The 288,358-nt window shown below is 40.4% G+C and overlaps 11 protein-coding genes and 15 non-coding genes across 46 annotated transcripts; 10 read left to right on the forward strand and 16 right to left on the reverse strand.

The window, feature by feature from the left end:
* Positions 1-23,083: 23,083 nt before the first annotated feature.
* On the reverse strand, positions 23,084-35,654 carry LOC120725204 (transforming growth factor beta-3 proprotein-like). Its single transcript, XM_040017961.1, has 7 exons — positions 34,657-35,654; positions 30,641-30,804; positions 28,340-28,469; positions 28,117-28,224; positions 27,316-27,481; positions 26,971-27,124; positions 23,084-24,889 (listed from the first exon to the last, which is right to left on the reverse strand). The coding sequence occupies exons 1-7, from the start codon at positions 35,000-35,002 to the stop codon at positions 24,731-24,733; spliced, it is 1,227 nt and encodes a 408-aa protein (XP_039873895.1). The 5' UTR covers positions 35,003-35,654; the 3' UTR covers positions 23,084-24,730.
* A 55,611-nt stretch (positions 35,655-91,265) lies between these two features.
* LOC120725304 (estrogen-related receptor gamma-like) lies at positions 91,266-133,965 on the forward strand. 2 transcript variants are annotated; one of them, XM_040018107.1, is made up of 7 exons: positions 91,266-91,907; positions 100,695-101,110; positions 105,788-105,904; positions 115,071-115,181; positions 115,505-115,666; positions 126,276-126,545; positions 129,277-133,965. In XM_040018107.1, exons 1-7 carry the CDS (start codon positions 91,858-91,860, stop codon positions 129,519-129,521), a joined length of 1,371 nt encoding a protein of 456 aa, XP_039874041.1. In that variant the 5' UTR covers positions 91,266-91,857; the 3' UTR covers positions 129,522-133,965. The 2 variants fall into 2 exon arrangements, with proteins under 2 accessions (XP_039874041.1, XP_039874042.1); XM_040018108.1 differs by lacking the exons at positions 91,266-91,907; positions 100,695-101,110; positions 105,788-105,904 and adding an exon at positions 107,694-110,258.
* Positions 133,966-140,850: 6,885 nt separating this feature from the next.
* Positions 140,851-182,196, forward strand: ylpm1 (YLP motif containing 1). Of its 6 annotated transcripts, XM_040018147.1 has the most exons (25): positions 140,851-140,857; positions 144,165-144,167; positions 148,088-148,679; positions 149,118-149,345; positions 150,140-150,178; positions 151,302-151,490; positions 154,546-155,057; positions 155,263-157,935; positions 158,141-158,264; positions 158,502-158,643; positions 158,730-158,819; positions 159,810-159,978; positions 160,091-160,114; positions 160,231-160,421; positions 160,512-160,663; positions 160,752-160,814; positions 161,016-161,135; positions 161,219-161,395; positions 161,476-161,559; positions 161,681-161,764; positions 161,858-161,932; positions 173,528-173,579; positions 174,768-174,895; positions 175,326-175,509; positions 175,970-177,346. In XM_040018147.1, exons 3-24 carry the CDS (start codon positions 148,113-148,115, stop codon positions 175,470-175,472), a joined length of 6,030 nt encoding a protein of 2,009 aa, XP_039874081.1. In that variant the 5' UTR covers positions 140,851-140,857; positions 144,165-144,167; positions 148,088-148,112; the 3' UTR covers positions 175,473-175,509; positions 175,970-177,346. The 6 variants fall into 6 exon arrangements, with proteins under 6 accessions (XP_039874081.1, XP_039874084.1, XP_039874087.1 ...); XM_040018150.1 differs by lacking the exons at positions 140,851-140,857; positions 144,165-144,167 and having other exon boundaries at positions 147,823-148,679; positions 155,263-155,278; positions 155,318-157,935; XM_040018151.1 differs by lacking the exons at positions 140,851-140,857; positions 144,165-144,167 and having other exon boundaries at positions 147,824-148,679; positions 154,546-154,870; positions 154,967-155,057.
* On the reverse strand, positions 178,370-185,021 carry LOC120725330 (prospero homeobox protein 2-like). 2 transcript variants are annotated; one of them, XM_040018155.1, is made up of 6 exons: positions 184,679-185,021; positions 184,261-184,412; positions 183,116-184,166; positions 182,494-182,595; positions 181,878-182,072; positions 178,370-179,019 (listed from the first exon to the last, which is right to left on the reverse strand). In XM_040018155.1, exons 3-6 carry the CDS (start codon positions 184,139-184,141, stop codon positions 178,852-178,854), a joined length of 1,491 nt encoding a protein of 496 aa, XP_039874089.1. In that variant the 5' UTR covers positions 184,142-184,166; positions 184,261-184,412; positions 184,679-185,021; the 3' UTR covers positions 178,370-178,851. The 2 variants fall into 2 exon arrangements, with proteins under 2 accessions (XP_039874089.1, XP_039874088.1); XM_040018154.1 differs by having other exon boundaries at positions 183,116-184,412.
* A 165-nt stretch (positions 185,022-185,186) lies between these two features.
* LOC120725333 (dihydrolipoyllysine-residue succinyltransferase component of 2-oxoglutarate dehydrogenase complex, mitochondrial-like) lies at positions 185,187-193,609 on the forward strand. Its single transcript, XM_040018169.1, has 15 exons — positions 185,187-185,319; positions 188,662-188,695; positions 188,977-189,019; positions 189,277-189,341; positions 189,449-189,523; positions 189,642-189,697; positions 189,787-189,895; positions 190,139-190,270; positions 191,276-191,355; positions 191,469-191,566; positions 191,647-191,777; positions 191,878-191,951; positions 192,054-192,137; positions 192,283-192,450; positions 192,572-193,609. Exons 1-15 carry the CDS (start codon positions 185,257-185,259, stop codon positions 192,704-192,706), a joined length of 1,347 nt encoding a protein of 448 aa, XP_039874103.1. The 5' UTR covers positions 185,187-185,256; the 3' UTR covers positions 192,707-193,609.
* Positions 192,931-208,718, reverse strand: LOC120725331 (leucine-rich repeat-containing protein 74A-like). Of its 12 annotated transcripts, none has more exons than XM_040018162.1 (14): positions 206,031-208,718; positions 204,920-205,113; positions 204,658-204,836; positions 204,384-204,491; positions 204,160-204,253; positions 204,004-204,053; positions 203,826-203,907; positions 201,857-201,942; positions 201,577-201,771; positions 201,379-201,474; positions 201,035-201,163; positions 197,547-197,651; positions 197,306-197,364; positions 192,931-194,332 (listed from the first exon to the last, which is right to left on the reverse strand). In XM_040018162.1, the coding sequence occupies exons 2-14, from the start codon at positions 205,089-205,091 to the stop codon at positions 194,311-194,313; spliced, it is 1,377 nt and encodes a 458-aa protein (XP_039874096.1). In that variant the 5' UTR covers positions 205,092-205,113; positions 206,031-208,718; the 3' UTR covers positions 192,931-194,310. The 12 variants fall into 12 exon arrangements, with proteins under 12 accessions (XP_039874096.1, XP_039874092.1, XP_039874091.1 ...); XM_040018158.1 differs by having other exon boundaries at positions 197,306-197,391; XM_040018157.1 differs by lacking the exon at positions 192,931-194,332 and adding an exon at positions 194,976-196,758 and having other exon boundaries at positions 197,306-197,391; positions 204,920-205,105.
* Positions 208,719-208,837: 119 nt separating this feature from the next.
* On the reverse strand, positions 208,838-218,458 carry LOC120725334 (jun dimerization protein 2-like). 2 transcript variants are annotated; one of them, XM_040018170.1, is made up of 4 exons: positions 218,326-218,458; positions 210,526-210,743; positions 210,108-210,212; positions 208,838-209,913 (listed from the first exon to the last, which is right to left on the reverse strand). In XM_040018170.1, the coding sequence occupies exons 2-4, from the start codon at positions 210,718-210,720 to the stop codon at positions 209,722-209,724; spliced, it is 492 nt and encodes a 163-aa protein (XP_039874104.1). In that variant the 5' UTR covers positions 210,721-210,743; positions 218,326-218,458; the 3' UTR covers positions 208,838-209,721. The 2 variants fall into 2 exon arrangements, with proteins under 2 accessions (XP_039874104.1, XP_039874105.1); XM_040018171.1 differs by lacking the exon at positions 218,326-218,458 and adding an exon at positions 210,908-210,931.
* A 9,722-nt stretch (positions 218,459-228,180) lies between these two features.
* si:ch211-153j24.3 (proto-oncogene c-Fos) lies at positions 228,181-233,352 on the reverse strand. 2 transcript variants are annotated; one of them, XM_040017821.1, is made up of 4 exons: positions 233,194-233,352; positions 230,720-231,600; positions 230,026-230,133; positions 228,181-229,827 (listed from the first exon to the last, which is right to left on the reverse strand). In XM_040017821.1, exons 2-4 carry the CDS (start codon positions 230,960-230,962, stop codon positions 229,105-229,107), a joined length of 1,074 nt encoding a protein of 357 aa, XP_039873755.1. In that variant the 5' UTR covers positions 230,963-231,600; positions 233,194-233,352; the 3' UTR covers positions 228,181-229,104. The 2 variants fall into 2 exon arrangements, with proteins under 2 accessions (XP_039873755.1, XP_039873754.1); XM_040017820.1 differs by lacking the exon at positions 233,194-233,352 and having other exon boundaries at positions 230,720-230,935; positions 231,482-233,193.
* A 2,342-nt stretch (positions 233,353-235,694) lies between these two features.
* On the forward strand, positions 235,695-238,285 carry fosab (v-fos FBJ murine osteosarcoma viral oncogene homolog Ab). The gene is made up of 4 exons (XM_040017822.1): positions 235,695-236,012; positions 236,503-236,724; positions 236,819-236,926; positions 237,042-238,285. The coding sequence occupies exons 1-4, from the start codon at positions 235,881-235,883 to the stop codon at positions 237,714-237,716; spliced, it is 1,137 nt and encodes a 378-aa protein (XP_039873756.1). The 5' UTR covers positions 235,695-235,880; the 3' UTR covers positions 237,717-238,285.
* An 8,267-nt stretch (positions 238,286-246,552) lies between these two features.
* tmed10 (transmembrane p24 trafficking protein 10) lies at positions 246,553-252,317 on the forward strand. The gene is made up of 5 exons (XM_040017677.1): positions 246,553-246,778; positions 247,725-247,845; positions 248,610-248,683; positions 250,013-250,139; positions 250,540-252,317. Exons 1-5 carry the CDS (start codon positions 246,593-246,595, stop codon positions 250,659-250,661), a joined length of 630 nt encoding a protein of 209 aa, XP_039873611.1. The 5' UTR covers positions 246,553-246,592; the 3' UTR covers positions 250,662-252,317.
* Positions 252,318-257,486: 5,169 nt separating this feature from the next.
* On the forward strand, positions 257,487-261,307 carry eif2b2 (eukaryotic translation initiation factor 2B, subunit 2 beta). Its single transcript, XM_040018172.1, has 8 exons — positions 257,487-257,745; positions 258,016-258,136; positions 260,020-260,168; positions 260,251-260,414; positions 260,509-260,604; positions 260,683-260,820; positions 260,914-260,980; positions 261,109-261,307. Exons 1-8 carry the CDS (start codon positions 257,574-257,576, stop codon positions 261,264-261,266), a joined length of 1,065 nt encoding a protein of 354 aa, XP_039874106.1. The 5' UTR covers positions 257,487-257,573; the 3' UTR covers positions 261,267-261,307.
* Positions 261,308-261,906: 599 nt separating this feature from the next.
* On the reverse strand, positions 261,907-261,989 carry trnal-cag. Its single transcript has one exon. It is a non-coding gene; the product is annotated as a tRNA-Leu (tRNA).
* Positions 261,990-262,698: 709 nt separating this feature from the next.
* Positions 262,699-262,770, forward strand: trnaq-cug. Its single transcript has one exon. It is a non-coding gene; the product is annotated as a tRNA-Gln (tRNA).
* A 1,037-nt stretch (positions 262,771-263,807) lies between these two features.
* trnal-cag lies at positions 263,808-263,890 on the forward strand. Its single transcript has one exon. It is a non-coding gene; the product is annotated as a tRNA-Leu (tRNA).
* A 1,561-nt stretch (positions 263,891-265,451) lies between these two features.
* On the reverse strand, positions 265,452-265,523 carry trnaq-uug. The gene has a single exon. It is a non-coding gene; the product is annotated as a tRNA-Gln (tRNA).
* A 1,516-nt stretch (positions 265,524-267,039) lies between these two features.
* trnal-cag lies at positions 267,040-267,122 on the forward strand. The gene has a single exon. It is a non-coding gene; the product is annotated as a tRNA-Leu (tRNA).
* A 1,569-nt stretch (positions 267,123-268,691) lies between these two features.
* On the reverse strand, positions 268,692-268,763 carry trnaq-uug. Its single transcript has one exon. It is a non-coding gene; the product is annotated as a tRNA-Gln (tRNA).
* A 1,514-nt stretch (positions 268,764-270,277) lies between these two features.
* trnal-cag lies at positions 270,278-270,360 on the forward strand. Its single transcript has one exon. It is a non-coding gene; the product is annotated as a tRNA-Leu (tRNA).
* Positions 270,361-272,806: 2,446 nt separating this feature from the next.
* On the reverse strand, positions 272,807-272,889 carry trnal-cag. Its single transcript has one exon. It is a non-coding gene; the product is annotated as a tRNA-Leu (tRNA).
* A 426-nt stretch (positions 272,890-273,315) lies between these two features.
* trnaq-cug lies at positions 273,316-273,387 on the reverse strand. The gene has a single exon. It is a non-coding gene; the product is annotated as a tRNA-Gln (tRNA).
* Positions 273,388-275,438: 2,051 nt separating this feature from the next.
* On the reverse strand, positions 275,439-275,521 carry trnal-cag. Its single transcript has one exon. It is a non-coding gene; the product is annotated as a tRNA-Leu (tRNA).
* Positions 275,522-275,945: 424 nt separating this feature from the next.
* Positions 275,946-276,017, reverse strand: trnaq-cug. Its single transcript has one exon. It is a non-coding gene; the product is annotated as a tRNA-Gln (tRNA).
* Positions 276,018-284,977: 8,960 nt separating this feature from the next.
* trnal-cag lies at positions 284,978-285,060 on the reverse strand. Its single transcript has one exon. It is a non-coding gene; the product is annotated as a tRNA-Leu (tRNA).
* Positions 285,061-285,484: 424 nt separating this feature from the next.
* Positions 285,485-285,556, reverse strand: trnaq-cug. The gene has a single exon. It is a non-coding gene; the product is annotated as a tRNA-Gln (tRNA).
* Positions 285,557-287,521: 1,965 nt separating this feature from the next.
* On the reverse strand, positions 287,522-287,604 carry trnal-cag. Its single transcript has one exon. It is a non-coding gene; the product is annotated as a tRNA-Leu (tRNA).
* A 425-nt stretch (positions 287,605-288,029) lies between these two features.
* trnaq-cug lies at positions 288,030-288,100 on the reverse strand. The gene has a single exon. It is a non-coding gene; the product is annotated as a tRNA-Gln (tRNA).
* Between the last annotated feature and the right edge of the window lie 258 nt (positions 288,101-288,358).

Here is a 288,358-nt window from a genome sequence, read left to right on the forward strand (position 1 = left end):
CTTAATGCTGATTCCAGGGAGTCTGTAGCTCAGGAGGTAGCGCAGGTCATCGAGTAATCTGAAGATTGGATCAAATCACCAATCAGCATGTCAAAGTAGTCTTTTCTATTGAACCCCAACCCTTCTTGAATTGTGAATGTTAGATAGGAAGCACTTACTGTAGGTGCAGTGCTCATGTGAATGAAGCACTTTGTATAAACTTTGAGCATTTAAGTAGAGTAGAAAAGCACTATGAGGACCAGTTCATTTACCATTACTAAGGGAGACTGGTCTGAAAGAAAAGGAGGGGTTTTCAGAGTTATTACATAATCAAAATGTATCAAACATGTATAAGAATTTAGACTTACTTGTATCTTATCAGTCCAGTTCAAACTTATGATTTTGCAAAGATCTCTACCTCACATTCCCATCTAAAAAAAAAGCATAGTACGACCCCTTTGTCCAACATTAACTCCCCTGACATCAGGAAGCACCTGCTGGCTTCCTCCACAGCATTCATTATCTCTAATACCGCCCAGATAGCTACTAGCACCTGGGACACACTTGCAGTTTAATCAAGACCATGAAGTGATTGTCATGAAAGCAGTGGTTTGTAATGCTCAGTGACAGATGCAATGAATACTGTAGCCGTGTTTGTTGTAATTCTGGCCTTGAATAAGATTTTCTGACACTATCAAACTGTTAGCTTCCCAACCAAGTTAGCATGAGATTGTGTCGCAATATTATTACTGTTATGTGCTACTTACAGAATAATATCTGCAGAAAAATATGCTAGTACCTTTACAGTATGTTCAACCTGAACAGTTGGATCTATAAAAACATAAATAATGGCCATGAGAGTAGTGAATGCCTTTAATCTGAACTATTCGTTCTCAGGTGCACAGTGAATCCAAACCGGGCCAGACACTAAACTCCTACAGCTTCTGTAAAAGTCAGCGGTTTGAATTTGCTCTATCAAAATACTGTTTGGCCTCAGGCGTACCGCAGCGTGTATTTGCAGTCAAACAATAATGGCTCGAACAGAAGTACGTGCTCCATCTCTTCCGTTATCAATCTGTCATCCGCCTCTCATTGTCCTCCAGTCCAACCATGCCTTTACCAGTTAGCCATGCAGTCATTTTTTCCCCCTGTGAATTATTGCTTTACATTTACTATGTGGTATCTTAGAGGCTCTTGAGAGAGGAAGGCATCGCTGGCTCATGGAAACTCACTGCAGAAGCCAAAAAGAAAGAAAGGGTTAGAGAAAGCGAGAGAGAGAGATACAAAGACAATTTTATGACAGACCAGGGAAGATTGCCTGTAGTTAGACATTTTAAGAACCATGTCTCCTAATCTTATAACAGCAGGTTTACAATCACTAGCTTTTACCCAGAGTGTTGCATATCCTCCCTAGGTTAGTTCATGAGCTATACAAATATGGAATAAGGAGCATATATTGGAAATGCAGACCTTTAGCTGCAGCAGAATTGTAAGGCTATGTTTTATGAGCACTAGAGGTAAAGGTAGCCCTTTGGCACTACGCTATGAAGTGAAAAAGTTCTTCGAGTTGACATCCACTAACATATGATTCAACACACTGGCACTGTACACTTACTGATGTCATGTTACTGAAAATATATCTTCCCTGCTTCTTCAGCCAAGCTGGGATCATCACTTGGGCCAATGTTTTCTTTGCCTTTTAGGCTTACAGCCAACATAATGCAGTCTGATGCCAGTGAGTTGCTAGGCAGGAATCTTAATGACTTTCTATAATGGTATTCATTCTTGAGAAAAGACAGACAGAGCATCAAAGCAAAAAGGCCGTCTCTCTTGTATCTTACGGAATAAAGTTAAACCGCTGTCTTTTGTTTGTGTTATGTGTGTATTTTTTCGGTCTGTGTGTTAACAGCTACAGCCGTAACCCTGCTGCCTCCTGGACTGAAACCATATACAGCCTGAGCCACGAGAATGACCTCTGCTGATGAGTTTTGGGTTTTTTTTGTTTTTTTTGTTCCTCCTGCATTCTCTATACTCCCACAGGGATGGCAACATTTAACTGGAAAATTAACAATGGGAAGATCAGCTTTCCTTGTAATTAATTTCTGTGGCATTTTTATGTGCATGTACTTTGGGGACACTGGGTCACAGTTAGTAAAACTTAAAGGTAAGTGTAATAGTCTCAAGGTGCTCTGAAGTTTAAGGTTTAAAAAAAAAAGGCTGATCTAATCTTTGGAAATGTGATTTTTTTTGAAAATATTCTTTTAAAAGAGAAAGAGGGGGAAAAAAGCTTTTCTAAATCTGAACTCATATTTACTTTTGCCTTCAGTTATCTGGGGATTTTATCTCCCACAAGCTTGAAATTGTAGATCTAAAACATTTTGTGGAACAAATGGCATCCAGTGAAACATTTCAAGCCTGTGTGCCTATTATAGATGCAAAAAAAATAAAACAATTTCCCCAAAATCAGAGGAAAAATACAGGAGAATTTAAAACGTGGGATGTGGGCTTGATGGGTATTTGGAAGAAAAAATACAAGAAATAATGCAGTAAATCAAATATGAGATTTTAGATAAAGCATATCCAAGAAATGGGTCCAGTAAAAAAATGAATTTTTGGCTACCCGCTATGCTCCCTTTGTGATATCTGGCTGTAAACTCCTTTTTGTTTTTCATCTTTTAAAACTGCTGTTTAATGAATTAAATTTTTTATATGCTATGCTGTTCTGCTGTGCATCACAGGACCATATGCAGTAGTAAGTAATAAATGTGTTTGCAGATTTTTATCTGTAGATACAGCTTCACCTTTGCTGTTACCTAATCCTTATCTCAGGGGTTTTTATACAACTGCACTCCCTGCATTATTTCAGATAGCTGACATTTTGTTGTCTGTTTCTCCACAAGTTTCCATCACAGGATAAATATTTGTACATGATTTGTACACTACGAGTGAAATATAAGAAGCATGCTGATGGGACTTATGAGCCTCAAGAAAATATTTATAGCGCTGCAGAGAACGGTTAATGCTAATGGAGTTTGACACCCCTGTTATTATTGGTTCTTACTTCTGTTTGGGGGTTATTCAAACTCTCCCAAAGTGTAAAACTGATGTTCCTGTAAATGGGATATGTACAGTCATGTGAAAAAGAAGGTTTTCATATGACTTCATAGAGCCTGGTAAAACCCATTATTCAGCTCATTGTAGAGCCATCTTTAGCAGCAATAAATGAAAGTAATTATTTGCTGTATGATCCTATCAGTTTCTCACATTGCTGAGGAATTTGAACCCACTCTTGCTTCATTCCATTGAATTTTGTTGGCATTTATGCACAGCTGTGGTCCTGCCACTTCATTTTAGTCAGGTTGAGGTCTGGACTTTGACTGGGTCATTGCCACACCTTGATTCTGTTCTTTTTCAGTTAGTCTGTTGTAGATTTGCTGCTATGCTTGGTATCATTGTCACTTTTACACTAAAACAAACCCATGCACACACACACACAGACATGATAGAGGAGAGAGAGACTGCTAAGTAGGGATGGGAATTATCAATTATCCATATCACTTATCAGTTTGATTGCTAAATGATTCCAATTGGATTCTCATTGCGTCTGTTTTGGGAGTCATCACCATCGCTAAGAAGCATTTCAATGATATTACATTGATGCTAATTAATTGCATGCTGTGTGGTCAAATGCTTGTGCATGTTGGCGGTATTTCCCCTCTTTGTTGTGATCAGTGTTGGGGTCATTACTCCCACAAAAGTGATTCTACTGTAGCAACATGAACAGGTAGAAACTGAGGCTGCAGCCTGACTCATCCATTTGTTACCTATTGGAAGTTCAGGGTCTGGCTGCTGGGCTGAGGTTAGCATTCACTCAGCTTTATCATCACTCTGGGTTCTTGGCTAGCTTAGCATGCTATCTGTGCAGGTGTTTACAAAGAACCGAAGTTCATGTTAGCAGCATAATGCAGTTGTTTCTGTTGTGGATGCAGTTTCCACTTCATATGCCATCATATTCTTGTCTTTTTGTGAAATAAGTATAAATAAAATATCCATATTCACACTGTAGACTGCACCAGTAATTTTCTCCTCTGGTACACAAACTGAAATCAGTGCAAGTGGAACCGATCCACAGGCATCTAGACTACAAATTCAAAGGAACTGAACTGCAGGAAACCAGTTATTGATTCCTATCCCTACTACTAAGTGGAGAGATACAGGCAGAAAATGGTGAGCCATAACAGCGAGGACAGAAGGACCATGACACAGTTGTTGTGAATTGGCACAAAAATCCTTTTACGGCAGTACACTAACTGAGGCCTGTAGAATCTGAAAATTTTTAGGGTTGTTTTTTTGCAGTATCTCAGATTACTGCATGGTCTGAACTTGGGGTGAATTTGCTGGAAAGTTCACTCCTAGGAAGATTAAATCATCTTATGACACACCTGAATGCTCCAGACCAGCAAACTGTCAAAGTTGTTGCTTTTATAAAGTTTACTTATATCATTGATGATCAGTTAATCAAGTGCAGTAAGAGTCTACTTCTGTTTTTCACTACTGACATAGCTAGACAGTAAAACCTTTGTTTTTCAAAAGTCTATAAGCCATGGAGCCAGTTAGTTGCAGTTACATTAGATACACTTTGGCATACCTAAAGTATACTGAATATCTCTGATAATGAAGAGCACTTTAAAACACTGATTCTCATTAGAGTTCCAAAGTGAGAGCCAAATTTCCGCCACTCCACCCATAAAGAAACCATACCTGATTAAAATCTGATTAAAATAACCCCTTCAAAGTCTGCTGCACCACTCTCAGCCATGTACTATTTTTAGATTGCTCCCTGCAAGTCCCCTACTGAACATTTATATGTGCCCATTCCCAGGATTAACCTGGACTTTAAATTTCCACAGAGAGCAAACGTCAGCTTCTGTGTCAAACTGACCCAACGTTAATGTTCAAGATCGTCACTGGTGATCTAAGCCGTATCTCTAACTAGCAACCAAACCCAACTAAACAGCAGTTTTCAATTGAAGAGCCCTCAGTGTCCAAGCCCTAAGGTGACGTATTAGGTCAAGTACAAGTCCAGGAGTATAATCTGCTCACCTAGCTTGAGCCAATTTAAAATTCCACTTTCTTTAGTTTGTTTATCCAAATCAAAGAGTTGGCATTTAGTGAGCTTTAGACCTGCTGCTAGACATTTTTAATCTTTAAAGGACCAGCTGTATTCCTCTGCTTGACTCACGAATGGAATTTGTTGTATATCTTCCTATTTAATTTCTGGCAAGGAAGTGAAAATGCTCCCTCATAATATTCTAATATTTTGCACTTAATGATTGTTTAGAAGTGAAATAAGTTCTCAGTCTAAGTCTGTCTGTGTGTGTGTGTGTGTGTGTGTGTGTGTGTGTGTGCATACTGTACAAAAGCCTTTACATAACCACCTGGAATGCATCCTGTACTTTCAGACTTGGCTTCATGTGACTAATAAGTGTGTGTGTGTGTGTGTGTGGGGGGGGGGGGGGGGTTCACAATAATATTTTTTTAATGTACCCCACGTTTTTCCGGGTAATGGCTATGAGCTTAAGATTAACATTTGATCTGATTTCAGCCAAAGAATCCTAACACAAGTCAGTTATAAATCTGTTCTCCAACCACATCTGTAGCTATACTTGATCATAATAGAGAGTCTTCAATTGATCTACCATATGAAGCTAACCAACAACATACCTGAACAACCTCCAAATTTCCCTAGTGTCTATTTTTAACTCAAAGTCCTGCTGGATGTACTTTTGCAAAAAGTGATTTTTGGGAACATATGGTACAATTTAGAGTTGGGCTCATAAGACAAGTGGAGGGCAACCAAGTGTCTCTCCAAAGCATAAAAAACAGTTGTAGTTAAGAACTCTCCTTGTAGCAAGGCCTGTTTGTCCATATGACGACAAAAAGAAAGAGCACGCTAAAATTTCAGATATCATGTGAGGGGGTTTAGACTATAGTGAGTAGAGAAAATGGGTAATTTCTCACAGGGTTATTCTCAAAGCAATGCATTAATCATGTGTCCTGTCACATAATCCTGTGCAGTTGACTTTTGTATACAGTAATAGATCTTTTCAGAAGATGAAAGCTGGAAGTGAAATTGTATTCCTCTTACTTTTCTTTGTTGTAAATTCTTGGCCTTGAGCTGTGATTAAATTGACAATTGCATGCTTGAGTTCATGTAAAATGCTTCAAGAGAAAGCATCCAAAAGGCTGACAATCCAAGAAAGCTAATTGAGAAGCCGAAATCAGAAGCAGTGCAGAAACAAAAAGATTTCGCTCTCCTTAAAAGAACAAAATGAGGGAAGAGAAAAAAAGTCCCCTCCACCTTTATTCTCGTAAATAAGAACCAGATGAGGGGCTATGCACCCCTGATCCCTCGAGGTAAGCCAACTGCACTCACGGGGAACAGCTACATGCTAATAAGCGCCCAGTGACACAGCTAGACAGCGAGGGGCCGTTACTGGGAGAAGAGACAAACCTGCTCTGCCACATTCACTATTTCTCAAGAAAAAGCTGGAGAGCAGTATTGCCAGATTACGCTCTTCCCAGCAGCTCTGGCACCGTGGAGCTGCAATTGTTAGTGTCTGAGGCTGAAGCTGCAACCTAATCTGGGATCTACTCCCAGATGCATTTGAATAGCTGTGATTGATCAACACGATTATGTAAGGCTGGCTTCATATTCTTTGATATCTTAACTCGTATTAACAAGATGACACATTTTTGACTCAAATGCATCGGTAAAACCACAGCATGTTTGCAGTCGATTGCCTCCAAGCACAGCAGGCTTCGTGTGAGGCCTAGCACTTGGAAGACAAGTTCAGACTTGGGATTAATTTGTGAAATAAATATGATGAATGTTGTTTGATGGTATTATTAAGCAAACTATCAGCAAAACCGCTAGACGCCTGACTGTCACAGATATCCAGGGTGTGTGGGACACCTTCCCGTGTTGGGAAATTTAGCACAGATACAGATTTTTATTTCTGACTCATGCTTTGGAGTTTGTGTGTTGGGGTGTGGTGAAAAGACTGAATTTCATGGCACTGGTTGGTTGGTTGCCTCTAGCTATAGTTTAAAAAGTTAAAATAAATCATTACTGCTTTTTTTCAGTCTGGGTTTATCTTATGTAAAATAACAGAGCGAAGCTCACTAATCAGCTCAGAAAACCCATTTTAAAATGAGGCACCGCTCTCCATTACTGTAGAGTTAGCCTGTAATTTTCTTGGTGTTTGATGGTTGACCTGTTGGCTAAATTGTTCATTAAAAAATGCTCGTGATTCAGCTCACTGTGCACTGCTCCCCCCTCCAGTGGGTGAAGGCTGAACCCCACATTAAAACATTATGTCATTAAAAGTAAAAAATGATAACAGATGTTGTTGCGACCCTGCCAAGAGAGCATATATTCAACTTAAAGTAATTTAGGCTGGTGAAACAGTTCAAACACTGAATTTTGCTCAATGAAAAGATGTGAAGACATTATCTCAAAAACATGTCTTGGACAAACCAAACTATTGTACAATAAACTAAAGATTAGGGGACTCTTTTCTGGAAATTCCCTAATACGCAGCATCATAAAGTGTTTTTTTAGGCATCTCTGGACTGAAAAGAAGATCTTCATCCTTTCTGTAGCAGCACTGATTTCTTATCAGATTGCTGCGAATGAAGTAAAATATTAGCTAGAAGTAGACATTGCAGCTGTCAAGGGACTATAAACTAGTCAGATCCCAGGGTGTTTGCCTACATTTAAAGAACTGTTGAAAGACTATCTGAACAATCTGATGTAATCAAGGGAGACAAAGTGAAACTGTCCAACCTAAAAAGCATATCAAACCCTGATCCAGATTAAGGAATTTTACTTTTACTAATCTTGCTGGAGGATGATAAATAGTAGTATCTTTAAAGTGCAGTGGAAATGTTTCCTGGTGGCAGTCATAAATATCCAGACTGTCAACAACAACACATAACAGCTTTGGGACGTGAACAGTAAATCACCTAAAATGATGTAAAGTAAATGAATAGAAACGGAAAGTTTGGTGGCTAATAGCACGTTCTGTGCTGTGAGGATACAGAAGTTAAAGCAACATTCTGAGCTACCACAAGCATCCGCTGACATCAAAATGCACATAGTAAAAAATGTTTTGCAGAAGCCCTCGTGCTTTAAAAGATGTTTATTTGAATATGCACCATGATTCAAACAAAAAACTTGAAAAACTGTCTTTCTCAGTAGTTTTACTTTTTAGCAATAGGCTTTAATTTTATTTTATTTTTCTAAATCTAACAATAAATGTACCAAGTGCACAAACAGTTTCCAGGAATATAAATGGCCTCTGAATATTATTGTCCATCCAGTAGTTATAAAGGAGTCTTTGAGCTCACTTAATTACAAACTTACTCTGATGGTTGACAAAATAGGACTAAATACAGCTTTACTGCTTCCATAGAAATTTAAAAGGGTAAGTAGCACCCAGGTAATGCTAATTAAATGTACCTGATCAAACGATTATCAGTGTGTGAGCACATATATAAGAGCAGAAATACTGGCAGTTTGCAGGTCTGGAGAATTTATATGTGAACACTAGGAGGAAGGAGAAAAGACATCAGCAAACTTCCTTGGAAAAAAAAAAGGAGTTGTTACTGCCCTTCAGACTGGGAAGGGTTAAAGAGGTCATGCAACACTAAACATATAAAGGCTCATTTACATCATGTAACCCTGCTCTCAAAAACGGACATAGCTGGAACACCGTCTGTGAAGTTGGATTCAAGAAATAAGTTCTTGGTGTCCGGGGCTGGGCGCTCAGGTATGTGGCTACTGGGTGACCCCTCATCTGGGGCTCTCCTCAGCTCTTCCCAGGAGGGTGGCACGGATGCCCCTCCGGTGGTCCTCCTTGGGCTCTCGCACTCTGGGGCCTCTGGATGTCTGGGGCCTGGATCTCCTCCATGCCTGCTTCATGCCCTGGGGGACAGGGCTATGGCTCTCTACATCCTCTAGCAGACCATTACATGGGGAAACCTTTTGAATACAAGCGTGCTGATCCACACAGGTGTGCATACGGGTGTTCACTGTTCATAGACATAAACTACACCTTTACTGGCTGCTATTTCCAAGCACATTGTGCGCTGTCGGTCCTGCTTGCTGCACAACAACATTCAATATTTAGTATTTACTGCTGTTTACACTTAGCTAGATAAACGCGATTATTATTTCATATTTATTACTTCCCCCTCCTCATTGCTTTATTATTGTAGCTCTAGTAAATAATAATAAATAATAATGTAAGGATTCTGGATCAGCACCATGGATGCCCATAGTACAGTATTCTGAAGAAGGTCTAAAATGTCACTGTGTGTGCGTGCATGTGTTTGTTTTATGTAAATGGTTTTTTTTAAATTATTACTCATGATATAACATTGTCCAGACATGCCTGGTAAGGACATGTGTAAGGATGGTGTTTAGTATGTTGCTCTGGGGTTTTTTTTGCTTGTTTTCTCTTCTTTTTCTCTCAACAGGTGATCCAGGAGATTTTTTTTCTCTTCTTTCTCTTTTTAAGTGCCCCTTCTCACTGTCCCTCTTCCCTTCTGTTTTTCTTTTCCTTCATCTTTCTTTCTCCCTTTCCTATCCCTCAGTCATGTCTGTCCCGTCTGTAGCAACTGAAAATAAAATAAAATAAATAATAACAACAAAGGTCGATCAAATGGACCAATATGGCAAGGCCGTGGTGATCCATTTGGCAAAGTAAATCCATTGTGTATCCTTGTTGGTCTTCAGACAACAATTCTGACGGCTAAAGAACGAAATGGGACAGGCACAAGAAAAGAAAAAGAAATAAGTGCTTAAAGTTAGTTTTAAAAACACGTTTAGTGCCATCCTCTGTCAGTACAGAACATGACGTCATGTGGTTGGTTGGTTGCGGCTAATAGCCTTACTGTAATTTATGTTAGCTAACTAGTGACAGAAGTGCTAACTCTGGGCTCCCCCTGTCTGCAACAATGAGTTTTACATTAAGAAACTCTTAAGTTCAGCTAGCCAAACAACGTAGAGCCACTTACTGCTCAAGAGATTGACAGTGAAATTCAATAATATACCCTTGGTTTCTTAACTCTTGTTGTACCCTCTAAGACTGGGTATTAGTTTTAGTCTTGTTATTTTCCTGTTGAGTTCCTCTGAAGTTTGTCACTAGTTAGCTAACATAAATTAATGTAAGTTTGTTAGCCACAACCAATACACCAAGCGCATGATGTCGCGTTCCCTACTGCAGAAGATGGCGCTAAACACGTTTTTAAACTTATTTCCTAAATCCAACACCACTAATGGTTTTCCAGCTATGTCCGTTTTTGAGAGCAGGGCTCCATGATGTAAATGAGCCTTTATATTTTTAGTGTTTCATGTCCTCTTTAACACCATTTTCACATTCTTTGAAGTCTATCATTCTGCAGAGAAAAAGTGGGGAAACATTCACCACTCATGCCAATCTTTGCAGTGGATGTCTCAACTAATGCAAACCCAAGGTCTGACTCTGTAATGCTCAGAGAAACTGCAAAAACCCCAAGAGCTACATCTTAGACTCTGCGGGCCTCAGTTAGCATGTTAAATTTTCATGACAGCACAATTAGACAAAGACTGAACAAGTATGGCTTGTTTGGAAGTTTTGCCAGGGGAAAACCTCTTTCCTCTCAAAATAATATGGCAGCACAGTTTATGTTTGCAAAGCTGCATCTGAACAAACCACAAGCCTTCCGGAACAATGTCCTTTGGACAGATTAGACCAAAACGGAGATGTTTGACTATAACACACAGCACCACATTTTGTAAAAACCAAACACAGCATGTCAGCACAAACACCTCATAGCTGTCAATCACTGTGATGGAGGGAGGAGTGATGATTGAGGCTTATTATGGAGCCACAGGACCTGGGCACCTAGCAGTCATTGAGTCGACCACAAACTCCTCTGTACCCTAAAGCAGGCACGTGCAGAGGGGGGGGGGGGGGGGGTTATTGAGGCAACTTTTTAAAAAAAATTATTATTATTATTTTTAATGTGTGCGTGCGTGCGGAGTCCTGTCTGTGCCCCTCAACAATAATATTTAACTATTAATCACAGTTTTGCTAAATAAAAGGATCTGGCTTGCATCAGTCACATGATCACATTTAACCAATGATCGCCCTTGACGGCAGAACGCGCTGGTTACGAGCCGGGAACGAGCTCACAAAGAGCACGCGCATTTGTTGCGGTCCGGAGCTGTAGGAGAAACACAAGTTAACTCAGAGACACAGACTGATGCGACAAAACCAGTAAGTAGGTGTACAGCGTACACTGTAGTGTGTAGCACACAGGAGTATTAGCTTATTACGTACACGTTGGTAAGCTGTCTTGTTGCAACGAACGAACTGAAACAAACGAGCGTGCTGTGTGTGCAACAGCGCGACAAACATTACCTGTCCTTTTATTAACTGCACAAGTAGTGCTGGTCATAGCTGCTGGCTACCTGTGTAAGGCTGTCATGGGTCTGTAGCTCTGTCACCGTTTTAGGGAACATATTTAGTTTTAAAGTAAGTTACAGGGCTTTTCCTGCCTTTCTGGAGGGATTATATTTCACTAAAAAACGATCTAATATGCATGTCCACATAATTATGCATTGTTATAATTATAATATTTTAAAAACACACGCTGTATTTTAAAGAACATACATTAAGTGGTAAATGGCCTGTATTTGTATTTTACTAAAGCGTTTTACACATCCAGTCATCCACATACACTGGTGATGGCAGCTACATTATAGCCACAGCCGCCCTGGGGAGCACTGACAGAGGCGAGGCTGCCGGACACTGGCGCCACCGGGCCCTCTGACCACCACCAGTAGGCAACGGGTGAAGTGTCTTGCCCAAGGACACAACGACCGAGACTGTCCGAGCCGGGGCTCGAACCGGCAACCTTCCAATTACAAGGCAAACTTCCAACTCTTGAGCCACGATCGCCCCGAGAAGCAGATTATATTAGATTTATATTTTAAATAAGACAAAATTTGGATTTTACAGCAGTAAAATGATTGTATCTCTACAGTTTAAAAATGTAATAAGCTTTGCCCCTGCACAGAGTGGATAATGAAACAAATGGAATCATCATAATGACATTATTTCATATTTATTACTTCCCCCTCCTCATTGCTTTATTATTGTAGCTCTAGTAAATAATAATAAATAATAATGTAAGGATTCTGGATCAGCACCATGGATGCCCATAGTACAGTATTCTGAAGAAGGTCTAAAATGTCACTGTGTGTGCGTGCATGTGTTTGTTTTATGTAAATGGTTTTTTTATAATTATTACTCATGATATAACATTGTCCAGACATGCCTGGTAAGGACATGAGGAGGAAACAGTAGGAGCTGTGTGAGGCTACTAAAGGCAGTGCTATAACATTTTTCTGTCATCATTTTATTATAGATTAAGTGCAAGAGTTGTTAGGTGTGGATAATTAGATTATAGTTTATTGCAATAGCAAGTTGTGCCTTGTTCTCACATAGACAGCAAGTGGAGAGTGATATATGAAATGATGGGATGGAAGGAAGAAGAAGGAAGAGTGATTCACAGGCAGAGCCTAATTTATTTCTCACAGTTTTTTGCTGCCTTATGGTTCCAAGCGCTGTCACCAATCTTTGCATTTTGTTATTATCTCATGACACTTGTTTAATCAGCTACCATCTCTCCTATGGACTTTTTAATGTCTACAGTCTCAGATCAACACAGCCCTGCCCTCCAGCACTATCCACAGCAACCCCTCAACAGCAACATTGTACCCATCAGGTAAACCATCGGCTACGTTTGCTTTGCCTTGTTGCCCATATTAGATTCTTGGTGAATGTGTGTTGTTGTTATTCACCCTGTTTCAATGTGCCCCTTTTTAACTTTGAGCACCCGCCCCTTTAAACCTCTCTGCACGGCCCTGCCCTAAAGTATTCTAAATGTGAGGTCATCTGTCTGACAACTAAAACAATAATTCGAGGCACATCAGCAAATATGAAAAAGACAAGAATCGAGACCTGAAATGCTGCCGTGGGATCTTAAGAGACCTGTGTATAAACCAGTGCTTAGAAATCTTAATTAACAGAAGCAATGCGGTAAAGAAGAGTGGGCCAAAATTCATTCAAAATGATGGGAGAAACTTAGAAATTCATTTAATTACTTAAAATACTTGCTGCTAAAGATGGTTAAACAAACTACTGAATTATATGGTGTACATAGAAACTTTCTTTTTCGCATGAATGTGTGTTTAGAAGTATTACATAAAGTATTTTCTCTTCTCTGAAAAACTGAAATTAGCTGTGCTAAGACCACAAACAAAACACCACACAGAGAAACTCAAAGCAGCGTGGAAAACTGGTTCAGAGCAGCATATCATTAATTATTCTGGTTAAGATCTGGCATGCACTTTTTTCAAAACAGATATTTATCTACAAAGTGAGCTGTTGCTTGACAGCTGGCAAGCTGGTTTACATTGTCTCGTTAAACAGTGAAGCTATTTGAGCGTGATACTGCAAAACATCACCACGTTAATATGTTTAGTAGCTTTACAGTTTACGTTTGGCAGCTCTATGTTTTTTGTTTAATGAATCCCATTTAAATGTGCCAATAAGTAAGTGGAAACATAAAACCCTAAAATTATTCACTTGAGAAACTAATTAAAATAGCTGCAAACGTTAGTTCGTATTCCATCGCTGGAAGTTTTAATGGTAAAACAATTGTTTTTAGGTCAGGATGGGGTTCTGGTTCCCATTATGCTGATTATGTTAGCGGTGCTGAAAAGATAAAATGAATGCAGCCCGTGTAATGAAAGAAACATGTTAGTCGCTTTTCTGGAGAAGTGGACCATCGGACAGCTCGCAGCCTGGCTACAAGGATGTTTGTTATTTGCCTTTTGCAAACATAACAAAGCACAGCTGATCAGCTCGGTTTACAACCACAGCGAAACCACGATTTAATTTTGAAGGGAATATAAAAAGGGGTGAAGAACAGCGACAGGGGAAGAAGACGTCTTATTTTGTATGTTTATACATACTAGTTGGCCATCTGGACAAATTAGATTATCTAAGCATTAAAGATTAGAGAAAGTGAACCAGCAACAGTTTGTTTAGAGAAATTTGATTTCAGTGGAAACACCCTCATAAACAAAAAACAAACGGTTTAGCTCTGTGAGGCCATTCTCATCAGGACACCAGTGATTGTGTTTGAGAGTGAAGCATGTCAACAGCAACTACTAGTGTGCTCTGTCGGTGCACGTATTGGGAACACGAGAGGGAACTGTCCATATCAGTTTTTGTTTACAGTGACGACAGGATGTGGCCCGAAAACTATGCTGTGTTTGTTTATAATATCCGAGTGACTTAGATTATAAATCCTACATGTTGTATGAATGTAAGCCAGCCCCCAAGTACAAAGTCCTCTGTGACACTACCGTGTCCTCTTACTGTGCTCAAAGACAAACCAAAGCATCACTCTCACACTGAAAGTTTTATATCATTTTGTTATGCCACATAACACACCGCTGATTATAAAAGACCAGCAAAAGTGGACGATCAGCCGGCTGATTTGTGAGATTGGGAGAGTCCTGCTGTTAGTAGAAGCCACAAGCATCCACTTCACTAAAGATGTTATTTGTAACACAAATCTGCTTTAAGAGCTCATAGTTTGTCAAATTCAGGGCTACTTGCTGACAAGGGACTGCTCAGAATTACTCCATAGTGTGTGTGTGTGTGTAGTTGTTCCTATGTTTTCATTTGACCAAGCCTTTGCTATGCAGCCCATTGACTGGTACACCAAGTGGATTCAACTAAAGTGAAATCAATTGAGAAGAAGTCTGTCGACTCACCACGGTCAGTGTCAAAAGGCTCTTTTTATAGCTTATAACAAATAAAATATAGCAATTAGTTCATTCTTCATTCAGAAATGATTACTAGAAACACATTATTAACACCAGGTTGGAACTCCTTTTGCCTTCAAAACTGCCTCAATTCTTCATGGAATAGATTCATCAAGGTGCTGGAAACATTCCTCGGGGATTTTAGTCGATATTGATATGATAGCCTGACACAGTTTCTGCACATCAGTGGTGTGAATCGCCTGCTTCACTACATTCCAAAGCAAATGTGCTCTATTGGATTGAGATCTGTGACTGTGGAGGCCATTCGAGTACAGTGAACTCATTGTCATGTTCAAGAAACCTTTTTGAGATGATTCGAGTGTTGTGACATGGTGCACTGCTGGGAGCAGCCATCTGAGGATGGGATAAATAGGATGGGACACCAAATCTGACCTTACTGTTTGAATGTTGTTGCATTATTATTGAGACCTGTCAATGGATTTCCAATCTTCCATTTTTATATTTTGTGTGTTAATTGTCACATCTGGTGTGGTCTTTTGCTGCTGTAGCCCATCTGCTTGTTCAGAGATGCTCATCTGCACACTTTAATGAATCATTATTTAAGTTCCTGCCTACTTGAACAACTCTGGCCATTTTCCTCTGACCTCTGGCATCAACAAGGCCTTTTCATCCAGAAAGCTGCTGCTCACTGGATATTTTCTTGCTTTCTGATCATTCCCTGTAAACTCTAAACATGGTTGTGTAGAGAAATCCAAGCAGATCAGCAGTTTCTTCAGAGCCTCAGCCATGTGACTGGCTGATTCAGTATTTCCATTATCAAGCGGTTGAGCAGGTGTGCTTAATGAAGTGGTGAGTCTGTAAGTAGTTTTACAAAATCCTGTATGTTAGCCATATATTTAGGTTTTCAGTAGTATTGGCACCGTAGCACGATGGCTCCCTGCGGTTTGGGATGTGAGCGCTACAAATTAAAATGAAGCTTTACGTATACGGTACAAAACTTTCACGTATACGCGTGCAGATACAAACTTCACATTGGGACCATAGGCGTGCTGTACATTTCTACACACGCACATTATGTTGGACATAGAGTGACTGTGGAGCGCTGCCAGCTGGAGGAATCAGAAGGTCCCGTGTAGATTAATGAGGAGACACAAACCAAGCATGTTTCTCATTGACTCTGTGGAGGAATTGCTCATCTTTGCTTCTCCTGGTTACTTGGAAACACGGAGGCCAAGGTATCTTGTTACTAATAGAAGAGTAATTACAGCGCTATTAGAGATTTACAATTTATACTTTCCAGTTTTGTTGTGTAATGTTGGCATTAAGCAACAGTCCAAGAATGCAGTTTCCTCTTTCCATAGGTAACTGATGGTAATGTCATTTTAAGAGCAGCTAGAGATTTAAAACATGAAGTTATTTTTCTGTTAAAAACATGCATTTAACTTCATCAGATTCTGCCAGACCAATGATATCACTCCATTTTAGTTGCTCATTACTGGAAACCTGACACATAAGTCTTGTTCCCAAGTCCTTGTGTGAAAAGCACATTGATTGTGAGTGCCATCTTCATCAACTTTGTCTCTGCAAAACATGGATATAGCCATAGATTTGCTTTATTTTCTTCTAATGGTTAGAGCACAAAGATAGGTGGTATAGATCTCTATGAGAAAATGACCCTGTGCTCACCCTCTGTAAACACTTTTCTGCTCAGTTTATGATCTTGATTTCTAGTTTTGAGCATTGTTTATTGCAAAATTTGCTCATTTGCTAAATTCTGGTCAGATTTAGAGTAAGTAAGTAAAATAAGCAGAGTGTGGTTACTTTGTGATTGATAAGTCACAATTGTTGCTGTGTGCTCTGCTTTTCTCAGCTTCACCCCTCACTGAAGACATCTGTTTTCAAAACACCAAGATAGAAATTTGCCTTCACAAAGCAGTGAAGGATCACATCACAGAGGCTAGAAGTCTATCTTTCATGCACTCCGGAAAGCCCAGATTAATTTTCTTGCTTCAAATGTATGTATATCTTATAATAACTGGCCTGAAAAGGATACATCCTCCACTCTAGGCCTAGAGAATTTATGAAGATTATATTTTATACTAGGTTTTAATAGGAAAAAGAATATGAAATACCTGTTTTTCCTATATTTCAAGTGCTGTAGTACATGAAATACCTGCAATTTTCTTTCTTTCTTTTGATTAGCAGTATATATATAATGATTCAAACTATGACCAGATGGCATATGTTACCTGAATTGGTACTGTTAGCATTTTTTAAGGCAAAGGTGCCCACTGAAAATGAAGTAAACTTATATTTTCAGCATTTCTTGCAGCTGCTGGGGCCTCTTTCAGCTCATTGACTTCGTAACTTCAAGATTTGTGTTACTTAGCTTTTATCCAAGTAGCATAAATTCCTTCTTTGTGGTGAGACCTTTGTATAACTGCTTTTTTCACCAGTTTGATCCTCATTTACTGTGAGAGCATACAGTATGCCCAGACAAGCAGAAAGATAATAAACTTAGCAAAACTACTTGAGTCCTCGTTTTTGAGCTTGTGCAGGAGAAAGCACCCCGCTGACCCGGTCTCCATTACCTGGTAGAGTGGTGGCAGCTGTATAAGAGGCTGTTAAAGACATGACTACTCTCATCAATCTGATTTGCACTTTTGGGATGACTATAAGGGGGGGAAAGGCCTGTCTTACCATTACCTAGAGAGTAATCTAAAAAGTATTACTGCTTAAAAATCCAATTGATTTAAGATTCTTTTTTCTATATGTGTGTGAGCACAGAAAAATATCAGCCAAGGCAAACAGAAATGCATCAAAGTATGCTTTAAATATCCCACAGATGTCCTACTTTAGCCTTACTCCTCATGTTTCTCTGAGCGTTTATAAAGTAGTAGGTAGGTAAAGCATCAGGGCCTATAACTTGATGTAAATGGAGAAGGTGTTTACAGCTACGAAGAGACAAAATAAATGTTCTAAAGGAAACTTAAACTCAGCTTCTGGCAGTGTTACATGCATTCCTTCAACAAAGAAGTCCTTTTATAATTTTATAGTCAGGATCATGAACAGTATGACTGTGTGTGATGTTCATGTATATACTGATAGTCTTCAGAATGATTTAAAACTAAGAGCTTGACATCATGTCATAAATGTTAAAACTTCAACCGCTATTAAAAATGTAATAGGGTTGCACAATTATACAATTATTGATTATTGAGTTTGTGTAATGCAGAAATGGTTGTGTTTGAGCAAGCAAAGCTAAGTAAAAAACTAAGATCACCCCCACTGCTCATACAGAGAACTTCTGTAAAGGCAGAAGATTTGTCAGTTTGCTGGTCTGGAGCTTTCAGGTGGGTGTTAGCGCAATGCCACAACCTTCCCATGAGTAGAAATTTAACTTCACACCTCAGTAAATGTGTTAAATATGAAAGTCCGTGGCAACCTATTGGGTTGGGCAAAGGTTATCCCAACTGTCAATCTGATTCATAACAGGGCTGATTCATTGGGTTTGTAAAGTGAACAAACCACAAGACATTTGGAATAATGTAATTTGTGGAGATGTTTGGTCATAATGGACAGTGACACATGTAGAAAAAACAAACGCAGTATATCAGAACAAACACCTCACACAAGGAAGTATGAGATGGCCATTTTTATTTTGTCACCTTATATTTCCTTGTGTCCTCTCTCTCCTTTGGTTACTGGGAAATTGTTCCCCAAACAGGAAGCATAAGCAGGGACCTTGGTCCATAAGCACAATTTCTCCCCATATTCATGCTACATATGGAACTAGTCACGCTTCTGACCTGATGTGCTGCTTTGGGGGTGCTGGAAAGTCTGGATGACTCCCTGCCCTGTGCATACTGGTTTTTGCCTTCAGTGTTTTTGTTTTGTTTTTTCCATCCAGGGCTACTGTCCATCTAAATTGTAGAGCATGTACTCCTGTTATAGAGTTATCATTTGTAGAAGGAAGATTATGTTTCTTTCTTCTAAACCTTATGGTGTAGTTTAAGGGGAAATGGCCATTTTGAGTAATTCTCACTTCTTCACTCCTCAGAGAAGTGAGTTTTGTGTAATGGTGTGTGCTAATTTTAAAGGGCATGCAAATTATAATGTCACACTGTCTGTCTTCCTACAGTTTGCTTCCCTCCTCTCTTTGTCTCTCCTCTCTCCTATTATTGGAATACTGTCACGGAAACGCACACTCTGCTGTAATATAATGCTGTAGTTTGATCCAGACCTCCCATTCATTTGTTTAGCTATAAAGGTCTATGAAGTTGATACATGTTTACATATTTGTTCACCCCTTCACTCTTTTCCAGTAACTATGGCTGCTGGCTTGACTCGTGCATGTATGTGTATGAATGTGTGTGTGTGTGTGTTCTTCCCATCGCTGAATTACACAACTCTTTCCACCCTGGGGCCTGAGAACTAGTCTGATGTGACCTGATGATTTTATTGCAGCAGCAGTCTATTTTGACTCTTTCTCTCTAGCTCTCTCCCTCACACACACACTCAAACACACACACACACACACACACTACTTTCCCTCTGTCTCTCACTTCCCCCTCTAATTTTTTTTTCTACCTCCACATCTGTTAATCTGCTCAGGGAATAGCAGCACAGTTTTCCAAACCTCTGTGCATTTACGTGTCATGCAATTCATCATTGGTAAGTCTTGGATGAGCACAAGTTCTGAGAAAGTCAGACTTCAACCCAGAAAAGGACCCTGAACTCAAATCCGATTATGGTTTGCTCATCCAGCCAGTAGCCGAGAACTTGAAATAGGTTTATTGCAGGTTTGGGTTTGAGGTGGTCAGCTTTCCTCAAAGAGAAGCAAACAATGTTCTTATCTACACCTTCGAACACAAAAGATGAAAGTCAAGGCTTAGCAGAATCCAGATACATCAGGTTTTTTTCAGTGATTTTCGAAAGACTTACCCAATTAAAATGAAGAAGCCACAAGAGATATAATTACCTGTGAAGTTTCTTGTGTTGGATCCATTTAGCTAGTGAACCAATGAAAGACTAGTATTTGTTGTTATTACCAGGCTGCTGCTCATATTGTCGATGGCAACAAATTCAACTGTGGTTCCTTGCCAAGTCTTTCACTGAAGTAGACGCTTTAGTGTATTTCCTTCATGTGTTTCAGTGTCTGACTGTGCTCAACAATGTGGCTCGCTACTACGTGGCCCTAAATGAGCCCTTGCTTGAATAAGAAGACACAAGCAAAGGTGCCGCCTCTGTTAGGAAAGGCCTTATCGCGGCTAACTCCGCAGCTCATTCCATTAAACTGACATGAGAAAAAGATACTCGGATATTTTACTCTTCCTGGGAGTCCGCTGGTTCACTGGTTCTATCCACACACATAAAGAAGTCAAAGAGGTAATCCAGTTGCAGAGCTTTTAATGTATATGTAGCATTTATGTATACTGAAGCAATAAGAGCCCTGATTTTTGTGATACTGAATTTTTTTCACAGGGCCAAACTGCGGACTTGTACACAAGTAAGTAACATGTCGTCTGCTGGCTTTCGTTGATGGTTGAAAGTCACTCATGCATGGGGCACAGCCGCTCTGTACCAGTAATGTGTGTTGTTGGTACAGGGCTGTCTGTAAACCCATTAAAGCCTCGACCCCTGTTTTTAGACCTTGTCATGCCCTCTGGTCTTTGTGTTTCCATCAATGTGCTTCATTTCTGATTAATTGTGACAGGGAACAATAATGGGCACGTAGAGAAACGGAATTCTTTCTGGCTACTTGTCAGTCCGTATTAGCTCAACCAACAACCCCTCCAATCGGTGTAACCCATTAGCAGAGCTGACATAAAAAATATAAGCAACCTCTGATCACCCAGTCTTTAGACAAGCAACTAAACATTTGGTAATGAGCCATCAATAACACCAACTTTTGGGTAAGAATTGCACAAGATCTGCCTGTTGTTCTTTTTCATTCATTTTACTCCATAGTGTGTCTGATATGCCAGTTACTAATGCTAATACAATCCTAAATGTTTACGTGTACATTTCCCACTTTATAATTGTGTCTTCAAAATTGTAATTAATAGTATAGTAAAGTAGTAGTAAAGTAAGTTAATTATTCTTAGATTTAACTATTTAATAAATCATTATCAAACTCTTACAGATGACAAAGTAAGAACAGCCAGAGTCATGCAGCCACTGGGGAAGCCTGTGTGGGGACTATGCACATACACAGCACTGAAGTAATATCCAGTGATTATTAGTATTATTAGTAACAATTTCTATCATATGTCTTTTAAAGAGCCTATTTCCACTGTAATAATCTTCTGAGCTTTATCAGCAAATTTAAAACTGTGTTGACATGGCCACATAAGTAAATAGTGAGAGTGAGTGACCCAAGATAATTACCCTAATGTACAGTGCTGCTCAAAAGACTTTCATATCATTTTTTAAATTGGTCTCGAGCAGAGCTAAAGTTCCCCAACATTTTTTAAGGTCTTTCAATTTTTTTCTTTGGACATTTGCTGCTTTTACACCTTTTTCCCTTGTTTGTTTGTCAAGGTATTTGACACTGACCTGTGAGTCATTAGAGTATTTAAAAAATCACCTAACTCAAGGAATGAACCAGTTTGTGTCTACACACCACAGACAACTTAGAAAAGAACAATTTTTAAAATGTATCTATAGGTTTTGTTATTAGCATTGTGTTGCAAACACATGGAATTTGTTCTCATTTCTCTTTAACTGAATCTAAAAAAAAAAAGATAGCACCGCTTGACTGGCATAAATAGTATTTTTGCACTAACCAGCTGATTAACAAAAAGTTATTTGCTGAAAACCTGACATATCTCGGTATGGTGTGCAGCATGTTCTTAAAAACAATTAAAGAAACTGAGCAAGTGGAGATAAAAAGAAAAAGTTGGTCTTAAAAAAACTATCACAGATGACAGTATCTGAAAATCATGTCCTTAAGAAATAGGAAAAAATGGAAGGATGGCTATCAAGAAGCCATTCCTAGAGAAGGAAAATATGGAGAAAAGGCTAAGATATGACACATTACACAAGAACTTGACTGGAAATCAGTGGCAGCAGGTCTGATTAAATTTGCAATCAATATGTATCGAGGAGGTCGAGGTTTAACAATGAGTTTCTACATTCATCTGTAAAACATGGGAGAGGCTCTGTCATGGTTTGGAGCTGCATTTCAGACAGTGGTGTTGGAGATCATGTCAAAATTGATGGAATTATGAACACAAAAAAGTACCATAAGATTTTGATCCAGCATGTTATACCACCTGCAAAGTATCAGACTGGTAGCGGCTTTGTTACCTGGATAGAAAGAGCACACAAACGAACGCTATCAGTCATGGATTGACCTTCCCAGAACTTGGATGTTAATAATAATTGAAGCAGTGGGATCATCTTGACAGAGAACAAAGAAGCCAAGGCAGCCAACATCCAAAGAAGAGCTTTGAATGTCTTTCAAGTAGTCTGGAGAAATATTCCTGAAGACTCCTTAAAGAAATGACAAGAAAGCTTGACTAAGAGAGTTCAGGCTGTGTTGAATAAAAAAGGGTTTTATATCAAATAATGTTTTTGTGTGTTTCGATACCTTGTTGCACCTATGTCCTATTTTCCTAGTAAACTACAAAGAAATAAGGGGTGGCGTGTGACTTTTACACAGTACTGCAAGTAATAGCATGAGCTTAGGCACCGCTGTAAAAACTGTCTGGCTCTAATACTGAAAGCAAGCATCAAACTCGGAGAAGAACACATACCTAGGTATGAGGCGGTACTGAATGTAATATGCCTTTTTTTCAGTTTTTTTTGCGTGATTTATGCTATCCATTTTATGAAAAACAAGGAAATAAAGAGATGCCTGTGCAGTAATACGCTCTTAAAATAAGAGTAATTGCTTTTTGCCTGGGAAAGCTGTTAAGCAGTAACCCCTGAGAAACTTGAATTTATCACTCTGGTTTAAAAAAAAAAAAGAAAAGGCTGTGCATGCGCCTGCAGGAAACAGGTGGGGTTGGTGAGATTCAAGAAAGAAAAATGATGTTTGCATGGAGCCAAAACATTATGTGAAAATAGCATTTTAAATGACATTTCAATAAGGCAGACAAGAACAGTTCATACATTCATCATCTCCTAATTTGGAGTTAAATGTTTGCACAGATTTGAACGTTACGCTTTAAGAAGGGGCTCATAGACTTTTGCATGATGTCTTTTTAATAACAATCATTTTATCAAACAACATGACTGCCAAAAAAACCAAACAAAAAAACAACAACATGATGTAAATGTCACCTAAAAGCTAGATGACTGCGATTGGGCAAATGTCAAACAGTACAGGGATTCAGAAATGAGTCGGAGAAAATGAGGTCTAACTGTACATCAGGCCACTGTCATGTTATAACTTTTCCTCCACTCCCTCTTCATTTCTGTTCCATTAGGACTTCACACTGTAAGAGAGCACCAAAACAAACAGAGACAGAGCAAAAGGGAATGAAAGACTGCAATGTTTTGGGAAGCCCAGACTGCACATGTAAATTCCTTGTCAGCGGGCTGGAGTGAAGGGTGACAGGTGAGTTGACAGGAGACAAAAGAAATAGAAGAAAACAGCTGCACTAAAAAAATGGCCTTTAGTCAGACAAATAAGGGGATTCCACATAACAGGTTAAACTCCTATATGGACAATAATGTTGCATATTCTTTCTAAATCACAAAGGAAATGTAACAGTACCCACAGTTTAATATAAAACTGTTACACGTCAATCTTCTTCCCAGTTAGTGAAACAATCACTATACGACAAGTTGCATAACAGACTAAATCTGCTATTAATGTAAAAGAAGTCTCATAAAAACCTGTTGCATAACACGTGTTCTTTTCCAGTATATTCTTTGATGTCCCAAAAATAATGTGAACCTGTTAAAGATGAAAACTTCCAGTGAATGGCAGTGTGCTCGTGGCTAGTTTCCATCACAGTTCTTCCCTTCCATACAGGTCCCCTCTTCTTCTTCTTCTTCCATTCGTTTTAATAGATTCACCGAGAAAAAAAAATAAAAACGAGACCATTGCTGCTGGCTGGCCAAAAAAAGAAAAGCTTGGCTCAACCTTCTTTGTTCATTGACTTTCCATTGCAAATCCAGCAGGCATTCTCTCTCAGCTCTCCTTTTCCCTGACCACAGCTATGGCTTTGGATACAGCAGCAAGTCTGTCCTTTCTCCTTTTGTGTTTGAAGATAATGCCCACTGTTTGAAGTGAAGGGAATTTAAGGCAAGTTTAAGGGAAAATTGGGCCTGAAAGAAGAGACCTGTCTATATTTGTGACGACTAACAATGTAAAATCAAGGCTAGATTCAAGAAAGAGTTACACAAAAATACTACAACGTAGCCCTCTTTGAGTAATTATCAATGAAGCAGCTATAGTTCGTTTTTTTGTTGTTTTTATTTTAATTTCTTTCATTTTGTCACAAATAGGTGCCCTTGTCAATCTAGCCTCTAAAGTATGTTGTCCATCCTCACAAATATAGGGGGAAATATTTTAAGCTCAAGTCTTATTTGGGACTATTTTTTTAGTTAGATTCAAATTAAACTACTTTACTTGTCAACCAGAACCAATTGAGGGAAACAATAAAAAATTAGTATCAAAATATCAAGTTTGTTTGTTTTGGGCTTTTTTGTTTTTTGAGAAAATCTGCATCGTTAAAAATGTGCCACCTCCTGAGTGGTCTTCAAATCTAAGCCATGAGGCCACAGTTTAAGTATTTGTCACAGCTAAAAGTCCAAAAGTCGTGCATGGGTTTGGTCTGTACCGAGTAAAATCCTGCCACACTGCCTCACATTCATGTCCTCTCAGCTACACTTGCAAGACTTGACAATCATGTTGGAGAGCTGCTCCACTTTAGGTGTCCGTCCAGAGTAGTAGAGTATAGTGAGGGGTTCCAGGTCTTGGGGGACACAGCAGGGGGAGGCGGATGCCTCTGGATTCAGAGTGTTGTAGAGGCTCAGCAGCTATTGAATAGGACATAGAAATTAAATAATTATAAAATTCACATTTGTTTTGTGTACCGTGTATCTCTGCTGTCTCTTCCTATGTGATATTACATGGCAGAGACATGGCACACAAAGACTTCTGCGCAGAAATCCATGAGAGAAAGTAGTAACAGCAAAGAGCCTCTGCCCCTCTACCAGAGAGCCAAACATCTGGTTTTTCACAGCCAAACTGGAGAAATATACACTCACTAGCCACTTCATTAGGTACACCTGTTCAACTGCTCATTGACGCCAATATCTAATCAGCCTAACACATGGCGGCAACTCAGTGCATTTAGTCATGTAAACATGGTGACGATGACCTCCTGTTCAAGTTCAAACTGAGCATCAGAATGGGGGAAAAAGGGTGATTTAAGTAACAGTGAACGTGGCATGTTTGTTGGTGCCAGACAGGCTAGTCTGAGTATTTCAGAATGTGCTGGCCGGCAGGGATTTTCCCACCAAACCATTTCTAGGACAATTTTAAAACAATAGTCCGAAAAAGGGAAAAAGAGAAAATAACCAACTCTGGGCAAATATCAGTATGAAAGATGAACATAGCTACAGTGACATCACCCAGTGGTTTGTGAAGTCCTGTTCTGAAGCCTCGTGATGAGGGCTTCCCATGTCGCCACCTTGGTTGCAAAAACTGGACATGACGAGGCTGGGCAGGTCTGACTGCGAAACCAAACGCTTACCGCCTAACAACTTGTGACTGACAACTCGTCAACTCGTAAGCCAATGTCTTTGTGGTTTCATAGCATGCATATGGTGCATGAAACATGGGACGATGTACACTGGCAAAAAACAATAACAATATGAAAAAAGAGTGACTGTAGAGTGACCTACAAGCTTAGCAGAAAAGTGACTATGGAAGTCACGACAGAAAGCTGTTTTCCCATAGACATCTATAGGGCCAGAAGTCTTTTTGCAACCACAACTATTGCCATCTGGTGACATTCAGATAGAATGCACGTTTAAGACACTTCTGCATTGATGGAGTTTTCCGACCCACAAGGTACGTCCATGTTTTATACATGAACAACGCAAAAAAGCAAAAACACTGTGTTTATATCAGACATCAGTGGAGAATGGCCAGACTGCTTTGAGCTGATAGGAAGGCAGCAGCAATTCAAATAAACCACTTGTTACAACCAAGGTATCTCTCAACATGACAATAAGGTCACTGTACTCTAATGGCTTCCACAGTCACCGGGTCTTAATCCAATAAACCAACTTTGGGATGTGGTGGAATGGGAGATCCACATCATGGATGTGCAGGCGATAAATCTGCAGCAACTGCGTGATGCTGTCATGTCAATATCCACCAAAATGTCAGAGGAAGGTTTCCAGCTCCTTGTTGAATCAGAACTGTGTGCAACCTGATAATAGCAAGGTATAGCTAATGAAGTAGCCCGTGAGTGTATAAAGCATACCTTGTTTACTACTGATGCAAGTGCACAGATGAGGTTCATGATACACACACACACACACACACACACACACACACAGAAAAAAACCCCACCATAAAAAATCATGAAAGGAACCAATTTCTGGCTAACATAGCTGTAGCTCTTTTCCTTTCCCCTAAAGTCAACTTTCTTTTGACTGGATGCCCCAGCAGGTGGGGATTCATTCAGTTTACATATCAAATAAAGAATATAGCTCTTTCCCCATGTTTAAATACAGGGCTCAGTCTTGTTAACACAAAACAGCTGCCTGGAGCTTCAGTGGCAAAGTGGCTAGAGTTTCTGCTAGAAGAGTTACAGCCCAAGGCATTTTTATTTTAATCAATGCAATACCTATACTCTGACTGTGAAAGATAGCTTTCAGATATATTTATCATATATATTGATTTGTGATCAAATGGACAAGTTTTTTATATTTTGTTTTTTACACTGTAATTTAAAATACCATGTATAGTTGTAGTGAATATACATATAAAACATTGACATTTATGATGCTTTTTTTTCTGCAATCTACGATGTACGTAAAGGTATTTTTCTTTCTGCTGCTGTAAATTCTACTGTGCAAAACTCCCTCAGCATAATCCCACTTACCGAGCTGTGCGTTGTGTCTGAGCTCCTCAGGTAAGGGCATGGCCCAGAGCAGTAGTTGGCATCGTAACCACTGGGCTCGTGGATCCACTTCCAGTCCAAATCACGGCGGAAATCAATGTGCAGCCGGCGAACACAGCAGCTCTCCTCCGTGTTTCTGTGATGAGGAGGAACAACAAAAACATAGTCAGTCTCAAGAAATGTTTTCAGTGGAACATTTAGGTTCTCTTAATATTTCATTGTTGTATCAAATATTTAAGCTCCTGCACATGAAAGTACCATTAAAACTTGACAGCACTAAGAATAGATTTCTCAAGGACTAGCTAAAACTGGCGTGAATCCCCTTACGAGAAACAGTAGTTTGTGTCCAGCGCTCTCTTGCGTCGGCGTGTTGACTGAGTGTCCAGGCGGTGGGGCGGGATCATCATGAGGATGAGATGAGGGAGATTCTGTTCCATTTTCCTCTTCAAGTGATCCAGATCCAAGCGACTGTGCTCCTCCTCTTCATCAATACCTTGATTATAAACATGATCCAAGTGCACAACTATTAACAACTGTGGAAAAAATCCATCCTTTTTTATCTGAGAAAGACCTTAAATATTATTCACCATAATATAAGAGCACTTGTACTGTATTGCAATTCATCAAATTGAAGCATCTATGCTTAAAAATTATTTCTATGTAAATAACCTTGGATTATTTACCACAATAAAGATGTGATTTGGTTATTACGAAGATTACATTTTCTTTCTTTCTTCCTGTTAGAAGGGAGTTTTTCCTTCCCACTGTCGCCAAAGCATTTGCTAATCAGGGGTTATATAATTTAGGGGGTTTTCTGTGTTTCCTTTGTGCTATTGTTGGGTCTTTGCCTTGAGGCAACTATTGGTGATTTGGCGCTGTATAAATAAAGGTGTATTGAATTCAATGAAATGTTGCCATGTAAATGTATTGCAGGGATGGTAAGAACTCACACAGAGCACAAAAAATGACTTGCACAAACCCCTAGTAGCTATGACCATCCTATATACTGTTTTTTTGTTTGTTTGTTTTTTTGTTTTATTTGTTTGTTTGTTTTTTGTTTGTGTGTGTGTGTGTGGGGGGGGGGGGGGGGTATAAAAACTAATGTGACAAAATCTCACTGTAGCTCACCTTTAAACTTGACCTCCAGGACCTCACTTTCCTTGTCAATGATGTCGCCATTTGGGCTGAAGGTGTGGCATGGACAGTGGACACTAATTTCCAAACCCATATTAGATCCTGCAATTAAAAAAAGGCAAGCTTTCATTAACCTTAATGGTAATCCTTTATTATTCCTAATGATAACAATTCTGAGTTATTGTGAAATGAGGAAATATGGAGATCTCAGGCTCACCTCTCTTCATCAGCCACTCCCGCACTGTTTCGGTCACATCAAAGGAAATCCATTCTGCGGTACCTTTGGTCAGCACATTCTTGGCTCCAATGAAGCGCTGCTTTCTAATGTGTTCATTTCGCCTCACGATCTGTGAAGCAAAAATCAATAGTTGCTCTGAAGCCTTTTTTTCTCAACTGTTTTAGTTGTTCTTGTTCTAATTATTCAATAATAGTTTTGAATCATGTAAGGAAAGAGTGCATTCAATATATTAATAAACTATGAATACAGAAAAAGTACACTACACTGAGGCTATGTCGACATGTACATGGGTATTATTTAAAATGGGAGTTTTTCGTTTTTGCCTTGAAATATCACTTTTCACGTGAAAATGCAAAAAACAATGTCCAGGGCTGTATACCGGGTGGCACTACAGCATAACTCTAACAATACAGAAATGTTGACCAATCAGAAGCTGACAAACAATGAAGCTGCACACACAAAACTGACACTCACACATCTGACTTTCCTCATTCATTTCCCTGCCTAGATTTAAATCTTCACCCTGGAAGGGGTTTTTCCAAAAGCTCCAATTTCAGTGACCGTAAAATGACAGTAAAATGCCATTTATGTGTTGGAAAAGGCTAAAAGCTATAGAAAAGCTACATTTATCAAAATACGTGTGTGCATGTAGACGGACTGCAGGCAAGGGGTGTTTTTAAGCTAAATGCAAATTCCCACCTTTGCATAATAAGTCATATCATGTCATAACTGTTCAAATGATGAAGAAGGTTTGAAGTGGCAAAAGACAAAAATGACAAAATATGCATTTCTTACATCAGCCAGACTCAATATGCTAAAATTTAATGGTGCTATATCTTAAACAAAAGATGTATTTTTAATCAACAAAAGGCCAACTCTGCTATTATAACAGCTGTCAGTTACTTTTAGTTAAATTCCCCATTAATGCTGCTTTTCGCAGTGTTCCAGTAGATTGTATCATTGCATTTGATAAAATCAGACTAAACCTTGTCTTTCCATTTTTGTTGGCTTGTATTTATTTCTTTATAACTAAAGACATGTGGGAATGTGCACAAGATCTATAAATTTACATTTGACTATTTCTGTTATTATTTACTTAACTTTTGGCAAGGTTGCCACAGGTCCCTGGTTTTTCTGTGGAATTCGGCTATTTGGCTGGAACATGCTATAAATACCTTCTCTGTCACCAGAGCAGGATGCAAAAGAGCTTTTTTCTAACTGCTATTAAGTCGCTGAACAAGTTATGACCTGTTTATTTATTTATTATTAATTTTATTGACAGACATTCTTTTTTTCTTGTGACCTTCTAATCTAGAGCTTTTTTTTCCATAGGTTTTTCACAGACTTTTTACTTGTTAATCTGTGGTGTGACAATAAAGTTTAATCTGAATCCATGTTGGAGGTGTTTTTTGGTCAGTGGGTTGGGCAGATCTATTTTTATGAAAATAAAAATCCAGATTTTAAACAAAATCATATATTTACACCAAAATCTTACAAAACCAACCACAGAACACAGCATACATGTAAATACCAACATGCTAACCATGTGTATCTAAGCACCTGCACACACACCAGATTGCTATGATGCTTTTAACTGCCAAGATTAATACCAACTCTGGGTACTATGTTAATAGTATATTTTTCTGTCATTTAATTGTGTATCGGTTACTTTGGTGTGCCGTTGGGGAGGTCCTTATCAGCAGGAAAAGTTGTAAAAGTTAAGAAACTACAGTTAAAATTTACCCCCTTTTTCACAGTTTCCAAAAACAAAGAGTGGACCAAATTGGAGTCTTTTCTGGGCCAACTCTGGTCCCCAGGCCACATGTTTGACACCCCTATCTTAGATCCTTATAACAGAATATTGCATTAAGGACATTAACTACAATATTCAGTACTAGAGATCTACACATAACTATAATTAAGATCATTATAGACATTTGTAGATGTCTACTACTTGTTCTTCGATAACACTGTCTGTGGCTAACTGTCCCGGTTCTGCAAAGATCTTGCAGGCCTGCTGAACCTTTCAGTTGTTCATCTATTTGTTACCTAGAGCCTAACTGCAATCGAGTTATAATTGTCTATTTTTTGTTAGTTGGAGCCTGAAATAACAATAGAACTGACTAGCTATTTCAAGACCGGTTTCTCAACAGTTCAGAATTGTAGTGGTATTTTTCTTTTGTTTGTTTTTCCTTGTATACAAAGATTACATCCAGAAAAAGTATTTGCGGTCTGCCTTTTATCTAGGTAGAAGGACAAGGAAACGGTACCTTTACGCACCTGGTAGAGCTCAATCCGCTGTTCATTCCTCTTGGCAGTCGAGTTTGGAACTCTCAGCGCTCGAAACTCTGCTCTGAACAGGTTGGTGGCGTTCCTCTCCATGGCGGAGATGTTAAAACGGAAAACCTTAGAAGTAATGCCTTTTGGGCAGTAAGACAGATCGTCTGGAACAAATAGAATAAAACAAATGTTTTGTGAGGGAGCATGCTTAGAAGCATTTTATGTCCGTAGATAGATAAGACAGATGGACCTTGTATAGATAAAGATACACAGTTCAAATCCGATCTTGGCCATAGTGGTTCTGTGGTGTCTGGCACTACGTTTATCACAGTGAACGACTAGTGTTGCTGCACACCTTAATCAGAACTTGTCAGTGTTTCTCTAACACATTTTGTCTATATTTGGTGGAAATGAAAATGTCGTCACTGAAATAGCATTATTTAGATAAGTATGACCTCACCTATCTGGTATCAAAAACCTTCCTATCCTCAGTCCCACTGACAACTTTTTGGACCTGAACCCTTTCTGACCATGATGACTTCTCCACAGCCCAACCTCAGTCCTTGAGACATGCCAGACTCTGTATAAGTACCATGCTATAAAAGGAAATCTTTCCGATGCTTGTTGTCCACACTCTCAACACAGTAATTTGAATGACCTTAAGGCTGCTCTGTGAACCAACTCGAGGCCGTGGCAGGTGTAAATGAAGCAGAAGGCTGCCACAAGACTGACAAAGGTCAACGTATTACCTCTGAACCCCATCAAAAAGCTAATGTATGTAAATGAGATAAAGAGCGTGATGTCACTGGCCCAGACTCAAATTTTCATTCCACAAAGTCAGCCTCCAAGCACTCTTATGCCTCATGCAGGGAGCACCATTGGCGCTGTGGCTTGTAATCACTGACAGTCTACTGTCTTAAAGGAGTAGTTTGATATTTTGTAAAACTTACATTCCGACTTCCTCGCTGTAGGTTACGTGAGAAACGTGACATCACTGCTATGAATTCCACCCAAAAAAAAAGGATGGCGCGAGCTAACAGCTAGTCACACGTCATTTCATTCTCAAAAAATAATAGGATCTAATGTTGGCAGCTAGATGCAGCATTCTTGGCGTGTGGTAATACATGATGTCATTCACAAGCATGTGCCTATTGTGGAATGATAATAAAATCTGTGGCCACCTTTAATGAATGACAGTACATTCTAAAGTGTAATCAAGGGTAAATAACACAGACCTCTAGAGCGTAATTGGATACAAACAAGTCATGTGACGTTGAAAAGAAAAGAAAACTGACACGGTAGAGGTTTGGGAGTATAGTTAATGAATGCATTAACAGGGCCGGATACTGCACCACTGCTCAGTCTTGCTGCTATGCTTTCCAAGTACCCATTTGCATTTGAATTGAAAACAGTCCCTGTGGTCCAGAAAACATTTTTCCCCGTAGACCGCCATTATCAAAAGAGACATCTGTAAAACTGTTAAATACGATGGATCAAATTCATGGAGTCTTAGCCACAAAAGTGAGTTTTTATTTCTTGTCTATGGACTGCAGATTGTGGGACAAACCAGTCAGTGGGCAGCTAATGGTGTAACCACAACAACAAAGCTTCACTAAGAGCTACAAAGTGTTCGAGTCACTTTAAGAGGGGTCACAGTGTTTCTACCCAACATTACACAAAACAGTCTCTCAGTAAAACCTTCCCAAGTCTTATCTGCACCTGAATCTAATCTAACTTTAACTGTAGCTTTATCATTACACAAAAGAGACTAGGGGTGCTTTGTAAAAGGTATCCTGGTGATAGGCGTGGCAGATCAAAAAGTGCTTCGTCTGTATGTGTCGAGGGCAATGAAAGCTGATGTAATTTGTTTTTATTTTGAAAGATTTGTTGGAGAGTTTGACACATCATCATACCTTAAAGAAGCTGGGGATTTGTCTCCATCTGTTACATAGATTTTGAGTAAATACATAAAAAACCCTGCATTTTTCTGCAGGAGAAGACATGTTTTAAATTTGCTTGAGTTGTTGATGAACTGGGTTAAAACAGAGGTGACCTTACCCATTTGCTCCCATTGAGGTAAAACTTATGTTTTGAGTTTTGTATGTCTTGTATGAAGAAGTAAACTGGATAAACATGGAGAATACATTGCTTTAAATGTTGTTTTAATCTAAAAGATGTTTGCGTTGCTTTTTTTTTTCTTTCCTGCAAAATTCAAAAGTGGACCTCAACCAATCTGAAAGTTCATCATCTTTCCTTCTCCATCATATGAAAATCACATTACCCACTCTCAGTTTAGGGGCTGAATGAATACAAGTGGATATACTGGGCATTGACAGAATGCATATTTCCAAGTATGAGATCACACTGGACATATTAAAAAAAAACACTGGCATACACATACAACTCTTGTATTTAAGATTTTGTCATCAATCGGCGTGTGTTATTCTGTTTAAACACCAGTGAACAGGACACCGTATATAAATCTTTGTCGTCACATTGTCGTACCTCGAGACCATCCGTGGCTCTCAAATCCAGCTACGAGTCCACCATCTCAAGGCGCCTATTTCCTGGTGTTTTTGTCAAAAACCATTTTGTGAGATTTGAAACAGAACATTGCTGAGGGAAAGTAGGTCTTTTGAGAAACACCTGTTGATTTCAAAGGGACTGTGATGCAATGGTCTTGGCTTTGCTCTAGACCATGAGGCCCGCTTCGCCTCTCGCACACGCACAGCAGTTATCCTATTCTGCTTTTTCGGTAATCCAGACTCAGTCGGACCACATGCCACTTGAATTTCCTTCAAGTGCTGACACATGTCCCTCCAGCACAGGTTTTCCAATTACAGTTCGTAGCTTTTTATTCTATAGAGGGGAAAGTCAAATATGGGTTTAACACATGTAGAGGAAATAATGTGAGCCTAAGCAGTCTTTATGTGTTATTTTAACAAATATTTCACATATAAATTTAAACTCATTTTAAGCCAAGTAATGACTTGTTACCTATACCTGCTGGCAATATGAGATGGTGGCATAGTCTTTAGACTTAATTGGGTTTAGGGCTCAGCCTCACACACGGTTTAGTAAAGTTAAACCTGAGCTGTCCTGTATGTGATCTCATTCTCGTGGGCCACCCATGAGCATAATTAACTAGCCAAGACGGCCAGTGGGGTCACTGCCATCTCAATAGGCAAGTGGGTGGCACCAGCATGAGGGCTACAGAAGAGCCAACTCCTCCCATGTAGAGAAACTCTAAAGCAGAAAAGAGTCCTTCTATCCCAGCTAATGGGGAGGTCCTGCTGTCTAGCTTTTCCTGCTCATTTCTGATAACTTTTCCAACTCCTTCTTCTATAGGCATCCCCATCTGCCTGTGCAGATGTCCCTCTCATTTGAACCTGACTGGAAAGGAAATGGGAACATCTGGGATGGGAGACATGAACCATAGAGAGGGGAAAAAAACAAAGCGAATAAGAGCGGAGTCAGGAGTGGGAGGAGAGTGGCCTTCCTGGAACACAGGTTCAGACATAAAACAGGTTGGCGAGCACAAAAGAAATAAAGCACATCATTCACAAGGGCACTGCTTTCTGTTCGCCTTTTAGTTTTACAAAAATTCAGAGAAGAGTTTTATACAATTAAACATTAATCTGCCAAAGGGGAATTTGTTTTTTCTATGTTTGCGATGATTATGTGACACTAACCAGTTACCAGCACAAACACTAAAAAGAGGATTTAGTTTGTAAAAGAGAGGACGGCTTGAATGGAGTTAAACGTGGAATATAAAAATATATATATTATAATAAAAATAATATCATAAAATTGAGAGAGTCTTTTGCCAGCTAGAAATTTTATCAATCTAAAACTGTCAATGAAACGGAATTACATAATTGCTGTTTTGAGTCTTGTGCCGCTGGGTTTAGGCGTACACTCTTCGTTTGATGCGTAATTACGCACTATGGACACGTTGGTGGCTGGCATAAGTTGGAGAAAGACAGCTTGGCTGTCTGAAAAAGTGCGATACTTACTGTTCTCCGGCGGTCCGTTGTCCATGTTGAATTTGTATATCTCTTTGGCATAGTACTCTGTCTCTGTGTTGTCTTGACCGCAACTCTGCTGCCGATCCCTCCCCAACTCCTCCAGTAGCTCCTTGGTGCTGTTATACAACGCTTGGATTTGATAGGGGATTTTACTCGGTCCAAGGGATTGTGGAGGACTAGTCAGCCGAAGTTTGCTCAAAATTTGACCCCGTATCGCCTCGACCCTCTTCCTTTTCACATGGTCAATATCCACAGTGGCACAAGTTGACAGGGATGAGCTCAAAGTTGCGCAGTTGAGGAGGATGACAAACAGTAAAGCCTTACCCAAATGCATCTTTCTCTCTGCATTTGTTCGCTCGATGGTTGAAATGTGTGGAGGACTACCAGGGTCCGTGTCAACTATCCGTCAAAATCACAGTCCTGTGACCTATGGTTCTTCTTGTGCTTCTCTAAACTTCCCTTGGAAACTAATGCTTAAAAACTCCTCGCTTGATTCGTTTTCTTGTCCCCTTCGCCTGCGGAAATCCAATTTTGTGTTCGCCCATTAGACACAACTCAATTCAAAGTCCCGAAAAAGACGCTCTCCCACATATATGAAATTGATCCGTAGAAACAAGCAATCTGGTCTTTTGCATACTTGTACTCACTCCAGCAGATTTATCCGGTGGCCTGGCACACTTCTCCTCTAAGTCTGTATCACTTAAATGTGGAGCCGCCTTATTGTCTCAGAGGAGGCAGACCGCAGGTTGTCCCGTTAACGAGGTATATGCGACTCTGAGCGGTCGGTATGGCCTCACATGAGCTTTATAGCGGTCGTTTCTGACGTTTTGATGGAGGAGGGTCCCCGGGAGCGCCCAAAACGTAAGCGGGCAGTGAATGCAACGCTCCAGTCATCAACTCTGACATAATAAGCAAGTTTCACGGGCAGGCCCATCAAACAGCAGGGACAATTTAAGCTCCAGCCCACATTTGTTTATTTACGAAAGTATTTGAAGTGGTGTTCAGGTCTGGTCTTGTGGTCCCCGTTTGTGTGAGTGTGAGTTCGCGTGTGTCTTTATAGTCGTACGTCGCTGTAAATTATAACCATGTTGAAATCTCAGTTGGTGCGTCTTCTGATTGTCTGCTGTCGTATGCCCCCTAGTGGCAAGTTGTACCACTTGCAGTTGCCAATTTTGTTTCCCCAACAAATTGCTCAAAGAGCCTTACACTTGAAAAGGATGTAATACTGTGTGGTGTTTATTGTCCAGATACAAACGTTTGGTGTTGTCTTTCCCTCTAAACAGCCCCGGAGGAAAGTTGTGGTAGCAGCTTTAACAATGGCAATAAATAGAGGTCACAAAGTTTACACATAAAAAATCCATAAAGATAACAAGTGATAATTCACTGTTGGGTATTTTTGTATGTGTTTGTTTTGCTCTGTTGTCTGATGTTGGAGTCTTCCCACAAAGACCAGCACAAAACATGGCAGCGGTTGTTGTACAAGGTTGCACTCAGATTACATAGATCCTTTTGAAACGTCACTTTCAGGCAACGTGATTACATTACTGTTGAAAAGAACCAAAGTTTCCTCGCTGTCAGCGCAGATTTTCCCATGCCCTCTGCAAACCGCCATCCACACAGAATTTTTTATTTATTTTTTTTGTGCTGATGTCTGAAGGCCTTGGAAGCCTGTAAGTTATTATATATTTACAGCCCCCCACCTCCACCCCTCACCCAGCTTGTTTTATCTCTTTTCATAGAGCATATTCACATTTCTCAGACCTATTTTAAGTCGAAGCTCAGTCAGACACTGGAGGCCCCGTACCCAAACATGGCATTTCGCCGTGTTTATTTTGTCCACCAGTTTGCATAGCAAGAATAATTTCATACAATTGCCAAACTTGGTAAATATTTGGCATTAAGAGTAAGCTCAGGTGAGTAAGTGTATCATATACACATTTATTGGTTGACTTTGCAGGGAAGCATTATTGGGTATATATGCAGATTATAGTGAAAACATAATTATGATGTGAATCCACTTACTGTCTGTTTTATTTTTTACAGCCAGATGTCTTCTCAGAAAAACATGGCTCATACTCTTTATGTAATAACTCTGACTTCCATTTACTCTTTGACTTGTTAGGAATGCCAAGTATCCCTGAATCGCAGTTATTGTTTAACTCTTTTAACTGTGGTGAAGATTTTTTGTTTGTCCATTAATAACCAAGATGCTCTGTCTTTGCTGCTTTTGATACTTTAGTCACAGAAATATATGTATTTTTGTGTCTACTTGAATCCATCTCCAAACTAAAGTCTCTCCAAACTCCAGCTGAAACGCCTTCATCTATAACTTGATGTCGGGAGCGATATGTAAGCAATCCAAGACACCCAGGTCTCTGGTTTCTCTCAGCCGCTTACCCACAGTGCTCTATGCATACTTTAATGCACAAGACTCAAGTTTATCAGAAGAACTTTTGAAAACGACTTTGGGAGAGAATGTGAGATATTTGTGACAAAACAAAAAGGCATTTTTTGACTTTGTTTTTGCTCTTTGCTGTTGTCCATAAAGCTCTGGTGAATCTCAGCATTTTCCCTGTTTTGATGGCTTTGAAGGAGCTCTCTGCTGTGCAACTCTCCCACTGCTGTCTTATTCATCCTTTGGCAATTCTCCATTAAGCCAGCAGGTGATGCTGCATAACAAACAATATCTGCTGTTAGTGTCTGAATCCACACACAAGAGCGGAGGAAAGAAAGCATCTTACACAGCCCCAGAGCTAAATCTAAATTATAGTGGACTCATTTTTAAGTGCAGATGTAACAACAGGCAGACCTGTGCTCTAAACTGTGCTCTCACATAAGGATTTATTTAGATGTTCTGTAAATGTATCACAAAAACCTGATGGAACCTCAAACAAGAGCAAAACCAATAATAATGGGTTGAGATGATAAGTGCAGTAGGTTCAACCTGCCTGAGGCTTCTGTGTGTGCACTTTGCATGCTCTCTCAGTGCCTGGATGGATTTGCCAGATGCTGCTTTCTCCCGTAATCCAAAGACATGCATGATATGTTCTTTCAGGTGATTCTTAATTGCCTGTTGGTGTGGTTTTCAGTCTCTCTGGCCCCCTTGAAGTGACCCAGGTGCACCCCACCTACTGAAATAGGCTCCAGCACTCCTTAAGTCTTTGTGGAGAGGATATGGGGGTCTATATCAGAGGGTCATGAACACGGAGAACAACAAAGTGAAGAGAGGACTCCCTAAGGAGGCAAAAAGCATCACCTTAAAGCCCTAAAACACACACATGTGGATACATACATGCACGTTGTAGTATTTTAACTGTCTGGACGAGGTAGGACTCTTAGACACAATCCCAGACACCATCATCAAAGTTCACTTTTACTCGAAGCGTCCTCCAGTGATTACCTCACCGCTGGGTCAGGTTTAAGTGAGTCACTCTCAGGCAATCTCTCCGTCTCGCACAACACACGGAAAAGGAATGCAGCTACAGATCCGAGGATGAAAATAAAAACACATGCTCTTAGCCACACAGAGAAGTATGCCCTGTTTTTTGTGGGGTGTTTTGCTGTCACGTAGGTGGGATTCCTGCTGAGTATAGCTGTCAGAGTGGTGAACGTAACTTTGTAACCTCTTCTGTGAGTGAAGTGGCGATTCATTATGCTTCTGTAGACAGACTGATCTGACCACGCGCACACAGACTGGCTAGACAGTCAGGCAAACCCCAAATACTAAGCAGCATCCTGCCAGATTTCCCTACTACAGCATGCAGACAAGCCAGCCAGCACAGTAAAGTCTGCTTCGTCTGGAGGTTACAAGTCTATGAGTCATACGTAGAGAGTCAGTTGTGTAGGAATGCTACAGGAGACCCCTAAAACTCACACCAGTAGAGACAATGATGTGTATATGTCACAGCCATACGACTCAAATGAATCATTTAATCTGTCCACCATCTGTGTTAGTCATCAGCCCTCTTACTACACGTCCATAGAAAGGGAAAAACATGGCAGCTAGACGATGACTTAAAGTGAGATCACGTGGAAGCAGCAGACGTTTGTCTGTCATTTTGTCACTGATGTGTCTGAGGTTTATTTTTTTATGGCGTACAGTACTTAAAACACACAAGTTAAAGGCTTATGTCTGTGTTATGTTTGAGGTTTCAGGCAGCTTTAATTACTGACATCTCCAAGTGGTGGGAAATTATCGAATTAAAAATAAGTAACACGCTTATTTTATTTAGAAAGAACGCTAAACACACCGCTATGCATTTCAAGGCACTGAGGAGTTTTGCTGCTTCAATACGAGCACAGCTGGTTAAATCCTAGCTAATGTAAACTAACGTCTGCCTGATCTTTATAAACACACACATCTGGATGTGAACATGCAGCAATCTGTGGGAAGCAGTCGTGTTAGAGCACACTTTGGCTGCACGCAGGTAAACAGTCCACTCGGGGAGAAAAATAAAGGAACAAGCTGACCAAAAGGAAACCATTTAGGAAAAATGATTTCTCTTTTCACTCCCCTTTTTCAGTTCACTGCTTTCTGTCTTGGTGAGGATTTCTAGTGGCTGCACAGGAAGTCCTAAAACTCTGGTGGCTTCCCCTGGAGGTTTCCAGAATTAATTTTGCTAGGGTTAGGTCTATAAAGAACATTACAAAGCCACTTTGTCGACTTTATAATGATTTTATGACATAGTCTCACCTTATAGGATTTCAATGTTTTGGTGACATCTTTCTTTTATTCCTTTAGGGACCAAATGCAGTTATCAAAAACACTTCTGAACAAGAAGCTATTTAGTTAAATTCATTTTTTACTAAATCATTTCTCATTCTGTTTTTATAGTAACCATCCATGTTTTAATTATTTTTTTCTCCACTAAGGGGCAGAGGATGTCAAATCTGCTGACTGCCATGGCTTTGTTGATGTGACCAAAGTGTTAGCCAAAAGGTTTTGATCTGCTGAAGGACACAGATCTGATTCAGCCTCCCACATCCTTGTGAATGTAAGTCCTTTTATTGCTTTTGTTTATTCATTTTTGTTTTGCCCGCTACTGAAGAGTGGCACCTCCACCTGATAAACCTTTTCCAGTTTGAACTGTGTTGTACAAACAGTGCTTTCTCTAATCTTATTTGGTAAAAACCTGAAGAATAAGCAAGAACCAAAAAAAGTTGGCATCTATAAAACAAAAAACTATCAAAAAAATGCTTGTTTTTTAAGAAACTGCTCTAATAACACTCATCACGTCAAGTTATTCCATTTAACTGTCTCTCTGTTGCTTATATAAATCACCTTTATCATTATTTATCCCTTCTTGTAGTCACTTTTTTGTTTTTTGTTTTTGGCAGGGTTTTGTGACGGCTTGCTCCCATAAGATGGCATATTGTGGTGGTCTGATGTCACAGAGGTGAAGACTGTTCACTTTACATCTGGGTCTAAAGGGGGAAACGATCTGCTGAGTTAAGGCCTTTTTGCAAAACAAAGGACAAGGTGTCATTGGGCCACTGCATGAATATGAAATAGCAGCGCCCGGCATGTTGATTCACACTCCAGACAAATACTGTCACGGTTAAGGCTGAACACACTTAGCATTTCTGGATTAGCACTCTGTGAGAGTAAGATGGCACAAAGTTGCTGTGCTCAGTGATGTTTGTTGTGATTACTAATGGCAGGGGTTGTGCGAATGATTGATGGCAGAAGCTCTTAGCGATTCCAGTTATGATTCAGCTCAGTTTAATTGTGTTACAAAAAACCACAAGGGATTCTTTTTCAGTGACTTAACTTTCTTATGTTTCAGCCTAGTTTTTGTGCAGTTAGGACAAAAGTTACCACATTTACCATTCTTAAGCTGATCAGCTGTATTAGGAAGGCCAAAGAATAAGGAAAGAAAGGGAATTCTCCAGTCCTTTACCAGCTTATCCTTGCTATTTTCATGGAATTTCAGAGAAAACCGCATATGGCTTTTTTTTCCCCCCTACTGCCCTCCAACTTTAGCCCTCCACTCCCCCACCTCTGTATTCCCGTAAATGCTGCAAGCTGGATAATGAGGAAATTGGCTCTTGGAATTGTAGCAGTTTTGGCATACATGGTAAAGAAAGTGTCAAAATAATAGCGAAAACAAAAAGGAGCTTTACTGGAAACAGGCCAATTAAAAACAGACATTGGACAGTAGATATGGGAGGCCAAAGGTTAACGACTGTTCCCTGTTTGGACAAAAGCAATGATAGTGTGCAAATACTCTCTCTAAGACACAGAGCTAATGTAGGTTTGTGCTCACACTTGCACACAAGCACAATGGTAACACACGCACATAGACACACACAGCATGGGCCAGGTTAGTGCTGGCCTCCTCATGCAGAGTCTAGACAGGAAGCTGGTCCATGCCAGATTAGGGATTTTCTCCCTCACACCCTTACACCACCATAACACACACCCACACACACACTTCTTTCAATACATCTGTGTGTATTTTGTGGTTCCGTGTGTGTCAGACAGGGAGAAAGAAAGTAGGAAAGAAAGGGAGGTAAAAGGGACGGCAATTTGGTGACAGAGCCCTGTGTGTACACAGATTTTGTGTGTTTATATGCTTGTCTGTCACTGAATCAGTCGCACACAAAATACAAAACAACTCAGCCAACGGAGAAACACAGATTCCATGTCAGAAGCTTTTTTCGGCTCGATTACTCGTTTTTCCTCGAAATGATGAGTCTGAGGCTCAGTGTGAAAAGTTCAACTCGTCCTTCTCAGGTACAGGGGCGCACTGCATCCTGTAGTGCTTAGCTAAATTAAACCGAGCCCCTGCTGTTCTCATCTGCTCACCTGTAGCCCCTGCCAGGCCTGGCCATGACCTTTGAACCCACACAGATGGGTCTGCATAATAAGACACGGGCACACACGGCTAAGTGCCATCTCGGACATGTTTGATGGGTAGCTATATCGGACTAGAAAATTTTAAATACTGTATGCACTGAATTGCTAATGTGTTGACCTTCCTGAGCAGGTGAAGTCTTGTGTGAATGTGCACATTTCTATAGTTCACTCCGTGAGTTTGACTGATCTCTTAAGCGTAAATACAGACACCAGTAGAAGTCCGCCTACTGTAATAATCTTTGTCTCTCTGTGTGTTATTGGCCTGAGGCCAGTGACCTCTGTGCCCCCTCTATGGCAGGATGTGCTGTACTTTTCACTCTGGCAGTATGAATATGCATAGCCTCCTGGCTCATTAGAAATGGCAGTGTAGACATGGCTTGGAAAAGAGCTTTTTAAATAATATTGCATATAGCTGCACCTTTAAATAGTTTTATATTTACCTGGATTTCAAAATGTGTTTATATTGTCATGCTATTTGCCATTGTCAAAGATTTCCTTTCTTTGTTTGGGGTTTTTTGCCTTAGGGGGAATTTTACTGTTTTTATTTAATACCTTTTTATGACACTTGTTCAGTTTAACCTGAGCTGCTGTTTTTAACCCTGTGTCACATATGAAACATGAGTATTTGTGATTTTTTTAGACTTCTACAGCAATGTGATTTTCTTTCTTCCTAAAAAAACAAAATAAATGGCACAATACATTTTTAATCAATAAATTAAAAAAGATATAGCAAACATGCTACAAATTTAAATGTCATGTATGTAAATTAATATTTCTTTCTTTTCCTTTCCTTATGACATTTTTAAAAATGTCATAAGGTTTAATAAACACTACAAAAGTAAAAAAAACAACAACTGTGTACACGAAGATAATACTAAGAAGTTGCTCTGGTGCCAGGTAAGTAACAAGGAAAACAGTACTATAATATTAATATCAAATCTGCTAAAAACGGAATTTTAGACAGACCGGAAGTTCCTTATCCTGAAAACAAATTATAAATGCTGATAAAAATATAATTTGCAATTATTTTAGCCAAGCAATTACTTTTCCGACATTAGAAACTGGGACTGTTGTGGAGGACCACACCAATAGGCTGACGTAAAAATATTGGTAATTGCTAAAATTATTTTTTATGTTTCTGTAATAGTGAATCTACCAATATTCTCAAGCTCTTTAACTAGAATTTTATTTTTAATGCTCAAATACAATTACTGCTGATATCCATGAGTTTTCAACTTTACGCTTTTACAAAAAAAAGAATCCAAATTACAGTCATATACTTGCATTCCTGACTAGAAAAATAGTAAATAAATAGATGACAAATGAGTCTAATAAATAACACCATAATTCTTAGTTTTAAACAGATTGTTGACGGGTTTCTAAAATAAAGTTTTCTTGTTTTTATGTTTCTATTACAGGCGGTCTAATACATTTTTTTAACAGTCTACTTATTTTAAATTTGATGCCAGCAACACGTTTCAGTAACATTAGGATGGAGGTAGATTACTACAAGTGGCAGCTCCTGTGATAACCACTTGAGGCCATTTCAAAAATTGTCCCAATCGCCATAACTCCCCTAAAATTTTAAACTTTACATCACTGGGAACTCACAAGACCAGTTGCTGTAGTTTTAAAAGCAAAACGTTTAGTCACCTGTCTGATGTGTACTAATACAAACCCATTCCATCACTGATTCTGGCTTTTGGACTATGTGCTGATAAAAAGCTGCATAACCCCCCCTCTCCAGCCTTTTATGTTGGAAACCGCTGTGTTTATTTCCAAAGAGACTTTCAAATTTTGACTTGTCCAACCACAGGACAATTATCCTGTTCACCCCAGTGCATTTTAAATGAGTACAGGCCCAAAAAAGACATTTTCCCTTTGTTTGTATATGTTTTTGTCTTTTTGGTGCTTTTTTGACGTGTATTTGTGGGCACTATGACAATCTGTTTCCACCAACAATTGTTTGAAAAAAAAATGTCTCACCCATGCAGTTATTTCCACTTCAGAATCATGTTTGTCTTCCTCTTTGGCCTAAAGTTCTTGACAGTTCTGCATTAGTTTCTTTGTGTACAGACTCATTTAACATACACTGTACATGGCTAAACCTTCAACTCCTATGCAATATATTGTTGAGAAACAGTTAAAACTTTTTAGATGTTTGAATTTTGCCCACCTCTCAAAAGTCAACATTTCTGGGCTTTTTGCAGAATTGAACAAAATCAAATCAGCGCCAAATCAAAACAACGGTTACTTCAAGGTGCTTTATAGTGTAAGGTAAAGACCATAAAAAGTTGTGTTACTTTTTTGACCGCTTGTTTTGGCTTACAGAACATTTATCACTACTTTTATTGTTCCTGTCCAAACCTTTTTGAAACTAATTGCTCACCATCCTTCCCTCCCATGGGCAGCATGGTAGCGTGGAGGTAAGTATATCTGGAATATCTGTGACCGATATCTAGATATTGGGAATTCAGTGCCATCTCAGTAGGCTGTAAGCACAATAAACTGAAAAAAAAAGGCTATTACCCAAAGGTGGATGGTTGGATGGATGAATAATAGGCCATTTGACTGCATTCTTGTTGTTTATACCAAATTCTGGACCTATAATCCAACTACCACAGCATAAATTGAGACTCATCAGACAACAAAAACATATTTATAATCTTCTTTCAATTTTCATCCACTCTTGGTTTCCAGTTTTTTGCTTATTCAATGCTGCTGTAGCCTATATGCGTCACAGTTGTCAATTTAGAAATGCTCTACTGCATATCAGTTACTCTTGCCTTCCTATTAGCTCAAAACAATCTGACCATTCACCTCTGGCATTAACAAGTAATTTTCATCCAGATAACTGCCTCTCACTGAATATCAGACCATTCTCTATGAACGCTTGAGATGGTTGTGGGGAAAAACCCAGTAGATCAGCAATTTCTGAAATATTCAAATCAGTCCATCTGGCAGGAACAACCATACATGTTCAAAACCACATAAATCACCGTTCTTCCTCAATGTGATGCTCAGCTTGAACTTTAGCAGGTTGTCTTGACCACATCCACATGTGATTGTTTGTTTTTTGTTTAATTTGTTAATGAGCAGTTGAACAGATGCAGTTAACAAAGTGGCTGGTGAGTATATATTAATATACATCTCTCTAAAGCTTTAAGTGATGCTGTACTTATTGCCAACAAGTTTTTCCTGTTGAAAATTTAATATATGAGTATATTTGCACCTTGTCTTAGAGAATATATGACAAATGTGCACTGCTGACTGCTGCATTAACAGTATATTTCATCCCCTTCTTGGTTCTGTCTACGAAATGGTCCTCTTCATTTCCCACATGAGTGGTTTTCTTATCATCCAGGTCTCCTATCACCTGCCCCGGGGGCTGAAATAAAGCCGATAAAACACCCAAATATTCTGTTAAACATGGACGGCCTCTGCCATGTGGCCGATCCCTGCAATGCCTCCTGGGTAATTATGGTAATAACTCAGCTGTCAGAGGCGAGGCCAGAGGCCCTGGGATGACGAGGTCAGACTAAAAAGGCTGAGACGAGAAGAGTGGCGGTGGTGGAAACAGGGTGGCGGGGTCAAGGTGAAGCGGGCAGGGCTCGTACGTTGCTATCCCATAAACCCTTGCTGTCATATCAGAGGCCGTTGGATGAATGTGGACATTCCCTCTGATCTGTACTCCTCAACAATCAAGATGCTGATGAGGGATGATGACAAGTGTTTGAGTAGCATTGTTTGTGCAGCCTTGACTATTGGACGCCTGCTGGGTTGTGGGTAGGAAGGTCAAAATGTGCCACAGTTTGGGCTGCTGAACTACAGACTTTTAATAGTTGTGAGATATTTCATGTCAAATTTTGAAAAGCTGATTGGACAGTCGACCATATTATTTTCTTCTTTACTGAATTTGCGAAAGGCAAAGGACAAATATGATCCATTATGGGTGCACGTGGTCTCAGAGACGGAGGTTTACACCATTACTTTCAGAAATTAAAATCGACTCCTTTGTATTCTCTGTATTGTCTGACTGCCTGCACAATCTGACGGCGATCTCTTGTATGATGAATAATGGAGACAAAACCAGATCAAACTCTGTGTTTGGACTTTTTTTTGCAGAAGATCTACGTGTATCAGTTGGTTCAGTGTTCAGGTTAGACTTTTTCTTCATCTACCCCATTCCATTTAGAGTCATCTATTCTCTGTAAAGATTGTAAGTGTGTGTAAGTTTATTAATCATTAACCCACATTGGTGTGGATTCAAAGAGGAGTAAATCAGAGGGTTGCTGATTGTAAATTAGTCTATGAGAAAACATCCTGGGCTCCTCCGATGTGTGACCTAAGTAAATAGTTTATGTTCTAAATCACAAGTTTAAAGTCTTCCCTAATTCCTAATGCTTTTTATTTTTGTAAATTATGGTCTTATTTAGAGTAAAGTAGATGACAAGTCAAGATATTTTGGTCAAACATTAATTAAGCTTCAAAAACCTACTCCACTAGGGGTGGACATTTACAGTCTTAAAGTTATATCACCATATTTTAAGAAAATTAGTAATAATGATATTTATGATGACTAGCAAAAAACAGTTTTTGGTAGGCCTTTAATGCTTCTTCACTTTGCTCATGCATCAAAACACAGATATGTAAATTGATTTATCATATTCTTTTTTTCATCTTCCTTATATTACAGTATATAGTGAGACTGCTGGCATAAACAGCTGTTCACAAACCCAAAACAAATCAATAATAAATGCATGTTTTTATTCCCATATGGAAAATAAATAGAAAAAACATATAAAAGACTTGCATAAGATTTGGCTTGCTTCATATAGTGAATCATGTAAGGCTTATATGATTTACTCATGAAAGTGGCCACATTTTCATTACTTTCATATATTGTTTTAGTAAGTATCCAAAACATACAAGTTTCATTTATATAATTTTTCAAGGGATCTTATATCTGTTTTCACTCTTGTATGCTTTTCATACAAGTTTCACACAAGACAGATACAAACTTTATAAGATTTATATATATCTTTTCCATATGGGTTGTTCTTGTTCTTTGCAAGCTACGTATTCATTGAAGACTAAATTAATTCTTTTTAGTGCTGCTGCACTAAAAACAGTTTAACAAAATGCATTTACAAACAATAACGTATACGTAAAGTAACGTAGATATAAGGCTGCTATTCGTTTTGAGACGTTGTAGTTTACTACTGCAAACAAAAACAAAGGCAGTTTCCATTCTTCTTGTCCAATGAGCTACTGTCATTGATGACACAAAATGTTGGTGGTAGAAGGTATAGCACAATAGTACTGACACAGCATAAAATATATTTAAGCACAGAAATAGCAGTAGCATGTTGGAGTGTTTGGGTCTAACTTTTTCAACCAGTTAGTTAAAGTCCTTCTTTTCCTCCAATTGGATTGGCAGCATATCCTTGGCCAAAACACATGTAACTGCATCAGTATTTTCCATCCGCTTTTTGCTCATCCAATTATGTGGAGTGCAACTACTCAGTTTAGGCATTTGTTTTTACTTTTGGAGTGAACATCACCAGATGATTGTATCTTCACTTGACTGGCCTTCATTAACTGGCTGTACTCAATAGTGTGTTTTTGCTTCCAGCAGAATTTGTTGACAGTGGTGTTCAAGCTTTAGCACGAATGGTTTGCATTTTTCGCAAAGCACTGTGCTTTTTTGGAAGTCTGGTCTGTTGTTGCAAAACCACCTCCATACTATTGAAATTGCTTCTTTTTTAGGTACTAAGTCGTGCTGACACGCTACTTAAAAAACCCTAAAACTAAAATAAAAATTTAAAGTGGACTTTTGAAAATAAAAGAAAACTAACTGGAATACCTAACATCCATATAGGGTTTAAAATATTTCCTTCACAGGGGTGGATCTAGAGAAATTTTGATAGGGTGGCATGGAATATGTACTATATGTGGTTAAAATACATAAAATGCTGAAAGTATACACGTTTCATTTAAACATTGTCTGTAACATTCTTAATAGCTTTAGCCCAAGTAATTAAACATTTCAGTTACATAAAAAAATTTGAATTTGAACAATTTTAACAAATAAGCATGTAGCTGAATAAGTACTAAATCTAGAAAGCTACACAACATAAGGTGGTTCAGTTAGAAATACAAGTCTAACATAAGTTTTAATTGCTACTGATAACAAGAAATAAGGAAGCTATGGGTGAACCATTTTTTAATTGTGGGGCCATTATGCGGTATATTCACTTTAAGAATTTGCATTCAATATTAATTACTAATAGGCTTAACATGTTAATGCTAGCTTATTTTAATGAACAACATTGTCATGTGCAATGGTGGCACTAGGGGTGGCAAGAGATTATTTTATTATTTTGCCACCACAGTAGATCCACCACTGTTATTTCAAATAGAAAGTGCTGTTCCTGTGTCTTTTGTTTGTACATAGAAACTATGTGACTGAGGCTAGTTTGTGAACGCGCGCCATTTTTACAAATATAAATTGAACGTAATGTTTGCACGTTCATGTGCACATTACACTTACGTTTTAACGGTTCAGTTTGAGTTCAAGTTTTACGAATTTGCAGTTTTAATTTCCTATCTGGCATGTTTTACGATTCTAGACCAGCGGTCCCGAACCTTTTTTGCGCCACGGACGGTTTATGTCCGACAATATTTTCATGAACCAGCCTTTAAGGTGTTGCGGATAAACAAAACCAGTGTCGGTACCTTAAACAAGAAGATTTATTCAAAACACGGAAAAAGACCCAGGGAAACAGAGTTAACGATAAAAATAATATAAAAAAAAAATAACGCTAAAAATGGATAAAAACCCTGAAAACCATAAATGTCACACCCGAGCCTCATCTTGCCCAGCCCGGGGGTTGGGGACCGCTGTTCTAGACCATTAACTTAGGTTGAAAGATGGTTACAGCAGATGGCAGAGAGAGGGAAACTTTCTAGACATTTGCATGTTACATACAAAGAACTATGATCACCTTAAAAGTCTGCAAGGATTTGCCATGAACTGTGTGGCTGGTCATTCCTTTGAGGTAAGGTATTGACTTCCCTTTTCAGTCACTTCAGTCTCAATTTCTGTGTTCACAATTAAAATTAAATAATGGATTAATATGAATTAATCATTAATTAAATAAAAATTTCTGACCTGTTGCAAAATATTGAAAGCTGTACCCTTTCCTCATTTACTGACAGTATAAATGTGTAGTTTTAAATGCTGCTCCAAGTCATCTTTAATAATAATTTAGCAGTAAATCAGCTATTTGTGGTAGATCAACGTTTTGAAGTAACAGAAAAGATATGTAGAACAATCATTGTAAGTAGTTCATGATAAGAGCCATACCACATACAGGATGGGCCCGCCACCATTCTATCTTTGTGTTTAAGTTACTTGTTTCTAATGCTTCCTATTGTTTCCAAATTTTTAGTTATTAAAAATCTATATTCTTAAATTGTCAACTGTAACTGTACCAAGTTTATTGCGGTACTTAAAAAGTCTCAAACTAACACTGAAACATTTTAAAAATACAAGACTATAATAACTTTGGCTCTTGCTCTCAGAGAACCAGAGTTATGTATTTGTGCTAGAAAATGTTAAACACACCGTGTGGCTATATTATGGATATCATGAGATGACATTTTTTTAATCACATGAAAATCACATGTAGTATTGTGGATGGCCTGATATTGCACAGCCTTAGTGTTGGTGACATCACAGTGGCTACATCCTTTATATACAGTTCTTTGATTGTATTGATTGATATTGCCGATAAGAACTTTCTTCATATAGTAATATGATGTCCATGTTAAAAATGAAGACAATTACTAACTTAATAATGATGTAACTCTACTAATTATAACATTCAAAAAGATATGTATAAGCATCATTTAACAGTAAAAGCTCACAATAATTACTTACTCTGTTGTTTGTGCGTGTGTTGCTGTGCATGTGTGTAGCCTGAGGCTTTCTTACATAACCTATATTTAGACTGAAAGTTATGCTAGACGAACAATGACAGAAACACAATATTCCCCCCGTTTTCAGTCCAAATTCTGGTTGGAGGGGAGACCACAAGAAAATGTTACCATTCAATCACCATTTTGGCTTCTTCAGCATTTCCACATTTCCTTGAGCCTTAAATTTTCCCCTCCTGTGCTACTCCTTCATCAGCCAGGCCAAGGCTTTGTCTAGGTCATTCCACTCTCTTTGCATAGAAATATCCTCTCTAAATTATAAATTTGATAGGAAGTGGATTGAAATGACAAGTGTAATAATTTCCAATGACACACATCTCCATTGAGACCGAGGCTTAATGTAAAAGTGATCAGAGCCAGAGCTATCATCAGGCATTCACATGTCAAGGAAAAAGAGAAAGCTGCATTTAGGGAAAGTGTGAGCAAAAATCTAACATTGCAATGAATAACCTCATAAGGCACTGGGAAACTCTCCACTTAGGTTATTGTGAAGTTAACCAGAATTAGAATTGATAGATATGGACTCAACCTTAATTTTGCCCCATAGATCACAATTTTTACGTGCGTATTTTTTTCCATTTTAAAGTAAGAGGAATCGCCAAGCCTTAAATATCTCACTTCAGAACCCATTAGTTATTGATGCCATATTCGTGCTTACACAGTTTCATACACTCCATCCATGCTGTGGTTCATTGAGACACCTGACCTGCAAACAACTATAAATATGTATTTGCGTCAGCTTGTCTAAAAATAACTGTATTACAATTGAGTATCCTGGAAAAGGTCCAGGCGAGTTGTGGAGCGAGCAGCAGTCAGCATTCAAAGTCCAGAGAGAGACATGGCAGTGTCAAGAAAGTGCAGGCATATCGATAGCTTTGTGGTCAGCAGGAGAAAAAAAAGAACCCACTTCACATAGGGATCCTTTGGGTCAGAGGATGTATTTCTGGAACATTAAGACTGAGGCCAAGAGCTTATTTAAAGTAATTCTCCCATCAGAGCGTTGAAGCTTTAATGATAGAATCCAAGATGTAAAGCGTTTTTTACCATGTTAGATAAAACAAAGATTCAAGATATATCTCAATGTCAACAGTAATTACTTAATAGTCATCTATAGATGCATACTTAAGTTTTCAGCTAGTCAGTAAGTGGGTGCAGATGCCATCTGACTAATAAACAAAAGGAATAAATAAAGAAATAGAAGTGCTGGCATGTGATAACAGTGAATTAAACCAAATAGCTATCTACAGTCCTCTGTCAACTGCCAGCATTGTGGTCTTTGACACTTTAATATGTATTTTATATGATGAATTATAATATTCATATGAGGACTATTAGGCCCTCCTATGAACATTTCATTCTTTTGAGGTATTTCCCAAGTCCTGTTAAACAGAGCACGGAATTTTTAAAACAGCTTTTCCAAACATCCTAATTTTACTTTGGGTGCTTAAATTATTTTACTTTGCGCACAGAAACAAAATTATTTTAAGAAATTAATTTAAAAAATGCAAGGTTAAAAATTTGTCAGTTGGGTCTCTAGCAATCCCAGCTTATTCTTCTTTTGTGAATCTCTCAAGCTCCTCCAGATTTGATGGTCTTCTAGTATGGACCTTGGTCTTCAGTTCATGCAAGAGGATTTGCGAGGTTTAACAGAGTTAGAAGTTAACTTGCTAGTTTCAATTTAAAGGTGATACCTGAATGAGGGATTTCTGAAAACCTTGGAGTCTTTCAACATAAACGAAGGATCATAAAGGATTAAACAGCAGTAACGCGTTACTGCCCATCTCAGCTGGGTAATCGGATTACGCGTTACTGTAATCCGATTACTTTTTCAAGTAATGAGTAAAGTAAGGGATTACTATTGCAAGATTAGATTAGATTAGCTTGCCGTTACTTTCCCGTAGGAAAGCTGCGTTACTGCGTTACTAAAACCGTGACTTTTTTTTGCAAGAATGTCTCATGACAGTGACGTAAGCGAGTGCCACGTTTGTGACAACAGCTGTGTGCAGATCAACAATGGATAATATATCCAGTGCGGGAGAGAGTATGAGCATTCAGCGTTTAAAGTAGAAGTACTGACCTTATTTTGAGTTTGATTCCATAAAAAGTGACAAAAACCCTAAACTTCCAAGCAAGCACCGAGTGCGCTACCACGTAATGGGAAATTCACAGAGAAACTCGCGGATTCTTCAACTGACCGCTGCGGCACACCTGCACCAGGGCAAACCTCCGCCTACCCTACTCCTGCTTTACAGGTGAAAATAGAGCAACAGGACTGCTAGTCTTTGATTTTATTTATTTTCTGCTGTGTTTTACTTGCATCTATTCGAAAGAGTGAGTGTAAACACAAAAACTTATTTTATTTTATGTGCTGGAATGTGTAGAAAATAGGTTTAAATGTTAAACTAATTTCTTCAAGTCAGAGAATGTTGCATATAATTACATTTTTGCTTGATGCATAAAGTTAAAACATTAAAACTAATAAAAACAAGTTTAAGTTTTAAAAAGGGACTTTTCCATTTGATTACATTTTGTATGATGGATTATGTAGAAAAAGTAGAATTGGGCTGAAAGATCTATCGCTTTATCACCTATTCAGGCTGTAAATCGTGTTTTTAAAAAGTAACCAATTAACTAAGTAACTAATTACTTTTGAAAATAAGTAATCAGTGAAGTAACGGGATTACTTTTTTGGGGAAGTAATCAGTAATTAGTTACTGATTTATTTTTTTTTCAAGTAACTTGACCAACACTGTTAAACAGTAGAAATGTTTGTAGGGTTATTAAAATTATGCTAGCTGGCATATAATGGTGTGCTACCTGGTGGCTACCTACTGAGCTATGGCTAGAATAATAATATAACAACATTAGCAGAGCAAATCCAATAGCTCTATTTGATCCGGAAGCATGTCATCACTTAACAAGCGGATTTAAATTGAGCAAACAGGCTAACATTTGATTTTAGCCTCTAGCTCGATTTCCGCCCAGCAGCAACACTTCTCCCTCACCTACACACTCATCCAGCAGTGGAATACCACTTGGAATACTAGTCTTGGTAAGAGACAAATAAAACTAATTTTAAGCTTCTTTTTTTTCGCTGTAAAGTAATACTCTAATTTTACTTATATCACGTAATTGAAGCTGTGGGGTTTGTGTGGTATTGTGGGTATAAATAGACACTTCAAAGCTGGTGCACACTGTAGCGATCAGTAATAGCAAGTTCATTTAGCTGATTAACACATGTACTAACAGAGTCACAGAGACATATTTTGGGGGCAACGCAACTCTAAACACTTTCTGACCTGCCCATGTGTCATATTCCTTGCATGTTTGAGCGTGTTGGATCAACTAAATGATAATGTGACGCTCAGTGTTGCTTAAATAATTGGTTGGATTGTTACGAAGCAGCAATCCCACTACGTGTTATTGTCATCTACAATTTTTCCTCTTCTTCTCCGAATATTTATTTACGCCGTTTGTCTGTAGAGAGACTGCTCGCACCTCAAAATGACTGCCTCAATCATATGCTGTGTTCTTCTATTTAAACTTTCAAAAACTTTTACTGTTTCTGAACTATTCTACTTTTTCTGATGATAAAGTTCCATTCATTTTGAATTGAGGGCAAGTTCTCTCTCACCTTTCCCCTTTTGGCTTTGTATACTGAAGATTATCAGTTCAATTACAACGTAGGATTTCTTCTTCTGTCTATGTTGTGTATTACACATTTTGCACAGCACGCTTTACAGAAATCATTTCAAACTGTATAATAATCAAACTATAAACATTTTCCCATGTAAAAAATGATTGCATACTGCAAAGGGTCACCTTTACTACAATAACAATACAGCAGACACATTCATAAGCCCACATCTTCGAAGACTGTGCATGTGCTACAACTTCTACCTGAAAATGTATTTTGTGAAAAAGAAAATACAGAAGATGAAAAGTGTTTCAAACACCATATACATAATATATCAAGTACCAATACTAAAACCAGATGCTCACTTGGATGATGAGCGATTAGAGCGATTAGAATCATTCTTGTAAAAACCTCATTCTAATCTGTCTCCCTTTAAGTACCGGTAATACTATTGCTTACTACATTGACATTTAAAATAAGAGACAATGAAATTCTGTTTAATTACACTCATAATCGGGGGGCCGTATTATAAAGTGTTAGACACTTCAATAACAGATACTACAGATGTCCCACAATAACAAATGGAGGAAGACAATAAAAAGGCCAAAAAAGGCTCCCAGGACAAAAATTGCCCAACTTTTCATTCAAAAGGTTGTCACAAATTTATTTTTGTTACTGACTTTGTTACTGAAAAAGTTGCAGTCAGACAGAACTGATATATTTTAGAGAAATTCATTTTTTCATTTGAGGATCAATGTGAGAGTGGCGATCACTCTTACAGCATGTAAAAAGAAATTTGAGCAGTCACTAAAAAACTGAAGATCAAAGAAAAACTTTACAAAGCAGTTTGCAAAAAACAACAATTCCTCAGGGCTGAGTTTCACAGACAGAGCAAAGTTAAAATCAGTGAATCAGTGGAGAAACCTGTTGATGATGTTGATTCTCTGCTTCAGCCTGCGAGCTCTGTGAGCTTGAAACACTTAAATCAGCTTCAGTGGGCAAATGTTTGGCGTTCACAAAGGCACCTGAAATTCTCCCTGATGTTCTCAGAAGGAAAACACCTTTAACAACAGAATATGATTCACCACACAACACCACTCTGTTTATATTATATTATATTATATTATATTATATTATATTTATATTTAGGTAAAAGTAAAGGTTTTGTTGGCGCTCATGAGATTGTGGTTAGGTACCCAGACTGAGAGCCATAGTCAGCGTAACATGGGCAATTCTTGGCACTCAGACGATAAAAGATCCAGAATTAATAAAAATGCATCCCAGTTGCAGCTTCCCATGCAGTACGTGACTTTTAATGTAAAGCTTAAATTAAAATATTCCTTCATTTTGCCATAAAGCTAAGCAATTAAACATGGCTTGCATTTGTGGATGCTCAGAGAACATTCACAGTTGGCTTCTAGAAGAAGTGTGAGGCGAACTCCAGGATAAAGAACTTATTCTAGTGCAAGAAAACCTTCAAAATTTTAAAAAGTACATTCTCAAAGACCTCCGACTGGGTTAAGATTTTAAATAAATCATAACCCAGAATAGCATAATTTAAATTACGCTGTTTACTAGACCAGCGGTCCCCAACCCCCGGGCCACGGACCAGTCGTTTGGTACCGGGCTGCGAAAGTTGAGGCTTGGGTGTGAAATTCATGGTTTTCAGGGTTTTTATCGTTAACTCGGTTTCCCTGGGTCTTTTCCCGTGTTGTAGTTGTGTGAAATATTTACACGTTACCATAGCGACCAGAGAGCATTAAGGGGCAGAGAGGAGGATGTTACTCTCAATGTTGTTGGCGCATTTCAGGAGGACGCTGCTAATAAAGTTACACAATTACACAGTGAATTTGCATTTATTATTATATTTACAAAATACCACAGTTTTTGTCTTGGTCGTATCATTCTATTTTGTTGTATTTATCCGCGACACCTTAAAGGCCGGTCCATGAAAATATTGTCAGACATTAAAACGGTTCATGGCGCAAAAAAGGTTGGGGACCGCTGTACTACACTATGCAATTACTGGAGAAATTGTAGCTGGGTTATTGTGTGTAGAAAGTAGGGATGGGCTTGCTAATCAACTAGATTACGACACGACTAATCGCTGCTATTTTTACTAGTCAATACCAAATATACTGGTTATTTAATTTTTAACATTTTAATTGACGCCCAATGCCAGTAATTTGCTTTGTCATTAGATGCCTGCATAACCTTTGAGAAATGCCATAAATTTGTTACTCTCTGCTTGATTGTTCTTTTAAAAGCGAAAGAATGAGATCACAGATACAAGCAGTAGAAATGAGCTTTCTCTGAGGAGTGAATGGGCTTTCCGTTAGCAAAGGGTGAGACGTTCAGTCATTCAAGAGAGGCCCAGAGTAGAGCTGTTACCGCTGCACATCAAAAGGAGCCAACCCGCCTACTGGGTAAGGTGTTCCAACCATGTATTTCCTACAGGGAGAAGGCCCCAAGGTCGATCCAGGACACGCTGCAGACATTATAGCTATTGGCTGGCCTGTGAACGTCTCTATTTTTTCCCGGATAAACTAGAGTAGGTGGCTGGTGAGAAGGTCTTGGCTTCCTTGCTTAGACTACTGCCTTCGCGACCATAACTTCAGATAAGTGGAAGAAAATGACTGGATAATTTACTGTTCTGTTATTTTAGATTTGAACTTATACTGACTATCAAATGCTTCAAGGAAATATAATTTCTACATACCTCATTCAACAAGTTTCACACAGAGGAAACAGAGCAGAGGAGGTTTAATCACTGATTGACCCTACTGCCACAGTGTTACAATAAGCGAATCTGTACAACCAAATCTTAGACCTCAGGTTAACAGAGAATACAACTCACAGAAGTAAAAAAAATATCATTAATTCAGTGGCATTTATATTTAAGGTTGATTTTAAAAAGTGCTCAAAGTGAAATAAATGCTGCCTTTATTTCTCTTAGTATACAGTTAAACTGGACTTTTTACCTTAGAGCAACCAACTTCTAAAAGTTTAGTTAAACTGTCTAAAAATGGGATTTTTCCTTTGCTTTCTTTTGCTCATGTGTGTCTGTAGGGGTGTGTGTGGTCTGGTCCAGACACTTGGGTTTTCCTTCAATCCAAATGGGCCTTTTGGGGCTAGCGCAAACGCAAGCATGACCAGTCCACTTTCTGGAAAGGTGATGAATAACGTGTGCACTTTCCTGTAATTGCAGAGCATTTGATCAATATGATAAACTTGTTGCAACTGAGTCATTAAAACAACAATTATTTAAACTTAAATTTGTTTAAAAAATATTTGTCACAATGCTGGTGAGTCTGGTTTTACCTCTTACTAAATAAAACCACCTTGAGGGGCACAGAAAATCTGTGGGACAAACCATGGCTGTTACTCATAATGGGGATCTAAATCTGCTTACACAGTGTGTGTGTGTGGTTTAGAGTGTTTTGGTAGGTGTTTATGTCTCTCTGTGGACAGACTTTGTCACCACAATAGCGTCATGAATGTAAAGTTGTAATGAAACTTGTTGTTGCATGTTATATTTAAATTATTCCAATTCAATTTTTTTTATTTAGCACCAAATCACAATAACAGTTGCCATAAGGCACTTTATTACTTACTTACTTTATTGTAAGGTAAAGACCCTACAATAGTACAAAGAAAACAGAGGAAACCCTAACAATCATATGACTTACCCTAAAGAGCAAGCGCCTTAGCAACAGTGGGAAGGAAAAACTCCCTTTTAACAGGAAGAAACCTTCAGCAGAACCAGGCTCAGGGAGGGTCCGTAGCGACCGGTTGAGGGTGAGTGTATATATATATATATATATATCAAGAAGATATGTAACGACACCTGTAATTTTTGTCCCCCCCCCCCCCACACACACACACACACACACGTGTGTGGTGTGAGACTTGTCCCGTTTTTGACTGGTAACATATGAGTTGCTGTGCTACGTAAAGCTCAGCCTGAAGCCTAATCTGCCCGGAGACAAACAGATTCAAACTCTGCTCCGTGGCGGATAATTTTATTGTCCTCGCATTGTCTTCATTCTTTGTGCCAACGCTGTATGCCAGTCGATATCAAACTGTCTGCCAGTCTGGCTCAGTATGAGACGCGAGTCTCACTCCGCAACTTGTGCCTCTCCTCCCCAATCCCTCCTTCACCCCGGAATGCAATAAATGTCCGGCCATCATTTATTTTAATTCACTCCCCTCTTGCACAGATGAAATGGATTCGTAACCTTGTAGGACAAGGACGTGCATGCCGTCTGCCGTCAGTTGCTGAGTTATTCTCTATTCTTCTAGCATAGAAAAAGAGAGAGAGAGAGGGAGAATGAGAGAGCTCGAGAAAGAGGCCCAATGATGAAGAGAAATAGTCTGGCATGCAAATTGCCGGCTGCCATGTCCAATGAGGAGGCCTGGCGGAGACTGTCACCGTAGAAACTCTGGACAGGGTTAACGAGGGAGAGACAGACAGGAAGACAGGAAGAGTCTGAAAAAACTCAGAGTGTGATTTATTTGCCAAATCAAGGCACGATGAGTGGATTATGGGTAGACTAATGAGAAAGAGTGTTTAGGGGATAGCTAATTGAACGTGACCAAGAAGGGGAATGCTAAGAGCAGGCAGAGATGGAGACTAGGGTGCCGTATGTCATTCATGCTGGCAGTAGCTTAGCTCGCAGCATGGAAGTGTAAGAGTGAAGCGAAAGGTGGGAAAAAAGAAGACCATAGAGCTGTAATACTATAATATTATTCACCTGTCTGCTCATTTTTTTTTCTAATTTATATATAACACATTTAGTGTGTCGAATATTAAAATAAGTAAATAATAATTAAATAAATAAACCTGCATTCACAATTTGTAAAGGCCACAGTAAATATTAAACGTACTACTGAAAATGACTGTTTCCATGTTTAGCTCTCGTCCTGCACGATCTCTTTAGTTCTGTATGAACAGATGAACTTTAACGTTATGCCTCACTTGTTAAAAAAGCTGCTTCTCATGTTTAATATTTGACTTTGAGCATTTTAAAATACTGAGGACCGTTAGCTTACGTCTGATATTCTCATGTTCGGATTACTCACACGCCTTTATGAAGATCACGTTTCAGTGTTTTGCTCTGAATGTGAGATTAGAACAACAATATCATTTGGTAATGAAATGGAGACTTTGCTTTCCTTGAACTGGATCATAACTAGACACCCAGCAATGCTATAACGCCCACTAGAGGGTAGTATTTAACTACAGGCAGTATTTAATATCTATTTCTGAATTCTAAACTATCTGCACTATCTACTGCATGCGTGTCTGTTTTTGGAGTTTGGTAAAATTCTTTACCTTTTTGACCCACAATCATTGACACACTTAAAAGCTTATTATTCTCACAAAGCACTGAATATTTCTTCTTTTGTTAAAAATTCTTAATCATGTATTTATGAAACCTCTGTCTGCTGATGGTTATGCGTGTTTTTGTCCAATGATCCCAAATAGTTCTTCTTTTGGTTTTATTTTTTGTAAACATCTTGTATCACTAAACATTGATATTTTTAATATCCATCCTACGTGAACTGAAATGGAAACAAATATGACCTGGTTGCTGATTTAAAGCAGATCACTGCTGTTTCAAAATCACTTGGAAGCCATGTGAAACTACTTAATCAGGAGCAAGAATCCCAATATTTTTAAAAGGCGTGATATGACTCCCAACTGTCACCACCTGCTGCTGTAAATATTTAATTTTAAGATTTCTGCTCATGCTGTGTTTACACGCTTTGTACTATTCCGGTTTCTTCCTCTATTACGATCTTGTAGAACATAAAAGAGACTTTTTAAGTTAATAAACATAATTTTTGTCTTCTTTTGTTGAAATCTTACTAGAGGCTTTTAAATTTGACCCCACATTTAGCTTCCATGTATACAAATTATTAGCCCAGCCTCTCAGCAATTTAAAACATCAGTTTCCTTCCCTTTCGCTGAATGCAGAGCCTCATAGTGATGACATATCCTTTGTGTGTCCACTGAAGTCCTTGGAAATGTTTGTGTTGCATCCATCTGATCGTGGCTGCATCCCTCTCATTTCATGAGTGCAGCCGAACACACATTCGAAATGGGTTTGGACACAAATTGGATTAATGTTTGCAAGACATCTCCTAAAGTGTTTCCACCTGTAATGTTGTTTGCAGATGCACTAAATGAGATGTCTCAGCGGGAGCGAGTGTCTCTGTATGCAGAGCTAACAGAGGGAGGCCTGCACCGGGCTGCACTGTGACCCTCCTGATGCAGCGTCTGCATCCTGGCTCCAGTTTCAACAGGATGTAGCGTTCAAGGTAAGGGACAACATGGGAAATGTGATTACATAGTTGCCTAATGTAAGGGAATCGCATTTGGTTTGTGTGCGACGTTTGATTGTGCCTTTCTCTGCTGGCAAACTTTAAAAAGAAAAAAAAAAACACAATGCAGATGTGAACAAGGGGGAGCAGTCGCTGTTACTGCCCAATCTAAGGAAGTGTGTTCCCTTGAAAGCACCAAGCGTATCTCACTGCAAGAGACGCAGAGGAAGAACTATTCGAAATAAATCTTCTGTACATTTAAATTTAGCCATAATACTAAAAATAAAATGAAAACTGGCCTTAGAGAGTGTAGACTGTGGGCGCGTTGCAGGATTATGATGTAAGACGTCTATTGAAGGAAAAGACTTTCCTAAACAAGATGAATGAGCAGTATCGAGCTCTAGCTTGACAAACGAGGGCTGAAGTGTCGCAAGTGTTTTATGACGCTCCCTCGGGGTCCTTATCTCTCATAACCTCTGACCTCTCGACCTTTTAAACCACAAGGGTGATTACAAGTGGCCAGCCAGTGGAGTAAGTGCTATACTGTTACCATTCTGTTGCACTCAAACCTCACCCTGCTGTCCAACTGCTACTGCTTTATGCAGTGGTTATGCATTTATTTCAGACTAGAAAATTTAAAACATGAAGACAAACTCTGGTCTTTGATGTGCAGTAACAGTAACTGGCCCTAAAGATACAGTTCATCACCTCAAATTTTCCAAAATAACAAGACTAGGTTGCTGGTGTCAGTGGATTTGAGGTGTTTATGTGTTTGCAGGCGAGGTAGCACACGTAGCAAACTCCCAGCTGCCGTCTTAACCGGTCAGCAGAGTGACGAGCAGAGGTCTCGCTCACCACTCATCCACCACGTCTGTCATGTGGCAGAGTGTGATACCCGTCCCCCATGAGACGCGTAACAGTGTAGCACCGGCATCCCTCACTGGCTCTGACAGCAACAGCAGCACTGACCGCTAAAACCATGGCACACGAAGCATTTTATTAAATGCCATCAAGGTGAAAGAGCAGTCGGCTAAAGCAGGGTAGCCTTTCCCATATGGAAAAGATATATATAAATCTTATAAAGTTTGTATCTGTCTTGTGTGAAACTTGTATGAAAAGCATATAAGTGTGAAAACAGATATAAGATCCCTTGAAAAATTATATAATGAAACTTGTATGTTTTGGATACTTACTAAAACAATGTATGAAAGTAATGCGAAAATGGCCACTTTCATGAGTAAATCATGTAAGCCTTATATGATTTACTCATGAAAGTGGCCACTTTCATGAGTAATCACATATAAGTTTTTACTATTTCTTTTCCGTATGGGTTGGGTTAAGCTTCAGAATAAATACCAGCTGTAACAACGCAGCTACACGTGAACTCGTTGACACAATATTTGATTTTATTTGCACTTGTTTTCTAACGGGATGAATTTTCGGGGAGCACGGGTTATTGATGTCCGGGTGTTTTTCAGTGGATGCAAGGGTAACCGGCTGCTGGAGACGTACTGTATATCATTTTGTGTAACATTGCAGCCCGAGATTAGTGAGGGGTCCCTGGGGTCTCACTCGTCACTCCATTTCCTAAATTGACAGCTGGAGAAACTCTATTCCACCGGACGTGATAAACGACACTGGGCGTCGGAGGAGAGCGTCGCAGAAGAGAGAAAGGATTGATAAATGAGGGAGGTTGGAAAGAATCAGGGCAGATGAAAGTTGTTGGGCAGTGAGAAATGACTGACAGCTCATTATGAAAATCCAAGGAGGGAACCTAACTTGTTCAGCCACTCCTTTTTACTGTGTTTTCTTGTCTTTTTCCCCGTTTGAAATGCACAAAACGCAGACACAAATGTGCACTAATATGAGTGCTTTTAGTTATCTGGAAATGTTCTTTTTTTGGCGTCTGAGAAGGAGGAAAAACAGAAATTCTAGTCAAATTTAAGCAAAACCTGAAAGTCTTGTTTAATAAAACACAAATAGTTTAGCGTTGTTTTTTTACACTCATCGGTGGCAAGCAACCAGATTTCAGGACTGGTTGCTGTTTTTGGTTAATTGGTCCACTTTTATCAACCTCACCTCACCCAGCTTTTGAAGGTTTCCACCTTCTGTATGTTCAATACTTTCCATGTCTGTTTTTAATCACACGAGCAGGTGTTTGAGCTGGACAGAGGTTATTGTTTTGGCAGGAACATTCTTTTTTCTTTTTTTTTTGCATTGTTCATTGCTGTATAACCCCCTTGTCATTTACATTTAAATCATATAAAAAGCTATAAGTCACCCATGAGGACACTAGAAAGCTCAAAGAAACCCCCGAGAGTGCTAGTTGGCAGTGCTTTATTGGGTATTTTCCCTCAGTACTCTTACTAGCTTCTTGCAACCTCACTCAATTTAGTTGTTTTAGCCCCCTATGGCCGTGTTGCTGATTTTGAATAAGTGCTCAGGGCAAGAGGGGTCAGCTGCAATTTCAGCTGTAGCTAAACTGGTCTTTTCTAATGTGAGATCTGAGGTGACTTTGACTTTTGATTAATGACAGTTCTCCAAAGGACATCTCACCAGCAAAAACTTTCCACAGCATGAAAATCACTTCCAGTAAAAAAGAAGAAGAAGAAGAAGAAAACATCTATATCTTTATGCATACACAATCCAGCAGCGACTGACTGCATTCAATGTGAAATAGTACCCAGGTGCCGTTACAGGAGGCAAACAGTGAAAGTGTTTGTTATTAAAATATTTGTACTTTTTGGGCCCCAAAGGCCCACTATGCTTTTTCTCACTTATGCATATTTCCATTATAGTGACATCAAGCAAACAGAGAAACGCTGCTGCCGCCTCACTCCTGTTCTCTCTCGAGTGCTTCTCTCACAGGCTGTGAAAACAGCAGCCCCAGGGAATATTCGTATCCCATGAGCCCTTGGGGCAGAAGGCCCGAGGACACGCTGTGGGGATGTATTGAGGGGTGTTGTGGGAAAAAAAGGAGAGCTGAATATCTCAATATGATGACTATAGATAAATGTAAAGCAGATAGTTGTTGAATAAAATTGGCCCATTTGGGATTTTAGCAAAGAGATTAAGAGATAATGGGGGAAAAGGTACTGCAGTATAAATAGTTAGACCACAAGCAGTTGTGCAAGAAGAGCTATAATATTGGAGCTTTTGAAAAGGCAATTTATAGTCAGTTGGCTTTTTTAGAAAATGGCATTTTAACACACGATCCACAGACTGAGAAAAATAAATGGTGCTTCTAAGCCTTCTGATCTCAGCAGCTGGCAAAGTTATAGTATGCCTATTATTGTCCCTGAATGTGTGAATGAATGGTGTTTCTGAGAAAGAAACCAGGCTGCTTGTGAGAAAACATTACTGGTAACTTTATTAGGTACACCTGCTCATGCACTTGTTAACACAAATATCTAATCGGCCAACTACATGCCAGCATCAGACAGGACAACCTGCTGATGTTCAGACAAAGCATCAAAATTGGTAGGAAGGGTGATTTAAGTGACTTTGAATGTGGGAGGTTTGTTGTTGCCAGAGGTGCTGGTGATAGTATTTCATGATGACATTTTCACACACTACCATCTCTAGGGTTTTTACACAGAATGGTCCAGTAAAGAAATATCCAGTGAGTTGCAGTTCTTTGGGTGAAAGTGCCTCAGAGGTCAGAGGAGAATGACAACAACCAAAGTATGCAGAAGAGCATCTCTGAATGCACAACATATTGAAGCACGTGGGCTACAGCAGCTGAAGACCACACTAGGTTCTAACCCCATCAACTAAGAACAGGAAACTGAGGCTACAGTTCACACAGGCTCAACAAATTTAGACAATAGAATATTGAAAATAAGTTGGTCTGCTGCAGCATTCATCTCTTAGGGTTCAAATTTGGTGTAACATCTTGAAAGCATGGATTCATCCTGCCTTGTATCAACAGTTAAGGCTGCTGGTGGTGTTGGGATGTTTGTGTTGCAGATATTTTTTTTGCATACTTTGGGCCTGTTATTAACAGTAGAAGATTATTTAAATGCGACAGGCATAGACAGTATAAAGCATGGTCATAGTTTCTGGGCTGCAAAAATGAAACTAATGTTGAAGCCCTGTAAACCTGCATTTGATCTGAAAGCCACCAGATGGCGATAGTCATGGTTGAAAGAAGACTTAAGGTCTATGGGGAAAAGGCTTTCTGTCCTGCTGCCTTGACCTTTTGTAAATACTTTCCTGCTGAGTATATGGGCTCAGTCACTAATTTCGGATCATACCAAAGTCTATTTTTAAATCGTTAAATTTAATATGCTTGAAATTTTAAAAGATGAAAGTTTATCTGTGGTATGCTCATTGGCTAATAACTTGTAATTGATTGGTTGGTAGCCATTGAGGATGTAGTTTCACAGTTAGACCTACCCCTCCTTGTCACATCTGGTTTTCTTTAAACCAAGATGGTGACCCCCCCAACCGGTCGCAGCAGATGGTCGTTCCTCCCTGAACCTGGCTCTGCTGCAGGTTTCTTCCTGTTGAAAGGGAGTTTTTCCTTCCCACTGTCACCAAACAGTCAACAAAGCGCTTGGTCATAGGGGGTCATAGTATTGTTGGGGTTTTCTCTGAGAAATGTTTGCAGCGCCTTTTTAATTAAAAGGGGGTCCAACCTGGTACCAGGATGGTGTACCTAACAAAGTATCCAGTGCATGTATGCTGTGTGTAAAGCAAGGATTCCTCATCAATTACTTTTAGAGTGATTTGTTGAGTCAATGTTATGATCCCATAAATATGCACAAGGTCAAATGATGTGGAAAGGTCATGAAAAATGAAGCAATGGGTGGACTGGAGTCCATTAACATTAAATATTTGTGAAACAGGTTCACCCATCACCACAAATACTTCTGCTCAGGGTTTGTGAACCAGACCAAGAGCTTTACCAGAAGCAGGACTCTTGGACTGTGGGACAAATTCTCTGTGTCTGTACTCTCGTGTATGATCTTATTATCTGTCAGCCAATTTAACAGAGAGGCCTCTGGGGAGTGACAACGGGGATGTAGGGGGAAGAGGAGGGGACGCCCTCATACACACACATCCACGCACAAACACACACACACACACACACCTCTGCTCTAATTCACACTGACCTCTGTGGCCTCTCCACTATGCCTGTTTTTGTATTTGATAGAAAAATCGATAGGCTTACTGGCAGAGAACAACCTCCATGAAGAATTAAAGCAAGAAAAGTGTTGGTAGTGGTCAGTCGTTTCTCTGCAATATTTTTCTGAAATATATGGTTGATTCCAGAAGAGCACTGTGTATTTTCTTAGATTAAGACAGAATGGCTTCATAATGGCTGCGATCTTAATTCAAAGCTATGAATTGTCATCAAACCATGTTAACTCAATGCAAATATATTCATCCCTGTTTTCTGCACTTTTCTCAGAGTGATGCTGAAAAACAAGCTTTTAGGCTGGACTATTACAATTCACTATTATAAAATTGTGCTCCCTGAAAAAAATCTTCATTTGATCCAAAACACTGCAGTGAGAGTATTGACAGGGACTAGACAGAGAGATCATATTTCAACTATTTTGGCTTCTCTTCACTGGCTTCCTGTGAAATCTATAAGTGAATTTAAAATTCTTGCCCTCACATACAAAGTATTTAATAATCAGGATGAGCATCATATCTTAGAGACCTTGAGTTTCCGAAAGTAGAATGGGAGGCAGAGCCTTTGGCTGTCAGGGCTCCCAACCTCCCAGTTTTGATTCAAGAGACAGACACCCTTTCTACTTTAAAGGTTAGGCTTAAAAATGTCGGTTTTGATAAAGCTTATACTGAGGGCTGGATCAGGTGACCCTCAGCCATCGCTTAGTTATGCTGCTTTAGGCTCAGGCTGCACAGGGACTTCCCAGGACACACTGAACACTTCTTCTCCACTTCCATCTTTACACTCCACATGTGTTTAGATTCCACTACTGCATGTGATTGCATTAGGTCTTCTCTTTTCCATAATTTATCTTTGTCCTGTATACTCACCTTTTTTTCTCTTCTGTTTTCCCCTCACCCCCAGCTGGTCACAGTAGATGGCTGCCCCTCTCTGAGCCTGGCTCTGTTGGAGGTTTTCTTCCTGTTAAAAGGGAATTTTCCCCTCCCAGTTTTGCCAAGTGTTTAAACGGGGTCCTGTGTTTGCTGGGGTTTTTCTCTCTAATATTTCAGGGTCTTTACTTTAAAATCAAAGCCACCTGTTGTTGTAAATGCTCATATATAAATAAAATATATTTGTATTGAACTGATTTTAGTAATAGTTTGTTTTTATATTTTCATGTCAGCTTTCCTCATCTCATGAAAAACAAAAAATTGGATAGCTCTTCTTGGATGGGAAAGTCAATTCCTTTTTAGCCTCAGATTCATATTTGATCAAGAAGTGGACTTTGTTGTGCTGTAGTTGAGTCACAAATGCGTCAACTAGGAAGGCTACCAGATATTGAAATGTGCATCGATCTTATTTTTTGAACTAATGCCAGATTTTACTTGGTTGCCAGTTTCAGTGCTAAAAAAAAAACAAAAAAAAAGACTCGCCTTTCATAGAAGACATCCAACTGGGTATTGGTAAAAAAATTTGAGGTCAGTCAGTGGTCTGAATCTTACATGCACTAAACTATTTGACAAATTAACCACTTTTATGGCTGCATGGACCAGTAATGAGTTTCAGAGATATAAATCCCAGAACAGTTACAACCTATTAGGAAACATTTGCTTGTTTACTCATTCAGCCATCATAGAGAAATATGTTAATTCAAATTGTTTTCTATTCATTTGATATTTTTTGGTCTCTACCAAATTCAGAAGTATAGGTGAGGCTAGTTTGCCTCCAGATGTTCACTGATTTTATGGTGCAGACCTTCACATTTAACTGAACACAGCTTACTTCTGTTTCCAGAAATGGCAACATGAAAGCGATGAAAGCGATTGTGGCTCAGGAGTTGGGAGTTCGCCCTGTAATCGGAAGGTTGCTGGTTCGAGCCCCGGCTTGGACAATCTCGGTCATTGTGTCCTTGGGCAAGACACTTCACCCGTTGCCTACTGGTGGTGATCAGAGGGCCCGGTCACGCCAGTGTCCGGCAGCCTCGCCTCTGTCAGTGTGCCCCAGGGTAGCTGTGGCTACAATGTAGCTTGCCATCACCAGTGTGTGAATGTGTGTGTGAATGGGTGGATGTGTAAAGCACTTTGGGGTCCCTAGGGACGGTAAAGCACTATACAAATAAAGGCCATTTACCAAAAATGCCCCAGAAATTAAATATGTGGATGGAACAGGTAAACAATGAGCTGAAATCTGTTACAAAGGGAGCGGCTGAGTTGGGTGTACATTTGCACAGTTTTTTTTCCAGTTCTTTGTTATAAAACTGATCAGTGTTGCTTTAAAGAGCAGTATTTTTGTGACTGTTCTTTTTTTTGTGTTTATTTTGATGTTTTATATTTTCCCGTAGTTGGAGCTGCACTTGATTTTTTACATTTATAGTAACATGCTACATGATTTGTAGTTTGATTGACGTTGGACTTTTTAGATCAGATTTGTGCAACCAGGGGAAAGCGGTTTCATTCACATTCATTAGATTACATCTGTGTCCAAGCCATGTTCAAGCATGCACTGCAACACTGCAACTTTTCTAGGACTAGCAGAGGTGCATGTGAAAATATATATATATATCAGGTCATTTGGATCGGGCATTATAGCCATATGTTATCCTGGTTTACAGAAATGCAGTGCATTTACTGCTGCTGAGTGGGTTTATGTGCTGCCTTCTCTACACATCTGCAAAAAGGACAACTGTGAAAAATGTCTCTGACCTGATTCATGGGTGAAAACAGTTTAAGATGAGTCAGATATTTTACAGTGTTAAGTCTTTTTGCAGATGCTTGGTGTGTAAACTGTGTCATCAATATATCTCACAACTTTTTGTCACATATTAGGAAACAGATAATACACCAGTACCAACTAAAGTCAAGTATTTTTTTAAATAGCACACTGGGCAAACAGAGGTGCAAAAAAAATCTAGACTAATAAAATATGTTTTAAAAGCAAGCATTAAAAAATATAATAGACATAACTAAGCTAATGTCGTTCAAGATATTTTGTCCAATTTGGCTTCACTCTGCTATTAATTAGGTTGTCAGTGTTGTTTTACACATAGTGGCTCCATAGTGTAGTGGTTTGTATATTTGCCGAACGAATGCAAGATGCCAGCAGGAGATGCAAATCCCTTTCATGTTGTATCAGGACGTGCATTTGACACAAAAATCTGCCAATTCAAACATTTGGAGCTGCATTCTGTGGTGACCTCTGTGTGAAGGAGTGAGCAGCTGAAAGTAGCTTTAATATAAACTGCACATCCGTCACATGAAATCAGCAACCTTAAGTTTGGACTTTGATCAATTTTTTTTATAAGGACTGTGTGTGTGTAAATGTGTGTGTGTCTGTATCTGCCTTTTGGTTTCTTTTCTTAGTTTTTCCAGTCTGAGCTGGTGAGATTATTGCCGAGGACCCATGAAACCGTCCTGTCCTGGACGCATTGGGTAGTTCACATATATGTATATATATATAGATATATAGATATATATATATATATAGATATAGATATATATATATATCCATAGGTCCCTCATCCTATTCATGTAGCCCCTTCCGCCGGGGTTACTTGCGTAGTAGCATTCCAACAACGCCCTGTTTTCGTCTCTTGCCCACCGATGCCTTCTTGTTCCAGTAGCCCACTTTTCGTCAGGGTGCCCTGGTTCCTCAACACCTGACGCGGACCTTGTTGATCCGGGCGACGTCCGAGCCGGCATGCTTTCATATTTATCTGTCTCGCTCATGTCTGCAGTAGGCTTGCTTAGCATAGGGGGTCTAGCCTTAGGATCCTTACTGGATACAGACGCCCCAGGCAGGAATCGAACTTGCGATCTGGAGGTTCCACTGAGACCACTGTGGGACTTCCAGATACAGACAGACAAAATGGTGGTGGCTAACCAACCGGACATAGTGGTGGTAGACAAACAGAAGAAGACGGCCGTAGTGATCGATGTAGCGGTTCCGAATGACAGCAATATCAGGAAGAAGGAACACGAGAAGCTGGAGAAATACCAAGGGCTCAGAGAAGAGCTCGAGAGGATGTGGAGGGTGAAGGTAACAGTGGTCCCCGTGGTAATCGGAGCACTAGGTGCGGTGACTCCCAAGCTAGGCGAGTGGCTCCAGCAGATCCCGGGAATAACATCGGAGATCTCTGTCCAGAAGAGCGCAGTCCTGGGAACAGCTAAGATACTGCGCAGGACCCTCAAGCTCCCAGGCCTCTGGTAGAGGACCCGAACTTGAAGGATAAACCGCCCGCAGGGGCGTGCTGGGTGTGTTTTTTATATATATATATATATATATATACATATATATAAATATATATATATACACACACACACACATACATATATATATTATATATATATACACACATACATATATATATATATATTATATATATATTATATATTTGTCATATATTTGCCAAAATTTGTTCTCTTATGGGGTTTTAAGAACCTACTGAGTAACCAGTTTTAATTTCTTTTTTACTGTGTTTTTTTGTTTTGTTTTGTTTTTCTTGCTGATTGTTAGGGTTGTTTTTTTTTAATGAAAACATGACAATAAGAGGACCAAAACTTTGCTAAAATGTATTGAACTTCTAGTCAGTGAATAAAAAGCAGATGAAAATGTTTTGGAGAGACAAGATCCAACCAGAACGAATGAAGTTGTGGAGAAAGGCGGGATGAGTTTGGAAGTGATCCAATCAAAAGTAATCTCCTTGTGTCATAAGGTTATCTGCAGCTGACAGAGTGTGAGGGATACTTATTCGACTAAAATGAAAACAAAATAGATGTCCACATTAACACTGTGAGTAACACAGTAACAAACACGAACCCTAACTGGGATTGTGCATAAACTTGTGTAGCTGCAACAATGTGAACACGTTTTTTAGCCTTGCTATGATCTATTTTTATCACCGCGATGGTGATGTTGCTGCTTTTGTTGATTACAGCGAAGCACATAGATGGTATACTGCGTGAAGTCGCTTTAAATGTTAGCCTATGCATTTAATTAGTATAGAGAGCGTATCTGGGTTACAGTCTGACGACACATTTATATTTAAGAAGGTGCACTACACCACATGTATGCATCATCCACGCTGTAGTCTGTCTGCTGTAACAGTCATTTTTTTCCCAAAACCGCGGCCGCCGAGCCAAGGTCAAGCAGCGTAGACAGGCCTCTCTCATGCCAGTCTTGAGGCCATTCTGAACAGATGTTGGCACAGCCAGCTGGACATGGCGACCTTGAGGAAATCTCAAAGGGGTCTTCGTTGGCAGCATGGCCACCAACTCTCCCCCCCTGGCAGAGGAAACCCAGTGCAGTAGCATATAAGCAAGCGATATGTACATATGTGTGTGTGTGCGTGTGTGCTTGTGTGTGTGTGAGCCTCTACACAAACCAGCATTGTGTGTCATTCAAGCTTCAGTGAAAAGGTACCAGTGAATCAATCACATGCCCTGTGTAACACCGCACTAAATGAAATTCAATGGACTGATTGAGTGAGTGATGGATGATTCACATACATACAGCCAGAATTAAGTGATGGAGAAACACTCAGACGCAGAGTGGAGGAGGTGAGGGTTGGTTAGACCTCTGAGGACTACATGCTGGGTGTGTGTGTTGCTCTGTAAATGTGTGTGTGTGTGTGTGTGCGAAGGGAAAAAAATGTAGATGTAGCGTATAGACTCTGAAGGCTGAGCACCCTGAGGAGCGGCTATGTTCGTACCCCACATCTGCCCTCCCAGGATGCAGCAGAGTGTGTGTTTACTCGTCTGTGTGTGCGTGTGCTCATGTGAGTGTGCGTGGTTGCCATCTGGGCAGAACATCAGGGGTACGCCTGGACTGCACGGTGAGCCAGTCCACTTTTAATCTGCCCAGCACCCTCTCCCCACCAACGAAGGTCACCGCCTCGGCAAGGACAGTACTGTCACCCCTGTAACACTAACAGCAGGGGTCGGCGCTGGCTATCCATAATAGATGGCAGCTGGCTTTAGTGTACGTCTTCACTTTGCCTGGGGCAGCGGTGTTCGCCCATCTTTCATTCCCACAACTCCGCTGAGCTAATGTGCTGTGTTAATGCTTGTGTGAATCAGGAGGAGTGCTCAGTCGTGTGTCTCCCCCGTAGCTACCGAGCGCTCGTGTCATTGCCAAAATAGGACAGAAGGTGCTTCAACAAAGGAAACATTCATCTGGAGGTATCGCAGCGTGGCGACAAAATCAACCTAAATACATTAAGAGTTCACAACTCCAACTAGAAAGAGAAGTGGGATGGGATGAACTTTTACGGGACATCATGCCTTTGGTGCACAGTTTTTTGTTTTTTCTGTGTGTGTTATTTTGGTGCAGTCATCTGAAAGTTTTCAAACTTAGATGTACCATTTGGAAAAAAAGCACAAGTCGTAGTTTGACAGCACTTTATGTTAAGTGCCTGCACAGTCAGACTCACCCATCAAATATGATTTGCACACGCAAGTTTTTTTTTTCCAACTTGCCAGAGAGACCAAAACCATTTTAAATGCAAATGACCTAAATAAGATTAGCGAGGTAGGCAGTCCGCTCCCTGTTAATTATCACACGCAGTAGTCAATTAACAACGCTAACGATGGGACACTTAGTGTGCGTTAACCCAATTTACCACGGCTGAGAGCCGGGTGGACACAGTTGCAAGGGGTAAGTTGAGGTGGGGTATGGAGGAGGAGGAAGAGGAGGGGGTTGGAGGTCGCATCTTTATTGAGCTCTACCCCAATTACAGCAGCTCAGAGGTTAGGGAGCTCAGGAGGCGAGTTTAGCTCTTTGCTTTGCTTTGCTTTGCAAAAAAAAAAAAAAGAGACTCTTCAGTGATGCTAAGTGGTTTCTTTTGGTCTATTCTCGCCACCAGGATGTGGAGTCGGGCACCATGTGGGTAGAAGGAGGAGCTGGACTCATTCGGGGGTAATTAGGGTGTGCTAGACAAGATGCTCCTCTACGCTTAACAGCATTATCCATGGCAGGGATTAAGGCATGCTCTGATTTAACAGTTGTCACTAGACCTTGGCTGCGAGTGGCATGGGTGACTGACAGGTCGAAACCAGGATCTCATTTGCGTGTCTGGGAGTGTGTGCACATGTGGTACCTGTTCACCTCAACGTTCGTGTTTGTCGTGGTGGTGTGATGAAAGGATGGGTAATCACATTTTGAATTTTGCCTCTGCAGCCTCAAAAACTTTTTTTTTTTAAGAGACACTATTTTACATTTAATCGTCTGACAAAAATTTACCAGTGCGGCTACTACCGCAATACAGGGTTACCATGTTTTTATTTTATTTTATTTTTTTTTAAGTGAGTGTGCAGCTTTTCCAGCGTCACATACCAAGTCATAAATATAAATATGATCATACAATGAGATTAAACTATTATAAACAGCCGTTCGGTTTTGGACTTCAGACGGCATTTATCGATCATCTAAAGACAGCACTGATAAAACTGATCTTATTTTTTGCACTTGCACTATTTTATACAAATATAAAAAATGATGTCATTATTGGTACGCAGTGAGGCTCAGCTTTGTTTTTAAAATGTGCCTCTTGTTTGATTTTAAACCTGATGTTTTCAGGATAACTAGCATAAAAGCACAAAAGTAATTTAAAAATAATAAAAAAATAATTCAAAAGTCTTTGGAGTGTTTTTCCCTTCTTAGTTCTTGGCTAACGATAAAAAAATATTCCAAACCTGCTAAAAAGTGTTTTTTACATCCCTGTGAGTTTCTACCACTTTGTGGACTTTTGAAGTATCTCCAGCATGCCAGCAACAGTCCATTGGTATGAAACACTTGCTCACTCTCCTAAAGTCCATGCGGTGACATTCAGGCATCTCTATCAGACGCTCTCTCCACAAAATAACACATCTGCCCCGCTAACATAAATCATCATCACACCCTTGACCTGCCCACCCATTTTCAGCTGTGTAACCAGAGCTCTGAGCGTCAGCAGGAAGTGTATTAGTGTGAGCGGCCTATTGATAATTGATCTGGCGCCATTGATCCCAACCTAGCCTAGCCTCTGTCCTTCTACAATTCCACTCTTTCTTTTTGTAATCTGTTTGGATTCAGGGGGACATCTTTTGACTCTAATATCCCTCCCTGGAATATGCACGTAAGCTCTGGTAGTGGGAGAAAATAGCAGTGCTCTTTTGTTTAATGTCTTTATTATCAGGTAACACATCAGGTACCTGATAACAACAAGTTGACTTCATTTTTTAAAATTTATTTATACAGATTTTAAGTCTTTGTAACAAAATATATATATATATATATGTTTGTGTGTGTGTGTGTGTGTGTGTGTAATAATATATTCTTTTCATGAAAAAACTTTACTACCTCCTCTTTAAAGGCTTTTCACAATAATCATACACGTGCATTTCTGTAAGTAATCAAATAATAACGTGCTGTTGATAGTAATTCTAATCTCTAGACATATAGAATATTTTAATGCCACATAAATTCCTACTTTACCAAGAAGAAAACGGTTAAATATTTATGTTACAGAGTTCGATCTTGATCTCTCTATCAGTGGCACAAATGGGCGACAGTAAAAGTCACAAGTGCATCATGAGCAAATCAATATACACGTAATTTACAAACTACAAGGCAGCTAATCAATGGGTATAAAAGTATATGAAATATACATTACAGGAATTGGGCTGCGGCGCTAACCACAGACTTTAATAAATAGTTAAGCCATTTATTTTTGTCAGTATTGATTATTCACTCCCGGGAGTTCAGCAGAGTCATCTATCTTCTCCTCCCCTTTTCACTCTATCTTCCTCTGAGAGCTGATTTATGATCTTTTGGGTCAGATGAGCAGCTGCTGGTTAAAACACCTTGGACATGCATAAAAGTGATATGAAGTAACGAGGCCCGAATGGGATTTTTAAAAAGTGGCTTCCCTTGTTTGAAATTGTTAATTAAGAATTTAATACATTCCTTTTGTATGTGGTTTAAATAGATGAATGTAACATTGGACTCGTTTAATTTCCAATTTTTAGTTACTAGTTAAGTAAAAAGCTGCTGAAATTTATGTGGCAATAACAACACCTGGCTAATGTCACAAGGTTCTGCATTTTTATTAAGCCCTTTAGTCTTTTTTTAAAATTTTCATCTTCTTGCCAACTTCAGATTTCCCAACTTTGAGCAGCCATTGCTTGTCATTAGAATAACAAATGCACCGGGGCTTCTGATTTAGTGTGGCACTCTGCCCTGTGATGTATATTAATACCACAGCTCTGCACACTTTACCCAGGGTTCATCTTTCATCGGCGTAAAAAAGGTGGAATTGAAAAGCAGTCCTTGTTTTTGCGGGAATCTGTATCATAGTCATTTATTGTGTCATGAGACAGGGCAACCACTCCGCATGTCCTTCATTTCCACGTGCAATGCCAACCTCTGTTAGGCACTACACTGTGTTTGTGTTTAAGCGATCAAGTGTCAACATGGATGGCAGACTTGACCATTTGTGAAAACGTAGGATACGTTTCCGAAGCAGCTCATCAGGTTAAATATTTCTTCTTGGTTTTTTTTTAATGTTTTCTAGATTTGTCTAAATGTGACTTACACTCAGATTTCTGTGGCCAGCACTAAAGTAAAAGGATTTGCATTTCATTTCATGTGGGTTTTTAATCATATCTCTCTCTGGCTCTGCCCAGCATTCCCATTTTAGTCTGGTGAGATTTTCATTGAGTGAGTGGTGCAGCTCTGGGTTGAGTTAAGTGATGACTGCTGATGACAGATTGTCCTCCACCACATTGCTAGCACTTCTCCCAGACAGAACGTCCATCCCTTTTTCATCTCTTCCTGAGTGGACATGAGGGCTCACCCAGCAATACAAGACAAATAACACTTCTGCCAGGCCATCACTCTTTCCAACAACAAGGCAGCTTACCTTTCACTTGACTATAGTCCATGTAGTATCAGACTCAGCATCACCTCAGCTTCTTGTTCACTGACTTGTCCTCGGTGCTCTGCCTGAATGCGCAGGGCTGAATCAAGACATCTATGTTTTTTGTCTGTTGATTTTCACTACAATGACTGTAATAACATTTAATCAGCAACATAAAACAAGATAAATAGAAGTCTTATAAAGCAAGAACTATGATAAAATGCTTTTTAGTTTATGGTAATCAATAAGCTCAATGATATAAATGTTCATATTATGATATATTACTCAAACAGTGTATTTTCTGCGGGTCACAAGGTTTGTAAAACCAATACTGATATTTAAAAAGCCGATATTCAGATGTTTGAATGGTGTTTCTTTCATCTCTTTCTTTTTTTGTTTCTTTTCTTTTGTTTTTTTATGTACTAGCCATTAGAAATGCCAATGCTGACGTACCAACTAATAGGTAATACTGGGGCAGCACAGGGGCACTGAGGTTAGCACTGTTCCCTCACGCTGGATCCGAATTCACCATCTAATCAGGGCCAGCATGGGTTCTCTTCGCTTTCACTCACAGTTCTAAAAGCCATGCAGTGAGGGGTTAGCTACAGGTGTGAATGTGAGTGCAAATAGTTGTGTGTCTTCCCGGGTTAGCCTGAAACAGACTGTAGACCTGTACCTTGCCTCCTGTTCTATGGTAGCTGGGTTTAAGCCCCACCAGCTCGAGCAGGATAAGAGGATGAATGGGTAGGTGATAATATTGGCTTGATAAATCGTCTGAGTTCTCCCCACAGAAACTTGTCAGAAGGCAATCAAGTAGCCTGACCAAAAATATTTTCTTTGATGATTCATTCTTTGGTAGCAGGGGATCGGTCCGCCAGGACCTCCGCTCCTGGCCACCGTCTGACTCACAATGCACTCGACCCCTATGGCGCCTCCTGCAGGTGTTGGGCCTGCATGTCCCTTTTTCGGGCTGTGCCCCGCCGGGCCCCATGGACTAAGGCCACCAGATGCTTGCCCTCGGGCACCCTCCCCAGGCCTGGCTCCAGGGCGGGGCCCCAGTAACCCTATCCCGGGCAGGGTGAACTGTTCCCTCGATGGTCTTCTCACAGATATCTCTTCTCATATCTCTTAGAGATAAGGTGAGACGTTTGGCCATCTGGGAGGAGCTCAGAGTAGAGCCGCTGCTCCTTCACATGGAGCCAGTTGAGGTGGTTCTAGTGATGTGTTGGTCGCGAACGAAATGGCTCTTAGAGCCAGCTCTTTGAAGTGAACGACGCAAGCCGTTTTGTTTTTCTTTCTCCCACCTTCTCTCTCACACTTTTTTTCCGCTTCACTCCACATGCAAGCCTTGTGCTTGCGCTGGGCAGAGGGGGGTAGCACAGGAACAGAGTGGGAGGGAAAGAGAGAAAAAGAGAGCCAGAGACAACAACATCACAAATTCAAATCAAATTCAAATTTTATTTGTCACGTACACAGTCATACACAGTACGATATGCAGTGAAATGCTTAGACAACTGCTCGTGACCTAAAGAAAAAAAGAAAAGGCTATGAATAAGATAGGAAATAAATATGAAAATTAAAAAGGGTAAATTTAACTAGGAAGGAATAAAATAAAATATATAAATTAAAGTTGAAAATAAAATAACTGTACAACAAAATACACAATACACAGTATAGAAATATATAAGAATGTATGAAGAATTATAAATATATATATACACAATAACAGCAGCTGTACAAGTATTAACTGGAAATGAAGAATATAATGACCAGTTTTGTGCAATCCACATTATTTAGTGTCTTGTGCAGTGCAAATATGCTTAAAGTGATTTAAGTGATGAAGTAAAAACAATGTCCAGAATGTCCAGTGTGTGTGTAAGAACTATATGTGTGGGTCAGTACTGTGTGGTGGTGTGATTGAGAGACCGTATCGCCTGCGGGAAGAAGCTCCTCCTCAGTCTCTCTGTGTTGGTCTTCAGGGAGCGGAATCTCTCAACAGAGAGAACAGTCTGTTGTTGGGATGGCTGAGGTCCTTCACGATCTTCCTGGCCTTGGTCCAGCACCGCCTGCTGTAGATTGAGTGCAGGTCAGGGAGCTCGGAGCGGATGGTGCGCTCAGCTGATCGCACAACCCTCTGTAGAGCTCGTCTGTCCTGCATGGTGCTGTTCTCGAACCAGGTTAAGATGTTTCCCGTCAGGATGCTCTCTATGGTGCACGAGTAAAAGTTCCTGAGCACCTTGGAGGGCACATTAGAAAGGTATAGTATTGGTCCACAACTATTTTCAGTTGCGGATGATAAAGGATTCAGAAAGTTTATTCACGCAGGCCCATATGACTGTGAATGTGCATCTTCTTTGTGTTTTGCATATTTTAATTTATATTTAATTGTGTTGTGGTTTGCAGTGTTTTGTGTTGTTTCACTTTAAATTTGTTTGAATGGAAAAAGCTGAAAATTTAAACAGTTAAAAGTTGAAATGTAAATAGTTGTTTTTTGTATTATATGATTTATTTATTACATTGCATGTGGAGTGAATAAATAAAAGTATATTTACAGTGGCCCCTAGAGACAAAACGCGTACAAACTCCAAAACACGTAAAAACTCCAAAACACATACAAAACACAACGGAAGTGCTCCAGGATGCTAGGGGGCAGTGTTGAGCTTTTGTTACCTAGTGGCTACACAAGCCAAGAAGTACCAACGACCGGATTTGGTGTGTGGTAGTAACAGGTAAATGAACTTTTTTTTTTTAATTATTTGAATATATATGAGTGCTTGTGTATAAATACACAAACAATACACATATCCTTTCAATTGTGTAATTTAAGTGATCTAGGGTAGCTCTGTTTTGGAAGTTCAGTTAACGCTAGCGATGCGTTTTGGAGTTTGTAGGTGTTTTGGAGTTTGTACATGCTTTGACTCTAGGGGCCACCGTATATATTTATATGTAAACATATAAATAAATCCACATTTTTTTTACATTAGTAATTTCTTTTGTGCATAATTTTATATTGTTGTTGATAATCAATTAATTAAAGAAACAAAACAACCTGAAGAGCCGGTTGGGAGCCAAAAGACCCGGCTCTTTTTAGTGATGCGAGCCAAAAGAGCCTGTTCTCCAAAAAGAGCCAGAATTCCCATCATTAGGTGGTTTGGACATCTGACATGGATGCTCCTGGGCACCTCCTGGGTGAGGTGTTCCAGGCATGTCCCAATGGGAGGAGGCTCCCGGGCAGATACAGGACACGCTGGAGAGATTATATCTCTCGGTTGGCCTGGGAACACCTTGGTGTTCACCCCGACAAGCTGGAGGAGATGGCTGGGGAGAGGGGGGTCTGGGCTTCTCTGTTTAGGCTGCTGCCCCATAAGCAGAAGAAGATGGATGGATGGATCTTTGAATAAAAAACAAATACAACAACTTTGATTTTATATATTTCAGTTGCATTTTATTTAGAATCATCGCTTTATGTTTGCAAGGACGAAGAGCGGGAAGATAGGACCTTCTTTCTCACCTAAGAGAAGGCCACTTTTCCATGGCCTTCCTTAAACTTCTACAACTTAAAAATGTGTAATTTCTTCCTTTTGTTCGGGAGCAGTCTCACATTTGATTCTCCACACTGGATAAAAATTCACTAAAATTGAGAGTTTTATGCACAGTTGGGTTGCATGTGACTAAAATTATAATAAAATCATTAAAACTAGTGTATATATTTCTTGTGTCATAACTCTGGCGGTCTCATTGTGCTGAACATAACATAAGATAAACAAACTTTTGCTCAAGACTGGCTCTACTACACATTTTACCTTGTACGGAAGCATTAAAATGAATGTGTGCAGAGGCGTATACAATAAACCATGGGAACCGCACAGAAAATGCCTTGCTGACAGCAGTGCTGAGGAAGACCATTACTCAGAGCTGTATCCAGAGTAATTCACATCTGATGTAAACTGAAATGAATGCAGCATGTTTCTAAAGCTGAACAAAAGACTGGTTATAAAATTTTGCAAGTAAATTTGTCATGTTATTACTTATAAAATAAAGCAACCCTTAAAAATGAGCCTCATTTAAAAAAATATCGCGTTTAACAGAATAAAAATGCAGTAATTTAATGCATGTCTCATTTTACATGTATTTATTGTGCTGGTCAGCTCAAATATAAACTGGGCTCAACATTTTAGACAACTTAAAATTATGTTTAAAAAAAGCTTTTTTTTTATATATATATATATATATATATATATATATATATATATATTTTTTTTTTTTTTTTTTTTTTACAAAAAAAGGATCACTTCAAGGTTTTTACCTGAACTGCAAAAAGGCACTAAATGTGTTGCCTGAATAACGGTATACGGCTGCTCTACCAGCCTATTACTCCGGAGGACGCTGGTGTGAATGTGCTTGTATGAAAGAGGACCTTCGGCTGAATCTCGACTTATGATTCGTTAACTTCACAGGCGCTCTCGGGGAATCCTGAGGCCACACTCCCCCTGTCACCGCCCTGGGCAATTATGCTCTTTTGAAATGCAAATGATGGCATGTGCGAGTGTGTGTGTGCGCCTGTGTCGCTGCACGGGTGGGTGTGTGGGTGGATATACGTACAGGTTTTTGTGTGTCTTCATTCACATCTGTGGGTATGGGTGCGTTTTTCCCGTAACTTATCTTAAAAGCACCTAAATCCACTGGCACCCTGGTGCAGCAGCAGTCAAATACAATAACATCTAAAAGCGCTGCTACCTTGTGCTCGCTCGGTCCATAGAAGAGACCCTCCAAAACGCAGCGCCGACAAAGAACATACCTTCAATTAGCTAAACGATTAACATTTTAGAGGAAGTCTGTGTTTGGGTCCCATGGGCTCCCTGTGCGCCCCACCAGTCTCCTTTTCATATTCAAATTCACAACATAAAAGTTAGCCATATCTAATCCTAAAAATGGGTCTTTTACTGTTTTGTAAGGAGATAATGCCTGAAGTTTTTGCAAGCAGCATAATTGCCAGGTTATGGAGGAAGGTGTACCATTATGTTAGACAACCATCGTGGGCCATGGGTGCTAAGAGCAGAACAAAGCTCTGATATGCAGCACAGAGCTGTATGATATTGTCTTTTCTAATTTACTCGGCGATTAGTCAATCATACTAACCTAGATTCATTTAAACAAGTGCCTCTCTGAGGGTAGCCTCAACGCTTCAGTGGCTTTGTGGTCATTATCATGTTGTGCCATGGTTTGGTCTTCTCCATGAGAGACGCCACTATTGATTTGTTTCATTTTTGTGTCTGGCTGCTGTCACTTAACCATGGCATCTTGGTGCAGTGTAAGCAGGGGTTGCCCATCTGCCCGCCCTCCATAATACAGTGTGACAGTGTAATAAAATGGTACAGCGTGGAAGCCGTAAACTTTGCGTGAACTTACACCACGCTCCTGCGCCATTAGGACTGGATGAAACTCCTCTCGGACGCTTAACCCCGGGTCGGGTAAAGTGAATTTCTCTCGGCTGGGCCACTTAGAGGATGCACAGAGGTGTCTGTTTAACCTTTTTTTTGTGACTTTAGACTAAAAATTCACGGCAGTGTGCTGTCAGTTCTTAGTAATGCTAGACCTCACATTTAGCAGATTCAAATTCAAACTCTATTTGCATCCAGCAGCTTTAAGGTGACTTTATATAACCCACAACAGGAAGTAGAGGTAAATCATTATTTGTTATTAACTATTTTCATTGTACAATAAGAAACACAAAAAGAGCTTAACTCACAAAACAACTAAGTCAGAGTGGTGAATTGAGACATTGATTCAGTTGAAGGAAACACCCTCTGAAATGCTGAAATTATGTATTGATTTTCCTCCTGTCTTTCGCTTCGATGACTCTGGGTAATTGCCTCTTTGCTGCTGCTACAGCTGAACTGAACCATCAGGGTGTCTCAGTGTCTCTGGCCTGTTATGTAGACTCGTGGAAGACAACCCCGACGACTTCACGTTGCTTACGTGTCTCCACCACCATCAGCTGGACAACTGCAGATCTCTCTTTAACTTAAACATTAGGAAACATTTCAGGTTCTATAAATGGAATAAAAATGTTAATGTTATTTATAAAACAATACATTTAAAAGATGAAACCTTAAAATTGTTTGTTGGTATAATATCAGTCCATTAGGAGCCAGTTTATATGTTTTTATTTGGATAGTTTTAGTTATTAATTATTATTTTATTTCTAACCATGCTGCATGAAACTTTTACTAAATATTGCTTCGCTAAATAATGAAGGGGGTTGAATCTGTCATATAGATGACAAAGTAGATCAAACCACGTTCTAACATTGAGTTGTTTTCTTTTTATAGTGTTGATTTTATTTCCATATTTATCCAACACACTTAAGTTTCCTGCACAGTTTGACTGACTGGAAGTAGATCTTACAGTCCCAGGACTCCGGGAGGCTTCTTCAATCATCTCTTAGATTTTTTTCCTTACTTTCAGATCAGAAACATCTTTAGATTTCTTCGTTATTTTGGTCCTATTTTTTAACAAAGTGTTTTCTGAATATGGCCTCTATTTTCAGTCCAATTCTGATACAAATTTTAGCATGTATATTTTGTATATTTTTTGTAAATATACAATTCTTGCACTTTTTTTATCCACTATCAGCAAATATTAAGAGGTGAAATAAAATATTTTTTTCTATATTTTGATTTATTGGTCAAGATATTTCTTTCATCAGTGTAACTTTTATTCATTTCTATAAAATGAATAACTTGTGGATGGAAACCTGCTTTGCCACCTCTTTTGAGTGCAATCAGCCCAGTAAATAACTGTTGCTTTTGCTCCCATAATCATGCATCAGTGAGGCCAGAATAATTGAGATTTCTAGACTAATATCTTTTTCAAAACCTTTAAATTTGGAAAGCATAATGCATACTTTTGTTACATCTAGACTGGACTACCGTAATGCACTGTACACTGGACTTAATCAATCATCTCTTACTTATTTGAAATTAGTCCAAAGTCCTTTGGCCAGATTACTGACTGGATCAAAAGAAGAGAGATCATATTGCTCCAGTGTTGGCAGCCTTGCACTGAGTCCCTGTGCATCACAGAATCTAGTATAAAGTGGCACTGTTAGTGTTTAGAGGCTTAAATGTTCTTGCACCTACACGTTACATACCTACATGCTGCGTCCATAGACTCTCTTAAGAACAACAAGGTCCCCAATATCTCTTAAAGATCCTGTAATGGTGAAGAGCGATTGGGAAGCTTATTTCAAAAGGGGTTTGCACGATGCACTCTGCAACGATCTCCCAAGTGACCTCAGACAAAGGTCAACTGTGACTGTCTTTAAGCAGCTAATCTTCGGGACTGTGGTTGGAGGATAGGTTGTTGTTCTGTTATTTCATGTAAATAGTGTATAAATAGTATATATGTATTTTTTTTATTGTTGCAGCCTCTTCCATTCAAGCCACAAGTACAATCACCTATGTGCTACCAACCAAAACACTCACAATTAGGTTTTTGCAGTGACCAATTTCACCCACAGACAGACACCAACCACTCATCAGCTGGTCAGTTGCCAGTGTCTAGGCCTGTATGCATGAGGCCTGAGCCAGGAGGTGTCTATCATTAATTCTGTCATTGACAATCACATAAGGAGGGCACAAGTGCGCATAACATGTCCAGTGTTGACCACCGTACTATCATTGAAAGCATTTGTTGAAGTATTCTACTGGTTCACTAGAGTACCTTGTGTTGTGTTTTGAGCTTGTATTGGTGTGAAAAAGAGGTTTTGTCCAACAACTTGAACCCAAAGTACGATCTTTCCCTAAACTTTTTCTTTTTTTTTTCTTTTTGCAAAAACTAAACAGTTACTGACAACTGTGAAAACCTGGACAAGAAACTATGAGTAAAAAACTCCATCCGGTGGCATATACCACCACCAACACCACCATCTAAGGTGTCATTTTTTGCTACTTCAGCAAACATATGTATGTGATCTGTGCTGCCATCTCCATTCAGTAAGCTTAGCCCAGTAAACAGTAGAAGAGAAACCGTGTTAGCTATAACAGTGAGAGTAATAACAACTGATAACATCCTTTTAAAGAAAAACCTCAAAATCATATGTATGTTTTTCCTCTGGGTTTTTTTTTTTTGTGTGCCTTTGAGCCATCTAGTTTGGAGATCGACAGCTGCACAGATGCCTACAGTTTTATGTAGAAACAATTTTTTTTTTATATTAAGCTACTTGTCTTATCACTTTGCAGAAGTAAGGGTCTCTCAACCCATAAAGAGAGGCTCATGACAGTATGACAACGTCACTTTGTGGCACCACCAATCAGCTTGGCTGAGCTGTTACATTAATGACCTGCACATTTCTTATGGCTAGTAAAAAGAAAATTGCCCCGGTGTTCTGGGAATACATCCTACCCCACAAACCATCCTACCCCTTGTTTCTGCATATGTGTGCGCATGCGTAGAACACAAAAACGCAAGTTGCTAGCATCTGGCTGTGATTTAACACTACTCCGTTTTCATATTTTGAACTATTAGCACTTTATTGACATGGACACTGTATTTTTTAAGCCACTGTGATTGTTAATTGTACAGTGAAAAACTATCTGCTTATTGCAGAAAACTATTGAAATCAAATTTCCAGCTTTGGTCAAGTCTAGTTTCAAGTTATTGCTTCTGCACATGTGCACAACACAAAAGCGCAAGTTGATAGCATCCGCCTGTGATTTAACGCCTTTTTCATATTTAGAAAATAGCTAAGTATTAGCACTTTATTGACGCGGGTACTTGATTTTAATATGCCATTGTGAATGTTTGTTAATTTTCAAGTGGAAATGCCATCTGCTTTTTGCACAAAACTATCAAATTTGCAGCTTTGGTTGAGTAGGATGGTTTGTCAGAACAACGGCATTAAATCACTCACCACAAAGTGATGTTGTTGAGGTTGTGATGGTTGGAAAGAATTGCTGCCGATAGTTCAAAACCAATTTATTTATTTATCATTTATTTAGTACTAGGTTAATGGTTACTTGGTGTCAGGATATTAAAGAGAAGGCCAATATTTTTATAGCAGTTGTTTCCACAAGTCAGGCAACACGGTGAAATAATTTACATCAGCGGTCCCCAACCCCCGGGCCTCGGACTGGTACCGGCCCGTGAGTCGTTCGGTACCGGGCCGCGAGAGTTGAGGCTCAGGTCTGAAATGTATGGTTTTCAGGGTTTTTATCGGTTTTCAGCGTTATTTTGTTATCGTTTTTATCGTTAACTCGGTTTCCCTGGGTCTTTTCACGTGTGTTATGAATAAATCTTCTTTTTTTCGGTACCGGTACTAGTTTTATTTTGTTTGCACCTTAAAGGCCGGTCCATGAAAATATTGTCGCGTATAAACCGGTCCGTGGCGCAAAAAAGGTTGGGGACCGCTGATTTAGATGAATAAATAGCACCGCGGGCAACTTTAGAGAAATTTGTACATTTCATTTCCTGGTCAGCTGTTCCTGAGCTTTATTTTTTGGTATGAATACTTTACCACTTGTCAGATGCAGAACATAAGTTTAAAAAAAATTAATATAAACATGTCATTTCTGCTGAGGATAAAATGTGATTTCCACCTCAAACTCTTGAGATAATAAAAAATCTTAGGCAAAAAAAATGCAAATAAATGTGGAGATAAAATCTAAATTTTTATTTGTGTTTTGAGATCAGTGCTTCACAGTAGCTTACATGTCATGTAACTGTCATGTTTTTCAGTGGTTTTAACAAGCATGAGTAAAAGTCTGGAGGTGAAGCCCGATAATTGCGATGTGTCTGAAGCACACTGCCTCACTGCTCCTGTTTGACAGGTGCCAGCTTTTGGTGCTACAGACAGATTTAATGAGCAGGACCTTTTCCCTGAGAGGTGACACGCTCAGGTCACAAATAGTTTTGCCTTTTATGTCTCGGATATTGGTGAACAATTTTCACACTGTGTTTTGAACAGAGCAGAATAAACCGCTATTTTCATACTTGAGGACTCGTCAGTACACTTTAATTCTGTCAGGATGCTTGGCTGCCTTTTGAAAATGGAAGACGATGAGCCCTCTGCATGAAATGTCTTTTTTAGGACAATGAGCCTTGTGGGCTTTAGAGAAATATGAAGACAAACTGTTGATGACAGCCCCTAATTCCCAAGATCTAGAATAAATGTTTTTCCCTTTTTTTTGGTCCAGAAAAAAAATAGACCTCTATCCATCATCGAGTTTTCAGAGCACGCCTACAGAAAACATGCTCTTATTTCCAGGGCTAGATGTTGCTCATTTGGCTGAAAGGTAAGTGGATTTTTCTGAGGTTAAACTGTCGTTTAATGCCCATTAAAGGTTTGACGCTGTTTTGCAAACTGACATACGTCCTAGCAAAATCACAGGGCAAACATGGGACACGAAAATGGATAAAAAACTGATTCAAATTCCTTTGATGTGGCGTTGTCTCAGTCACTTGAAAAATCAGATGAAGACAGAGCTGTGGTAAATTGCTCTGTGAATGTGGCTGCTGAAACCAATACTGTTTTCTTTGCTTTGCTAATTATTAATTACCCATCTCCATGCATATGTGTTTATTCCTAATTGTATTTGATGGATGAGTGGCAGCTTTGACACCTCATTAGACCAGATTAATTGAACGACACAATATTTATGTCTCGGCAATGACCAGTTATCCTGCCATCTATCACCGAGATGATCTCACTGATTGAAAACCACTGGTCCGTGTAATCCTAATTATTTTGAATTAGAAAAGAATTTATTGCTTCTTGTGGCGTTTTTCTGTGATGATGGCAAATTGGAAACATTAAATGCATAACGAGGGAGAAAATGAGAGGAAGACACAATCACAGAATTAATGCGGGTGAATGTCGGAGAAGGGGGAAGGGCGCACAAAACAAACCAGGTGCGCGCCTTATCGAGCCACGGCTTTTCTCCTGCACTGCACAGTCTTAGACGCAGGCTGTCATGTTTTCTCAGGATTCTGCAATAATATTTGTCTCTTTCTCATAAGTCTATAAGGCAATGCCCACAGGATGCCTATTTAGAAGAAGGGTTACTTCTTCTTTTTTTTTACTCAACCGAACCTCTATATTTTCCAACTCCCTATCCACTCTCTTCCAAACAAGCTTGTGCAGAACATCTTGATCCATATTCTTGTCTTTTATTAAAAAGTTGGCTGAGTACTCGAAAAACATTTCCACTGAACTTCACATAACCCTCCTCCAACTTCTGCAAAGCTTTGCCCCTCATGGGAGGAGCACAAGCTAAAATCCAGCATTTGAGCTCACAGAGAAGCAACAAGGCCCTGAAGAGTGGAGCTTTTACTATCATACAGCATAGGAAAGCCTCAAGGAACAGACTTCTTTCCCAGGTAGTCAGAACTTCCTCATGCTTATTTTTCCAACTTTTCAAGTTTCTAACACCATTAGCCGGCTCCCCTGTGGTCTTGAAAGCAGTAGCGTTGATTGAATTAAGCTATTTCCTTTTTTGAGACACTTTGACTAGCTTTCTTATACCGCAGCCAGTCGCTGCTGTAACTACACAAACGCCCAAAGCTATAGGCACATACAGCACACACACACATGCTCACCACTGTTTGTATATGTATATGCACAGACAGCGCACATTAAAGATTGCACACGACTACAAATGCAAACTGAATCTGACAAACCATCTGTAGAAATCTGCTGACCAGAGTCGCTCAATGGGATATAGACCAAAGACATTCTTAGAAGCTGCTCTATAATGCCATTTACACCATAGTATTTTAATCAATTTAACTGGCCTTTTTAGATATAGTTGGCTCAAAATGCTCTTTATAGTTTTAAAAATAGGACAAATGGTCTTTTGGAATCAGCTGGGGAGAAGTTTAATCTCATTGAATGGAGCCAAAGCCAGACGTTTAACTCCACACAGTGTAGAATACAAGATTATACCGGCCTGATATAGCCCTTCCACCACCCGTTTATTTTTATCCTCTATTAAGGCAGCGATATCCTTAAAGGCTGCCAAAATTATCCTGTAAAAATGCTGACTGGGAAATATGAAAGGTTCCAGGCGGGTCTAGTAAGCAATCTGTGTGCATGGTGGAGCAATGTGACTGCTGTGCTTGCTATACCAACAGGGGTGACCCCAGTTGGAGGGAGAGGTGAGACTAAATGAAAGTCATCCCTGGATCTTGGGGGAGCCGAGCCTGGAATACCAAGCCTCTCTCTCCGAAATGAGATTTGCTGCCAATGAGGCTGCTTTGCATAAATGTTTGCTTTTATTTATTTATTTATTTTAACTTGATGATTTCTCGGCAGCTAAACTAATATTCAGAGAGCTTCTTTTACGGGCTACGCCACCAAATCTCCGCTTAACTGTTTTGATAATTCTTTTACCCATGGAGGTAATTCATTCACACAAAGAGCTTATTTCCTTGTGGGTTTGGGACGAACGAAGAGGATAATTTCCCTATCAAACGCGCTCATTTAAAACAGAAAGTTTCGCACTTAAGTTAACCGTTCCTCAGAGGGACGCTCGTAATTGAAGAGTCACTAGTGCCCTGTGGGTGTTCTGAGACGTTGAAGTCGGTATGAGCCCAAATGGCAGCTCTGTGACATGAATTTGAGAACGTGCTATATTTTTCTTCTTTCAGACACTTTCGGTGAGGCTGACTAATGTGCACACTTGCTATCATGCAGATCTAGATGCTCGTATGCATTCCTGTGTGTTTTATTTTTGTCCAATCAGTTGTGTTACCCACTTCTCTTTGGGCTAGCCGTTTTTATCGGCAGGGTCTAGACACGGACATGCGCGCAAGCATCGTAAGGCTTTAAAAAGCTGACGGCACCAGGCTCCCCTTTTTGCCAACTTCCATATTGGAATGAACTTGAGATGAATGTATTGATCCGGCAATGACACAACCTGGCTTTGCTTCAAAGGTGACTCCATCCCAGACCCTCTTGTGTTATGCAGTTGACGTGGGCGAGTCGCAGAGGATTCGAGCGGTGTCAAGGAGTCGTTTAAAATTAGAGCGTGGGGGGTAAAATTGATTTTGTTTATATGTGATGTGATTAAACACAGCGGAGACCGTTTGCTGTCGCTGGAATCACAATCGCGGCTTTCAAAGATGCAGCGCAGGTTGGAGAAATGTCCTTAAGTTAATATATGCCATTTGGTGATTGCCTTTAACCAAAGTGACTTCTGATGAGTGAAAACATTTAACAAAGAGCACAATACGTAACAGCACCAACAAGGCAGTGATTTAAGAGTTCATAACAGCGGATTTCTCTAATTATGATGCAGACTCTGCACTGAATACTTAGTCAAAGGTCTGATGGAGGCTGCTTAGCTAATTTGGGTGTCATCCCTCTCAGCCTTACATATTTATAATACATTTGCTCACAATATAAACTCCCGCAGGACCTTAAAAGATGTTTTTGGAGAAGCTGTATGCTCACATTTGGTCACACTCAGCCTGTTGCTTACTATCAGTGATGTCACATCAATATCCCACAATAGTAAATGATCAATCTTGAATTGACTGCATGGACATTTTTAACAGCACGAACCAGCAGAAGAAAAGTGAATCCAGTCACATTGTGGGAGTCCGGCTCTCGCAGTCAACGATATCGGAGCCCTGCAACAAGTCTCTCATTTACACAAGCGCTCACGTAGTTTTATTTTAACTGCCCTCAGTAAAATGAGAAATTAAGAGGCAAGAGATAGAGGCTAATAGCATTTATTAACCCAGCGTGAGCGGGCAGCGGGGCGACAGCGGTCCTCCACCAGCCCTGTCTCGTCCTGGTGGTTCAGTCGGCGCAGCCCAGAGAGGGGAGTGGAACATAATAAAGCCCAACAAATGCACCCAGCTGATTAATGCAGCCCTGTGGCTATAGTAATTATCCCTCTCCACACTCCTCCGGCAGACGAGCCAAACAAGTACGCGGCAGCGAAAGGAAAATGTGCAAATGATGGATTTGTGGGACTCAGTGTCTGTTTCGTGAGCTTTGTGTAAGAAGTCGAATGTTGACACGGGGTTTGTTGTTTCGGTTTTGCTGTGGCGGCGGAGTTGAAGGTTTTGCACTTGCAGAAGTTTAATGTCAGCAGTTTAATGTCTGTCTGGAGTGAGTTACAAATTCCTCGTGGGTTTAAATAGATGAAAATAAATGTATCGATTTATTGCATGTAGACGAAAGAGATAACAGTATGTGTGTTTTCAGACAGCAACATACAACAAACTTTTAACTAGTATAAAGTGAATCAAATAATGATATGCACTTAAATGCAACACTGAATTTTTATTTTATCAGATTTATATGAAATGCTAGTACACTGATAAAGCAGCTTTGCAACGTGATCAAAAAGTCATATGTATATATATTGCACTATTCCTGTTAAGAATCACAAAGTGCTTGATGACAACAATCAAACGCATTAAAATGCACAAATCTCAAATGTAATGGCAAAAATAAATATAATAACAATTCTATATTTTAAAAGAAAACCACAAGTTTTTTGGTTCTACCTTCATGCACCTTGATTATTTTCCATGTCACTGATTTCTCATTATGTCAGTAATTTGATTAAAGCAACTGATGATTTCAGGCAACGCGCTGAGTTCATCAAAGTGGCCGCTGATCGAGTGGTGTGTGGCCGAAGTGAAACTAAAAACACCGGCTCCAAGAACTGAAGGTATTGTCTCGTGTTCCCTGCATAAATGAACCAACAAGAAATAGTTTCATCTGTACCAGCTTCTGGAGACTGAATTGAATGCCCAGAACATTCAGGAAGGCGTACAGAGTGAACTTCCTCCTGCTGATACACTTTCTTCATGGCGAGGTCAGAAGGTCAGCCATAACAGGCAGTTTGCTCGTGAATCAAGAATTTAATTACATACAAGCAGCGTGACAGGAAGACCGTGTCCCTCAGCCCACTACAATATGTCATTACTACTTATTGACACGTAACAATTTTGTCCTTTTTTGCACTTTTTTGCACTTTTGAGAAATCTGCAAATTTCTGGTCCTCTACAGAAATTTTTTTCTCACAATCCTTCTCATCTTTGTTTTCATTCATTAACACTCACTGTTTACACTAGTCCAGATTTCACTCCAAAAATAAACCCCGATTCCCTTTCCTACTCAGCTGTTCTTCTCTAAATTACAGCCGTGCTGGGAGTTTACAGTGCTGAGAATGTAAAACGGCAAATGAGAGCAAAACTATAATGAGAGCCTAAACTGCTGCCTGAAAATGCAGGGTGGTGCGAGGCTGGTCTGCACTGATCTCCTTAAAAAGACACAGTCACGGTCATAGAGCCGAAAATCTGTTTTTGCTTAAATACAGATTTAATGATTGGATTACGGTTTCTTCTTCTGAAGATAACGTGATGGTGGGATTACACAGACTGTGCGCTCAATAGATTTCCTGTCAGATGCCACAAAACCCTGTGTCTCTACTCTGTGTGAGCAGGCCGCGCAGAGGAAGGGAGACAAATTAGGTCTGGACGCAAGTATGTACCCACCTCAGAAAACTGGCAACACAAGAGCGGAGCGGGAAAGTGCAAAAAGTGTGGAATTTAGCCTTGAATTAAGTATTGCCAAATAAAAATGTGTTTTACTTTAAGGTAGTCTGACATACACTTTATATTTTGCATAAAGTTATTCAGTCTTAAAAATACCAAAAGACCACTTTTTTTTGGTTTGACTGGCACTGGCTCTATTTTCTGCATGTGAAATCATACATGTCATCTGAACATCAGTTCTCGTCTTCTCGGTCTCATTAAAAACATAAACATATCCCCCCTATTGATTATGTCTGGATGTCTTAATCGGATCAGCGGGAATAGCCGGATTTTCCTTCGCAGGAAAGTACATTAAATGCTAAAATATTGATCAAAAATGAAATGGAGAATGCGCAGCTGCTTTAATAAAGCAATCAGCCTTTTGCTCCTGTGACTCTGATATGGACTGACATGAAAAGAAAACGTTCAAATGTATAATTCCTTTTCATTTAAAAGATGGTTGGGAAACGGGAGTCTGTCCTGAGGCTTGTGGCGACACGGCAACGCTGTGATCAATAGGAGCGTGTGATGGGTTTTGTATCGATCGGGAAAATGTGGGTTGATGAAGTGGGCTGGAGGGGTGGGTGGCGGGGCTTTGGGTTTCCTCCGATGGGCTGCCACATTTCACGTACGTGGTAAAGATCCACTCAAACTTCTCTGTCGTCGTCATCATTATTATCGTTCCTGCCGAGGTCATTATCACTCTCAGTTTTCCTACATCCTGCCTCGCTAAGGACGGGTAGATCCCCTCTCTTCACAGCGTGACTGGTGGAATGCTGTGGGAAGCAGCTGTCATTACTTTAAAGGAGGGCAGGCTGTGGAAAGCCAGATCCATGGTGGAGAGGATAAAAGACTAAAGGGAACCGTTTAGCTCCATAATCTGGCACTGAGCCCTTTAAAGCACCGTAAACAGACCTGTTCAAATCACCCTCAGCGAACGTGCCTCTACTTCTGTTTCTTGTCAGTTACTGCTGTCCACTTTTGTTTACCTCATTACTTTGAATATCTATCTATCTATCTATCTATCTATCTATCTATCTATCTATCTATCTATCTATCTATCTATCTATCATTTCTTTCTTTCTTTCTCTGTTTTGCAGCGCTCCCTTGTGAATGGAGGCCGACTAGTGGCCCATTAGCCCGTCTCATCTCAGTAATCTTTCATCACCATTGGCTGCTGGCAGGACAACCTTCCTGAATCCAGCCAATGGTGGTCGCTCCATATGCACCTAAACCACTCCCTCCTGTTCTTAAAGAGCCCCCTTGTCTTCAATGGAGACTCAATCCCCCCTCGCCGACTTACTCAGCCTGAGTGCGCTCTCACTGCTGCTGCTCTCCATCCATCCCTCTTATCTTTTATTCTCTTTCTCTGTCCACCAATCCCATCATCTGTGTTCTACCTCCTCTCGTTGCTCACCGTTTCCTCTCTTCATCTCTTCCTGAGGTTCTTTTTTTGTTTTTTCCTCTCTCCTCTTTCTCGGACCACCACTTTTCTTCTCACCGGCCGTACTCCTGAGCCCGAGCGTGCGGCACCTGTGCAGACTGGAGTTTGTTGGGCCGAGGCAGAAGGTTTTTCTTTTTTTTTCTTCTTCTCTTTTTTTTTTTATTTTAAAGTGTGCAGGTTGAACACAGGAGGGAGGGGAAGCAGCACCCGGGACCACCTGACCAATATTTATTGAGAATATGAGGAGATTTAGGAACTGATCTCCTGCTTCAGCTTTTCCCCAGCTGTTTATCTGTTGTTGTTTTTGAATTTTTTTTAAAATTGCAACATCTGGAATGCTTAACAAGGACTGATGGATGTTTCCGAACTGTGTATCCCTGACCCTCTCTGCTACCACAACCAGTAGGTGCTTCTTTATACAAATCCCTTTTTTCCTTTCTTGGTTAGCTCATCTAAACTTTTCTGTCTCTCTCTAAGTTGATAAAAATTGTTTAAAAATGTTATAATTTGTTTTTAAAAAAAAGCAAACTAAACTATTTCCAAAGACAGGGAGTTGCTCTTGTTCATGTACAGGACATCAGAGCTGAGCGGTGGCTGCTGTGGCGTAGCCTGCAGGGAGACCGGGGAGCTGGTCTCTGTACAGCTCTCTAGCTTCTGCATCAGGATCCAGGGTTTAAACTCAGCTCGTAGGAGAGAGTCACAGGCAGATTAATGCAGCCGGTATCCCGTGCACTGTCCTCCAGCACCAGCCGGTGTCCCGGGGAAAGTTAGTTGTGACTGTACTGTGTAAGCGTGACACAGAAAAGTGTGTAACTGAAGAAGTAGATACATGTCTGTCTGTGTTACTGATACAGCTCATCTCATTTTATTGTCATTTATAGTTTTTATATAAAATTGGTGGTTATGATTAAATAACACTGAGAGTTTAGTAAGTTTGATCACCTCCAAATGTGGCACAGTATGTGAGTAAAATGCAGTTAATACGAACAACAAAATGTGCACTTTAAAACTTTTTTTTTTCTTGCGCATGCATATGGTTATTGTGTATTTTCTTAGCTCAAAGGCAGGGATCAAGCAGCTTTTTTTCCCTAACAAATGAGAAGTTAAAGAAACTCTCAAATCTCATTTGGAGCTCCAGTCTTTATCATTGTTACAGTTCTTGGATACCTGGAAAGATTCACTGGGATCCTCTTAATGTTAATCTGTAGATGGGATTGGAAAGGTTTAATCTGCTAAGCACTTTTTACAGGACTGCGATTAAGGATATTTCCAACTCTGCAAGGCTCCACAAAAGAAAAAAAGGGGGAGCATCTCCTGAAGTGTTAAACAAGTGTTTATTCTAACTGCATCAGAGCTGCCACTGCACATAATCAGAACAAATGAGATCCTATCGGTTTGTATTGGTTGAGCAAGTGAAACGACAAAGCAGCTTTGGTTAGAAGCTGTTCGCTCAGTAGAAGTATGTGTCGTTTTAATGCACTTTGCACATGCATCAAAAAAAGCTCATTTTGGTGTTAAGTCTATGTAGTTCTATTGATCACGAAATAAAATGTATACGCTGCTGCTGCTGCTCATGATGACGATGATTCAAAGCGCTTCAACACTTCAGTCAAAGGTGTCGTGCACACCTTGAAGGATGTACATAAATTTGATTTATTCACTGTAATCAAATGGATCACATAAAATTCCTTTTCAAAAAGGATGTAAATCATTTCCAGGCTGGAATCTTCAACCACAGTTTTGTCAGTTGTTTTGATATTTTACATAAAAGTAACAGATCTCAATTAAATACATCTGTTTCAAGCATCGTCTCTGAAGGCTCTAACTTTTAATATCACAGTTAATTCGTGGTGCTTTTAAGACACACAATCGCAAGGCTTTTCTTTTTTTACACTCAAAAAACCTTCAAATGAAAACTCTGAAGTTTTAATTACATCTTTAAAGAAAAAAAAAACTATGCCAAATAGAAATGATTAAAAATGACAAATCCTACGATATGATGCTATTAACCCATCGTGACCCCAGACCGTGTCTGTGTCCATCTATGTGTGTGCGTGTGTGTCTGCATTTATGTATGCACATAAAAAATATGCATGCGTGTGCTGACAAGTGAGTAGCTGGTTATGCATGCTATACCTGCACCCTTAAATACTTGTTAGGTCATATTTGATAGGCCAGCACTACACTAACACCACAACTCTACATATTTTTACTGGTTCTGCTTGAGATGAACGATTCTACACTTAGAATTTTTTTATTTAAAAATGTATTTGTAAGCGTTAAAGTTGCATTAACCATGTTGTCCTACATTTTCCCACATCGAGAAGTCGCACGCTGAAAATCTGTGTGCTCAGTGTCACATATATCTGTGATTAGTTAGGTTTGCCTCTGCTTTCAAACCCTTGGAGACTTTTGCCTTACAACTATCATACTGGCCCGAGGTGAAAGGTCAAAGGATTTTAGTGCCCAGCTGTCAAACCGCATTTCTGATGCTAAAGCAAATACCTGCTTTGTCAAGAGACCAAAATATTAGTTACATCTAGTGATTTATTCTTTATGAAAATGTGCACGTCGGGATCGTGTTTGCGTGTTGTGGACCAAAATCAAAATAAAATACAGCTGTACATAATTGCATATGACCTACTATTTGCATCAGCCTCCACAGGTGCTCCCCACTATTTCTTGTCAGTCAGAACCATCTGCTTTAAAATTAATGGAGGCAGTTTTGAATTAAGAGTCGTGTTAGACATGTTTTTTTACACATATTGCTTTATTCTTCTTTTACAATAACTGCCTTTTTTAAATTATAGAAATTCTAATACTTATTAATTAACTTATTATTAACTGACAACGGCGTCACATGAAGATTAAATATTCTGCTTGCTCAAATTTTTTTTCAACTTGTTTTACCTGCTATTCCCACAGGTGTCCTCCCCAAGTAAACAAACAGGAATGCATAAGCGACCAAATGTATGCAGACACAGATAGACAGACATATGCACACACATGTAGACCAAAGAATCACACACTGACCTGGGATCTAATTTTAGCCGTCCGATACATAGAAACACCTGGCTGTGTCTGTTAAAGAGGAGCACATCATCTTATCATGCATTGCATCTGTAATTTGTTACGCTTAACACACGGGTCTTGCTGTGATTAAGATGCACCCGCAATTTATTCTTTATTTGTTTTTTCTTAACACTTCACGTCTTAACACGTCACATACGGATGCTTGAGGTAAAATTAATTTGATTGCAACGGAGTATTTAAAACCCTGAGCATAAGGAAAATAGTACCTGGAGTTGCCAGTTGTTTAGGGGAATTCAAGCATTACAAATTTGCAGTGAGTGCAGTTCGCTATCTGCAATCAGTGTTTTTTGCAACATAGAACATGTAGTGGCGGATTTATTTCCATCCATTCGTGATCGATCTTGCACTCATTGCTTCTTTCGTGTGCTGTCCAAGGTTCGAGTTTGAATATTTCACTTTATGTGTACTCACAGCTCCCGGCCACCTTTTCGCACTTCACCAGTCACCGTTTGGTTTGTGTCAGACTGCTTGAAAAGGATCCAAACCTTACACGAGGGCTGTGATCTCTACCAACTTTGTTTGATAGTTGGCTGATCTGACCAGCAGAACTGACTGGAAAGCCAAAAGAATCCACTGACGGATGGAGGGAGCAGGTGGTGGGAAAGTGCTGCGTTGTGTTGAAACTGTGGTGAGGGGGGGAAAACAATCTGCTTCCTTCCAACTTCACCACCAGCTTTGAGTTTTCATAAAGCTGACAAAAACTGGCCGAGATAAAAACAGCTCTGAACGTGTGAAGTCGCTGCTGTGTTTTCTCATGACTGTCGCGTTCACTGTTAGCAGTGGCTACTCCTTACGAGCCGAGCTTTGTTGGTTCTGTGTGATGGCATGAGGGGAGAAATAGCTTCATCACATGTCATGACCGCCCCTCTTGTTATAGATATATCCTTTAGGTGGCCTGTTAAGACTCTGAGTTCATCAGGCTGGAGATGGACACCTTTTTTTTCCTTCACCTGCTGTTCAATCAAACATGAATGTGCCTTTCAAGTGCTCAGGCTGAGTGTAAGCAGCAGTGAGAGGACTTCTTAGAAGGAGTTTGTTTTATTGATCAAATGAAATTAACACACACACACACACAAGGAAAGAAGCAGTGTGCGTCTAATCATGGAGTGCGGGTCAGCCGGCATGTTTAATTTAATGGGCCTCATCGTAGCTTCACGAGGTCTCACATTGTGAACTTAATTCCTCTTCACCACGTTAATTTGCATTGTGTCAATTGACCGGAGCGCTTACTGTATCAGCTTGAGTCTCACTTGAAATTCAGTCCATGCTCTAATACCATTAGGCAAATGCAAAGTTGTGTCATTTACACATTTGGGGGAGAAAAAAAGGGGGGGTGGAAGGGGTAGGAGGGGTGAGAGAAAAGCCAATTTGTGCCGAACAAGACTCGCTTGTGATTATCAGTGGATGTTATTACTGTGGAGAAGCAGACGTTTGAAGGTTATGTTTCTGGGCAGTAATTGAAATGCAAAATAACATTAGGATCGATGGCCATCTCTGTTTATTTATGAAATCAATATCGTAACTGTCCCTCATGAGTCCTTCTCTGATTCCCAATGACGGCTTAAGTCTCTGCTCGTTTATTCTTTCTCCCCCCGTAACCTCCTTCTTCTGTCTCTTTTTAAAAGGCAGTTAGGGGTGTGTTTGACTTTGCAGAGAGAGCAATTTCCTAGAGGTGCTGGATGTGTATGTAGATGGGGGTTGATACTCCAGGTAAGGAGACATCATCCATGTGGGAAATCTATGCAGTCTCTCCTCGTGGCAGTGACATTGAAGAGGCCATATGCTGGAAATTCTCTGTATGGTATGTGCATGTGTGTGAGTGTGTGCGTGTATGCGTGTGTGTTAGAGAGATAGAGAAAAAGAAACAAAGTATATCTATGTGATGCAAAACTAGTGCTGGGACTTACTACCTGAGATAAAACGACATTAAAACAAATATTTTTTAAAATGAAGGTGTCAGAGCAAAATAACTTACAGAATGACTTTCCAGCTTTGCAGCACAAGTAAAGGATATGCTTGGTTCCACAAACTTATCATCAAGCTTTAAACTGTGGTTTTAAAGCAGTTGCAAAGGAATACAATCTGATCCATTTTAAACCAGAATCACTCAGTATTATGTACAAGTCTGTGTGTGGAATGCACATAGTCGAACATTAGCATAAACACATATTAAATACACATGCAAGTACACTAAACATAAGCTCAAATGTATCCGAAAAAGAGGGAATAGATAAATCAGTCACACAACAATGCAAGAAAATCCGAACGACTTCAGGAATAAGATGCTCCGAAAAGAAGAAACCTTCACCCTTTAGAGGCAAATAGAGTAAATACTTCTTAAGATTAAACCTAAATGAATTTAAAGCGCTAAATCTTGTTGCAGCATTACAATGTGGGGCTACTTCAGTAGTTGGTAGATTTTTTTTTGTTGTTGTCACATTTAACTGTAGGTTTGCGTTTCCTTGACTGAATCTGCAACGTTGTAGCAGAAGATTATTAGAAATCCTGTTTCATGTGTTTGCTTCTATCAAATCAGCATATTACAGGGATAGCTCTTTTAAATGTGTATTCATTATAAATATATGAGCGAAAAAAGCGATATTCGCAGCAGTGAAATTTAAGAACACACACATTTTTGATGACCTTCATTTGTGTCACCCGCATGTTGTTGTTACCACTTAACACTTGGAGACACACGCTACCCCCATTTTCCCACTCGCATGACCATTCATTTCCCAGACACCGCGGCCACTGACTAACAGTGTAATCTATGTGTCAGGCGGGAAGGGGCACTCCGTTTAAAGCTGATAGAGTTTGCCCCAAACAAGGACAGCCTATCATAGAAAGATTAATGAACTAATTTCATGCATGGCTCCTTGCCTCTGTCCTTCTGTGCTTCCATGTTCGACTGTGTGTTCAGCACCGTGATTTACGCTGTGTTCCCTGCTACAAGCTTAACCCCAAGCTCAACAATAATATTTCCTTTATGCGGAAAAGTGCACGGTAAAAATTTGGAGAGCCGTATATATTCACTCCTTCACCCAAGACAAGGACAGCATGAGGTCATTTATGGAGAACTGTTTTAAATATGCATTTTCTTTTTCGTGTTTGAGTGGCGGTGTAAATTTATCATGCTGAAATTCAGGAGGCTAGACAACATATTTCATGGAGAAGAGGTGGATGGATTCGGGATTTATGTTGGGAAGCTGGGGATCTGCGGCTCTGCCAGCATGAGGAGGCATGCCAAAATACACACATGCACATGCAAACATCTGAGATTTCAGCTGCTCTGTCGGGACATTTTCCGCACCTATCTCATGTTAGCTTCAAAAAAGGAAAAATGGTCAATGATCTGAGCGTGCATCACAGTCCTGTCGCGTTAAACATTCTGGACGACTGTATTTTGTCGTACAGAGTAGTCTCTTGACGTGTGGTGGACAGACTGGAACGCGTGCATCTGCTGCTCCGTGGTGTCCATTGTGGGACTGTGTGGGCCTCTCAGAACAGAGAAGGCAGGTGACCTTCACGTCTGTCTGATGAGTCCTGCTTGTCTGCTCCGTTTGTACAATTTTTCTGCGCAGCGGAGCAAACACTACCCCATTAGGTATTAGGTGCAGTGCATGTGTGTGTGTGTGTTTTTGTCAAGGGAGTGGGACAGGTTGAGGAGAGTCAGGCTGTGGTTTGAAAACTCTATGTCTCTTTATATTGGGGCGGGTGGGGGGGGGGCGACCAAATTATGAAACTATGAAGCTATTTCTGTCTGCACGAATTGGTGGTTCGTGCCATTATTTCATTTCGACAGATTTGAAAGGGCCCATTAGAAATTTCCATTAAACCTAACAAAAAACATCTCCCCAGCGTTGCCGTGTGCTAAGTGTGGAATGAACTACTTTTTACGTATGCCACAATGTGCTATTCCATAGGGAATCCCCCCCTATCTGGCTGCAATGATGTATTAACTATTACCAGGCTGGTCTCTCTCCACTTCAGCTTGGAGAAAATATATCGTCCAATTGACTCTAGGTGAATGCTGATTGCTAACAAGATTTAACATGAGTCATCTGAGTCTTTTATAAGCCACAATATCCTTAGAATGAAGGCTAACACAATGCTGTATCTCTCAATCTCGCACTATGTTAACAGTCTCGACTGATTAAAAATGCATAAGGAATGTCTGGGGCCCGTAAGAGGAGGGTTTATTTTTTCATGCCTCATCTGGAACAGGAAGGAAGCCGAGGATCAATAGATCTGATCTGGGCCCAGGGGTAGAGGCTATCTCCTCCTCTTTTTCTCTTCTTCTCACTACTCGTTTGCAGTTAAAAAAGAAAAAAAAAGAGGTTTCTTGGCTTTAAATAAACACTTGTGCAAAGGAGGCAAAAGAAGGAAAATGTATTCGGAAACACAACACCATATTTAAAAAAAAAAAATGGAGACAGCTCCTGGCAGTAAAAAAAGCCAAAAAGTTCAGACTGTAAAGCAGCATTAGCTTGCTATTAGTTTCAGACATTCCCATCACGCCTTTCCGCCACTCTCACCCCATATTTATGACTCATAAGAATTTAAGGGCTGAAGTTCTGTAAGATCAACACCAACTGTGACAGACAGAGCCAGCAGTTCTAAGACCAACCCGGGCCTCATTTCATGCTTCGTTTGAGAGAATATTATTGAATTACAGCAAGGAGCGCAACATACACTGGCTTTGCGGCCTCAAAGAGAAATGACTACCCACCAGTAGCAGTAATCGTTAAGTAAACAAGCATACTTATGGAGTTATAACATAACACCGTTAAGCAAAGTGTATAATTTCTTTTAAAGCTTAACAAGGCAAATAAAGAATACTCTCTTTAGCTTCTACCCTGCATTATAAGGATTTTTTTTTTTTCTTTAATCCTACCTTTGTAATCTTTATGATGAAATTCTTGGAATAAGGCACTTCCTCTGCCAGCTGTAACCCAGCACCTCCACTGGCAAAATAACTGGGACTATTGATTGGGTCATCTATTACCCACAATCCTCCATATGCTGAGTGTAACACCTCTCTTTGTCCATTAACAGCCTTCTGAAGTTTCATTCATTCATTTACTTCTGGCAGCCGACCAATTGTGGGCATTGTTTGCAAGATGTATGGGGCATCTGTTGACATGGTCGTTAGTTACCATTTTGCCTGAGAGGAATGAGCTACTGCACTATATCACTTGGCATTCCGGCGCATTAATGGTTGTGTGTGTAAGGCAATCTATCAAACTCAGGTGAACGGGCTGATGAATTTCTCGCAGAATGAGTGGCGGATGATGGTAGCAGGCAAGACTCGGTACAGTCACGGCGAAGCTTTTGTGCTCTGTTGTGCTCTGTTGTTTGGTCCTCTATTTTTTGAGAGCCTTTGCGTTCTTTTTATTTAAAGAAAAAGTTTTAAAAATGTGTGAAGAAAATGCGGTAAAACGGTTAATATTTTTAAAAAGTTTGCTAATTATTAATACTGAGATATGTTACTTTTATGTTATTAGTTTGTGTAATAAAATATTATTTTTATGCCAAAGCTCAGTGTCCCCTGATGTGGTTTCTATGCCAATATGACAGTTTTTGTGTTTCGTTTTGTTTTTTTCCAAATCCAAATCACAATTTATTTCCTAAATCCAACCAAACAACTCGTGGAAACAAAAGTTGAAAACAACACAAACCATGGTGTCCTTCTGCCTACTTATATATGTGCTTTAAAACAAGTGGTTTGAACTCCAACATATCACCCCATGCTCTCCTTTTCTTTTCTCTTTTTCCTCACACACAGTCAGTCAAAGCAGATGGCTGCCCTTCTAACCTTGTTTCTCCTCGAGGTTTCTCCCACTTAAAAGGGAGTTTTTCCTTCCCACTGTCGCAAATTGCCTTCTCATAGGGGGGTTGTCTGATTGTTGGGTTTTTCGCTCTTATACTGTGGGGTCTTTACTGGACAGGATAAAGCATTTTGAGGTGACATTATAAAAATTCAGTTGAACTGAATTAAACATTCATTTCTTTTCAAAAATTTGGAAAACCATTGCGTTCCCTGTAAATTCAGTTTCAAAACTGACTGACGTTCCGATTCTGTTTGTGTTTCTCCAGGTTATTAACCAGAATGCCCTCCGAGGACCGGCACCTATCCTCGAGCTGTGGTTCTTATGTCAAAACTGAGCCTTCCAGTCCTTCCTCCTCGCTCATAGACACTGGCAGTCACCACAGCCCCAGTGGCAACTCTGACGCCAGCGGCGGCTACGTTAACGTTGGCAGCGGACGGTCACACACCCTGGACTCCCCCCCAATGTTCAACCCAGGCATGCTGGGAGGCGGCAGCGCCTGCTTACGCCGCTACGAGGAGTGCTCCGGCGGCATGGCCGATGACTCGCCAATCAAGTGCGAGTACATGCTCAATGGAATTCCCAAGAGGCTGTGCCTGGTGTGTGGCGACACTGCCTCGGGGTACCACTACGGAGTGGCCTCCTGTGAGGCCTGCAAAGCCTTTTTCAAAAGAACGATACAAGGTACTTTTTTCTTTCCCACTTTTCCTTTCACATTTCACTGACTCACCTGAGCTGTCAGTAAAACTGTCTTTTAGGTGGTGGGTTCTTTGTATTTTTGATACAACTGGAGACAAGTAAAAGCACAACCGCAGCAGTAGAAAATATGAGTAAAAATGTCTGCTTTTTGGATTAACTATAACTTGTGAATACTTAGAAAAATGCTCTGTGGTGCTCCCATTTACTGCTTAGACCATGCACTGCATTTTTGCATCTTTGCTTTTTGTAGCTGTTTAAGTACTGGTTTATTGTAACTACATTAGACACAATAATATTCATTCACAACACCACAGATAACCAGATAAATCAGAGGATGTGGAGAACTGATCGATAGAAGAGAAATGAAGAACCTACACACGTTAAAAGTTTTACAGTTTTCATTTTATTTTTTGTTGGTTTTTTTTCTGTGGATTATCAGATCAATCGATATTGACGGCCTCTGTCTTTTGTTTTGTTTTTTGGATTTTCAAAATAAGTAGCAAAAAAGAAAGCCACTTGTCGATAGGTGTTACCAACTCACAGATATCAAAACAGCGACAGGTGAACAGCGCCAGATAAAAATGTTACATTGTTATCTTTTTTTCCCTTGAAGTGGCCATAAAAAAAACAATGATTTGTATTTCTTAATATTTTATTCTAAAAAGTAAATTATTGCTAAGGTTGTTACATGAAAGCATTGAAGTAAAGAGATGAATAATTTTAGTGAAACTGAATTTTAATCAAACATAAATTTATACTTAAAACAATAAATTCCTGACTTTCCACCAGTACTTTTAAGCAAGGTGTATTTTCACTCTTGTCACAATAGAGAAGTGCTACTTTTTAATGATTTTAAATACTTTACGTTCACTTGAATACGTGGTCGTGCGTGTCACAGGTTCCTCAGTGCTTTCATGGGGCTAATACGATGTGGTGTCTACCGCAGGCATTAGGCCCAGACCGCAAATCTGCTCTAGTTTGTGATTTTTGATGTCTTTGCATGCGAATCATACATCTGGCACCGAATCTGCCATGTGTGGGATCCGTTCCAGAGTAATCTTTTGGACAGAGATAATGCGCCACATTTTTTTTTTTTTGATTTGATTTGCAGCATTTGTGTCTGGATACATGGAGTCAGAGTGAGGGCACATTAAGTCAGGCAAATTTGAAAAGTATTCTGCCTAAATCCCTCTCAATTACTGAAGCATGAAGAAACAGCTAAGCATCTTTCGGCACTGTTTTTTCCTTTTATTTTTATTGCCTTTTGTTAAAATCCAAAACAGCGCATTACTGTCAGAATAAAGATGGAAAACGTGGGACTGATGTGAGAGCTGGTTACCTCACTTGGTCTTAAGAGTGAAGCTCTTCGGCACTCTCTCTAATTACATCACATGTTTACAAAATTCTGACTTTTTCTAATAACTCTTAACGTGATGATGACAAATATACCAAGCCTCATCCTGATAAATATAATTTTTCTTTTTCTTTGGCAGCGAGGTTTTTTTTTTCTAAAATTTTTGAACAAGGGTCAGGGGTAGCCAGGGTATTTTAGATGTCCTATTTCTCATTATTAATTATCAGACATTTCTAAAAGAAAAACACACACACAAAAAATAGAGACAGCAAAGACATATTTTCCAAAACTTATTATTTCTTTTTTTTTTATATATATATATCTTTTTGGCTGCCCATTTTTAGGAAGGCCTTTCCTGGCTTAATTAGCCTATATGAAAATGGCTGGATTGTTTTATCTTAGGAGAATTTTCACTTTTCATGTACAAGAGGCTAAAGCATCTTTGGATCGGGAGCATCAGAAAATGTAGGAAACCCCTACTTTCTTTCAAGTCATCAGCACAATATCTGTTGTTCAGTCCGCATGCTACACTTTGTTGGGTTTTACTGAATGTTTTTGGCCTTCTGTCCAAATCCTGCATGCCTGTTTATGATCAATCATTGGTAGTTAAAAGGCTGCTCGTGCCCCAGTAATGCTGATGTGTGACTTTGCATTGTCTTGCCGAGACCTCTCTCTCTCCTTCTCATCTTCTTCCTCGTCACTGTAGTCTTCTTCTTCTTCTTCTTCTTCTTCTTCTTTTCACTCTCCTTCTTGGAGGACAGGCCTGTAATGAGCTTAATCTGTCCGTCATTCGTCCTGAGCCACGGGAGTTTCAGTCAATAACAATCAGTGTTGGGTGACTGTAATTAAGAACCAGGCATTTCATTGGGAGAAAGTCAAGACAGGAGGGTGGGAGGTGTGGATCCGTTCCTTGCCCCCAGGCCCCTCTAGCCCTCACCCAAGGGGAAGGAGATGGGGTCCAATTAGAAGCAGAGGCACGTGTTGTGGTGGCAATAACAGAGGAAGGGAACAGCGAGACGGAGACGCTGAAGAGTCCTCTAAATAAAGGCGGTGGGTAGGTGGTCATTCACAGAGAGGAGAAGCCGCTTTAATGGAATGGTAATCAGGAAGGGGGTCCCGGCCTCGGTAAAGGAGGAGGACAAGGAGAGGTCCAACTTGAGTGGAGATGCACGTGGATAATAGCATAGCATAATAATATATCAAAATTTAGAGGGAAAATAAGAGAGGTTAAGGAAGGATATTAGAGTGGTTGAAATGTCCTTTGAGAAATAAAGGTGGACACAAGACCTGATTAACTAAGAGGGTATGCCGACAGTGAGCTTTTAGAGGTAGGCAATTTAAGTCTATTGTGGACCCCCATCTCACCCACCCACACCCAACAAAAACACACACATGCAGGTCATATTTGACCTATCCTGTTATTTTTGGATTACTGTTTGATTTTGAAGGAAGAAAATTTGATATCCAAGCAAGTTCATCAACCTCAGAAGGTCATGAAATATTGCATGTATGTAGTACAGAGAATAAGTTCAACATTTCAGGCATGCAGCAAACTGTAATGTTGTCTGCTTGTTAAGGCAAGGCTCAGAATCACTGCCTTCAGTTAGTGAAAAATAACATATTGCTCGGTGCTCTACAACAATAGAACAAACAGCAGACGTCAAGGAGGCAGCTGAAGAAAGATGACAAAAATGAAAACTATTGTGTTTCATTTTGTAAAACCGGAATTTCATACTTACAGATTTATTAATGCCTTTCAACATATCACATCATTTTCATCATTTTGTGCTTGTGCAAAATAGAGCAGTGGTTATGTGATTTAACATGAATTAGATTTTCTTTATGTATACAACATGCATCATATATAACATGTATATCTGTGAGAGTGATACATATATATATATATATATATATTTCTTTTAGTTATTCATTTATTCTTAATTGTCTCTAGTGAATTGTGGGACATTACTGTGCATTAAAAAGTATTAAGTGTACTCATTAGATTATGTAATTTTTACCATAAGAATTTACCCTCTAGTATTCGCACTGAGAATAAAACTAAAGTACTATATATTAATACTGCAAATATTATAACGCTCTTGCTGCATGCAGTTAGTTTGCAGTGTAGTATGCAGTAAGGTACATGGCGTGCATCTCTACATACGAGCGCTGCAGTGTACTTTATTTCCCCTCTGCTAATGCCTCTCAGTTTAACAGACTTTACCTACCCCGAATCCAGCAGCAGCCTCTGCCAACATGCTGGCGTGGTGCCCTCGGCCCCTAACTGTGCGTGTGACCCTGCTGGCACTTTCGATGCCAGGGATCCTGACAAATGTTGGCACCTTCTCCTTGACCAACAGGGGGTTGTGTGTGTGTGTGTGTGTGTGTGCATGTGTTTGTGTGCTCCTCTGGCAGACCTGCAACAGACAACACCTGGTTTGCTGTTTTTAGATACCATTAATACATCTCTGGACTTACGGGACATTGTTCAAACAGTCAATCATGGGGTTACGGATACTTGGGAAAGAGGATTTGTCACTGGATTCTTGGTGTCGTGTCAACTTTTGAAGTGTGTGCGTAATGATTTGGGGAAAAAATAAATAAAAAAAACTCTTAACCGGAATCAGGTGAGAAAGACGGGCAGCGGTTAAATTCCAGCAGATTCAATATGTCTGCATTTTCTGGCTGTTTTTGGATCTGAGTGATTAAATTGCATAGGAAATATTTCCATAGTGAGCCAACAACCGTCAAGACGACTTGAATAATACATCGAGCTTTGCTACATGATATCGCAGTCTTAGATTGTCCAGTCTAGCAGCAGCTCCTGGTCTTTGCTGGAGAACATTATGCAGAGTGCTCAGCTGTGCGTCCGTCTCTTAGCCCCGTGCTGTTGAGGGAGGGCAGTTTTCCCATCATCCTTTAGGTGAAGAAGGATGGGCTGGAAAGGGTCGTGGTGAGCGTTGCAGAGAGGACGCTCTGCATTAATGAAGCTAATTTATCTGTGAATCAAAATTTGAGTGTGACTGCGGGGCGGGTAGGTGCTTTTTACATGCCCCATCAAAATGCCACTAAACCCTCCTCTCCTTCAGGAGTGTCACACGGGGTCACCTTGGGACAGGTGTGTGTGCGTTCACAGGCACACACGTGCACACACGTGTTGTGTATTTTGCAGTGTTCCCACTCCGCGCCTGGTGTGATTTGATCTTCCTGCCAGCGCAATAATTCCAAAACAAATTATTCCTAATTGCTGATGTATATCTTTCAAGTACACAGAATAATGGAGTCCTTTTTTTCCAATCCTTTTCCAGGGAATATCGAGTACAGCTGTCCGGCTACCAATGAGTGTGAGATCACCAAAAGGAGACGAAAGTCTTGCCAGGCCTGCCGCTTTATGAAATGTCTTAAAGTTGGCATGCTAAAAGAGGGTGAGTACTGGTTTTTCACACAAGCTCACACAACATATATATATGTGAGTGTGTGTTTGCTTTATCCTTTTATTTTTACTCTGCCCCTTGTGCAAAGCTGCATTATTTGGGGTCTCTGTTCAGTGCTGCTCCTCAGCACTACGAAAAAATCTAAGTACTGTTGTATCCATGGTTGTATATCACATAGGAAGCAGCGTGAAGCACTTGAGTTCACAGTTCGCAGAGTGACGAGGGCTGCGGTGGATGAATGCTTTAAAGACTTTTGTCTGGAGTCTGTGTCCCTTATAAAACCACACACATGTAATTTTTAGACTTAATTTCAGTCACACTGTGGCTAAGCTTGGGTAACAAAACTAGCTCTTTATGTGCAGGAAAAGGTTATAGTTGAGGTGTTAGAACGCCTTACTGGCAGTGAGTGCTTGGGTTCAAGTAACACTTTTGGCTACGGACACCCCGGTGCTTGTCTCTGTGATGCCGTATATGACATGCTATATACTCCCTGGTGTAAATAGCCACATTAACTTTTCCACCCACTGGTGCAAATAGCATTGTTGGCTATTGACACCTTGGTGCTAATAGCATCTGTCTAGATTAATTAACTGTCACATCAAAATCCTAAAGATCATATGCTTCTTAGGCAGCTTTCTCTGTTTATTAGTATATAAACTTTAGACTCTCCTCTATGGCACCAAATTGTCTTGTGATTCTATATTTTAAAATACATGAGATGGTGTAAAGATTTTATGATCAAGCTGAAATCAGGAGGTTCGCCTATATGTTAGAGTAAGCTGTCTGTTTTTCAATGGTTGTGGATCTGTGATGGTCACTCCGGTCTAGAGGATGGTCAGTGATATTAAAGCCAGCTGTGGCCTCAGGGAGACACCGGTGACATCACCCACAAGCCTTACTTACTTCTCCTCACACTGCCGAGCCTCTGAGTGTTTAACTCAGCCGGGTGGAAAAAGCTGCTGAGCTGGATATTCTTACCAAGACCGACTGAGATGTGTAACAGTACTCTTAAAAAGCACAGGCTGTTCCCCCAAGACTTCCCTCTCCCCTGGGCTCTGGGTGTCTCTCTCTCCATCTCCCACTCTGTCTGTCTGTCTCCCTTCCCCTCTCTTGCCTGCCGTATTGATCCACTAAATGCTTTCCGAATATCCCACCTCACTTCCTGCACGTGTTGTTTTTCCTCCAGTGTGAGTCCTCTGGGAGTACAGAGGGAAAATCTAGCCGATAGATTTTCTTTTTTTCTTTTTTCTTTCCACGGGAAGAGCATTTTTTTTATCTTTTCAGTTTGCAGAGCGAGAAGAACTGTCCTACACCAATGCAAAGTCTATGAAAAGTCTAAATCATGCTATTTATACGCAGAGGGCCTGTGCTGAGCTTGGACTTCAGTGAACATTTCTGGACAGATGTCCATGAGAAAAAACAAAATCTCAAATTGCTGAAATACAGCCTATTTTAATTACATTTCTTTGTCTTATACTGAAACAAAGAATAATTTTTGAGCAACTGTGGTACGAACGCTGTATAGGAGAATAAATGCACACTGACAGTAACAGTAAATTAACTGAATAATGTGCTGAAATAAGGCAGAAGTGTAGGCTTTCCATAGGTGTTGATGGCATAAAAGATATAAGAAAATAAAGATTTAGAGAAAAAGAAGCAAAGGAATTTTTAAAATATTTCATTCACACATTAGGATTTCTTTATTTCTACCAACATTAAGATTAAGTGTAATTGATTAGAGGAATGACTGCATCGTACATTTTATTAGGACGTAATATGTGCTCTGATAGCATTAATGTGTGTGTATGTGTTTCATAGTCCACACTGAATCCTAAATTAAAGAAACATACGATTTATAAATTTATTTATAAGCTCCACATAGAGAAAAACAACTGTTTCCTAAAAAGTAAAACCATGGCCATATAGTTTTGTACACATCTGGTAATAGCAGCCTGCACAAGTTGACTGCAATTTGTCCCAGTAACACAAGACTGCGTGTCTCTCTTTTAGTTCACTTTCACTGACCCAGCTTCACTGTGACGTAGCTGCGTTTGTTCCTCTCAGACAGAGGGGCCGTCCGTTCTGTTTGGCATAACGCTACTATTTATACATGCAGCCATTTTTTATGTCTTAATCCTGGCCAAAATATCTCACACTGAGCCTTTGACTCTTGGCCAGAAGAAAAAAAAATAGCAACACATTTGCTTCAGAAATAAAGCTGAAACTATTAGTGCATGCTTAAAGGAAAAACTGTGGGGTATTGTCAGCGGAGAGCCAGGCTAAGCCGGCCAGTGTGTGTGCGAGGCGCAGCGTCACAGCCACCGCAATATGTGGCACAGTAGGCGATTTTCTAAAAGTGATGGTGTTCAATTAAGAGTAAAAAGGACACTTAATCATGGCATACTGCAGTGGCGTGGCCTCTTACAGATTTAAGGGGGACTTTGATCAGTGAACCAGTAGGGGGGAGGGGACAGCGGCTAGCCTCACTTTATGCTATGAGATCACCCTGCAACAAGTGACCAAGGGCTGGTCACCGACAAGGAATAATTACATTGTGTAATTTCTTAAAAATGTTAACTTAAATGGTGTTTAACACTCTATTATCCTGCAAGGTTAGTTATATCATCAACAGGTTCAAACACGGAGGACTACTAACAGAAGGCACAAATGCAGACTCTGAACTGCAAGCAGCAGAGTGACATTGTGGGTAAAATCTAGGAAACACTAGCAAGGATTATTTCATCGATTCAATTCAGTTCTATTCTATTTCATTTACAGAGCATCAAATCACAACAACTGTCACCTCAAGGCGCTTTACCGTAAAATAAAGATCCTACAATAATACAGATAAAATCCCAACAATCAGACGTCTCCCTATGGGCAAGCACTCGGTGACAGGGAGGAAAAACTCCCTTTTAACAGTTAGAAACCTGCGGACTCCGCTGCAACTGGTTTGAGTTAAGGGGAGGGAGACAGGACAAAAGATACGCTGTGGAAGAAAGCCAGAGATTAATAATAACTAATGCAGCGTGGAATGAATCCAGAGGACTTAAAGACAACAGCACATTCCACAAACAGGAGATGGATACACTGAAAAGAATAAGGAAGCGTAGTGTTAAAGTATTCGCTTAATAAAGAAGGTTTCTATTATCCTCACAATTATCCAGACTCAGATTTGAAACGCAAATCTTTTAAACCAACAAAGACGAATGTTTGAGCGTCTACTGAAGGGATATTTTGAAGACACCCACAATTGTAGTGATGCCTCCACAGTCCAGACCTAAATACAATAATTACAGAGAAACCAGAAACCAGTTAACTTGTGTTTTATATCCATATCCAAGCCAGACTTAATCAGTTTGGCCCAAATATGTTTTGTGAGATCGCAGTAAACCTTGATCTTTGACATAAAAAAAATAGCTGACTGACTCTCTGATGTGGATGAACTGAAAAGCTTTTCCAGCTTAAAAACAGATTTTTTAGGTGTAAACTCATGACTGTGGTGTCCAAACAGAAAAATGGTTTTATGTTGAAGGTTTACACATTTGAGCAAATTTCATTTTTCGTAACAATCCTTGTCAATATTAAGCAGGTTTGTGTTTTTTTTTTACTTCTTTCCTTTGAAATGAAACCATTTTAACTTTTTAATTAATAAAATGTTTCCAGATACGTTTCTATTTTAACTATTATAATCTTCAGCTATTAACAGGTAAACATTGATAAATACATAAACTGGATATTGTAAGTTTCACAAGTTATTCATTTGTTCCCATTGCAAATTTCCCTCACGTTGGCAGTGGCTTCCTAAAAAACGCCTCCCTCGGGGTGCTGTGAGAGTTATATATTGTGATGAGTTGCTCTAGAAGTTTCCAATATTTCTCTTCCTCGTGCCAGTCGTGCCATCCTGACTTTTAAAGGGTAGCTGCCAGGGATTTTGAGCCCCATTAGTGGGTGGGGAAAACCCTTCTGCTGTGCGCCACCTGCCACTAATCAGCTGACTTTACTTCTTCGAACTTGGTTTGGTGGCTTCAGGTGTGATAGGGGTCTAAATAAATCAGGTATTCTAGTTGTGGCCAGTGCCAACATAATGCAAAGGGAATTTATGGATTATGCTTAAGGGTATGTTGAGCTAAGCTGTCTGTTTAAGATGTAACAGATTATTATTTTTCCAAGAAAATCGAAGAAATAATATAGATGACAGGCCTCTCTCCTGGTTCGGCTTTACTGCTTTGTCAAAGCAGAGCACCTGGATGAGCCGGGTGGACGGCAGCGAAGGGCAGCTGTTCGAGGAAGCCTCATTCACTGACCCCTCAAATGTCCAGCTGAGACTGATGAAAGGTCACAGGTCAGTGGAAAAACTCTCACGTAATTACAACTCACGGAAGGTATGGTGTCAGTCACAACTGCCAGGAGTCAGTGCCCCCAGCTAATAGCGGCGCTAATATCCCATAGCATTACTGTACGGTGTTAAATGATGCAAGAATCTACCGCGTGTGCATTTTTCAATTTCCGCTTTGAGTCACATCCTGCTGAAGAAGAGAGATGGATTCTTTTTTTCTTTTTGTGCCAGTAAGCATGGGTATCTATGTTGGTCCTTGAACAGGTGTCCGATCATCATGTTAACAAATTATCGTGTTCAAAAACCAAGTCCCACTGGAACAGAAGCATATCGCCTTATACCCACTGAGTGTCTGTCCTGGAAGAAGCAGGTCTGAGCATAAAAGGCGCTTACAGTTTGGTCTTGTAGTCACTACTGGTTGGTGGGTTCTAGTTCAGTGATGTTAGCTCGGTGTTTCTGTGGTTTATTCTTTGCATGCTGGGATTTTCTGACATCGCTGTAATGTGGTGGATGAACACAAGCTGCCAGACTATTTTGGCAACCTACACCGCTGTCTCGCCCTCTCCTAACCACAGATAGGGATCAGCAGTCTTTCCTGAGCGAACGTGGCTACCAGGGTAATGTTACAGCCTTATTTTCCTCCGGCCACATACACAAAAGATTAGTAAAGCCATATCCAATATCACAGACTGTCAGGTCCCTTCCAAATCAATAGGCTTAAATCAGAAACCAATCTATATGCTAAGATTACATCACCATAATAAAGATATACCCAAAGTCTATACTCTGTGGGCGTCTTCAGAACCAGAATTTTTAGCGTGTGTTGGTCTGCACCATTTGAAGTACTTAAACTGTAAGTGAGAAGGACCCCTCCCTTCTTACCACTTGTTTTTTCTTGTACCATAAACTTGTCTATCTAACAGCACATGTGTGGGGGCTTGTTTGCTTTTTAGGGTGTCAGAGTAGCTGGCAGAATGCAGCTGAAAGTCAGCGCCCACCCAGAGGCTCTGCGCTGGCCTGTCCTCACTGTCTGGCAGGTGATAGATCAGACACGGAGGCTAACACGTGTTCCTCCGAAGAAGAGGATTTAGCGAAGCGCTGACCTCATAACAACCCTTCTATACATGTACTCGCTTCCCGACACACATGTTAAAATGTATATCACCCCTGACAAGAGGCTCAGAATCGCTCCTTGAGGTCCCGTGCTTGTCACTGACACCGTTCTAGCTTTTTAAAAACATTTTATTTTGTCCACTACACCAGCTTCAACTTCATGAATGATCTCGGCCCTTCTCGAGCTCTGCAGATGTTTTTTATTGGAGCTGCATCTGTGGTTAGGGCGGCACTGCGAGACAAAATAATAGCCCTTTGTGGACACGCTGGCTCAGATTTATGTAAGTGTAAAACATGATAAAGAGTGATACAAATGCCATGGCAGTTACGGTTAAGCAGTGCCAGCATTGCCAGGCCACCGGGAGGGGGTTGCAGCAGATGGTGCGCCATGTTAATACCGAACCCAATCCAGTTCCCTTCAACTTTTTGTGTCGTCTTTTCTTCGCCTTTCCCTTCTTATTTTCAGCCCACCCAGACTTAAGAAAAAAACCCGATAACAGCCTTTACTGTAGCTCTTTCTGACTTTCCAGATCAGATGTTGAGAGGCAGCCCTGGAAGGGCAGAGCGGCTGCGCTTTGCAAAGGGTGAGCAGGCCGCGTCGGAGGGGGCTGCACGCCGCATCCCTCTGATTTTTCCCAGCTAAAATAGGGAGCTCCTAATCTCCCTTTGGCAGCGTTAGCCAGCCAGCCAATTCTGACACATTCTCTCGAAAGAAGCGCCTCTGACAGGTGAAAGGCTGAAAATAGTTGAGAGTGAGAAGCTTAAACACGCATGTACACACGAGCACATGTTCACATAGTAACACACAGTCTCGATATGAGACACATGCACCTTTCAGTGATGACAGCTGCTCTGTAGAGCATCTTTTTGTACCAGAAGAATGAATCTCACTTATATCATGAATGGTTTTTTTGGACACTTTCTTTTGTTTTTGCTCAACCTTCTGTCTTCCTTTGTGTATTTTTGTTTTTCTGGCTTCAGTTTTACATTGAAGACACTGCTGATGTGGGTGTTTTTCAGCATATAGACCGATGTTTCTGACCACATTGCGAAGAATGTGGATTTAGACAATTTGGGTGGGGGGTTTAGGCCGAAAATGTAATCACATACTTAACTCAGATTTCATTTTGATGTTTGTGTTTTAAGGTGGACTTTAAAAATGTTATTATGTATTCTTAAGGGCCGTTTTTTTTGTCATTTTTTTCATTGTGGGCATAAAATGAATATTTTGGCAGCTGCTATGGTGAAATAGATATCTGTCGATTTAATGTGCAAATAATAAACGCATAGCAGAACAAAATAATCCGCAGGACACACCCGGCGCACCCGCGGCCAGCGCATGAAGCGAAACACTGTCACTTTAATAAGAAATTTGCTTCGTTTTAACAAGTCAATAAATGTTGTGTATGTGAAAGCAAAACAGATCAGGTGGCTGTAAAGATTGCTCCAATGTAAATATGCCTCATCGTCTTGCCACACACATGTGCACGCACACAAACACACACAAACACACTCACATAGCAAGAATAGACTTTCAGCCAAGTATCTCAGCCCGTCTTTCTCGCAGTCAGCACAAAGTTATGAGCGTGCTGTAGTATGTGAATTCATATTATCCAGCACACACATTTCTTTTACCCCATAACCTCACCCATGCATCCATACTTTGCCTGTCACACTTTATGAAAGGCCAGCAACCATAAAAAAGGATCTGGATGCCTTTAAGATGATCTGTGGACCCGCCTGGCCCCCGCCGCCCCCAACCCATGTCAGAGGCTCTCGTCTGGACCCGCATTGTCTTGAAGCGCGGAGGCCGATGTGGTTTTGGGCCTGAGGTTAGGAATGCGGTGCTGACGATGACACACACTGCCCCCCTCGCACCCTCTCCGGCCCTCTTCCAGGGGCCTCATTCAGCTGTCTTGTTGTGGTCATATTCTCAGTACTGTTCCATATCACATGGGGAGGAGATAATCCCGCACTGGTGAGATCAGGTGATCATTGGGACAGGCAGGGCCGACAGAGAGAGGATGTACAAATTGAGAAAGAAGAAACCATCAGAAAACAGATATATTCATCCAAGCACAGCAGATTGTTCTGTTTGATTTTCCAACCCTGCCACTCTTCAGCCTTATCTAACCCTTGTTTTTTTCCCTTGTCGTTGTCCCTGCCCTCCTGCCTCGGGTCTCTGCTGTTTGGAGCGCCGCTAAGCTGTAAACTGAAACTGGTTAGCGCTGAGCTCTTAATTCTTGTCAGCGTCTATTAATTATGGGCCAGTTGGATGTTCGAGTTCAAACAGCCCCCGCGGATCTTGGAATTCTAACTCTGGCTGTTTGGTCACTTGTCGCTTGTTGTAGCTACATGACCTAGCAGCCCACGGCAGGGAAACTGGTGTGTGTGTGTCAGTGTGTGTGTGTCTTGATAATGTTGGGGGCAAAAGCAGCAACAATTTACTGTCAGTTAGCCTTACAAGAACATGCTGCATGAATTCGGTTTTGGTACCTTCTTAATATATTTATGCATTAAACAAGCTTATTATTGTGAAAGGCTTAACTAACTGCATAACCCTTTATTAGGCCTCTGTGTACCATTAAATAGAGAGAGAGAGGCTCCTGAACTGATTTAATATCTGGAGTACATGCACACTGTTTCCTGAAGCCCAATTTATCATTTTAAATTTAACTTAACCAAGAGTAATGCTAAAAACAACCACTAAAGCTCCATCTATCGCAAACCCAGCTCCTGCCTGCCTAACTGACTAATTAAAACCGCATCCACATGTGTTCAAAGAACAAGAAGTCTATTTGCAAGCCTTATTGATTACTTTAAGGCGTACAAATGGAAAGCTGTGTTAGGAGAGGGGCTCTCGATTTAGCTTCAATCTGCCAGGCATAAAATGATCTCACTGTGTTTGCTGGGAAGAATGAGCTCCCTCTGGGCACGGTGGGTAATTAGGTTAGTGGATAGTCGGTGTCAGGAAATTGAAAGACCATCCTAATCGGATTCTTTTGTTTCCAGGGGAATCAAAGGAATTTATATGAGTCACTGGGAAATCTCACACGACTTAATTCCACTTGACCATGTAAAATCTGTTTGCTCTCCCTCAGTGCTCAAACAACTTTTAATGCAAACGTATCAATTCAGGAGACAAGGTGCAACCAGCCCGCGTCCTCTGTGATGGCTTTGAAGATAATCCTGCATGTGAATGCTTAAACTTCCACTCAGAAGTCCTGCTTGATGGTTGAAAGGTTAAAAATAAAGGAATGAAACTGTTTATGTAGATAAATGACAGAAAAATGCTGTTATCCTAATTTTTGTACTGTATATTATATGAAGAATGGTTATATAGTATTTGTCATATACAGGGTAGAAAATTAAAAACCCTGAAATGCTTGTGAGAGTCTGATGACACAGCAAAATAGGTCAAGTTTCCCCCCCCAATAAATAGGCTACAGTTTTATAATAAGCTGTAGTTATGGTAGCAAATACGACGCCATAAAATAGGTCGTTATAACTGAATGTAACTTTCAAAAATTAAGCATATAAAAAGAAAGTGAGAAAGTCAGCAGCAACGCCTACTTCCAAACATAACAAGTGAAAAGTTCCCTTTTATTTTATTTTGCTACGTAATCATTAAGTTTTGTGGATTCGTCAGAGTGGCTTTGGTTTATCTTATGCATACGTGATATTTTTAATTTTTTTTTTTTGCAGGTGTGCGTCTGGATCGAGTGAGAGGGGGGCGTCAGAAGTACAAGCGGCGGTTGGATGCCGAAAACGGCGCCTACCTCGGCCTCACCCTCCCCCCTCCAGCCAAAAAACCACGTGAGTCGCTTTTTTTGTTGTTTTTTTATTTTTTTTAATTTAAAATCTCACTCAGTAACAATGTGTGTATTACCTGAGCATTACAAAAAGCATTAACTTTATTAGTTAATATGATGGGACATAAAGCTGTGAAATGAATCCCCTTGAGGAATATGGCGAGAGCATTGTTATCTACATCCAAAGATGAGATTCATGTGGCACGATATGATCATATTTTAGGCAAACACTGTTGCCTAAAACTGTCGCACACCACAGTACATTTATATTCCTTCACGCCCTCCGTCCTTCTCTCTACCTCTCTGTCTGTCTCTTCCCCCTCTTAGTGACAAAGATCGTCTCTCATTTGCTGGTGGTGGAGCCAGAGAAGATCTATGCCATGCCTGACCCCACCATGCCGGACGGAGACATCAAGGCTCTGACAACGCTTTGTGACTTGGCTGACCGCGAGCTGGTGGTCATCATTGGCTGGGCCAAACATATCCCAGGTAGAAACATGTGACTGCTCTTGACTGAACCTGTCATCAGGGCTCTGGCTTTCCAAACACTTGTCTTAATGTGAAATTTCAGACATAGGTGCTTTTTATACAGGCCATCTATTAAGTTAAAAAAAAAAAAGAAAAAAAAAGAGGTTCACGTGTGGTCTTGTGCAGTTAGTAAAGCGGAGGAGAAACTGCTCCCATTTGCTCTTTGATTTGCTGAAATGTTACAGTGTGAGATTACTGGAGTACTTCACCGACTGCTGTACATAACACGCCACCCCCTCCCGTTCATACGCATGCACACACACAGGATAATTAACATCTGCTACTCATCTGCACCTAAGGGAGAAGCTAGTCCCATATTCTAAAATCTAATCAATAAAGAGCAGCTGAAACCTTTGATTTGACTGGGGTGGGGTGGAGTGGGGTGGGAGAATCTGTGGGGGGGACCCGCCCCTATGTCAATGTATTCCATTTCAATCCCAGACTTAAAGAAAGCAATCCTCTTACTTACTTAAGGAGACTACACAGGGCCTGTGGTGAAATTGATTTATTTAGGGAAATACTGATGGATTTCCCTTCTCCTTGTTGATGAATTCTTAAATAAGACTTGCTATGCAAATGTTCTTAGATCTTCCGTTCTTCTCATCTTTATCGGCTGAAGGAGACACTTTGGACCTCCACGTGTTCATAAGGAGCACTGGCTGGTTTCAAAGTATATGCAAGCCATTGATCTGGTTAAATAAAGCATGTAAAAGACACACGTGTTGTCAATTCAATTATTATTCAATTAAAGCTAGTAATATTCTTCACTGATGCATTTCTTAAAGGGGTTCCTAATTAATTAAAATAGATGGCAGCAGTCAGGACACAAATTTTATCTTCAGTTGTCTTTTGTTGTGCATTTATTTCAAGGTGATAACAAAAAAAAGCAAATCCTTACGTCAGAGTAAGGAACTAAAAAAGGTCTCGTGCTTGCTTAAACACAATTAATTAGTCATAAAAACAAAAATGAATTTATTCAGAGTAAATAAAAAATGATTTTTTGCCAAAACAATGGAGTTTTTTTCTCTCTGTCTCCTTTTGGGCTGGCACAGTGCTGTCCTATTTGTCCCATTTACTGACTCATCGTCCACACTTAAAGCAAGACTATGAATCGTTTGCTGAGCAGTGGCCCAGAGTAGTTATAGGACGAGGGCAAATACGGTTATGGGAAAAAGAAAGTACATCCTCTTTTAATTTTGTGGCTTTACATATCAGGACATAATAAAAATTATCTGTTTAAAATTAAGTAAATAAAGCCTCAAAGGAAATGCACATGACATGTAACCCGTGTCATTATTTATTTGACAAAAACTAAAAGATGTAGAAGTGTGTAAACAAAGTACATCCTTACTGCTTCTGTAGGAAATAGAAAGATAAGTGGCAGCAAGCTGCTACTAATCAAGTTAATTAATTGATCATCAGCGAGGGTGAGCACCTCTGTGAAAACTGAGGTTTTGGCAGTTTGCTGGTCTGCGGTATTCAGATGTGTGTTAATGTAATGCCAAGCAGCAAAGATATCAGGAATGTACGGGCTCAAATTGTGGTCATAAATATTTTGTACTTGTAAATCAAATGCGTAGTTGTGAACTGAGTTTTGTAACCTTGTAAACCAAAATATCTGAAACTTTTATATGGAAAGCGCCACTCCAACAGCCAAACCCATCTGTTCTCTGATTGGATTGTTAAATTTGTGATTGAGATGACATTGACCAATCAGCTGAAAGGAAGAAAAATCGGGTCAAAATTCGTACTTGTAAGTTGAAACTCACACACAGCCAGGAAACTTGAGCGCAGAGCTTTACACATAGTTTTTTGTTTTGTATCTGTAAGCAGACCTTAACAAAAAAAACTGTAACTTGTGTAAATATTTTTACAAACACAAATCTTTTTTACACACACACACAAATTCTCATCTACGAATGCACAAACATAAAATTTTCAGATATTTTGGTTTACAAGGTTACAAAACTCAGTAGTACAAAATATTTATGACCACAATTTGAGCCCAATGTTCTTGCACATCAGTCTGGTAAGAGTTAAAGTTTTTTTTTTTTTTTTTTAATTCAACTCCAGTGAGAAAGCTTATTCACGGGTGGAAAAAGGGATCAAGGTGTTGCAATGGCCCAGTCAAAGTCCAGACCTCAATCTCATTGAAATACAAGGGACCTTAAGAGAGCTTGACATAAACAAACCTCAATGGGCTAAATCAGTGCCGTAAAGAAGGTTACAATGATTTGATGTCATACAGAAAACAGTTACTTCAAGTTATTGTCACTAAAGCCGGTTCTACTAACAACTGAATCATGGGGCGTATTTATTTTGCATTTTGGCTTTGTTTAATAAATAATGACACTTATATGTCATTTTGTTGTTTGCCTTCAAAGTAAAAGTTGACGTTTTTGAAATGCATTGGCTGATGCAGGAAAATTTACTCTAATGGTAAATATTTTTTATTTCCGGTTTGCGTTGTACTTTTTTAAGTTTAACTAAAGCTCAGAGAGATGTCTGCAAGTATTTGCAATACTTCCATGCAAACTACTGACAACCCTGGCAACTAACTAGGGACCTTACCTGACAACCTTATGACCTTTGTTTGCCAGATGGTCGTTGACAGGCTCGTGTGATTGAGGCCTTAGCAGTAAGAAAAGTTCAGGAATGGAGAGTGACATTAGGAGACAACTCCTCCACATTATGTGTTAATTTGCTGTAGACCAGTGATTCTCAAATGTATGCTGTGTTCCACTAGTGGGGCACCTAGCCACTTCATCCACAGTCAGCCAAGTGGGCAACCATCTGAAAACAGCATCGATTGCATAGTGGAGTAACATGAAGGAAGTTACCTGTTGGGGAAAGCTTACATCATCTGTTTGGACTGTGGGCCAAAATGAGCTGAGCCCAAACCAGCCCTTTGAACTTTAGATGAATGTTTACGAAAAGAGAAGCCTGATTAAACGATTAGCCAATGGAGGGTTGCTGGGGAAACATTACATTACAGACATTAGACATTAGACATTACAGACATTACATGCTGTCTCACCACTCTCGAGTTTACATCGAGAAACAAGCGTTAACAGGAACAAAAGGAGCTTCCCTGACCCAAATGCACAGTTTTGGGGTTTGTTTTTTTTTTACTCCTGACCTCTTTTCCATCCAACATCTTGTGAACAAGGGAAAAAAATCTAATTCAGGTGTATTTTTCACAAAAAAGCCAAATAGGGTAACTACAGTCAAATTCCTCAATTTAATGGAGCCCCATGGGGCCTGTAATGAATTTTACTGCAATGTTTTACCACTGCCTTATTCTCATTACATTTGTGTATATATATATATATATATATATATATATATATATATATATATATATATATATATATATATATATATAAAACCAAAAAAAAAAAACCACCCAGCTCGCCCCTGCGGGCGGTTTATCCTTCAAGTTCGGGTCCTCTACCAGAGGCCTGGGAGCTTGAGGGTCCTGCGCAGTATCTTAGCTGTTCCCAGGACTGCGCTCTTCTAGACAGAGATCTCCGATGTTATTCCCGGGATCTGCTGGAGCCACTCGCCTAGCTTGGGAGTCACCGCACCTAGTGCTCCGATTACCACGGGGACCACCGTTACCTTCACCCTCCACATCCTCTCGAGCTCTTCTCTGAGCCCTTGGTATTTCTCCAGCTTCTCGTGTTCCTTCTTCCTGATATTGCTGTCATTCGGAACCGCTACATCGATCACTACGGCCGTCTTCTTCTGTTTGTCTACCACCACTATGTCCGGTTGGTTAGCCACCACCATTTTGTCCGTCTGTATCTGGAAGTCCCACAGGATCTTAGCTCGGTCATTCTCCACCACCCTTGGGGGCATCTCCCATTTTGACCTCGGGACTTCCAGGTTATACTCGGCACAGATGTTCCTGTACACTATGCCGGCCACTTGGTTATGGCGTTCCATGTATGCCTTGCCTGCTAGCATCTTGCACCCTGCTGTTATGTGCTGGATTGTCTCTGGGGCATCTTTACACAGCCTGCACCTGGGGTCTTGCCTGGTGTGATAGACCCCAGCCTCTATGGATCTTGTACTCAGAACAGAGGATCGCATGTTCGATTCCTGCCTGGGGCGTCTGTATCCAGTAAGGGTCCTAAGGCTAGACCCCCTATGCTAAGCAAGCCTACCGCAGACATGAGCGAGACAGATAAATATGAAGGCATGCCGGCTCGGACGTCGCCCGGATCAACAAGGTCCGCGTCAGGTGTTGAGGAACCAGGGCACCCTGACGAAAAGTGGGCTGCTGGAACTAGAAGGCATCAGTGGGCAAGAGACGAAAACAGGGCGTTGTTAGAATGCTACTACGCAAGTAACCCCGGCGGAAGGGGCTACATGAATAGGATGAGGGACCTATGGATTCTGCATATATAGATATATAGATATAGATACATAGATATATAGATATAGATACATAGATATATATATAGATATATAGATATAGATCTTGTATGGTGTGAAGATCTAAATCCAGATCTGTCAGAGTTATTAAAGGCAGCACGTGACACTCTGGAGACATTTTACCCGCGGCCACTGGGTCAAAGTGTCACCAAGTAACGATTAAGACAAAAGGGGTCCCTACAGTTTAACAGTCCATTCCCTCCATTACACTCATAGCCCACTGCGCAAATGGCCTTAACGATGAGGTAATAGGAGTCATTAGCGCAGATCGCTCCATTAATGTGAAAGTCCTTCAGCATCCACATGTGGAGAGCTGGGAAGAAACATGTAATACTCCTTAGGTTTTGTGGTACATGTGTTCATTGTGAAGGCTTAAATATTTGTTTTACAGCTGGAAAGAAATAATTTGATGAATTTTTAATCCTCACAGTTTAGTTTGGTTTAGGTTTTTTTGTGTGCAAAGGAGCCAATTAAAAATATTGAAGTTTTTAAAAAATAAAACAAAAACACACATTTTGGCTTCAAGAACATGATAGGAGACATGTTATTGTGGCCCTTGATTTGTAACCACACACACACACAGACCACCTCACAAAGCGTAGACTACATTCAAGTCAACAGCGTACAGCGCCCTCTATTCACTTTATCTAATGCTCGTTCTTTTTCCTTTCTTTTTCTCTGTTTCTGTCCCGCGCACCCTCTGCCATAATATCTTTCACACACACTCTCTGGCTTCCTTGTTCTCCTGTTCCCCTGGCTCTCCCTCTCCTACTCCTCCTGCTCATATAGGGCCCTCAAGTCTCATTATTACCTCTGTCTTTTTATTAGGCCCATTAGGGCTCTTAGGAGGCCTGTAATGATACTAAATGAATAGAGAGTGAACTGCTGTCTGTTTTAGACCTCGCTCTCAATGACAGCTTCAAGCTTCACTGCCAACCACTCAGTCTCCTCACTGTACTGAGCAGGGCCTCAGTTATCTTACACGCACCTGTATTTTTTTGTTGCATTACCAGAACCCTGCCAAACAGTTCTTTTTTGGGGACCTGGGGACCTTTAAAGAAATAGACATATTGCTGACTAACATGCTACATTGGCTAAATATGGGTTTTTACAGTGTTACAGTATTGTAATGTGTTTGGTGAAACGGCAACACCCCTCTCCACACACACACACACACGCACACACACACACACACGCACACACACACACACACGCACACACACACACACACACACACACACACACACACACACACACACACACACAACAACAACAGCCTCCCCCTGCAGGTCAATGCATTACTACAAAAGCTGCCCCACAGTTTGCAGAGCACAACATGGTTATAAAACAGTGAACAGTGTGATAGATGTAAAAGCAACAAAAATACTTCTGATTTTGATTTTAAAGTTAGCAAAAAACAGTCCCTATTTATTTTAATGCTCAATGCATTTTGTTATATAACTTACTGTCTCTTTCTTTATGGCTAAAAATAATCATTTTGATTACATTTTGTCAGCGTAGTAAATCTTTTTGTAACTATTAGCATTAAAATGTATTTGATCACTAAAAAAAACAGCAGTTTACATAGTTGGATCAAAATTTTGCAGTGTTACAAACCTTTCTATTCCCTGTAGCCATGCACTTGGCAATGGGAAGAAAAAGACTCCCTTTTAACAGGAAGAAACCTCAGACAGAACTAGGGGGACGGGGAGGGGCAGCCATCTGCCTCAGTCAGCTGTGGGGAGTGGCGAGAGAAGAGATGAGCGCAGAGCAATAACACACTATAAACACTGAGCAGGTTAGTTGGGCTCGTAACTACAGATCATAAATGTGTAGCTTGTGCAGAGAGGTGCAAAGAGAGAGTACAAAGCACAAGCTGGAGGAGAGAGAATTCAAATTTAATGGCATGAAGTAGTGGCAGATAAATGCACGGAGTTTTCAGGGTCACTGAGATAGTTTAATTATCAAAAAGAAAATTGTCAAGCTTAGTCATAAAAGTAGAGAATGTGTCTCTTTCCAGTCCCTGTTGGTATACTTGCTGTGGCATTTTTGTAACAAGGAGTTCAGCCTGGAATTGAAAAATGTTTGGACTAGTTCTTCTAGTATCTGAGACAGGGTGTTCCTAATTTTGGCAATAATGCACAGAGTGAAGAGGTAAAAGACATACTTTGGTGAAAAATGGCCTCGTTAGCAAAACTTAGCTTAAAAGAGTTAGCAGTAACTTCTGAGTTTTAGGCATTTATGGGTATTTGAGTAGCCCTCTATTTACATGTATTCAGTCTTTTTTTTACAGTTTTTTTCCAGCGACCCTCTATACTATAGATTAGATTAGATTCTATAGATTAGTGTCATAATTTTCCTTTTTGATAAAGCATTTGTTAGAGGTGGATCAGGTGACCCTATATCCTCCCATAGTTATGCTGTAGGCTGCTGTTTCTTCTTCACTCACATTTTTTCACTTACTATGTGTTTATACACCACTCTGCATCTAATTATTACTTATGCTTTGGAAAAGAGCCAGAGATTAATAATATCTTTTGTCGTGTCTCCCTCCCCTCACCCCCAAACAGTCATGACAGACGGCTGCCTCTCCCTGACCCTGGTTCTGTCGGAGGTTTCTTCTTGTTAAAAGGGTTTTTTTTTTCTTTCCCACTGTCGCCAAGAGCTTGCTCATAGCACTTTGTCTGATTGTTGGGTTTTTGATGAATTATTGTAGGGTCTTCCTACATAAAGCGCCTTGAGATGATGGTTTTTTCCACTATATAAATAAAATTGAATTGAAGTAAAGTGAACTGTAACCTCCAAAAATTAGGCTTCATTGAGCCTAACAATGAAGCTAACAAGTAAAACATAAATACTCTAAAACCCTGTAGTTTAGCAGAACAGCGTCGCTGTTCATGTTCTTCATCTCCATGCAGAGAGACTGCAAACACAGAGATGCTGACGTTGCCTGGTTTGCTCAGTATTGTGTCATGTTTGGTCAAACGGCATCAAATCACTAGGGTGAAATATTGATATTTCATCAGGGGGATTCACCCTCCACAGTGACACTTAACTCAGCCACCTCCAGGCGACGCACATCCAGCTCCAGGCTAACCCAAGGGAAACCAGGAAGTCACTAAATTGCTTCAGTAAATTGAGTGTTTAAAAAAAGAGAAAAGAAAAAGGGGGCCAGGAGTGCTGGGGGAAAATAAGGGAAATATATGCATGTCTTCACCAATGAGTCACAAAATGAAAAGCACAGTGCAATGTTCTGCTGGGAAAACCTTTAGTCCTGGCCTCCATGCAGATGTTACTTTGACATGTCACAAGTTCCAAAATTGCACAGGAGCAACTGGAGGAATTTTACAAAGAGCTCGAAACTTTATCTGGACTACAAAGTCCAGTTGAGCATCTGTCCCACATGCAAAAACAGCCCAGGTTCACGAAGGCCACACCCAGCAGCTCTCAAGACTCAAAGCATTTGTTACCAATGTCCTGATGCCTGACACTACAGGTTACCCATGATAAGCAAGCTTTTGGCATCACAAAGGGAGGGCATTCTGCACAATTGGTGGTTTTATGTTGAGGCAGTATATTAAAGGTATGCTACATTAAATGGAGCTAATAAGCATGATTTTTAGCCTGAAGTGTTCTTGCTTTACAGTTATTTAAACGGGTTGTTTCTGTATGTAACTATGCTACTTTTTTCTAACTGTCAGACTTATTTTGTCCTGCCTCACTATTCTAAATAAGCTTCACCAAATTTAGGCCATTCATTTCTCTTGCAGAAGTGTCTTTGGGGAATCTGGAGTAAACTCATGAATTCCTGACACAGCATTGATATCTACATTCAGTGATCCTGTGGTCCTCTCTTCCCCCCACTAAACATGTACCGGATGTCCTCCATCAAATGTCTGTTTGTCAGATCTGAGGCTTGGATCGATACCCTTTCGCATTTGGTGGACTGATTACAATCTACTAATCAATGACACCCCCAGCACTCTTTTCTCTCTGTTTCATTCTCTCGCTTCCCGCCGTTCCTCTATTTGCTTGATAAGAAACATCGGGAGGACCCCTTTTAAGTCAACCTGTCCGATTCCGATCCATACAAGTTTCAAGATTTAAGTAAGCAGCGTGGTGAGTTCAAGGCCCTGGTCAATATCCCCCAATCACCTTCCTATTCACCATAGAGTAGTGAAAGGTATTGTGGCCATTGAGGTCCTTTCAGGTGTTTGATGTGGTGTGTGTGAATGTTAGAGGTGAAAGTTGATGGGTCGACCTCGAGATTTGGATGAATTGCCACACCAAGTTCAAAAGGTTGAACAACACAGGAAGAAGCCTGCATGTGTGCTTTGTTTTTGGATCTTAACATTGCTGCGTTTAAAGCATTCCCCTTCATAATTCCATCCCAATCCCAGTGAATATGTTATTCAGTATATATACGGACCTGATTTCTCCTGTTGCAAAACTCTAAACAAATTCTCACACACTGAAAATCAGCACATTAATACACTTGTGATACATGATGGTAAATGTTGTTGGGAGAACTACACCACAGCTACAGAACAGATCCAGTTTCTTAATCATGGTGGCTCAAAATTCCTGTGAATGAACTAACCAATAAATACCAGTTCAGAGTCCACAGCCAGAAGAGGTGAGTTGAAAGTTGATGCCAATAAAGAATATGAACAATGTGATAGGCAGGAACAGGATTAGAGTGAGACACCATGTTCATATACAAGGAATGACATTTGACTATGATACGCAAATCTGTGTATGTCTGTCCATATGTTTTTGCTACCAAACTTGGTACGCAGGCTCATCTGATACACCTGAAGGTTGTTGTCTATATCAGATATTCTGATGCCCAGCAACCAGCAACCAGCTAATAACAGGTTAAAATGACTTGATATTAGCATTTCTGAAGCTGCAGCAACTTATAAAAGGATTTTATAGTTTTAGTTTCACAACAATAACACATCCACAAAATTTAAGTTATGGATGATATGTTATGATACCTTCAGGTTCCATGAGAACCATATTACAAATGACTAAAATTACCTTTTTAACCTTGAATGTACAACAATCCACAATACCTCATGAAATCATCCTATTGTTTTCAATTCACAACATTAACATCTCATTTATATCCACAAAAGTGGAATTACACATGATATATTTTCATCATGTTGCATAGCAACCACCTGGCAGTGGGCTGAAATGACCCAATTTGTGCATTTATGGGGCTACAATTTATAAAGCATTGATCATTTTAATTTAATGGCCAACAGCAAAAACGGGTCAGAAAGTACCGTGACATGGGCATGTACTATTAGAGTTTCTTGTTGTAGTAAATGTTTTATGTATATAAGTATTATAAACCTGTAGGCTATATCTTTTATAGATAAAAGGTACTTTCACTTGCTTCCTTTAAAAGAAAAAAATCATCAGATGGTCTTTCTGATGCAAACAGAGGTTGTTTTTTTTGATTCAGAAGTGTTTTGATTACTGTTTGAAAGGTTTTTCTTTACCCTTTTATGAAAAGGGTGGAGGAATCCCACAAAAGTCTCTTAGAAAATGCGAAAACTATAAAATGGTGAAGTCTAATTATAAATCCACACGATCTTCTTTTTTTCTCCTTCCTATTTTCTCAGTTGGAATTTCAGTACATTAATTTAGTCTGTTTTAAATGACAGAATTAACTTTGAAGTTGTTGTAAAGCAGAAGTGACTGTCTATTCACCCGTCCTTACTCTGACAATGATACGATATAATCAGTGTTAAGTCTGGATTTGTCCTCACTAAGCAGGGTCTCATGTGCTTATGCAGTGGGTTGCAGAAGGACTGAGTTGATGGCTGAGGCAGCCCTGGCTCATGTTTCAAAGGCCTCTGCTCCTGACTGATTTATAGTGCTCCCTGAAAGCCACTGCATATAGCGTTCGGTCTCTGTTTCAAGTCGGACTTCTTTGAGGATTGCGCAGCAATTGTACATAGCCCATAAAGCACACAGAGGACTGAAAGAGGCAACAATTGAGCAGGGGGGTTAATAGGCTGCCCTCTTACTATGTCACATGGTTGTTCTGTGTGAGGGCTCAGCAGTACCTAGAAAATGTTCAAATGTGACATATATTTTCTTTATACTCCTGCAGGCTTTTCCACACTCTCGCTGGCAGACCAGATGAGTCTATTGCAGAGTGCCTGGATGGAGATCCTGGTGCTGAGCATTGTGTTTCGCTCACTGCCCTGCGAGGATGAGATAATGTATGCGGAGGACTACGTGGTAGATGAGGAGCAGGCGAGGATCTCAGGCCTGCTGGACCTTCATGTTGCCATCTTGCCATTGGTCCGACGCTACAAGAAGCTGCGTATGGAGAAGGAGGAGTTTGTTACGCTCAAAGCCATTGCACTCTCTAACTCAGGTAATCTTCCATTCACCTGTTAGACTTGAATTCACAATACTAATCTATGAGTTTGTGAACAGCACAAATATTGTAGGCTCAAATTCATAGAAACGTTGGATGAGTAGTGGGTTTGGATCTTCATAAACATCATAGTGCATCAATAAGGAGGCAGAGCAGGATTGTGCTGCTGAATGCAAGTCAAAATGATGGGATTACATCCTAAACCAAGTTCTGTTTATTGTATTTGGCTTCCAGAGAGTTTAAGTTTTCCAAAAATCATCTATTTAAAACTCCCAGAGATAGTAGTGGCTCAGTGGCATACTTGCGTTGACTACTACCCCCACCCTGTCACGGCAGATGGCTGCCCCTCCCCGAGCCTGGCTCTGCCAGAGGTTTCTTCCTGTTAAAAGTGAGTTTTTCTTTCCCACTGTCGCCAACTGCTTTACAGGGATCATCTGATTGTTGGGGTTTTCTCTGGAGGCTCTTTTCCCTCCAACATAAAGCACGTTGAGGCGACTGTGATTTAACGCTAAAGAAATAAAATTAAAGTAAATTAAAGTACTGTAATCAAGTAATCGAAAACTGATTAGTCACTTTTGCCAAATAGCCTTTATTTTCTCCGCAGTAATGACATAGACAGGAAGGTACATCTTTATATGAAATCTCAAGTAAAGCCTGGCAGTTGGCATTTAATTAAACAGACAAAGAAATAAAACACGGGGATAAAAAATGTCGAGTGGTTATCGGTATCTTGTGGCACCATCACCCCCCACAATGAAAGATCCCCGATAAGAGAGGACATAAAGGTCAAGATCAAGATTTTTTTTTTTAATTTAACTTTGTGTCTGTGTGTGTGTGTGTAGCTGTATTTTAATTTGTGTGCAGATACATGTGCACGTGTGTGTGTGTGACTGTCACATTGCGCTCTCATTCTCTCCATCTCCATAACAGTAGCTGCCAGCGCGCCACAGCCGAGGGAGATATATTTAGCATTTCATTAGAAAAACAGGGGCTGTCAATAAAATGTGTTAAGTGGAGTGGAATGAGCGTCGGGGAGCGACGGGCCTCGTTTGTTCCAGTGTGAAGATGCTGCGCCCGTATTGACAGTTTGCTTTTCATGAGGCTGGGCCTGTCCCCCGCTAATCAATGCCTGTTAGGAGTCTTTTCTCCTGCCTGACTGAAAAAAATGAAAAATGCTGAGCCCAGAGCTTTAGTCTCCTGATGACAAACACTCCATGGGAAAGTTGGGGATAAATAGGAGGGGAGGTGATGGAAAGACAGGGAGGTAAAGGTATAAGGAAGACGTGTGAGAGAGAGGGGAAGGCTAGGGTTCAGAGGGGTTGCTCTGGGAGGGCGAGGGGGCAACTTCAGCTCGTTTGAACACAGTCTCGGCGAGCTTCGGCTCCAGTGGTCCTCTGGGTGTGACAGCTGTGGAAATTCATGGCCATTGATTTTGTAATTAGCAAAGTATCGACGGGATTGACGCCAGGCTGCTGACGGATTACATGGAAATTGTTTCTTCAAAGTTAGTTTTGCATTCCTCCCCCAGCCCCAGCCTCCTTAAACACACACAAACACACACACACACACACACACATGCTTTACGCGTGCACCCATTTAAAAACATATTGCTTATTTTCCACTCTCTTTCTCACATCTGAGCGCGCGCACACACATGATCGTGCAGCCTAATGAGGATCAGATCAGCATTAACATGAAGGTTTCAAATGAAGAGTGCTGGAACACATGTGCGGTCCACATAGCCTAGTTAATTTCCCAAGATAGAAATGCAATTTACACAGAAGGCGACTGGTAAAAGAGACTTAATCAGTCAGTTAGGAACATAATTAGCCTTGTACTTTCCCTTTTTTCTGCCTCATTTACATGTTCATACACGGTCTTACTTCACGCCACAACTTTCATGACACATAGCAGAGCTGATCTCATTCACTTACACTTCAATCAGCAGCCGTGTTTGCCTTCTCTTTAGCGCTACTCCGTATTACTACCAGGGTAGGACGAGTTTATCTCAGTCTGTGAGATTTGATTATAATACTGTATTGAATTCGCATTTGCGTCGTGCACGGCTTTATCTGTGAGTTAATGAATTGTGGATATGATGCATACACAGATTAGACCTGACACAGTATGTCAGTGCAGTGAAATTGGCTGAAAGCAAACCAGTGCTTGTCCATTAAAATGCTCGCTGTCAGCTCGTCCTTCGGAGGACAAGCCTGTTTTTTTTTTCTCTCTCTTTTTTCCCCTCCAACATGTAGACTTATACGTAGAGAGCAGTTTTTAATAAGTCTCAACTGGTTTTATTTTAGAGCCTATACATAAGGGGGCCAACTGCTCTTTCTTATGGAAATGAAGCCCATCTGCCACCATCATTCAGCTGAATGATATCCTAGTAATGCAGCCATCTGAATTCATTAGCAGGGGGGATGTATGTGGTCCATGATACCAAAAGAAATGAATCTTTTTTTCCTCTCCTGCTGTATATTTATATATACCTACTGTACTTCCCTCTCTTCCTATGTCTCCCGAGACTCCCAGCCATGCATAGTCATTTATTTAAGGAGCGTCATTAAGCACTAAGAAGCAAAATTGCACGTTTGCATATACAAGCTACTGAGTTTAAAACCAGATGATGCAGCTGCAAAACATGCAGTTGTTGTCAATGTAGATATGAAACATCTGATTTGTCTTAAGCATTTTTGTCATTCCGACTTTCTTCTTCTCGCTCCAGACTCCATGCACATAGAGAATATCGAGGCTGTCCAAAGGCTCCAGGATTCTCTTCATGAGGCCCTGCAGGATTTTGAGGGTTCCCAGCACCCAGAGGACCCCCGGCGGGCAGGCAAGCTGCTCATGACCCTGCCTCTGCTCCGTCAGACTGCCACCAAGGCCGTTCAGCACTTCTACAGCATCAAAATGCAGGGCAAAGTCCCCATGCACAAACTATTCCTCGAGATGCTGGAAGCCAAGGCTTGACACCCGGGCCGGGTGTTTGACGTGCAGCTGCATCACCCAATCCGAGGCGAGGGACAGCCCATTAAAAAATAAATCAATAAATAAAGGTGGTGCCAACTGACAATGGAAGGATGAAGCTTGGAGTCATTTTAACACTTTTAAACAAAACTAAACTTAAAGGTAAAAGGGACTTGAAATAGTTTTAAAAGGTGGGCAATTATCAGACTGATTGACAGGGGATCACGATTATGTATATAAAGATGTTGTGTACAGAAATCAGGCAGCCGAGGTCTTGTTATAACCAGAGACCCGTTGCTCTATATCACCTGAAGGTTCTGTGAATTTGTTTCTTATCTTATTTTCATCTCAAAATGGAAATGTGATAATATAAATGTCCTCAAGAACTGTACAGCCACGTAGCCACATGTTTTTATTTCCTTCTCTCACGTTTTCTCATCGCAAGCTGTTAAAGCAATAGTCTCTAACTGGTCTACATATAATATGTGTACTGTATATTGTGTGAAATTGCACTGGACATGTGGGGTTGGGGGAGGGAGAACTGTTAGACATATTCTTGTATTGACCATCGAAGACAGTGGTACTCGTTACAGTAAGATTCTCCATTTCTTCATTATATATTTACCTCGTAGAAGCTTCATCAGCTCAGTGGTTCGGTCAACTTGGTGCTTGCAGAAGGACGGTGGTTGGCTGGTGATCAGAGTTCACTGAGAGTTTGCACTGAGCAGCTATGAATAATGTGGCAATAATGAGTATTGTATCAGCTCACTCTGTCGGTCCTTTTTGCTTTTAGAGGCTAAACTTGTCCCTCGCTTCTCTTTGTCCTCATGCACATCTATTGGCAACTAAACGTACTGTGAAACCTGCACGTGATAACGATAAGCTATGTTTAAGAATGAAGTTAAACACAATGAATGCAATGTAATACGCCCTTTAATGCAAACTGACACCCCTAATATGAAGACCTCAGCAACTATACAATATCATTCAGTTTGTTTCGAAAGCTTTTTGTTGACGATGGTGCGCTAGATTGTGATATTTTGTACAGGCTTTGCCTTTTCTTGTGAAACTCTGCCCACCTTTGTTTTAGTTTGTTCTCAACACAACAAGTGTCACTATATTGATAGACCATAGCTGAATATGTCTGTAAAGTATGAACAGTATTATTTGCTATTTAATTTAACATCATGTGTGTCGATATAAAGGCTACAGTCAATTAATATTATTATTTTGTGCGTTCAAATGCTTGTCATAATGTCCCAGTTGGTTTGTTGGGAAGTCTTTTTTTCCAACTGAAGTGTCATCATGTGCTTTGATGTAGGAATGTAGGAGCTTTAAACTAAAAAATGATGCTTTACATGACTTTTTATCAGGATAACTGATAAAATAAAAAAAAAGACTCTTTGTAGACACCAATTTGTAATTGTAGCATAAGATCATATTGCAAATGAGATGAAGGAAGGAAAAAGTTTATATGCAACATGCTAAATTATACCCATTTTTTTTTTTTTTGTCAGGAAACATTATGATCCTTACTTTCCTCACTTTTCTTTCGCCTTAATTTCTCTTTTCATCCGAATCACAATAATGACACTTGTTTGTCTGAGAACAACCTGAAAGGCTTTCCGAGTTCATTCTTAGTGGCAACAATAGTGGAAAATTATATATCTCACTGACCACCAGGTGCAGCTTTCGGATGTTTTGTAGTTTTATTGGTCTTTAGCTCATTTTTAATAAAGGTGCTAATATTCAGACAGGCACTGTGTACAAACATACTCCCATTAAGGAGTACAGACTAAGTTAATAAATCTGTATATTCCAAAAGTAATGGTAGTCTTTTGGAGCATAATATCTATCAGTGATGAACCAGTTGCCAAATTACTCAATTAGGATAAAAGTGATAGAGTTATGAACATATTATTTCCTGTCCTGATGACCTGAGCAGGTTAGATGGAACATGTTACCATATGATCAAAACAGTATACTAATAATAAATGAAACAGCTGCTCTTAGGGTTTTAGTAAGACACATATTGTCCCTCGTGAACACTTAAAGTAGTCTTTAAAGTGTCAAGTGCCATTAGCTTCTGCCCAAACAATTATAAAGCATAAAGCCAAGCTGCCAGTAACTATTGACGATTCCCACAGGAACACTCCTGATTCACTGTAATGTAATGCATAGATAATTATAACCATATACATTAGAGAATACAATTCCCACGATGCACTTCCTCACTTGTTAACCAGCTTTTCTGTCCCCGGCTGAAATGAGGGATTCATCACCTCTGTACAGTAGCAAGCCAAAGCATTATTGTCTTTTTAATAAACGTTATGAAAGCTGCAGTATTAGGCAGACATGACTGCTGTTTCCACATAAATACAGATGTTAATGGTGAGCATACCCTTTCTGCTCTGTATCCACTAAACCTAACAACAAAACATGCTGGAAATCTTTTATCTTCTTTTGTTCGCTCAATAGAGGCATTGATCGATCATTAGTTCTGTGAAGTCTCACTCTGAGATAAAAACAAGTCTAAAAAGTGAAGGGATTTTTTTTTCTTTTTCTATTTTTTTGTACTAATTTGAGGAGAGTGTTTCTGTAAATGGCTGCAATCCAGCTCGACCAAAACAGGAAAACTGACCCTCCCTCCTGATCAGAGTTCATTTACACACCTCCTCCATGCTCTTTGAAGACTTGATAGCAGATTAATTGTTTCCCAACTTCCACCCCCCCCCTCTCCCAAATTAATATAAGAAAATAAAAGAAAATGCTTAATTTATTTCCAGACTTCTAAAACGGTTCGACTACATCCAATTAACTCTAATTGTCTCCTAAGCTGAAATTCTCAGTAGAAATGGAGCAATTAAATTTCTGCTTTGGCTCTACCTTGGGGACGAGAGACGTTTTACTTTGGTTGATGGTGGGAAGGGTTTGTCTAAACCTTTACAAAGACGATTTCATGAGTCTCTGTAATAGTTTCATAACAGAGCGATCACTGGGCTATGCAAGGCAAATATGGCCACCCTATGTTCCTTGTGTTGTGGAGCATCAGACTGACATTTATTTGTTCTTTGTTTACATTGTGGACATGCTGTACAAATGTATTATGTGCATATTTCACTATACTACGACTGCTGTTCGTTACTATAACTATGATCCTTTGATTTGCCAATTTAGGGAGTTTTTCATGTTGGATTAGCAACAAAATTTAGAGCCCACTGAAAACCTGTATAATACAAGTCACTGTATTGAGTCAATGGGTAATTATTTAAGTAAGTCTTTGGTGAGATATTGTCTTATTTTCTGTTTTTTTTTCTTCTGTGTCTTTGTGTATCTCAATGCTGAAACACACACACACACACACACACACACACTGCGTTACCATCGATTTTGGTTATCGGCACAGCAGGACATATAGCAAGTAAAGTCGTCTAGACCCTATACCTCAATTCATATTTTTTGAAAATTACACTGGGTTTGGAAGCGGGCCATGGGTTCCTCTTGGGAATCTGTGGCACAGAAATAAAGTGACATCACTGGCTGGGTATTAAAAAAATGTAGATGAACTTACAGCGGTTGGGGAACACATTCCTCGGAGGAGAAAGCTGCTTATTCGCTGTTCCATTTGCGGACTTTACCTTAACTCCGCGCACGCTGAGATGACGAGATTTACATAAAACATGGAGGAACCTCCCTGGCCGTTCTGGTCCACGGTGTATAAAGGACCCTGCTAGGTGTATGTACCACAGACATGTGATTACCCAAGAGGATTAACCCTCCCCTTCTCAAAAGCAATATGTTAGCATTTGTAATATATGAATCAAGATAACAGGGAGCTTTGGTTCATTTTAATTATACACTTATGCTTGGGAAAGGACAGGCTAACTATGCACGCACAGTCCTGGGAAGACAAAGGGAAAATATTGGAAGTTAGAAGCAACTACAGCTGGGTTTCACTGGACAGTATTGTGTGGCATTTTCTTGTGTTTCGTTTGTTGTGTTCATGCCTACTGTATCCATGTGTAAATATATGCTTTTTTTTTCTTTTTCTTTTTTTTTTTTGGAGTGAGTCAAATCTAACAGTGCACTGAATGTACAGTGACAATAAAATCACATGGTTTATGTAACAGCTGCACAGGATTTTTATTGGATAGCTATGCTTAGTTTTGGTCTTCAGTGTTTTTTACTGATAATGTAAGCTTATCGTGGTTTATAACTTCCTTTGTTTCTTTTTTTTTTTTTTTTTGAAAATTGTCACCCGGCACTTTATAAAGTTTTCAGATGTCTTCTGTAACAAAGTTGCCTCTCTGGGTGCAACAGTAACATCCTTTGTTAAAGCGAGGATGCAACCACATCTACAAAATGAGCAACAATGAGTTTTGTTACACTATCACAGTATATACATTTTTATTTGCACAACTTACTAACAATATAATTGCAGCCTATGCTTAACCTGCACTAGATATAAGATGAAATTCGCATCAAACTTACACACAGATGCACACAAAATGAATAGTCCTTAGGCAAGTTGTAAAGCAATAAAACTGGTAGTTTATGTGCAGTGCCTGGAAGACCAGTTGAGTGTCTACACGTGTGTATGTGTCTATGCGCGCTTGGATATTTAGCAAGACGGTGCCTCGGGGTGTAACGGCATCCTCCTGCCCCCGACTGTCAGTTGGTTAACTGTCTACACGCCGTCCCTTTTGACCTTGCGTTGGCTACAACGCCGGCTGAATGCACATCTGACGCACTCTCTTCCTTTGTGGTGCAATCCTGTGGAAGTCATTTCATTTACTGGGCTTTCAACTTCAGCCAATATGGGAGTCGGGGTGGGGGTGGGGTGGAGTGGAGTGGGGGTAAGTCTGTGTTTAATCAGCCTGCCACAAAGCATTCCTCTAAACAAAATCAGCTATGATGTCCAGCGAAAAGATGTCTCAACAGAAGACTGAATTAAACAGATAAATGGGCTTGTCACTTTTTCATTTTTTATTTATTATGCTGGCATAAGCTGCACTCGCCACTCCATATTATTGCTGCAAATCATAACTGTGTATTAACTTGAGGCTTGGTCTATACTGTATATCAGCAGACTTTTTTATGTGTAGAAGTTTTATGTGAAGGTGTTCTTCGCCGACATTTGACTGATAAAAAAAAACTGCAAGCAAAGTAAAAGAAGCTACAGAAAATGTGTCTTATGAACTTGCAGATCTTCTTTTTTTCACCTATCATATAGAAGGGAATTAGGCCATGGCCCACTGTCCTTATAGTGACTTTCCATCCTGCAAACCCTGTTTTATTCACCTTAAGTCACCACAAGTTGTTAGGGCGGTCTGTACTTACCAAGGGGCACTGACAATATCGCACTGTAGTCTGTTTATCAACCAGTCTTGTTGCTTAGGTCTTTTATTAAATCTTTAATCACACTCTTAGTGCAACCGTGTACCACCGACAAATGCTTCAGCTCCACGGCTGGGCAGCCGGACTCCTTCCTTTGCCTCATGAAGATTATTCATCGACTGAGGTGAGAGTCCACTGAGAATAGGCTGTAAAGTGTCAGTCACAGTTACTCAGAGCGGTGTTGTCTTAGACAATGTAACTGGGTGAAAGTGAGTGAAGGAGATAGGAAACCATCAATATGCTCCCTGTGTAAATTGAAGAAGGTCATGATTTATGGCTCCTGGCTACATTGTACATACATGCTGAATCTACTCTTTTTTATCCACCCCCCGCTCACTCGCCTAGCTCAAGGACAGGTAAGGGTGCCTTTCTCTGCAGCTCATCCCCAACACCATGCAGTCTGTGGCACTTTGTGATGGACAGCCCTGAGGAAGGCCGGTGCTTTTCAAAATGAGTTGAGCGCCATCTATGGGTAGCCACAGTAACTGATTGACATGAAGGAAAGACGAGAGTGTAGACAGAAAGAATTAGATGCACATTATACAAGTGCACTGTACTACCTGTGTTACTCCACCTGTTCTTTGGATTTTTCATCGCCTCATCAGTCACATCTGTCTCGCAGTCTCCTTTTACTTAAGGACTCAGACAGAGAGGGGGACAGCTGTGGGTTTTCTAAGGCCTCGCAACAGCTGCAAGCCCCGCATGGCACTGCATCTGTTCAATTCTCACGGCCTCTATCTCTGCTAAAGCAAGTTACAATTCATAATGCGGTTCTCGCTGGTCTTACCCTATTAACCAGTGAGCAGATGGAAATTATATGGTAGGGTGTTAGGCCTGAAAATGGACCTGTAAGCGTCATGCTGTCTCAAGTACATGCAGCTTAAAATGGGACAATTTAAATAAGGCCACATGAGAGAAATCAGGACTTGGCTGTGAATTCATTCCATGAGCCACAATGAATATCGTGATGTCTTCTCTGAATCTTCTCTGAAGTTTATTATTTATTTGGATGATTTATTATGTCTGGGTGCCTCTGACGTTGTTGCTTTGCCTTTGGGGAGAGCCAGATGTAACAAATGGAGCTCTCATTAGCATTTGACCTCCACATTATGCTTTGTTTACCTGCTGCTCCTCACCTCTATATCTCCTCAGACAAAATCAGGGCTTTCACAGAAGCCTCTAACTGTAACATAGTTTTGTTACTGGGCGGTAAAGGTAAGCACCACATTTGCATTGCAAGATTTCTCAAGCAGCTTGAGCGCGCAGAAACAAGGGGGGTGAAAAAAATTCTCCACTCCCTGGGGACGTAGCCACTCCCAGGTACCGTCATCTAGGATCTGGAGTTCTGACAGCCGTTTAAATCCCAAGAGATGGTGGAAAGAAATAAAGTTACTGTAAAGAGTCACCAGCACAGTCTGTTTTCTGAGTAGAAGAGAGGGCTGTTGTGCTCAGAGTGGAAGTTGTTCACTAATTGCTCATGGGTCGTACGTTTCTGATGTAAGATGGAATTTAGCAGTTTATGCTTGTGCACATGTTGATCTTGGCCAGCCAATAAATATTACAACATCTGTGATTTAAAAAAAAAGTTTGGTTCAGGTTCTCTAATTTTTAGGGGACAAGTGAAAGGAAAGAGCACCCACACATAACTCCAACACCGATTAAGCAGATCCTCAATCAGTGTTTAATCACTGTTGATATATTTTAGATGCATGAAATGATGTGTCACACAAGATAACCTGGTTGGTATTAATAAGCACATATAGAAAATGCAAAGACATTTACAACAGAATCTGAGTGATTTAGGAGAGCTCCCCACACTCAACATGAGCTGGTACAACAACCATCTCCATGCAAACTGCAGCCACTGCCCTGCTTCTTAAAGGAGGCTTATTAGTAATTATTTCATAAACTGTAAAATCTCATTTGTCATCCAAAGATTAGAATGTTTCAGCTGCAAAGGTGTTTTTGTTTCTTTGTTTTGTTTTTGTACTGAAAGAACAAAGTGCAGGGCAGATTAATATGAATATGCCATTCACACAAGCAATGTTAAGTACATTATGGCTACACTACCATGGCCTCCATAAATGTAACACATCTACATTACAAGCATCGACAACATCCTACTTTCCATATGAAAAGTTGAAGGGCAAACGGAAAGATCTTTTTCAAACTTTAACATTGTATTTCCTTTTCTACATCGTAGTCCCTTGCAGGTTCTTATCTATAGCAGATGCTATGATTTTACCATGTTGGCCAGCAACCGCCTAACAAACTGACTAAAATGAACTGTTTTTACCATTATTTCCCTGCAGCACCTAATAATAGCATCCTAGCATTTTCTGTCACCGCTGTAACATCTCATTTATATCCACAAAACTTCAGTTAGCCATGATATATTCTGATACAATCATTTTAGCTGGCAACCACTTAGCAACATGACTTGTTTTTAGCATTTATGCACCCAGAACACCTTATAAGAATTTTGAATTTTGTGGGGGGGGCATATTTTTACTTTTCTCAAGGTTTATGTGTTTCAAAATGGACACAAAATGCCTGCTTAGTTGGTGATAATGGTCTCCATGTGTTGAGAGCATAATTACAGCATAATATTTTTTATATTTATAAAATTCTCAGCAAATTATTCTGTGGAGGTGTCATGTTTAACATTTATATAGCATAACTATACCAGAAAAGGGAATGCACTTGATAAAAGCTAATATCAAATCAAATGACAAAAAAAAACAAAACATAAATTATCATCCAGCTGAGAAACGTCTCTGAGAAAAACATTATAATTGCAATTATATGCTCTGTGAATTATTAACGTCTCCTCGTTTCATAAGGAAGCAGGTCATGCATATAGCATGTATTAAAAAGAATCTTAGCAACAAGCAATGGTAAATATCCACGCATTACACACAGTCTCACATACACATTCTATTACCAGACCGGGGGGTGTGGCAGGTAGCTGTCTGCACTGTGGTTAATTGTGCAGCGGGAACCGGTTCTCTAATTTATTTCTCGCCTGTCCATACAAGAGTGATCATGAAACCCCATTCATTTCACAGAACACAATTTTCATATTTAATGAGCATGACTCCAATACAATTACAGTAATTAGTCAAATCTCACTCACGGCCAATGGAGCTCGCCACCATTATTAGTGGATCTTATTAATGATGTTGCACATGCGGTGCTCATAGGGTAATTGAGGGCATGTGTGGGTATGGGAACAGGGGTACGGAAGATTGGAAAGCAACGCCGCTCTCATCCTGCTTTTTGTCTTTACCGGGCCTAAAGTTAAATGGAGGTCTGCTTGATATTAACTGTGAGCTGCTTAAACATGGCAGCCAGCAGCAGAAAGTTGACTTGTTGTCAGTTAATGTTAAAGTAACGTATGTTGAATTCTACATGCATTCAGTGTGCTTCTATAAAACTGCTCCAAGAGAAGAAATCCAGATCAGCTTGTTGCTCCTCTTGTCTTATATTCTACATCAGGACAGTTCAGAGCATTACTGCTATGCACAAGATCCCAGGGGATCACAACAAAAAAGAAACAAAGGTGGAAATTGGAGGAAGAAGCCCATTTGCTGTGAGTGATGATACCGCAGTGTCTGACATTTTGGAGGTTTGCAGAGCTTCTCTTTCTAGACTGATCCTTATTAAACCTGTGAGCAGTGGTTGGATCTGCAACAATCACATGCTCTGCAGCAAGTGACACCCCTTGCGCAGCGTGGGGCCATTTTACTTTGCAGGTATGTGCAATTCCAGTGAAAGCATTTTCTAATGAGGAGTTATATTCAGAGATTTGACAGATGTCAAACTTTTTAAAGTCTTTTACGAGGGAAGCTGCTGTTTCATGCTCTCTGGGTTGATGTTTCAAAGCAGGCGATCATTTTAATCAAAGAGAAGTGAGTTAAATGGCCTCTTATCCAATTAAGGGCAGTGTCACCGCTAAGTTAATGAGTGTGACGCTGTAACAGAAAAGCCTACATTAACACAGCATAATTAGCGGAACATGGTGGAATTAGACGGCAGCAATGACAGTGCTTTGGTGTTTTTATAATTAAACACCGGAAAAGACAACAATTAAGCCAAATCTTAAACCCTCCCAATCCCATTCAAGCCAGAAAGGACATGTTTTGTTTGGGGAAAGCTCTAGAGATGAGGCCAGCTGCCGCCACCGCGTGAAGTCTGAATTACAGTTCAAAGGCAGGAGCTGAAAGTGAGGGAGGTCATGGCAACAATGCGTGGGATTATAGTTTGTTATACACAGTTTGTTAAAGAGGACAGACCAGTGTCTGTTGTAAATTTCACAATTTTGTTTCTGCACGTTGTTTCTGCATGAAACTTTGGATGCTGATTTTTGATTTTTATTTATTTGTTTTGTCTTTTTCACTGGAATAAAGTTTCAGTGCAGATTAATGTTCCATATGGCGAGATACTGTTGTGGCACAACAACAAACAACCAGAGGACCTACATCTATTTTAGTTAAACCCAAGATAAAACTCCATGAGACATTAATACTCATTAGAAGTCAGACAGGCCATTGTGTAACCAAAAACTCAGTCGCTGCTGTTCATACTGTAAATATCAGCACCAGTACATTGTTGGCTGTGGCTTGGGAGGTCCACTACGACATCTACTAATCATATGGTTGGGGTTTCGATCCCTGGGTACTCCAGTCTGCATGCCAAAGTGTACTTGGGCAAGATGCTGAACCCTGAGTTGCTTCTGAATTTTAGATAGATAAGACCTGGAAATAGGAAAAAGTCCTGGTGTGAATGAGGCATGTTGTATAGCGTGCTTTGAAAGCTCGAGTAGAAGGTAACAGTTTGAAATATGGCCAAAGACTAAGGGTGTAATCCCCCTGTAATTAAATGAAATATTGGCACATTTTATTTGATTTTACAACATAATTGTATTTATATACAAATACATTAAGGTAGGTACACTAGAACACGTGGGTAACAAGCCAGGCAATAAAGAAATAATTATACTATGAATTAAGTTTAAGTAATATGTAAGTAAGAGCTACATTTTTCCCTGGCAATTTACTGGAAAAACAAACAATATTTTAAAATCTTACATCACAAATACACCATATTATGGTGTGCCATAGCCTTACCTCCAGTTATTTTACAGGAAAGGAGACACCAGTTATATTGAGTGTAATTTTAGGTACAGCGTAACAAATTTCCTAGTAATTTAGTTGAAAAACAAACAATATTTCCCCATCTTACATTGTAAGTACACTGTACTTTTTGGACAACGGGTTATATTATGGAGTGGGTTAAGCTTGCCTTTTTACAATTTTCATAATATTTCGTCATATGGCCCTCGCCCCAGAAAGTAAAGCATGCTTACAGTATAAGATGAGGAAATATTATCTGTCTTTCCACTTATTTACCAGGAAATTATGCAGTACTTAAAATTACAGATGCAGTTCTTAACATTAGTATTACTACTATTTATTTGTTTTCGTGTAACAACCCGACTTGTTACCCCCATATTCTAGTGTGCCTAGCTTTAAGTATTTGTCTGTAAATATAATTACATTGTAATTTCAAATAAAATACATTAGTACTCCATGTTTTTACAGGGGAATCACAGCCTTAGTCATGGGTTGTATTATAAAGTGTTAACAAGTACCAAAGCGCTATATAAGAACCAGTCCATCAAGTGTGCTGAAAGTGATTGGTTTGTGGAATTCTTTTTCAAGACTCAGCATCAGCTTCAACACGGTTGTTAGGCCCACTGTGAACAAACCAATTATTGCCTCTGCAGCATACTGAGGGTCAGGCCTTATTAGTGATGTGCTAATGTGACATTAATTGCTTTTACCTTTTCACTCCATTAAGATGCTGCTATCTCTTTCAGGAGCCTGGCCAGATGGTTTATCGGCCCTGCTCTGGCAGCAATGCTGCTAATGGACTGGAGTGTGGAGTAAAACAGCAACAGACCTCACCAATAAAATCTTGTAACTAAATAACACATTTGTAGATGCAAAACCCCTGCCTTATTGTGACAAATAAGAATGGCTGAATTTCATCACCTTCGCTCAAATATTGACCTGGGAAGAAAAGACATCCCCACACCTCCAGCCTCAGATGAAAAACATTTTTTCAGTTTTAAAGTACTTTTAAGGTTTTGTTGCAAGCAGTGGCAAGTCTTCATTTAAAGTATTGGCATGCATTGACTATATGCTGAACATGAGGCTGCTGCATTGAGTTGTAAAGCCAAGACCAGGGTCAAATGCTAAATAAGAGGAAATTGGCACAAGAAACACCCTGGGGAAGCGTCTTCCTCTGTGTCCTTATTCTCTTCTTCCCTTCTCTGTCCTTACTCTCCCACGTACACCCTTCCTCCATCCAACCTCTCCACCTCCTCGCTACCCTGATGCCAAACCCATGACCTAGGCCAAGATCGATAGCACAGTTTAAAGAGGATGGACTGTGTAAACAGAGACAATAGATCCTGCCAACGAGGGTGCCTTGACCACTGATGGCCTCTGACTAGTGCAGTAGCATTTGATCAAGTCTAGCATTGATGGCTGTCGTCTGTACTTTCAGGACAGATTTTAGATCTTCTCAGTGGGACATCAGGATCATGAAATCTGCAGATATTTGAGTGGTCGATTGGTAGATTATTTCCTGCTACCGCTGAGGATGAACAAGGGATCAAATAAAAATGCTGATGTCTCCTCAGGTTCAGATTCTCAGCCATGTAGATTTATTGTCTTTCTGTTAGATTGAACAACATTAGACTTAATAACAGATCTGAGCCCTTTAAAGGAACTATTCATCTTTTTGTACAATTTTAAGCCAGAGTGTAATTAAATATCTAGGAAATAATGTGTGTGTGTGTGTGTGTGTGTGTGGGTGTGTTATGTGAGCCGATAAACCTCCAGTGGGGGTCTGCTAAGCCACACAAACTTTATTATTTCAATTATGAATTCACACAGCCTCCTTTACTATCAAGTATTCCCTCCATATAAAGGAACACACTGAGGATATAAGCTAAAGCTAAGTGCCCCGATATGTTGATTGAATGGCTGAAAACTTGGTGCAATCCATTCTGGCTGCATAAGTGTGAGCAAGATTTATATGTTTTTTAAATGTAAAAAGCAACCATTCCTGCACTTTTATACAGACCACATTAGCAGATAGCATCTTGTCATTTAAGCACATATTTCTTTAGTGAAAACAAAGACATTACTCACCCACATTTATACAGAATGCATATCAAGCATAGCACTTTGTAAATGCACAATGTGCTAGTCATAATTCTGCTTATCTCACATGTGTGGCAGGTCACATTTTAGTATATAAACCAGCCCATTACTGCCTCTGTAAGTTATATGCAACAACGCATTCTTGCAGGACCTGGAAGCAGCCAGCTGCTTGTATTAATCAAACAGCCCACTTCCCTTTTTGACACAAAGCAAATAGTCATAAATGCTCTTATCAGCCTTTCTAATAGTGTGAGCGTTACAATCAGATTCATGGTGGCATAAACTATTGCATTTCACCTTTATCATATCCAACAATCACTTCTTTTTCACCGGTATCGTTTATAACAGGCGGACAGCTTGTTGCTTAATGAAATTCAAAGCACTCTATCGGCTTGAGGGATCTCACACTCCATTTACTTATATTTACATATATTTTGTTTTTCCAGCACAAGCAAACAGGTATGATGAATGTCTGGCTGCGGTCCTGCTGGGACATGTGGCTCCCTGCAAATGATCTGTGATCAGGCAACTGTAATGCTTTACAGTAAAGTGTGGGGAGGTTCCCCTTGTATTGCAATGCAAAAATAAAGACTTCTGTCTTTAAACCAGTGGGCTGATGATGGAAAATATACGCTTAATATGGATGCAAAATCAGGTTTTAATCACTTTGAATTATTTAAGCAAATAGATTAAAAGTAAATTACATGAACAAATGTAAGCAGCAGCTAGAAACTCAGACGTCAGTGAACAGTTTATCAAACAGGTCTATGTTCCAGTGAAACGAACTACCGGACATTCTTCTAAATGTAACGTGGTGGTGATGGTGGTGGTGGGGGCTTCGTCAGACCTCTGCTTTGTATACTCCCCGCATAATTTGGAGGACTTTGATTAATCAATTAATATTCTCTTCTCAAGGTCTTCTTATAAAGCTCATCATTAATAAAAAACCAGACATTCAATTAGCAGCCAAATCTTGATTGCCAATTTTGTCATAACAGTCTCCCTTTGTATGCCTTTTTCCCCCCTTTCTTCATAGTTGGGAGTGTGGCGTGGGTAGGAAGAATTAACTAATTTCATTAATCTAATTGTCATCGCTTTCAACCATCCCACTAATAAGTACAAATTAATATGATTAATCAATTTGACGACGTAAACTCATTCAATTACACTTTTTCAAAGGCAAGTGGGTGTGTTGGGGTGATAGGGAGGAGCAAGCTGCTGAAGGGAGGAGGGCGTCTGAGCAGCTTGCTCTGTGAGGAGCCCAGCCCATAAAATTGGAGTCAAGACAATTAGTCATTCTGAATGATAAATAAAAGGTGATAAAATGTCGTGGGCAGGCATCCCACCAACGACAGATCTGATTTAATGAAACATGTTGCTTTCCCTCAGAGAACTAACAGACTATTGGTGCTTTTAGGACTGTAAACCAGCCTGTCTCCTTTTTTTGGTGGGGAGGACCGCTGTTCTGCGGTAGCTTTGATGGCTGCAGCTCTGGAGGGGGAGGCACAGTCTGTAAACACAAAAGTATCAGAGATTATAGTGGGTGGAAAATAACAGATTCAGACTTTGTGCTTCTAACTTTAACTGCTGTATATGCGGTAACTAATGTAAATGATGCTGTTATAATGCCTTGTTAATTAGTATAAGTCAGGATTACTGTAAAAATTGCCATTACTGTATACTAAAGTCAGGCCAACACATTATTATCTGCTGATATTAGCCTATCACAACTATATAAGCATTTGCAGATGCAATAAAAAAAAAAAGTCTTGGCACTGATTAACATGAAGCAATATTTCTGAATTAAATGCAATTGAAATGTTTAAATTTAAAGGTTTACTTATTCACATAATTAATCATTAAGGAAAATGTATCAGGAAAATGGTAAAGACTGCATGTACAACTGCCAATCAAGTAACCTGCATTTGGCCAGATTCAGTATTTTACATTGTTATGGGAACAGACAGTCACACTGTTTTGTGAAATCCAAAAACACTTCATAACATCCCAAAAGTCAGTGTAAGCCCCACCCCCCAAAAAACCCACTATATAGTGTATATTTTCTTCTTTACTTCCACACTGTAAAAGCAACAGAACATTGCACAAAAACCATATTATCTGATGTTTAATTTAACATTTTCACATGAAAAACAACTATCTTCTAACCATTAATACCATAATGACAGTGGGACAATGGGACAATGGACAACTGGAATTCATCAAACGCGGTTTCATTATTTACACCAGGAAGGTCAAACTCACTTTACATCATGGGCCACGTGCAACCTATTTGATCTTAAGTGGGCCAGACCAATGAAACTTCCCTTTCTGTCACTCTACAGACATTCAACTCCCTGAGATAACTTAATATAAGAATAAGAAGTACAATTTCGATGGTACATCTTAGTTTTTCTACAAGATCTCTAAGTTGTAAATGAAAGAAATTTGGAAGCACAAATAAATAAATGTGTAAAATTACAGAAAACATTCTTTACAAAACAAAACAAAACAGATTTCAACAGTAAATAGTGAAAAAGCAGGAACCTTTTTGTCATTTATTTGTTTATATCAGGGCTGTCAAACTATTCATCCGGGTCCCAGAATTGGCCCACAAAAAACTCCAATAAGACCCACGTACTGCTTTGGAAAATGTAAAGGAAGGCATAGACTTTTGATTTTTTTTTACTGTATTTTCATGAGCTCTACAGCCCATTCATACTACACCACAGTATCTAAGTAATAGACAAACATTTAAATAACTATCTACAATAGAATTTAAGTTTTATGGTGAGTCCTCTGTAAAAAGAAAACAAAATGAATCAAGAAAATAAACAAATTGCAGAAACTTTCTTTAACAATTACAGGACAGTCTGCTCAATGAGCTACCAGAAAATTTGACTGTAATTTTCTAAGCCCAAATAGTTATGCTGACAGATTTCTTCCATTAAGTCCAGCAGCATTTCTTTATCATGTAGAAAAACTGAGACATGCTGTTCAAATTACACTTATTATTTCTTTTACTAAGACATGTGAAGGATTCAGCATGTAGTTAAACTTCTTAAGAGTTTGACACCCTTGGTATATTTATTACTTAATTACTTTAGTGTCATATGAATGGACATGGGTCAGCTGTAAAGGTTAAAATTCTGACTTTTACCTCACAAAAACATGGCCATGCGCTTACAAAGCAAATCAGAGAACTACATGCTTACACTACAAGGTCAGTGATGTACATGATTTACCCTTTTATTCTGTCCTTTAATAGTCCTAATTTAAATGAGGATATTAATAAAGATTCAGATAGTGTGAGCTTTGACAGACTGTTGAGTCCAGAGTCTGTTAACTTGCAGCTGGGATCTGACTTGTATATTTCGGATCTTCCGTGCCGAGGGAAAGATGTGCTGGCACAGCGGTTTAGGTGATGCCCTTTAATGCACTCTATCTTATCAGTCCACAGCATCGCTCCTATTCAAACCAGTGTTTGATTGAGCAGTGTGATGTTGTTTGGGCCTTACATGGGGAATAGTTTATAGAGGCACCGTCTCTAATTTGTGAATTGAGGTATTATAGAGGAGACAATTAGACAGAGGTTCGATCGGCATATCGAGGCTCGGATGCTGACAGTCAAGAGAAGGCTTTCAAATGTCATACCAATTAATCTATCCAGCCATCAAACAATATTCTGGAAACAAAGTCAGGGGGGGCGATCAATCCACATCACTTTTCTCCTCACCGGGTTATGGGAAAATTGATTTGTCAAACAAAGCATTTTGGAAGCAGTGCATGGACTTGTTTGGGATCCATTAGCCTCCATTGAGCATTTTGTTTAACATAGGATTTTCATCTCAGAGAAAATGCCGTGTCCTCAATACTGTGAGCTACAACTTTACGATTTCTGATTTCTTTGTTCTTGCTTAGAAAGCTTTCTAAACTGCTGATGAAGATCGAAAAGGGGCTAACTTCTTCACTGGTGTTTTTCTTTACATGTCTAAAAGTCGATAAATATTTAAATGTTATAGTTTCAACCCAGCTTTCAACGCACCATAAAAATATATATGACAATAAGCGTCAAACGTTTCTCCTATCCAAAAGCATTGGTCCCTAGTGTCACCATTATTGTGTACTGTGGGGTTATTCTGCCATCCAATACAGTGTGGCTGCCCTAAGCTCTATCATGAATCCTCTGTGCGGTGTATTGTCCTAAGACAGAACTGTATCACATTGTGCCCGTCATGCTGTTTTAGAGGGGAGAGAACTTCCTCTATGGGATTTCTCCCACCCCCATCCCCTGATAATGTATCTCTCCCTAAAGGCTAGGCCTCCGTGACCTTGTCTTATTCATCGAGGGCGTCTTAAGTGAAAGAACTGAATCCTGAATGGGCCATTTCCCCTCTTTTAACACCCCTTGAATGTCATCAGTGAAATATGAAGTCATTAGGCGATATTAAAACACTGCTGACAAACTAATTAACGGGAGACATTAAACAGGACCAGCTTGATTAATCCGCTTTAACGATTATTTTTAAGTGGTTCTGGTCAAAATTAATACAGATTTACTGGTGATCTTAAGAAAAAAACACTCTTATGTGTATCAGACCTCAAGGGCAACCTAAAGTCACTGGTCCTTTACCCACCACAGATCTCATCCTGTACGCTGCTAAACCCACTTCAAACACAGCCTGAACTCCCACAGTTGGTTTCTCAGTCAATGGATAAAACTTACGGAACTATATGAAAACACTCATAGACTGTGCATACAGTCTGTGGACACACACACGGGTAGATGGATGGATGGATGGATGGATGGATGGATGGATGGAACTCACATTGCAGAATAATATTGATAATAAAAAAAAGTATTTTCATATCATCTCATATAGAATTTTTTACTCAGTACAATGTAATAAAACATTTCTGTGAATACTTCTTGTTGGTTTGTATTTCTAATTAATGATGGCTTTTACAATTTGCATTGTGTGACCTTTCAGTCCAAAATCGTTAAGTGCTCAATTTTTTCCAGTAATAATAATAATAATAATGATAATAATGATGATAATAATAATAATTTGTTTGTACTTTTGTATGTTATTTTGTTTTGTTTGTTTGTTTGTTTGTTTGTTTTTTGAGGGGGGGGGGACGACGACGCGGGAATGTGCTTGTAAATGTCTCCCTCTTGTGGTAATAGAACAAAAACAGCAACGAAAGTATGTGTTCCGAGATGGCATGAAAACTCAGCAAGTGATCAGAAACAAAGCAGACGCCTTTCATTTATTTATTTATGTATTTAATTGAGTGTTTTGCATCCATAATAATAACTTGTTTCTCTATTATGGTACAAATGCTTGATTAGGTAGATATCAACAATTAAAACAGATGCTTTGACTAAAGACCTTTTGATTACTGATGGGCAACACTGATACAGATAATATATAATCATTATTATAGATCATAACGACAACGAAAACGACAACAACAACAACAACAATAATGATCAGAAAAAAGAAGCAGACGCTAACAACAATAAAAAACAAAAAAAAAACTATTTTACAGATCAAACAAAAGACAAAAAATGTAATGTATTGTTAAGTTAAAAATGTATATACTGCAGATAACTTAAAAAATATATCACGATTAAACGTTCAGCGCTTGACCGGATGTCATCATCTAATGTGTTTCCGTCATCAGCAGTGTGCCGTCTAATGTCGGTCGCTCAACTGCAAAACCGTATGAACATTTTTCTAATATAGTTTCACAGCGTTACATCATATCCTACAACGGATAGCTGCTATTTAATTTGTGTTGATATCTTTATTTAATGTGTTGGTGCTCAGTGGGGAAATTAGAATGTAGCCGTCGTTTTGTTTAAAAAACGTAGGTCGACGTTAGCTGTTAGCTTTGGAAGCCGCTCTGAGCTAGGCTGTATGTGCCTCCACAAAGGCCGTGTGCTGCTTTGTTTTTAACGATGTATCCCACCTGGGGAAATTACGGTGCACCTCAGTCCCAAAACTATGGAGGTGCTGGGCCCCGTAAGCCACTGGCTGGCAGCCACACTGGCCAGGCTCCCGGATTCGGCGGTTTCGAGGCCTCTTCCAGCGGCTCGTTGTTTTCCAGCTTGCAGGAGCAGCACCTCCAGCAGATGCAGCAGCTGCAGATGCTCCACCAGAAACAGCTCCAGTCTGTATTACAACACGGCAACAATGCCAGTACTGCTGCTCCTGCATACGGCGTTGCACACGCTGGTGGGTACATGGGGTCGTCGTGGCGTCCAGAAGGACCTGCACATGTAGACAGCGGCGCTGGCGCTCAGTCCTACTTTAAACCAGAAGAGACTTCAGCGACGAGAGTACCCCCTGCTCCCAAACAGGGTCACCAGCAGCCTCCTCCACTTCCTCCGCAACCGCATCCCACCGATACCCAGCCTGTGCCTCCCCCTCCAGAGCCGCAGCCATCAAAGCCACCAGAGAACAGCAGTCCTCCCAAACCCAAGGAGGCCCCCACGGCAGAAGACGAGAAATCCTTACCGTTGCAGGTAATGGCTTTTAGTGTTGAATTACTAATAATATACATGAAATTAGTAAATAACAAAGACATATGAAGGTACATTGCACTATTTAACAGGAAAACACCGTTCAACCCAAGCTAGTGAAGAGTACAATATATTATTATTTTTAAAATGTAATTTTCAGCTAGGGAAGCTTGGACCCTAATTTGATATTTTACTGTTAAGCCACCTGATTCTTAATAATACCACCAAGTAAATATCCTGAGCTTTTTAATCTGAAGTATAAATTTAAGAGAAGTGTGACATATTCTTAACTTCCTAGCCTTCTTAATTTAAGAAGGTACAGCATAAAGAAATCCTACTCCTTTGTTTTTGTTTCTAAGTATGACTCGACTTCTCCTGTAATTGTCCAAGATTATTGTGTGAAAATGGCTGAACAGATCTTCTTGTAATTGTTTCTGCAAGGAGCAGCAGCAGCTCTGGTACAAACAGCATCTTCAGAATCTGCAGAAACTGAAGCAAGAGAGAGCCAAACAGAATCAGAAAGATGGAGATGGCTCTTTTCCCCTGCCACCACCCCCAGGCAAAACAGCTCCTCCGCCCCCTCCATTAGAACCACCAAAAAGCACACCACCACCACCGCCGCCTAAAGAGGAACCTCCAACACCGCCACCACTACCTGAGGAAGTAAGGGTAAGAATTCCTACACCATTGGATGCATAAACAGTGAACGCCATCAATTTGCACATTAATATCTTATTAGTTAGTATTAGTTTGCTACAATGAAAGCAGTGCAAAATCTGTTGGAATTTGTAAGTGATATCAGTTTTCAATAGAGCTGAACTCTAAAATTGAGCTTAACCCACACATCTCTGTAGGATTATCTGGATTTCTGCTTGAGGCTAGCATGTCAAGGCTTCCAGTTAAAAATTTGACTTGCATTGTGGATAATATATAAGAAGTAACACATAAATAGTTTCCTAATTTGATAATTTTTTTAAATAATATGCGATACAACGTACTATTAAAATATTGCATAAGTCATAAAATACATTTTAACAGCATGGCTTGCTCTTTGTGAATTAAAGGTTGGTGTGTGCTCAAAGTTTATATTATAGGTTTGTCAAACTAAATATATGAATAATAATAAAATAATAATGCATTTGAATGCTGTAATGGACAATTAAAATTTCCTGGGCTGCACCGAATTCTGTGGAAATTTGAGATCATTATTATTTTATTTTATTTATTTTTTAATTTATTTTGCACATTATTAATGAAGGCTTTACCTCTACCAGCAACTATTCAAGAAGCAGTCGCAGATAAAATGTTTGTCCGTTTGCCTGGGAATTTAAGCAAGTTACATAGTGTTAACATTACCAGTGTTTTATTCAATAGCCTTTAAGAACACACCACAACCAGTATTAAGAGAAATTAGTTTGTTCCTGAATCTAAACACTGTTTATATTGTTTACATAAATTTACAGAGTGAAAATGTAGGAAAACCACCTACATTTACAGACACAGTAAGTCACACTACCCATTCTGCCATTATTGTAGTGTTCCTCGATAAACTCACTGGATACTTCATTAGGTACACCTTTTTAGTACTGGTTTGGGCCCACCTTTTCCTTCAGAACGACCTTAATTTATCATGGGATAGATTGAACAAATTCCTGGAAACATTCCTTTGACATATTGGTCCATATAGACATGATGGGATCGTACAGATGCTGCAGATTTGGTGGCTGTACATCATTGTTGGGAATTTCCCATTCTACCACATCCTAAAGGTACTTTATTGGATTGAGATTTGGTGAGCGGTGAGGTCATTTGAGTACAGTGAACTTGTTGTCATGTCTTCTGCTTTTATAGTGTATCTGCCTAAAAGTGTTGTGCATTCAGAAATGCTCATCTGCATATCTTGGAAGAACAAGTAGTTATTTAAGTTACTGTTCCCTTCTTATTGGCTTGAAGCAATCAGACCATTATCCTCTGTCCTCTGGCATCAACAAGGCACCTTGAAGAAAATTATCCCTTACTAGATTTTTTTTTTTTTAAATTTTTTTTTTGGACCACTCACTGCAAACCCTAGAAAAAAGAAAATGATTGAAAATGCATGATTTAGAGTCACTTAAATCACCTTTCTTCCCCACTCTGATGCTCAGTTCAAACTTCAGCAGGTCGTCTGGACCATGACCTCATACTGAAATACATATTTGCTGCCATTTAATTGCTAATTAGAAATTTGCATTAACAACCAGGTAAACAGGCATACCTAATGAAGTAGCGGGTCAGTGTATTTTATCCCATTGTTTGTGTTAACTGCCATAATATGAATTAAGTGGCTTAAGTGTGCAGGAATCAACCACTTTCATTCATCCTTCCCATTGTAATTGTAATAGTGTTTGTAATGGCTCTTTCCCAGTTATAGTACTCATCCCATGTCCAATATTTCAGCAATATGAGCAGTATTTTAAGGCACTCTTACCTAAAATGTTTTTTGTTCTCAATAGTGTCTTGGATTCATCGTAAAGTAATTTCCTTCCTTTCATTACAAACTGCATACACTTTTTTTTTTTTTTTAAAGAAAAATTGTGATTTACAGTGATATACTGTGCTATAATTTTTTCTTGTTTCTGTTTAAAGCCTGAAGTACCAAAAGACCCAGAGGAAGCTGCTCGCCTTCAGCAGTTACAGGCTGCAGCAGCACACTGGCAACAAGTTCAACAGCAGAGAGCTGGTTTACAATATCAGGCTCTCATGCAACAGCATGAGAAGCTTCAGCAGATTCTGGAGCAATACCAACGCCTCATTCAACAGCCTGCAAACCTACAGGTAGGTAAATGGCCAATGGCATCTTGATGGCCAATAAGTTTTCAGTTTCATGTGTAATGTCTGAGTAATTACTTTGTTATAACTTATGTACAGTTGTAATTACTTTCTTATAACTGTATGTACAGTTGCATCTGGAAATATTTAAGCAGTGACACAGCTTCCATGATTCCTCCTATGCACTTTTGGACCATTCTCTTTAAACTCTAGAGATGGTATTGTGGGAAAACTCTTGGGGTGCAACAGCTTTGTTACAGTTGGCTTAATATGAGCGCACAGCATATCCTTATACATGTCTGAAGTCAGTGGGATTCACATCATCCCTAAACATATAGTGAAGCATGCCCATGTATCATATTGCTTCGACTGTGTTTGATAGGTGGTGTTATGCTTTGAATCATGAGCTGGTCCCAGCTTTCTTTGTGCTTTCTGCTGATTATTCTGTATTCTGTCTGGCTTTTTGTTTTTTGGCAGGTTCAGCCATTCTCCATTTTAAGGCTGATGAATAGTTTGCGCCTGGTGTTAAACCTTCTGTATTTACAGTTATAAAGTCTTCTCTTGGTGACTTGTAAAATTATATGTTTACTAGGGGTGCAACGATACACAAAATTCACGGTTCGGTTCGGTTCGATACTTTGGTGTCACGGTTCGATATTTTTTCGATACAAAAAAATGTTCATGCATTTTTAATTTGTCATTTATTAAAATTATAAATATATATTTTAACTCAAAAGTACAGTTTTTAAATTTAACCCTAACCCTTGTGCGTGTTTTTTATTTTGACAGCGAATACGCACCTGTGGACCACTTATGTGCAGCCCTGGTTATTTAGCTCGTCATATTGCAGCCACAGAAATTCTTTTGTCCATGAAACCATAAAGCTGCACTTTCTTTTTGCCTTATAGTCTGATTTGTCATAACTTCTCCGTTTTGTGGTAAGCTTTTCTTTGGCTGTCACTTCTTCACCCCGACCTGTCTTATTTGGCTCAGCAGAACTAAAATATATATCGTGCTGCTTTTACACACGCACTCACATAAGCTCAGCGATTCTCTGCGCGATCAACCTCTCACATGTTTAAGCTGCGGGAGATTTCACTTGTCATGTTTGCATAGTAAGCTAACAATTAATAAGACGATGTCAGAGGAATTGGTGCACAAATTATCATCACTCACAGATCAGTACTGTCGCTCTCTATACACAGTTCGCGCGATTGCAAAGTGAAAGCAAAAAAACAAGCGCAAATTCAAACACGATTTCAATATGTCACATATTGACAGTGGCTCACCCAATGACATAATTACCCAGCTACATTTCTGAAAGAATGCAAAAGCATTGACATATATTTTTCCTTCCTACAATAGCCCGACAGGCAGGGCAGAGATAGCCCCGGGACATTGGGCTAGCGATATTGCGAGCCCTGTATCTGATTGAGGAATCACTCATCTTTGGAAAAGAGAGTTTATTACAGAGAAATGGCTCTTTCCAAAATAAAAGCTATACTATCTGCTTCTTCTGGGCTATATTCTCAGCAGCATATTAAACATATCAGGTCCCCATAAGGAGAATCATGTGCTAACAGCTGTCTAAATGACTTGGCTAAAGTTTGTAGCATGCGTGCTTGTTGTTTTTGTCTTTGCACTAGGATGATGTCGGCGTAAATGTGCAGTCATATTCGTTGTGTTCCCACTAGTGCTTTCAGGTTAATCTCGTTGAAATAACCTTAACGCCACAACACGGCAAATCTCCGTTAACGAGCTACCACCGATCGCCCCGTGCATGGGGCTAGACGGCCAACACGTTAACGAGCTAACTGCGCTAACACACTAGCTCCCACCCATGTAATTGAGCATTGCGTGGCACATCCAACATACTGTTTTACTTTAGTCCATGACTCGCTTACCTTCAGGGTCATACGTCACATGAAAACCAAAATAATTCCAAACGCCAGATCTGAATGAGGGTGGGGGAGGTCCACTTCTGTCTCGCTAGCTTGCCCTGCGCTCTTCCTTCTGACGATGCTGTCTGTGTTGAGTGCTCAGTGAATCTGCGTTCGACTACTCCGCCTAGGCTGCACTCTCGAGCCTAGGCGGAGTAGTCAAATGCAGATTCACTGAGCGCTCAACACAGACAGCATCGTCAGAAGGAAAGTTGATAAAATAAATTACAAATTTTGTATTGTTCTTTTTTTTAATCCCCTTTGGTTTTCTTTCTTTCTCTCCCTCTCTTTCTTTCATTCTTTCCCCCTGTCCTATCCCACAGTCATGTCTGTCCCGTTTGCAACTGAAAATAAAATAAATTCATAATTATAATAAAGGTCAATCAAATGGACCAATATGATGATCCACTTGGTAAAATAAATCCTCTTGGCATCTTTCTTGGCCTCAAGACAACAATTCTGATGGCTATAGATCCAAACGGGACACATAAAAAAAAAAAAAAAAAAAATTAAAAAAATTTTTTAAAAAAAATTGTATTGTTCGATACATATGCGTACCGAACCGAAAGCACTGTATCGAACGGTTCAATATCGATACGAATATCGTTGCACCCCTAATGTTTACCTGTTGCAGTTTGTGCTACACTTGGCTGTTTTTTCGGGATAGTTTGCTTTTTGTCTTCACCACGGAAAAGCTCATGTGTTATCATCCACTTCTGTTGTCTGTAGTGAATCTCCAGGCCTTGTTGACTTGCAGAGCAGCTTAAAAACTTGCTACTAATGCTTTCTGCATATCACATGGGATTTGTTTTATATTTGCAGCCTAAGGATGATCTGTTTTCATTAATAGTTTGTTAGATATTGTGTTGTGCTTTCACACCAACCTTTTACCTTCTTAATTACTTTAGAATTAAAGAATAGCTCAATTCTGTCCATAAAATATCTTTTGAATCATTAACCCAGTTACGTTGGTTCCTAAAAAGAATGTATTTCCTATTAAAAAGCAAAGCCCTAAACCCTTCATTCAATTTGGGTACAAACCCAAATGTGTTTTTCTAAATACTTATCCTATCTGCATGTAAAATTAAGCAATAAATAATCACCAAAATTCTCTTTTGCAGTCAATGTCTGCAGAATTGCAGCTGAGGCACTACGAAATGCAACAGCAACAGTTCACACCTCTATTCCAAGACTGGAATCACTCCTTCACCCTGTGGTATGAACAATTCCAGAGCTATCCTCATAAAGACCAACTGCAGGATTATGGGCATCAGTGGAAACAGTGGAAGGAACAGATGAATGCAACAAATGCCCACCTTCAAGAAAGAGTGGCTACTCTCACTGCCATGGTACCGTTTGCGTCAAGCCAATATAATAGTGGAATGATGGGACAGTATGGCCAGTACCCTGTACAAGACACGCCTTTGCAGCAGTCAGTAAACCCAGGTATGCAGCAGACCCCTGTTACTGTTGGTCCAAGACTTCAAGGTCCACAGCCTACTGGTTTTGTAACACATTCAGAATCACCTGCTGTGCCCTCAGTTCGAGGAAGTGCCCCTAGTGGCATAGGAGTCCAACCCCCAGTTCCCCCAGTTGTTCAGCCACCAAGTTTCAACAATGTCAGGGGTCCACAGTAAGTTGTAATTGTCTTTTATTACTATGTGTTACTATGTTTTGCTCAGTTATACATTTGGTTATATTTATCTTTTAAAAGCACATCTTTATATAAAATTGCTTCATATTTAATTGTAATTATTGTTTTCTTTAAATGGGGTGTTTTGTTTTGTTTTTATATTTCAATTTTTGTTTTTGTTTTGTTATTTTGTTTTATTTCCCAGGGTAAACAACCCCAGATTTGAACAACCACAGCAGCAATTTGATGGACCTCCAAGGTTTGACCAGCCACATCAGCGATTTGATGGACCCCCAAGGTTTGACCAACCGCAACAGCGATTTGATGGGCCTCCAAGATTTGACCACCCACAACAACGCTTTGATGGTCCTCCAAGGTTTGACCAACCACCTAACCGTTTTGATGGTCCCCCTCGATTTGACCAACCAAGGCACCGTTTTGATGGTCCACCTAGATTCGATCAACAACGGCAACGGTTTGATGGACCGGCCAGATTTGATCAACCTCGATTTGGGCAGCCACCTAGGTTTGATTCCACAAGGCTCACTGGCCCTTCACCTCGTCTTGAATGTCCATCAAAGCTTCAAGAAAAACAGCAGCAAGGAACGCTGCCTAAGGTGGAACCAGTCACTCCGCAACCTCCAACTCCAGATTTTAAGACTCCAGAAAAATCGTCTGATAAGCCGCTATCTGAAAATGAAAAAGATAAATTGAAATTGGTTGATAAGAGCGCTTCTGAAGATATGACAGATGACAACTTACTTTCAACTGAGGGTTTTTTTGTCCAAAGTGAACCAATTCCTCAGACATTACAAACAGATACAAAACCTGAGGATTCAAATAGCAGTGTTACTTTGGACAAAGGTGAGAAATCTGAACCTGTTAACAGTAAGCCCTCTGTAAATACTAGTTCTGCTGTTACATCAAACACTACAACACAAAATTCGCACAAACCAGATGGACCACTGGGAAACAGCAAACCACCACAGATTCCAAAGTCCTCAGGAATCCAACCAGAGCCACAAAAGCAGTCAAAACTAGATCCTCCAAAACCTCCCCCTGGTCGGGGACGAGGCCAGCCCCCAGTGCCTAGCCAGGTGCGCGGACGAGGACGTGGGCAGAGGAGCAGTGGAGAGTTTAAGGGACAAAACACTGTACCAATTGGGGAAGAGATGGGGGAAATGCCTTATGATTACATGCCCCCTGAAGAAAATGTGGGTATGCAAGAAGAACAAGAAAACTACTATTGGCAAGATCCTTCACATGAACAGTTTGGTGGTGAGGAATCAGAAATGCCCCCAGAAGAAATGTGGATGCCAGAAGAACATCACTTCACAGAGGAAGAGTACTATCAAGAGCCAATAGGAGGACCCCACATGGGGAGAGGTAGGCCTCCAATGATGAGAGGAAGGCCCCCAATGCCTAGAGGTGGTCCTCCTATGGGAAGAGGTGGTCCTCCCATGGGAAGAGGTGGACCCCCTATGGGTCGGGGAGGTCCTCCTATGGGTCGAGGAGGACCACCAATGGTTAGGGGAGGACCACCAATGGTTAGGGGAGGACCACCAATGGTTAGGGGAGGGCCACCAATGGTTAGGGGAGGGCCACCAATGGGCAGAGGTGGACCACCAATGGGTAGAGGTGGACCACCCATGGCCAGAGGAGGTCCACCCATGGCCAGAGGAGGTCCACCTATGGGAAGAGGATTACCCATGGGAAGAGGAGGACCACCTATGGGAAGGGAAGAACCAGTGGACAGACACTGGGAAGAAGCTGAATCAAATGAGTACTTAGAGGATGAAGACCCTTACTGGATTGAAAGGAGACCACCAATGAGAGGCATGAGACCTCCATTTCCTCCTGGTCGGGGTCGTCCCCCACGTGGTCACCCTGGTTTCATGCTTCAAGGACGAGGCCGCCCCCATTTCCCACCACATGGGCCAATAGATCACGAGCCATTAGGCCACGGAATGGAATCTGATGATTCCAATATGGATCCATCAATGCATCCCATGTACCATGGACATGAACCCCCTAGCCATGCGATGCATCCTGACATAGGACGAGGCAGGCGTCGTGTGCCACCACCACCTCATGAAATGATAGATCATTTGGAGGAGCCAATGTACGATGAGGGAACGGAGGGAGAATTAGATTGGCAGCCACCACCTGGCAGAGGTCCTCCACCACCTCCACATGAGATACTAGATAGGGAAGGACTGAGGAGGAGACCTATGGGTCGGGGAATAGGAAGAGGTATGTGGCCACCAGGTCCAACACATGAGGGTTATGAAGAAGGTTATAAAGAGGGTTATGCTGTAGATTATGATCATGGGGAAGATGGGTATCGCTGTCGGCCACCACCAGACTATCATCCTGATGACTGTCGTCATGATGCCAGGTATCATGAGTCTGAGTGGGACAGAGAGCATGCTCTCTCAGAGAGGGACTATCCCCCCCGCAAGGCACCATCAGAGCCATTCAGAGAACCCCACTGGCAAGAGGAAAGAGAAAGAGGTCACCCATATCAATATGATGAACTTGAGCGGGGGAGAGGAGAACTCAGAATTCGTGAATACAGGGATGAGCCACCTTACCGGAAGGATGAACCATCTTACCCACCTCCTTCAGACTGGGAGAGGCCTTCCAGACGTCCTCCACTGCCAGAGAGAGGGTATCCAATAGACTATGAAGATCGTAGACCTCGCTATGAGGAACAAAGAGAAGAAATTCCTTTGCATATACCTCCACCTGCAGCTGCACCTGTCACAAACCTGCCTGAGAGTTCAGTTGAAGCAGCCAGTGGAGCAAATGTACTTGCCCTTTCCCAACGCCAACATGAGATCATCTTGAAAGCTGCTCAAGAGCTTAAACTAATAAGGTAATTTCTAAACATTTACCATTGATTAGGCAAACAAAAACTAGCATCTATCCATGTGATTTACAATTATTTTATTTTCATAGATTAAAAAAAATGTATTTTCTTTGTTTTTGTGTTGAAACTTCATAATTTCACACATTCATTTCTGTTTTAATTTATGGTTAAATCATCTGTTTTAACTTAGTAATTCCTTTCGGGTCCACAGGGAATTGCAGGAGGGTAAAACCTCTGGTAGTGAATCCAAGCCTGCACAAACTGATGTTCTGCCAGATTTGCCTGCTGGTCTTCTTGGATTAGAGATTCCACCAGAAGTCAGGAATGCTCTGAAGGTAAATAAAAATCAACTTTATTATTTTAGTCTGCTTGGTGTGACTACATTGATTTAAAAAAGACCAAGATAATTGATTATGTTGATTCAAATCCCGTCTGTTTTGTTTTCATCTATTTAGATATTTTTTCCTTGTTTTCTCTTTTCTCATAAAATACAATACAATACATAGAATTTTTTTCCTCCATTTTCTTTTAGTTTTACTGTTAGATCATTCTAATATCAAGTATGTTCCCAGGGTATGACTGCAACAACTCAGACAACTGCAGCTGAATCTGTGCCTCGCGATATAAAATCTACTGCCACACATTATCAACCGTCATTCCCTGCACCTGCAGTGCCGGTTATTCCAAAGACGGTTGATTATGGTCATGGTCATGGTATGAGCAGCTTGTAGTACCTTTTTTTTTTTTTTTGTTTCCAAATGATGTTTTGGATTTATGCTGATGTGCACTTGATATTTTAGAGCCTGGAACCACGGTTGAGCGGATCTCTTATGGTGAGAGGATTGTGTTGAGGCCTGACCCAGTGCCATCGGACCGGGGCTATGAAAAGGGTAGGTTTCAGTTGTATAATGTGAGGTTGGGCGATTTACTCAATAGTCTTAATTTTCCTGTTGTCCCAACATGGGATCACAGAGAATTGCTGGAAGGATGGGTCACCAATCAGGATCCACTAATCCTGTGTGACTGAAACACAAAAAAATTCAGCAGCAAAACAATTCTGAGAAAAACATACAAAATGATGATTTATTTCTCACTTCCACCATAGGCATAAGCTTTGGTGCATGCTAAACAACAAAAGCTGATTTCAAGCAAACATTATGCCAGCTAATGTTAGGCTTGCGTGTCCTAAAAATCAGGCTTTCGATTCTCACATTGTCAGTGTCTGATTTGTTAACAGCATTAAATCCACTTACCAACAGAAATGTTTGGTATATCTAGTATTGCTGTCATTGGACAGAAGTGAGCTTCTCTGTCTCTTTGACTCATATTACACTCCTTTCACAAAGTTTTACACCAGGGGTCCCCAATCCCAGTCCACGAGGGCCGGTGTCCCTGCAGGTTTTAGATGTGGCCTTGATCCATCACACCTGATTTAAATGGATAAATTGCCTTCTCACCATGTCTTGAAGTTCTCCAGAGGCCTGGTAATGAACTAATCATGTGATTCAGGTGTGTTGACCCAGAGTGAGATCTAAAACCTGCAGGGACACCGGCCCTCGTGGACTGGGATTGGGGACCCCTGCTTTACACCCTCCTCTAGAGTAAATGATCATGGACACAATGGAAGCAGTGATCCGACCATCTAAAATGTGTAGCTAAACACCAGCCAGAGCCTGTGATTTTATTCAAATGATTTGAAATATAGTGTTTTGTAAAATTATCATGTTTTATGCACAAACAATAGTAGAAACAAGTCAGCTGGCTGCCATACACGTGTCATGCATCAATAGAGAAGTTAACTAAAGTCCTGCATATATATATATGCAGGATTTTATTTTATTTTTTCTAATACATGGTTATTAACTACTTGATTCTCATAGAACCACTCAGAGATCCTTACGGCAGAGACCCATATTACGAAAGACGATCAGACCCTTACATGGACCGCCGGGAGTACAGCAGAGAGAGGGAATTATACAGAGAGAAGCCAGAATATGAAAGAGAAAGATTTGACAGGGAGCGCTACCCCCTGAGAGAAAGAGATGACAGGTAAGAAGCTTCTTCACCGTTACTGACAACATTTTTCCCTACCTATGGAGTAGTGTGCTGCTTCTTGATATATATAATAGTGTTTTTTATTTGTCTGTATTTTTGATTCAAGCACTCAAACCATGAATGATGAAAGGTACTATATGACATTGTGTCATACACTGTGATAAGTCTTCACTGTGCCTTTGTGCTAGTCTGAAATATGAAGTTCTGTTGATGAAATGAAACTTATTATGCCCCCATTCTCTGTAGATCTCCACTGGCATCTTCTCTACGCTCCGGATACAGGGAGAGGGACCGGGATGTTCGAGATAGGGACCGAAGTGGCAGCCGTGATCCAGATGAACATTATGGGAGGCCAGGTTATGATAGACCTCCATATGAGCGTGCTATACTTGAGCGTACTGGGCCTGAACGTTACAGCCATAGCCCATCACCTTACAGTAAGTTGAACATGAGGTAACTCCGGGTAAATTGGTAAAGTAAATATCAAATAAGAAAATCTAAGCTTAAGATTTTTTTTTATCCTATAGTGGACAGAAGAAGTTATCCAGATGACAGAGGGCCCCCCACTGCACCACCAGTCCCACCTCCACAACCTCCCCCACGTGTTGAGAAGAAGCCGGAAATCAAGAATATCGACGATATCCTTAAACTACCTGGCAGATTGTCTCGCCCTGAAAGGGTACCAACTATCACTGCGATCTTAATTCATGCATCAATACCCCACTCTTTAAATGAGCAGCACTCATTGAAGTTCTATATTTTAACAGATTGTCATAATCATGAGGGGGCTTCCAGGAAGCGGAAAAACCCATGTTGCAAAGCTCATACGGGTGAGTCGAGTCCTTCTAGCAAATTATAGGGTTATGTAATTTGATTTGTAAGCTAAATGAACTTTTATAATAAGTACACAAACAGTAGAACCCTTACTTATAGACTGTCTTTATGTGTCATTAGGTTTCAACATAATAAATGCGCTTTTGTAACGACACAAAATCTTAAATACTCTTTTCTGTCTTGTGGACAATGTTAAGGACAAAGAGGTTGAATGTGGCGGTGCACCTCCCCGAGTTCTTGTTTTAGATGATTATTTCATGACAGAGGTTGAGAAAGTTGAGAAGGACCCAGACACTGGGAAGAGGGTCAAAAAAAAGGTAAGTCTGACAGATGAATTGCATAGAACATGCACTAAAGAAAAATACATGCACGATGTAATGCAGAAAAACCTGTCTTGCAGGCTATGGAGTACGAGTATGAGCCGGAGATGGAGGATACTTACCGGAGCAGCATGCTTAAAACGTTTAAGAAAACCTTGGATGATGGCTTTTTTCCTTTCATTATTTTAGACACTATTAATGACAGGGTTAAACATTTTGATCAGTTCTGGAGTGCAGCTAAAACTAAAGGCTTTGAGGTGAGTTATATTAATGAGAGAGCCAGAAAAACACTCATGTCTGCCCTGTGCTAAAAAGGATTTGTTTCTCTCATTTCAAGGTGTATTTGGCTGAAATCACTGCAGACACTCAGACTTGTGCAAAGCGGAATGTCCATGGGCGCACGCTTAAGGATATAATGAAGGTCTATAAGATCACTTAGCTGATCTCAAATACAGAGATATTTGTTTGGACTGCAAAAAGGGTAACGTTTACTAAACGTATAGATGCAGCGTACACTTCTCAATGATACATTCTGTATACAGATGTCTAATAACTGGGAGCCTTCACCACGTCACATGGTGCGCTTGGATGTCCGGTCCCTGCTGCAGGATGCTGCTATAGAGGAGGTGATTTTTTTCAGTCTTGACAAAAATCAGAAAATTACACTTCTTTGTTACTAATTAAGATAAACCAACATGTGCTTGTTGTATTTTTTTTAGGTTGAAATGGAAGATTTCAATCCTGATGACGAGCCCAAGGAACCCAAGAGAGAAGAGGAAGAAGAGAGTGATCTGGTAGGACATGAAAAGCTTCGCTTCATAAATGCGTGGTTCTTAGATTCATATCCACTATTTTTTTTTCCCATCTTCCATACAAGGCTTATCCAGTAATTTTTACACAAGTCATTAGTGTTATCTCGCCACTTCTTGTTTCAGCAAGGTTGAGTTTTATGTCTCAAATAAAAAGCAAAACATGTGAAATTCATGGAAACGGTCAGGTTCATTCAAAATAATTAGGCTCGTGCTCTTTTGTGTTTATGTAGCAGTTAGAAAATTTACAGTGAAGCTCAAACAAGAGCAGGGAAAATGGTACCAAGACTGAAACATATATATGATATGTATAGCTGGAGCAGTCCATTAACTAAAGGAGGAAAGTACCCCTTTAGTGTTATGGTTTTATTTTTAGTTTTTCTAGCATTTGCTCAGGTCTCCATGACTGACTTAGTTCAAAAATAATTTTCATTCTCACCTCAATGTCAGGGATTAAAAAATGGCTTTAAATGGTTGCTACCTCATGAGAAACTGTCTCACTTCAGTGTCATGATTCTGGTGAAACCAAAACCAGTTGCTCAGTTTTGGTTTCCTTTTATTTTTAAGGCACACTTTTATCTAGACAAATCACACGTAACACAACCCTATAAAAAATTTCTCATTGTGCAAAATGTTTTTACTCTTTACCACCCGCTTTTATTTTGTATGCCGTTACTACAAAGTTGAAAGTTTTTCGAGAAAGAATTGACATTAATTTTTCTGCCAAATTTTGCACCAGAGGTCAACAGTGCCTGTTGAAATGCAGTGCAGTTGAGTTATATTTTAAAAGGAGGTAACACAGCTGTAAAGATTTTCTAATCCGGGCAAATTTGAGTGATGGACTTTTTTTTTTTTTTTTTTATCTAGAATGGTAAAATGAAACTTTCTCTTCACTGTTTGATGAAGCCTTTAAAGCTGTACCACATAAAATACCAACGTCTAAAAGTTTCCAAACGTGTTTCATACAGTATCAAATTCAGTGGCTTGTTCCCACATTGGACTGCTGGGAAAAGGTTTATGAACTCATGAATAAAAAATCAGTAAACCAGTTTCAAGTTAAACTCTCAGTTTATTAAATTAAAACTATTATGTTTTGTTTCTGTTTTTTTCTAATATTCGCAAAACATCCCGGGAGCAACACCTTCTTAAAACATACACTATATTTGATGGTTAATAAAGTTTTATTTAATCTTAAATAAATAAATAACTGAATTTCCTGGAGGAACCCACCCGAGGGATTAATCAAGTTTTATCTAATCTAATCTATATTGACAAAAATATTGGGCCACCTATATATATTAGACCTGCTGCTGATTTTATGGCATTCCATGCAAAATTTGTCTTCCCTTTGGATCTGTAACAGCTTCCACTCTTCTGGAAGAGCATTTGTGAGGTTGAGCACTGATGTTTCACGAGACCATTCCTGGGCATGCTCATGGTGAAACAGAAAAGGGCATTCCTCCTAACTATTCCCACAAAGATGGAAGGACAGAATTGTCCAAAATAGCTTTGTAAGAAACAGCATTAAGTTTTCCCTCACTGAGAGAGAAAGAAAAACAAGCCATAGTATTATTCAGTAAGTTTTGGTCTAATTCTTTTGTCCATATAGTGCAGAGGTATTTAATTAAAGTTTAAGGAGGTCCACTTGAGAAAATCTCTTTAAATATAACATAAGTTTTCTTCGTCCCACTCCTTTTTCAGGCAATTTTTGTTTTTTGTTTTGTGCATTTTATGTTCAATATAGGTATTTGTTGTGCCTGAAAATGAACAAATAAATGAAAATGAAAATGAATAAAGTACAAATCAACAATGTTTATATATGTTTATTATATTAAACATCATATTAATTTTCACAATGAACTGGAGGGAGTTTTAGTAATAAAATAGTAATAATAATAATAATAGTAAAATGTTCTTTTCTCATTTCAAGTAAAATAAGGTTTACAGTCATAAATGTAAAAAAAATAGAGCTTTTGAAAAAATTATAGTTGCTTTTCCCGTTTTCTTCATTTTTCCTACATTTGACTACATTTCGCTTCTCAGCTTCAACCCCTCTTTTCTCAGTCTAGTACTCTGACTTACTTCTTCAGACTTATGCATCTCGTCTCCTTGCTTAGTTTTCTGTTTTCACACACACACACAGTTTGCTTGGCTAAGTAGCATCACCTGGGATGAATTAGAAAGCACGCGTCTGTTTTTCTGTGCGCATAAACTGACTGCTATAAAGACAAAGGAAAAGGATGTGCATCTTAAAATAGCCTTAACTTAAATACAAGAAAAGCTACACAGAGTAAAATAGAAACAGTCCATCAGCTTAGTAATAGGTCTGGATTTGGGTCCAGACTGCAAGTGTATTCTCTCATGCTGGTTTTTCTGAAGTAGCACAGGCAGTCTTGGGTAAAAAGACTGACTTTAGTTAAATATATTTTAAATGGCATGATAAAGTTCCCAACTAAACCTATCCTGCTTGGAGTAGGAAATGGCTCATTCAACAACACTAAAAACAGTCAATATTAATAATTACATAAAAATATCTTAATAATTTTTTTAATTTTATTTCTTCCATTATAATATAAAGATGAGCTCCTGTCCCATGTTGTTAACTGAGACAGTTAACATGTGTGGTGTTAGAGCAGTTAGCAGGCTTTGGGGGATAATTTCATTCCAAACTACTTTTTCAAATATTTTGTTTAGTGGTTTTTGTTTTATTATTTACCCTTTTTGTACTTTTTATGGCTTTTAGTAGTTTTATGAAATGAATTATGAGAGATTTATCCTGCTGAATTGTTAATATTAGTTCATATGTATTGTGATTACATATTGAAAATTTTCCAGTGCAGACCATTTTTATGCAGGTGTTTTCTCCTTTGTGTGCATATGTCATAATTATAAACTTGACAGATTTTTTTTTTTTGCATGTGGCTTCATTTTATTGATACTGAGATGATTTTAATTTATGTAAATAACTTCATGAATAAAGAAAAAAAGAAATTCTAAATATCCCTTAAATTCTAAAATATTAAAGTAACAGACACTATTGCGGTTGTTGTAATGCTAGCATGTATGCAGCAAGTTTAAAAATCCAATGTTATATAGGACTATGTCATTTTACGAAATATTATTTATATTCAGTTAGTTTTGTTCTTATTTATTTAAATATTGTTTGATACTTAAACCACCAGGTACTCATTGATTTATCTGAGTATGGTCTATTATTTATGAGATTAAAAGATAAAAATATGGATTGTGCAGAAATGTGCAGTCTGTCATAGGACAAGCAGAAAAAAAAACTAATGTGTAAGGCTGTTTTGACCACTTCAGTCCTGCAGTCCCACACAAAACCTGTGTTATCTTTTTTTGCTGTCTTGTCAAACTAAGATTAACAGTCTATGTAAACTGCAGGTCTCAAACTGCTCTGACATTGAATCAAATTGGGTCACTTTGAAGGGCCGCCATGTTTGTTTTATTATCAGAGCTGTCACTGTAAAATTAAGTTCTTTACATTTTTGTTGATAAATGCTTGGAGGTGAGACATCTAAACTTCAGAGTTAATTTGAAATAAACAAAACATTTTAAATTGTTTTTACTTAACCTCCTGAGACCCTATGTGCACATTTTAGCTTTTCTGCACTTTACACTTCATTCTGCTCAGTGTTTTTGGTACATTATGTGCTATGTACAACTAACATTTTGAATTTAGATTTCATTCTTAAATTATATATTGCGATGTTAGTACAGAAGATGTAGCTATGGGAAAGTATTTAATCAAATTTAACAGACTTCTCAGATATCAAACTGTGTGTGACAGCTCACCTGTCTAAAGTGAAGTATACAAAATTCTGACACATCTAGTCTCCATGTTAAATATAATTTATTATAAATAGATAATGAAGTTACTACAGTTGTGCAAAAACATAAGCTTTCTTGTTTGGAAACCCCGGTGGGATTTATCCTGCTGCTGGTATCTAAGAAGAAAAGGTCAAAGACTGCTTTAAAAAGCTGGAAGCAACCAGCTAACTTCAGTTTTGGATTGTAGCCCAATCAACAGTTTAACAGACTCATTAATTCAACCTGTGACAAACTCTGTTTTTGTATGGTGTTGTAACTTGTGATTTAAAGACAATTCAAACAGTAATAGTAAGAATTCTAGAGCAGAGTGGATGAGGGGAAAAATTGTCTCTTAATTTTATCTTTTAATATAACAGGATCCTGGCTTTGAGGTGAGATTACAGATGCCATATGCGAGTGTTTTACTGTAGTTTTTTTCCCCCTCTTGTTCTTTTTTTCAAGCATCTTGAGATGCAGGTGACAGTGGTCCTCTTGATAGAATTTAGTCCAAGTTGGGGGAGCTTTTAGGATTTATGTGTGAAGCGTGGCTACCACCCTGAGCACCAAAAAACTTCTTTGTATAAATGGTATTTGAAATGTAGTTTTCCTTAAAATAAGCCATAAAAATCCAGTTTCAATCATACAAATACAATTTGCTATGAAAGGATAGTCATCTAACAAAACATAGATAAAATGTACTCTACACACATTATAGAGGCTGGGTACTGGCTCATAGGAAAGCCAGATGTACACAATATTTGATAAGCTTCCACACAAAGCCCACACCTTACCTGCAATGACTCACACTTTGGCAAAGCCAACAGTGTTCTGATATCAAGCATACCCAAAGTACACAACCATTATACAACAGCTGCAAAGCATTGTTATTATGAAAGACATCATTTACAGAAGAATATCTGCCACTGCCAATTATATAAGTAAATCCAGGACATCAGATCATCACGCAACAACTAATATTAGGCTAATGTGTATTTAAAGCTATAGTTGGTGAAAAAAGGATAAGCATAAGAGAATGGATGGATGTTCTTAATCTCATTCTTGTACTCCAAAAGTGCTTTTTACTTGTGATTCACTGATGACGCTTTTTTATCATGTGTATCTCCAGTCACTGGAGATACTTGGGCCATCATCAAGTTAACTGTAGCTGCTACAGTTAACTTGAGTGCTCATTTTTTCTCCTGTTCATCCGTCTGTTGTCAGTTTATTCCTAGAATTGAGGGCAACCTCAAGTCCAGTTTGGAATTACGTTTGGATTTCCAAGCTGTCTCTTGTTGGATTGGTCTCTTGTGGAGGTACTGTGAAAAACAGATGTGAGCAAGTGTGCCTTAAAAAAAACAAAAAAACAAGAAGAAAACATTGACATCCCTTAAGACAGGGGTCTGCAACCTTTAACACCCAAAGAGCCACTTGGATCCGGTTTCCACGCAAAAGAAAAGACTGGGAGCCGCAAATACTTTTTGAAATCTAAAATGAAGATAACACTGTATATATTGTTTTTTTGTTTTTTTTACCTTTATGCTTTGTGTGAACAACTAAAGTAAGTAAGTAAAGTTTATTTATTAAGCGCTTTTCACAGACAGGCAGTCACAAAGCGCTGTACACAAATATTAAAATAAACAATACAATCAATAGACATTATACACAATGTAAAAGATCAAATGTAAATAATGTAAATAATGTAAAGAATATAAAATACGTAGATCAACAAAAGGCTTGTTTGAAAAGAAAAGTTTTTAACTGCTTTTTAAAAGAATCCACAGAGCAACTAAGGTGTGTTGCTTGTGAAATCCATGAAGTGCTACAGAGAAAATTAAATTTTATTTATGTAATTAACACATTTTGAACTCTTAAAAGAAATATAACAAAAGGAAAGACACCCAGCTGAACTAAAATGATCCATGTAGCAAACAAAAACTGTTGTGAGCCACCACCTTTATATCGCCTTTGGGCTTTTGGAGCCTTGACCTGACTTTTAAAAAAATAATTGGGAAAAAAAGCACTATGCTGCCTAAATATTAGGGGTGCAACGATACACAAAATTCACGGTTCGGTTCGATACTTTGGTGTCACGGTTCGATATTTTTTCGATACAAAAAAAAATGTTCATGCCTTTTTAATTTGTCATTTATTAAATTTTCACGGCACATTCCGCACCACATCTCTGTGCGTTCATCATTTGTTTGAAGCCAGCTCACCTCCTGCAACTACTTTTCCAAGAATACGTGTTTCTTTTGTGGTTCGGACTCCTGACATTTCTTTGGAGGTGGAGGAACACCACAGTAATTGCTTAAAGGAGCTTGCTTCTTCGACATCTGTAAGAGTTCTAAACAAATGTCTGTCCTCCTCCTGAAAATCTTATGTACGCAAACACACTTTGCAACTTCTTATATTGTGCACGTTTTTTATTTTGACAGCGAATGCGCACCTGCGGACCACTTATGTGCAGCCCTGGTTATTTAGCTCGTCATATTGCAGCCACAGAAATTCTTTTGTCCATGAAACCATAAAGCTGCCCTTTCTTTTTGCCTTATAGTCTGATTTGTCATAACTTTTCCGTTTTGTGGTAAGCTTTTCTTTGGCTGTCACTTCTTCACCCTGACCTGTCTTATTTGGCTCAGCAGAACTGAAATGCTTTTACACGCTCACTCACATAAGCTCAGCGATTCTCTGCGCGATCAACCTCTCACATGTTTAAGCTTGCTGCGGGAGATTTCACTTGTCATGTTTGCATAGTAAGCTAATGATTGATAAGACGATGTCAGAGGAATTGGTGCGCAAATTATCATCACTCACCAAAAAGTGCTGTCGCTCTCTATACACAGTTCGCGCGATTGCAAAGTGAAAGCAAAAAACAAGCGCAAATTCAAACGCGATTTCAATATGTCACATATTGACAGTGGCTCACTGATGCCAATGACATAATTACCCAGCTAACGAGCTACCACGGATCGCCCTGTGCATGGGGCTGGACGGCCAACACGTTAACGAGCTAACTGCGCTAACACACTAGCTCCCACCCATGTAATTGAGCATTGCGTGGAACATCCAACATACTGTTTTACTTTAGTCCATGACGCGCTTACCTTCAGGGTCATACACATGAAAACCAAAATAGTTCCAAACGCCAGATCTGAATGAGGGTGGGGGAGGTTCAATTTGCCATGTTGCAAGGAGAGCTTAGCTTCTGTCTTGCTAGCTTGCCCTGCGCTCAGTGAATCTGCGTTCGACTACTCCGCCTAGGCTGCACTGTCGAGCGCAGATCCACTGAGCGCTCAACACAGACAGCATCGTCAGAAGGAAAGTTGATAAAATAAGTTAAAAATTTTGTATTGTTCGATACATATGCGTACCGAACCGAAAGCACTGTATCGAACGGTTCAATATCGATAAGAGTATCGTTGCACCCCTACTAAATATGTATTTTACCTGGTTAATGTGTGTGGCGGGGCGTGGTCTGCAGTGCCGCTGCATGGGAGTCGGACGCACCTGAGCTGCACCCGCAATCACGCCTCGCCGCCTTAAAGTCTGTGCTCTCTCTGCTGTTGTGTTGTCGGGCTGTGAGCTGAAAAGCTACAGCTGGCTGTATGCGTACAACAACCATGTAGGGCTGCACGATTTTGCATAAAATGAGAATCACGATTTTTTTTGGCTTAGAATTGAGATCACGATTCTCTCATGATTCTCTTTTCCAGTATAAATATTTATTGCACTTATTAACTGCACATCAACTTCGTAACAGTTGAGACTGAACATAAAAACAACAAATGTCTCACATTTTGTTGTTGCCGCAAAATGTTGTACTGCTTGAAATTCCGTCTCCACCGTTGCTCGACACTGCGTGTATAGAGCAGGTAGTGCAACAATAGAAAAATAGTTGCAGCACAGCACTGTGTAGCGTTTGTCTAAGGTGTTGATCATTTTCCTAAATCACTCGTTTTGCACAGTGTTGATGGGAGCCATATCTTTGGTCAGGTGATAAGTAATAGCCTCCGTAATTTCTTTGTGCCTGCGGGAGCTCGACGGGTATAGGGAAGCGCTGTATAAGGTTCCCGTTATTGATGTTTGGGTGGTTGACCGGGACGGATTTTCTCCTGTCACTTTCTCGTCATCCCTGACGTGCTCTCGGTTGTTTTTTCCCTGCTAATTTTAGCAGCCAGCTTCTGTATCACGTGGTATAAGGCTCCGCCCTTGTCATTTGTTGAGCAGGAAGAGTGAGCGCTTGTTTTCATGCAGATTACGTCCCGGATCAAAATGCGGTACAATCGTCGTCTTCTTTTTTTTTTTTTTTTTTTTTTTTTTTTTTTTTTGTTTTAATAAATCGTTGTCATTTGGAAATGAGATCGCACATAAGTATGAATCGAGATCACGATTTTCTAACGATTAATCGTGCAGCCCTACAACCATGTGTGAAAAGTGGTCAATAAAGAGATGCTGAAAAGCATGTTCATGTAAACATCGTCGGGTCTGCCGCGATATGTTTACAATGAGACTTCTGGTCCCGAACCTCTGCGCACAGCGCCTGCAAATCGGGGCTTTCATCTTTATGCAGGACTGTGAGCTGTCATCTGTGAGGCGTGAGCGATGTTTGTTTTTAACATGGTGGAGAACAGCTGCCGACATACTATGGATCTGAAGATCCAGCTACCCGGGGTCCGGCTTCCGCGAGTGTGACGCTTATTTTGAGCAATGAAAAAAATAATAAGATATAATTTTATTTTTAAATTTCAAAATCACAATAATCTTCCAATTTAGAACTACAAGTTAAAAAAAGAACTAAACACAAATAAAATACACTTGAGCTAAATACTTCTAATTTAATTTCACAAACCACCCGGAGCCGCAAAATAAAGACTAAAGAGCCGCGGGTTGCCGACCCCTGCCTTAAGACATCGAGCCCCAGGGTCTTTTGTATTTCACAAATAGGCTTTTTGGGGTAACTGCATACAAGCTCAAATTGACCCTAAAATGGTTAATGCAATGTGCCTATGTTAGGTTGAGCAACAGAGGTTTGTGTATTTCCCTCTTATTTACTATTTGTTAAACGTCAACTTTAACCAGAAATGTAAAGGGAAAAAAATCACTTTGTAAAACTGATGATTGTCTTTTGGGCAAAGGCCAAATTATCTTAAAACCCTGCAGAAAGCTGACATGTTCAAATGCCATCATATCAAATGAAGACAAATACCTGAGCTATTTTATTTTCTTTTAAAAAAAATATTTTATCTAATTTAATCGTCGAACAAGGAATACGTTCACATTTTTTAAAAAAGGAATATGTATATTTTGTCACGTTTTTCTTTTTTTTGTGATATTTGAGATGATGGGGATATGTTAAAAAAAATCTTCAATTAAAAAGAGGTTCCTCTAAAATGATACTAATCCTAAAGCCATCAGTGTGCCAGTTGCATTTTAACTTTTCCAAAAAACCCACGGCACTTGGGCCTTTCACAGGGTAATGCAGCAAAATAAATAAAAGATAAGGATTTGTACAAGTCTGCAGTGATCGAAAACTTGATCTCGTAGGTGAATATACTTGAGGATGTTGGTAATCAATCGCATATAACATGTTTTTGGTGTTTTTGATTACATTTCACAGAAAACAAAATCTGTATGTTTGATTTTTTTCCTTTCGATTCCTTTCCTTTCCTACAAAGCATTCAGTAACTGCTGCAGGGTAATATAAGCAGTACTTTACCAGTATTTTGAATGTTTTAAATAACATTTTAAAATTGCATTCATTCAGTGACTTCAGTAGGTAATAATAATAATAATGTGCAACTAAAAATCAAAACAGATGTCAGTTATAATTTATATATATATCATTTCTATTTTTTGAACATTGTTTGCTGTTAGGAGGGATGCACTCAATGGTCATATTAGTACTGACCTCAGCGTTTAACTCTTCCAAAATGCGGGTTACAAATGGGTAAAATCATTAAAAGTATCCTACGGAGCCCATGGAACTGTTGCGGAAGGCATCACCAATAACATTACAAAGAGATGAAATTGATATTGAGCAGAATTGAGTTCATTTTGTTGGCGTTATGCAAATGTTTCCCTGTTGACGTAGAAAAGTCATAAAAGAAAAGCCTGATGTTTTCAAGCAGTATTTTCTGTGGGAGAAAAAAACTGCACCAGAGTGCTGGTGTTATTTTGGTCCCTGTAACTTTGCAGTTAAATAGTTAGACACATAAGTTTTAACACATTTGTTGATGTTGTTGAAGTTTTGCAGAGGTGAATTCTGATAAAGAAATCCAAACAAGCCAGCAACCAAGTGTCTTCAATAAATAACACATGTTAAATTCCTACATGCCAATGTTGTCATGCATATGCCATGTGGAATTAAACAGTCAGATTTTATCATACTCATTTGCAGGGTGATTTCCACACTTATATAATGGATTTGACATTTTATGTTTTTGAAAATAGAAAAACTACTTAAAAAAACACCTTGTTACAATCATTAAACGCAGTATTCACAACATGTGAACTAATTCTGATGCTTTATCTTTTTATAATACGTATGGTTGGTCAAGGTTAAAAACACATGTTTTTATTGTTGTATTTGTTGTAACTTTTGCTGCCATGATGGCCAGTTCTCTCTTGAAATGGAATTTAAATCTCAATGAGACTTTCACCTGGATAAATAAAGGATAATAAATTGTTTAAAAGTAAAGGTCCTTCAAAACGGTTGATATAGTAATCAAAGCAATGCAATCAGTTAAAATGACAAAGCATGCATTAAATATGCGCCTCATGATCTCAGGACCCTCAAAATTCAGACATTACAATTTTTTAGTGAAATGGCAAACATAGTTCACAATCTCATGCTAGAGAAGATGATCTGAACAAGTTCCCGATGCCTTATATTAAATAATTTACCGCTTGTCATCTATAAAGTTAAGCAGTAAAAAGATGCTCTCTCAGTCTCTTTTAGGTGATATACTAACATTATAAGCGCTATTGTTCAGTCTAACAGAAATGACTCCTTCAGAGATTAACAAACAATCCTGAAATTAATAATTAAATAGTGGAGTTCGAGCAATTTGCTGTTGCTAGCCAAATATCCTTTTTATTTTAATGTTTTTTTTTTTTTTTTTTAAAATTTGTTTATTTTGTTTTAAAGGCCAGCTAACTACACAGTGATGTTACAGCAGGGAACCTCATTCATGATGATTTCATGTTTGGTAACGAAAGATCTCTACACACTAAAGCCTTTTCACAAGTAGTACTACTGCAATCTAAGAATCAAGAACCTTTGTTCTTTGTAAATTTAGTTATAGGTTTATCAGTGTGTGTGGAATTGAATTGATTTGAAAAAATTACATGTGAAATGTGTTCCAATCACATGATCATTAGCAAACTTCTCTCTCTAGATTCAGTAGCGCTCTGACTGTTGTTAAATGAAGTTTGTGTTCACCAAAGCAGAGCACAGTTGTCCATTTTTAAGCCGGTAACAGAAAACAAAAGACTCAGTGTGAACACGTCTCACCTTGCAATCAAATTCAATTAAACTCCGTGCATGCCATTGTTAGTAGTTACTGTATGTCTTTACCAAGTATTGTACCAAGTTTCACCCTACAGTTGTGCTTGTTTTTGTGTCTTATAACCTCTGATAAACCAGTTTCCTGTCTTTTCAGCCAACCCCTTTCCCCACTTTCTCCACCCTTCCCTTTTCCCCCTGTATCACCCTGACGTTTAACCATTGCAGTGTTTCTTTATGTAATATAGGGCTACATTCCAAAAAGCAAATGGGAGATGGACACATCAGAGGCAAAACTTGGTAGGTATTTATTTTTTAATGATGATCCAGTCATTTGCCTTTGTCATATAGAGCCTTCTGCATCATTAAAATGTGTTTTAAGTGTCATGTAGCGAGATCTGTGAAGTCGTGTGTGTATGTTTTGTTCTTTTTTTCCTGTTTCTATTGTGAACTTTGTTTGATTGATGCGATTCTTTTGCATTTTGATTGAGTCACTGGTGGACTTGGTCAAGTTACTGGTCTAATGCTTTGTTGCTGATGAAAAGCAATAATAGTTTCAACTGGTTTCTATATCCCACTAAAGACCAACCAACAGCCAAACCTCATCATTATTAAAACTGCATATAGGGCATACAGCAAATAAAAAAATATTTTAAAATTCTTTTGGGGGGGGGGGTTTAAACGGGTGTTTTAGCTTTATATCTACATATAATTCTTTAGGAGCGTACAATTTTGGTGCTCTGAAGGGATTTATTCAGAAAAAGTTTGAGTCAAAGCTTCTTTTGGCTGCTCCTTTATTGATGAGGGGTCACCACAGTGAGTAGCTACCTAATGTTTAATTTGTTTAATCTCCCAAAGGGATTTGAGTCTCCTCCCAGCATTGAACTGGGGATCTTTTGCGCTTGTTAGTACATTAGAGTACACCGTAAACCATAAACCAGTTTATGAATTATGCTTATAGAGAGAGAGAAATTATTTGATAGGACTTGTACAGCTGTTCTTCATTTAGTTGAGCAGGTGTTTTGTTAGATGAGGCTTATGGTGTTATAATCAATAACAGCACAGTACCTCCAGGCTGATCAGATCTAGTACAAACCGCTATTTATGTTGTTAGCATGTCAACAGGAAACAGTCAGTTACTGAATGAGACATGGGCTGCTGTTTCTGTAAGAATACCAGGAAAGCGCCTTAAGTTGTTTCCATTGTGACTGTAAATTTAAAAAAAAAAAAAAAAAAAAAAAAAGGTTAAATTTTAAATAAAGACCTCATTTCTCTTTAAGTTAAAAAGACACATTATAGACTAATTCTTTGAATAAAAAAGATCAGGTCCTGGATCATCGTTTTATGGAGCAATGATAAAACAGATGTTACTAGTTGTCTCATAATTTTATTTTATTTTTTGATAAATGAGTGATACCTTGTTGAGGTTTTATGTTGTTTTTATGGGGGAGTAGAGGTAAACTGAACGGTAATCTTCAATTTAAACAGACAAGTTGGATGGTCTGGGGAGTGGCGGGAAGAGGAAGCGTGAAGGCGAACATATGGCAGGCCTCGAAGACTACCTACAGCTGCCAGATGACTATGCCACACGCATGTCCGAACCTGGAAAGAAGAGGGTAAAATTTGACCTGACCATCTATGAGTGCATTTGTTTTTTAGTGAGGAAAAACCAAAAGTTCAGGGTTGTTTTTTCCTTACCATTTCTAAGAATGCACTGATACAACAGCTAGCAAATCAGCAAATATGACCTTTATCAATATCAGAGGCTGATATGTATATTTATGTCAGGTGTGAGCTGGCTACATGTTTAAACATGCATTTAAACAGTGAACGTCAGTTCACTAATAATTAAAAAAGAAATATAATAGAAAACTGAATTATTTTTGGCATTTATTTCACAGTTGGTGTGTCCCTAGTAGTTTCTATGATACTGAATGTTCAAAGATGTTACTGAATTATCTGAAATCATTTACCCATTTCTTGTTCATAACATGATATCCTGGGTTTCTCCCTGGTTTTTTTGTTTGTTTGTTTTTTTTCCCAAAGGTTCGATGGGCTGATCTTGAAGAGCAAAAGGATGCAGATCGAAAGCGTGCTATCGGTTTCGTGGTGGGTCAAACGGACTGGGAGAAAATAACAGACGAGAGTGGCCAGCTGGCACAAAGAGCTCTCAACCGTACCAAGTATTTCTAAGAAGATAATCTTACACTTTTTTTGGTTTCAGTGAAAGGTTCGTATTTTTCCTATTCATATTGTTCAGGTTGTTAGAAAAATTGTAGATGATGTTTGTGGCTATTAAGTCATAATATTCTACAATTTAAAATATTTTAATCAGAATGTTTAATGACTCAAATGAGAAGTTTGAGGGAACTTCTTTTGTATCAGTAATATTGGAAAATATACTGAGAGAAATATTTGGTCAATCAGCCAGCCATTTTCCCTGAAAAAGATTCGACTTACCATTTCCAAAGTAATCTTATTGAGTTTGATCGGGAGCATACAGATTAAGAATGACTTATATGAGAATGCAGGTAACACTATTATCTTCTGTATTTAACAGTAGTTAACAGAATGCCATAAAATACATGAAATTTCATTGTTTTAATGCAGTCCTTATTGTCACATAAAACAAATAAACTTGAGTGAAATTTAACCGTGAAATTACCAATATCATGCTTTTCTTTCTGCAGGTGCCCAGAATGTGAAAACTGCTGAAGCTTACTGGCGATGAAATTTTGATCAGGGTGATTTCACCAGCTGTTATCTGTTTCTTATTACATTCATTATTACATATATTAGAGGCTTTTATTTCTCTGGATATAAATCAAATCAATATGTAGTTTATAATTCTCTGATACGTCTAGTCTTGCATCCTATCATTATTCTTATGTTTGGGTTCTTTTGCTGTTTTATACTCTTCCTAATTCATGTACTGTATACCTGTAGCAATGTTTCTTGGTCCATCCATAGTTTTAAAAGAGACAATAAAAAACACAATCTAAACTTTCTGAGTCTTACTGAATTTATCAGGTGGGTTTTATGATCTACATATTTTGTATAAAATTGTATTTTGTTAGAAATGACCATGTAGATCAGTTGACCTACTTTGATTTTCACATGGCATTTTCTCACACAAAAGCTTTAACACTTTGGATTGCTTTACCCAGTGTCTTTACAACATCTTTAGAAATAGCTGATGACCAGTTTGAAATTGGACTGTTGGCAGCATCTGTTGAAATGGTTTACAGTGCATCCTTAACCCTGAAACAGACAAAAAAACCAAACAAACCCAAATTGTCAAAATATGGAAGAACATTTTGTAAGGGAAAAATCAGTCCACTCTGGGTTTGGGGTTCTTAGATGTCCCGTTTTTAAAAATTTTCTGTTACTGTTTTTTGTTTTGTTTTTGTTTATTTTTTTTAATTATTAGAAAAACAAAACAAACAATTCTGATATTTTTTTTTTTGCACTCAAAGTCAAAATAAGATGTTGCCTGTACCACATTTTGATTACTATACCCTCACTGGCCACCTCATCCCTGTTACTAGTACTTGGTTGGGCTTCAATTTGCCTTCAGTTCGTGCACATTTTTTCAGCTGCACATCCATAGTGGAGTCTCCCGTTCTACCGCTCCCATTCTGAAGGTGCTCTATTTGATTGAGATCTGGTGAATGTGGAGGTCATTTTAGTATAGTAAACGTGTCATGTTCCATAACCAGTGTGAGATGCTTTGAGCTGTTTACATGGTGCATTAGCCACCAACACATAATGGGTACACTTTGGTCATAAAGGGAAGGACAAGGTCAGTAACAGTACTCGGGTACGTCTGGCATATGAACAGTGCTCATTTAGTTCTAATAGCCCTTTTCCATAAGTACCTACTCAGAACAACTCAACATTTTTTTTAGGGTTTGCCATTAGGTCATAGTACCTGATATCAGGTACTTTTATAGTACCTACTCAACTGGGGTTCCAAGCGATCTGAAAATGTGACATCAACACGCTGCATGCCACTGATTGGCTAGACAGGGACGTCACTTGATAAGTCATGAGAGAAACTCCTTCACGAAAATCAAACCCACCATTTTTGAAATCCAGCAACGATGGAAATGGCTACACAGAAACAACACTCAGAGTCTAACGAAAAGCCACAGACTGACTGCAGGTGTACCATTGTCTTGATGTCCACCTTTGTTGTGGCATTCCGTGTTGCATACAAATGGCGTTCAACCGCATTTGTATAATGATCGTACGCACATCAGACGGTACTCTGTTGTCATGGAAAACAAATTGTCAAGCTCCAACTTCTGACTCTACCATCCCAATGTCGCACCAGAAATCAAGGCTTATTGGACTCATTGGTCTTCTCCTTTCCAATTTAGGTGAGCCTATGTAGCATCAGTTTCCTTTTATTGACTTTAAGAAGTGCCACCCGATGTGGTCTTCTGCTGCTGTAGCCATTCTGCTTCAAGGTTCAATGTGTTGTGTGCTCAGAGATGTTTTTCTGCATTCCTTGGTTTTGACACATGGTTATTTGGGGTTACTTCATAAACCCTAGTGATGGTTATGTGTTAAAAACCCCAGTAGATCAGCAGTTTCTGTAGTACTCAGACCAGCCCAATTGGCATCAACAAACATGCCACATTTAAAATCCCACTTTTTCTCACTCACATTTTTGACTTCAGCAGGTTTGACCATTTCTACATGGCAATTAGCTGATTAGATATTTGCAATAATAAGCAGTTGAACAGTTGTACCTAGTAAAATGGCTTCTTAGTGTGAAATGTATAGTTTCCCAAACTATTTTGCTTTTTTTTTGGCCCCTGTTTGCTGTTGAAATCAAGCACATCAGGATTTTATTTTTTATTTTTTTACAATAAATTTAATCTGGATTACCGACATTGTTACTGGAGTAACTGAAGGACACAACAAGGATCGACAGTTACAAACAGACAAATCACTTCTGATGAAGGATTAAATTGGCTTTGGACCATTGGTTGAAGTGTGCCATGTGGTAAATGAATGGATGGATCCAGGTGGTAAGTATGGAACAAAGCAAGAAACTATTCCTTTTTGTATTAATCCTTTATTAATACTTTTTTAACTGGTTCACTGACATTGTAATTGTAGAATTGAAATGGTTTGTGTTCTATATATTTTTGTCATTTTGTTTGTATGTACAGTAATAAGTTCTGTTCCATCAATATTAAAGATTTTGTAAATTCCTGGTTTGGAATTTATTTTGTGCTTTTTACAGAAAACAAAGTGTGATCTGTGACTCGTCGTGTCAACAATAAAATATTTTTAATCATGTAAAATATGTATTGTTGCTATATAATATAGCAAAATACATGCATCTATCCAGCCAATGATGAAACAAAAACGATTGACAGTAGATATATATACACCCCACTGCCATCAGTATGGCAGAATCTACATTACTTTTCAGATGGCCAATCTTTGTTTTTAATTTAATAATAATAATTAAAGTATTTTTTTTCCTCATGAAGAAATGAGTAAGTCCACATTGTGACCGGTCACTGTGGCACATGATCATGATGTCTCCTGGTTCTTATACAGAGTGATGACTTTTGAATTCAGCTGGTACATCAGTGTCCAGTTTACAGATCACCTTGTAGATTGCCTTCTTCCAGGATGGATCACGATCTTTGCCCATTGAAATGGCAACGTAAAACTCTCTCAGTGTAATCTCAGCAACTTCCAGGAATCTGTCGGGCACCTGTGAATCCACACAAGAATTTCTTTAATGGGGGAGAGAGGGAATATCAGTCCTTTGCTGCCATTCTGTTCAGCCTGTCGTCGACAGATAGTGTGAATTGTATATGGCACTATATTTTAGATGTGACTCTAACCGAGCAAATTCAGGTAAGTAACAAATCAGGTCTTAGCACAGAGATTGAGAACAAAATTAAAGGAAGTGAAATGATCAAGAACAAATATTATTTTAGCAAGTTTCCCTGACACTGATTCAGCCTTGTCCCAAACTAAGGTTTATGGTCTGGGATCAGGATTAATCCATGTTTGGGAAACTGAACCAATGAGTATACAACTACCTGTGCTGTAATCAGCTTTTCTTATTTTGCAATGTGAACCTTTAAGTGTTTTAAACTACTGTCATGTAACAAAATAAAAGTGCATACACAAATTTTCCAAAATGGACCTGATAAGCAATGTTATGTTATTTAAAGATATGCAATTGTTAAATCTGGTGAAATTTCAAATGAATACAGCGAGAATATAAGTGATTATAATAACGGTGGGGTTTGGTATGGGTATTTTTTAACATTTAAAACATATGCACAAAGATTAAAATCTTATTTTGCACAAACTCATGAGAATATATTTGTGACGCCAAGAGTATTTGAACAACATGTCCAGAGTTTAAAGAAATGTATTTATTAGCAACAACACTCAATAAGTTCTATTGGTGGATTTAATGAACAGGTTTAGGACGTATGTATAACATCAGTTTTTCTTTTTCTAGCTGATGTACTTTATGTCACTAACAGCTGACACTAATATGTGAGATGGAATTGCAATACTTGCTGTGTAATTAGTGTTAACCATATATGGACTGTGCTAAATTATTATACAAAATTTCATTGTGCATAAAAAAAACTCCCTATTCGAATGGCAGTTATTAGTTTTACAGGTTTACTCAGTCCAGTTGCACAGCTAGCACAAGTATGTCTAATGAAGAATCTTTTTTTTCCTTTTCTTAACCAATCTGTTTGACATACTTGTAGCTCCTCTTATGCTTGCTTTGCTGTCTTTGTCTTCTCCCACTCAAAGCACAATTTATAGGTTTAATTTCTCTGTTACTCATTTGGAAATTAGAGGAATACTCGTGTTAAAGCTTAAAACAATTTCAGTTCCTGGAAAACTAATGAATAAAAAAATATAGATGAAAGTTCTTAGTTTTTAGTATTTGTATTTTAGTATATGTTTGTTTGGTAACATTGAAACAAACAATAACTAAACATTTTCAACAATTCCACTAAGCCTAACAACTCTGGTAATCACATGAAGGTGTAGATTTTATTAGGCTGATTCTGATTTCTATCAAATCATGCTGAAATTGTCTCAGCCTTTAAGATCTACACGGAAATGTGTTTTAATTTAAAAGTTGGACAATAAAGAAAAATAATGGTTGTTTTTATTTGCAGAAGTGGGAAATCATGTTGCTTCATTAAAACTCATCACAGTTTTTAATGGTTTAAGTCATACTGAGCACATATAAATGACTACAATCTGCTATTTAATTACCAGTGATTTAAGCTTCTCAGTACAAACAGTCATCATCAGGACGTTTTAGTCCATTGTACTGATCAGCTCTGTTCACAGTGCTGACATTTACTCTGTATTAATAAATGTGCATTTTCAAAGCAAATCTTTATTTAACATATTACTAAGTGCCCTGACTTATTTTTTTTCTTCAGTAAAGCTTGTCACAGCTGCTTCATCGAAGTGCAACACTCACATCAATATAACATATTAAACCTTTCTTTATATGAACTCTATGAAATAATTTGTGTCATTTGACCTTTTATGATCTCTGTGCATTAACAGCTCAACGTGGGCACATTATGAATTAGAAAAATAATCATCGTGACCGTCTGAGAGAAACCATAAGATCAGAATAGGTCAATTTCTGCTTTCTCTTCATCAGTAGTTACAAATTATTAGGTTGTTTACAGTTTTGCAAACTTAACATTAACTGGGTGAAACATAACGCTTAACATCTTACTCTCTTATCCTGTTTCACTGCAGTCAACTGTTCAATAAAGGAAAAAACACTATATTTGTACTATACATGGGTGAAAAAGACCTCTCCACATGGGGGTTAAATCAGACTGTAGAGAAAATTCTTACTTTGAAACATGCTTCTTGGGGGTTTTTTTTGTTTGGTTGTTTCTAATTATTGCGTATTTGCTGCAGTTTCACACAATTTGTACCATTTTCAGGTAAAGTTCACATTTTGGAAAGGTTAAATAAACATTTTACTCAACCCTTCAAAGCCTGAACGATTAAATAAATGCCAGAAATTTTTATTTATTTTTTTTTTTACAAAATTCTGGGGTATTTAACGAATCTATTATTAATTTTTTTTAAACTGAATTTAAATATTAATTTGCGTATATTTTTGAGTTTTAATTTGTTTTGTATTTGCTTTTAATATTTTTATTTATTTGTTTTCCAATTTAATACTTAGAAAAGCTTCTTATTTTGTATTTTTAGCAAATAAAAAAATCTCATGTATTAAATATGAAACACCAGGCTTTAAGGGGTTAAAAAAGAAAGAATGAGAATTACGTAACATCTACACAATATTAGTCATAATAATGTAATGAATCTTGGTAAGCTGTATTCCTTTATTACTTTTTCTGAAACCGATACGGCGACATAAAAAAGAGGAGCTGCAGATACAGTGGACACAGTACAGTGTTTCTAAAATAAAGATGATGCATGGTCAAAAATGAGGCTATAAATTAAGAAATACCTGAGTGACACCTCACGACTCGCTTTTAGGAAGCAATCAGTGTGTTAGAGTAAAACAAGTCCTCAGTTGTTCCTCACCTGGAAGTCGCTGGCTTTGTTGTAGTGCCTGTTGAGAGCCCTGAAAAGTTCTGATTCTCTCCCCACAGTCAGACCCCTCACGTCTGCCACTCCTTCGATGAGAGCGTGTCGAGCAAACTTCTCCATCTGGATGTAGTAAAACTCCCTGAAGTTACTGAACCACTTGATGAGCTGAGAGGTGATGGAGCGCGTGAACTGAGGAGGAAAGAAAGGTAAGTGAGCTTGTCAAATGTGACAATGAACGTTGTTGTTTTCTGATTTGTATGTTTTACAGTGCACACTACAATATGTGAAGCAAATAAAATCACCCATGAAACTATTTAACTGTCTTCTGTTTTTTTTTAAACACACTGTGAATTATATGATGTCGTCTTTGGTTTGTGGATTATGATGCTGAAAACGATGTAATAATAAATCCAGAGGTTACAGAGGACTCTTTGTATGTTTTCAGGTTGAGACTTTTCTCCCAAAATGGAAAGTAGCATCGCTGTTGCTCAAATGCAAAATGAAAGAAATTGTATAAATCTGTAAATTCAGCACATGTAACATGTTTTCTATTCTGTGAGAAGGACGATAACACGACGTGCAAGAATCCAACTTGCAAGCCATCTCTCACCTGTACATCATGGAAACACATCTTCAGCACAAGTGAACTCGGGTAGCGAGTGTAGAAAAACATAAGCTTTGCTTTCTTCAGATGGTTTGTGGTCAGACCCTCCTAAAATTCACCAGCGTTAAGGACAAAACGCAAAAACAAGATATTTTCTCTCCAAAACTGATTCATTTATAGCCAATATACGATGAAAATGTTGATTCCACAATGGGTAGGTTTATTGTCTTTTTCTTTAAAAGGGGTGGCTGGGAATCAGGAGGTCCAGCAGATCATTTACTAAGTAAATAAAGTTTATTTGTAAGTGCCTTTTAGGACAAAACCAGTCACAAAGTGTTTAAAAGAGGTATTAAAAACAGGGTCACCTACCGATTGGAAGGCCAGTGGTTCAATCCCTGGCTCATCAAGTCCACATGCCTCAGTGTCCTTGTTAACATACTGAACCCCAAATTAAATTGATGTGTTTCTGCTTGATAGAAAGTATTTAAATGAGACTTCTAGTACTTACAGTAAAGACTTTAAAGACATCTGCGTGAGATGCTACAGTATTCAGATATACTGGAGGTGTTCTGTCACTGCTAAGTGCTACTTAAAGCCACAGGTTAACACAAGAAATTAGAAAGGATACATTCAGCATGTACAGGTTGCTTTTCACCAGGCTATCAGACTCTGTCTTCACATGAGGGAGACCAGTGCTTTCCAAAATCACCGGATCTGCAGACACAGCGTGAGTCTGTGGGCTTCTCACAGATCTGGAATTGACCTTTGATCTCACTTTAACTGACTTCCAGCCTTCTTCTGAGTAACTGTCCTGTAGGCTCTTGAGAGCACGGTGATTCTTCTCTGATGCTTGAGATTCCTGCAGGGCAGAGTCAACGATGAGGAAATTTGGAGATTTTGGACGGTGGTGAGCTGGTAACCTGGATCTTTCCAGTTCGTGTTTTTGCACAACCAGAGACAGAGCTTCTGTTTGAACATCTGGGGTTTGCACCTCTGGAGTCCCACAACATGGAAGTCTCAACTTATCATCATCACTGCTCACCGATGGCTGAAGAGGCGTATCAGTCTCTACATTTTCCACTTCATATGGCGATGTCTGTAAAAGCGGCACACTTTTGAAAATGGAGTCAACGCTCTTGCTGACAACTCTGGACAACTCGTACTTTAGAACATCTGCCATTAGCCTTATTCTGGCCGGTTTGGATTGGAAGTAGTTCATCAATTTAACCTTCTTCCATCCTTGATATTTTAGACTCGAACTGCTCTCAAACTCACTGTACAAATCTGTAAACGCATCACCAGATGTTTTGATGGAATCATGGGCTTCACTCACTCCATCCAGGTGAGTAACCTTTGTTCTGAGCTGCCTGGGGTGCTGATGCTGGCTCTCCAGCTGCTTTCTTGTTACCTGGCTTTGAGCCGTGCTTTCCATGCGTTTCTGAAGGTAAGGTGCTTCTTGGTTCTTTTCGTCATTGTGCATGCAGTCAGTCTCTTTACGCTCCTTTGTTTTCATTTCTGTGTCGTACATATGAGTAGGGCTGGTCATACCTTTGATTATATTTTCTACTCTCGCACGCTTTGCTTGATGGCCTCTGTTCAGGTTCCAGTCATGGTGACCATAAGAAGTGGGTGCGGGAGACGGGTGTCTTCCCATGAATAAAGATCCACTGGTGCTGCCTCTGGATGAAGTAAGATCCAGTTGACTGGAATACATCAAACCAGCATCTGCACTGCTATAATGAGCACTATCTGGTAGTGTTTTCATGTTCTCACCTTCTCTGTGTAAGGTCAATGACACGCCTGACGAATCTGAGTTTGATAGCATGAGGTCAGGCTGAAAAGAGGAGAGATGCTCTGCAGCACAGCCATCCAGGCAGATGTTGCTGGAGGAATACATGGCTTTGCTCCAAACACAATGATTCATTCTGGTAGGGTTAAAAAGACAAAAGTAAAAAAAAACACTTATGAATAATAAAATGCATGCAAGTAATAGCAGGAAAGAGAACTTGGTACAGCTAGTGGAGACATCTTTCTCACATATACATGATATCCCTTTTTAGGTTGCAGGTTACCTCATTTTTAAAAAGTGTCTATTTAATTGAAATTAAACTAAATAAGTAAAAATACAAACAGATATTAAAGTATCATCAACATGGCATCCTTTTTACTCGATATGCAATATAAAACTTACCTGTCTTACAGCTCAGTGGAAGGGTGCAGGTCTGGGTCCTGGAGGAGGAAACTCGGTTATTTGTAGTGGTACAGCAGAGAGCGCTCCAGAAAGCAGGAGGTGTGTTCTAACATGTCAGCCTATCCCGTCCCCGTAACCTACCGCATTGTTAATAAACATATGAATCTTTGAAGGCTAGTAATGAATAAATTGTTACTTCTTTATGAGTGTATTCATTCATTGTGTCTGTTTTCTTGTTTCTCTAACACCGTGGTCTGCATGATGTGTTATCAATTATAAGTTGTTTTAGTATAGTTTGCAGACATGGTACAGTCCTGTTAAATAAATTATTTTCATTATGTTATAATAAGAAAAGCTAAATTTATTTAATTTTAATGACAATATTTAAAGGATTAAAGTTCATGGTGAGGCGAACTATGACCGGAGTGTGAGTAATATCCAGTCTGCTCCCACCGCCCGCTACGGTGGACCCCTCCAGTCCAGCCGCAGTGGTTCCTCCCATTCTTAGAGCTCTGCCGGGCTTCCGTACCGCCGCTTCAACCGCTGTCAGGACCAGGCAGACACTCCCCGGCCACGCTATGTTATCGCGATCTCCGCGTGTTTACCGGACGCTGTGCCGCTCCCTGTCAGCGGCTCGTCAGGTAGGCTGGGAAGAAAAAGCCAAACGAGTCTGTGTTTTAAAAGCGCTTCGAGGAGTTACAACATGGCTAGCTTGTTAGCTCGTAAACGCAGGGCCTCGTCACCAGGGACAGACCTGCAGGCACACTGACTGAGAGGCAGCACAAGTTTGTGAAGAGGTCCCGCACACCCACCCGTTCACTGTCCCGCTAACTGCTTTGTTTCTTGGTAGTTTTGAAAGCCCAGCAGTTGCTGTACACTGCTATATGTGACAGGCACAGTCTGAAATAGGATGATGTTTGTGTGTAGAAATAGCCCGTGTCCGACGTGTGTGTAACAGATAGCATGGCTTTTCCTTCACAAGTCCAGCAGTGCGTGCAGATGCATGTGCTGAAATATGAGCTGGATGGTACTAAGCGTCTCCTCAGAGTTGAACTGTACTTCTCATGAGTGTGCTGTCAGTGGGTTCAGTCTGCAGAGCTGTGCTGATAATGGTTATCTTGGCTATCAACACAGCTCCTGGTTGAGCTGTGTTGGTTATCAGTTACTTGGATAAAAGCGATGGAGTGCAGATTAAAGGCTGGCATTTTCCCTGAAGCCTAAAAAAAAAAAAAAAGTGTGGACTCCTCTTTAAGTCATGTTGGTGGCTTTGCGATGACACAGTTGTGCTGCATGCTTATTTTTTTTAATACTGCACACACATCAGCTGGATTTTTATAATAGGAATGCACAGGTTTTTAGGCTCTCATTGACTTTTTTTTTTAAATGATAGCGGGCTATGGGAAAATAAGTTTCCCTGCAGTTGGCACTAACAAATGTTTATTTGTTGTGTTACAACATTTTTGTGTCTAAAGATGACATTAGGGCAGTTTAGTTCATGAGGTAATAAATACAGTAACAGAATAAACAAAACAAATAAACAAATATTTGCCAAATGATTAATTTAAAAATACACGTGAGGCCAGAATTTCACAATCGGTACATCCCATGCTTACAAGTAGGGCTCTGATGAATTGTTGTTTTAATTAGTCAATCTAAGTTATAGTTAAAGGTACAGTGTGGGAAATTTCAACACTAGATGTCAGTAGATTGCAGTCAACTGAATTCTGTTTTTGTACTATGGTGTACAAATCGGTTTATTATGTATGTGGCTAGCCTCTAGCCATGTATATAAAACACTAGAAGGTGGAACAGTGACGTTTATCTCGTCCACTGTGGTTAAAATGGCAAGGCATATATTTTTATTGCATTCATTCTACATTTATGACAAGGGATTCATTTCTTGGGAGACGTAATTACACACTAGTCACTGTATATTTATGAGTACAATATTTTATTTACCATTTAATAACCTAGAAAAACTGACTGTACCTTCAAATTTCATTAGTGAGGTGGTTCAAGAGTAGGGCTGCCACAAACGATTATTTTGATAGTCGACTAGTCACCGATTATTTTTGCGATTAGTCGACTTATCAGATCGTGCATCAATTGGATGTAAAACGTACAGCTTATTGCACCAGCAGCATCTGCTCTTATATAACTATCATTAGCTTACAGCTTTAAGTTTAAGGTATGTGCTCTCACCGGCTCTAGTGAGCCTTGCCCCCTGCTAGCTATCGAGCTGGTGGGTAACAGATGTCTCCGAAAACGTCGGAGCGCTTTTGAAAATATGTGGTGTCTTGATAAACTGAGCAGATATTTGAGGCTTACACAGCTACATTCTCGCCTGAAAATATGTTAAACGTTTATTTTGTGACCCAGAAAGAATAATAAGAGTAATATTAAAACTAACTAGCTGCCGCCATTGTTGAAAATTGAGCAGGGCCGCGCTATGAATTCTGGGACACTGCTTCTTCTTCTTCGGAGTTTAACGGCAGCTGGCATCCTTGAACATGCAATGCTGCCATTTTCTGTTTCAGTCCGTTGTTACACTCTTAAATACTACTACTTATTCCTGCGTCTTTTGGGATCTTACAAAGCTTCAAATGACACGTCGACTATTAAATTAGTCGTCGACGATTTTGATAGTCGACGTATCGTGACTAGTCGACTAATCGTGGCAGCCCTATTCAAGAGCAGGAAAAGACACAAAACAAGCTGGTGTACTTCTAGTGCTGGTTGCATAAAATCTGTGCCATATCAAATACAAATATTGATTTCAGAATCAGAATACTTTATTGATCCCTAGGGGAAATTATTTAGATTTGTTTTCATGCGTGCAACTCCGATGTCGCACAGATGTGTGGTGAATCCAGTTATGACAGTCTTCAAAGTTTCTCTTTCTCATATCTAGCTCAGATGGGAAACAGTCCACTCGAGCCATGTTCCCACGGCTTCATTTGGTTTAGGTGTGGTGCTGCCGGGATAGGGCGTGCAGGAAAACGGGACATCCACTTAATGTCCGATCAGACACGCGTGACATTTGTGTTCTCACGTGCACGTCCGCCAGGTAACATCTGGAAAAGTTTGCATTCAATTAAGCAGGGTGTGTAATCACGTAAAAGATCTGTATTTTTTTAATTCCATATATTATTTTTACTGGAAAAATGCTTGGGGACACACTGAAAGCGGTAACGCAGGATGAGCCAGTGGTTTATCAAGCTGTTAACACTTGGCTGCGTGCCTCCAAGTACTTTGAATAGTACTTTCTGACAACTCCACCCTGCTCCGGCAAGCCCAGAGTAAGCAAGTTTAGCTCTGGGGCACAAGTGACACCGCCAGACAAACATTACTGTAAAAGCAGTCATAACTAGACATACCTCTCCTCTAAAATACACAGACGACTTATATCAGGCTGCAGCGGACTGGCCTTACAGAAGCCTGTGTTGTCAGCATTGGAAAAATCTTGTGGCTATAGCTGAATGTTAAAAGTATGAAGGATCTTCGGACTGTTTATTTTCCACTGGGGAAAAGCGAAAAGGGAGAGAAGAAATGCAGAATCATCAGAATGAAAGAGAATCAATCATTACAGCGCAGTAGATGTTTTGTATTGGCAATATTGTATCGATACAGAGAGACCAAATATCGTTATTTCATTTAAATAAATTAAAATGTAAAAGGTGATTAACAAATTGTAAAATAGCAACACCTGATCAAGTAATTCACTGAAAATGAAGCAAGATTTAAATTTTCTCTACACCCTTAATCGGATAAGTGGATGGATGGGACAGTGAGTGGGTAGATAACTGCGAAGTTATATCTTCTGGTCAAAAAAAAAAAAAAGCACAGCCTCTGTAAAAAAAAAAAAAAAAGAAAAATTTTTAATCGAAATGAAGCAAAACAGTCTGCAGTTTATTAGAGGATGAAAATAATTCCTAGTTACAGCTGCTCCAATTAATCGAATTCTTTTTTTCATATCTTTACAGCTCAGTGATGTGCTGGTCCGACAGAAAACATCAGGTAAGCAAGCTTGAGTGGACGGAGCGTTCAGGTGGATTTTAGAGCCTGGATTTCGGGCCACTCTTTTTATCCGGTCTCTCATGAATAACCATGCTCAATTAGCGGGTTGTCTGAAGTAGAATAAGTAATGCTGGCTGAATGGCGAAGATGCCTGAGGAGCCCACAAGTGGTTAACTGCAGCTTTCAGAAAGCTCCACTCATATCTTATGTTAGAGCATGAGGAAAAGCGGCGGCAGTTTGTGCTGATTTTCTTTCCGTGTCTTTTGTTTGTTCCCCTCAAGGCCACACCATCTGCAGCCGGATCGTTTACAGGAAACCTCAGCCGTAAGTTTGTCTCTCATGTACACAAAAATGTCGTCCGCTGTACAGAATGAATCGAAATATTTGATCTTTAAGTGTGACAGTGCTGCATGTGCTTTTTAACGCCGTCATTTAACACTTAATGTGAGCTAGACCTAATCAAAAATAGATCAGCCGGGTGATAAATAATACCACAAACTGAATCCCTTAATACATGCTTTTATCTATGTATTTTTTTTGTTTTTTCCAATCAAAATAAATCCCTTCTTCTTGACATTTAGATGTGATTTTCCATCATCAGCCAATATCTACCAAATAAGATACTTTAAGACATCTGCTCATCACAGTATGTATCAAATCTGTCTTTAACTAATGTTAGCATCATGCTTTGTATCTGTTCTGCATTTAACTGACTGCAAAATGTTTTTGCATTTGCTTGTTTTTTTTCCACAGGGGATGAAGTGGTCACAGTCAAAACTCCTGCATTTGCAGAATCAGTTACAGAGGGGGATGTGAGGTGGGAGAAAGGTTGGTGTGTATAAATATGCCACAAATAACTGACCGTGACAATAAGCCGAATATTGGTGGTAAATGTTCAACACATTGCATGCTTTCGGATTGATTGTTTTTATCGATTCATTTCCAGCTGTGGGCGACTCCGTGTCAGAGGATGAAGTGGTTTGTGAAATCGAGACTGACAAGGTGTGACAGAGGAAACGTGAGACGGTCTATTTTTGGAGGGTGGGGGTGTTGTTAAAATTATGACAGATTTCTTTGTCTTGTGCTTCCAGACCTCGGTGCAAGTCCCCGCTCCTGCAGCCGGTGTCATCGAGGAGTTACTGGTGCCTGACGGAGGGAAGGTAGAAGGAGGAACGCCTCTCTTTAAACTCCGGAAAGGAGGTTTGCCTGTTTATTTTCAGTAACTTGAGCCCAGTTTACAATACATGGGAAAAATCAAAGACAGAACATGTAATATTAGTTCTATTTGGTGTTTAAAACATGTGTGTTGCAAATTTTGCTGTGAATGTCCTACGGATGAGAAAAAAATCGGATTTTTAATGTTATGGAAATTGGAAGCAAAATATAATATGGCAATCATTGCACCTATACTGTATTTGTCCTTCTCTACTTCTTTCTTCTCAGCTGTTGCTGCCAAAGCTGCCCCCTCCCAAACTACAGATGCACCACCTCCAGCAGCCGAAACCTCTCCTCCACCTGCAGCCCCAGCTGCCACTCCTCCAGCACCACCACCACAGCCCGCCCAACCCAAGCCTGGTGTGTAGTTTTATGTAGTTGCTGACTGTGTACTCATGTGTACCTCTGCATCATTAGTGCTGTCAAAATTAACACGTTAACGCAAGTTAATCCGCCATCACGGTCAACACGATTAACAATTTTAACGTAGATCTGGTGGTGACGGGCAGCTGAACCAGTCAACTCAATATGGAAGATTATAAACGCACATTGGGCTTCTAACACGTCACCCAGCTTGCGACAAATCACTCACGCAGCATCGGGGGCTCAGTAAGTCTACCTCGGACATATTGACTGACACAATTGTCAAGTTGCGACAAACTGCAGACGTATTAACATAATTGAGAACACGCGCTTTACAGAGCTTTGGTGCCTCGTTTCAAAGACTTGAAGTGCCTCCCCAAGAGTGACAGAGAGAGTTTTTTGTTAACATTAATGTTCAAGATGTTCAATAAACATGTTAAGTGCGTATATTTTCCCTTTTTTCTCGAGTCTGTTTGCTCATGCAAAATGAAATGCGATTAATATAGAATAAAAATGAATGATATTTAATCATGATTAATCAAAATGAATCCACAGTAACCCTGTGTAATGAATCTGATTAAACATCTTAATTGTTTGACAGCACTAATATATATTAGCATATAGGTTGTTTTTTTTTTTAAAAGGTGTATTTCACAGGAGAGAACCTGTGCTAAAAGACTGAAGAAAACTATTCCAATTCTCTTTGAATTTAAGCACACATTCTTTGTGTCTTTCTGCATTTACTTCATTATATTGCATGAATGTCAGTTACAAGCTTAAATATAAAGTTGAAAAAATGTAATTGCAACCAGGCTATTGATCAAGTAAATGCAATTAATTACAGAAAATTGTACGATTATTTAGTTAATTTTTTTTAAATCTATTGACAGCACTAGTTACAATCAATTCATGTTGGCTCTCACACCTTTGTTTTACAAGAGCTATGTATTAATCAATGATTTTTGTTTAATTATTAATATATGTCTTTATGTTTTTACTTAGTTTCTGCTGTCAAACCCACTGTTGCAGCTCCAGCCCCCACAGCAGCTCCTGCAGCTCCAGGAGTGAGAGGAGAAAGCAGGGTAACACACTCGTCGACACAACATTTCATATATTCCTCTGTTACGTCAACGTCTATAATAATTTGGCCTCAAAATACAGACGCATAACGATGACCGTTGTTTCCCGTGTCCAGGTGAAGATGAACCGCATGAGGCTGAGGATCGCTCAGAGGCTGAAGGAGGCTCAGAACACCTGCGCCATGCTGACAACCTTCAATGAGGTAGACATGAGGTGAGCATCAGTCCAGATTTTTTTGAGCCGTACCTAAGGCTCCGGATTTCCATCTTTTTCTCCAATGTTCAAAATTTCAGCAACATTCACGAGCTGAGAAAACTCCACAAGGACGCCTTCTTAAAGAAGCACGACACCAAACTGGGTTTTATGTCGGCGTTTGTTAAGGCTGCTGCACACGCTCTGATCGACCAACCAGCCGTCAACGCTGGTAAGAACACACAAACATCTCCTCTCTCACAGGCAGAGCTCAAGCGGCCAACTTTACTGATTAAAACTTCTTTTTGTTATTTTACAAAATGCTTTTGCAGTTATTGATGACACAACCAAAGAGATCGTCTACAGAGATTATGTAGATATTAGCGTTGCCGTGGCCACTCCAAAGGTATGAGATTTGAGTCTCTGTAAACTACTGTTAGATCTCTTGACTCCTCGGATTTTTGCTCCAGGTAACATGGATCAGACATTAACCAGGTTTGACTTTTAGGGGCTTGTTGTACCTGTGATCCGGAATGTTGAGACCATGAACTTCGCTGACATTGAGAAAGCCATTAATGCTCTGGGAGAAAAGGTAAATGATGAGAGACAGCACAGACGTCCTAGAATCATTTCGTTTTGAACCATTTCATCTCACTGGGAAAAGCAGTCTTTCAGATATTTGTTGTTCCTGTGCACCCCTGAATAAATGAGTAATTCCTTTGCGTTTTGTTCCTCAGGCTCGTAAAAACGAGCTCGCTGTCGAGGATATGGACGGAGGCACTTTCACCATCAGCAACGGTGGTGTGTTTGGCTCCATGTTTGGCACGCCCATCATTAACCCACCGCAGTCTGCCATCCTGGGCATGCATGGCATCTTTGACAGACCTGTGGCCGTCAATGGCAAGGTGAGAATTGTGTTAACTGATGAAATACAGAGATCTTTCTTTAAATTATAATCCTAGAATCAGTATACAGTTTTTCATATATAATATTTTTAAGACTACTAACTACTGTCTGCCTTGGCAGGTTGAGATCCGGCCCATGATGTACGTGGCATTGACGTACGATCACCGACTCATTGACGGCAGAGAAGCAGTCACCTTTTTACGCAAGGTCAAAGCGGTGGTGGAAGATCCAAGAGTCCTGCTCCTGGGAATGTGACGTTTCCGCCACTAAATTCTTATTTAAAGATACTCGGCCGCATAAAAATGAACTCCACATCACAGAAAACGCACAAAATAGTCTGTACAATTATTGTTTTTTACAAGCGTTGATACTACAGGGGCGTACCGGGGTTGTGTTCCAATGCTCATTGCATTTAAATGCATGTCATTACCTGTAACGTATCTGTCAAGTTGCCTAAATTGATGAAACTAAAAGTTTGCTACTTTGATCAGTATTTCTTTTACGACGTTTGAATTAATCAAATGGAAATAACTTCAAAAACAAGACAAAACTCTGGCTTTAACTCCACATAAGCCTGTCTAAAGATGCGTTATGAAGCCTTCGGATGAATGAAGCGGTATGCAAACTCACTCTCATCACAGTTGTATAATCATAAAACAGAATGGCTTTTCCAGACAGCAGCTGCTTGCATAACATTTCCCCCCGCTTGTTAATTAGTGCTCTTGAGCCACTTTTTCCACAGTAGGGCCGAACAGGGATAATTCAGATTAGTTCAAGATGTTGACGTTAACACTGTAACCGGCAACAGCCTGGAGAAAATGAGTCAGTAACCAGGAAACCAGGTCTTTGTATGGAACTTGTGTGTACAGCAGTGCCATGCCTTTAAGTCCACATCAACTCTCTGTTTGACTTGGTTTAATCATATTCCTGCCTGTCCTGTGTTGTATATAGCAATCTAGTATAAACTTGCCTTGCTCACTGTTGTCAAGGTTACATGCTCTGATCCAACTGTTATCAGTTATTTAGTAAAACAAACGAACATTTCATTTTTGTTCAGCAGAAACTGTACATAACAAAAACCTCATGCTTTTTTACATAGATGCACACAATTTGTTACTTTATGAAAAATATGTTCGAAGTAAAGTTCAAAGTGCACAATTTGCAGGTTTTTATGCTGGAACATTCATTTTCATTGTCCAGTCTCGTATATGAAATGCTTCTACTTATTTAAAGAAACAATTTCAAACATTAAATCTCTTGATTTATATGTACTGAAACTTGTCTCACACTTTTCTTCTTCATGTTCATACATAGGTGTTCTATTCTCCTCATGCTATTTTCAAGAAGTCTCTGAAGAAGTCTAGTGAATTATCCCAACTTTACTCCTGATCTTTCAAAAAAACCCTTGTCTTTTTGCAGATGAACTGGACATTACACATTCACATTCATCTCCTGGAAAGTCTTTGTCTCTTTTTAAAAGGTCTTGGAAAAGCAATGCCGGCAAAATAAAAGCAGAGGGCCGAGGTAATGGACGTCTTTGCGGCCGATCTTGGCTAAAACATTTTATCTCGTGCCAGATTCTGTTTCGCTCCCCGAATTCTCTGCCGCATGTGAGTTGTGTGCCAGCGATGGATCTTCAAAGCCTCATTAGCCAGCCTGCCGCTCAGCTCTTGAGAAGCTCCAAATAATGGGATCATCTCTGACAAAGTCTTGAGGGTTGCTTGGCCCTTTCTCCCACTTCACAAAAACAGGCTCAAGTGTTTGCAGCTGTGTATGATACCTCTTCAGTATTTCTGTTTACTTTAATAATCACAGGGCACAATGGGTCCTAATGTACGTCTTTGTTTCTCTGCCAGCACCTACACAAATGTCTGAACAACACTGTTTGGAGGAAAAACACAGAATTCATTACGCGGGCACAAAAAACCAAAACATTACATTACCATGAGAATACTGGAGGTTCTAATGGGCCTGAATACAGCAAACAATGATACAAGAGCTCCTTTAATTTAATTATTTACTTTTATTACCGCTCAAGATTCCATTAGCGCTTTTGAGATCATGATAATTGGCAGCGTATGCCAGTGGGTGCATAGATATCTGAAGGGCCTGTTGGCAGGTTTTATGTTTCGTCTTCAAAATTTGGCCAAATCTGTGAATTTCCAATGGGACTGCTCAATAAGACGTGGGTTTCAAGTCTTTGTGTCCATTCAGATGAAAGATGGCCCATTAGAAATTGGCAGCTAGCTGTTTGTTTTGATTAAGCCACATCAGAGAGATAATTTACCTAAATTATTCTGTTATTTTTTTTCTCGCTTTCAAAACAAGCTCATTGTGTCAATACTGTTATATAAAGAATTATATTTTAGTCCAGCTGAAAAAGTACATTAAGAGAAATGTGTCCATTACTGGACAGCTGATTTAAAAAGCTGAGTACACTCTATGTACAGGTTTTTTGGGAGCAGTACTGCATAAAAGATTGAAGCACTTAAGATGTTTAGTTCAGTTCAGTTTTTTTTTTTTCCAGTTCATCCTCCAGTCTTATTGGCGAAACCTCTGATTGGTCCCAAATTCATTTAGCATCAGTGAGCATGACAGAAAAGCCAAACTGAGCCAGAATCAGTTAGAACAAGAAGACAGTGTCCTGTAAAAAGGAGTGAAAGCCTGAAGCCCACAAAAGAGCTGTGGCAAGTTCTTCATGTTGCTTGGAACAATCCAGCTGCCAAACACCAGATGCAGGTAAACTGTTTGTTAATACAGTTTATGATTTTTGTGACTTTTTTCTAGGTTTTTTTTAAGCAACCTCACACTAATGCATGAAAAATCTACTCTTTCCTTTCTGCTGCTCCCTCCACAGCTGCCCCTTACTCTCAGGTCCACATTCCTGCCTTTGCTACTGTCTCCTGCCTTCTAATACACTTCATGCCTTTGTTGCTCTTGTTCCTAAATGCTTTCACTTTGCAATAATACCGCTTATAGTTGATGGTGAAATATCTAGGAAGGAAGAAATTTCACAAACTGACAAGGGCATCCCGTTACAACACCACACTTGGATTCAGTGAGCTCTTTAGAACGACCCGTTCTTTCACACAGCTTTGCAAACGTAGACTGCAAGGCTGGGTGCTTGATTTCATGTGGAAAAGGACTGAAACCCCCCTTAAATTCAAAGACGAAGAGGTGTGGCCCAATACTTTAGTCCCTATAGTTTGCATACTGAAGCATACAGATGGGCTCAAATTTGGATTCAGTCTGGATCTGGATTCTACAAAACCTGTTTCAGCAGCATTGACAATAAAACCCAGGTGTTGACATAGAGGTCAACATTCATGTTTAGGAAGATCCAGAAAGAGTGAAAGAAGCACCAACCAAAACAGACGGTGGTTTGCTGACACCTGTAGCTCATCTCGTAGACAAATCTATGGAACTGTTACTCCAAGTTTCTTTGTAACACATGCCTGTTAAAAAACTAATAACTGGGGCTCCTTTCACTTAAAAGTTTCAAAACAAAGCTAAATCTCTGATAAAATATTCAAAAGAATAATGATAATTAAACTGTCAGTTTAAAGGGTGACGCATCTTCTGATCACCCATAGTTGTATCACAAAAAGCCGTTTAATTGTGACACAAAAAACCGACGCAGATGAGACCGTGCGTTGTGTCATTGTCTCCTCTGTAGCTGCATCTGGAGCCACCTGGCAGAAACCGATAGCGCTGCTCGATATCACACCTTGAGACAATTCAATTCTGCACACTCTTAATAATAATAGTAATCCCATTCGGCAGGGCCTGCATAAGTAATGCTCTGCATGCATATTCATAAGTGTACCGTTTCCTTTGCGGGCCATTTCATTCAAAGCTAACGAATGTGGTGAAACAACTGGCTCACATCTGGCCCTATTCTTTGTGTCGCCTCTGTCCTTTGATATGGACCCCAGCTCTTTTCTTCTTCCTCCTCTTGTTCTGTTGTCATACCAGAAGATTATTTTGGATGGAGAGAATGAGGCAGAGGACCCCGCCGGCCGAGCCACAGCTCACAGCACTGAGGTTGGTGCAGCTGGTTGATGTCACAGGTTCAAGTGTACACACTGAAGTGGACCGATTTGGATTTAGCTAAAACTGTGAAAAAAATTGCAAAACTGTGCTTTTAGTTGAAAGTTATACTAGAAATCAGTGAAGGAACTACTGCATATTAAGGAGAAAATCAAGTATAAACTCCAACAACGTTTATTTAAAGATGTCAACGGCCCTCCCAAATCTTCCTGTTAGTGATACTGTGTCTCCACGTCTATGACAGCTCAGTCAGCTGACTGCAAAAACAGAGACACAGTTTAAAGAGAACCTGACATTAGATTCATGGCTGACAGACGACGTTCTGAAGATATTTCTCACTTAGTAAGTGTTTAACTTGAAACACCCCTGATTACATTTAAAGGCTTACTTCACACCCCAGACTGTTTTTAAAATGGATGTATGGATGAAACAGGATGCAAAGCAGCTTAGTTTGAGATTTCACAATGGGACATCACTGACCAATGACAGCACAGTGCCTACGTCCATCATTTATATACAGTCTATCATCCACACATAAAAAACAACCTCACTGAACTCTGTGTTCAAATGAAGACAATAAAAATATTATTGAAAATACTGTGGGGTAAAAAAAGCCCGAGTTAAGATGATTCTGTCAAACTTGGATTTCTAAATGAAAAGAACAAGAAAATAAACTTTTTTTATTTAACCTCAGTGCTGTCCAGGTTTTCAAAAACCCAGGCAAACTAGAATAAATGAACTGCATTTGTTAAAGACATCATTAGGGGTCATTATGTGCTGCTGTTTGTGTGTTTGCAGACTAACCTGTACACTATGGTTGCCGTGCAGTTCTTGTCAAACTTCCTGACCAACCAGCCAAGCTGCTGTTGATCCAGAGGTATGTTAGCTTCCTGCATGTGTGACAAGTTCAATTTCCCAATCGCTCATTCACGCAAGAGTGGGAGCTACAACTTACTAAGTTAACATTCTGTCATAGATTTGCTATCGTTGCTCATGAGGTGCATTATTACATTATCACTGCAGCATGACAAACCGTTAGCCTGACCTTTACAGCCTTCCTGAAGGCAGAGGTGGAGACTTTCATGGTTCCCTCTTTGTCCAGAGCCTGGAAGAAATCCATGATGCTCTTATTTTGCTCTTCAAAGAACTTCTACAGAAAAAAATATATAGAGAGAGATCTTGTTTTACAGTTGGAAGCATGTTAAAGAGGCTGCTAAGACTTCTGAAGTATGAACTGAAAAAGCAGTAATGATTTTATTAGGGGTGCAACGATACACAAAATTCACGGTTCGGTTCAGTTCGATACTTTGGTGTCACGGTTCGATATTTTTTCGATACAAAAAAAATGTTCATGCCTTTTTAATTTGTCATTTATTAAAATTATAAATATTTTTTATTTTATATAAATATATATTTTAACTGAAAAATGTAGAGTTTTTAAATTTAATGTTGCTGAAACAAAAGTAATTAAAAAAATTAATATATCTCAGGGCTCTCAAAATTTCAAAATCCCTGGTAGCCCTTCGGGCAGGGACTCTTCAGTTTTTGGTAGCCCAAAATAAATGTAAGTAGCCCGAATAAAAAAGAGAGCAATTTTTTGATTGATGTTTTGTTTCCTGTTTTGTTTCCTTTACAATATTATACATTAAAATATAATATTGTAAAGGAAACAAAACATTAATCAAAAAATTGTTGAAAAACAAATTACAACATTGTATAAAAATTACAATCATCAACTCAAATACTTGGTTCTAATTGAACAGAAATTTCTATGAACTTGTAAGAACTGTGTAGGACATGAATCAGTCTGTGTCACATCCTGAATTTGAAATTTCCACTGAAGTCACGGGTAAGAGACAAGTGGAACCAAGATCGAGGCCATTTGCTTTTTGAAGTTTGCAAAGACTGCTAAATTTTGCCAGTGGTAGTTCACTCTTTGCAACATAGTACGCTGTTCTAAACAGATTTTTCAGGTTTATTTTTAGTATGTTATTTGCAATTGGTGTTTGTTCTGGGAAAGATATTGCAGACTGAGCAATAATGCATTTCTTGCATTTCTCATGGGTTCTAATGGGGCCTTTCTTAAAATGACTGGTCCCAGTAACAAAGGCGCTTGTCGACTCAGAAATCGAGAGAAAACCAACAACACACCCGGCAGAACATTATGTTATTTACACGGGTGCACATAAGTGGTCCGCATGTGCGCATTCGCTGTCAAAATAAAAGACGCGCACCAGATAAGAAGTTGCAACGCGCGTTTGCGTCCATATAAAAAGCACTGTTTTTGTCCGCTAGAGTGGGATTTTCACGGCACATTCCGCACCACATCTCTGTGCGTTCATCATTTGTTTGAAGCCAGCTCACCTCCTGCAACCACTTTTCCGAGAATACGTGCTTCTTTTGTGGTTCGGACTCCTTCTGACATTTCTTTGGAGGTGGAGGAACACCAAAGTAATTGCTTAAAGGAGCTTCTTCGACATCTTTAAGAGTTCTAAACAAATGTCTGTCCTCCTCCAGAAAATCTTATGTATGCAAACAGGCGTTGCAACTTCATATCTTGTGCGCGTTTTTTATTTTGACAGCGAATGCGCACCTGCGGACCACTTATGTGCAGCCCTGGTTATTTAGCTCGTCATATTGCAGCCACAGAAATTCTTTTGTCCATGAAACCATAAAGCTGCACTTTCTTTTTGCCTTATAGTCTGATTTGCCATAACTTTTCCGTTTTGTGGTAAGCTTTTCTTTGGCTGTCACTTCTTCACCCTGACCTGTCTTATTTGGCTCAGCAGAACTAAAACATATATGCTGCTGCTTTTACACACACACACATAACGCTCAGCGATTCTCTGCGCGATCAACCTCTCACATGTTTAAGCTTGCTGCGGGAGATTTCACTTGTCATGTTTGCAAAGTAAGCTAACGATTGATAAGACGATGTCAGAGGAATTGGTGCGCAAATTATTATCACTCACCAATCAGTGCTGTCGCTCTCTATACACAGTTCGCGCGATTGCAAAGTGAAAGCAAAAAACAAGCGCAAATTCAAATGCGATTTCAATATGTCACATATTGACAGCGGCTCACCGATGCCAATGACATAATTACCCAGCTACATTTCCGAAAGAATGCAAAAGCATTGACATATATTTTTCCTTCCTACAATAGCCGGACGGGCAGGGCAGAGATAGATTTTATAGCCCGACTGGAAAAATCGATTTTGCAAGCCCTGTATCTGATTGAGGAATCACTCATCTTTGGAAAAGAGAGTTTATTACAGAGAAATGTCTCTTTCCAAAATAAAAGCTATACTATACGCTTCTTCTGGGCTATATTCTCAGCAGCATATTGTAGCGGGTCAGGGCTGTTCAGGGTTCTGTTTGTACAGTTATGTTTTGTTTATGTTGCCATAGTGACCGGTGACGCCCTCTCGCTGCAACGGTGTGTCCTTCCGGGGTCAGAGGGCGCCCTGTGTGTTGTTGTTGTTGCTGTGCGGTTGCCGCGCTGAGCAGTTAGCTAGCGGCAGTGTTCTTCTGCAGATGTCAATAAACGGCTGTGCTCCCTGGCTAGCTCACGGGAAGCAAGACCAAACGACACCTCTGTCTCCTCGTTGTCTGAGCTCGCCACGTTAGTGTCAGAAGTGGGATGATGGTGGCACCCCATGTTCTGACCCGAGTGACTTTTCCCCTGCCAGTTGTGACCTGCCCGTGTGCCAAAAGAAGGCACCTGGACATTTGCAAAGTGAAAGCAAAAAACAAGCGCAAATTCAAACGCGATTTCAATATGTCACATATTGACAGTGGCTCACCGATGCCAATGACATAATTACCCAGCTACATTTCCGAAAGAATGCAAAAGCATTGACATATTTTTTTTCTTCCTACAATAGCCCGACGGGCAGGGCAGAGATAGATTTTATAGCCTGACTGGAAAAATCGCTAGCCCCGGCACGTCGGCACAACACGGCAAATCTCCGTTAACGAGCTACCCCTGCCTGGGGCTAGACACGTTAATGAGCTAACTGCGCTAACACACTAGTTCCCACCCATGTAATTGAGCATTACATGGCACATCCAACATACTGTTTTACTTTAGTCCATGACGCGCTTACCTTCAGGGTCATATGTCACATGAAAACCAAAATAATTCCAAACGCCAGATCTGAATGAGGGTGGGGGAGGTTCAATTTGCTATGTTGCAAGGAGAGCTTAACTTCTGTCTTGCTAGCTTGCCCTGCGCTCTTCCTTCTGATGATGCTGTCTGTGTTGAACGCTCAGTGGATCTGCGCTCGACAGTGCAGCCTAGGCGGAGTAGTCTAACGCAGATTCACTGAGCGCTCAACACAGACAGCATCGTCAGAAGGAAAGTTGATAAAATAAATTACAAATTTTGTATTGTTCGATACATATGCGTACCGAACCGAAAGCACTGTATCGAACGGTTCAATATCGATACGAGTATCGTTGCACCCCTAGATTTTATTGATTTTCCCATCTTTTCCCATCACCAGTTTTCTCAGCCTTCTTGACAATGTACCTTAAAGATCCCAAGTGCCAATAAGTTCTTGGTGACGGAGGGCAGAATATAATACTGGAACCGCAGAGCAGGGTGGGTCACGCGGGTTTCTTCCAGCAGCTCCACAAAGGTCTCACAGACAAGCACACTCTGCACTCACACAGTCACAGACATATTATGATCATATAATATTGTGATTGTGTATCTAATTACTTTTGGGGGCTTGTATACAAAAATGTACTCCACTGCGGTGGTGTACAGAGGCAAAATTACAACAAATGCGTCATTAACCAAAAACAGACTGTAAATTAAAACAGATACTACTTTTATTTACACCTCAGCTTATATTCTTTCGCGGCACTTACAGAAATATCGATCTCCTCCAGTGCTGATTTCATGTTGTTTTTAACCGTTCTGAGCAGCGTGGCGGCTCCGATTTTTGTTATGGGGTTGTGAGAGAGCTGAAACGCACACGCAAAGACCAAACATGATCTGAAATTCATAGGGTGCAATGACGTTAAAATCGTTACAATGAAGTATTGCTGCAGGAGTCTTTTACTCACTTTGAGAACCTCGAGGGTTTCGTTGGTGGCCAGGCCCTGGCAGAGCAGCCTTACAGCTTCATCGTCCACACAGTTAATGCTGAGGTCCAGCAGCACAAGTGTGTCATTTTGTTGCAGCACTTCAGCCATCAGCTGTACCTCTGGACGGCCAAATCCACTGTTCGACAGCTGGAGCTGCTTCAGTGTTGCGTTTACCTGAGGAAAGAAAAGGGGGGAGAGAAGGTCAGCAACGAGAGTTAACAAAACTGAACTCTTTGCTCGAGTGTGTCATTTTAGTCACCTTTAGACCAGCAATCAGAGCCGCATTGCCACGTATAAGAAAGTGATTCCAGCTCAGATTTAGGACTTCAATACCGATGTTCTCTGCTACAAGGAAGTGAAATACACATTTTTACAAAGTCACAATACATTTGAGACTAATCTACAAGCTACATGTAAAATTTTCTCAAGTTCAAGAAATACTTTAGGAATACTTAATACTTTACTATTAAGTAATATATCAGTGGGTCACATTTCTCTTTTATAGGCCTGCTTGTTTGTTTTCATAATTACTTTAGTTTAGAAAGTCTGTACAGCAGCCAATCCAGGACTTCAAACTGCTGAAAATCAAATGCTGCCCAACCAAAGTACATCTGATCATCACACGGACCTAAGATGAAGTATATAGTATTTAGTTCTTTATGTTTTGTTGATGCATTTTGATTGCCTGCTAATTTGCTCTGCTGGCTTTACTTCTACTACCAGACCGCCATTGCTTCAGTTTTATTTCTTCCCTACTGCTGACGAGATATAAATTCGAGTTCGAGTTCAAGACCAAAAACAGTCAGAAAATTAAAAAATGTGTTATTTTAAAATCCCCTTTTTTTGTTTCAGTTCTATTTCTTATTTAAATAGTAGCTGTATGTATGGAAATGTATGTAAATATATAATGTGACTTTTTAGTTAAAAATCACAAAATGAACCACCTGCAATACTTCCACAGCCCACCAGGAGGCTAGAACACCCACTTTGAGAATCAATGCCGTGCAGCAGAATTTGTCTTTTTCTCTAAAATACTTAAACTACTACAATGATATAGTATAATATCATAAGGGCACACTGACTATATTTCATAATGGAAGGAAACTCAACAACAAGAACAATAATGCTCAAACAGCCTTCACAGTATATCTACTAATAAGAAGCTATAATCCTCAGCTTTATAGCAACTTTCTTTCCCTGACTCATTGCATGATCTATAATATTCTTTGTTATCACTACAGAGGTGTCCTCCCACATGAAGCTTTATTTATACGGTGCAAAATTGCCTCAAGGTACTTCCTATCTTCACAGAAACAGGGAGGGGGTAGCCATGAGTGGCAACTGATTGTGGGTGATGGGAGAGAGCGCAACTCGCAGAGAGAGAGAAGGCCGAATCTAATGACATGCTGAGTGCTGACAAGGTGAGCAGAGAGGAAATGCTCAGTGGATCACAGGAAGTCACACAGCAGTTTGTGCCTATAACAAGTAACTAAGGGATCCTTCTGAGTCACCTGATTCAGCCCTAACTATAAACTTCATCAAAAAGTCAAATCTTAAAAGACACCAGAGAGTGAAGAGTGAAGTTCTCTATTAGGACAATATGGTACTACACCAGCGGTCCCCAACCTTTTTTGCGCCACGGACTGGTTTATGCCCAACAATATTTTCATGGACCGGCCTTTAAGGTGTCGCGGATAAATACAACAAAATAAAACTAGTACCGGTACCGAAAAAAAGAAAATTTATTCATAACACACCTGAAAAGCCCAAGGAAAACCGAGTAAACGATAAAAACGACAACAAAATAACGCTGAAAACCGATAAAAACCCTGAAAACTATACATTTCACACCTGAGCCTCAACTCTCGCGGCCCGGCACCAAACGACTCACGGACCGGTACCGGTCTGAGGCCCGGGTGTTGGGGACCGCTGTACTACACGGTCCATATTGTCCTAATACGGCCTGATTATTCAAAATGCTGTTTGTAAGGAAAACAATTTTAAATTCTAGACTTAACAGGGAGCCAATGCAGAGAGAGAGAAATTTACAGCTGGATGTTCCAAAGTGAGGATAGCTTGTTTCTACCCTAACGCTTAAAGCCCAGATGCTATTCCAAAATTGTCAAAAGCTGCTTCATCATTAGAATTTCTAATTTACGAAAAATAAAAGTAAAGCTTTGCATTAATTTGAAGGATCTAACGTGAACAGAAATAGAGATGATCTGTACCTAACATGACACCCAGGTCTTCTCCTCCTGCATCGCAGATGCAGTTGTAACTGAGGTCAAGCTCTTTGACCACAAAATCATTCTGTTAGATAGGAAAGAAAATTCTGAATTGCAGCATAAAGCACATATAGACGTGTGTAATTCATTATGTATGCGGCATTCGGCAGTCTGCACTCACCTTTAATGCTTCTGCCAAGCATTTAGCTGCAGCGTCACTAAAGTCATTTTCTAAGAGAACAAAGGGAAATGAGAGAATTACCTTCTTCATTTCGCTGCTGTATTACAGTGATAGACAGAAGTTCATGTCAGCATAGCTTAAGACTTGGCTGAGCACCTGAGAGGTTGATGGATTTGAGCTTACGATTGTCTGACAGCATTTTGGAGATAACCTCTGCTCCTTTAAGGCCCAGCTTGTTGTCAGAAAGATTCTGAAGAAAAGACAAGATTGAGATTTTTGTTTTTTAAATAACATTAAGGCCATTTCTCTTGCACATACAGCAAGAGGATTACATCTACACAAAACTGAAGTTTTGAATGTGATGTTTTTAAAGTCGTTACTAGACTCTGAATGCTGATGTTTTCAAAAAGCATCGCCATCAGATACTGTGTCCCTTCAGCCTGAAGTGAGTTCCCTTTCAACTCGAGGTGGGTGACTACACCGTGACTCTAAAACATTAAAAAATAAATTAATAAAAAATGATACAATATTGTTTAAAAAGTACAAACTCATTTGAAATATGTTACAGACTCATTACATGACCAGAACTTGATCCAGCATGACCTACACCATCTTAATTTGGGGATTGCATGAATAGCTAGAAAAAAGGATTACTTTCAGAAGGATAGCCAGAGCTTTGGCCCCCAGAGGTCCCAGCCCATAGTAATTCAGGTCTAGAATAGCATCATCCAAGTGGCGGAGGATGCAGGAAACAGGAACGGCTCCTGTCTGCTTGCAGGCCTTTAGATACACGTCTGATGGGGACAAATTCAATCTCCTGCTGGAGGTGAAAACTGAAATGAAAATAAGAAGACGTGACGGGTAAATAAAAAAAACACATCTACTATTACGGAATTGTTTTGCTCCATGAACATACTATCGTCTTCCAGGTCAGTACTGCATTCATCATCACTGTGCCCTGCTTGGCCCTTAGTGAACTTGATTTCCTCCTGGGATCCTCTGGACAGGACTGACTGAACAGAGGGCTGCTGCTTTTCCTCTTGTGAATTGGACTGAAAATCCACACTGTCTTCATGGATGTTATTCATCACGGCACAAGATCCTGACAACCTCAAGTGTATGTTTGGAAGACAACATAAGAGGAGCAGACAGGTAGGATTCACTGCTGCAGGCTATTAGACTGTTTAAGCAACACTGTGTAATTTTTGTAAACTCCTGTGCACTGCCACTTTTTAGGCATTAGCATCTATATGAGAGCAAAGAGCTGCACATGAAAGTCTTTACACTGAATTTATTAGGGATGTGCATGATTTACAATATTCAGATGAGTTCTATTTAACTGCCCTACAATAAAAGAAGAAAATGTGATCAACTATGCAAAGTACCCAGACCCGACCGACAAAGTGAGATGAAAGTCTAAACATGTACAGATATTGACAACTGTCAGAAAGGTTATGTGTGGCACCCCTTCAAAAATATATAAAAATGGGGCACAATTAAAGCTACCGAGTCTACCACCACTATCCACAGTAGCAGAGAGCACACTGGGCTGTGGGCAATCTTTAGACAACAATCATCAGTGAAAACTGAACTTGATCTTGAAATATCTTTGCATGAAAAACCCACTCCTGGTATTTCCATCAGCTTAAATATTCAGACTTCCTGTCTTCCCCAACATTTAAAAATCCTGGAAACGCCCCTGGCTATGCACTACTTCCATGAGCAATGTGAACCTGATAGAGAAAACTGCAGAAACAACAACACGGATAGTTTTACATGAAGTTTAAAGATCTACTGAACTTAACATGACTTACTTTACAGCGCATTTATTTAACAGTGAGGTAGAAGAAGAGCAGCCAGCTAACTAGCTACCTAGCTACTACTGCATTTTATCAAGCAGTTAACAGATCAGCAGAAGAGGGGAAACACTGTTTTATTCGGAATTAAAACAAATATTTACTTTTTTATATAAAATCCTATTTGTCAGACCTTTGTTATTGTTCATAGCAGAGGAATAATCCGCCTACCTGGGAAAAAATTTGTCGTTTTCTAGTGTTAAGAAGATGATCCAACGGCTGATCAGGAGAAGGAAAGTTATGAAAGATCCGAGGGCGGCCGGAAAATTATCGATAAAAACAAATGAAGCACACTGGAAACGGCCATTTCCATCTTTAAAAAAAAGAAAAAGTACCCTATATCAATTAATAATGGTTTAAAGTATGGTAATAGTGAAGACTTTGATTCGTTTATATAGATAAGCACTAGATGGCGCTGTTCACCGTAATCCCTATCGAGATGAGACCGGATGTGGTTGTAACGTGGGAGAGACCAATGACTGTATAAAGCACTCCTTTATACAGTCAGACTACCAATTCTACCAAATGGGGTAAAATATAACCACAAATATGAGTTGTTCTTTTATTGCAATAATCTCCCACACCCTTTTTTAAAACATGCGGCACATTGTGACGTCGACGTGTTTTTGCTTCTTATTACTAATTGTTAACACTTAAGTGCAAAAGCTGTAGGAAAGGATCACCACGTATTTGACTCTGATGTTCTCACAGAGCTTTGATTTGATTTTGTTTATAGTAGACACGCATGTGGGTACTTTGTTTCAAATTTGAGAAGTTTAGCTCAGAACAATACAGATGTATTGTAAATGTTACAAACATACTCCTGTCATTTGGTACAGCCTCTGTAGCAAAGAAAAACTTGTTAACAATTTATTTTTCAAATTATAAACACTTGAGGTTTTATTTATTTTGTAGCTCATACCAGCAGGTTTTAAAGGGACTTCTGTTTGATTTTCATCTATAGTGTTTTGGAAAAGTCTTGAGCCACTCCTCATCTCATGCTTCCAAGGAGCCAGACTCGTCATTTTTAATCTGGTCTTGAGCAATATTTCTTCAGGCTTTCTGGAGATCTTTCATTGTTTGGCTGCTTTTAAACTCATTCTTAGTCCAGTTCTTCCACCGGACATTTTCAGAAGAACAGAAGAATTCTTTTAGGTTTGTTAAGGTACTTAAACAAACAAACAAACAAAACAACAACAAAAACCCTACCTAACCAACTACTTCGAGAGATGAACCAGTGTTGTGTTTACATATAACAGACAACTTAGCAAATATTCCATTTTAATGTTATCTTTAGGCACTTGGTTATTAGCAACCTGACAGGCGTAACCACCAACAAGGCAATTCCCAAAGAGCTATAACTTTATCTTGGCATGGTGTGCAGTGCTGAGAAGTGGAGGGCAAAAGAAGTAGCAGGCCTTAAAAAAAACTATCTACAACATATAAACAGTATCTGAAAGTCGTGTGTTTAGGAAATAAGAAAAAAATCACACAAAGACCTGACACAGGACCTGAGAGATGCGCCTGAACCTTCAGTCGATACATTACTGTTCACTGTAGACTCATCACATCACACATGGTTTCAGTGGACGAGAGGTACAGCAGTAAGTGTCCACAGCCTCGTGTAAAGCAAAGTGGAGGGTCTATCATGGTTCGGGGCTGCATTTCAGCCGGTGGTTTTGGGGAGCTTGTCAAAATTAATGAAATTATAAACGTAAAAGGTTTTGAGCCACCATGCAATGCAACCTATATAAAGTATGTGACTGGCAATGGCTTAATTTTTCAGCGTTTTGTTTAATGCATCGCTGCAACCATTTTGTTTTCTTAGGAAAATATAAAGAAATGAGGGGTCACTCGAGACCTTTGCACAGTATTGTACATTATAATTGGAAGAGAAAGAGATTATCAGGGAAATCCTTAAAATGTATAACGATTTTTGACCTGCTGTTCATGATCAAATGGTAAATGTCAATACTTCAGTGCAACTTTAACTCAAAGTCACAGGGCAAAGTTTGAATTTAGTTGAGCCTCCACCAATAAGTCAAATTGCAGTTCATATCCATGTCTATCCAGACTTGACATTTTACATGACAAATGGCATCGCCTTATCTTTTTATCCTGTGTAAAATGTTACCGTCATGAGGTTAGAGTGACTGATATTTGACTGTGGACTCTTGTGTGCTAAAGAACTCATGCGATAAATCTCTGTGTAACCGTGGATAAGGATTAGTTTCATTGACCACATTAAAGCTGTAACTAAATCTGCTTTTTGGCATCTCAGAAATCTAAGTGAGAGATTATGTGTCCCAGCAAGAGCTAGAGAAGCTAGAGAAGCCCATTCATGATTTCACTTCTTTCCTAGTCAGTTCGTTCTTTAGTTGAAGTCAACATTTTCTCAAGGCAATATGTCACAGTGTCCTTTCCTCTCTGACCATGGAAATCTAATTAGCTCATCCTTGAGCTCAACTGCATATTTGTGCTAAATTTAAAGAAATGTCTTCCAAGTGTTTGTGAGGTATCATATTCACAAAAAAAGAGTCCGTTCTAATAAATATACTAATAAAATACATGTTCCAATAAACACCAGACTTGTAAACAGTAATAAAGTACTAGGATAAATTCTACAATGTAGAGGCAGCCAGTGATCGTCAGCAGGTACTGGGGCGTCTGCTGTCGGGTTAGTTCTGTGCCGTCTGTCATTTCTCGCGGTGAGCAGTGAACAAAGGGATCTATGTTAATCAAGGCTCGAAGAAATAAAAGCATGAGTGACCTTTTCAGAGTTGTGCAAACAAAAGTAAAGCCCTGACTTTGGCAATATACTGAAGAATAGCGCTGAAGAAAACATGATTGCACAACATTTGGTATTCTGTAATTCTAGTGTCATGACCGGCTGGTGCAAATTCAACTTCAGTATATTGCAATATTGCATTTTTACAGGTGTAACGTAATGGAAGGAAAACATAAATAAAAGGTCTTTCTTGTAGTTAGAAAATAAAATTTAATCTATTCAGAATATCAGTTTATACATAAAGAGAGATGCAGAACAGACACTGAAATACTGCTCAGCTGAGGAGCCTCTACTCCTTTTCACAGCTGTTTGACAGCGCAACATGACAGACTGCAAAGACTGAAAGACAAATCACATCAAGTGATTCACAAGCATTTCATATATGTTTATGTATAGAAAGCAGTATAAAACAAGTACAATAATGGACAGACAACAAGTCCAAAAAATAAGGGTGTAAACATTTTGTGTATATGTGCTTTTCATGACGCCAGCGTCACCACAAATCGGATCAACCGGTAACTGCCATCGTCGAGGCAGGGTATAGAAATAAACATTGAAAAAAAACAAAAAACCTCTACTCCGTTTGGTGTATCTGTAATGAGTATTTTATCCTAATAACTCTACACCTGTATATTTCAGCTAGCATACATTAGGAAAACTGCAGAACACTGCACTGAAACAATGCCACACAATCTACGCAGGGCTTTTGTAACAGAGCACCATAGTGATATTAGTGTGTTTCCTCAGCGCTGTTTCCAGTCATACTCTACTGTTTCCATTGGTCCCTTTTTTGTAGAGATGGTTGAAGTAACAACGAGGCACAGCGGGTATCAACAACAACACTTAATGTGGAGATGAACCTGGGTATTTCCAGTCTTCCAATGGACAGAGCCAGCTCGTGTAGCAGTACTGAGGAAGCCCCACAACCTCAGATCTTTGGACAAAGTCTCCAAAAGTCTCCAGCTTGGAGCTCAAGTGCTTCTTTAGAAATGTATTGCCAGTTATGTTAACATATAAACGGCAGCCACGGTGGTGCTAGTTTGGGCTTCAGGAACTTCCCTGGTTTCTATTTTTTCACTTGGTTTCAGAGGACAGCTGCTCCAGCAGTGGGTTGGCCTCGCTCTCAGGTGTTTTGACGCTGTCGGTCCTCACGATGCATGTCGGCCGGTGGAGATTGAGCATCACCATTAGCTGCTGCCTTTCCAGACGGAGCTCCTCGATCTGGGCTTTCAGCTCCGAGTTCACCATTTCCAGACGTTCCGATTCCTGGACAAAGGCATTCAATTAGTACATACTACTGGAAAAAAACACCTCACAGAGGACAATCTTACGCTTAATGAGTTGATATTGAAATTTGAGGACAAAAACTAATCTAACCACAAACATGAATAAGTGGTTTGAGATCATGAAAAATGATTTTGTTCTGCTCTTCAGCGTGCAGTGCTGAATCATGAACTCACCCTTTGAAGGAAGTCAGTCCGTTCCTTCTTTTTGTTTCGGCATCGTGCTGCAGCAACTTTGTTTTTCTCTCGTCTTCGTTTCCTCCTTTCTTCATCTTCATCCATCTGCAAATACAAAGTATCATTAATATTAAAACAGAAGAGGTTTTTACATTTTACTGTTCTTATTTTTCCATTTCAATCACAGGTTGTACAAAAAAGTGGACACAGCCACCCTGAGGTTACCCCTTGGCTTACTGATTTGAAGCCATGAGTTTGACACTGGCTGCTACCATGTCTTCTGTTTTTGTGACCATACTTGGGTGACAGACAAAAATGACTCTTAATGATAAAACGATAAAGCCTGACTTGATTGGCTAATACTCCCATGACATTCACGTTTCACACACTCTATTTCCTCTTTTCTCTTCCTCCTCACCTCTGTCTTGATGGCCAACGGCCGTTTCCCCAGCCTGCCCAGGAAGTGCAGCGGAGACAGCATGGTGCCCAGCTGGCGGAAGTCAGCCAGCTTGAGTTGATCGGTGAGCGTGGTGGCCGAGATGCCCGCCAGTGGCCCCAGACTGGGAAGGGAGCCCGCCGCCAGCGAAGGGTCAGGTATCTGTCCCGGCATCATGTCCAACCCGGCCACCACCGCCGCTGTGGGAGGGGAGGGGAAGAGGCGAGGGGGTAAAGAGAGGAAGGAAAAGAGAAAAGAGGAAGAGGGGGATGATTAGGATGAGAGTCAAGCCTAAAAACAACTCGCTGACAGTGAAAATTCAGCTTTTTTTTCTCCACCACAGAGAGAAGCATAGTGCACACACCTATTTTAAATACTTGAGTCTGTAAATCTTCAGTTCTAAAAGGAGAAATAATGAAATTAATTAAAACAAAGTTTTTTAAGACTTCATGGTGCCAATACTAATATTTTTTCTATTTAATCATAATGCTTTGTTATCAATTTCTGCTCACTTTCACAAAGGAAAAGAAATATTCATTATAAATACTAACTTAATTTTTTAAAGTCTTCCAGCCCACTACCTTATATCTGATCTATCCCTGCATCTGTACTGATAGCTACGGTTTTATTCATACCAAAAACCATGTCATGGGTGCATGCATTTTTCTTTGGATTCCCCCCCCCCCCTTTTCTGACTCCGTTATGATAACATAAACATTTATACTTATTATACTGCAGCCATCTGACAGCATCTTTTGTCTTATTATGATGTTATACAGCTTGCCTTTGACACACACTCGTTTTTCACCATTTTTTGTCTTCGTCATCAAATATCTTTGTAAATACTGGCTGCTGTTTCTAAGAATGATTTCAAAATGATTGTGTTGACAGCTGTGTTATCTTTTCAGTAGGCAGCGGGTGAAGAAAAGAAAACACAAAAACCCAAACACACTCACTCACACACACACACACACACACACACACACACACACACACACACACACACACACACACACACACACACTCACACACAGACAGTGTAAGCAGCAACATACTCATTGCTGTAGCTTCACATGCAAAAGGAAGCAACGAATAAAACTTTTCAAAAAGCTTTTGAAGCTTTTTGATCTAAAACACAGATCCATCTTATCTTAACTATCGTCTTTTACCGTCAGATAATTTACAAAGAAGTTTTGATCTCTGTTCATTTTTTTTTGTTTTGTTTCCTCATGAAAAGGTTTTAAAAGTTATGAAAAGCATTTGTGCCAAAACAGAGCTGGGTAACACTCATGCATTCCATCACCACCCCTCTTCCAACAATTTGGGGTATTTTAGAGGGTTTGACCACAGTACTTTTTAATGTAATCAGGCAGGAATGAAGGACAGAGGAGAAAAAGCAGCATTCACGCAGGCATAAAGGAAGTGGCTGGAGAATTAAGACGTCTCTCTAATTACTGTAAGGCAGAGAGTTGGAAAACTTCTGATGGCCAAATAAAAAACAAATGTTCCAGATGAGAACAGTGTAACATGAACCGACTCTACTCTGTCCATCCCTGCGATCTCTGAGGAGAGGCAAACTGAGACCCACTGACTTTACTCTTACTGTTCCGCATTCGAGCAGAAAATAAAGGCACCCAAAAAATGGCAATTGTAAGCAAAACACTGGCAGACTATTTCACCTTTTCAGAGGGAATTACAAGTAGATCTAATCTATTTGACTAAATTCCTGCACACCTGATACTTCAACTTCTTTGGGTACACTGACAAAACATAGGCTCAACAGCCAAACTTGCAAATGGTATCAGATGGTATCAATGCAACTTTGGCGTTAACAGTTTAATTCACATTTGCTTCTTCGGCATTCAGCCGTAGCCGAACCTCCACAGGTTAGGCACCAACTGAACAAAGCACCTCTCACACCAAACCAACAAAGACATGTATTGTGAAGTGCTACAAAAACAGCTAACTTTGCTGGTGGGTAACTAGCTGACAGGCTGACTGTATTTAAAGTTAAAGTAGTTAAAGTTTTTCTTTCATTGCTACCCCTTTTTCGCTGGGCTGAAAGACTTTCTGTATTACAAAGGCCATGGAAGAGGTAATGAAAAAAGCAGGGTTATGTAACTCTATTCTAATGTACTCCACCCTGTGCATGGGCTGGTCCCAAAGTGTTTTTACAGGCTCACTAGAGTTTACTGTCGTGCATGGCGGAGACCGAATCCAGCAATCAATATGGAACCTCTGAGATATATATGAACTAAATAAATCAAATTATTTTGTCTGTCTAATTTGCACTAGAATTCATTCATTTAACCATCTGCATCAAGTGTGGTGCAGAGGTCAGGTCTAAAACAGCCCTATAACCATAAATTTGTTAAGCTAAAACTTCAGATCACATTTAAACTAAAGCTGCAGTGCACGCACAGTAAAAATAAGCTAATCTTGCTAATTCTTTTGATTTGTCAGAAGTCTGCATTATGTATTAAACCCAAGGACAAGTTGATGTGTGGAGCCAGTCCCTCATGAGGCATTTTATTACTTAAATCCCAACTGCCCCCTCTCTCTCACCCTATGTATACTCCCATTTACACTGCACTTGGCAGCAGCCTGTTGTTTTTGCTGGAGAGGAAAGGAACAAGACAGCCCTGGTTAAAGAAAAAAAAAAACCCTCAGACAAAATTCCTCCTCTCTGAAACTCACAGGAGTGTTGTAGTGGAGTGGAGGGTGCCAAGGCCAACTCGTTCTAAAGAAAGAGTGTGTAAGAAAAGTAAATACAGACAATAGTGGCGCTGCACAGCTAGTTGCTGATCAATAACTTTAATGGAATTCAAAAGACGGGATCCAAACTAAATTCCGGATTGAGAGGAAAGCCACAAGAACTGAAGCTTCTTTTAGGAATTACTGAGCAAACTGCTCTGAGAGCCAAAATAGAGTCTAATATCAAAGTTGGCCAGACAGTCAGGATTGGTTTACAGACTCAAATTAGGCTCCAACCTGGACAAACAATTTTTCAAGGGAAGCTGACATTGAAGAAAATATGTTAATTCAAGTATAATCTTATTTTATGTCGATTGGACTGGCTCAACACACCCTAGTGTAACCTAACTCTGCACTGTTAGATACGTTACAAGGAAAATCCCCCATTCCTCAGTACGGCGTGTTGAAACATGCAGTTGAAGTCAGCTCTTATATAGACATACACAGGCGCTGATTATATAAACTTAAATAAATCTCACATTTGACTGCACAACATGAGATCACACAAATCAAAAGTGTGCAGAGACAGTTTTTGCCAGCAGCCTCTAGGACAAAGGTGAAATGATGCATAAAAGAAGATGACTATCAGTAGGAGACGTGAAAGTTGAGTTATACACCATTCCACACAATTAAGCTCCACTGTAAACTCTAACACATAACAGGCACTCAATGTGTCTCGGTTCTGAGTTAAACATGACTTTTAAGTTGAGTTGAGTAGAAAGTTTGTTGTGTTTAATCTGTTCCGTCTGCCACACAAGTGTCTAAAAAAAAAATCCCCTTTTGCAAATTCAACACCCATTCAAGCCTTAAGACATGAAACCTCACAGAAGCTTCATCTGTACAACACAGGGAAAGTTTGCTGATGCATGTCTTGCGGGGTGTAATTATACATAAAAGCATGAGTCAAAGTGAATTTTACATTTTTCAAAAAAGAGGGTACTTTTCTCCTTTTCTTCTGTCAGCAGCAGCCTGCAGCCAAAGATTAGTGGTCAGCGTTTGATGATGCAACGGCCTTACTGTGCTTTTGCAGTCGAGCAGAAAAGCCAGTGCCACAGCTTTTAGGTCCACTGCAGCCTCGGACAAAGACACCTACACAACACCAGCAGCAGTGTGGGCACCGCTAGCTCACTGAGGGGACGTGAGCTGAAGCCAAGGGCGGTGAACGGAAACATCACGTATTAGCTATGAAATATAGGTTCTGGCATTAGCCCAGAGCCAATTTAACTGCATGCGAGTTAGCTGAAGGTGTGTGCGTGCTCACGTCTTTTGCTAGGCCAAATGTGTCCATTTCCTGAAAGCAATTAGAAGTACCAAAGAATTCAGGCTCTTATAGACCAGCAGCATGACTGGAGGCCCCGTTATCCTCATTCTTTTTAAAGACTGCCTGAGATGGTCAGAGCGAGGATACAGGGGTTTTCATAGGCTACTCATTACCTGTACATAATACTGCAACCATTATGGCAACTGAAAACAGAAGTCAAAACTGCTTGCATTACGGGAAAGACATGCATGCTTCCCTTGATGCCATTTTGCCACCATTTGTCAGCACACTATTAGAGTCTAATTTTGGATTATTAAGTCGTTGCATGGGCCACACACACCAGTGCACACCTTGCAAAAGTGCTTCTACAGCTCCAAACTCAACATGAGCCCTGAAAATGAGCAATGAGCATAGAGGCTGTGGCCAAGGAACACTCTCAATCTCCGGCCAAGGTCTAGGAGATCATCATTACCGTCTGCACTCAGTCAGGCTGTGTGTTGAGTTACAGCCTTTCGCAATCCTCTGAGGAAACCAGGGAATTTGGCACCAGCTTTCCTCAAGAACAGGACAGTCCAAATATACAGTGTCAACATTCCTCCAAGCCCTCATTATATTTTCATTGGAGGGACAGGACAAGACGCAGACATGGGATTAATAGGTGCTGGTCTGATGGAAGATGAGTGGAAGTGATTTTTTTTTTTTTTTTTGGGGGGGGGGGGTATTCTTGTGGGTTAAATAGCTGCCGAGACAAAATTAACTTTACCAGAAATTCCTCTTATGGAATTGACTTAATACCCCCAAAGCAATTCAGTCCACAGCTAGTAATAGCAATACTTTCCCTTTACAGTTTGGAGTGAGTGGGATGGAGTGCAGCACATGCAGAGCTTATCTTTTGTTGAAATTACACAAGAGAAGCCCATTTAACTGCTGCATTTTATTGCAGACTTTGACCTGAGAACGACATTTTTTCCAGGCAAATCCAAACACTAAACACCTGCAGATATGCACAAAGCATGCAGGCTGTGGCTGCCATCATTTAAACATTAGTATGTGATCTTTGGCTGTGTTCCTGCTTGGCCTGCTTCGTGCCATTCAAACAGTCGCACATCTATATTCTGCATCTGGGTGGTCCTGGTCGAGTTATTATAACGTTACTATTTTTCCTCCATGCTGTAAGTCAAGATTAGACTGTGCATGGCACAAAGCTTAGGCTTGGCTCAGACACGGATTAAAGGAGTCAAAATGCAAAATGCTGGCAAAAGCCTTTTTAAACGTATGGATTTCACATCTATGACAAATCCAAGACAAGTCCTGTGCAATCTCTGACAACATGATATTGGCCAACCAAGTCCAGAAAATTAGATTTAATGCTGCCTGTTGAAACAATCTCAGTTCTTATGTAACTTGTGGTTGTCACTTTAATGAGGTTTCATACTTTGTCCTCTAGTGTTTCCTCATCCGCCTCATGTCAAGCAGACACTTGTACAGTGCAGACACTGGAGCGATCAAACAAGCCGTTCAGTGCTTTTATTCCTCTCAAAGACTAGAAGCTAAAAGGTTTATGTTTAGCTCCACATTTAACACAAAGGGTTCCATTAATCTTTTTTTTTTTCTAAAGGGTCCTTTTATAAGAAACACCAGTGTTTCTCTCAGTAACACCTTTGGACATGTGGCTGTTTGCTTCCACAGTTTGCATCTAGTCTCCTTGGCAAAAAGGTTTTTACAAACCATGTGGAAAGGCTTATGGGGGACTACAATGTGATACTGATAATGTGATACCCATAGCAGTGAATGGCTGCTCCCCCAGCATTTTAGTATTAGCACCACTGAGCCTGGCTGTTGCATAGTTGGCTCGCTCGCCTGCAATGCGTCTGCTGTCTATTGAGTGTACTGAGGTGCAGCTTGGCAATTCTAGCTCTCCAGAGACACACTGGAAGGCATTTCTACTTAAAATAAACTCTGTGCGCCCACGTCCAGCCTCACAGCCCCGTCGGCCCCGCGCTGCCTGTCGGCTCGCCAGCCCTTCCCCATTAATCCACTGCAGCGTTCCATTTATGCAGAAACCATCCTACGGATGTGCCCAGGCAGGCGCTGGGGCATTTAAACCCTCTGCAACATGCTCATTCACTTAGACCCACACAAACACAGACACAGACACAAAGGAAGCATACAGTATATAAAGAGCACACACGAATAGTTTCCCCTGCGTGGCATATAGCTGTACGCTGCACCCGCTGAACGGTATGCACCTCCATATAGGAAAAAGCTGAACCTATGAACTTGCAAGTGACAACCATCCCCTACCAATCATTTTTCCAATTCCACGATTGGCCTCTAACCTTGAGGTCAACAAGGGCAGATAAGCTGGCCTGGATACAGTTACATATACAGTAAATCTTTTTATAAGAAGTTGATAAGGGCGTGTTTTTCAGTAGCTCACACCATCAGCAAGAGGAAAACAAACAGTCGCTGTAGTAAAAAAAAAAAAAAAGTCAAGGGCTGGAGTATGTTTATCTGATATGCAAATATACATCTAAGCGCCACGCGCGTGCACACACACACACACAACCCCCACCCCCCTACACACAAACAGAGTTTCCTCTCAGCTCCCAGAAAACTATACTCAAGCATTTGGGGGCCAAAGCAAAGACTACAAATGTAAGCCAATAGGAACACACATTCTTGGCTGTACTCGCATGCTCCCAAAGAAATCTCACACTTCATTTGCATTACTTATATTTCACGGTGAGCTAACAGCACCAAGATATTTTCTTCTCAAGAGAGCATCTCTGATAAATCGCATCTAGATCTGTCTTAAATTGATGCAACTTTGTTTGGAAAGTTTTGCAATCTCCAGTGGACCCCTTATTTTGTTGTTAAAATGTCATGTTAAAGACAGTTTTTAAGGATCCGACAAAAAAAAAAAAAAAACACCTTTTCTCTCGTTTCCCCCGTTTTGTTTCTGTTTTATGTTATTATAATGTAATAACTTTGGGGCTGACAAACCAAACAGGAATAAAATAAATAATGGGTGTTAATTCTGCAGACCTGACCTGCACGTCTTATCTTACAGCTCCCTGCAAAATTTTTGCATGGAGAAGCTGGACTGGACTAAGAGTCCGATATTAACGCTAATGCACAGAATGACTGTACAAAAACTTTTCAGACACATGTTTGCTGAAAGTGAAAGGGTACAGCCTTGCAGAGCCATGTAGCTCGCTGTAACAGGCTAGCGTAGCTAGCGGTTAACTTTGAAACTCTCAATGAGTGTAAGCCGTTGCATAACTGTCTTCAGAAAGCTAACCGACGCTTGAGTTTAGCAACACAGAAAGGAAGAATCCCGAGATGAAAATACACCCTGACACAAGCGGGCTATAATTTAGCTAACGAGGCTGTAAATAACGAGCTATAAAGCGACAGTTGCTACAACAGTTGTAACAACAACGGGCTTAATGGTTGCGGACGCAACAAATTGACTTCTGCGGTAGGAGCACGGAAAACTTTAAAACTGTAAGGAAACTAGGACTTTCTCGAGCAGCTGAGTGACAGTAGGTTTTAATATAGGAATACGTACATAAATGTCTCACGGGAATTTGTAATACATACCGAGGAAAAAATGCACTGTGGTAAATGTCTACAACGTAGTAAAAAAAGTGTGAGAAAAATGCAAAAACACGAAGCCTGGCATTTTAGCTAAATACGAACACAGAAACAAAGACTAGGAGGCAACGGCAGCACATATCTCGACGCTTCGCCAACACACTTACCTGTTGTAGGTCCAAAAAAATCCGCAGTATTAGGAGGACCGTGTGGGAGTCAGGAGTCGGATGTGGGGTTTTGGGACTAAGTGAGGTCGTTGCATCAGCCCGTTTAAGTACTGAACTCGCTCAGGAATGCGGAACTGCTGCGTCAGACGTAAGCATGGATGAAAATAGGAGGACGACTGAGGCCCCGCCCATAGCAACAAGAAAACATACACAGACTGCGGAGAGGAAAGTTTCAGCCCGGGGGACACACGGAGAGAAAGAGATACGCACTCCCGGGTAAATACACATCTGCCACGGCAATAAACGAGTCAATAAATAAAATTGTGACTGTAAACACACCGCACTCATCTTAGCTGCGGGTGTTTGGCACTGCCAACAACAAAAATATAGACTACCAGTCTAAGTAGTAAGTTATTTATAGCCTTTAATAAAAAGGTTATGTTGCAATGTGACCGTTTTTATCAACTATATCAGTACGTGCAGCGCTAACAAGTCACACACAAAGAGATTTTCATAGTCATTGTTAAATTAAGACAGGGGTTGTCAAACATAAGGCCCAGGGGGGCAGAGACTGCCTGTGCAAAGACTTCAGTCCCGCCTACTGGATGGCTTTGAACAACGTGAAAGAGATCACAAACTTCGGACTTTTAACTTTATTTTAGTACGTTTTACAGCTTTTCCCATTAATAACGACCCCACCCATGGCCATTCAGACTGGCCTGAGTAATTAAGCAATATAATTACTAGATATAATAATAGAATAATACAATTAAAAGGTAAAGTTAGATTTTTATAGCACCATCTGCTTTTTTTTGGAAATTAACAAAAAAACAACAACACATTTTTATATAATTACAGGGCAGTCTGGTCAAATTACAGAACCTTCTATCTTTCATTTATTTCTTATAATTTAAGTCCATATTGTGCTGACAGATGTACTGCAGTAGCATTTCTTTTTCAGGTAGAAAACTGTAACCTGCTGTTAAAATCACACTTGTTTTTCTCATATTAGGATATCTTAAGGATTCCATTTGCATGTCTGTGAAGGTTCTCAGTCATCCAGGTCATGGTAATCTAAGAAACTTGATTGGCCTTCTTCAAGTTTCTTGAAGAGGTTTCACCTCTCATCCGAGAAGCTTCTTCCGTTCTAAGATCTTTAGATTCAATTTGTGTTTACTCTGACAGAACGTGAGTTTCACTAGTCTGGCCCACTTAAGATCAAAGTATGTGGCCCACAATGTAAAATCAGTTTGACATCCCTGATTTAAAACATTTTTAGAGGCCCAAAGATATGAAAGCAATCCATGCATGGTTTAATTATGACTTACCAGTTTAGTGCATATGAAAATGTATTGATTTGTGACCATTAAGGCCTCTAACATTCCCCTTTCCTTCTGTTGTTTTTCATTTGAATATAAATAAGATATAAACTACTGTGCAAAAATCTTGAAGGAGCTCCCATTTCTTTATATTTTTCTGGGAAAACAGCACATATGTGCACTGTTTTATTGAAACACACAAATATAAATGGAAATGCACTTTAAAAGGCAAAAACTGAAAAGGGAGTTTGTGCAATTCTAACAAGAGTGAAACACAATATTCATATTTTATTCAACACAGTCTGAACTCTTGACTGACAGACCTGCCCTGTGATTTATAGATGGCTGTAGACGCTCACTGTTGCACTTCTCTCCTGACCTCTTCAACACACGTCAACAATGATTTGATCCAAAGACGTCAAATTTGGATTTATCAGTCCAAAAGACGTATTGCCACTGATTCGCAGTCTTGTGTAATTTGACATACCTCAGCCTTTCCTTCCTGTTTCGTGTCTCTTAGATTATATGATTGCACTTGATGAATGAAAATAAAAATGACTACAAAAAATATGAGCATTAACTAGTATTCACAAGAAAGAGGAAGGAAAAAACTTAAACGTAGTAATTAAAGTAATCTTTCTAATCTTGTGGGAGCACTTATTTAACCTGGGCATTCTCACGTGGTGCATATACACTGCTTGCATGTACTAATATCTTTATTAAAGTGATATTACTGCTGAGTAGATCACACAAGCCTGCAGTGTTTTTGCAGAAGTGTTAAGAATTGACTGAGCATAGATTTAAAAATATTTTTATGCAAATCCCTGGAAAAACCTAGTCTGAGCATAGCCTCACAAAGGGAATGCTGACATTGGAGTGCTGCAGCCTACAAACAAAGAACCAAACAAAAAAAAAAGTCTCAATTGAACATCTGGAGATTAAATGTTTTTGAACTCTTCCACTGAAAACTAAGATCTCATGTTTGCTGTGGAGAATGAAAGTGGAAAGTTTGTGCCAACCTCATATCTGATTTTAACGTGCATGTTAATGAGCAGAATCTCTGACTTCACTTTTAGTTTGTAAATAGGCTTCTTTAAGCTCTGTCATATGGAAACTTGAAGCCTGTATTGCGTATGATCTGCCTATTCAATAAAGTACACTACTTACAGAGGACACATACATATTTTTAGGGGATTTATGTTTTTTAAGGGAAAAACTATAGTATAGCAGTATAATTCAGGGGATGTTTAAGGTAATTTCTGTTGTTTTCAATTTAATCTGACGACTTGCTTTTCAGTTGTCAAGTTTCTACTTTAGTTTCCTTGTTGTGTCATAAACAAAACTACATCTGAAGGTGTTTTTTGGAGAGTTGGCACCACAGTTTCACTGCGCTTCTTTCACCTTGTTTTTCACCCTTTACCCTTTTGGCTCTCAAAGGTACAGCTGCAGCTGCAGCATACCTTTTCTTAGAAAAGTTCAACACGAAGGTAAAAAAAAATGTGGTTAAGGAAGTTTGTTGCACAAATAATACAGTCAGTCCTGCAGGGTATTTGCACAATAGCTACCCTGAAAGACCATTTTTGTTTTCTTTATTCATTCCTGTGAACAACCGTGAACAAAATTGTGCTGAAATATTTCTAAAGGTGGTTCCAGAAAGTTCTGAAAGCCTCTTCCTAATGCTTCCCTCTACTGTGGGCAACAGAAACTACATCTAACTGGACATTTCTACTTATAGGGACGTGCAGTTATTGTTTTAAAAGGCTACAAACAAACTGTTGCCACTACAAGGAGTTGCTTTTTGCCCTCTCTCACTTTATAGCAGTGTTGAGTTATGCATCTCCTTTTATATATTGCAGATACAGCTGAGAAGTTGTGCCACAATTTGAAAATGGATGTAAACAGCGCTGTCACCCCCAAACACTGCTATTGTTTTCTGGTAAATCTTCAAACTGCTTTAAAAGCACCTTATCTTAACACACCAAGCCGTCCTCATTGTCTCTTATTGCGTGTCATGTTTTTATCTTCAACATCAGCTTAGGCTCAGTTTTGGTTTTGCACGATGCCAGCTCAACTGTTCGACCTATAAAAAGCGGCTGAGTTATTGGAGGCTCACCAAAATGCCCCGCTCTGTTCCTTTTTTTAGATTCTAATTTGGTTCTCTGCTGTGATTTATGCCTCGCATCTGACGGCAGGTCGGGGCCGACTGTGCGTCAGAGTCGCTCTTAACGCAGATGACAAATTTTTAGGGGAGACATTTGGAGTTAATAAAGCAGAACTGAGTCCATGACCAGACGGATTATTATAAAACACGAGGGTCCTGGACGTCTGTGGTTAAAACAGAGGTAGCACTCCCTTTGCAGGTGTAGGCTTTCAGCCGGGTTCCTTTGTGCCTGCAGGGAGGCAGCCAGAAATGTCACTCACTACATGAACACACATGGTGCACATTTGACATTCGAAGACAGAGCCATTACTCACAAAAACAATGAGCCTTGATAATGAAACTAAGAAAATAACACAGCGTGGTATACAGGCAAGTGTGTAGAGCACGTTAGTTAAAGGAAAAAGATCTTTAGTGAGTGTGTAACAGTGCACAGGAATGACCAAAAAGGGTGCTGGTAAAGAAAATCCAGGTCTGTCTCAGGATGTGTAAACCACAAAGTTTCTAAAGCTACTTTCCTGTTTAAATCTTTGCAATCGTACCTCAACGCCTGCCTATAAAGAGCTTTATTATTTGTCTGCTGCAATCCTGCTTTGCATTAAAGCACGAGCTCGGGTGCACTTTTGAGCAGCTGCCACCCTGATTAATGGAGAGTGAGTGGAGTTTGTGGTTTTGCTGCTCTGCCAAACTCGTGCAGAGTTCATAATACGTGGGTGTCAGAAGTCAAGGTAAAGCAAAACCAAATATTTTTTGCCAAAAGCAAGTAAGCATTTTTATTTATTTTTTCTGTCTTTCTAATAATTTGTTACATTTCCAAGTCTTCATCACATTCTAAAATTGATAAACAAGTTCAGTCACACTTCTTTATCTTTTCCAAACCCTTGGCCTGAATAAATTCCGTAGGTTAAATGTTTTGCTGTAATATTATCCAACAGCACATCTTTGGGAAATACCCAGTGAACCAGACACCTCCAGACACAAAATCTGACTCATTAACCTCCACGCTGCAGACACTAAATGTTATTTTTAACACTACTCCATTTGATTTCCTTCCTTCCTTTCTTCTTCTTTCCCAAGAATCTCAGACAGTTGTAGACTAAATCATAACGTGTCTATTAATTGTGCGAAGACTCACACGACAGCTCAGGTTATTTAAAACTTTATCACAGATGTCCTGAGTTTTGCCAGCCTTTGGAAATACTGTGTTACTACAGAATGACATTTCCCATTTTCTGACAGCACCGGAGCAAATGGAAATTCTTGTTTTGTCACAGTTTATTCAGCGAGCGTCACATTGTTCATACTTTGACTCTTGTGGCGACATGCCAACATTTAGGAGTGCACTAACTGAAGCATTTACAATGCAGCAGCAGGTGTAACACACAGAAATGCTTACATGTGGTGCTTTAGCAGACTCCATTCACAGAAATCAAGCCAACTACACACTTCATCTCTCTTTCACAACAGACTCATCTATCATAACACTACTCTTCCTCCCATATCATGCTGCATCAAATCCTACAAGAAGCACATTTTTCCCTTCCTGTAACAATCCAAATTTTTGTATGTGTGGCAACTTATTCGTTTGGTACTCAAGAAAAGAACAGGTCAGCCATTGCAACATAAACTCCTGAATCAGCACAAGATCTTTCTGATGTAATACTGAAAGTGCCATCTTGCAGTTGGAAGGAGACGGTGAGTTCACACACGTACCAGCACCATTGTTGGCAGCGTTACCCATATCAGGTGACCTAACCTTTCCCAAAAAGCACATGACATTGATTTATCCCTGCAAATATAGCACTTCCTCGGGAATATGACGGCAAGCAGGAAACAGATTGGTAAGAAGGTATGTGAGATAACAGAGCTGGAAACGTTGAGCAACGTGATGAAAAAAAGAAAGATGGAAATCTGGAACCGAGGCAAGCGATGTGAGACATACTACAGGGGGCTGATATCGCTGGAAATAAGTCCAACCTGAAAGCCTTCGAGCTTCTTCATGTTTCGCTCAATTCATTTAAGTTCAACTATAAACACAGACACACAGAAACATATGTAAATACCACATGGCCACATAAAAAAAACAAGGCTGCCACAAATCTGTTCAAATCTTTGGATTTGGATTAAGTCTTTATAAAGCTGTTAACATGCAAACATTTGATTATTATTAAATCCCAAATGCAGTACATTAAAAACAAACCACATGCCTGCAGGCTCTTTTACACAGGAAACACTCAAACAAGTCAGAGTAAGGCAGAGGTGTGAATACCGGTAATATATTTAGCTGTACACTCAGGTGGGAGTTTTTTGTTTATGCTTGCCACCTAGATCTAGGGACAGTTTAAGATTACGTGTTTGACGGTAAGGTTATTGAACTTGAGCTTAAGGATTAAGCTTTTCTCGCATTTACAGGTGATGCAAGAGGAGACTGAATCTGCCTGAACATGCCCACCTCTTCTCCAACGGGAGAAGCACGCATATGAACTTGAGGAACATCCCATTCTTAATTAAAAGGCTTTAATATGATGTCAACCCACCCTTTGCAGCTATAACAGCTTCAACTCTTCTGGGAAGGCTTACCACAAGGTTTAGGAGTGTTTATGGGAATTTTTGACTATTCTTATAGGAAGTGCATTTGTGAGGTCAGACACTGATGTTGCACAGGAAGGCCTGGCTAATATCTCTGTTCTAGCTCATCCCAAAGTTGGGCTGAATGTGCAGGCCAGTCAAGTTTTTCAACACCAGACTTGATCATCTATGTCTTTATGGACCTTGCTTTGTGCACTGGTCCACAGTCATATTGGAACAGGAAGGAGACTTTCCCAAACTCATAAAGCTGGGACCATGAAGTTGTCTAAAATTTCTTGGTATGCTGAAGAGTTGACCCCTTAGTTAAGGGTCAAGTGCAACTTCTAAAAAGAATAAAAACACAACATAATCCCCCCCCCTCTACCAAACTTTCCACTTGCCGTCATTTCCAATTGCTTCCACTTTGTTATAATAACACTAACAGTTGACTATGGAATATTTAGTGAGGAAATTTCACAATTAGACTTGGTGCACAGGTGGCATCCTATCACGGCAGCACACTGGAATTCACTGAGCTCCTAAGACCGACCCATTCTTAGACAAATGTTTGTAGAAGCAGTCTGCATGCCTGAGTGCTTGATTTTAAACACATGTGGCCATGGAAGTGATTGAAACCCCTGAATTCAATGATTTGGATGCATGAATTAAGGGGGTTGGATTTTATGCTACATTTAAATGTCTCTAATGTGATCATTGTGGCTGCTGTATAGACTGAGATTTTACACAAAATCAAGCAGTTTATAAAATATATTATGGGTTTATGAATATGCTGCAGATAAATAGGCACCTTTGATCAGATTCAGTGTTATAATACTACTGCTAATGTCTGTTTAAGTGCTCATCCAGGTCATGGTAGTCTAAGGAGCTTGGATAGAAAGCAACTGCACTTCTTCAAGTTTCTTAAAGATGTTTCACCTCTTATTTAAGAGGCTTCATTGGTTCTAAAACCAAAAGACGGACAGTCCTTTAAGTTGCTCTTTGACTCACTATTAAACATGTGCCTTATCACATGAACCAAAGTGTGAAAAAGGCGTGGTTCATTATCAGCAGAGGTTTCGGGTGAAACTACTGTCTCACCCCATCAAATGTAAAAATGTATTCAAGAAACTTAAAGAAGTCTTTCTGTCCAAGCTCCCAAGATTGCTGCTTGTACAACATACAGTATGCTACATGATGCATCAGTAATAAATATCCAATAAACAACATATAACAATGAAAGGGCTCATTTCTGTGCTTGCATTTGATGCTTAAAAAAACTGTTGTTGTTGCAAACATATTTTAATGCTTGCAGCGTCACCACTTCTCATTCTGATGAAGTTGCTACTTTTTCTTAGCTCAAGTTAGAGAACAAAAAACCACTTCTTTCACTTAGCAATCCCTGGCCTCAATCCCACTCTTAAAATAAAAACTCCTACCGCTCACATTTCACACACAAAGTTTGGTCGTGAACAACTCTGGCTCTCTGATATGGTACAACTGTGAAACAGGCTTCGGGAGGTGAGAAGCATCACGCTGCTGGACACACATAGTTTGATGGAACAAGTGGAGTGGACGGAGTGAGTGAGTCACGAAGCATCAGAGCTGTTGACGGGCCCATCCGTCAGCGCTCTGAAATAGCCATGCGCCAGGACATCACACGCACACAGTTGATATATAAAAAGAAGAACAAGAAGTTTAGTCGTGAGATAAATGGTGAAGAAAAGCACACAGGACCCTCAGAAACACTGAACTGAAGTTTTGTCTAATATCTGCAAAGGTGAATGTTGCTGGCACTTCCAAATGAATTAGATTGGTTTATGCACCATTAAAAAAGCTGAACCAGCCACAAACAATTTATCAGCAGCAGATCAGGCATGTCCATATTCAAGGCAAAGCTTGAAATGTACATTATTTCTTGAGAAATGACCTCAGTTTATTGCAGTGTTTGTGCTTAAATGCATCACTGTTGCAAATAAACATTCAGAAAATATCTTAAAAATAAAATAACTCATCCTTAATGCCATGTCAGTCAGTTTCACAGTGCCAATATGTGGACTTTGTCTACATTTGTCTAAGTCTGGTATACAGTGCAACTGGAATGTATTGACAGTGCTTCACTTGTTCCACATTTTGTCCTGTTACGGCCTTTTTCCAAAGTGGATGCAATTATTTTTTCACCTCAAAATTCGACACTACACCCCATAATTTATTAATTTATTAACAACAGAAGACAAAAATATAACGTGTATACAAATATTAACAGCCTTTGCTTCATTGCTGTAGAAGTTTTTCTGTACTCTTCCCCAGATCTGTGCCTTGGTATAATCTTGTCTCGGAGGTGTACAGACAATTCCTTGGACTTCACGGCTTCATTTGTGCTCTGACATTCATTTTCAGCTGTAGGAGGACCTTATATAGACAAGCAAAGCATGTCCAATCAACTGAATTTACCACATGTGGACTCCAATCACGGTGTAGAAACATCTAAAAGATCATTGGTGGAAACAGGGGGCACCTGAGCACAATTTTAAGTGTTATGGCAAAGGCTGTGAATACTTCTGTACATTTATTTTTAATAAATTTGCGAGAATTTCAAGCGAAGTATCGAGAGTAGAATTTTGAGGTGAAAAATGAATTGGATCCATTTTAAATAAGGCTGCAACATGACAAAATGTGAAACAAGTGAAGCACCGCGAATACTTTCCAGATGTGCTGCACTCTCACATCCACACCTGTGGCCTGCTTAGATTTACCAGTCAACCAAATATGCATGCTGTAAACCGAGTCCCTTCAAGTCCACAAATACCCTAGCAGATACACTAAAACTGAGCTGTGTCGATTACAGTAAGAGGACTTAAATAAAGGATAATTTTAATAAGATAACCCTAATAACAAATTTCCCACGTGTAGGACTAATAAAGGTTATCTTATCTTATATATCAGGCAGATCGCATGCTTTCCTAAGTATCACTGATAACTTCTAAAGATGAACAACTCGATTTGGTTAGGTCTGTTTGTGCAAACGTAACAACTGAGGTATTCAAAGGGGGAAGTGAAAGCCCTGCAGCCCTCATTACATGACAAGTTCTCTGCTCTGCTGTTGCTCTCGCTGTAGCCACCCCTACTGATGAAAAGAAGAACTGCACCGTTCACTGTTAAGGCATGACATGCAAGCCGTGTGCTTTGTTGCAAAGGACTTTGTGTTATGAGTAAAAAAGGATAAAAAGTAATCCTCTGGGATGAACATGCTTACTGCGAGCTTGAAACACTATCTTCTCCTTGAAGGACAAACCCCAGCAGGTTTATCCCTCATTAAACCCTTCGTTTGCTGTTCCGAGAAATGCCTCGGCACCTCTAAATTACCGACTGCACCGCTTATCGTCAGTCACGTGACCACCCGCTCCGTAATTGATGAGAAACTTGGTCTTTAATGAGGCTCGCGCTCTCCTCTAGATCGTTTCTTCTTCAGCTCCGAAATTTAACACCCGTTGCTATGGATACAAAACAACTGCAACTACCCAAATATGGTCAAAGGAACTGAAACGAAACGGCAATCGCGTGCTGACGTCACGCACAGCACGCATTGCGCTGCCGTGTGTGCGCTCGGATTCCCTTGACCGTGACAATAGTGGAGCAGAGAGCAGGCTGTGAATAAATAATTAACCTGCTGTTTGCGCTGCTTCCCACTCAATTCAAACACGTCTCCGTCCACGACGCGTCTCCTTTATGTAATCCCGAAGCCAGAAATAGGCGCAATGCCGTCTTTATGGATTGATACTGAGACGAGAACATCATTAATACCACCCTTAAATTTAGGATTTTTCTTCTTCTGACGTTTTAGTGAGTGTTTGGTAGGTCAGATTCATATTTAAACTGGGTTTAAACAGTTTTATTACAGATGAAGTTTGGATTGAAGGTGTTCAGCTTTTCTTCGTCCCCCTCCCACCACATTTCTAAGGCATCTCATGGTTTCTTCATCTGCTGAGGAACTTCATGTAAAGTCACCAACTAAGCAAGGCTGTGGTGCCGACTATCTATTCATATGAATGCTCCTAAATCAATAACAACAGCAGCACAGCATTAATTGCAGTTGTGGTATTTTATTTCCAGCATATTTTTATCAATATCTAGTTTCTAGTTTTCTTTTGTTTCTGATTTTGTTTGTTTGTTGTTGATTTTTTTTGCATCTCTATATTTTCATAAGTAAAAAAATAAACTATGTCATAAAATACATCTCAATAAAATACATGGCATGATCTTGTTTTTCATGGAAAACAAATGTAAAAGGAAATGTCAGTTCAGGTCTGGAGGCGGGGGGGCACCTTACAGCAAGATGTTACACTTACATATTAGTATCCTTCTATAATTCACTTGTTACAACACAGCTTTGTCAAAAACAGTGTTACACATATATTAAGCTACTCAGCAGGATCTCGTTTCAGACCACACGCAGAGCTTTTTTTTTTTAACAACACAATACCATCTCTTCTTGGATTACAGATGACTTGTATTTGCATGCATTTTACTAGCACAAGGTCTCATCTCAGACAACTGCAGCAACAGCATGGAAGAACTCAACCGTGTTTACAGTCACAGAAAAACACTGCGTCTACACAATCTCTGATTTTCAGGTATATGCACGACATCGAAACTCACACTACAAAAGGTTATTTGAGAGCGACTGGAGCTTGCTGGCTGGTTAGAATACAGTATTGTTGCATAACTTCTTTGCATTCACAAGGCCAGGAGTGTGGGCGAGTTAAGACTATCTTTCATTAACTCGGATGCACCGAGGCTGCCTTTGAGGCACTCGGAACCGTCAGCCAGGGAATCAATCTCGGAGTGATTGAAGGAAAACACTGTGCGGTAATTGCTACAAGTGGGACTGGAAGACATGACTGGGGTGCTCAGAGACTCAAGGTCGCTTGCCACGGACTTGTACAGGGTTTCCCAGTCTGAGAGGCAGAAGGGCCCACTCAGGTCAGTACTCTGTAGTATGTCAGGGACAGATGCGGCCGTCTCGGGCGTCACTTCCATCTGTATGCTGGGCACCAAGTCATCCAAGTCATCTCCTTTCAGTTCCTCCAGAGCCTCCTCTTCTGCGCTGGAACACAAAAGGATGTTGGAGTTTCCCAAGATGGCTGCAGCAGGGATGCAAGGGACACTGCTCATGTCTTGACCAATATGGGCTTCTCCAGCTGTGCTGCTCTCTGGGGTTTTTCCATTCTCTAAAATGGAAAGCAGCTGCGGGGAGTCCGGTGGATCCTGCAGCATTGTGTCAACATCATCTTCCTTATCATCCCTCTCATCATCATCACCATTGCCGTCATCATCTGAGGAGAGTTTGCAGGACGGTTGGTGGGAAGCTAAGACATGCTCTAGTCTCTCTTTCTCCTTTAGCAGGTTGGCAATCTCTGTCTCCAGGGTGGACTTTTCTTCTTCTAAAGTATCAGTTTCCTGAGGGAAAGAGGGAGAAAGAGAAAAGAAAAGAGCATGAGCAAAGCACAAAAAAACCCCTAAACAAAACAAAAAAAAAAACTATGTGGCTCTACCGCTCTGCTTCGCTGTTGTGAACTGAGACATTATTCATCTTTGGAAGTATGCATATACTGTGAGAATGAATCCTCTATAATGATTTAACAAAGCATTACTTACAGCTTGAAGGGTCTCTATCAGCTCCCTCCGCCTGTTACGACACTTGGCTGCCGCAATTTTGTTCCTCTCCCTCCTGATCCTCCTCCTTTCCTCCTCCTCTTTGGAAGGCTAAAATCAATCAGAAATAGCCCATTAATTTAAACGCTCATCCCACTAGGTCTTGCCATGTCGGCAGTTGGCTCTTAAACACCGTTTCTTGTGCCAAAGTGAGAGAGAGAAAAAATCTCCTATGCAGTGAATGCTGATGTGGTCGGTGAAGACTCTCAGTTCAGGCGTTAAAATGCTGCACCACTGGCACGGTCTAGCCAGTCACGTGAACGCGCATTGCATGCAATTTCCTATCCCGCACATAAACAAGGCTGAGCTCGTTACCCCCGCCAAAGTAACCGCTCTGCACCAATTAAACATGATCAGATCGGCTTATGACTGACTCCCCGAAGCAAAATATTCAGATCAATCCGCTAACACTTTATTTCCCCACGACAGGGAAAGAAAAAAAGCAGTTAATTGCGTCCCGTCCCGCTAAAATATCGCGATATCTCAGTTTTCACATTAAGCTTAATGAGTGGAAACGAGGTCGTTGGGGATGGTGTGGGGATCGGGGCAGAGTGCTCGTTTGCTCGCTGTACTGACTGATTGATTGACTGGTTGATTGACACATCAGCATCACCGCCCACCCCTCTCTTCTCTTTACCTGCTCTTTCGGCCCTTTCCTGTTGCTGGCTCTCGCCTTGTTTGCACCTGGCCGGGAAGACGACTGGGTCGCTGCATGAGTTTTGGGCTTTGCACGGCAGGGCGACGGAGAGGCAGATGTGATGACTGTAGGCTGCACAATCCACTTTAGTTCTGGCGATGTTGAGATTGCAGTCACAGTCGGAACAAAGGAGGCTGCTGCACTGGTCTCAGTATCCTGGAAAAACCCACACCAGACAGACATGCATATGCATGCAGTAAAATACTAATTTAGCGTATCTGACGAATGGGTGACCACGTTATTGGCTGACCTTTAGCAATGTTTAAATGTTACATCAATCATTTGTCCAAGGAATGTCAAAGAAGACAAAAAAAATCTGCTCTCTGTAAACACCTCAGAACCAGCCTCGCATCCTCATCAGTTTTTATGATAGATAAAAAAAAAGGTTGCAACGAAGACTGTGAAGCAGACAGCAGTACAAACAGTTTTATTTAAATAATAATATCATTGCGCTGTTTTTGCATGTTTGTTTGTTTGTTGGGGTATTTTTTTTAGGGATTTTCTACAGAGATACGCATGTTTTTCTAGTCATTTTTCCAACACGGGATAGTAATCCTGCTAGGGGAAATGCAGTGCATGAAAATGACTTCATAAAAATGTGAAGAATTTGAGGAATGCAGTTCTATCACCCGCATGCGTCAAACACAAGATTACGCTTTGTGATCAGGTTTTTGTGTGTGTAATGATGAGATCCGGCTCTACCTTGGTGCTGTCCACTGATGATGAAAGCGAGTCAGGAGGATGCTGACTGCACCCAGGGGTGTCCCCGCCAGGCGATGCTGTGCTACAGCTGGACGATAAGTCGAACTCAGTGCTGGAGTCTGGATGCATGGTTTCATTAAAAAATAAAAATTCAAAATAAAATTAAATCACCGCATAAGAGACTGAACAGTCAGTCTGTGCTAGACAGAAAACGGATGTCCCGGACGCCTATATTCCATTTGCCAGGTTCATAACTGTGCACATAGTGGAGAGGCCCGCCTTTTATAGTGAGCTGGAATTTTATGAATGAAATCTGTGTGGTGAGACCGAACCATTTCACCGAGGGAGAAGTGACTGGAGAAAGGGGTTAGCAGATGGGGTTTTTTACAGTTCAACAATCAAATCACTGAAGTGCGTAAAAATCAACACTAACCCATTGTTTAATTTCAGCTTATTATCAGAACTCAAATGTTTTTTTTAAAAAAGTGTGCACATAGAAAGTGGCACCCCTCCCTCCAAAAGGTGCCCACCGCCATGAATGAACTACGTCACTTCATGTATGCAGCATCTGCATCACAGGCTATATGTTCCCGTCATGCCCTCAGATGTTCTCGACATTTACCCTTTGTTTAATGCTTCTGGGCATTTACGGTAACACGAGCTCTCAATGCATTAGAAGGAAAGTGGAGGCAGTGTAATAGGCTTCATTAATAAATGGTTTTAAAATAGCCAGTGTGGTGCTTCCCCGATTCTTTCTCCTCCAAACTGTCCACATTAGAACAGTGATTATGCACTAATGTTCCAACTTCTATTTATAGACACAAAATAAAATCCGGCATTAATTTAATTCTTTCACAAAGCTTCCAGCACACTGTCTGATTATTTATAAGCCGTCAAAATTAAGTGTCATTCACGTATCACATTGCCTTTCACCTGTCTCTACATATGAATAGAGCTCCAGCAACAGAACTGTCGCTGAAGCCAAGCAGCCAATCGCCGATGGACCGGTCGAGCCATATATGGTATTTCCGGGAGGAGAGGGGGGAGAGGGGGGGGGGGGGCGTGCTGTGGCACAAGGATAGCGCGCAGACGGACGCTGCCAGGCTGTGTGTGGCCCACTCACTCACTGCCGCAAAAAGAAAGTAAAACAAGCTCTCAGAGACTGACCCTGTGTTGTACCTGATATCAGCGTCATCAGCTGCGCCAAGAATGCCCGCACAGGCGTTAGTTTGAGGATGCGAAGGATTTGACCCACCTTTCCATATAAGGGTGGCAATTAGGTGCAGCCGCAGATGTGCAAAACACACTCATGAGGGAATCGGAGAATTCAAGAAGGCCAGTGACTGATATAATTTCTAGACAGGAGCAACGTGACTTACTTTCTCACAGACTGTAATGCAGTTTATCGGCACCAATTAAAGCCCGGGCTTTAATTGATGTTCCCGCATAACCTAATTCTGCTCCCATAACAAGAACTTGCGGGCTGGATTGGGCTATATTTAGGTTTCATGTGACCTCACGAATCCACCCAAGTGAAAGGGATAAGCGCTGGATAGAGTGAGAGGCTCCCCCCCTGTTTGCTCTGTGCTCCCGGGTACTTCCCGGCAGTGGCAACCCCCCCGCCTTGGGCCCTATTTACCGGCACATCACTATTGGTGGTCGGCTTGAGCGGCCTGGGACAAAACGAAGTTCAAAGGTCGAACAATACTCACCTCTCAGCACATCTCTAACAGTCGTCTTCTTCAAAGCAACTTGAGCGTGAATGCGCAAAGACTGTGGAGTTTATTTTTAGATCCACTGGCATCCAAGTTCACGGTCATTTTAGTGAACTGTTCTCCTTTGAGGAGCCAAAGAGCAGCGATAAAAAAATAAATAACTTCAGCTATTAGATAACCGGAGAGTTTAAATACTTTCAAAAACAGCAATAAAAATATATTTTTTCTTTTAGAAATTGCATTTCTTTCTTTCTTCTTCTTCTTATTGTTATTATTATAATTGTATTTCGATTAAATTATCATTCCAACACGAAATAACACCAGCAAAAACCAGGTCACTCAAACAGTGCAGGTCAGCAACCTTCATGCCAACCACTCAAACAGAACTCAAACACCGCTCAAGGTAAACGGCTTGTTTGGTGTCCCGTTCCATTCCGTTGACCGCCAGCCACAGCTGGACCCGCAGACACCGAGGAAAGGGGAGGACTGTCAGAGACTTGAAAACACTCAGAGCTCTCACTCCGACGTCGTTTCCGGGAACGGCCCCTGACGTGTTCGTGTGCACGTTCTGTCTCCACAGGCGATGCCGAAAAAGCCGGTTTGAAGTTTCTCTGTTGATGTGGCTCCTCCTCATGATTACACACGATCTTCTTTGCTATGAAAAAAATAAAAACTAAATGGACGTCACTGACGCGAAAGGGGCTGGGCGTCGCTATGACAACCAGGAATGTTCAACAAAACACTGGCGCGGGAAAGAAAGCGCAAAATCCTATAGCCTGAATTAGTCTTTTGACACAATGACACCTTTGTTTAGTCTTTATGGTTTGTTTAATGGGACGAGAGCACTTATGGCGCTTGTTTTGTGCTTGTTTAGTTAAAGAAGGGAATTCCCGGAAGACTCACGAGACAGAAAAAAAAGAAGAAGAAAAGTATGAATTGTGTTTCATAAAACTCATAAAATGCTTTGCTCGTGTTTTTTTTATGTGCATGAATGTATCGCCTTTATTAAGAATAAACCATGAACAAAACTACCAGCAAAATGTTGCTGACTTTGGTAATATTGCACGAAAGTCACGATGCTTGTTCCACAGACCTACTTCTCAAGTCAACACGATAATAAAAAAAAAGTGCTGATGTCAGAGAATGAACAGTTATTAAACAGCAAATGCAGTCGCAATGTTGGCTCACCGTTAAGCCTGCATTTCATGAATTCGTTTCATAGCTTCTTACGTAAATCTTGAGGATTCCCTCTGCTAGTGGCTTTGGGGAAGACCTTTACAATTAACTGCCACCCTCCCCGTCCCCTCCTTTGAGAAATGTAAACTGTCGTCGAGGAAACGTACACACAGAAAACCAGTTATCAGCTCGCTCTGCAGCTAAACACGCCCTGTTCTGGATTGCAGGCGAAAAGTACAAACAGTACCTGAGGGTGGAGAACATGTCACCCATGTCCTGACATGTAACGTTTATGTAGAGATATTTTAGACAATTCTATGAAACAATTCCATTGTAACTTGCTGGATATAAACGCATGGGATTAAATAAGAGAAATACATGGATAAAAAAATTAAATAAATAAGTAAATTAAAAGTCGGTTTAACAGACAGACCACAGAATCAAGTGAAAATCAATTACCCAACGTTTTCTCGCTTATTCTTATCTTTATTCTAATTATTCTTTGTACTTTGTGACCTACCTACACATACAAACATGGACCTCCTGTGATTGTATGAATTGTCTTGCATTCAATGTGTAACAATTTATCAAATTAAACACTTTAAAAATAGCCGATAAGTGAGTCAGTGAGTGAAGTTAGCGAGTACTTAAATAACATGTTATTTACATACCACCTTTCAAGGTGAATATCACAAAGTGCTTAACTACAAGCCGAAAGTTTGCATGATAAAATTGAGTTTCTATATTTCAAAAACACAAATAAAAAAGGAGGCGCGCGGCTGGGGGAGGGGGTTAAAAAAAGAGAAACAGATTTTTATTTTTTTAATGTGTTTGTTTGGTACGTTTTGTTCAGCACAGACACATTTGCATGTTTAATTGTGTCCCTGCTGTGTAGGACGCACTTTTCCTCTCTGTTATCTCAGTTCTTCAAGTTTTCACAACAGCGTCTGTGTTTGTTGTTTTACATAACGTCATGCCGCTGTCCGCCACTCTCAAGGTGTATTTCCCATCAGGCCCCGCCTCCTTCACAGGATGCACCATATATGGATACCTACGTATCGGGGATCCCGCTCCGGAATATTCCATTTCTTGAAGACGAGTTTTAGAAATAAACATTTTAAATAGTCACTTATCACCTGTAAATGACTCATTCGTGACTCGTGCAAACAAAGTGTATTGAATTTAAATGGAGCGCGAGGAAAAGTCGGTGTTATTACTGCGTTGTTAAGTCAGTGTTTTGGTGTTTTTTTCCTTCCTGGTGTCGGGTGAACGGCACACCCCTCTCTACGTCAGCAGACACACTATAAAAAAGGCCCAGCTCGGAGAGTTGGCAGTCTAACTTTGAGTAGCAGAACAGCGACTAAAGAGAACTGATCGGGAGCAGCGCTTGAAGAGTTTTCTCGCAAACCCACTAAAGGACTATCCTGACCTCAAGTTTACATTGGTCCTTAGTAGAGTTTGTCCGGATCTTCTTATTTGCTTAAATTTTTTTTCGAAAACAAGGAACGATGATGTTCAATTTCAACGCGGATTGCGACTCTTCCTCTCGCTGCAGCACCGCTTCCCCGTCCGTGGACACTCTGGGATATTACCCGTCACCAGCGGGATCTTACTCCAGCATGGGATCTCCCCAGTCTCAGGTTTGTCCGCTTAAACATTGTTAAATCTTTACAACACGCTATTTCAGCTCAGAAAGAACCTGTTGGAGATTTGAATGTTTACTAAATTAAACTGACAAAGCTTAAATTTGATGTTTTCAAATAATAATAATGGTAATAATGAAAAAGGCTGGCTGGAAATTAAGAAAAGCACCCATTGAGTTTTTAAATATATATATATATATATATATATATATATATATATATATATATATATATATATATATATATATATATTAAAAAATAACTCTGACCTGCGCACCACACAGTGCAAGGCAAGCTTCATTCATCCACCTGGAAACTCCATAGAGAGAATGTAACGTCATAGCTGACATCATAAGGATATTTTTAAACCATCCAGCTTTTTATAGACCCTCCGTGCTTCATTCATAGACATCTTGCAATGCTGCCACCCCTCCTGATAATGTACCAAACGTCCTGACGATCTCCTTTTTTACTTCATTTCCTCCAGGATTTCACAGACCTGACAGCATCAAGTGCCTCCTTCATCCCCACAGTCACAGCCATTTCCACAAGCCCAGATCTTCAGTGGATGGTCCAGCCTGTGGTCTCCTCAGTGGCCCCTTCCCACGGAGTTCACCCTTACACCTCCAGCCCTAGCCCTGCATACTCAAGAGCAGTCATGAAATCTGCAGTGTCCAGGGCTCACAACAAGAGAGGCAAAGTGGAACAGGTAATTATTATTCGTTCATGAAGTGTTATGTATATATATAGACTAAGATTATTAAAGAGCAGGGGTCCTAACTTTTACCTTCTATCATGTGCAGATGACACCTGAGGAAGAGGAGAAGAGAAGGATTCGCAGAGAGAGGAATAAGCAGGCAGCAGCAAAATGCCGCAACAGGAGGCGAGAGCTTACAGACACTCTGCAAGCTGTAAGTATCCCATCAGATTTACCATCACTCATTGAAACATGTTTATTGTCAGAGCTATAGCAGAGCTATCCAACAGCCAAGCTGATGCAACTTCCTCCATTTCTCTCTCTTACAGGAAACTGATATCCTGGAAGACCAGAAATCCAACCTGCAGAATGATATCGCCAACCTGCTGAAGGAGAAGGAGAGGCTTGAGTTCATTCTGGCTGCCCACCAGCCCATTTGCAAAATCCCCTCTGAGCTGGGCACAGACTTCCCCCTGACCTCCCTCTCTCCTACCCACTCCTGCCACTCCATTGCAGTGTCCACCCAGCCACAGATCACCGTCTCTCAGACACCCGCTATCGCTTCCAGCCAGTCGACCTTCACCTCAACCTCCAACTCCATATTCTCCAGCGCCAGCGCCGCCCTCTCCACAGCCACCGTCTCTAGCAGCACAGTCAAGATGTCAGACCTGGAGTCCTCTGTCCTGGAGGAGTCTCTGGATCTCCTGGCAAAGACGGAGATGGAGACGGCACGGTCTGTGCCAGAGGTCGACCTGTCCAGCTCCCTCTACACGGGTCAGGAGTGGGAGGCTCTTCACACCTCAGCTAATACCAATGACTTCGAGCCCCTGTGCACACCTGTAGTAACCTGCACCCCAGCCTGCACTACCTACACGTCTTCATTTGTATTCACCTTCCCAGAGGCAGAGACCGTCCCCACCTGCGGCGTCGCCCACAGGAGAGGAAGCAGCAGCAATGAGCAGTCCTCCGACTCCCTCAGCTCACCCACCCTGCTGGCCCTCTAAAAGACTGTACAAGAAACAATGATTCTTCCTATCAAAGCACACTTTCTTACGTAGATGTGCCGATCACAGGGCTATGGAACAGACTTATATTAAATTATTTATGATTTTTATCTGCCTTTATCTATACTTGCCTATAACACCAATGTAGCAAGTTTAAAAAACAAAAACAAAAAAAACCCTCCCCGCATGTTTCAACTAATACCACCTAGTCGTTATATGAGTTCGTATATGATTTATATGGTGCTAGATAACATAACTTGTTGTTTATCGATGTATGTTCAGAGCAATAGTTATTATTGATCCAGTTTGTTTTCTGGTTAATGGAATGTGAGAGTTAACATGTGAATTGTTTGTGAAATTTTAAAAAGAAAAAAACAAACAAAAAAAAAAACACGTGCATTGTCTTAACCATGGTCTGAGTGGTCTATCCAAAGTTTTCTGTGAAAACATTAGTCCTTTTAATTTATTAAATTTATTTTTTTACACATAGAGGAATAGAGAAAGAGATAGTAAAGAAGAATGTTGTTTGTAAGATATGTAAATAAAAAGATAGTGATATTTCAATTCAATCATCTGTGCTGGCTGGGTGTGTTGCTTTCCTCTCACGATATCTACACACACACACACATATGTATTTACATATTTATTCAGTTCAAGTCAGGTGTATTCATCAGTCACCTCATGGGGCAAGCACTTTGCGACAGCGGGAAGGAAAAACTCTTTTTAACAGGAAGAAACCTCCCGCCATGTTTAGGGGAAGAGAGGCAAAGGAAAAATAATTTTAGAAAAGATGAAAGAGAAGAGAAAAAGAGGGGAATATTCTCAGGAGTAGTAAATTAAAAGCATTTCCAGTAAAATGCTTTCAAAAATTATTAAAATAATGCTAAAATTAGCTTATATAAGGCATAGCCATCTTTTTTCCCTGTACCTCCACTTGCTCTATTTATTGTTCCGCCTGTTGCCAGGGTTAACTATGTCAGTGGCTCTTACGTCAGTGCGTTCTTTCCATTTTTTTAATCGCAAGCCGTGCGCGATGACGTTTGGACTTCCGTGCCCAAATATAGGGCTCTGCGAGGAGTCTGCTGCTCGCTGCCGCCTGCCAACAGAAAGTAACCGGGCAGCTCGGTCAGCGCTTTTCCCCCCCCGCTAAAACAGATATACGCTCTCTTCTTTCGGCTTTTTCCCCTCTGCCGGTCTCAGGGAGAGCCGATTTAATCACCGACATCTGTGATAAAAAGATGAAAAGGGCTTGCTGCACACTGCTTTCGTAACCGATGCGACACGTTTCTCACGTCCAACCGTGCGCGCGCACACACGCAGACACAGACATACGCACGCGATCTGTAGTTGTGCAAGGGAACTCGCAGGAGGATCTGAAAGTGACGTTTTCAGCCACAATATACGATGGTTTAATTAATTCTCGTGCATCAGAAGGCCCCCGATTAGCCAAAACATCACCTCCCACAGAACAAAAGACGTGCGAGTTACAGCATAATTCAGGAAGAAAAAAAAAGGAAAAAGAGGAGTCCTCAGAAATAATTCATAAAGGCACAGACAGCATTGTCGACCTATTAAATGAACTTCTGCATGAGCGATAAGGGTTTATTTTTATGCTGTGACTGTATGCTAAATGTGGATCTTGTTGAAGCACATCTGTGCCAACATGGATGCTGAAGTGACAGCATGACATCCAAATGCCATTTGTTAGTTAAAAAGGTCTCCTGATGTGGAAGATCTAGAAATGAAATTTTCATATAATCTAGTATAATCTCCCCCAATCCCTTACCCCCATAATTTGTGTATGCAGTATGAATTAAAACTGAAGGTCTGGGGGTGGGGGCATCTATTGCCTCTTGTTACGCAGGAGACCATGAAGGCAATAAATGCATCACTTATGCAGTAATCATTGATCATTTCAGATAAATCTGTGGTGTGTTTTGTGTGTGTGTTTTTTCCATTGGCATCTCTGCAGATTAATTATTCTGCTTTTATTGCTCCTCACTGTGTCATCAGACCTCTCCCAGCCTTCTCATCTTGTCTGCATGTCATTCTCTCACCTCATTTGCTCATTTCACCTTGTACCACTATTTCATCATGTGCAGAATCATCAAAAGGCAGGTTGCCTAATGGCTTCACACAGGAAATGCGTGGTGTGTCTGTGTAAAAGACATGCTTGGTGGAAGACTACTGTCGCACAATAACCAACCAGCTCTGACGTTGGAGGCCTTCCAGTGTGGTCACACCCTTTTTTTTGTAAAGCCACGCAAGATGTCAGCAGTTGTTGCTGCTCTGCTTCCTGGTTTCAGGGCCTGCTTTCAAATGAGGAACAAGTTTAATATCGCTCAAAGCACTGAAGTAGCAAAATATGGTGTTCTTTATGAGATTGGCTTTTATAGGGTTTCTTGCTTTGTCCTTGCAGTGCCGTTGCATAACAGCCTATTTCTCAGTATCTGTTTTCCTTTACTCTTCAGCAGTACCCCCCCCCCCCCCTCTTTTCCTCAATAAAGCTTCCGTGTGCGACCATGCAGCATCTAATAACTCTGTTTATTAATACCCCTTTTGCGGGCTCGGGGAGATGGGGTAGCTGCAGAAATAGCAGGTGCCTATTGCTTCTTTTAACATCAGCATCAACAGCAGTAAAATTAGACCACTGTGACGCCAACCTGCGTCGGTGCTGCAACCCAGGGGAGGAACCAGGCAGCATACGCCTGGTAGAAAGAGAGGAGGAGGAGGAGAAGGAGGAGGAAGGGAGACAATGATGAGGATGAGAGGATTGCAGGGAGGGAGACAGACAGAGATCCCTGCCTTGGTGTAATTGTGAGCACAGTGATGATGAAACAGCTGAGTTCGCCTACGTGCCACACTGACAACAGCTCAGCTTGGCTTGGCTTTGTATTCACAGAAAGCCATCCCCCTGATAGCTTTCTGCTGCTGAGAAGGGGTGTGAAAGCTTTTAACAAACTACAAAACATCAGTCTGCCAGTCATGGCTAAGTAACAGAGCAATAGCTGACTCAGAATAACACTTATAGTAATCAATGTTAAGCACACCCAGTTTTATCCAATTTTGCCCTGAAACAACTCTTTGTCTGAGTTATTGTGAGTTTGCCTGAGGCCCTTTTTTTATGATGAATTACTGCTGTGTGAATGTGTCTTCTCAGTATTTAGAAGTGATAAGGAGCATAACTCATAAAATAACAACAGCTAGTTAAAGGGTGTGTGCATTTGCGTCAGCAGGCTTGTTCTTTAAGGAAGTGTCTGTTCAGTCAAATTAAATGAAATTTTGGAACCGTGCCCAGAGGTGACAAAACGGTTACAGTCAATCAGGTGTAAGATTTCAAAAGAAGCTCTCATCCTACTCCTTGAAATGTTTAATTCACAATCAATAAATAAATGTGCCCAGAAAGGGTTGGAATTAACAAACAGAAGCAGATAATTTTTTTTTCTGAACAAGCATGACTTTCACACTTCAAGAACAGCTGAAACTAGTTCAAATACAGGCTACTCATTGTTGTTGGATGTAAAGTTTTGTGAATTTCATTTGTAGCCTAAGCTCCTCTGCGGCACAGAGGAGTGTGTGTGACTTGCTATTCTTAGAGGTTTTGACGCAATAAGATACAAAACTGGAGGGATTTCTCTATCCAATAATTACTGTTCACCTGCTGCCAGACTCCCCACTCAGCAGCGTGTCCTCTTCTTGTCTCATGGGATCAGTAACTAGGATGTTTCCCTGGAAACTGGACAGCTCTATCATATATAATTGGGTAATCCCTGAGCTGCTGACAGAAAAATAATAGCGTTTGGGATTTTCAAAAAGACCCAAGCCAACACTGAACGTAATATGTCTGTTTCATAATCTAGATCCAGCGATTACAGGATGAATCTGGATTATTAGTAACTGTAATGATAAAGGGATTTTAGTGACAATATTTAGATATCAATAAGCAGATTGTGGGGGGTTAAAAGACTTCTAACTCTTCTATAAGACTGCTATTTATTCAGTGAAAGGAGTTAAAGTCCCTGATCGATCTATTGTGCTTCTCTCCACCTTGAACTGGCTTGTTTGCACAAGCCTTCCCACGCTCTGCCACTAACATTAGTCTCAGATATATAGCCTCTCTGACCCACTAGGGGGCCCAGGTTAAAAATATTCTCTGGTCTGCAAAACACTAACACAAGGATTTTCTGAAAATGATAGCTCCCTCAAAGGAAAGTTGAGAGTTATTTTTGTAAATACAGCTGCTGCTGTGTGAGTTAAAGTGCGGGGTTCTTGTTGTTTACTGCACATCCCATATTTCCAGTCTTAATAGGAAACTGACCACCAGTCTACTGAGTGGTGTTAGTCGAACAGAAGGCTAACAAGGAGACAGAGGCAGCCATTCAGGTCACATCCTTTTGAGAATCATAAAAGTCCAGAACAATTTTTGTCCTAATGACTGTTACTCATTGCTCTGTAAACTACAGCTACAGCTCTGGGCTCTGCATATCTTATATTGTGATAGGATGCTTGAATAAATGAATAGTGTGAATAGTGATGATCTTTATAATGATATATTTAGCTTATTGTGCAAGGTCACCTTGTCTCCGTACCCAGGAAACTCCTTTTTTGGAGTTGGAGCACTCTACAGAGCGAACAATACACCTGATGTAAACACTCCATCCCACACAAGACCACTACCGGGGCAGGGGTAAAAAATTGCACTTTGTTCAGCAAAGTAATTTAAACTTAATGGCCCAAGCTTTTCGACTGCATCTCAGTGAATTCTTTAAGGCCAGATAAAATATAGTTGATTCATCCCAAAACTAGGGAAATGCCAGTGGTACAGCAGCCAAGGAATTAAAGAGAATGTGTAAAAATGACTTCAGTAAAGGAGAATAGCTCAGTTAAGCAGAAAAATGGAATTTAAATAAATAAAGGGGCCTAAAAAATAAATAAATAAATAAATAAGCAGAAATGAAAAAGCAATGTGTAAAAATCTGATGATACAATAAGAATACCTGTTATAAAGATGAATAAGAATAAAACTTTAAAAAATATATGTATATTTAGCTAGCTATCTCACTAGATGATAGCATAGTGATGATACTAATGTCAGAGCAGGGGTGTGTTCTCCAGGGGGGCATCGGATGGCACCAGCTCCAACTGATGCCCCCCTACAAATGATTTGTGCCCCCTAAAATGAGGGCATTAGATAACATTACTTTTAATTTTATAATCCCCCAAATCAGTAGATATATAATTCTAAAGGTGCCATTCCACATAATGAGTACACTTACTTTAGTTACTTTAAAGCTTTAAGTAACTAGCTTAAAGCTTTAAAATTTAAACAATGAACCTGTGAACTATTAAGCTACTTGATTAGGATTTTAACGTTTAGTTTGCTTTTACTTAAATGAAAAGTCTAAATACTTTTTTCCACTTTGAAACAATTTTATCCAGTGCAAGATTATGTTTAAGTTAATAAATTGGATACAGGCATTCGTGAGAGCCTAAAAATCATGTTTTCTACACCAGTTTTCTACAATGCTTTTACTTCTGATGAAATATTCTGACTTATTAGTACCTCTGTGCCACGGTTCTTAAACAATCTTGGAAACACGCCTGTGTCACAGCGGTCATTTCCGTCTCATATGCAGTCTTTGGTTAAAACACACTGGAAAGCTTGAAGAACATTTCCTACAGATCCTTCCAAAAGGCTTAAAAAGAAAAGAAAAGAAAAGAAACCAGGTAGATTTTCCTGTCATAAGTAGGAGTAAGCTGTTCTGCTATTACAGTAAACATGTTAACAGCCCGGTACAGAAATTGTTTTGGTTTTTCAAGCTAAGGTATCTCTTTTAACAAGACCTGTGTGGCTGGGGCGGAGCTAGAGAAATTTTCTTAGGGTGGCATGAGGGTGGCATGGAAATCAGAGGGGGTGGCAAAAGCAAAGCCATTTCTTTAGACACATACAGTAGTTACATTCTGTAATATGCATTATATATAAATGGTGAAAATACATCAAATGCAATAAGTATACACGTTTCATATAAACAATAACAATAACAAAGTCTATAACTTTCTTATTGGCTTTATCCCAAATCATTAAACATTTCAGTTCGATCTTATGTACTGTACAGCCAACATAATAAATAAGCATGTAGCTCAATAAATATAAAATCCAGAAAGCTACACAACATTAGGTGGATCAGTTAGAAATGCAAGTCTAACTTCTCTTTGGCACTTTTTTGTTACATGCTTAAATTTACACATACGGTCAGAAATCTGTACTGTCAAACACTACTGACAACAGGAAATAAGGCCAGCTCAACACTATGGGTAACACATTTTTAATGCGAGGGTAACATTTTGCAATATATTAAGTTTTAGAATTTATATTCAATGTTAACTGTAGCTAGGGTAAAAGTGTTCATGTTATAAACAACACTGTCATATGCAAAACTATGGTTGCACTAGGGATGGCAAGGGATTATTTTAGGATGGCACATGCCACCACAGTAGATCTGCCCCTGCCTGTGTGGTTGCTTTATACAATTTATATAATCATCATGTTAAGGCAGGTCCTGAAGACCAGAACCAGACCACCAAAGGTTCTGTTGTAACCCACTGAATGGCTCTGCAAAATGTGACAAGTGGAAAGAAGAAGGGTATAAATTTCATCGTTTTACTAACAACAGCCTTAACCTGTTAGACACAAAAATACGAAGAAAATAAACCAATAAATATTCGCCATGTACATGTTTTTATTGTTAGTATTCCACTAAATAACAAGTAAATAATAAGTTCCCTTTTTTTTCTTTACGATTTTTTATGTTTTCACAGCAGGCGCACAGTAAAGTTTGACTGAAAGGTGAACGCTGACTAGGTTGCTGTCTGCTTTGAACCTCTCACGTCTCTGTAACTGTCGTCAGTAACTGAACTGAACTCTGTTGGTGCCTACATGAAAATTTTAAATGACAATATCTAGCAAATAACATGGTTTGCTACGTGGTTAGTTTTTTTTTCTCTTTCTTTTTTTCAATTGATCTGCGTGAACTTGACAAACAGTACAAAAGTCTGAGCTCCAGTTTTAGTGAGAAAGAACTGGTTTTAGCCAGGAAAACCCCTGCAACCTGATACAGTATGCTCCAAGAAGAAATTACGCACTTCACTTAAATGCTCCGTTTATGACCAATATACACAAAAAGTAAAGCTCTGAGCAGTTGGAGTTGTGATTAATTTAGGAAAACATTTAGCAAATAACTCAAGAGTTGTAGTCATTCCTCTGACACATTGTGACACACTTATATACAGTATGATTTAGTCCTTTAACATACAATATGTGCTTGTCACACCAAAGCACTAAAGCTCATTTACCATTTTGAGTATATTTTGTAAATTTCCCCATGCTTATCATTAATTCCCCCCCCCCCCCCCAAGTGTTTCCTTATCTTTCCCTCTTCTTTATCTGTGGGGTTGATTATATTTGGTTTGTGAAATGCAAATATCTGATGTTTCAGTGTAACTGTGTGTAAAATGTACTGGACAATGCAACAAAGTGGCTTATTGTGTGCAGAGAGTTGAATATTGTGACAGTACAGGGTGGAAATAGAGAACAGTTGACTCTCTGCTGGAGAATCTACTTTTCTACTTCGTGTAATGACAATGTGGAGCGTTATTATATGAAGTAGAAAAGATTCTGTTGTTGAGGGCTTCGCTAAATAGAATATAGAAAGTGCTCCCCTGCCTGCCCAGTGAGTGGTACAGAAGGCAGTCAGGATTAGCTTACACATGATCAAAGGATGAAGAAATCCTCCTTCAGCTTTCACTGGCCAAAATGTTGATTCCTCTTCTGTTGCAGCTGCTGTCTGTTTGGTGTCCATGCCACCTGTCATTGATCGCTGCCTTTACACCAATTTAGAGTTTTTCACATATGCATGTACCAGTCCCTCCCTTTGTAGATGATACACTAGCAGATTTCTTAGGTGTTGAATGCTTTGTGGTAAGGGCTCTTTGTGACCTGAGCAGTTATTTTTACAACAGTTTAGTCATAGAAAAGTCTTGCTGTGATTCTTCTGGTAGTTTCTGTCAAGGTAGAGTCCTTGTAAGTATTTTAATTGCCTGAGTGCAAACCAGATCTGCAATGTCATGCCTACTGCAAATGCATCCTTCTCTTTGCACCAAAGTTATAAAAGTAAACCATAACTTAACAAAAGACTAAAACTAGGTGCAAAACTGTTTCAGCTACTTTAAAAATGTAATTTAAAGCTTACTCCGCCACTCCAATCAAAACAAAACAAAAAATATTTCTTAGAAAAACATTTCTTGCCACCCATAAATCAAAATTTCAACTCACTAACTCAAAACATCAAGAAAATTAACATAAAACTTAAAATGTCAAGTTATAAAGTTCAGTATGTTCAGATAATAACCCCAAATTATGAAAAAAGAAAAAAAACAGGGTTTGTGATTGGCAAATACCAGGTTCTATACAAATATCTTTAGTTTTAGTTTTAGATATAGTAGATATGCTGGACAAAAGGTTTTAAACATGCGCTGCTGCGAGGCAGGACGAAAAGAGGAAGTACACAAAGAAGACAATTGCCTGGACAAAGTGTTTATATTTTTATATGCTTTATTCTTAATTCCATGAATATTGCTCTTAACCAGTTGGCAAGCCTGGATATAATATAATAAAATGACTGTAAAGGGACTAAGATAAACTAAAATGAACAAAAAATAAAACACTTTGACCTCACCCAAACTTCACGGACACAGGATCTGCAGTTGGAGTTCCACGTCCAGGCCAGCGGCGGCGCTGGAGTGCTAAGGGAGGCCGGTAGTGTGAGTTGGAAGTCGGTGTTAAGCTGGTTGGCTGGCACGGTCTGGTTGGTCGGTTGATGGTAGCCATGGCTCGAGTCGCTGCGCTACTGCTCTTACCGGTTCTTATTGAATCGGTATTATCAATTTCCTTCTTTTTACCGGTCAACACCAGAAAGTGTTTACGGGAGGAGATCCACAAAGACGTGCTAGTCACGGGGGAGTATGACATAAGCGAGCAGGCGAACACGAAAACTAATCTGAAGGTGAGCGCAGACCTGCTGGCTAGCTACCCTCACCATTACCAAGTTTGTTGTCGGGGCCGAAATGGCTTCAATCTGGTTTTTAATGACCCGATGCATCGCTTACAAGTGACTCTCGTGGCTATATATGTTAAATCGAGTAATTTCTGCTGTGAAAATGTCTACTGTTGTTAGCATTGTAGCTAGCCCAGGCCCAGAAAACCTCGGCTTCCTGGTTTTAGAAGCTAATTAGCCAGCTGGCTACAGTCAGTGCTCGCTAACACTCCCGTTCAGGTTAATTTGAGGGGTAATTTACTTTTTAAAAAAATTGTTAAGATACCTTGACACTAGTGAGCACTCGCTGTAACACACAGTGCACGTATTTATATTAAAACATTGGAGAAACGACCCTGCCGGTGACTTCGTCTGGGCTCTGCTGCTGTTACACGTCAGTCTTAGGGTCCATTCAGCTGCCAAGCACAGCCTAGCCACATTAGCAGATTAGCTTCCAACACGTCAGTGATGGTTTGTGTATTATTTAAATGAAGATCTTAAAAGATTTTCCTCACATCAAAGAAAATGACCGATATTTATACTGTTACAGATTGCACTGCGTCCTCACGAAGTTATTTTGTTTTTTTTACTCCCCTCATGTTCTAACAGCTGGCAGTTTAATGGCTTGCGTGGGGTGTTGCAGCCTTGCATTTTCAGACACATGTAAGGATGACAAGCAACCATCATCACAATCTCAGCCTATAACTATCTAGAAAACGACACAGTTGAAGTGTCTGAAATCCTCATGTTGGTGTCATAAAAATACCATTATTAGTGATAATACTGGTGAATGATTTAAAATTCCCACATTAAAGAGCAAAGTAATTCAGTATTGATTTAAATAAATATTTCAGTTAATATTCTGCTGTTTCTTTGGCTCTTGACTGTTGTTTATTGCTTTTGTGTATCTTTGCAGATCACAGACTCCTCTGGCCACACTCTTTACTCCAAGGAAGATGCTTCAAAAGGAAAGTTTGCATTCACCACAGAGGACTATGACATGTTTGAGGTTTGCTTCGAGAGCAAATCACCCATGGGTAAGCATGCCAACCCCCCATGTGTGTTATGGACAGCTGCTGCTGTTCACACACACTTGGTTTTATGCCTTAGTCACTGTCAAATCTTCTGATTAACCATTTAACCCACTGTCTTCATCCGGTATTACTTATTAGTTTTAGTAGATTTTGCAGTGATTTTGGGTTATATCGATAGATGGTCATGAAACTGAAAAGTCTAATTAATGAAAATGATTAATAAAATAAATGAATGCAAGTGATATTCCAGCCACTGTTGGCCTATAAGGTGGCTGGTGACAACAACTAGTGCTAAATGTTCAACATGACATAATGTACAACTGAAAGACTACATTTATTGATTCTTTACTATATGGCAGGGCTCGCAAAATCGCTAGCCCGATGTCTCGGAGCTAGCGATATCTCCGGTCGGGCGACCAAAATCTATCTCAGCCCCGCCCGTCGGGTTATCATATAGCCCGACGGGCGGGGCTGAGATAGATTTTGGTCGCCATCAATTATCTATACGTTTTATGTATTGATTCCTATTTGCACTGTGACTGTTAAAGTTTTACAATGCTTGTCTTTCCTGGTGTGTAAGTTAGTGATTTTTAGTTCAAGCTTCACAAAGTGCTGTAAAAGAATACACTGTATTCTTTTACAGCACTTTGTGAAGCTTGGTAAAAAAAAAAAAGTGCTAGAAAGGATAAATTATATAAATGATGCTCATTTTAAATATTTCAGTGAAATTGAATATGATGATTAAAGTTTTTTGCTCTTTTAATCAGGAACTGGAAGAGTGCCTGACCAGCTGGTCAATCTGGACATGAAGCACGGTGTTGAGGCCAAAAACTATGAAGAGGTCAGAATCAGTCTGAAATGTTTGTTTGTTTTCATATAGATGATGCACATGGTGTCTTGGAGATCAGGTCAGTAGGTTTTCTTGAAGCAGCCTACAATAGCTTCACTGTTACATATAGGTTTAGTCTCATGTTAATCAAATGTTACGGAAGCATAATCTAGCAGTTGTGACCTCAGTGCCTCCTTTTTTAAAACTTGTCTTTTTTCCTGGAAGTACTGCTGTAGTTGTCTTTTGTTGAAGGACAGTGTTGACCTCAGGGTGCTTTGGTAATGTGTGCGGGAGGTTCCCTGGCTTCACATCATTCAATTTTTCTTGTATAGGGACGTGTGTATCGTCACAGTACTTGGGTTCCTTTCCCGAAAATGTATTACCACTAACTGTGACTGCCTTAGGCAACACTTTAGAAATTTAGGCGTGATAAAGAGCTGTGAGCTGATGATCAGTCCTCCCTCCCCACCCACACGCAGCGCACAAACATTACATGCTGTTCTTTGCGTGTTGATGGATGTTCGCCGAGACTTCCAAGTGGGCATTCCTGTTTGTGGGTAGCTGCAATTTCAGCTCCACCCACCATGTATTCACCTACATAGATGGACATGTTACTTATTGAACAAATTTGCAAGCTGTTCAGTGGAGGGTGTAGTTAAAGACACTGGAAGAATTCCTCACTGTTGCAAAATACTTGAGAATGTGTGCTTGGTAGAGCCGGCTGTAGTGTGCTGTGTTTTTGATCATTTGGCAGCTCACGGGTTTTTTTTACATCCAAGGTCCTAATGGCTGAATGGGCCTGAAAAATAAATAAATATATATTTTACTTTATTTATTTTTGTTTCACACGACTAAAGGATGCATAGAGAAATTAAGTAGAAACATTCAAACCTGTTTCGGGCAGTTTTCCAGGCCTTTCTTGGACTGACGAGAATTTGTTCTAGTGGCTTACATCAAGTCATGCACAAAAAAAACAAACCAGGAGCTACCACATAACCAAGAAACTTTCTGACGCAACACACAGCAAAAAAAATAAAAAATTTAGTAAGTGAGTTCACGCTAGTTGAGTTGGTACACGTCGTGCATTGATATCATAAAACGCTGTAGTTGGTTGTGGTTGCGGAACAAGGCCAACCACACCCAGGCTTTTCTCAGGTGCAATTGTTCACACCAGAGTTCGAATGGCAGATTCTCATGAACCTGTGTAAACAGGAATGCTTTGGCATACACACGACACTAGACTGACACCTGCTGGACAAATTATTTAATAACCCTTCTTCTCAAGCTGTTGTACAACCTTCTCTGCCATTTCCCTCTGATCATTTTCTTTTGTCCCTCCAGATTGCCAAGGTGGAGAAATTGAAGCCTCTTGAGGTTGAGCTCAGGCGCCTGGAAGACCTCTCGGAGTCCATCGTGAACGACTTTGCTTACATGAAAAAAAGAGAAGAGGAGATGCGGGACACCAATGGTAATACAACCCAGCACATACATAGCTATTCAGTAGCTCTCTCACTGAATTCAGTTTAATTTTATTTATATAGTGGCAAATTGCAGCTGTCACCTCAAGGAGTGTATTTTAAGTTAAAAATCCAACAATCCCAAAAGTCGCACAACTCCTTATAAACTTGGACTTGGTGACTGTGGGAAGGGAAAACTCAGATTTAGCATAAAGAAACCTCTAGCAGAAGCATTGTCGGGCTGGAGCAGCCATCTGCTGCAAATGTTCCTTTGTTATTGTTTTCTTAGGAAGTAGCTAAAGACGTCAGAGTAAAGTTGTCTGCTTGTAGTGGTTACTTCAGTGATGAACAAGGAGTATTGCATCACTGTCCTATAACACGGCTACCCTTTTTTCGGTCATCTGTCTACAGAATCCACCAACACACGCGTGCTGTACTTCAGCATATTCTCCATGTGCTGTCTGATTGGGCTGGCCACATGGCAGGTCTTCTACTTGAGGCGTTTCTTCAAGGCTAAGAAGCTGATCGAGTAGAGCGACCCGCTCCCAGCTCCTTACCTCGCGGGACGCTGCCTGACGGTCAGCCAACACATCCAAACATCCACCCTCCTTGGACTAGCTTCAGCAAACAACAGCAAGTGGGGGCTCAAAATCTAGTTTTCAAGGCTGAGAGAGAGAGTACCAAGGTTTTCTTCTGGGGAAAAATAAAAGTAAAAATAAAAAAAATATCACCTGCTTATTTAGTGGTTGGAAACATGAAAAGCGCTGTAGGGAGAAATGCACTGTAAGACATGGGAGATGTCCGTCTCTGTGGTTGACATTTCTGTCTGCACTGTTTCGAATGTTGCAGCTCACTGAATAAGAACTTCGAGCGTTCGTTGAACAGCAATGTTTGATTTTGAGCTCAGTTTGAATGGATGTGCCATGAGCGAATGTCTTTTGCCCTCCTGTTTATACACTCATTCTTTGCCATGCCAAGTAAACTAGATCCTTGGTGCCCTTTTATTGAGTGAAGGTTCTTTGAAAACACAGTTTGTTGTTACTTTGATGAGACAATTGGCAACCACTGAACTTCTGTGTTTTGTCACTTAATTTGCATACATGTCTGGTAGCTAAATTTAACTGTTTTTGTTTTTTTTTTTCATATTGTAATTACCACTTAGTTCTTTCAACTGGTAATTTTCTTTTTCTTTTTGGGGGTTGTGAGTTGTCAGTAATATTCTTAGTTGTAAATTAGGTCATTTCTATGGGCTCTTGCATAGAGTTTTGTTTCGGAACATTAACATCACCTATCAAATGAAGCAAGGAACCAAAAACCTTGTTCCTAGGAAGGAATTTGTAACATCCTATGTATATGGTTATGAGTAAAAACACCCTCCTGATTTCTATTATACAGTTTATATATATCTATATATATTTGTGAAAGCTTCTCCTGTCAGAGTGCAATGGACAGAGGTGTTGAAATGTAAAGCTGTCCAAGCATTTTCAGTCACAGGCCCTTCTTCTTGACACTGGTAGAGCTAATTATTCTTCTGAAATTTCACAAATATCAGTTCCCAACTACAGTATGTGCAGATCCATCCAACATGCTTCTTTCCAGCAGAATTGTTTTGGCTCGGGGTGGTTGCAGATTGTTTTTGATGGGGATAAATTAAAGCATCTGTCATGGGGTACATTTTTAACAGTGAACGTTGTGCGCAGTCACTGATTTTTATGTTGACTGATTAAATTTTGTAAATTTGTGTTGGGCTTTTATTCAATAAACTATTGGATGGATTTACATTATTTTTGTTTTGTCCTTTGAATTGCCTATTTAGGCATTTTTGAAAAGTAGGAGACGCATGTAGAGTGCATGTGCTCTCATTGGCTGATTTGTTATGTACCCCTGCTCAACTGCCAAGTAGTGCATGCATCTAATCAATCACATGGCAGCAGCTCAGTGCATTTAGACATGTAGACATGGTCAAGACAACTTGCTCAAGGTCAAGCTGAGCATCAGAATGGCGAAGAAAGGTGATTTGCGTGGCTTTGAATGTGGCCTGTTTGCTGGTGCCAGATGGGCTCGTCTGAGTATATCAGAAACTGCTTGTCCACTTGAATTTTCTCCACACAACCATCTTTGGGGTTTCCAGAGTATGGGTTAAAAAAAAAAAAAAAAAAAAAAAAAGGAAAATATCCAGTGAGCAGCAGTTCTCGCAAGTTGGGTGAAACTCCATCATTGATGCAAGAGGTCAGAGAATGACCAGATTGTTTTAATCATTTTTAGTCATGTTTTTATTGTGTTTTTACCGTTTTAAATACATCGGAAACCTCCATTTATTTATTTTTGCCTTTCCACGTTTCCAACACGTTACATATGCATGTTCTGTATTGTTTAGCTGTAAAGAAGGCTAAAGAGCAATTTCTGCTCTTATTTCACATGTATTAATGCTTTATAGCGGTTTTAAAAACAAAAGCCTGTTTGACTACAATGGCAACTGTCACTTCAGTTAGACTGTCATTCTTCTGTTACTGTTGGTTGATTGAAAGCAAATAATAGCTCAAAAACACTTGTCACACCCAAGGTATTCAGAACAGCGTCTATGAATGGACAACATACAGAAGCTTGGGAAGATGGGCTGCAGCAGGAGAAGACCACACCAGGTGTATTTCCTGTCTGCTAACAACAGGAAACTGAGGCTAAAGTTCACGCAGGCTCACCAGAATTGGACAAAAGAAGATTTGGACTAAGGAACATGAAAACTTGGATTCTGGATGCCTCGTATCACTGGTTCAGGATGGTAGTGATGATGTAATGAAGTTGGGGATGTTTCTTTGGCAGCACCTTGTTGAATCTTTGCCACAAAGAATTAAAGCAGTTCTGAAGGCAAAAGGGTGTACTACTGAAGTGTGTTTATGTTTGTTTATGACTGTTATTGAATCTGCTGAGTGCTACAGTTTCTAACATGAAGCCATCATGTTAAAGTGACTTGATGCTTTCCAGTAGCCTAATGTTTAGATGTGGAAGTCACCTTTTAAATGTATTTTTTGCCAGATCAAAGTGAAAAAAATCAATGAAATAATTTTAGTAACAAACAATCTAGAAATAGACTAAAATCTAGTGGAAAAACAGTGTTGCTAACAAATTAAAACCAAGCAGAAAAACAGGTGTCCTCTGTGTCACAGCCTGATGACATTCAAATTTCCTGTCACACTAATGATTTTAAACCAGAAATCCAAACATCCCATCACCATAACAGCAGTTATCTAGGTTGGCTAGAGAACCTGCCTCACTAACCTATTAATCTCACTTTTTAGAACAACTCTTTCTGTTGATCACAGTAACGACCAATAAATTTTCTTTTTGCATGCCTTAAAGCACATGAATAATGATCACTAATGACCAATTAAATGGTAAAATGGTAAATGGCCTGCATTTGTATAGCGCCTTTCTAGTCACTAAGGACCCCCAAAGCGCTTCACACTACATTCAGTCATTCACCCATTCACACACACATTCACACACTGGCGATGGCAAGCTACATTGTAGCCACAGCTGCCCTGGGGTGCACTGACAGAGGCGAGTGATCAAACTGTCCAGAAGATGATAACCATCTAAACACAGCTAGGATGCATGCAACACAGCGTATCTGAAGAGATGATGGAGCCATTAACCTCATGTGGAAGATGCTTTGATCCAAACAATTTCCAATAGATTGAACCTCTGCAGTGAGAAGAGGCAGATGCCATCAAAAGATGAAAAGTGAGCAACTGTGTTGTTATCTTTGTGTTTTGTGAGGCAATACTTTAAAATGTCTTATATGCATTCAAATAAAATACTTGTGTCTGAAAGAGGAAGGCTGACAGTCACGACTGTTACTGGAGGATAATACAGAGACGCCAGGGTGTACTTTAGTTAGAGATTCCACTTATAGTTGCCATCAGTTATTCAGACTCCCAGATCAGTGCCACAGGATACCTGCACCATAATCACAATCCACCAGGCTCAATACAAAATCATATGATTGTGACAGACAATAACCTCAACATTAATTTCAAGGTGATGGAATATCATGGGACTGCGCTCTATTATTGCTTTGTTATAATCCCCCTGCATAAAGCAACAGTCCCGACATATTCTCAGAAACTTATAGTTAGTAGAAATCCAAGAAAAGTCAGCAGTATTTCAATGGCTTAATATCAAGGCCAAACTTCCACTCAGCCTCAGACTCAAGTAACCAAGGGCTGCTTGAGAATATAACCCCCTATTAAACAGCTGACAAGGATACAAAAAGTTGTTTTTTTTTAAAAAGGGAGATGATTTATTTTGGCTTCAAGCATCATACTGAAACACATGTAAAATCCTACTCTTTAGGACTGTGTTTTCCAACCACTGTGACCGAGAAATGATCAGGAGTACCGTGGAAGATTATCTGGTTCCACCTGATTAGTGCACTAAGCGATTGGCGTGAGTAACTGGCAGAACAATTACATTCTCTTCCACTAGAGGGCAGTACAACTATCTGCTCTAATTTAATGGGTTGCCAACTGCCAGTAAAATAGAAGATGACGTAGAGGAAATGACATTGTCAGTGAGACAACGCAGCGCGTAATAGCCATAGATAAATATTTGAAAAGAAAAAGTGGTAAATCTGACCTGGGTCCTGGAGAAAATTGCGACCCAGACGAAGGCCGTAGCATGAGTAGTGATCAGAAAAAGCAAAAAAGGTATGCTGGGGACAAACCGAGCCAGTTCCGCTATGCCTGGTGCGCGGGGGGAAATGATCAATATGCCTTTTGTGACATTTTTGTTTGGTGGTGTGCCGCGTGATTTTTCTAATGTTAAATATGTGCCATGGCTCCAAAAGGTTGGGAAACACTTCTTTAGGAAATATATGTTTTCAACAGTGCAGCGTGATCACTTTCAATGTGTCTGACAATGACAGGAAGAAGAAAAGCCTCTTGTGATGTGTTTGTGTCTTTGTGTTTGTGTCTTATTTATATTTTATTTAGTTGTATATAATTTATTAAAATTATTTTGTTGCATTTTTTACAGTATGTATAAATTAACCAGGAGTGGACTAGATCTAATAAACTGTCAACTTTGTGTAAATATACATATGTTTTCTATAAAATTTGAAACCAAACGAGCAGCCAGCCCGTTCACTAATTTCTCAATTTAAATGTTTTAACGATACATAGACGATAAATATCTACTATTTTTTATTGCTATGATAGTAACTATTAATATTACTATAATTAATCTTTCTTGCGCTGTTTTCCATTTCTCTTAAAAATACACTTCTTTCAGCCTCTCTTGGTTTTCTCATCCAGCATTTACGGCCCAAAATGGCCATAAAAAGGAATATTTGTCAACAAAGAATTAAATTAAATGGAAATAGCACAAAGCATTGACCAGAAAGGTGTATGCTTTAGCTGAAGCTTGTTTTATCTCCAATGTATACAGAGCATATTTTCATAAATAGCAAGCAAGACTTTTATTATGGAATCTAATTTCTGCCACTAGGAAAACTAAAATTAAAAACTTTTCGTCTATAAGTCCAAAGTTGGAGTTATTGTCTCAAAATTTCAGCTTATGTACTCAATCTTCTGAGAAAATAACTAAAAATTGATCAAATAGCATATATGTTCAACAAATCCCTCGCACAGGTGACTGTCCCACTCTGCCTGAAGTCCTCCACCATAGTCCCCTTGCCTAAGAAGCCCCACATCACCGGCCTGAATGACTACAGACCGGTGGCACTCACCCCAGTGGTAATGAAATGCTTTGAGAAGCTGGTCCGCAGACACATCACAGCAGCCCTGCCCCGCAGCCTGGATCCACACCAGTTTGCCTACAGAGCAAACCGGTCCACGGAAGACGCTGTAGCCACAGCACTCCATGCTGCATTAACACACCTGGAAGAGCATGGTAGCTATGTGCGGATGCTCTTCGTGGATTACTGCTCAGCTTTTAACACCATCCTTCCACACAAACTGATGGCCAAGCTACAAGACCTGGGGCTTCCATACAGCACCTGCATGTGGATCAATAGCTTCCTCTCGGGCCGTAGACAGAGAGTCAGAGTTGGCCATCACACATCCTCAGCCCTGAGTCTCAGCACTGGCTCACCCCAGGGCTGTGTGCTCAGTCCACTGCTCTACTCTCTCTACACACACGACTGCACTCCTCGCCACCACAGCAACATCTTTGTGAAATTTGCAGATGACACCACAGTGGTGGGGCTCATTTCCAAGGGAGACGAGTCTACATACAGAGACGAGGTGGAGCAGCTGACGTCATGGTGTAAGGCCAATAACCTCCTCCTCAACACTTCAAAAACCAAAGAACTCATAATAGACTTCAGAAGGAAAAAGGCAGAGATCCAACCACTATTCATAAATGGGGACTGTGTAGAAAGGGTGGCAAGCTTGCGCTTCCTGGGAGTCAATATAGAGGAGAACCTTTCCTGGAGTGTGAACACCTCCGAGCTGCTGAAAAAGGCCCAACAGAGACTGTACTTCCTGAGAATTCTCAGGAGGAATAACATCACACAGAGACTGCTGGTGTCCTTCTACAGAGCCACCATTGAGAGTGTTCTAACTTACTGCATATGTATTTGGTACACTAGCTGCACAGGGGCTCAGAGGAAAGCACTCCAAGGGATCATTAACACCACCCAAAAGATCACTGGCTGCCCTCTCCCCACACTGGAAGTTCTACACAACGCCCACTGTTTTAAAAAGGCCCAAAACATCATAAAAGACACCTCACATCCTGGCCACTCCCTGTTCGAACTGTTGCCCTCAGGCAGACGGTACAGGGCAATCAGAGCAAGGACTAATAGACTCAAACACATTTGTTATCCAACTGCAATAACACATCTGAATACTACAAAAAAAAATGTCCATCACGCCACTCTTGTGTTAATCTATGCACGGTCTGAAGCATGTGTGTGGGAATGTATGTGAATGTTTTACTGTTACATCTTATTAGTATTTTAAGTATTCTATCTATTTTATTTATTGAATTTTATTGTTTTATTTATATTTTGATATTGCTAGGGATGATGCAATGATCGGGGACCATTCTTCATTTCGTTGTTCTCGTGACAATGACAATAAAGTTTCTGATTCTGATTCTGATTCTATTAAGTCCGGGTTTTGAGATAATAAGCCGATAATTTTTACTTGTGTTTTACGATATATAAATAATAATAATAATAATAATAATAATATATCGTTCTTTTACATTTCACTTTCAGACTGTCATTTTACTGTAGAAATGGGAAATTGTTGTAATTTCGACCCACTCTACTGTAACGCACGTGAAGCGGCAGACCAATCAGATGACGGCGAGCCCACAGCCACCCGGATGTACTCCTGAAGTGCTTCCTCGTCAAAACACTGGCATGGTGGAACTATTGAGTGACTCAAGTGTTACAGTGACAGCTTTTTAAAACAGCTATGCCGGGCCCATACAAAGAAACAGACCTAACCGAGAGGGTCGAGGCGTTCCTGTCCGACCTGAAGCGCGGGGGGACCGGGGCAGGACCTCTCCGGGGCTCTGCGGAGACAGCCCGAGAAACGACAGCCCTGCTCCGCAAAATTACAGCCCAGGCTCGGTGGAGCAGTGCAGGTGCTGAATGCTATTTGTTGTCGACACAGTGAAGTTAACTGCAGCGACAGCTGCCATTGTAGTCAAACAGGCTTTGTTTTTAAATCTGGTATAACGCTGTAGTACATGACAAATAAGCTTTCTTTAGCTTTCCTTACATCTAAACAATACAGAATATACATATGTAAAATGTTGAACATGTGGAAAAAAATAGTTGCTGATGTAAAATCATACACAAAAAATATTCTATCCCAAGATTTTGGTCTTTTACAAACATCTTCTCGATTTCAGGTGATCTGATGGAAATAATCCGCAAAGAGGGGAGGAGGATGACAGCAGCCCAGCCCTCAGAGACCACAGTGGGTAACATGATCAGACGGGTGCTGAAGATCATCAGAGAGGAATATGCCAGGTGAGGACGCCAAAACCTACCGTTTTCAAATAAAAGCATTTGGTCCTTTTTAATTTGATAGCAACGTGTCCCAAAAAAGTTTGGACGAGGAGAACAAAAGGCTGGAAAAGTAAGCAGTACTAAAAGTAAACAGCTGGAGGAACATTTTAAAACCAATTAGGTGAACTGGGAACAGGGCATTAACATGACTGGGTATAAAAGAGCATCTTAAAGAGGCAAAGTAAAGTAAAGATCAGCAGAGGTTCACCAGTCTGCAAAAGCCCTCCATAAATTGTTGATGAATTTCAGAATAATGTTCCTCAACGTAAAAATGTGAACACTTTGAATATCGCATCATGAAAAGATTTTGAGAAACTCGAGAAGTCTCTGTGCGCAAGGGACCCGACTGAAAAACAGGACTGGATGCCCGTGATATTCAGGCCCTCATATGGCACTGCATTTAAAACAGACATGATTCTGTCATGGAAATTCACTGCATGGGATCAAGAGCACTTAAAGAAATTATTGTTTGTGTTCACCTGTGTTCATCCACAAGTGTATGTTAAAGCTATACCATGTAAAGAAGAAACCAAATGAAGTGAGTCAAAGTGGAAAACTCTTCTATGCATCATCAGTGCTGAAAACTATTTACAGGTTTTAGAGTAACATATGTTCCCATTCAGATATTGGTAAACTGCATCTTGTACAGCAGCATGGCTCTGTAGTAGAGGTAGGGCTGTGCGATATGACCAAAATCTCATATCCCGATATAAGAATTCTATCGTCCCGATAACGATATAAATCACAAAAATGTAACATTTTCTGTAAATTCTGTGAATCTCGGGCAGCTCGACTTGCGGCAAGTGTTTCCAGCTGCGCGTCATGTAGCTGGAGTCGAGTGTTTTAACCGATGTATGAAACTATACATTTTTAGACATAAGTTGTAACGGCCGCCGTTTTCTTTGTGAGTATTTATTACACAGCGTGCCACGGGAAACAGCCTGTTCTAACGTTTGAGTCTAAGGTTTATTTTTTAGCACCTGGCGGCTCTTTTTTACTTCTCATCCGTAAATAATCTGCTCTTTCACGTGATTCTGTTTATTTTGAAAAGTCTCAACAGGATCTTGAGCTTTATTGTGAAAGGTTTATGTGGAACATAAACAAGCGGACACGCAATGGTTTTACCGTCGTTGTTGCTAACGACAACGCATAAAAACAGGCGCTTGTCCGTCTGTAGTGTTGTTATATTAAATATAAGAGAAAGAGAGAACTTTAAGAAATTAATATAGCCACTACAGTGACCATCAAAACTATGAAAAAATATTGCTGTAAAGAGTTTATTTTGCGACACCACGAAACAAACGATAGCATAAAATGAAACGATAAATGTTTTTATATCGTCATCCGATATATATCGTTATATCGTTATATCGAACAGCCCTAAGTAGAGGTGCTTCAGCTCTGAGCTTCCCTTCCTGCAGTCCAGACCTTTGACTATCTGGAAACATTTTATGCGTGTTGAAGTAAAGTAAATGTGACAAAGAAAACCCAGGACTATCGAACGGCTAGAATCCTCCAGCATCCTCCAGCAGCTTTTCTCTTCATTTCCCAGATGTTTACAAACTATTTACAAACATGTTGCTGTCCCAACCTATTTGAGATGTGTTGCTGCCCTCAAATTGAAAACAAACTAATGAGCTGCAGTTTCAAGTTTTTTCTTCTGTCCCAGAAAACCATTTGACCTAACAGTTAAAGTTGAATCAATAGGCAGCCATGAAAAGCAAGTACAATCGTACCATATATTAAAGGATGAGAGTATGTTGCTTAGAAATACTTAAGCTACAGACGGCTGAAATACTTTGTGTTCTTGGTGAGATTTGTGCTTAACTGTGTTTTTCTTTCAGATCTCGGGGCAGCAGTGAAGAAGCAGACCAGGAATCCCTCCACAAGTTGCTGACCTCTGGGGGACTCAGCGAGGAGAACTTCAGGCAACCTTTTGCTCTCCTCAAATCCAACGTCATCGAGGCCATCAATGAGCTACTCACTGAACTGGGTAAGTTGCGTTATTACCAAGATAACGTCAGTTTGTATTTTAAATCACTCCAATTCTTGGTGCCCATCATTCTGTTTTTCAGAGGGAACGACCGACAACATCGCCATGCAGGCCCTGGAGCACATCCACTCTAATGAGGTCATCATGACGATCGGCCGCTCGCGCACCGTGGAGGCTTTCCTCAAAGATGCTGCACGCAAACGCAAGTTTCACGTCATTGTGGCAGAGTGTGCTCCTTTCTGCCAGGTAGCTCATCTACATCAGTCATAAAGGAAATACTAAATGTCTAACTTTAGATAGAAAACACAGTTCCTAGTCTTATTTTTTCAACTCTCAACAGGGGCACGAAATGGCTACAAACCTCTCAAAGGCTGGCATCGAAACAACTGTGATCACAGATGCTGCCATATTTGCAGTCATGTCTCGAGTTAATAAGGTACTTAACATTTTAAGGAGACGTTAGCGCAGTCATGTTAGAGCATGCAGGTGAACTTGTGTCATGATCTTTTTGCAGGTCATCATTGGAACACAGACAGTTCTAGCAAATGGAGGCCTGAGGGCCATCAACGGGACACACACACTGGCCCTTGCAGCTAAGCATCACTCCACACCTCTGATTGTTTGTGCTCCCATGTTCAAGCTCTCACCTCAGGTAAGAGATTACTCCAAAGTCAGAGTTATCTCCTTTCAACCCCCATAAATGATTAAACTCATACTTCTGTGAACATGATATGTCATATTTCAGTTTCCAAATGAAGAGGATACCTTTCATAAGTTTGTCTCCCCACATGAGGTGCTCCCGTTCACTGAAGGTAACATTTGCAACAAAACTGACCTCAACCACGTGCCCACCTTTGGAAAATCCTTTTCAGATTTGGACATATCCTCTTTGTCAGGTTTTTTTTTTTAAATAACTCACATTTTTCTGTTTATATTTCAGGTGAGATTCTCTCAAAGGTGAATGTGCACTGTCCTGTGTTTGACTATGTCCCGCCCGAGCTCATCACACTGTTCATCTCCAACATCGGAGGACACGCACCGTCATACATCTACAGACTGATGAGTGAACTTTACCACCCAGAGGACCATGAACTTTAATCGGTGTATTTAACAAATAAATAGAAATGAATGATTTTGCAGTGTAGTTTGTGTCTCTTTTGATGTGGTTTCATTTTTTGTACCTGAAGTCCCTTACAATAAAGAGAGAGCTGTTAAGAACAGCTGAGGTTATTGTGTAACACCAGTACAGATAAACGCTCATAATGAATAACACTGACTTCCCTTTAATGGAACAATGGATTCAAACTACGATGTGGAAACAGAGTCACATGATCCTGATGAACAGCAGACTGTAGTTGCAACTGTTGTCCAGGTGGAGGTGGTGGAGGACAAGCAGAGCAGCAGGTTTGTGAGTATTTCTGATGGTGATAAGAAGAATAAGACTTGGAGAAAGGTCAGATTTCATCACAATAGTCTCAGTTTGAACGTCTCCAAAGAGAGGTGAGAGTGGAACAATGGTAATCCTCTCCCTCTGGTGAATTTTTTTCAAATTATTCAGGACTTCATAGTGTTGATGATTACAAAAGTGTAGAGATTACAAGCACACAACTAAGATATATTTGGAATTAACACAGATGTTCATGATTTCAGTAGTAAAGTAATTTCTTTTTTTCTTTTTGTGTGGGGGGGGACTACAAACACCAACCTGAAGGTCTGACAGATCATGGAAAAATTTCGCTGTCAGAAGTGGGATTCGAACCCACGCCTCCAGGGGAGACTGCGACCTGAACGCAGCGCCTTAGACCGCTCGGCCATCCTGACATACTAAACTCGAGAGTATTTGAATAATCCCGAGCAGCTGCTGACTTGTATGTTGAGCGCATGTATGTTTAAGATGAACAAAAGCAAATAAAAAATAATTCGCTTCACAGTTGAAAGTTCAAGCAGAGACACTAGATGGGGGAATCACTGCCCAACCTGTGAATCGATTTCCACTGAATGCCCAGCTGCTTTCCTGTTGGGTGATTATCATCAACACGGGATTAAGTGCGTTTTGGGGTCCAGTAGTGCTCATCCTTTCTCCATTCTCTTCTCACCATAAGTGTAGTTTAAATGATTATGGTTTTGTGATTTTACTTGATTTTGCTTTGCTCCTGCTAAATCGCTTTAATAAAACTTCCATTAATTAAAGTCTAAATAGTGGACATTACGTTTGTGAAACAGTAAATATAAAAGTCGAAGTTTTATTCTTTATTAGTTCAAATAGCTCTTACAGGTTACCCTAGTCATAAAAAACAGCTAGACGATTGCTGGACGACTGTCTTGCGTTGTGAAATACACACTGTCAGTAGTATAAAATACCATTGACATGATAAATACAGCGCTGGGATTTTAAAAAAAAATTGTAATTATTTTAAAATACAATATACAATTTCATTCAGTAATAGATGGCATTACAACCTGGCAAAAAGTATGATTGAATACTTTTTGGCAGGTTGTCACGACCTGACAGTATAAATGCTGCAACAGGGGTTCCATGGTGTAATGGTTAGCACTCTGGACTCTGAATCCAGCGATCCGAGTTCAAATCTCGGTGGGACCTGATTTTTGGGAGGTGTCTTCTCCGGCACTTTGAATTTCTGTATGAATTGTGTTTTCAGTGAACGCCTTATAAAATCAAGCAGCTAACTATGACGTCTGCCTTTACAAAACACTTGCCAATCACTAAAGAGTAGTACTAAAGAGCTGTCTGAAATTCAGTTGCACACCACACAAAGTTACAGAGTAAAAGTCACAAACACGCTGCTGACTCAACAACTGTACAGCACTAAACCTCCTCTGTCTTTAACATCAAAAAACAAACAAACATGAGCATCGTGGTATGGGTTTCCATGGCTGAACAGCAGCTATGTGTTTGGTGAAGTATAATATTTATGTCTTCCAAAGTAAAGTTTTAAGCCCCACTTGTTTTAAATCTCTAACATGTGTAACAGCAGCATGCCATGAAAATTTGATGATAACACGTGCATGTTTATGGTCGCCAAACAATTATGTATGTAAACAACACTTATCTGACTAAACTACGTTGAGCTAATGCAGATTTTATTCTTATTTTATTGGTGAGGAGAGAGGATGGAACCAAAAATGCATTTATACCCATGTTCTGTGTTGATGAAAATCACCCAACAGGAAAGCAGCTCGGCATTCATTTGAAACCAGTTCACAGGTTGGACTGTGGTTCCCCCTCTAGTGTCTCTGCTTGAACTTTCAACTGTGAACCTCTTAGATCCAACCTTCCCAACTGCTCATCTCGCAAAAGACAAAATGGAAGAACCCAGAATGTCTTATTTTTTTAACCTAATTTTTATACTTGCTCACGCTTTTTCACGCTTCCCTCACAGGACGTCACATTTCACACTTTGGCCATCCAATCAAGTTGTTGACATCTAATCATTCCTGTCCACCCACACCTGATCTTTCTATTTCGATGTGACTTACAACATTTAACACAAACTTTTAAATCAATATATTTTCTTTGTAATTATTTTTTATTTGCTTTCGTTTATCTTAAACATACATGCGCTCAACATACAAGTCAGCAGCTGCTCGGGATTATTCAAATACTCGCGAGTTTAGTATGTCAGGATGGCCGAGCGGTCTAAGGCGCTGCGTTCAGGTCGCAGTCTCCCCTGGAGGCGTGGGTTCGAATCCCACTTCTGACAATTGAATCTTTGCACTTCTTTCTTACTGGTACTCATGGGTCTTTGATCAGTGGTTGTTGATCAATGGTCATGAGAATTTGCATAATCATGATGAAGGAACTGACCTCCGAGCCCACTGTTCCTTCAGGGGGCTGCTTTCAGTCATTATGCAAATATACTGTTTATAAGATTGGGGAAACCTGCAGTCAGCTGAGACTGAAGAAGTCACTTGGATGAGTGACGAGACGTTTCTCCCACTGAAAACGCTACATCCAGATGAACAGAATCAACCTTTGGAGACTTCTTACTGTTGTGACAAAATACACTTGAAACTGGCAACTATGAGAGTTGTGCACTGTTCATCCCTGACAGCAGTGGATTTTGTAGTCATGCACAATGTAACAACATTCTAGATAATTGTAATAAAATTCACTAGAGAGTAGATTTGTTCACACTGACACTGATGTGCTAAAAACCTGATTTTGTGAAGTCAAAACTTTCAGCAAGTTGAAACAATCTTTATCTTTTACTCCAACTATCCCAAAATAAGGACTGGTCCTTCCCATGTGATGGTATTAAAATATGAAAGGCTGTCATCGTTTCAGATGTTTACTGTGTAAATGTTTGTTTGTTTGAATGTTTGTTTGTTTTTTTGTTGTTGTTTTTTTACCTTGCCTTGCTTGGTATCATTCTTTTCAGCACAACCTCACGTGTCTGAATTTACAGTTATTTTTTCATTGACATACTGTATTAACACAACTGATCTGAAATCACACAAGAACATAAAATCCTAGTAGTGGTTATATTTTCTTCTTACTGTAAAAACCACAGACATGTTCAGTAAATTATCTTCATAACTTGAAATGCAAATAGAAATTGTACATTTTTAAAACGTATGGAAAGATTTTGTCCATAAGTTTACAAATTTTGTGAACAACAAAGTTTTATACGACTATTAATCTTAAAATGCAGCCAATGCATCTGGCGTTCTTTTTCTTGTACAGCCATTTAAAAATACTACGGCAATAATGCTGATATGATTTGTTGTGGTTCCACGGTGCAATGGTTAGCACTCTGAATCCAGCGAATCCAGTGGGATTTGCTTTTGGGATATGAAACCATAGTGTATGTCTTCTCTAGCACATTGTGCTTTCAGTCAGAGGTGTATAAAATCAAGCAGCTAATCATGACGTCTGCCTTTACAAAACACTTGTCAATCACTAAAGAGTTCCTTCACTTGTCAGTCACTACGTGGTACTAAAAAGCTGTCTGAAATTCAGTTACAACCCACACAAAGTTACAGATTGGAGTATCCGAGTGCTGAGGTGCGCTTGTGCGCAAAAGTCACAAACACTCTGCTGACTCACAGCTCCAAACCTCTTCCGACCTCAAAGTCAGCACAGAAAGTGGGTGCCACGAGCTTCGTAGTATGTGTTTACATAGCTGAACAGCTGCTATATTCAAACAAACGCCTCCAGAGGAGACTGCGACCTGAACGCAGTGCCTTAGACCGCTTGGCGACCAAAAACCTGCACAAGTTATCATTACGTGACATGCAGTATGGTTTCACCTCCCAAAAAAACAGTCCCACCGAGATTTGAACTCGGATCACTGGATTCAAAGTCCAGAGTGCTAACCATTACACCATGGAACCTATGCAAAATTGTGCGAACTGTCAGGTCATGGCAACCTGCATAAAAGTATTCAGCCAAATGATCAGTATGGATGACATTGTAGATTATTCGCACTACGTTTCCATGGCTGAACAGCTGCTATATGTGTTATGAGAAGGATAATGTTTGTTTCTTCCAAAGTATCTAACAGTGGTATACCTCGACCAAACTGACACTGCAATGTCAGAATGGCCGAGCGGTCTAAGGTGCTGCGTTCAGGTTGCAGTCTCCTCTGGAGGCGTGGTTTTGAATCCCACTTCGGACATTGAAGCTTTACTCTTCTTGATATTGTGACAAAATGCTCTTGGGTTAACCACGAGCTTTCTAAAAACTTGCATATAACAATTGTGCACCATTCATTCCTCATCTTTGCTGCCCATCATTACAACTTTGCTAATGATGGGCAGCAGGTTAGTGTCATGATGTCACCTCAGACATGGTTAAAAGCCCTGTTAATGTAGCTGCTTCTCGCCGGGTGCGGTGGCGCGTGCCTGTAATCCAAGCTACTGGGAGGCTGAGGTTGGAGGATCATTTGAGCTCAGGAGCTCTGAGCTGCAGCAGGCTATGTCGATCGGGTGTCCGCGCTAAGTTCGGCATCGATATGGTGATCCTGGGGGAGCCCGGGACCACCAGGTCACCTAAGGAGAGGTGCACCGGCCCAGGTCGGAGACGGAGCAGGTCAAAGCCCCCGTGTCGCTCAGTAGTGGGATCGCACCTGTGAATAGATGCTGTAGCGCAGCCTGAGCAATACAGCGAGACCCAATCTTTATACACATCCTTATACCTGTCTCTACATCACAGAGCAGCCTCATCAGCACGTCTTGGTCTTTTTAATTCAAGTCCAAAACACTCACAAATCTGCTGCTCTGCTTGTCCTGCACCACCTCCTCCTGCAGGACAGCTGCAACTACATCCTCCACTCTAAACACCCCACCGCCCAGCAGGTGGAGACAAACTCAAAGTAGGACATTTTATTGGTGAGGAGAGAGGATGGAACCAAAAATGCATTTATCCCCGTGTTCTGTGTTGATGAAAATCACCCAACAGGAAAGCAGCTCGGCATTCATTTGAAACCAGTTCACAGGTTGGGCTGTGGTTCCCCTTCTAATGTCTCTGCTTGAACTTTCAACTGTGAACCTCTTAGATCCAACCTTCCCAACTGCTCATCTCGCAAAAGACAAAATGGAAGAACCCAGAATGTCTTATTTTTTTAACCTAATTTTTATACTTGCTCACACTTTTTCACGCTTCCCTCACAGGACGTCACATTTCACACTTTGGCCATCCAATCAAGTTGTTGACATCTAATCATTCCTGTCCACCCACACCTGATCTTTCTATTTCGATGTGACTTACAACATTTAACACAAACTTTTAAATCAATATATTTTCTTTGTAATTATTTTTTATTTGCTTTCGTTTATCTTAAACATACATGCGCTCAACATACAAGTCAGCAGCTGCTCGGGATTATTCAAATACTCGCGAGTTTAGTATGTCAGGATGGCCGAGCGGTCTAAGGCGCTGCGTTCAGGTCGCAGTCTCCCCTGGAGGCGTGGGTTCGAATCCCACTTCTGACAATTGAATCTTTGCACTTCTTTCTTACTGGTACTCATGGGTCTTTGATCAGTGGTTGTTGATCAATGGTCATGAGAATTTGCATAATCATGATGAAGGAACTGACCTCCGAGCCCACTGTTCCTTCAGGGGGCTGCTGTCAGTCATTGTGCAAATATACTGTTTATAAGATTGGGGAAACCTGCAGTCAGCTGAGACTGAAGAAGTCACTTGGATGAGTGACGAGACGTTTCTCCCACTGAAAACGCTACATCCAGATGAACAGAATCAACCTTTGGAGACTTCTTACTGTTGTGACAAAATACACTTGAAACTGGCAACTATGAGAGTTGTGCACTGTTCATCCCTGACAGCAGTGGATTTTGTAGTCATGCACAATGTAACAACATTCTAGATAATTGTAATAAAATTCACTAGAGAGTAGATTTGTTCACACTGACACTGATGTGCTAAAAACCTGATTTTGTGAAGTCAAAACTTTCAGCAAGTTGAAACAATCTTTATCTTTTACTCCAACTATCCCAAAATAAGGACTGGTCCTTCCCATGTGATGGTATTAAAATATGAAAGGCTGTCATCGTTTCAGATGTTTACTGTGTAAATGTTTGTTTGTTTGAATGTTTGTTTGTTTTTTTGTTGTTGTTTTTTTACCTTGCCTTGCTTGGTATCATTCTTTTCAGCACAACCTCACGTGTCTGAATTTACAGTTATTTTTTCATTGACATACTGTATTAACACAACTGATCTGAAATCACACAAGAACATAAAATCCTAGTAGTGGTTATATTTTCTTCTTACTGTAAAAACCACAGACATGTTCAGTAAATTATCTTCATAACTTGAAATGCAAATAGAAATTGTACATTTTTAAAACGTATGGAAAGATTTTGTCCATAAGTTTACAAATTTTGTGAACAACAAAGTTTTATACGACTATTAATCTTAAAATGCAGCCAATGCATCTGGCGTTCTTTTTCTTGTACAGCCATTTAAAAATACTACGACAATAATGCTGATATGATTTGTTGTGGTTCCACGGTGCAATGGTTAGCACTCTGAATCCAGCGAATCCAGTGGGATTTGCTTTTGGGATATGAAACCATAGTGTATGTCTTCTCTAGCACATTGTGCTTTCAGTCAGAGGTGTATAAAATCAAGCAGCTAATCATGACGTCTGCCTTTACAAAACACTTGTCAATCACTAAAGAGTTCCTTCACTTGTCAGTCACTACGTGGTACTAAAAAGCTGTCTGAAATTCAGTTACAACCCACACAAAGTTACAGATTGGAGTATCCGAGTGCTGAGGTGCGCTCGTGCGCAAAAGTCACAAACACTCTGCTGACTCTCTAACTGCACAGCTCCAAACCTCTTCCGACCTCAAAGTCAGCACAGAAAGTGGGCGCCACGAGCTTCGTAGTATGTGTTTACATAGCTGAACAGCTGCTATATTCAAACAAACGCCTCCAGAGGAGACTGCGACCTGAACGCAGTGCCTTAGACCGCTTGGCGACCAAAAACCTGCACAAGTTATCATTACGTGACATGCAGTATGGTTTCACCTCCCAAAAAACAGTCCCACCGAGATTTGAACTCGGATCACTGGATTCAAAGTCCAGAGTGCTAACCATTACACCATGGAACCTATGCAAAATTGTGCAAACTGTCAGGTCATGGCAACCTGCATAAAAGTATTCAGCCAAATGATCAGTATGGATGACATTGTAGATTATTCGCACTACGTTTCCATGGCTGAACAGCTGCTATATGTGTTATGAGAAGGATAATGTTTGTTTCTTCCAAAGTATCTAACAGTGGTAACCTCCACCAAACTGACACTGCAATGTCAGAATGGCCGAGCGGTCTAAGGTGCTGTGTTCAGGTTGCAGTCTCCTCTGGAGGCGTGGTTTTGAATCCCACTTCCGACATTGAAGCTTTATTCTTCTTGATATTGTGACAAAATGCTCTTGGGTTAACCACGAGCTTTCTAAAAACTTGCATATAACAATTGTGCACCATTCATTCCTCATCTTTGCTGCCCATCATTACAACTTTGCTAATGATGGGCAGCAGGTTAGTGTCATGATGTCACCTCAGACATGGTTAAAAGCCCTGTTAATGTAGCTGCTTCTCGCCGGGTGCGGTGGCGCGTGCCTGTAATCCAAGCTACTGGGAGGCTGAGGTTGGAGGATCATTTGAGCTCAGGAGCTCTGAGCTGCAGCAGGCTATGTCGATCGGGTGTCCGCGCTAAGTTCGGCATCGATATGGTGATCCTGGGGGAGCCCGGGACCACCAGGTCACCTAAGGAGAGGTGCACCGGCCCAGGTCGGAGACGGAGCAGGTCAAAGCCCCCGTGTCGCTCAGTAGTGGGATCGCACCTGTGAATAGATGCTGTAGCGCAGCCTGAGCAATACAGCGAGACCCAATCTTTATACACATCCTTATACCTGTCTCTACATCACAGAGCAGCCTCATCAGCACGTCTTGGTCTTTTTAATTCAAGTCCAAAACACTCACAAATCTGCTGCTCTGCTTGTCCTGCACCACCTCCTCCTGCAGGACAGCTGCAACTACATCCTCCACTCTAAACGCGCCACCGCCCAGCAGGTGGAGACAAACTCAAAGTAGGACATTTTATTGGTGAGGAGAGAGGATGGAACCAAAAATGCATTTATCCCCGTGTTCTGTGTTGATGAAAATCACCCAACAGGAAAGCAGCTCGGCATTCATTTGAAACCAGTTCACAGGTTGGGCTGTGGTTCCCCCTCTAGTGTCTCTGCTTCAACTTTCAACTGTGAACCTCTTAGATCCAACCTTCCCAACTGCTCATCTCGCAAAAGACAAAATGGAAGAACCCAGAATGTCTTTTTTTTTAACCTAATTTTTATACTTGCTCACACTTTTTCACGCTTCCCTCACAGGACGTCACATTTCACACTTTGGCCATCCAATCAAGTTGTTGACATCTAATCATTCCTGTCCACCCACACCTGATCTTTCTACTTCGATGTGACTTACAACATTTAACACAAACTTTTAAATCAATAAATTTTCTTTGTAATTATTTTTTATTTGCTTTCGTTTATCTTAAACATACATGAGCTCAACATACAAGTCAGCAGCTGCTCGAGATTATTCAAATACTCGCGAGTTTAGTATGTCAGGATGGCCGAGCGGTCTAAGGCGCTGCGTTCAGGTCGCAGTCTCCCCTGGAGGCGTGGGTTCGAATCCCACTTCTGACAATTGTGTCTTTACACTTCTTTCTTACTGGTACTCATGGGTCTTTGATCAGTGGTTGTTGATCAATGGTCATGACAATTTGCACAATCATGATGAAGGAACTGACCTCCGAGCCCACTGTTCCTTCAGGGTGCTGCTTTCAGTCATTATGCAAATATACTGTTTATAAGATTGGGGAAACCTGCAGTCAGCTGAGACTGAAGAAGTCACTTGGATGAGTGACGAGACGTTTCTCCCACTGAAAACGCTACATTCAGATGAACAGAATCAACCTTTGGAGACTTCTTACTGTTGTGACAAAATACACTTGAAACTGGCAATTCTATATCAGTGGACAACCAATTCAAACAGTCTAAGAGATGTCCATCAAGAGCCTGGGATGGTGGTATAATGTAGACCTCAATGATACCTGGCAACTTGAAAATCTAAGGCAAAACTTGGCTAATGACCTCAGGCGGATTAACAACACTGCACTCCTTGAGTGAGGCTTGAGATGTCACTCAAGGACTCCTGGGACCCCATAGTGAGGGGAGCTGCTCCCACCCTAGCAACAGGGAGGAAGTGGACCCCAGCCACGTCTGTGCTACAGGCCAAATCGGCTCTGAGCCATAATGACATGGTGGGTCGCGTCCAACAGGGCAGAGAAGGATTTGGTCTTGGCAACCTCGGTGGCAACAGGCATCTGTAACCGAACGTCAAAAAATGGTGGTGGAGGAGGTGTGTCGAAGGGAGGAAACAGTAAGACACGCCAGACAAGCAGGGTCACTGGATGAATTGGGTGAGTGTTGAAAAGAGGAAACTCTTATGGAGTGAAATCTGGTGAAATCGGTGGGACCTGATTTTTGAGGGGTGAAACCATACTGCATGTCTTCTCTGGCACATTGAATTTCTGTATGACTTGTGTTTTCTGTGAGAGCTTTATAAAATCAAGCAGCTAACCATGTCTGCCTTTACAAAACACTTGTCAATCACTAAAGAGTTCCTTCACTTGTCAGTCACTATCTGATACTAAAAAGCTGTCTGAAATTCAGTTGCAACCCACACAAAGTTACAGATTGGAGTATCCGAGTGCTGAGGTGCGCTTGTGCGCAAAAGTCACAAACACTCTGCTGACTCTCTAACTGCACAGCTCCAAACCTCTTCCGACCTCAAAGTCAGCACAGAAAGTGGGCGCCACGAGCTTCGTAGTATGTGTTTACATGGCTGAACAGCTGCGGTATGTGTTATGAGAAGGATAATGTTTGTTTCTTCCAAAGTATCTAACAGTGGTAACCTCCACCAAACTGACACTGCAATGTCAGAATGGCTGAGCGGTCGAAGTCAAGTTGTAATGCAATAAGTTATTAGATAGAGAGCTTGATTGATTGATTGATTTTGTTTGTCTCCACCTGCTGGGCGGCAGGAGTGTTTAGGGTGGAGGATGTAGTTGCAGGTGGAGGTGGTGCAGGACAAGCAGAGCAGCAGGTTTGTGAGTGTTTTTGACGTCAATTAAAAATATAAATAAGGGCTGATGAGGCTGCTGTGCGAGGTAGAGACAGGTCTCCGACCTGGGCACCCCTCTTTAGACGACCTGGTGGTCCCGGGCTCCCCCAGGATCACCATATCGATGCCGAACTTAGCGCGGACACCCGATCGACACAGCCTGCTGCAGCTCAGAGCTCCTGAGCTCAAACGATCCTCCAACCTCAGCCTCCCAGTAACTTGGATGACAGGCACGCGCCACGGCACCCGGCGAGAAGCAGCTACGTTCACACGAAGTTTTACTTTCATTCATGTGAGCTCATCAGGTTAGTGGCCATCAACAGCCAAGATGAAATGCTGTAAAAGTAAAAAACCTAATCATTTCAAAATGAGGAAGTCAGCACAGTAATAACAGGTTGTTGGTTTTTGTTGTTTTTTTTTTTTTTGACCAAGCAAAAACATGACAGCCTTTTTAATAAGCCGAAGGACAGCGTATGTGTACGTGTGTGTTTGTATATTATTGTTTTGTGTGTAAACTGTCAGAAATACAATAAAAATGTTGAAGGATTTTTACTCAGTGTTTACAATTTTCGCAAGTATCTGATTGAATTGATGACAGCCTGTCATATTTTCATGCCATGACATGGGATGGGACCAGTCCTTATTTTAGGATAATTGGAGTAAATAAGAAAGATTGTTTCAACTTGCTGAAAGTTTTGACTTCACAAAATCAGGTTTTTAGCAGATCAGTGTCAATGTGAGCACATTCAAAGATGCACACATTTAGTTGTGCACCAGTAATCAGCTTCCTGTAGTGAATTTTATTAGAATTATGTAGAATGTTTTTACAGTGTACATGATTATAAAATCCACTACAGTTCAGGGATGAACGGTGCACAACTGTGATAAGCAAGTTGTGAGAAAGCTCGTGGTTCAAGCAAATTTCAAGTGTATGTTGTGACAATATGAAGAAGAGCAAAGGTTGAATGTCAGAAGCGGGATTCGAACCCACGCCTCCAGAGGAGACTGCGACCTGAACGCAGCGCCTTAGACCGCTCGGCCATCCTGACGTACTACATGTGACTTTCGTGGAGGTTACAACTTTAGATAGTTGGGACGACACAAACGTTATACTCAACATAACACATATAGCAGCTGTTCAGCCATGGAAACACATACTCGTGGCGCCCACTTTCTGTGCTGACTTTGAAGTCAGCTGTGCAGTTAGTGAGTCAGGGGAGTGTTTGTGACTTTTACGCACAAGCGCACCTCAGCACTCAGACACCCCACTCTGTAACTTTGTGTGGTGTACAACTGAATTTCAGACAGCTCTTTAATACCACATAGTGATTGACAAGTGTTTGTAAAGGGAGAGGTCAAGGTTTGCTGCTTGATTTAATACACCTCTCACTGAAAACACAATTATAGCACAGTTTTGGTGTCCCAGAGAAGACGCTCTAATGTTTCACATCCCAATCAGCGGATAAAAAAAACTCAGGTCCCACCGAGATTTGAACTCGGATCGCTGGATTCAGAGTCCAGAGTGCTAACCATTACACCATGGAACCCCTGTGAGAGTCTCTGAACTGCCTGATCATGGCAACCTGCCAAAAAGTATTCAGCCAATGGGTTCTTTTAAGGATACTGTCAATTGTGGAGAGGCTGATGCCATTTATGGCTCGAAAATGATGATCATGCTCAGTCAGTGAGTGAGCAGTGTTTGTGACTCATACGCACAAGTATAAGCTCTTTAGTAGCACATAGGAATTCACAATCATTTATAAAGGCAGAGGTCAAGGTTAGCTGCTTGATTTTATACAGTTTTGACTGAAAACACAACTGTAGCACTATTTCTGTGAACCAGAGAAGACATGAAGTGTGGTTTCACCTCTAAAAACCAGGTCCCACTGAGATTTGAACTCAGCTCACTGGATTCAAAGACCATGGAACCACTGCTCAAAAGAAGGTGTGACTGCCAGATTGCGGCACTATGTCAACACCATACCGGACTGATATATATACATATATATATATATATATATATATATATATATATATATATATATATATATATATATATATATATATATATATATATATATATATATATATATATATATATATATTGTTTTATATACTGTTGATTATAAGATGAAAAATCTATTTAAAAAAATAGAGAAATTATCCCAGTAAAATGCAACACAGTCCCTTCCCTGGCAATCTTTCACCATACACTCAAAGAAATGATGTAAAGAAACCATTTACTTTACCCTGAAATCCTGACTCATGCCTGTACTGAAGTTGTGGACAGTTCACTTCTAAAACAAAAAACCCCTTTTTACATGACAGTCAAAGCTGTGATCATAAGATGCAAATATTAAACCCAAAGGTTACCTGAATGAATTTCCTAGTTTGAGTTTGTCTCCACCTGCTGGGCATCAGAAGTGTTTAGGATGGAGGATGTATTTGCAGCTGTCCTGCAGGTGGAGGTGGTGTAGGACAAGCAGAGCAGCAGGTTTGTGAGCGTGTTTAACGTCAATTAAAAAGACAAAGAAGGACTGATGAGGTTGCTGTGTGAGGTAGAGACAGGTATAAGGGTGTATATAAAGATTGGGTCTCGCTGCATTGCTCAGGCTGCTCTACAGCATCTATTCACAGGCACGATCCCACTACTGAGCCACACGGGGGCTTTGACCTGCTCCGTCTCCGACCTGGGCCGGTGCACCCCTCTTTAGACGACCTGGTGGTCCCGGGCTCCCCCAGGATCACCATATCGATGCCGAACTTAGCGCGGACACCCGATCGACACAGCCTGCTGCAGCTCAGAGCTCCTGAGCTCAAACGATCCTCCAACCTCAGCCTCCCAGTAACTTGGATGACAGGCACGCGCCACCGCACCCGGCGAGAAGCAGCTACGTTCACACGAAGTTTTACTTTCATTCATGTGAGCTCATCAGGTTAGTGGCCATCAACAGCCAAGATGAAATGCTGTAAAAGTAAAAAACCTAATCATTTCAAAATGAGGAAATCAGCACAGTAATAACAGGTTGTTGTTTTTTGTTGGGTTTTTTTTTTTTTGACCAAGCAAAAACATGACAGCCTTTTTAATAAGCCGAAGGACAGCGTATGTGTACGTGTGTGTTTGTATATTATTGTTTTGTGTGTACACTGCCAGAAATACAATAAAAATGTTGAAGGATTTTTACTCAGTGTTTACAATTTTCGCAAGTATCTGATTGAATTGATGACAGCCTCTCATATTTTCATGCCATGACATGGGATGGGACCAGTCCTTATTTTAGGATAATTGGAGTAAATAAGAAAGATTGTTTCAACTTGCTGAAAGTTTTGACTTCACAAAATCAGGTTTTTAGCACATCAGTGTCAATGTGAGCACATTCAAAGATGCACACATTTAGTTGTGCACCAGTAATCAGCTTCCTGTAGTGAATTTTATTAGAATTATGTAGAATGTTTTTACAGTGTACATGATTATAAAATCCACTATAGTTCAGGGATGAACGGTGCACAACTGTGATAAGCAAGTTGTGAGAAAGCTCGTGGTTCAAGCAAATTTCAAGTGTATGTTGTGACAATATGAAGAAGAGCAAAGCTTGAATGTCAGAAGTGGGATTCGAACCCACGCCTCCAGAGGAGACTGCGACCTGAACGCAGCGCCTTAGACCGCTCGGCCATCCTGACGTACTACATATCACTTTCGTGGAGGTTACAACTTTAGATAGTTGGGACGACACAAACGTTATACTCAACATAACACATATAGCAGCTGTTCAGCCATGGAAACACATACTCGTGGCGCCCACTTTCTGTGCTGACTTTGAAGTCAGCTGTGCAGTTAGTGAGTCAGGGGAGTGTTTGTGACTTTTACGCACAAGCGCACCTCAGCACTCAGACACCCCACTCTGTAACTTTGTGTGGTGTACAACTGAATTTCAGACAGCTCTTTAATACCACATAGTGATTGACAAGTGTTTGTAAAGGGAGAGGTCAAGGTTTGCTGCTTGATTTTATACACCTCTCACTGAAAACACAATTATAGCACAGTTTTGGTGTCCCAGAGAAGACGCTCTAATGTTTCACATCACAATCAGCGGATAAAAAACTCAGGTCCCACCGAGATTTGAACTCGGATCGCTGGATTCAGAGTCCAGAGTGCTAACCATTACACCATGGAACCCCTGTGAGAGCAATGCCGACACCCCCCAGCTACGCAGCCATAGTAAGAGGTGTCGCCATCTGATGGGGTGCTGAACTAAGTATATAACTGCCTGTGCAGCTGTATTACTGGGACTTTCATCTCCCCAGGCATATCCTTTGAAAGTGAAATCTTGGGGTGGTTTCATTTGAGGGTTTCTGTCCCTGAAAAAAAAAAAAAAAGAGACTCAGAGACTTGAATTGTAGAAAGAATGCCAAATGATGTTCCCTGTCTATAATGATAATCATTGAATACGGTTAAGCAATTGCTGCTGATTTGCGTCATTCACAACCTCTGTGCTGAAGATAGCTGTTTAACTACACTCTGAGTTTAATGCTATTTTTTTGTGAATCCTTTTTTTTTCTGCGTTATAGAATGATAGTTGTCATACATCTGTGTTGTGTTCTATTTTACTAGAAATATATTGTACTTACTCACAGTTAAGCATACTACAAGTAGCCCACACACATTTTCTGTTGCAGCTAAATTAGAGATACAGGACAGTGAAAATGTTGAGAGACTTTGCAGACACTCCAAAGAGGGCACAGCCTCACCTTTTGAATGAAGGGGCTACAGCTAGCGCCAGTACAGTGGACCAACAGTCATCAGTGAAGTCGAAGCTGGTCACCCAGTTCCCCAGCTTCACTGGCCAGCGGTTACAGTATCACACCCCAATCAGGGACCTCTCCGACTCTGGGCTGGGCACACAACAGACCCCACCACCAACCATGCTTTCACCCCAGACTGATCTTGGCGTGGCTCCAGCTCATGCCCCACCACTGCCACCCTATGGAGGCCAAATGCAGGTGCCCTCGCACCTATCTGAAATTCGCCCAAGGTCAGTGCCAACCAACCAGACAAGCCAGTCCAACCACAGCCCTCTAACTACAGCCCCTCCAGTGTTTCGGCCAGATGTACAGATAACTATGCCCCCTGCTTTTTCCCCTCAGGCCAGTGTCCATGGGCCCACTGCTACACCGGCACCCCATGTTGCCTCATATCCCAACTACCCAGCGGTGCACAGTACCCAGCATCCCACCCTGAACCAATCACTTAACACTCCTTACCCAACGATGACCGTTCCATTCAGCCCCCAAGCATACACCAGCCATCTGTATTCCACACCTGCCCCCCAAGCCGCCATGCCAAGCCCCCTAACAGTGCAGGGAGTGGGCATAATGAATAATCCCTCTGCAGCCGAGCAGACCCTTGAAAGTTCAAAGCATGGGCTGACGCCCCGTTTGCCCCACATGCCACTAGCTGCTGCCCATGACTCTCGAGCCCCCCTCCACTCATCTGCTATAAGCCCCAACACTGTCATGCCCCCTATCGTGAATATGACCCATGGAGGTTTTATAGCCCCACCCGGCACCCATGCCTCAATGCACGTACCAACCTCTGCTTTAGACCCCCAAGTTAGAGGACACCCTGGCATACCCCCCCAGCAGGTGCATACATCTTTAAGCGCTCCGGGCGGGGCTGCAGCCAACGCTAACCCCCCATTAGCTGCCTACGGTGGTTTTATACAGACTCATCAAGTGAAAAATGTCCAAGTCTTCACTGGCAGTGCTGACAGCAAGGTGCTCGTAGAGGACTGGATTCGTGACATGCAGTATCTTCTTGAGGCAATAGAGCTCCCCATTCACCTCCGCTTTTCCACGGTGGTGCGTCACCTAACTGGTGAAGCCCGAAAGCTGGCCCTGAATCTACCTCTCCATGACCAAACACCTGAAAGGGCATTCGAAGAACTGAGAGCAGAGTACGGCGACACACAGAGCTCCTCAGATCTACTAGCGGACTTCTATGAGCGTGTTCAGAGGTCTGGGGAGTCTGCCTGTTCATATGCTATAGCACTGGAGGCAACACTGCGAGCTGTGGAAGAAAACCAAAGAGGAGGCAAGCCTTTTCCTGACCGTGACAGTAAACTCACCCGGCAGTTCATACGGGGGATTAATGATGAGGATGTGTATGCGAGGATCTCGCCAATGAAGCCCCGGCTTTTGAGTTTCCGTGAGCTGCAGGCTGAGCTCCGAAATTTAGCAAAAGAAACAAAGAGATTCCAGCCTCAAAACAAATCAAAGAAAACGTATGCCCAGGTACAAGTGGCATCAGAGTGTAGTGTGAATGTGAAGGCTGAAAAGGCTAAACATTCCTCAGAGTGGTCAGAGCTAGCAGAGATGGTCAAGAAATTAGCATTGAGCCAGGAGGAGCAGATGGCCAAGTTGACCCACCTTGAATCGAGAATTTATGCTCCATCCTCTGCCACTCCACTGAGAGTCCGACCACCCCCTGGGGCTACAACCCCAATGTCAGTGGTCACATGCTACCGGTGTGGGAAGCAAGGACATATAGCCCGGGTTTGCAGAGCAGTGCTCCCGGGGCCTGAACAGACGTGGGCACACGATCCTCAGCCTGTGACCCCCATGGAGGGAAACACTTACTCAGCTCAGCCTTTAAACAGATAAAGCCCATGGTCGCCGGGGCAACCATGGGCGAGCAGCAAGTCCCCACACTGCAGGTGAACAAAGGTGACGGAGGAGAGAGCACTCCCCTAGTTGGTCCCAGGAATGAGGGGGAGGTGGAAGTCAACGGAATGAAGTGCAGGGCACTCATCGACTCTGGCTCCCAGATAACCAGTATTACGCATCAGTACTGGCGCAGCCACCCCACCCTCCATAAACAAAAACTGCAGCCTTCTAAGATACCCATAGAAGGTGCAGGGGGCCAGAGTGTCACCTACCATGGTGTGCTACGCATCAACCTAAAATTGTTGGGGAGAGAGTTTAAGGGTGTGCCTGCTTTTGTTGTCACTAACACAGAGTACCGCTCCTCTGTTCCTCTGCTTGTGGGAACTAATGTCCTCCGTGCCTCCAGAAGTCACCTCCAGGCAACCTACGGCCAGCAGTTCCTCCTCCAGGTCAAGGAGACTCATCCGGAGTGGCACGCCTCCCTGCTAGAGATTGAGAGCACTGAACAGTGTGATATGGATGACACAGTGGGCCCTGTTGTTTATACTGGTCGCAAGGTGCACATTCAAGCAGGGAAAGAGATGGATTTAATGTGCAAAATAAAAGCTGGACCACAAAGAAAGACTTATACAGCCCTAATTGAAGGCCACCCCTCCCTGCGGCTCAGCCAAGACATCCTGGTCGCCAGAGTTCTTGCTGATGTAAAGAAAGGATGTGCCCCGGTAAGAGTGATGAACCTCTCCCAGCATGCTATCACTATCAAGCCTCACACGCATCTGGCCAGGGCATCTCTGGTGGAAAGTATTGTGGACTTTTCAGACAGGGTGCGGGGCAGCCATCATATTAGCGGAGGCAGAGAAGCATGCCTGGGTATGGACCACGTTGTGACAAGCCAGGAAGTGGATTTAAGTGGAGCAGATGTCGAAAACGAGCACCAGCGTTCCCTTCTTAAAGAGCTTGTGGAAAGGAACATGGGTGTGTTCTCACAGCACCCCCTGGATTATGGCCATACAAAGACTGTGCAACATGAAATCCCTCTGGTCGACTCTAAGCCATTTCGACTGCCTTACCGTAAGATCCCCCCATCACAGTGGCAGGATGTGAGAAGGTTGCTGACAGAAATGGAGGTAGCAGGAGTTATCAGGCCCAGCAAAAGTCCATATGCTTCACCGGTCGTGATCGTAACCAAGAAAGATGGATCACTAAGGCTGTGTATTGACTACAGGAAACTGAACTCCTGTAGCACGAGAGATGCTTTCCCTCTCCCCAGAATAGAGGAAGCCCTGGAGGCTCTAGGGCAGGCAAGATACTTCTCCACCCTTGACCTCACCTCTGGTTATTGGCAGGTGGAGGTGGCGGAGCATGACAAACACAAGACGGCATTCAGCACCCCTATGGGGCTGTTTGAAGCAAATCGTATGCCCTTTGGACTGCAGAATGCTCCCTCCACCTTTCAGAGACTCATGACCTGCTGCTTTGGCGACTTGAACTTCACCCACCTCCTAATCTATCTTGATGATCTCATCATATTCTCCAAAACCTTTGATGAGCATCTGGAAAGACTGCAGCTGGTGTTCGATCGGCTTCGGGAGCATGGCTTGAAGTTAAAGCCTTCTAAATGCCACCTAGTGAGAAAGGAGGTTCAGTATTTGGGTCACTTAGTGTCTGCTGAGGGGATCCGGACAGACCCAGAGAAGATCAGCAAGGTGGAAAACTGGGTGAGGCCCACAAATCGCAAAGAAGTGTTGCAATTCCTGGGATTCGCTGGATACTATAGGCGGTATGTAAGTGGGTACTCTACCCTAGCTGCTCCCCTGTACCGCCTAACTGCTGGTGACCCCAGAAAGAAAAGGAGAGGGGGAAAGAAAAGTCTGGCTACCGACCCACCCTTTTTGTGGACAGATGAATGCGAGAAGGCATTTAAGACCCTAAAAGAAAGGCTGACAAGCGCTCCAGTGCTGGGATATCCTGACTATAGCTTGCCCTTCGTTCTGCAGACGGACGCCTCAGGGGAGGGTCTGGGCGCCGTTCTAGCTCAGATCCAAGGTGGAGCTGAGAGGGTCATAGCCTTCGCCAGTAGAGGTTTGAGCCCAGCAGAGACAAGGTATCCTGCACACAAACTCGAGTTCCTTGCTCTTAAATGGGCGGTCACCGACAAATTCTACGACCACCTCTATGGGCGTAGATTCTCTGTCCAGACAGACAACAACCCTCTCAAGTATGTTATGTCATCAGCGAAGCTGGATGCCACAGGCCAGCGGTGGGTGTCTAGGCTGGCTGCTTTCGATTTCGATGTCCAGTATCGGAGGGGACAGAGCAACACAAACGCTGACGCCCTCTCTCGCATGTCTAACCAGGAGGTCATGCACATCCTACAGACATGCCCTCAGTGGGTGGGTGTCGACGAACAGGGGCATGGTGTGACACAGGCTACCCAGGATACTCAAAGCCTCACTGGCCATGGCACGCCTGCAGGGGAGGAACTGGAACTCGGGCCACCTACATCCACTGAGCCTTACAGGGATGTGGGGATGGAATCCCTGCCCACCATGACCAAACAGGAGATCCGTGCAGGGCAGAAAAAAGACCTTGTTATTGGCCCCGTCTTGCACTATAAGAGTATGAACCAGAAGCCGAGCCGCAGCGAGCGAATGAGTGCTGAAGGGCACGTGCGCCTTCTCTTAAAGGAGTGGAGAAGGTTAGCGGTAAGGGATGGCATCCTGTACCGCTGCGTCCAAGACAGCCAAAGGGGAGTAGTTGAGCAACTGGTGCTACCAGAGGATTTGCGTATATCAGTGAAGACTGCTCTCCACGATGACTCAGGCCACCTTGGTTTTGAGAGGACATTGCACATGATAAGGGAGAGGTTTTATTGGCCACGGATGTTCCAGGAAATCAAGGCTTGGTGCGAACAATGTGAGAGGTGCTGCCTTAGGAAAACTCCAACCGCAGGGGTCAGGGCCCCCCTGGTCAGTATCCACAGCAGTGCCCCCTTGGAGCTAGTTTGTGTGGATTTTTTGACTCTTGAGAAATCAAAAGGTGGTATCGAAAATGTCCTCGTGGTCACTGACCATTTCTCACGCTATGCGCAAGCATACCCCACTAAAGACCAAAAAGCCAGCACAGTGGCTAGGGTGCTGTATAGAAACTTTTTCTGTCGGTTTGGCTTCCCAGCAAAACTGCATGCAGACCAAGGGCGCAATTTTGAAAGTGCTGTGGTGAAGGAGCTGTGTAAATGCACCGGCATCACTAAGACCCACACCACGCCCTATCACCCACAGGGCAACGGGACAACTGAACGGTTTAACCGCACCCTCATGAACATGCTGGGGACGCTAGAACCTCACCTGAAACCCCGGTGGCACGAATATGTGGATGCCATGACACACGCCTACAACTGCACCCGCCATGATTCGACAGGGTACACACCATACTACCTGATGTTTGGCAGGCATCCACGGCTCCCTGTCGACTTGGTCTTTGGGCTGTCAACCACTAATGGGTCGGGGGGATATAGCGATTATGTCCAGACCCTGCATGACTGCTTGTCACAGGCTTATGCACAGGCTAATCAGGCCTCTCGCCAGGCTAAGGGTCACCAGAAAAGATACTATGACCGACAAGCAAAGAGTCAAAGCTTCAGCCCGGGTGACAGAGTCCTGGTTAAAGTGTGTCATGTGGAGGGGCGAAGCAAACTAGGAGACAAGTGGGAGTCACGTCCATACATTGTGGTGAAGAAACAGCCAGACATGCCGGTGTATGTGGTGCGATCGGAAAATGGTGATACAGAGAGAGTGGTCCACCGCAACCTACTCACGCAGTGTATGTTTCTTCCCGTGGAGCAGGTGGGAGAGGAGGCAAGAGAGGAAATGGAGCTTGACGTGGAGGAGGTTCATGGAGGAGAGATTGAGGACGTAGAGGACAGTGGAGAGCAGGCTGGTGAAGTAATCAGACAGGATGAAGAGTCGGACATGATCGAGGACGGGGAGGCTGATAGCCTGGAAGGAGGTGTGGAGGGAGTTTCACCTGAAGCAGCAAATGAATCACTTGCCCCCAAGGGACCAGAGGAAAGGGACACAGGGACAGGACAAGAGAGTGAAGATTGGAGGGGGAATGAAACTGTCAGGGTCACCCACTCACCTCCCAGACCAAGTAAACCAAGGAGGAACTTGCCGAGGAGTCGGCATCCCCCTAAGAGACTGACTTATGGGTCGAGAGTTAACGAACCAGGGGAGGATCAGGAGAAGATAGAAAGGGGATGGAAGCTGTGGCAGAGGGCCAAAGCAAGAAGGGCTGCAGGAAACACATAGGATGCACACATAGACATTTTCGCATTACACTGCACATCTTCCACCACCGTTATTCTTGTATACATAGTGAGACTGTTCTGTTTTATTTTGTTTTGTTTGATGACTAGGACGCCATCACTTAAAGGAGGGGCGGATGTAAGGTAGTGACTGGAATAAGTCACAAGGTGTCGCTGTTGAGCTGCATATATGGTGTAAAATTTAGCAATTTTGACCATTTGTCCTCTGCAGGACACCGTACTTCAGATTTCTTGTTCGCGCGGGCGCCATCTTGGTTCAGTGTTTGCTGTGATTTGAAAAGGTAAGCACTGCCAGTGGCGAACTGCATCAGTTTTGTGTTGTACTCATCCCCGAGACCGTGGAATGTTGTAGAAGGCACGGTTATTGTTACTTAATGTGTATTCTGTGTATATGTGTTGTTGTATTTTGCAATGTTGATGGTCACGCAGTGTTTGCTGTGATTTGAAAAGGGCCAGCAGCAGAGTTGGAGTGGTGTTTGCCCCTGCTTCCGAATAAACGGCACGGTCCGAGCCACAAATCGAGCGCCTGTGTCCGACTGGTCTCTCTGCGGTGCAACCCAATCCAACACAAACTAACACAACGCAGAGTCCGGGGTGTAGGGAGGCCCCTGCACTGGTTGGGTTACATATACATATATATATATATATTGTTTTATATACTGTTGATTATAAGATGAAAAATCTATTTTAAAAAATAGAGAAATTATCCCAGTAAAATGCAACACAGTCCCTTCCCTGGCAATCTTTCACCATACACTCAAAGAAATGATGTAAAGAAACCATTTACTTTACCCTGAAATCCTGACTCATGCCTGTACTGAAGTTGTGGACAGTTCACTTCTAAAACAAAAAAAAAAACCCCTTTTTACATGACAGTCAAAGCTGTGATCATAAGATGCAAATATTAAACCCAAAGGTTACCTGAATGAATTTCCTAGTTTGAGTTTGTCTCCACCTGCTGGGCATCAGAAGTGTTTAGGATGGAGGATGTATTTGCAGCTGTCCTGCAGGTGGAGGTGGTGTAGGACAAGCAGAGCAGCAGGTTTGTGAGCGTGTTTAACGTCAATTAAAAAGACAAAGAAGGACTGATGAGGTTGCTGTGTGAGGTAGAGACAGGTATAAGGGTGTATATAAAGATTGGGTCTCGCTGCATTGCTCAGGCTGCTCTACAGCATCTATTCACAGGCACGATCCCACTACTGAGCGACACGGGGACTTTGACCTGCTCCGTCTCCGACCTGGGTCGGTGTACCCCTCCTTAGACGACCTGGTGGTCCCGGGCTCCCCCAGGATCACCATATCGATGCCGAACTTACCGCGGACACCCGATCGACACAGCCTGCTGCAGCTCAGAGCTCCTGAGCTCAAACGATCCTCCAACCTCAGCCTCCCAGTAACTTGGATGACAGGCACGCGCCACCGCACCCGGCAAGAAGCAGCTACGTTCACAGGAAGTTTTACTTTCATTCATGTGAGCTCATCAGGTTAGTGGCCATCAACAGCCAAGATGAAATGCTGTAAAAGTAAAAAACCTAATCATTTCAAAATGAGGAAGTCAGCACAGTAATAACAGGTTGTTGGTTTTTGTTGGGTTTTTTTTTTTTTTGACCAAGCAAAAACATGACAGCCTTTTTAATAAGCTGAAGGACAGCGTATGTGTACGTGTGTGTTTGTATATTATTGTTTTGTGTGTAAACTGTCAGAAATACAATAAAAATGTTGAAGGATTTTTACTCAGTGTTTACAATTTTCGCAAGTATCTGATTGAATTGATGACAGCCTCTCATATTTTCATGCCATGACATGGGATGGGACCAGTCCTTATTTTAGGATAATTGGGGTAAATAAGAAAGATTGTTTCAACTTGCTGAAAGTTTTGACTTCACAAAATCAGGTTTTTAGCACATCAGTGTCAATGTAAGCACATTCAAAGATGCACACATTTAGTTGTGCACCAGTAATCAGCTTCCTGTAGTGAATTTTATTAGAATTATGTAGAATGTTTTTACAGTGTACATGATTATAAAATCCACTACAGTTCAGGGATGAACGGTGCACAACTGTGATAAGCAAGTTGTGAGAAAGCTCGTGGTTCAAGCAAATTTCAAGTGTATGTTGTGACAATATGAAGAAGAGCAAAGCTTGAGTGTCAGAAGTGGGATTCGAACCCACGCCTCCAGAGGAGACTGCGACCTGAACGCAGCGCCTTAGACCGCTCGGCCATCCTGACGTACTACATATCACTTTCGTGGAGGTTACAACTTTAGATAGTTGGGACCACACAAACGTTATACTCAACATAACACATATAGCAGCTGTTCAGCCATGGAAACACATACTCGTGGCGCCCACTTTCTGTGCTGACTTTGAAGTCAGCTGTGCAGTTAGTGAGTCAGGGGAGTGTTTGTGACTTTTACGCACAAGCGCACCTCAGCACTCAGACACCCCACTCTGTAACTTTGTGTGGTGTACAACTGAATTTCAGACAGCTCTTTAATACCACATAGTGATTGACAAGTGTTTGTAAAGGGAGAGGTCAAGGTTTGCTGCTTGATTTTATACACCTCTCACTGAAAACACAATTATAGCACAGTTTTGGTGTCCCAGAGAAGACGCTCTAATGTTACACATCCCAATCAGCGGATAAAAAACTCAGGTCCCACCGAGATTTGAACTCGGATGGCTGGATTCAGAGTCCAGAGTGCTAACCATTACACCATGGAACCCCTGTGAGAGTGCCTGAACTGCCTGATCATGGCAACCTGCCAAAAAGTATTCAGCCAATGGGTTCTTTTAAGGATACTGTCAATTGTGGAGAGGCTGATGCCATTTATGGCTCGAAAATGATGATCATGCTCAGTCAGTGAGTGAGCAGTGTTTGTGACTCATACGCACAAGTATAAGCTCTTTAGTAGCACATAGGAATTCACAATCATTTCTAAAGGCAGAGGTCAAGGTTAGCTGCTTGACTTTATACAGTTTTGACTGAAAACACAACTGTAGCACTATTTCTGTGAACCAGAGAAGACATGAAGTGTGGTTTCACCTCTAAAAACCAGGTCCCACTGAGATTTGAACTCAGATCACTGGATTCAAAGACCATGGAACCACTGCTCAAAAAGAAGGTGTGACTGCCAGATTGCGGCACTAAGTCCACATCATACTGGACTGATATATATACATATATATATATATATTGTTTTATATACTGTTGATTATAAGATGAAAAATCTATTTAAAAAAATAGAGAAATTATCCCAGTAAAATGCAACACAGTCCCTTCCCTGGCAATCTTTCACCATACACTCAAAGAAATGATGTAAAGAAACCATTTACTTTACCCTGAAATCCTGACTCATGCCTGTACTGAAGTTGTGGACAGTTCACTTCTAAAACAAAAAAACCCCTTTTTACATGACAGTCAAAGCTGTGATCATAAGATGCAAATATTAAACCCAAAGGTTACCTGAATGAATTTCCTAGTTTGAGTTTGTCTCCACCTGCTGGGCATCAGAAGTGTTTAGGATGGAGGATGTATTTGCAGCTGTCCTGCAGGTGGAGGTGGTGTAGGACAAGCAGAGCAGCAGGTTTGTGAGCGTGTTTAACGTCAATTAAAAAGACAAAGAAGGACTGATGAGGTTGCTGTGTGAGGTAGAGACAGGTATAAGGGTGTATATAAAGATTGGGTCTCGCTGCATTGCTCAGGCTGCTCTACAGCATCTATTCACAGGCACGATCCCACTACTGAGCGACACGGGGGCTTTGACCTGCTCCGTCTCCGACCTGGGCCGGTGCACCCCTCTTTAGACGACCTGGTGGTCCCGGGCTCCCCCAGGATCACCATATCAATGCCGAACTTAGCGCGGACACCCAATCGACACAGCCTGCTGCAGCTCAGAGCTCCTGAGCTCAAACGATCCTCCAACCTCAGCCTCCCAGTAACTTGGATGACAGGCACACGCCACCGCACCCGGCGAGAAGCAGCTACGTTCACAGGAAGGTTTACTTTCATTCATGTGAGCTCATCAGGTTAGTGGCCATCAACAGCCAAGATGAAATGCTGTAAAAGTAAAAAACCTAATCATTTCAAAATGAGGAAATCAGCACAGTAATAACAGGTTGTTGTTTTTTGTTGGGTTTTTTTTTTTTTGACCAAGCAAAAACATGACAGCCTTTTTAATAAGCCGAAGGACAGCGTATGTGTACGTGTGTGTTTGTATATTATTGTTTTGTGTGTAAACTGTCAGAAATACAATAAAAATGTTGAAGGATTTTTACTCAGTGTTTACAATTTTCGCAAGTATCTGATTGAATTGATGACAGCCTCTCATATTTTCATGCCATGACATGGGATGGGACCAGTCCTTATTTTAGGATAATTGGGGTAAATAAGAAAGATTGTTTCAACTTGCTGAAAGTTTTGACTTCACAAAATCAGGTTTTTAGCACATCAGTGTCAATGTGAGCACATTCAAAGATGCACACATTTAGTTGTGCACCAGTAATCAGCTTCCTGTAGTGAATTTTATTAGAATTATGTAGAATGTTTTTACAGTGTACATCATTATAAAATCCACTACAGTTCAGGGATGAACGGTGCACAACTGTGATAAGCAAGTTGTGAGAAAGCTCGTGGTTCAAGCAAATTTCAAGTGTATGTTGTGACAATAAGAAGAAGAGCAAAGGTTGAATGTCAGAAGTGGGATTCGAACCCACGCCTCCAGAGGAGACTGCGACCTGAACGCAGCGCCTTAGACCGCTCGGCCATCCTGACGTACTACATATGACTTTCGTGGAGGTTACAACTTTAGATAGTTGGGACGACACAAACGTTATACTCAACATAACACATATAGCAGCTGTTCAGCCATGGAAACACATACTCGTGGCGCCCACTTTCTGTGCTGACTTTGAAGTCAGCTGTGCAGTTAGTGAGTCAGGGGAGTGTTTGTGACTTTTACGCACAAGCGCACCTCAGCACTCAGACACCCCACTCTGTAACTTTGTGTGGTGTACAACTGAATTTCAGACAGCTCTTTAATACCACATAGTGATTGACAAGTGTTTGTAAAGGGAGAGGTCAAGGTTTGCTGCTTGATTTTATACACCTCTCACTGAAAACACAATTATAGCACAGTTTTGGTGTCCCAGAGAAGACGCTCTAATGTTTCACATCCCAATCAGCGGATAAAAAAACTCAGGTCCCACCGAGATTTGAACTCGGATGCTGGATTCAGAGTCCAGAGTGCTAACCATTACACCATGGAACCCCTGTGAGAGTGCCTGAACTGCCTGATCATGGCAACCTGCCAAAAAGTATTCAGCCAATGGGTTCTTTTAAGGATACTGTCAATTGTGGAGAGGCTGATGCCATTTATGGCTCGAAAATGATGATCATGCTCAGTCAGTGAGTGAGCAGTGTTTGTGACTCATACGCACAAGTATAAGCTCTTTAGTAGCACATAGGAATTCACAATCATTTCTAAAGGCAGAGGTCAAGGTTAGCTGCTTGACTTTATACAGTTTTG

This window comes from Simochromis diagramma, unplaced genomic scaffold (assembly GCF_900408965.1).
Source record: "Simochromis diagramma unplaced genomic scaffold, fSimDia1.1 OVJJ01000802.1, whole genome shotgun sequence".
NCBI lineage: Eukaryota > Metazoa > Chordata > Actinopteri > Cichliformes > Cichlidae > Simochromis > Simochromis diagramma.

Excerpts from the sequence above, each read along its gene's own strand:
- LOC120725204 (XM_040017961.1), bottom strand. The coding sequence starts at position 35,002 with ATGCATTTGGGTAAGGCTTTACTGTTTGTCATCCTCCTCAACTGCGCA. Across the intron at positions 27,482-28,116 it reads CCTGGAGGTCAAGTTTAAAG|GTATTGATGAAGAGGAGGAG; the intron begins GTGAGCTACAGT and ends TTTATAATCAAG. Across the intron at positions 24,890-26,970 it reads CAGACACAACGCACAGCTCG|CTGCTGAGCCTCTACAACAC; the intron begins GTAAGTGGGATT and ends CCTATTCAATAG.
- LOC120725304 (XM_040018107.1), top strand. The coding sequence starts at position 91,858 with ATGGATGTTTCCGAACTGTGTATCCCTGACCCTCTCTGCTACCACAAC. Across the intron at positions 105,905-115,070 it reads AGTTGGCATGCTAAAAGAGG|GTGTGCGTCTGGATCGAGTG; the intron begins GTGAGTACTGGT and ends TTTTTTTTGCAG. Across the intron at positions 115,667-126,275 it reads CTGGGCCAAACATATCCCAG|GCTTTTCCACACTCTCGCTG; the intron begins GTAGAAACATGT and ends ATACTCCTGCAG.
- ylpm1 (XM_040018147.1), top strand. The coding sequence starts at position 148,113 with ATGTATCCCACCTGGGGAAATTACGGTGCACCTCAGTCCCAAAACTAT. Across the intron at positions 160,422-160,511 it reads CCATAGCCCATCACCTTACA|TGGACAGAAGAAGTTATCCA; the intron begins GTAAGTTGAACA and ends TTTATCCTATAG. Across the intron at positions 161,560-161,680 it reads CGCTTAAGGATATAATGAAG|ATGTCTAATAACTGGGAGCC; the intron begins GTCTATAAGATC and ends TTCTGTATACAG.
- LOC120725330 (XM_040018154.1), bottom strand. The coding sequence starts at position 184,411 with ATGAATCATTGTGTTTGGAGCAAAGCCATGTATTCCTCCAGCAACATC. Across the intron at positions 182,596-183,115 it reads GCAACCTGTACATGCTGAAT|GAGGGTCTGACCACAAACCA; the intron begins GTATCCTTTCTA and ends GGTGAATTTTAG. Across the intron at positions 179,020-181,877 it reads ACAAAGCCAGCGACTTCCAG|GTGCCCGACAGATTCCTGGA; the intron begins GTGAGGAACAAC and ends GTGGATTCACAG.
- LOC120725333 (XM_040018169.1), top strand. The coding sequence starts at position 185,257 with ATGTTATCGCGATCTCCGCGTGTTTACCGGACGCTGTGCCGCTCCCTG. Across the intron at positions 189,020-189,276 it reads GTTTACAGGAAACCTCAGCC|ATGTGATTTTCCATCATCAG; the intron begins GTAAGTTTGTCT and ends CTTGACATTTAG. Across the intron at positions 192,451-192,571 it reads CTGTGGCCGTCAATGGCAAG|GTTGAGATCCGGCCCATGAT; the intron begins GTGAGAATTGTG and ends CTGCCTTGGCAG.
- LOC120725331 (XM_040018158.1), bottom strand. The coding sequence starts at position 205,091 with ATGAATAACATCCATGAAGACAGTGTGGATTTTCAGTCCAATTCACAA. Across the intron at positions 204,837-204,919 it reads TACTGACCTGGAAGACGATA|TTTTCACCTCCAGCAGGAGA; the intron begins GTATGTTCATGG and ends TTTTCATTTCAG. Across the intron at positions 204,492-204,657 it reads CTCTGGCTATCCTTCTGAAA|AGTCACGGTGTAGTCACCCA; the intron begins GTAATCCTTTTT and ends TTAATGTTTTAG.
- LOC120725334 (XM_040018170.1), bottom strand. The coding sequence starts at position 210,720 with ATGATGCCGGGACAGATACCTGACCCTTCGCTGGCGGCGGGCTCCCTT. Across the intron at positions 210,213-210,525 it reads CGTTGGCCATCAAGACAGAG|ATGGATGAAGATGAAGAAAG; the intron begins GTGAGGAGGAAG and ends TTGTATTTGCAG. Across the intron at positions 209,914-210,107 it reads GGACTGACTTCCTTCAAAGG|GAATCGGAACGTCTGGAAAT; the intron begins GTGAGTTCATGA and ends GCCTTTGTCCAG.
- si:ch211-153j24.3 (XM_040017820.1), bottom strand. The coding sequence starts at position 231,610 with ATGCATCCAGACTCCAGCACTGAGTTCGACTTATCGTCCAGCTGTAGC. Across the intron at positions 230,134-230,719 it reads GGAAAGGGCCGAAAGAGCAG|CCTTCCAAAGAGGAGGAGGA; the intron begins GTAAAGAGAAGA and ends GATTGATTTTAG. Across the intron at positions 229,828-230,025 it reads TGATAGAGACCCTTCAAGCT|GAAACTGATACTTTAGAAGA; the intron begins GTAAGTAATGCT and ends TCTTTCCCTCAG.
- fosab (XM_040017822.1), top strand. The coding sequence starts at position 235,881 with ATGATGTTCAATTTCAACGCGGATTGCGACTCTTCCTCTCGCTGCAGC. Across the intron at positions 236,013-236,502 it reads TGGGATCTCCCCAGTCTCAG|GATTTCACAGACCTGACAGC; the intron begins GTTTGTCCGCTT and ends CATTTCCTCCAG. Across the intron at positions 236,927-237,041 it reads TTACAGACACTCTGCAAGCT|GAAACTGATATCCTGGAAGA; the intron begins GTAAGTATCCCA and ends TCTCTCTTACAG.
- tmed10 (XM_040017677.1), top strand. The coding sequence starts at position 246,593 with ATGGTAGCCATGGCTCGAGTCGCTGCGCTACTGCTCTTACCGGTTCTT. Across the intron at positions 246,779-247,724 it reads ACACGAAAACTAATCTGAAG|ATCACAGACTCCTCTGGCCA; the intron begins GTGAGCGCAGAC and ends GTATCTTTGCAG. Across the intron at positions 248,684-250,012 it reads AGGCCAAAAACTATGAAGAG|ATTGCCAAGGTGGAGAAATT; the intron begins GTCAGAATCAGT and ends TTGTCCCTCCAG.
- eif2b2 (XM_040018172.1), top strand. The coding sequence starts at position 257,574 with ATGCCGGGCCCATACAAAGAAACAGACCTAACCGAGAGGGTCGAGGCG. Across the intron at positions 260,169-260,250 it reads TGAGCTACTCACTGAACTGG|AGGGAACGACCGACAACATC; the intron begins GTAAGTTGCGTT and ends TCTGTTTTTCAG. Across the intron at positions 260,605-260,682 it reads TCATGTCTCGAGTTAATAAG|GTCATCATTGGAACACAGAC; the intron begins GTACTTAACATT and ends ATCTTTTTGCAG.